General features: G+C 46.5%; 2 protein-coding genes across 4 annotated transcripts; one reads left to right on the forward strand and one right to left on the reverse strand.

Moving 5' to 3' along the window:
• The first annotated feature begins 23,829 nt into the window (after positions 1–23,829).
• PTPRO (protein tyrosine phosphatase receptor type O) lies at positions 23,830–141,813 on the forward strand. Its single transcript, XM_056846600.1, has 28 exons — positions 23,830–24,301; positions 25,338–25,447; positions 51,854–52,127; positions 65,562–65,720; positions 67,174–67,326; positions 69,900–70,352; positions 73,251–73,412; positions 74,642–74,844; positions 76,046–76,166; positions 78,089–78,282; positions 80,816–80,927; positions 87,117–87,268; positions 89,873–89,993; positions 95,759–95,898; positions 104,096–104,228; positions 106,420–106,540; positions 109,199–109,267; positions 114,254–114,337; positions 115,632–115,667; positions 120,540–120,621; positions 121,528–121,618; positions 123,093–123,169; positions 126,604–126,738; positions 128,983–129,105; positions 130,704–130,858; positions 134,692–134,827; positions 140,593–140,713; positions 141,791–141,813. Exons 1-27 carry the CDS (start codon positions 23,830–23,832, stop codon positions 140,695–140,697), a joined length of 4,173 nt encoding a protein of 1,390 aa, XP_056702578.1. The 3' UTR covers positions 140,698–140,713; positions 141,791–141,813.
• Positions 141,814–152,718: 10,905 nt separating this feature from the next.
• EPS8 (epidermal growth factor receptor pathway substrate 8) lies at positions 152,719–233,952 on the reverse strand. Of its 3 annotated transcripts, none has more exons than XM_056846224.1 (20): positions 233,889–233,952; positions 227,519–227,586; positions 215,210–215,277; positions 210,885–211,046; positions 210,491–210,640; positions 200,751–200,833; positions 200,064–200,128; positions 196,107–196,180; positions 194,141–194,267; positions 192,577–192,665; positions 190,782–190,856; positions 186,354–186,502; positions 182,236–182,419; positions 177,483–177,616; positions 173,597–173,708; positions 171,755–171,892; positions 159,569–159,782; positions 157,181–157,361; positions 154,767–154,896; positions 152,719–152,832 (listed from the first exon to the last, which is right to left on the reverse strand). In XM_056846224.1, exons 1-20 carry the CDS (start codon positions 233,948–233,950, stop codon positions 152,719–152,721), a joined length of 2,379 nt encoding a protein of 792 aa, XP_056702202.1. In that variant the 5' UTR covers positions 233,951–233,952. The 3 variants fall into 3 exon arrangements, with proteins under 3 accessions (XP_056702202.1, XP_056702203.1, XP_056702201.1); XM_056846225.1 differs by having other exon boundaries at positions 177,582–177,616; positions 199,992–200,128; XM_056846223.1 differs by having other exon boundaries at positions 199,992–200,128.
• Between the last annotated feature and the right edge of the window lie 54,406 nt (positions 233,953–288,358).

A 288,358-nucleotide genomic window follows, 5' to 3' on the forward strand; every position in this document is an offset into this window, starting at 1 on the left:
AGAAAGGGCACATTCAACCATCCCTACGTATGCTGCTTAGAAGGATCTATCTATCTGTCTGTCTGTCTGTCTGTCTGTCTGTCTGTCTATCTATCGCCAGCATGGTGTAGTGGTTAAGAGCAATGGTTTGGAGTGGTGGACTCTGATCTGGAGAACCAGGTTGGATTCCCCCCCTCCTCCGCATGAGCAGCTGACACTGATCTGGTGAACTGGGTTGATTTCCCCACTCCTACACATGAGGCCAGCTGGGTGACCTTGGGCTAGCCACAGCTCTCTTAAGAGATCTCTCAGCCCCACCTACCTCACAGGGTGTCTGTTGTGGGAGAGGGGAAGGGAAAGTGATTGTAAGCCAGTTTGATTCTGCCTTCAGTGGTAGAGAAAGTCGGCATATAAAAAACAACTTTTCTTTTTCTTCTTTGTCTATCTATCTGTCTATCTATACATCTGTCTGTGACTAGGTGGAGCATCTGCTTGGTAGGCAAAAGGTCCCAGCTTCAATCCCCAGCATCTTCAGTTAAGGATCACACTGAGTAGACAATAGGACTTTAATGGACCAAGGGTCTGATTCAGTATAAGGCAGGTTCATGTGTCAAGACTGGATGGGACAGAGTTCTGACCAGACCTGAGCAGGAAGCTGGAATGGCCAGGTTGTGGGCAGTCAGTAGGGCAGATACGGAAGAAAAAGTCAGAGACAGGCAGTAGGTCATGTTCAGGAAGTCCATGGTGGATAGGGTTGCCAGGTCCCTCTTCTCCACTGGCGGGAGATTTTTGGGGTGGAGTCTGAGGAGGGCGGGGTTTGGGGAGGGGAGGGGCTTCAATGCCATAGAGTTCAATTGCCAAAGCGGCCATTTTTCTCCAGGTGATCTGATCTCTATCGGCTGGAGATTAGTTGAATTAGCAGGAGATCTCCCGCTACTACCTGGCAGTTGGGAACCCTAACGGTGGAGCCAACGGTGTAGTCAAAGCAGGCAGGTTTCACAGGCTAATATACAACCCAGAGGTCCTTTCACATAGAACTAGGACTGAGAAGCCACATCAGAGGCAGAGGGTAAATACTCCCATGCTTGCTCTGATTGGCTCTTTCAGTCATAGGGTTGCCAGGTCCCTCTCCACCACTAGCGGGAGGTGTTTGGGGCAGAGCCTGAAGAGGGTGGGGTTTGGGGAGGGGATGGACTTTAATTCCATAGAGTCTAATTGCCAAAGCGGTCATTTTCTCCAGGTGAACTGATCTCTATCAGCTGGAAATCAGTTGTAATAGCAGGAGATCTCCAGCTAGTACCTGGAGGTTGGCAACCCTATTCAGTCACCTGCCTCTGTTGGGCTGGCCTAGGCTGCAGTTTTCAAGGTGGCCACCTGTGCAGTGGTGCTGGGGCTGCCAGCTCCAGGTTGAGAAAAACCTGGAGATTTTTGGGAGCGGAGCCTGAGGAGAGCGGGGTTTGGGGAGGGGAGGGACTTCAATGTCATAGAGTCCAATTGCCGTAGCGGCCATTTTCTCCAGGTGAACTGATCTCTGTTGGCTGGAGATCAGTTGTACTAGCAGGAGATCTTCAGCTAGTACCTGGAGGTTGGCAACCCTAAGTGGTGCTGGGGCTCACTTCGGCCTCAGGGTTGCCCGTGGCTGCAACCTGAGACTCTATGTAGTTACTGTTCCAGTTAGAACCAACTGACTGTAATCTCTCTAGACAGGGACTCTCACCTGCTGATCCTTTGCCAGTTCCAATTTGATAGGAGAGGGATATATAACACAATGACAGTCTTTAAAAAAAATCTTCAGTATTAAATGTCAGAGGTTTTTGTGTATGGCCTCTGAAAACTAAGCTGAGAGAAAGTAACAGTGAACGGTTTGGCAACGGTTGCCTTGCGGCCAAATATGACCTGTTGAAAAACCATGAGAGCCTTTCAGGGAAGTAGAGAAGGTATACTTTCTGAGGAAGCCATGCCAAGGATGGAAAAATTCCAAAGGCTAGGGAACTAGAGCAACTGTCCTATGGGGAGCGGTTAAGACGCTTGGGGCTGTTTAGCCTGGAAAAAAGGTGGCTAAGGGGAGACATGATAGAGGTCTATAAAATTATAAATGATTTGGAGAGAGTGGACAGGGAGACGTTTTTCCCCCTCTCCCATAATACTAGAACGCAAGGTCATCTGCTGAAGGTGGAGGGTGACAGATTCAAAACAGATAAAAGGAAGTATTTCTTCACACAAAGCATAGTTAAATTGTGGACCTCCCTGCCCCAGGATGTGGTGATGGCTGCCAACTTGGAAGGCTTTAAGAGGGGAGTAGACATATTCATGGAGGAAAGGGGTATTCATGGCTATTAGTTAAAATGGATACTAGTCATGCTGCATACCTATTCTCTCTAGTATCAGAGGAGCATGCCTATTATATTAGGTGCTGTGGAACACAGGCGGGATGGTGCTGCTGCAGTCGTCTTGTTTGTGGCTTCCTAGAGGCACCTAGTTGGCCACTGTGTGAACAGACTGCTGGACTTGATGGGCCTTGGTCTGATCCAGTAGGGCCTTTCTTATGTTCTTATGCTTCCTGAAGGAAGATTGCCTTTGGGAGGGCATGAATAGTAGTTCAAAATATGACCACAAGTGTCTATGGTAGCCCATAGCAGGACGCAAATGAAATCGGCCGCTTCCATTGTAGATGGTACAGCAGTCTCCTTCACGCAGAAATTCAGTGGGGTAAACAATAAGGACCTCAAAACTAGTTGTAAATAACTAACAAAGACTGATAAATCTATACAGCTAGTGTTGTGTAGTGGTTAAGAGCATTGGTTTGGAGCGGTGGACTCTAGTCTGGAGAACAGGGTTCAATTTCCCACTCCTCCACATGAGCAGTGGACACTAATCTGGTGAGCCAGTTTGGTTTCCCCACTCCTACACATAAGTCCAGCTGGGTGACCTTGGGCTAGTCACAGCTCTCTCAGAAATCTCGCAGCCCCACGTACCTCACATGGTGTCTGTTGTGGGGAGGGGAAGGCGATTGTAAGCCTATTTGATTCTCCCTTAAGCAGTAGAGAAAGTCAGCATATACAAAATTCTTGTTGTTCTTAATAGGCAGGCTCCTCTGATCCTGAACAGGTATGCATCATGACTAGTATCTACTTTAACTAGTAGCCATGGATAGCCCTCTCCTCCATGAACATGTCCACTCCCCTCTTAAAGCCTTCCAAGTTGGCAGCCATCACCACATCCTGGGGCAGGGAGTTCCACAATTTAACTATGCGTTGTGTGAAGAAATACTTCCTTTTATCTGTTTTGAATCTCCCCCTCCAGCTTCAGCAGATGACCTTGCATTCTAGTATCATGGGAGAGGGAGAAAAGCTTCTTCTTGTCCACTCTCTCCATACCATGCATAATTTTATAGACTTCTATCATGTCTCCCCTTAACCACCTTCTTTCCAAGCTAAACCACCCTAAGGGTTTTAATCACTCCCCGTCTACTGCTCCAAGAACCATCTGGTGACTGACAAATATTGGAACAGATCATACCTTATATCCCATGAAGCTGTCTTATACTGAATTGTTGACCACAGGTCTGTCAAGGTCCATATTGTCCGCTTGGACCAGCAGCAGCTCTCCAGGGTCTCAGGCTGGGGTCTTTCAAATCACCTGCTATTTTTGTTTTGCACTGGAGAGGCTGAGGATTGACCCCAGGACCTTCTGCATGCCAAGCAGCTGCTGTACCAATGAGCAATGTCTAGGGTTGCCAACCTCCAGGTACTAGCTGGAGATCTCCTGCTATTACAACTGATCTCCAGCCGATAGGGAACAGTTCCCCTGGAGAAAATGACCGCTTTGGCAATTGGACTCTATGGTATTGAAGTCCCTCCCCTCCCCAAATCCTGCCCTCTTCAGACTCTGCCCCAGAAACCTCCCGCCAGTGGCAAAGAGGGACCTGGCAACCCTAGATGTATTATCTATTCATTGTACGAGAAAGACCCAACAAGAGATAGATTGACTCCATAACGGAAGCCACAGCCGTCAATTTGCAGGACCTCCAGCTGATAGAGATCAGTTCCCCTGGAGAAAAATGGCCTCTTTGGTAACTGGACTCTACACCCTCCTCAGCCTCAGCCTCCACCCCAGAAACCTCCCGCCGGTGGCGAAGAGGGACCTGGCAACCCTAGCAATGTCCTCTCCCCTTCCCATCCACACGATGACTGCTATGAAAAGGCCAGGGCTTGTTTCGGGCCTACGGCATTGCTGTCATGCTAGGATTCAGCTTCCTCTAATTAACTGGAAGCCCAATCTTCAGCAATCTCCTCTTGCTTTCGGCTCTAGTGCCTTCCTGAATGAGGACGTGTGTCCTTAATTAGCTGAAGAAAATGTTCATGCGTTCATGCTTTCATCCAGACGACCGTAACCTTTTTCGGCCCATCTGTTGCCCGTCACATTCCATGTGCACAGGTGGAATTTCCGCACATATCAGTGGCGCATCACTTAATGAGTTGGGTTAATGACCCTAAATTCTCGGGAGCCAATGGGAGGCTCTCCCCATCACGGTGGGTAATTAGGCACCTCAGCTGTTCTACGTGGGATGAGCTTAAACTGACAACGACTCTGAGCCGACGAAAAATAATTACACTTCAGCACATAAAAAAGAGCAACACTGTGCGCTTTAATTATGTGCTTCTTGGAGGGCTTTTCGTGGGAGCGGGCGGTTGTTCCTAACTGCATTGTCTTTTGTTGGGGGAGCCAAGAAAAACATCATTAACATGGTTATGCTGAACTGGCGCTTTCCTGCTTTCAGATTAAAACGTCAACCAGTTGATGTCAAGCTCCCTTCAGTAGGCTTGCTACGTGTTTATTTAGATATTCGTACTCTGCTTTTCTGTCTCATCCTAGGGTTTTCAAGGTAAAGGTGGGCCAGAAGCGGTTTACCAGTGCTGCCTTCTGCGCAGTACTAACCAGGGTTAGCTGTAGTGTAAGGATGTGTCACTGGCCACCAAGATTAAGTTAATTCATGCCATCCTACTCCCTATTACTATGTATGGGTGTGAAAGCTGGACATTGAAGAAAGCTGACGAAGAAAGTAGATTCCTTTGAAATGTGGTGTTGGAGGAGAGTGTTATGGATACCGTGGACCGCCAAAACAACAACAACAAATCAGTGGGTTCTAGATCAAATGAAGCCTGAACTGACCCTAGAAGCTAAAATGACTAAACTGAGGCTACCGTATTTTGGTCACATTATGAGAAGACAAGAGTCACTAGAAAAGACAGTCACGCTAGGAAACGTTGAGGGCAGCAGGAAAAGAGGAAGACCCAACAAGAGATGGACGGACTTAATAAAGGAAGCCACAGCCCTCAATTTGTAAGATCTGAGTGAAGCTGTCAAAGATAGGACATCTTGGAGGACTTTGATTCCTAGGGGCACCATGAGTTGGAAGTGACTTGACGGCACTTAACACACACACTCTGCTTTTCTCCAGAAAAAAGGGCCCATAGTGGCTTACACCGTCCTCCTTTTTATCCTCACAACAACTCAGTGAGGCAGGGTAGGCTGAGAGAAGAAGAAGAATAGTTGGTTTTATACTCCACTTTTCTCTACCGTATGGAGTCTCAAAGCGGCTTACAATCGCCTTCGTTTCCCCCTTCCCACAACAGCTACCTTGTGAGGTAGGTGGGGCTGAGAGAGTTCGGAGAGAACTGTCACTGGCCCAAGGTCACCCAGCAGGCTTCATGTGGAAGAGTGGGGAAACCAACCTGGCTCACCAGATTAGAGTCCACCCATCTTAAGAAGAAGAAGAGTTGGTTTTTATATGCCCACTTTCTCTACCTTTTTAAAAGGAGAATCAAACCAGCTTCCAATCCCCTTCACTTCCTCTCCCCACAACAGGCACTTTGTAAGGTAGGTGAGGCTGAGAGAGTTCAGAGAGAACTGTGACTAGCCCAAGGTCACCCAGCAAGCTTCATTTGGAGGAGTGGGGAATCAAACCCGGTTCTCCAGATTAGAGTCTGCTGCTCTTAACCACTACACCACACTGACATTCGAGAGAAGAGAGACAGAGACAGGCCCAAGGTCACCCAACCAGCTTCCGTGGCAGAGGGGGGATTTGTCTTGCTATTAGAGGATGGACTGGCCAGAATCAGCTCTCAGGTTCATACAGGCAGAGACAAATTGTGTGTGAAGATGGTGTTTATTAAAGATTACTTAGTTGTTACAGGGAAGGTGCTGTTTACAAAACACAGCAAAAGCATAGAGAGGACCCACAAGATCCCTTTACCTCTCTGGGGGCTCCTAATAGAGGTGAAGAAGCTCCTGGGGCATAGGGTTGCCAGCTCTGGGTTGGGAAATACCTGGAGATTTTGGGGGGTGGAGTCTGAGATCAGTTGTAATAGGAGGAAATCTCCAGCTAGTACCTGGAGGTTGGCAACCCTAAATACATCCCATAAACAGTGGCATGGATTATCATCATGTGCCCTTTACATACCCACAAGCCTTTCCGTTATGCTAGAACCTCATTCCCTTTGTAAAAACGCCCTCCTGAACAGAGAGAATGGGGTACCGGACATTTTTCCACCTGTAAAACCCGATCTTTCCAAGTCTCTCGATGGCTCAACATTACCATAAGCCTTTGGTAAAGTAGTATCTCTCATGCAAGATCATATAATTAAAAAAATGGCCACTTCTTCCTCATTAACTAAACACAAGTTGACTGCAGAGAAATACATTTACCTCCGACATAGCAAGTCATTTTTACAACGATGTAATTGATTAGATGCCTATTCCCCCCACTTAATTTATGGGTGGCTGTTAGTCCAAGCCCTGGGAGGGCATGAGGAGGCGTAATTAGCTTTTACTGTTGCTCATTATGGACATCCCTCAAGCCAAGGGGAGTGGAATGTCCTATGTGAATTGTAAAAGAAAGATGGCTTTTCAGCATCCTCAGGCTCCACCCCCAAAAGCTCCAGGTATTTCCCAACCCGGAGCTGGTGTAGTGGTTAAGAGTGGAGGTTTGGAGCAGTGGACTCTGATCTGGAGAACGGGGTTTGTTTCTCAGCTCCTCCCCATGAGCGGCGGAGACGAATCTGGTGAACTGGATTTGTTTCCCCGCTCCTACACACGGAGCCAGCTGGGTGACCTTGGGCAAGCTACAGCTCTGTTAGAGCTCTCTCAGCCCCACCTACCTCACAGGGTGCCTGTTGTGGGGAGGGGAAGGGAAGCATTCAAAGAAGAAGAGGAAGAAGAGTTGGTTTTTATATGCCGACTTTCTCTACCACTTAAGGGAGAATCAAACTGGCTTACAATCACCTTCCCTTCCCCTCCCCTCAAAAGACCCTGTGAGGTAGGTGGGGCTGAGAGAGCTCTAAGAGAGCTGTGACTAGCCCAAGGTCACCCAGCTGGTTTCATGTGGAGGAGTGGGGAAACCAACCTGATTCACCAGATTAGCATCATGTGGAGGAGTGGGGAATCGAACCCGATTCTCCAGATTAAAGTCCACTGCTCCAAACCACCGCTTTTAACCACTATACCATGCATGAAGCCGTGAAGGGGAAATATGGTCATCAGTGGCTGTTTCTAGTCAAAGCCACCACCACCCCAAGCCAAGTTTCATTTTTAGACGAGAAGAGGTATGGAGCCCCTCAATTGAAGATTCTCCTAGCCAAAATAAATTCCCGGGGTACAATCACCCTTATCTTTGCCGCAGCTGTCAGACTCTGAGTTACAGGTGCCTTTGCACTGATAACAGCCAATTACATTTTATTGTCTCTGTTAAGATATGACAGTTCAGCTGAATTACAGCCCGGCAATTGGGTGATGAGTATCCTTGTAATGTAAAGCAGGTTGGTTTGACAGATCTGCAGAGAGTGATTCTTCAGCGAGAGCCTCAGCAAGGGCCAGGCTGCTGTAAAAAACGATCACACACAGGAGATCTTCACCTTGCATTCCCCCCGTCTTCTTGTTCATCACAGGGAAACGCTTCATCAAGGAGGCTGTGGCTCAGGGGCAGAGCATCTGCTTGGCATGCAGAAGGTCCCAGGTTCAATCCCCGGCATCTCCAGTTAAAGGGACCAGGCAAGTAGATGATGGGAAAGACCTTTGCCTGAGACCCTGGAGAGCCGCTGCCGGTCTGAGTAGACGATACTGACTTTGATGGACCAAACTGTGCAGGTTCAAAGAGGAGCTGAATGGCAAGGGTCTCCATGTTTACAATACATGCCAGTCAATTTTCTGACCTGATTATGATCCCAGGAGATATTGCCTCTTCTCTGGTAAATGAAATGGTTTTATGACTGAAGCCACAAGCTGCAAGGGCTAGGCCCTGTAGGGAAAGTGGCTAATGCACAGGTACGTGGCTGAGAGCCACTGTGGTGTACTGATTAAGAGCGGTGAATTCTAATCTGGAGAACTGGGTTGGTTTCCCCACTCCTCCACATGAAGCCTGCTGGGTGACCTTGGGCTAGATACAGTTCTCTCAGAACTCTCTCAGCCCCACCTACCTCACAAGGTGCCTGTTGTGGGGCGAGGAAGGGAAGGAGATTGTAAAGCGGTTTGATTCTTCTTAAAAGGTAGAGAAAGTCAGCATATAAAACCAAACTCCTCCTCCTCCTCTTCCTCCTCTTCCTCCTCCTCCTCTTCTTCTTCTTCTTCTTCTTCAGACAAACTTTGCCATGGCTCTGATTGATCATGAGCATGCCTTTGGTGCAATCTGAGCAAAATTTGTTTTCCTGGCAATCATGTCTGTGTTTTCAGCATGTCTAGTTTACCCTGACTGGCAGCAGTTCTCCATCCGAGGTCTTTCCCAACATCTGCAACAATTGATCCTTTCACTGCAGATGTAAGGGATTGAACCTGGGACCTTTTGCGTGCCACTGTTCTGTGTCCCATTTTAGATAGAACAAATGGAAGACAGCAGGCCTCAAATCCTGGCTACAAAAACCACACCCTAAGCACACAGCCACTTGAGAATCCTGCAACCAACCTGTCTGTCTATCTCCGTTACCAATGTTCTGTCACACTCTGGTGTGATCAAGAAATGGAAACCATTATAAAGATGTGCAGATTAACAGGTGAGACTTTATCTGTAATTGAATTCCACAGAGAATCAGAGAGTTGGAAGGGACCACCAGGGTCATCTAGTCCAACCCGCTGCACAATGCAGGAAATTCACAACTACCTCCCCCCCCACACACACACACAGTGACCCCTACTCCATGCTCAGAAGATGGTAACAAAAGCCCTCCAGGATCCCTGGCCAATCTGGCCTGGAGGAGAATTGCTTCCTGACCCCAAGCACTATGACTTTTGAAATCAGAATTGGGACTAAGGATGAAATATCTTGCAAACCAGGAGGCCCTTATTAGCTATGAGTAACGATCCAAATTAACAACTTCTGGATCCTAATGGTGTTTAAAAAAATATCCATCAGATGACTAGGGTACGATGGTAGTCAGGAAACAGTTAAGTTTAGTTCAGCAAATCTGTCTAAACCCCATTTGGCTGTTTTGTTGGTATGGTGTATGTATCTTTGTCTTTATCCTATCCAATTTGCTCATGTTTTCAGGGCAAAAGAAAAATGGAAATAGAATCAGTATCTGAAAACTAGCAGAGCATAAAATGTACATAGCCTTTGAACGCAATTGTTACTCAGATCGGAAGCTTGATTCTAACTCAAGAGAAAATTAGCTTTGATGCTTTCCTGTTCTATTTGCGTGCCTTCTCATAGCGCTCTGCGTGTCACTCAAGATGAAAGACGGCATATATGAATGAAAGATCATCATAATTATTAGCCTGTTTGCCACTGTAATGAGAACAGGGGGGAGGAAAAAGGGGTCTTGTGGAATGACGCTGAAGGCGGTGATTTGAAGAAAGACAACCGGAATACATGTTTAGCTGCCAACAAACATTTTGACAGGATGTGTGGAAACCGGAGAGCCGACTTCTACTTTCCTCTGCCTGAACTGTACAGAACAAGATTGTGTAATTAGATTAGCTTATTGGTCCATCGACTCCGATCTCATTTATCTCAGTCACTGTTTCTTCTTCGAGCGATGATTTGGGGTGGGCTTGAGGGGCAAGGAGAAAGCTGTTCTTCCCTATTCGTCGACGCTGTTTATCTCCATTCCTTCTTCCTTTCGTCACATCTTGGCTTCCTAGATGGAGACTTGGTGCGTGTGTTTTATCAACATACTTCTAGACGGCTTTTTGGCCCAGGGGTTTCCACCTCCAAACCCACTTGATGACATACAGCAAAAATATGTTAATGATACCGTCATTTTAAGCACTTCCTAAAATAACCATTCGATGGCAAGGCCATAAGGCCAACAGTGGAGGGCAGGCAGCCACAACATTGGTGTTCGTTTGGTTCAAAAATCTGCTGAAATAACCCAGTCCTTACTATGCATGCCTTTTCAATAGAAGCATAGCAAACCCGATCAGTCTTTCGATGCACTACTATTTTATGGACAGGCTGGCAAAAATATCATTTAATTAACTGACAGATCTGATTCTGGATAGAACTGGGTCTTTTATGCTCTTTCCACTAACATCTACTTTTAATCACTCCTGGTACTAGCTGGAAATCTCCTGCTATTACAACTGCCAAGCAGTTGCTCTACCAAGGAGCAATGTCTAGGGTTGCCAACTTCCAGGTACTAGCTGGAGATCTCCTGCTATTACAACTGATCTCCAGCCGACAGAGATCAGTTCTCCTGGAGAAAATGGCCACATTGGCAATTGGACTCTGTGGCATTGAAGTCCCTCCCCTCCCCAAACCCTTCCCTCCTCAAGCTCCACCTCAAAAACCTCCCGCTGGTGGCAAAGAGGGACCTGGCAACCCTACACTCCAAGAAGTGAACATTATTCATGTTAGAAAAGAGCAAGAGTCCAGTAGTATCTTAAAGAGTAACAACAATTCTGGCAGGGTATGAGCTTTTGTGACTCATAGCTCATTACTTCTTGGGCAGGACAGAACTGTTATAGACCCAAGGAGGTACTGGTTTTGCTAGACCCTGGAATAAACAAATTCTGGTCTGCATAGGTTCCAGAATGGATTATGGTCTCTGAGACTGATTCCTCAATCCAAGGGAGCTTCAAAAGGAAGCTCAGAATGACCTCCAGACATCCCCAGACCAGGGGAGATCCCTCTGGGCCTTCAGTTCATAGGAGGGGTTGATGACATCCTTGACCACACAAAGCACCAGAGATGTCCAAGCTCATACAGAGAGGACTAAGGGTACATTCTTAGTCAACTGGGAACCACACTTGCTAAATTTGTACAAGGTGTTCCTACAAGGAGGAACCCCAGCAATGGAAGTTCAGTTTGGCATCTGTAGGGTTGCCAACTCCGGGTTGGGAAATACCTGGAGATTTTGGGGGTGAAGTCTGAAGAGAGCAGGGTTTAGAGAGGTGAGGGACTTCAATGCTGTAGAGTCCAATTGCCAAAGCGGCCATTTTCTCCAAGGGAACTGATTTCTGTTACCTGAAGATCAGTTATAATAGCTGATATCTCCAACCACCACCTGGAGGTTGGCAACCCTTCTCATTTATTTATTTATTTATAGCCAGCCAGCCCCAACCGAAGCCAGCTCAGGGGGGGTAACATCATGCAAAAACATTAATACATCAATAATAAAATTAACCACAAAATCTAAATTTAAAACAATAAAATCCCAATTTAAAACTTAAAAACTACAAAACCACAGATGGCACTTAAAACTTAAAAACTCCATCTGTCTGTATATGTTAACATGGTCAGACTGGAGTCAATTGTCTGGATTTTCATTGCATTCCCTTTCCCCTTTGTGTATTATCTTTTAAGCTTTTGAGCTTTAGAGAGAAACCCTACTCAGCTCTACTCAACAGGGCTTTCTGCTAAGTCAGTAGTGAGTAAGGAAAAGTTGAAGGCAGCAGGAAAAGAGGAAGACCCAATGGATTGTTTCAGTAAAGGAATCCACAGTCCTCACACATAACACACACGTGGTTTCTTTGACTGTGCACAAAAGACTGTGCCCTCCTCTGGACACGTTCCAGCTTGTCTACAACGTTCTTAAATTGGGCACCACAATTTAAGAAAGATGTAGACAAGCTGGAACGTGTCCAGAGGAGGGCAACAAAGATGGTGAGGGGTCTGGAGACCCAAGTCCTATGAGGAAAGGCTGAAGGAGCTGGGTATGTTTACCCTGAAGAGGAGAAGACTGAGAGGGGATATGATAACCATCGTCAAGTACTTGAAGGGCTGTCATATAGAGGAGGGTGCTGAATTGTTTTCTGTTGCCCCAGAAGGTCGGACCAGAAGCAACGGGTTGAAATTAAATCAAAAGAGTTTCCGTCTAGACATTAGGAAGAATTTTCTAACAGTTAGAGCGGTTCCTCAGTGGAACAGGCTTCCTCGGGAGGTGATAAGCTCTCCTTCCCTGGAGGTTTTTAAGCAGAGGCTAGATGGCCATCTGTCAGCAATGCTGATTCTATGACCTTAGGCAAATGATGAGAGGGAGGGCATCTTGGCCATCTTTTGGGCATGGAATAGGGATCACTGGGTGTGTGTGGGGGAAGTAGTTGTGAAATTCCTTCATTGTGCAGGAGATTGGACTAAATGACCCTGGTGGTCCCTTCCAACTCTATGATTCTATGAAAAATTTCACAGAATTTGGTACTGGCCACATATTTTAATATTTTGAGAATTTAAAAGCCATTGTGGCTGCAAAAGTATAATTCAAAGTGAGCCAACAATACTGGATAAAGAAGAAGACTTGGTTTTTCTACTCTACTTTTTTCTGCTGTAAGGCGGCCTTTCCTTCTCTCCCCCCCGCCCACAACAGGCACCTTGTGAAATAGGTGGGGCTGAGAGAGTTCTGAGAGAACTGTGACTAGGCCAAGGTCACCCATCAGGCTTCATGTGGAGGAGTGGGGAATCAAACCCGGTTCTCCAGATTAGAGTCCACCGCTCTTAACCACTACACCACACTGGCTCTGCATTTGCATAAGTATTTGCATAATAGAGTCAGATCGTATTCTGGGGGTTTTCCCCCATGCATGGAATTTCAGCTACTATGCTGTAGATTTTTTTAAAGGACCAGATTGATGTGCATAATCTTCTGGGGTTGTGCTATTGGAATATCTGGGGCAAAGAGCATGGAGGGGCATGCTATCTGGGATGGAACTAGATACTGTTGCCAACCTCCAGGTGGGGCCTGTTGATATTCTGGAATTACAATTGATCTTCATACAACAGATATCGGTTCCCCTGGATAAAATATACCCTTTGATCTCCATACAACAGATATCAGTTCCCCTGGAGAAAATATACCGTTATGCCCTGCAGAGGTCCCTCCCCAAATCTCACCCTCTGCCGGCTTCACCCCCAAATCTCCAGGAATTTCCCAGCCTGGAGTTGGCAACTATACTGGTTGGGGGTACTGGCCAACTGATAATTCATTTGCTGGTGTGATAGAAAGCTGTTAATCCTTCCACAGCCCCTGTGATTGAAAGACAATGTTGAAGTGCATTATTATTGATTAAGCTCTTTCAAGTTTAGCCAGCAACATGAATTGTTGACATTTAATTACTGAAACAGCAGGGCCTATCAAACTTCTTATGGTAAGTGGAAATAAATAATGCAGAGAACTTCAAAGAACTTGGCCAACATCCTCTCGGGGTCTCGAGCAAACACACCAGAGATGGGGCACAGACTTAAAAACCTTTCCTGGAAAAGACGCCTTAAATAATTAAACCAGCCCATGAGAGAGAAGCCTTCATTGTTCAAACACATTTTTAGCTCCAGTCCTACAGGACAGCAAATCCCATTGAACTCAGTGGGATTTACATATGAGTAAACATGCTCAGGACTGGGATCTTCTTTGCCCTTCTCAGCTCCAACAAACATCCTCCTCTCTACAGACCAGTAACTTTTGTTGGGGATAAAAGCATAAGGTCATAAGAAAAGCCCTGCTGGATCAGACCAAGGCCCATCAAGTCCAGCAGTCTGTTCACACAGTGGCCAACCAGGTGCTTCTGGGAAGCCGACAAGAAGCAGCTTTTTCTATTGAAAGTGAGTCTGTTTTCAAACTTGCTGCAGTCTTATGTTTGAAAGCTTTTCCATCCTGGGATGAACTTGGGCATCAGCTGAAATCTACTCAGTATTCCCTCCTTACTGTTCCCCTCCCCTCCTAGTCAATAGATCTGCCACACCTCAGAACTTGGTGTTTTGGGGCTGTGGCACCCATATGGTTGCCAACTCTGGGTTGGGAGATACCTGGAAACTTGGGGGTAGAGTAGGGTTGCCAACCTCCAGGTACTAGCTGGAGATCTCCTGCAATTACAACTGATCTCCAGCCAATAGAGATCAGCTCACCTGGAGAAAATGGCCGCTTGGGCAATTGGACTTTATGGCAGAGCTGGCAGCCCTACCTCAAACACGTCTCAACACTTACACCCTCACATTGAGGGTTAGCACATTGAGGGTTAGACTCTAAGAACATAAAAAAGGCCCTGCTGGATCAGACCGAGGCCCATCAAGTCCAGCAGTCTGTTCACACAGTGGCCACCCAGGTGCCTCTAGGAAGCCACAAACAAGACAACTGCAGCAGCGCCATCCTGCCTGTGTTCCCACCACACCCAAAATAATAGGCATGCTCCTCTGATACTAGAGAGAATAGGTATGCAGCATGACTAGTATCCATTCTAACTGATATCCATGAATACCCCTTTCCTCCATGAATATGTCCACTCCCCTCTTAAAGCCCTCCAAAGTGGCAGCCATCACCACTTCCTGGGGCAGGGAGTTCCACAATTTAACTATGTGTTGTGTGAAAAAATACTTCCTTTTATCTGTTTTGAATCTCTCACCCTCCAGCTTTAGCAGATGACCCCGCGTTCTAGTATTATGGGAGAGGGAGAAAAACGTCTCCCTGTCCACTCTCTCCAAACCATGCATAATTTTATAGACCTCTATCATGTCTCCCCTTAGCCGTCTTCTTTCCAAGCTAAACAGCCCTAAGCGTCCTAACCGCTCCCCATAGGATAGTTGCTCTAGTCCCCTAATCATTTTGGTTGCTCTTTTCTGCACCTTCTCAAGCTCTGTAATATCCTTTTTTAGGTGTGGTGACCAGAACTGTACACAGTATTCCAGGTGTGGTCTCACCATAGATTTGTACAAGGGCAGTATGATATCAGCAGTTTTATTCTCTATTCCTTGTCTAATTATAGCCAGCATGGAATTTGCCTTTTTTACAGCAGCCGCAAACTGGGTTGACTCTGTCCAACTTAGAGGTACAGAGGCTGCAGAGAGACTCATATGCTCTCAGGATGTATGCGATGATTTAGCTTCAGGGAGAAACTGTGGTCTAGGTCTGCTCTCAGGTTGCCATCCTCCGGGCACTAGCTGGAGTCTCCTGCTATACTGATCTCCAGCCGACAGAGATCAGTTCCCCTGGAAAAAATGGCCACTTTGGCAGTTGGACTCTATGGCATTGAAGTCCCCCCCTCCCATACTCCTCAGGCTCCACCCCAAAAACCTCCCACTGGTGGCAAAGAGGGCCCTGTGAACCCCAGTCTGCTCAGAAACCTGGTTCAGAGCAGAACAGGGCAATAGTGCATCATCCGTTGCCTTTGGTAAATCCTCTGCTTTGGCCAGGTGTCCTAAAAAGATCACAAGCTTTGCATAGTCAAAAGAGTCTTTGACTAAACATTAGGAAGAACTTTATGACAGCTAGAGAGGTTGCTCAGTTTAACAGGCTTTCTAGGGAGGTGGTGGGTTCACCTTCTTTGGAGGTTTTTAAGCAGAGGCTAGACTGCCACTTTGGGGTCAGGAAGGAATTTTCCTCCAGGCCAGATTGGGATCCTGGAGGTTTTTTGCTTTCCTCTGGGAATGGAGCAGAGGTCACTGGGGAAGTGGTGTGGGGAGGTAGTTGTGAATTCCCTGTGACGTGCAGGGGGTTGGACTAGATGACCCTGGGGATGCCTTCCAGCTCTATGTTTCTATGTCAACATTTGCTTGTTTCATTCCAACTTAAGCCACTGACCTCCTGGACCTAGAAACCATCCAGATCTCGGTTTATATGATTGTTCCAGCAAAGGGAGTTTTCAAGTATAACAGAAGACACATTGGAGGTGGAGTGAACCCAGCTGGCACCCACACTGTTCATCACCTGCTCATTGTCCCAACCTGGCCAAGGCAGAAAGAAAAGAATAAATAGTGGTGACAGAGAACAGTGCTATGTACAAACCTCTCCTTGGCATTTATTTTGGTCATTAACAATTTTTAGGTTGCAAAATCATGTCTCATTGATTATCGCGTCGTCTCAAATACACATGCCTGTCTGTTTGGATTAAGCCGTAGCTGGATCCTCCTCTTTTCACGCAACCCCCACTTATGCCTTTAACGCTGTAAGTAGGTCACTGAAGATCTAAACGCCGCATTTTGTCTTTCTCTCTACTCCATGCGGCTGGTGCTGGAGCATGTATTCATTCGTCTGCGCATCAGAGGCCGGCCAGCTTTGATCACCTTCGAGATAACAATAATGAGTGTATTTTTTTCTGGTATTTTGTTGAGCTTTTTATATTGCCATTTTCAAAATGGGAGGACGTTGACCCAGACTTCAGGAGAGACATAGTGTAGGGCACATACCATCTGAAAAGGATTTAATTGTTACCGGGGAAGGGGAAGTAGGTTAATTCACTTCTGTGGAGTGCAGTTTTCTGTGATCTAAAGAGGATGTGGTCTGACTCTGGGGAGCCATGCTAGGGGATGGTGAAAGAAAAGGGATGGGGCTAGTGGGGAGAGGCTGTGGCTCAGTGGTAGACCATCTGCTTGGCATGCAGAAGGTCCCAGGTTCAATCCCCAGCAGCTCCAGTTAAAGGGAGTAGGCAGGTGATGTGAAAGACCTCTGCCTGAGACCCTGGAGAGCCGCTGCCGGTCTGAGTAGACAATACTGACTTGGATGGACCAAGGGTCTGATTCAGTATAAGGCAGTTTCATGTGTTCTCAGGGTTGCCAGGTGGCTTGGAATGGTGGGCAGTTGCTTCATAATAAATAAATAAAATGTTGACCTTCTCATGGGGTTAGATGCCTCCCACCCCAATTCCCCAGAAACCCATTAATCTCTTCAGGCCTTCTAAGTGCTCTTGACAGCAAGCACCATTTCAGTGCCATCCTAACCAGAATTATACCGTCCTAAGTCCATTGTAGTCAGTGAGCTTAGCAAGGCATTACTCTGTTTAGGGCTGCATTGTAAGAGATCATAGAAACCAGAAGAACACTATAAGCTGGTCCATGACTAGGGTTGCCAACCTCCAGGTACTAGCTGGAGATCTCCTGCTATTACAACTGATCTCCAGCTGATAGAGATCAGTTCCCCTGGAGAAAATGGCCGCTTTGGCAATTGGACTCTATGGCATTGAAATCCCTCCCTTCTCCAAATCCCACCCTGGCAACCCTATCTTGAAAGCATGTAAAAGGATTGCTTCCTAGGATGTTTTTCTTCCACTAGTGTAAATCTTGGGATGCTCAGAGACCCAGTGGTTCAGACTGAATTCTGCTCGCTGGTTGGCAACAGGGCACCAATGTTTCTGCAAGCAGTTCTAACCTTTTGGTCGTGTTATTTGTTGGGTATTGTGCTGTATGGTTTGCATAAAGTGCAATCAGCAGTGTTTTATGCGTGTGCATTCTCACGTAGCTCAGTGGGAATCCTGTTTTCCCCCAGACTTGTTATCACTAGATGCTACTCGACAGCCAGTCTTATAAATACCGAGCGAGCAAATCAAGTCAGTCAGGCACTGATTATAAATATTTTTTAAAAGAAGTCTTACCATGTTATGTTTAAGTCTGTATTAATCAAGGTTATTTAATGTGTTCATGCATGCCTTATTGGAGTCATAGCTACCATCCACCCACACCATGAATTACCTGACCTGACCATCCATGACCTTGGGGGAGAATCAACTTTACTTACTGTGCAAGTAGGGTTGCCAACCTCCAAGAAGTAGCTGGAGATCTCCTGCGATTACAACTGATCTCCAGCCGAGATTAGTTCATCTGGAGAAAATGGCCACATTGGCAATTGGACTCTATGGCATTGATGTCCCTCCCCTCCTCAAACCCTGCCTTCCTCAGGCTCTGTCCCAAAAACCTCCCACCAGCAACGAAGAGGGACCTAGCAACCCTATGTGCAAGTGATCACGACGGGGGGGGGGGGGGGGTATCAATTTCATCTATTGCACAGGTGCAAAAATGCTTGCAAGGCAAAAGAAAACGAAGTCCCACCAACACAAGGAAATGACATTCCCACTGTCGTGGCGACTGTCTTGTCACAAAGCTGTTCAGCAGGGGTTCAACTTGCACAGGATTGAGGCAAGAGCATTTGAATGATGGTGACCGTCATCCTTGTAAGTTTGCCTGTTGAATATGATCGCCATGAAGTTCATGTCATCTGCAGTTAAATTCGGTAAGAGGCTGTGGAGGAGAGGCATTTTCCCATCCCGGTCGGTTTTTATGGGCTTTAGTCAAAGAGAAGGAACATCTTCACATGGAGATAGATCCCGATGGGTAGTCTGTCAATAGCAGGAGAAAAGAGCAAGAGTCCAGTAGCACCCGAAAGACTAACACAATTTCTGGCAGGGTATACCCTTCTAGAAATTGTGTTAGTCTTAAGATATTTGAAGAAGTGAGCTGGGGCTCATGAAAGCTCATACCCGGCTAGAAATTTTGTTAGTCTTTAAGGTGCTACTGGACTCAGGACCGCCATAAGTCAGCTGTGACTTGAGGGCAACAATTTGTTTTTACATTCATAGATGAGAAGGTACATGTTATTACTACAATTGCAACAAGAATCCAATTCATGACTGTGCCAATTCTGTCTTCCATCTAGTTGCTAACTCACAATGGGTAGCCGTGTTAGTCTGTCACTAGCAGTAGAAAAGAGCAAGAGTCCAGTAGCACCTTAAAGACTTGCACAATTTCTGGCAGGGTATGAGATACTTGAAGAAGTGAGCTGTGGCTCATGAAAGCTCATCCCCTGCCAGAAATTTGGTTAGTCTTTAAGGTGCTACTGGACTCTTGCTCTTTTCTACATCTTCACATGGGACATTCTAGCTAGAGTACATGGCTGGGATCAGGGAAATGGTGCAGTCATGCTGGGGGAAAAAAGGGATGGTTGTTACTTGCCCATCATGTCAGGGAATTATTTAATTTCCTCTCCCGCATAAGAGATGGAAGCAGGTATTGGATAGAACCCAATGCAGTTGCAATAACGTAACGGAATGCATAGAACCGAGACCCTGCAATATAAAAATTATGCAAAGCTGACAGCTAATTTTCCTAACGAAAAGAGGGCCTGCGCACAATTAACTTGCTGAAGGAATTACACAGACAATTATCTTATATTTGGGGGTAATGAGGAAATACCAGCTCTCTAAATTGATGTCTTGGAGAGAGTAAACAGCTACTTTCGGTGCAAACCTCATTTATATAATGAATTGTATTTGGAAGCTCAATACATTTGGAAGGATAATGGATACCCTCTAGGGCATCAGCTAATTTAAAATGTGTCTGTAGTTAAAAGCTTCCTTTCGAAAGGGCAATGTTGACACAATGGACATACTGTTGCAGACATGAAACGGCTGTTAATTGCTACAGGTTGACGAGGCAGATCTTTGGAGAGGGTGTCTGTCCTAACACCAGCTAGCTTGAAGAAGAACCAGAGACCATGCCCCATATGCTAGTTTAATATTTGACTATTTAGGGACTATCTAGAGAATACAGATAAATGAGATCTCCACTTTGCAAATCTCATTTCTCCGTATTTTCTAGATCAGGGCTTCTTAAACTTTTTCCACTCACGACCCTTTTTCGCCCGAGAAATTTTTATGCGACCCCAGGTATATAAGTATATTAAATAAGAATACAAATCAAACATTTATTGATCATAAATCATAAAGAAACCTTTTACTGTTGCCAAATCTTTTGCGACCCCCACATTCAGTTATGGGGTAGTAACCCACAGTTTAAGATGCTTTGCTCAAGATAGTCTCTAAATATATATATATTTCCATAATCCCAGTATTTCCACCTTGCAAATCTCATTTCTCTGTATTCTCTAGATAGTCCCTAAATATATATATTTTCCATAATCCCAGTATTTCCACTTTGCAAATCTCATTTCTCTGTATTCTCTAGATAGTCCCTAAATAGTCAAATATTAGCCTAGCATGGGCTGAATATTTGATATCGGAATCTGATATCCAAATATGATCACTGATTTCCATTTTTGTCATTTCCATTCAGTATTTAATACCTGACATGTACTATATGAATGACCAAGTGTTCCCTATTCTGTTTCTTTTTATATTGGTTTTTGTGGGTTCAGTCCTTTCAGTTCTCCCCCGTTTGCTGTTGGTTTTTAGATCTGTTTGTGTTGTATATGTATGCTGCGTTTTTGCTTATTTTTTCACAATTTATACACTGTTTGGTATGTAAAGTGAAAGTCACGCATAATAGGAGTGTAATGCATAACACTGATTTATTGACAATCAGTATTGAAAAAGGCATCTGTTTTATAGGAAAATTCTGTGTAGGGAAAAAGAGAACAGCCAGCAAATAAAGATCCAGGGATTTGGTTTGTGCAAGGGAGAAGCCACACTGAAATGGAGATTTTTTGAGCTGAAATGGCAGAAAGGAGAAATGTGAAATCGCCTTTGATGTAATGGGATTTAGTGGCTGACAGCATTTGAATAATAACATGCAAATATGGGGAGGCTGATCTGGTGGGTATTTCTGGGATCTGGTTGGATGAACTGGAAGGAGTGAACTTTTCCCAGCTCCATCTACTAGGTTTCTTAATTTTTTTTTTTCATTTTTATAATTAGGGTACAGAAAAAAGACAGGGAAAGAAAAGGGGGAATAACAATAAAGACATTGTATCTGTGTCCAAGTAACATTAAAACAACGCATACAAGCATCCATCATCCACTCTTGTCTCAACCGACTCATTCTAACACTAATTGTTAATTCGTTTCTATTGTTGATCTGTTATTGATCTACTAAACCTATGGTTATATCAAAGGATTAAAAATGCTTGTCTTATGTTTCTTAGTCCTAGTCCACTACCAATCATTACATGCATCCTCTATATTATATCACAAACTTCTACATATTCTATATTCCAGTTTAACATTTTATCTGTGTGCCTTCCAAAAAGCCAATGAATTAAAACCGCTTGAATATCTTTCATATAGAGGTGGCCACCTCAGCTTGAAATAATCTATCGATCTCTTTTTTACCAAACACGTCAATTTTGACAACTACTAGGTTTCTTGATGTAGCATCAGCCTAAGCTTAATGGTATGGGAGGGAGAACGGCACCTTTCTATGGGCCTTTCATTGCCAGTTTCAAGTGTATGTACCTAGTATTAAGGATTTTGAAAGATTAGATATTATACTTGTGTACTGCTCAACCCACTGTCCTGAATTTCCTTGCCTAGGCTCTTTGATCTGGTCTCAGATTTGATGCTGGGTGTTGTGTATGTAAATAGTTAGCGCCGGTAAGCAGGGAAAATCTGGGGAGCTTGAGTCCCAATGAAGGCTCCTAAAACCTGCACATGCCATTGGCTACTTGTGGAACTGTTCCCCCCCAATCACGGATCGGGGGGGAGTGGCCGCAGGCGGCCAGGGGGGCATATAAGCAGGGCCGGTTCACTGAGTTCTCCAGTTCTGTACTCGTTCTGAATAAAGCGGTTGTTGTTGGAACTCCGTCTCCGACCTCGTGTGTCCTCCCCACGCAGACTTAACAGTGGCGATGAAGGCTGATAGGCAGTCCGGCTGTCCTGCTGACCCCTTGCTGAAATCACCCTCACCTCTGCTGATTCCTTGGTGCCGGTAGGCAGCCCGGCTAGCCTTGCAAAATCACTTCGACGCACATGGGAGACGCAACACACCTCACCATGGCCACCAAAGGCTCCATGGAAACTTTCGACATGACCCACCCCAGCGAGTGGGAAAGGTACGCCAACCGCGTCGCGTCCTTTCTGAACGCAAATGATGTGACCGACACCGGCAAGAAGTGCTCCCTGTTCTTCAGCGTGTGCGGGCCTCGGACATTCCAGCTGGCCCAGACCCTGCTGGCCCCCGCGAAATTGAGCGAGACACCCTTCGACACAATCAAGGCGGCTCTGGGGAACCACTTCGCCCCTCAGCCCACGCAGCTCGCCCGGCGCCTGGACTTCCACCTGAGAGACCAGGAGCCTGGGGAGTCCGTCGCCGCATACCTCGCAGCTCTGCGCCAGACCCCGAGGTGCTACCAACGTTGTCGGGTGCCGGTCCGGGGCATTACCTTTGTCAACGTTCGGCATAAGCACTTTGCATGCCTCGTTGCGCAAGGCGTCCTGGAGCCCTTTCCCCAACGCGAGGTGGGAAACGCCAATTGTGACGCCGCTGAAGGCCAATGGGGATGTCCGGATCTGTGTGGACTACAAGTGCATGATCAACAGGGCGCTCCAGAGCCATGCCTACCCACTGCCGGTCTTCTCCTGGCCTCCCTCACCAGGGGCCGGGTGTTTGCGAAGCTGGATCTCACCCAGGCATACCAGCAGCTGCCAGTGGACTCTGATTCAGCGGAGGTGCAGACCATTGTTACACACCGGGGCGCTTTCTGGGTGACGCGACTGTTGTTCGGGGTCAGCACGGCCCCGGGCATCTTCCAGAACTAGATGGAAGACCTCCTTAAGGGCTTGCCAGGCGTCGTTCCCTACTTCAACGATGTCCTGGTCGCCGGTGGCTCCGAAGGGGAACTCCTAGAGCGCGTCCGCCAAGTGCTTGGCTGATTCCGGGACACCGGCCTCACTGTGAAGCGCGAGAAGTGTCAGCTGGGCCTGCCTCAAGTGGAGTTCCTGGGCTACTTGATCGATGCCAACAGCATCCACCCAATGCCCGCCAAGGTCGCGGCCATCCACAGCACACACACACACCCCGCCCCAGTGTAAGCAAGAGCTCCAGGCGTTCTTGGGACTCTTGAACTTTTACCATGCCTTCTTACCCAACAAGGCGTCGGTCGCTGAGCCCCTTCACCACCTCCTTGACAAGGCCACCCCATGGTCTTGGGGTGCGCTACAGCAACGGGCTTTCAAGGCCACCAAGGGCCTGCTGTCGTCCTCTAGCCTGCTCGTGCATTTTGATGAGCGGCTACCGGTTGTGCTGACCTGTGATGCCTCGCCCTATGGCATCAGCGCGGTCCTGAACCACCAGCTGCCGTACGGTCGGGAGGCCCCGATCACATTTTACTCCCGGACGCTCTCCCCGGCGGAATGCAACTATGCCCAGATAGACCAGGAGACTCTCGCCGTCGTGGCCAGCACCAAGAAATTCCACGATTACGTTTACGGCCGGCCCTTCACCGTCATCACCGACCACAAGCTGCTCCTGGGTCTGCTCATTCTGGATCGCCAGACGCTGCAGATCCTGTCCCCTCGCATGCTCCGCTGGTCTATTTTCCTGAACGTGTAAGAGTTCCGGCTCCTGCATCGGTCCGAGAAGAGCATCACCAACGCGGATGCCCTCAGCCGCTTGCCATTCAAGGGGCCCAACCCCGACCCCTTCCAGGCCCATAATGTCCTGCTGCTGTAGACCCTGCCTTAGCCACCCCTGCATGCGTCGGACATCGCTGCCCATACTGCGAAGGACTGCACTCTCACCCGGGTCCTCAACTGGGTGGGGAAGGGGTGACCAGCAACCCGGCTGGACAGAGAATTCAAGCCATTCGCCACCCGCCAACACGAGCTGTCCTTGCACAAGGGCTGCCTGCTCTGGGGAAGCTGGGTCGTGGTCCTGGCCAAGCTCCGAACGAGGTCCTGGAGGCTCTGCACGCCTGCCACCCTGGAATCGTGCGCATGAAGGCGTTAGCAAGGAGCTACGTCTGGTGGCCAGGCATCGACGCTGCAGTAGAAGAGTGGGTCAAGCGTTGCCAACCCTGCCAGGAGTCGCGACCAGAAATTCCGTGGGCACCAACCCAACACTGGGAGTCGGCATGCACGCCCTGGTCCCGCATCCACATTGACTTCGTGGGGCCATTTCAGGGTAAGACCTTCCTTATTGTCGTGGACTCCTACTCCAAGTGGCTGGAGGTAGTAGACATCGGCTCCATGACCTCACGAGTGGTCGTCCGGGAGCTGCGCCGGATCTTCGCGACCCACGGCCTGCCGGACACAGTGGTCTCCGACAACGGGGCCCAATTTACGTCCGCCGTGTTTCAGGACTTCATGGCAAAGAACTTAATCTGCCATGTGACCTCAGCGCCATTCCACCCCGCCACCAATGGCCAGGCGGAGCGAATGGTCCAGACGACCAAAGATGCATTACGACGTATAGTCCGCAGAGACTGGAACGCACGGCTGGCACCTCCCCCCCCAACAGCCACCCTGTGAGGTAAGTGGGGCTGAGAGAGCGCTAACAGAGCTGTAACTTGCCCAAGGTCATCCAGCTGGCTTCGTGTGTAGGAGTGGGGAAACAAATCCAGTTTACCAGATTAGCCTCCGCAGTTCAAGTGGAGGAGTGGGGAATCAAACCTGGTTCTCCAGATCAGACTCCACCACTCCAAACCACTGCTCTTAACCACTACACCACGCTGAGTGGTGGACTCTAATCTGGAGAACCAGATTGGTTTCCCCACTCCTCCACATGCAGCCTGCTGGGTGACCTTGGGCTAGTCACAGTTCTTGCAAAACCTTCTTAGCCCCACCTACTTCAACAAGGTGCCTGTTGTGGGGGGGGGGGAGAGAAGGGATTTGTAAGATGCTTTGAGACTCCTTTCAGTAGAGAAAAGTGGGGTGTAAAAACCAACTCTTGTTTTTCTTCACTTCTGGTGCAGACCAGAAGTGAAGTCATCGCATTTATATGACGCTCTAGGATCCACCAAAAACTGTATGTTAAGGGTGAATCCTGGAGCATTGTGAGGAAATCACTTCCGTTTTTGCTCTGGACATTGTGGCACTGGAGTGATGCCGAACTCCCTTCCTCGATATACCCACACTGCCCTGTGGGCAGCAGGGAACAGGGGGTCGAGGGCAGGAGGTCGTCTGCTGTAGTAGACCTGGCTACTCTATGTGCCACAGTCTCTGTTTCCCCTGCCTTTAGGCGCACAATGCTATCTCTGCAGTAAGTGCCTCTTGAGAATGCCACTGTACATTGATTTCAAAGCAAACTATTGCTACCCTGTAGCATTCGTCTAGCACCAATGACAGTAACAAATACTTCAAAATCAAAGATAATGCAATTGATCCGAGAAGATTCTGACAACTTTAATGGATAGCGAGGCTTTTCCCACAGAAAGTAAATGGATTAAGGGATCGATTTTTGTTGTTGTTTTTGCTTCTTTCTTTCTTTCTTTCTTTTTTTAAAGTGGACTCTTCCTTGCAGAAAGAGAAGGAAGAAAAGAAAATGACTCATAAGGGGGAGATGGGGGATGCGAAAAAGAAGTCCCTAAGTGGGAAATTTGGAGGGTCATTGAGAGTGACCTTGCTTATCACTGAAGCCAACACAACTTTTCATAAGAACATAAGAACATAAGAAAGGCCCTTCTGGATCAGACCAAGGCCCATCAAGTCCCGCAGTCTGTTCACACAGTGGCCAACCAGGTGCCTCTAGGAAGCCCCCAAACAAGACAACTGCAGCAGCACCATCCTGCCTGTGTTCCACAGCACCCAATATAATAGGCATGCTCCCCTCGACATGAGATCCTTTTCAGACTTGAAAAGAAAGGCTAAATGAGGAAGAGACTTTGCAAGTGCCGTTGGCACTCCCCAGACCTCTTAATTCAGTTGCTGTCAGCTGTACACACCATTAATTGTACACAGAAGACCTCCCCACCCCACTTTTGCATGTCAATGAGGCAAACTCAGACACAACAGACTTCATTGCTAGGGTTGCCAGGTCTTTCTTCTCCACCGGTAGGTAGGGTTGCCAAGTACCCGGTAGTAGCAGGTAAAATCCCGCCAATCCACCGGGCAGCCCGCCGACCAGCTGAGGGCCGGCAGGCACTGCGTGCGCATCACTTTTGGGTTTACCCAGAAGTGATGCGGACACTCTGGCAACCTCGGCTAAAACTCTATGGAAACCATAGAGTTGCAGCCGAGATCGCTAGAGTGTAGGCATGTTGTGCGGGGTGCGCGCTCATGTTGCGACAGGCGCGCGTGCTCATTGCGCACCTCCGCCGCAGCCCTGCAAAGGTCCCGCAGGTGGAGCTATGGGGCCTGGCAAGCCTACCAGTAGGGTAGACCTTCCCCAAATCTCCAGGCAATTCCCAACCCGGAGCTGACATCCCTAGCCGAAAGTGATGTCAACCCATTGCTGGCGACAGAGGCCTAGGCCTCAGTTTCCTGCTGATAAGTCCCCCACCAGCCTGCTGAACAGTGCTATAGGGAAGGCTCCAAAAGCAGGGGACTCCCTGCCCCTGGCAGGGGTCTGAGGACCCTAGCCCTCACCTGGAGGTAGGCATTCCTATTTTGCTGCTGGGCTGTTTGTTTGTGTGTGAACTTGTCCCTTATTCCTTCTTGTGCAGAAGAGCACAGTTGAAAAGTAACTCTGGTTACTTGTGGTGTATGAAGACAGCTGCTCGTATTAATTGGAGTTAATGCAAGAGAGAAGGGAGAAGCCAGGCCTCTACGCGAGCCTCAATGAATTATAGCTAGCTTGACAACTGCTCAAATCAACTATTAATATCAATAATCCTTTAAACATTTCTCTAAGATAGCTCCACATTGACCAGCAGCAACTTTGCTGGATCACAGGCTGGAGATCTTTTAATTACAGACACCGGGAACCTTCTTCATGCAAAGTTTAGTTCTCTGTCGCTGAGCCACAGCCCCTCTCTGCACATTAGGGTTGTCAGGTCCCGCTTCGCCACCGGCGGGAGGTTTTTGGGGTGGAGCCTGAGGAGGGTGGGGTTTGGGGAGGGGAGGGACTTCAATGCCATAGTGTCCAATTGCCAAAGTAGCCATTTTCTCCAGGGGAACTGATCTATATTGGCTGGAGATCAGTTGTAATAGCAGAAGATCTCCAGCTAGTACCTGGAGGTTGGCAACCCTACTACACATGTGTGATGTATGCACTTGCTAAGGCACAAATGGCAGTTTAAACGGACATCTGAACACATATGTCAAGTGACCCTTGGCCATTATGTTATGGTAGAAGTGATGAGGATGCTCTAGCACATCTGTCCTGTTTGATATACGAGACCAACCACAGTCAAAGCCGAAGTACTGTTGAACGCACTGGTGAAAGCTACCGTAACATAATGGCCAAGGGTCACTTGACATATGTGTTCAGATGTCCGTTTAAACTGTCATTTGTGCATTAGCGAGTGCATACATCACACATGTGTAGTAGGGTTGCCCACTTCCAGGTACTAGCTGGAGCTCTCCTGCTACTACAACTGATCTCCAGCCGATAGAGATCAGTTCACCTGGAGAAAATGGCTGCTTTGGCAATTGGACTCTATGGCATTGCAGTCCCTCCCCTCCCCAAACCCCGCCCTCCTCAGGCTCCACCCCAAAAACCTCCCGCCGGTGGTAAAGAGGGACCTGGCAACCCTAACGGGTCCCCATCCTGTGTCACAATCCCGTGTGAGTTGTGGGTTCACCTCTGTTCTGTGGACATGGTATTCCCTTTGGTATGGGGCCATGACACAGCTGGAGAAGGCCCTTCAGCCTCCTCCCATCTTCCTGGCCTGAATCCACCCTCTTTGGCCTGTTCAGGAAACCCAGATGTAATCCAGGAAATGGGTGGGTTTCCCCAACAGGCCAAATAGCACCGCCCAGAATATCATGCTGGGACAGTGGCATGGGGGGAGGGATGCCAAAGCATCTTTTTCATGCACACTGTGGTCCCCATCTGAATCAGGCATCCACATTAGGGTTGCCAGCCACCCCCTGGCAACTGGTGGGGGAGGGGTGGATGGATGAAGTCTTACCAGCCACAAATCGAGGTCTGGCCTTTATGCTGTTGGTGTGTTGATGTCACTTCTGGGAGTGATGTCACCATGTCGCTGGCAACGTGGGAAATGCTCTGGTGTTTGGGGAAAACTCGATGGTAAAACAGCTTCTCCCATAGAGTTTCTGCCCAAATACCAGAGCATCTCCCACATCACCGTGATGATGTCACTTCTGGAAGTGACATCAATGTGTCAACAGCGCTGAGGCCGAGACCTTGATTTGCAGCTGGTAAGACCCCTGCTGGCCAGCTGAACAGTGGCAGGGGTAGGGGACCCAAAGCAGGGACCCCCATCCCCTGCTGGGACCTAGCAACCCTAATCCATTCCACACACAGAAACTGAAGGAAACCTGCAGCTGATGTATGACTGTAAGACAGGGTGGGGACCTTAGAGGAGGGCAGTCACTTAGAGAAGGGCAGGGAGCCATAATTTATTGTTACGGCCATTGGCCAGCATAAGGGCAGGGAGCTGTTCCTGTTGGCAGCAGAGGATAGGACTAGCAATAATGGGTTTAAATTGCGGGTGGAAAGATACTGGCTGGATATTAGGAACATTTTTTTTACAGTAGGAGTTGTTCTACAGTGGAATCAGCCACCTATGGAGGTGGTGAGCTCCCCTTCACTGGCAATCTTTAAGCAGAGGCTGGACAAACACTTGTCATGGATGCTCTAGGCTGATCCTGCATTGAGCAGGGGGTTGGACTAGATGGCCTGCATGTCCCCTCCCAACTCTATGATTCTATGACCCCAGAGCAAACCTGTGCTGCTCCATGATGTGTGAATTGGCCTCAGAAAGATCAAAAGCAATGCAAGCCATGGCTTGAGGAGTGAATCCTTGCAGCAAGGGAAGACTGATTAAAGCTCTGTGCTGGATCCTTTCCTCTTCAGTTCCCCACACATTAAGAGGTCCCAACAACAGAATCTTAGAGCTGGTCCTGAATGGATACTCCCAACAGGGAAGGCGCGTTTCTCCGTGTGATGGACCAGTTGTGGCTCCCTGGCTACCAAGAGGCCATGCGTAACAGCATCCCCATGGCAACTGCGACTTCAACCCATCCCTCAGAGCAAACTTAATGCATAATCATCATTTTGTCCCTCTGACATTTCTCCTACCTGGTCCTTTCAGAAGCCCAGGATGACCTATTTCACCAAGAAAAATGAGATCATTAATATCTGGAGATAAGACCAGCTTGATGGAGTGGAGTGGAGTTCTGTGTGCATATTTCAGGTGCTGATGGATTCCAGCCTAGAATTCAGAAGGAAGAAATGAGAAAAACCACTCTTATTAGAGAGTAAAGATCCTATCTCTAATCATCCAGGTTGGTTCCCTCCCAACTAGGGATGCATGAGGTCGTTCTGGTTCAGAGAGCCCAACCTGAGCTTGACAGATTGCAGGACGGTGAAAACTATTTGTTAAGAGAATTTACTTATCTGTTCTAAATATGTTTAAGCCCCCTTTTCTCCTGCCCTGCATTTCCAGGTAAAAGGGGAGGAGCTGTGGTTCAGTGGCAGAGCACCTGCTTGGCATGCAGAAGGGCCCAGGTTCAATCCCTGGCATCTCCAGCTAAAGGGACTAGGCAGGTACGTGATGTGAAAGACCTCAGCCTGAGACCCTGGAGAGATGCTGCCTGCCTGGAGAGTAGACAATACTGACTAGTAGACAATACTGACTGAGAGTAGACAATACCAAGGGTCTGATTCAGTATAGGGCAGCTTCATGTGTTCTTCTAAAAGGATCAGGTAGTAGGTGATGTCCTGACCTGGATAGGCCAGGATAGACTGATCTGCCCAGATTTCAGAAGCTGAGCAGAGTTGGCCCTGGCTAGCACTTGGATGGGAGTCTAGCCAGGAAGAGGCAGGCAATGGCAAACCACCTCTGATGGTGTCTTACTGTGAAAATAAGAGGTCCACTTAGGTCATCTGTGACTTGATGGAAAGTCAGCTTGAGATGCTGGAGTGTTGCTGCCTGTGTGCAATGCTGACTTTGATAGGCCAAGGGTCTGACTCAGTATCGGGCATGTTCAGGTTTATGAGACACACTATCTGAACTAGTACTATGTCCTTGCCAGTGGGCCTTTTAAATTCGCTGAGCTGTTTTAAAACTGAATCAAATCTTGATGAATTTGCACATTTGGGGAGGGGCTGTGGCTCAGTTTGTAGAGCATCTGCTTGGAATGCAGAAGGTCCCAGGTTCAATCCCCGGCATCTTCAGTTAAAGGGACTAGGCAAGTAGGTGATGTGAAAGACCTCCTCCTGAGACCCTGGAGAGCCGCTGCCAGTCTGAGTAGACAATACTGACTTTGAAGGACCAAGGGTCTGATTCAGTATAAGGCAGCTTTCATGTGTTCATGTGTTCACATAGCATTTTCTTTCAGTTTCTAGTGAACATATGGATATGGACACAGGAGGCGGCCTTATACTGAATCAGACCCTTGGTCCATCAAAGTCAGAACTGTCTACTCAGACTGACAACTGCTCTTCAGGGTCTCAGGCTGAGGTCTTTCCCATCACCTACTTGCCTAGTCCCTTTAACTGGAGATGCCGGGGTTTGAACCTGGGGCCTTCTGCCTGCCAAGCAGATGCTCTGCCACTGAGCCACAGCCCCTCCCCTAAAAGTGAGAACCGTGTGGCCGCCCAGGTGGTCCCACAAGGCCCAAGGGTGCTCCGGACAACCCAACCAGAAGAAAATATTGCTGGGCTGCTGGGGGCTGGGAGAGGACTCCGGGAGGGGTAGGGCTTCAGTTGCCAACCTCCAGGTGGTGGCTGGCTTTCCTCCCGCTATTACAAATGCAGTGCCTGAGATGCTAGATTCGAGTCCAGGAGCACCTTCGATGCCAATAAGATGTTTGGGACATAAGCTTTCGAGTATCAAAGCTCCCTTTGTCAGATACAGGTTGTATTTGACAAAGGGAGCTGGCTCTCGAATGCTCATAGCCTGAAAATCTTGCTGGTCTCCAAGGTGCTACTGGACTCGAATCTAGAGCTTTGACTCTTGAAAGCTTATACCCCAAAATCTGATTGGCGTCTAACATACTACTGGACTTGAATCTAACTCCTCTCTCTCTCTCTCCCTCCCTCTCCCTCTCTCTCCCTCTCTCTCTCTCTCTCTCTCTCTCTCTCTCTCTCTCCTCTCTCTCTCTCTCTCTCTCTCTCTCTCTCTCTCTCTCTCTCTGTGTGTGTGTGTGTGTGTGTGTGTGTGTGTGTGAAGTGCCGTCAAGTCGCTTCCGACTCATGGTGGCTATGAATCACAGTCCTCCAAAATGTCCTTTCTTTGACAGCCTTGCTCAGATCTTGCAAATTGAGGGCTGCGGCTTCCTTTATTGAGTCCATCCATCTCTTGTTGGGTCTTCCTCTTTTCCTGCTGCCCTCAACTTTTCAATGTCCAGCTTTCCCACCCATACATAGTAATAGTGAATACGATGGCATGAATTAACTTAATCTTGGTGGCCAGTGACACATCCTTACACTTCAAAATCTTTTCTAGCTCTTCTACTGCCCTCCTGAAACCATCAGTCCCTGAATCTGGCAGACAGTAGGAAATCTCTGGGCGGGCCAGGCTTGGCACGAACACTGCGAGCCTGGCATTCTGCCTTGCCTGGTCAATGGCGCGGCACCTGCTGGCACTTGTCAAGATCCGGCTTCCAAGCGCTCGTGGCCGCTGCTTCCCATTTGTCTCCCTGTGCCGACCTAGATCTGTAGCATCCACCAGGCCGTGACAGATTATATTAAAAAAAAATCTTAGGCAGATTGCAAATTACTAGCCCAAGAATGTGCTAACTAAGGTGTTTTGTTTCCTGGCTGGCGCTGCTGTTCTCTGTCACTCCCTCTCTCTGCCCTCTGCACATTCCAATTTGTCAGAAATGCTTCCCCGAAGACAGAGAACTTGACCTCCTTAAGGAAGCACCGAGAGGTCTCTGTCTTCTCCTAGGAGGTGAAGGAGGTGGGTTCTGTCGTGCTGAGGAAATAGCGGATCCCATGAACCGTCCTCTTTAGCCTCGTAAAAAAAAAACTTTCGTACATAACAGAACATTCCTTGGTTTGTGGGGAATATGGGAGAAGTCAGTTCCTTGAACCCATTTCTCACAGGAACGGGGCTCATGAATCCGTGCCTCTGGGTGTCTTTTCCTGTGACGCCGAAGCATTTTAATTGCGACCGATAAGAAGAAATCTCTTCTCTCCTGCTCGTGCCAGGACATTTCACTTTAAATTGGACTAGGCGCATTGATGTTCATGTGCAATACCCGCTGTCGGTTTACCATGGCTCCCTTTAATTAGCTTCAGCTGGGTAGCCAGGTTGGTCTGCCGTAGAAGAGCATTCTCCATCTGAGCAATCTGCCACATGCCATTGATCTTCTGGCAAGAGTGGGTGCATGTTGTTCCCACTGCAGAAGAAGAAGAGTTGGTTTTTATATGCCGACTTTCTCTACCACTTAAGGGAGAATCATACCGGCTTACAATCACCTTCCCCTCCTCTCCCCACAACAGGCACCTTGTGAGGTAGGTGGGGCTGAGAGAGTTCAGAAAGAACTGTGACTAGCCCAAGGTCACCCAGCTGGCTTCATGTGTAGGAGTGGGGAATCAAACCCGGTTCTCCAGATTAGAGTCCACCGCTCCAAACCACTGTTCTTAACCACTACACCACGCTGGCTCTTGTTGAAACCAACAAGCAGAAGTTCTTGTAAGGCAAAGAGCTGAGAGCAGGTGAAAGGCCTGTCTGCCTGTGATTGCACTGTTGGGATAGGAGTGGTGCCTTGTCCTTCATCTCCCTGCTCCCGCCCTTGCTGTGATGAGCAGCAGGAGCAAGCAGGAAGGGGGAATAGCATAGTGCGACACCACAATGTCATTTCTGGCTGAAAAAGGGTAGTGATGTCATCACATCACAGAGCACTTTAGGGACCCCACATTCTTTATGGTAAAACCTGGAGGGATTCCTAGAGCATAGCACAACCCAGTGACATCACATCCAGTTTCTTGGCAGGAAATGATCAATTCGCATCATATGATGCCATTCCCACTGGACTCCATCCTCCCCAGTGGGGCACTGTAAGACTCCAGCCTATAAATGCAGGGGTCGGAGCCCAAGCCTGGCTCCTCTACAAACAGCTGAGCTTTTTGCTTGAATTTCTAATCTGACTGACTTTTGCAGACAAGAGTGTGCTAGCAAAGTGGGCATGTCAAGTCTATAGGTGGCTCACTGTTGTGAAGGTGGGGGGGAGCTGGACCTTTTCAGGCAGAAAGCAACAAAAAAGTGTGGGCTGATTGATCCTTGGTCAGATGGGGAAAAGAAAAGGGGAAATTCTCCATCTCAAAGGCCTTTCCCAGTTTTGACCGTAAGCTTCTCTGGCTTCTGCTTTCTGAACCGTTAAATTGCACTGAAGTGACATTATGCTCATGTTCCAGCAATAACTGCTGCCAGGACTGCTCCTGTTACCTGCTGCATTGATCCGCATCCAGTATTTCCTAAAGTTCTTGTGACCCATCTCTCAGCCTCACCTGCCTCACAAGGTGTCTGTCATGGGTAGAGGAAGGGATGGAGATTGTAAGCCAGTTTGGTTCTTGTAGGTTATCCGGGCTGTGTAACCGTGGTCTTGGAATTTTCTTTCCTGACGTTTCGCCAGCAACTGTGGCAGGCATCTTCAGAGTAGTAACACTGAAGGACAGTGTCTCTCCTTCAGTGTTACTACTCTGAAGATGCCTGCCACAGTTGCTGGCGAAACGTCAGGAAAGAAAATTCCAAGACCACGGTTACACAGCCCGGATAACCTACAAGAACCAATGAACTCTGACCGTGAAAGCCTTCGACAGTAAGCCAGTTTGATTCTCCTTAAAAGGTAGAGAAAATTGGTATATAAAAACCAGCTCTTCTTCTTCTTCTTCTTCTTGTAAGGCATTTTGGATCCCCATTAGGGAGAAAAGTGGGGTATAAATTAAAGAAAGAAAGAAATAACCTGAAGCTTTCCGTTCCTTCCATTGGAGCATCCAACCCCCAACCCAAGCATCACAATATTCCTATTTAACAGGACAGTTTCTGGTAAATCACTACCCTATATTTTTTTTCCGATTTTTACCTTTAGTGGGTGCCTTGTGAATATTTGGATTGCATGAATTACTCAAATTGTCATTCTTCATGGTTCAGACCCCCCCCTTCCCTAGTGCATGTGCTAACACAGTTCAAAGTACAAAGCTACACACCTGTTTTGAGATATGCCAATGACACTACATTATTGGCAAAAAATAGTGAAGATATGAAACGACTACTGCTGAAAGTTAAAAGAGAAAGTGCCAAAGCAGGACTACAGCTGAACATCAAGAAAACAAAAGTAATGACTACAGGAGATTTACACAACTTTAAGGTTGACAATGAGGAAATTGAAATTGTTCAAGACTTTCTATTCCTTGGCTCCACCATCAACCAAAAGGGAGACTGCAGCCAAGAAATCAGAAGGAGATTGAGACTGGGAAAGGCAGCCATGAAGGAGCTAGAAAATATTTTGAAGTGTAAGGATGTGTCACTGGCCACCAAGATCAAGTTAATTCATGCCATCATATTCCCTATTACTATGTATGGGTGGGAAAGCTGGACAGTGAAGAAAGCTGATAGGAAGAAAATAGATTCCTTTGAAATGTGTTGTTGGAGGAGAGTGTTACGGATACCCTGGACTGCTAAAAAAAAAAACCAAATCAGTGGGTTATAGATCAAATCAAGCCTGAACTGACCCTAGAAGCTAGAATGACTAAACCGAGGCTATCGTATTTTGGTCATGTCATGAGACGACAAGAGTCACTGGAAAAGACAGTCATGCTAGGAAAAGCTGAGGGCAGCAGGAAAAAAGGAAGACCCAACAAGAGATGGATTGACTCAATAAACGAAGCCACAGCCTTCAATTTGCAAGATCTGATCAAGGCTGTCAAAGATAGGAAATTTTGGAGGACTTTCATTCATAGGGTCACCCTGATTAGGAAGCGACTTGACGGCACTTAACACACACACACACCTGTTCAACCTAAATTAACTGGCTATGCAGGGTGTTGTGGTTTAATATTCATGTGTATGCATTTGAATGGCTGTGTGCTCCAGAAAAGATGTATCCTAGCACACACATTCCACTCAAAGGCTCACATATCTTGGATGTTTGGCTTTTAAATCAGTGTATAATAGACTTGGGTTTTTTTGGGGGGGGGGGTTGTTGTCGTCAAGTCTCTGCTGATTTATGGTAACCCCGTATAGTTTTCAAGGCAAGAGATGTTCAGAGGTGGTTTGCCATTGACTGCCTCTGATATTCCTTGGTGGTCTCCCGTGCAAATACTGACCAAGGCTGACCCTGCTTAGCTTCTGAGATCTGATGTGATTGGGCTAGCCTGGGGTATCTAAGTCAGGGCAATAGACTATCAAGTAAATTAATACAGCATAAAAATTAGACCCTTCGGCAATACAATGTTCAGGTATGAATGCTCTTTTGGACAAAAATGGGATATTAACCAGTTGTGAGGGTTCCCAACCTCCCTGTGCAAACTCCATAAAATCACTTGCTCAGACGGTCATGCAGAAACAAGGAACTTTATTGGAAGCTTCAGGTTAGTATAGGCCTTACAATGGCAAAGTTGCAAGTGCTAGCAATTTCACAAAGACAGAATTATAACCCCTACAGGGAAGCAGATGTCAAAAGCATGTTATGGGAATCTACGAGATAATTGTGCATGGTACAGGAACATCAAAGACCTCAGGAAGCTCGTTATTACTATCTACACACCAAGGCCATAGCTGGTGGGAGGGAGTCGGAGAGAGCAAGGGAGGAGGATGGTGGGAAGAGACATTCCAACCTGGGGCCTGCTGGACGCAGCGCCTGAACCAAAGAAAGGCAAAAGGCCTGGACTGCTTTTATGAGTCCAGGGGGGGGAGCACACAAAGCAAAAGCTTACAGACCCTTACATTCTGCCCCCCTTAAGGCCCCCCTCCCCCGAGTCCGGGTGGACGAGGCTTGTCAGGATAGGCAGAGTGAAACTCTCGAACCAGGCGGGGAGCCGCTACATGGGGAGCGGCCACCCATTCGTCATGGGCGGGCCCCAGGTGCTTCCAGCGGATCAGATAGAACAATTTTCCTTTTTTCAGCTTAGAGTCCAATACTTTGGAAACTTCAAGATGCGATTCCTCCCCCCACAACCGTAGGAATTTCGGACTTAGGGAGGGGGTGGAAGTGAGGGGCAGCGACGTACGGTTTAAGTAGGCTGATGTGGAACACCGGATGTACCCCTCGAAGAGACTTGGGGAGTTCCAACTCCACCGTGACGTCGTTGATCACTCGGGTGATGGGAAAAGGACCTACATACTTGTCACTCAGCTTTTTGCAAGGCCAAAGTGAACGTAGGTTCTTTGTGGAAAGGTACACCTGCCCTCCCACCTTGAGTTCCCACCCCGGAGACCGATGTTTATTGGCCTGGTCTTTGTACTTGCGCTTGGCCCTTTCCAGGTTTTTCTGCAGCCAGGGCCAAGTGGTCTGCACCACCTGTACCCAATCCTGGACCTCCTGCACCCCTTCAAGTTCAGGAGTGATGGTAGGAGAACCAAAGGGCCCAAAGTCTTTTCCATAAACCACATGAAACGGACTGAAACCTGTGGAGGAATGGGGGGCATTATTATAGGCATATTCAGCAAAAGGCAGTAGGTCGTCCTGGTGGTAATTGACATAACACCTTAGATAGCATTCTACCACAGCATTGACACGTTCGGTCTGACCATCGGTCTGGGGGTGGTAGGCTGAAGAGAGTCCTTGTTCCTCCACCCCCATGACTTTTAGGAAGGCCCTCCAGAATTTGGCAACGAATTGGGCCCCTCTGTCGGAGAGGACCTTCCTCGGGATCGAATGATACTTCACCACGTGATTAAGAAACAGTTTAGCCAACTTTTGGGCCGATGGTAGCCCCGCACAAGGAACAAAGTGAACCTGTTTAGAGAATACGTCTGTTATCACCCACAGTACAGTTTTCCCCCGACTTGGGGGCAAATCAGTGATAAAATCCATGGCGATTACTTCCCAGGGCATGGTCGGGGTCTCCAGAGGCTTTAAGAGTCCAGGAGGCTTTCCCATTCGTTTCTTGGCAGTGGCGCAAATGGGGCAGCTTCGCACGTACAATTCCACATCGGCTCTCATACCTGGCCACCAAAATTGACGCCGCAATAAATGCAAAGTCTTTACAAACCCAAAATGCCCCGCCAGTTTGGCCCCGTGGACCATTCCCAGCACTTCTTTTCGGAGTACTTCGGGGACATAAAGCCTACCCCCCTGCAACCAAAAGGAGCCCTGTCGGTCGAGATTTGTGGGGAGAACCTGCTGATCCGCCTCCCTCAGAGAAGCGTCCCGGAGCCGCTGTTGAAAAGCCTCCGGGACTCCTTTGAGGGGAGGAAAATCCTGGCGGTGGGACTGGGACCGGGTGGTTACTGCAAGTCCCGAGACTTCCCCTCTCTGTTCAGGGGTAAACAAGGAATCTGCCGGTCGGTCAAAGTCATTGCGGTATTGGGGGAGCCTAGAAAGAGCATCCGCTAACGCATTGTCCTTTCCTGCCACATGTTTCAGGACAAAGCGGAATTTGGCAAAAAAACTGTGCCCAACGAATCTGTTTCGCGGTGAGCTTTCTAGCCCCTTTTAAGGCCTCCAGGTTTTTGTGATCGCTGTAAACTTCAAAGGGGATCTCTGCCCCCTCCAGGAAATGCCTCCAAATGGTGAGGGCATGTTTAACAGCTGCGGCTTCCTTCTCCCAAATGGCCCAGTTGATTTCGGATTGGGAGAACTTTTTAGAAAAATAGGCACAAGGTTTCAGCTGACCGTTCTCGTCCCATTGCAAGAGGGCCCCCCCATGGCAACGTCAGAAGCATCGACCTGGACCACAAAAGGTTTTTCACAATCAGGGTGCGCGAGAACGGGTTCGGACGAGAAAAGCCGCTTGAGCGTATCGAAAGCCTGCTGGCAGTCCAAAGTCCATTGCAACCTAGCAGAGGGCAAGGCGGCTCCCGCCGCTTTCCCTTTTGTACGCAGGAGCGAAGTGAGAGGGAGCACCACCTGGGCAAAGTTAGGGATGAAGTTTCGGTAAAAGTTAGCAAAGCCCAAAAACTGCTGCAAATGTCTGCGCGTGGTGGGGGGGTCCCACTCCATTACCGCCCGAACCTTCTCGGGATCCATCTCTAAGCCTTGGTGGGAAATCACATACCCCAGAAAAGTGATGGAGAGTTGATGGAAATCACATTTAAAAACCTTAGCAAACAGTTTGTGCTCGCGCAGCCGCTGCAGCACCTCGCGCACCAGTTGTACGTGCTCCTTCATGGTTTTCGTATAAATGAGGATATCGTCCAAGAAAACCACCACCCCGCGGAACAATAAATCATGAAGTACTTCATTAATCAATTGCATGAATACACTCGGAGCCCCCGAAAGTCCGAACGGCATCACTAAATACTCAAACATTCCAAAACAACTTGAGAAGGCAGTCTTTGGTTCGTCCCCTTCTCGTATGCGGACACGGTGGTAAGCCTCCACCAAATCCAATTTGGTGAAGATTCGGCCCTCCTTCAATTGTACGAGAAGGTCTGGAATGAGAGGGAGGGGGTATGCATTAGACTGAGTGACAGCATTCAGTCTACGGTAATCAATACACAGTCTTAAGTCTCCCGTCTTTTTCTTGACAAAGAAGGCTGGGGCCGAGTATGGTGCCTTTGACGGGCGGATAAAGCCCCGCGCCAAATTGGTGTCCAAATATTCTCGCAACACCGCCTTTTCATTAGGACTCATGGGGTAGACCTTCCCTTTGGATAATTTGCCATCCCCCACTATTTCAATAGCACAGTCCGTCTCCCGGTGGGGGGGCAATTTGTCGCATTCCCGCACGTCAAACACATCGGCAAACTGGGAATACTCGCTGGGGAGCTGGAGCAGGGAAGCTTTGATAGAAGGGGCCCCCATGAGGGCGGCTGCGGGAGTTTTAAGCACTCGGTCTTTATCATGGAATTCACACAGGTTGCGGGGAAAGGTGAGCGTCCGCTCGATCCAGTCTATGGAAGGATTGTGCCCCAGCAACCAGTTCATCCCTAAAACAACGGGCGTGGCAATGGGAGCGATAGTAAAATAAAGCCGTTCCCAATGCTCCCCTACGGCCATGACGACCGCGGCGGTGCGGTGAGTAACAGGCCCCTTTTTAAAGTCACTGCCGTCCATCTGGGAAAAGCGGATGGGTTCAGGTAGCCGCTTTCGCTTAACTCGCAATTGTCAGGCAGCCTCTTCACTTATCAGGGTGCGGGCACAACCCGAGTCAACTAGGGCCGTAAATTCTAACATGGGCCCCCCTTTTGGCAATGAGAGATTGACCTTTACATATACATTGTCTTCCTGAGCGCTTACCATCAGTGGAGCTCCTTGCACAACATTCAGAGCGGTCTGCTGAGGAGCCCCCTTTACAGCAGACCGACGGCGTTTTTTGCCGGCATGTCCCAGTCCTCGTCCTCGCTGGAGGAAGCAGACACGGTGTTTGTAATCCGTGACTCCGATGAGTCAAAGGTTTCATTTGTAATCCGTGGCCCCGATGGGCCAGAAGTGCCCGAGGCTTCGACCTCGGTGCGTGCGTGCATTGCCGAGGGTGTGCCCCGTCGGCTCGGTGCGCCGCTCCGGCGGCGAGGTTGCCCCTCGGGAGGGGGCTTCTCAGGTTCGGTCGTTGCCGGACGAGACGGTCCCGGACGTCCGGGTCGGGAAGGGCATTGAGAGGCAAAGTGTCCTCTTCCCCCGCAAACGAGACAGGCCCCGCTCTCAAAGCGTTTGCGGCGTTCGGTCACGGATGGTCCTCCCCCCGAGGGGGGACGAGAGTCCTTCGGACCGCCGGGCCTGTCTCCACGGGTCTTGGTCTCCCGTCTGGTGCGTTGCCAGGACAGGAGCAGCAGCTGCTTTTGGTTCTCGATGTCAGCGGCGTGACGAACCCACCCTTCAACATCGGGAGGGTTACCTTGCATGAAAGCCCAGTGTTGCAATTCCGGGTTCAAACCTTTGCGGAAATACTGCACCCTGGTAGCTTCACTCCAGTCCAAAATTTTACTCGAGAGCGACTGAAATTCGCTTGCATACTGTGTGACCGACTTAGTCCCTTGACGCAGTTGTAGCAAGGCGGTTTTTGCTCGCTCACCCAAATGCGGGTCCTCGAAACGGTGTCGAAGGGCGATCATGAAGTCATCAAGACTTCGCAAGACCGGGGAGCGGAGATCATACTGCAGTACCATCCAGGCGGCCGCCTCACCCTGTAGAAGAGACGCCACGTATTGGACCCGGGATTCTTCCGAGGTAAAGGTCCGGGCCTGTTCCCGCATAAAAATGTCCACTTGTACCATAAAAAACGTCAGCTGGTCACTCGACCCGTCATACGTGATCTTCAGGTCTCGACGGGCCGGTGGAGCGGGACGGATGGGAGGTGCGGGAGCCACAGGTGGGCCTGGTTGCTGCCCTCCGTCCGCCGGAGCCACGGGTGGCGTCGGAACCTTCAGGTCGTCCATGGCTTGAGCCATGTCCAGAATCACCGTGTTCATGGCATCCATCCGGTCCAGTAATTCCTGGCGCTCCTCCTGCCAGCTCTGCCGCTCCTCATCCATCTGGTGAAGCAGCAGGGCTTCCTTTCGGGCGGGATCGTCCTCAAACCCCAACCCGTGAACCGCAGACCGTCGTGACTGCGCGTCGCTCTGCGGGAGCGACCAACCCCGGGGAGACTCCAGCCAGGTATTCAAGCGGGTAGACTTGGGCTTTGTACCCAGACCCGATCCCGAGTCAGCTCCACTGGGCGTCTTCCCAGTCGACTTCCCTTCCGAAGGGGCCGGATCGGGCTGCTTGGGTACGGCGCTGTCCTTCTTGTCGTTGTCATCCCCGTTGCCTGCCATAGCTGTCCAAGAACGGTACAGGAGCAGGACAACGAGGCAGAGGACTTGCAACTTAATGTGAGGGTTCCCAACCTCCCTGTGCAAACTCCATAAAATCACTTGCTCAGACGGTCATGCAGAAACAAGGAACTTTATTGGAAGCTTCAGGTTAGTATAGGCCTTACAATGGCAAAGTTGCAAGTGCTAGCAATTTCACAAAGACAGAATTATAGCCCCTACAGGGAAGCAGATGTCAAAAGCATGTTATGGGAATCTACGAGATAATTGTGCATGGTACAGGAACATCAAAGACCTCAGGAAGCTCGTTATTACTATCTACACACCAAGGCCATAGCTGGTGGGAGGGAGTCGGAGAGAGCAAGGGAGGAGGATGGTGGGAAGAGACATTCCAACCTGGGGCCTGCTGGACGCAGCGCCTGAACCAAAGAAAGGCAAAAGGCCTGGACTGCTTTTATGAGTCCAGGGTGGGGAGCACACAAAGCAAAAGCTTACAGACCCTTACACCAGTGTGCGGTAGTGGCTAAGAGCAGTGGTTTGGAGTGGTGGAGTCTGATCTGGAGAACTGGGTTTGATTCCCCACTCCTACACATGAAGCCAGCTGGGTGACCTTGGGCTAGTCACAGTTCTCTCTGAACTCTCTCAGCCCCACCTACCTCACAAGGTGCCTGTTGTGGGGAGAGGAGGGGAAGGTGATTGTAAGCCGGTATGATTCTCCCTTAAGTGGCAGAGAAAGTCAGCATATAAAAACCAACTCTTCTTATTCGTTTCCTTTGTGAAATGCTTAAGGATATGCTGTTAAAATGTTGAATACAATTTTCTTTTCATTGTGAGTAACACCGGGTAACAAGTTCCTGTCACCTCTTGACATTTGTTGCCATCTTCCACCAGGGGTGAAGACTTTTTTCTTTCGTTTGAAATTTCTTTCTTTCAATGATCCTTCTTTCCTGCCCAATGTTTTGATTGTTTTTAATGTTTTAATTGTTATTTTTATGTCTTTGTTTGTTGTTCTGTTCTGGTTTTAAATGTTTTAAAGGTGTATTGTTGGTTTTGATGGCTTTAAAATGTGATTTAACTATGTATGTTTTAATTTGTTAACCACCTTGGCGGCCCTTGTGAGGACAAAAAGTTGGGATATAAGTGTTGCAAAAAACTTTTTAAAATACACCTCCGAGGTTGACAATTATGTCAAGGGTCAGATCCTTTGGTCCTGAGTGATCTAACTGCAGCCATTCTTGGGACCAAAGAAAGGATATGTTGAAGAAGAAACAAGAACTCATTTCCTTACTGGAAACAAGAACTATTTATATTTAAGGCTTATAGAGCAATGAGGAATTGCTCTAATCACTAAGGAGAATAGCAGGTAGGGCAGAGAGGGGAATATGGATTATAATCAACCTTTGGGAATCGTCCTACAGGGACCAATTACACAGTGGCAGGGAAGCAAGGAAGGTGATGCAATATTTCGGCACAATTTTAAAGCTGGCCTGCGTATGTTAGGTGCCATCAAGTTGCTTCCGACTCATGGCGACCCTATGGATCAATGTCCTCCAAAACACCCCATCTTTAACAGCCTTGTTGAGGTCTAGCAAACTGAGGGCCGTGGCTTCCTTTATAGAGTCAACCCATCAACCCATCCCACGACTTCTGTCTTCTCACAATGTGACCAAAGTACGACAGCCTCGGTTTAGTCATTTTAGCCTCTAGGGTCAGTTCAGGCTTGATTTGATCTATAACCCACTGATTAGGGTTTTTTTTGCCTGTTGTCAGAGCACTCTCTTTCTTTCTTGTTTGCCAAGCTCATTTTGTGTGTGTGTGTGAGAGAGAGAGAAGTGCTGTCAAGTTGCTTCCGACTCATGGTGACCCTATGAATCAATGTCCTCCAAAACCCTATCTTTGACAGCCTTGCTCAGGTCTTGCAGACTGAGGGCCGTGGCTTCTTTTATAGAGTCAATCCATCTCTTGTTGGGTCTTTCTCTTTTCCTGCTGCCCTCAGTTTTTCCTAGGATGATTGTCTTTTCCAGTGACTCTTGTCTTCTCATAATGTGACCAAAGTACGACAGCCTTGGTTTAGTCATTTTAGCTTCTAGGGTCAGTTCAGGCTTGATTTGATCTATAACCCACTGATTTGTCTTTTTGGCAGTTCACGGAATCCGTAACACTCTCCTCCAACACCACATTTCAAAGGAATCTACTTTCTTCCTATCAGCTTTCTTCATTGTCCAGCTTTCACACCCATACATAGTAATTGGGAATACGATGGCATGAATTAACTTGATCTTGGTGGCCAGTGACACATCTTTACACTTCAAAATCTTTTCTAGCTGGCTTGGGTGGGTGTATTTTGGATATTTGCATTGCCTTCCTGAGCTTGTGAAGATTTTTAATATCACTGTAATGTTGATAATAATGATTAAGTGGTATTGGATGGATGAAGCGTTAGGAGATCTTGTATGGAATTCTTTCAAAGACGTTGCGATTTTTTTGGGGGGGGAAACTTGAGTGTGATTTTTCTTCTGGTGGCTTTTATATGTTGCGTGATGTTGCAGTCAGTTTAAGGTGCCACTACCACATACTGATTTTTTGGTGTGTGTGGGGGGGGAAGCAGTGGCTTTCAAAGTTCATAGGGTTGGATCCAACCAGCATTTCCACTGGCAAAAAAGGGAGGACAGCGTCCCCCTTTCACTACCTTAAAAGGCTTTGGTGGAGGTCAAGGGAGTTACATGAACAAAAACAACATGGAACAGGGGCCATAGGAAAGAGGAGAATTGACTAAGATTGAGCAAATATTTGGCAGGACCTAACCCATAGTGTCAATAGGTAAAAAAGCTGACAGGATCTAACCTACATTGTCAATAGGTAAAAACCCTGGCAGGATCTAACCCACATTGTCAATGTGTAAAAAAACTGGCAGGATTTAACCCATATTGTCTATAGGTACCCGATAAAGGATTGTTGGAAATGTGGATTAATTGGGAAATTTGTATCATGTGCATTTGTGTGTGTGCATGATTAATATATTAAGTAGGATGTCTAAAAGGATGCATTGAATATTGGCCATCTTTTATGGAAGATTGCAAATCTGCGTTCATCGGCTGTGCTTTATAAGCCCTTTAATCCTCTCTGCTGCTGAAAGCAGACACTCAGATCCTCCTTCCTGTCTCTGCAGTCTAATGAACAGAATATATGGCATCAACATCCCACTAGTTTCTCTGTTACTGTGCTGCTTCGTGGGCTACCATTTGTGGGAAGGGGAAACTCTCAGTGTGGTGGTATCAAACCTTTTGCAGTTCTAGGAATTACAGGGGGACAGAAAAGGAGGGAAGGGGCGGTGGCTGAACATATGCATTTGCATGCATAAGATTCTGGGTTAATTCACCATCATATGTAGTTAAAGAACAGCAGGTTTTGCAAAAGAACTTGTAGAGCCACCACCAGTCAGAGTAGATGGACTCATGGTCTGGCTCGGTAAGTCATATAAGGGAGGTAGGAGAGAGGGAAGACAGCATGGTCTCATAAGATCTCAGAAGCTAAGCAGGGTCGGGGCTTGGAAGGGAGACCTCCAAGGAAGACTCTGCAGAGGAAGGCAGTGGCAAACCACCTCTGCTTAATCGCTTGCCATGAAAGGCCCTTGCTGGGGTCGCCAGAAGCCGGCTGTGACTTGACAGCATTTACACTCACATAAGGGAGGCAGGGTTACCGCTATCAGTGGCAACCAGGCGCTAACAAGTTCTGCTCATGAATAAAAATGATAACCACTGGAGCAGAGCCCCTGTCCTTGGTGCTGAAATACACAGGCAAGTCCCTTATGTTTCTCTTTAGTGCTTCTTGGGGAGATGCATGGAGAGGCACAGAGTAATAATATTATGTGGATATTTGAGGAAGGTGGGACTAAATCACAGCAACTGATGTTGTTGTTGTTTTATCACAGAGTCTCCAAAAATGAGGTTGGATCCAGGCTCAATTTTCCAATGGCAGAATGGAACTTTCCTGCCTCCACCTTTCCACTGTAGGCCGCTGGACTCCATGAAATGCTCCTCGTTGGGGATAGGGGACCCTGAGGAATGTCATGTAGCAGGAAGGGGGAATCGGTGGAAATTGCTAATTTAATCTGGATCCAACCCTTTTTTTTTTTCAGATCCCCTATATTGTCAGGTGACAGCTGCTTATTGCTTACAGTGAAAGGGTGATTTGGAAAAGCATGCAAATTGGAGACCCAATTCTCTCTTTCTCTCTCTCCCTCTCTTGGTATATATTCTTTTGTTTGGGTGTCTAATTATTCTTCCAAGACGGGGGAAATAAGGGGGAACAAAAATCTAGACTGGAGAAAGCACTCGAGAATTGGACTATAGGGACCAATCTTGTGCCAATAAGGAGATCAATTCGATGATGTAATATATCTTTGCTATTTTTATTGTCCTGGGTTTTGAATAAGGCATGTGTGGGAAGGAGCGTTTTAATTGAATCGTATAATTCATCTTGTATCCATTGTGTATTTATATGTGCTTATTCACCAGGGAACAGCTAAACTTTAATTGTCTGTACGTCATAAAGGAAGTGTGTATGTGTGCCTGCACAGAGCAGTTAGCTTGTGCATATAAATTAGATGTTTCTAGGACAGATTCCTTGGCTGAGTTGGCTTGACTGCTTTATAGATTTTTTTTAATTGCTTGAATTAATGCTTAGCAGTTGCACAACTTAATTGAAGCATTCAGAGCAATCCACACATATTAGCTCAATAATCCTTGCAACAGCCATGTAAGGTAGGCCAGAATTATAATCTTCGTGTTGGGATTCAAACTGATCCACAGCCATTTGCATGACTAAGGACTGCTGACACAAATTCTGAAGGGTAGGAATTTATTGTGACACAGCATTTACTAATGACTGATTTGTATGCTGTTTGGTTGCCCAGCCTCTGCTTAAAGACTGCCAGAGAGGGGAAGCTCCCCACCTCCCTAGGTAGCTGATTCTACTGTCGAACAACTCTTACTGTAAAAAAAATGTTTCTAATATCCAGCCAGTACCTTTCTGCCCACAAATTTAAACCCATTATTGCGGGTCCTGTCCTCTGCTGCCAACAGGAACAGCTCCCTGCCCTCCTCTAAGTGACAGCTCTTCACAGACTTAAAGAGAGCAATCATGTCCCCCCTCAACCTCCGTTAGTAAGGAATACAGTGAAACAATCTGCCGTACTCCCATGAACGGATTGCCGAACTGTCGAACAGATCTTAGAAAAAATCAGGTCTTTGTTCGCAGCCAGCAAATAGGATGCAAGCTGACCTGGTGGATGTTGGAGCATCCCGATTTTGAAGGGTGTAACTCTGTTTAGGATCGCACTGTAGCTTTCTTAGTGTATTAGCAGTAAATTTAGGCCTAGGCATTCTGAAAAATAAGCTGTGGAATTAGACAGCTGGACTGGATCCACATGAAATAATTCTCGGATTATTGTCGAAGGCTTTCACGGTCAGAGTTCATCGGTTCTTGTAGGTTATCCGGGCTGTGTGACCGTGGTCTTGGTATTTTCTTTTCTGACGTTTCGCCAGCAGCTGTGCTCCTCTGAAGATGCCTGCCACAGCTGCTGGCGAAACGACAGGAAAGAAAATACCAAGACCACGGTCACACAGCCCGGATAACCTACAAGAACCGATGAATTCTCGGATTGTTTCTTTAGATTTTATTGTTGTGCCCATAGCCCTGGGCTTAGGGAAAGTAAGAAAGGCCATCTCCTGTGATCTCATACTCTAAAATTGAAGAAAATTCTTGCAATGCAATTTTTATCTACTATGTCCCTGTGATAAATATTTCTTCTAAATCTGCCCCCATGTGGTGAGATCTGGGACTTACTATTACTTCAAAGTTTGTTGAAAGCTAAACTTCTCCATTTGCAAAGGGAATCTGAGGGAATCCAGTGGCAGGTGGGAACCTCTGAGAATTTGTTATAGGCAAGCACACTACACAGTCATAGGGATGCGATATAATTTTACAAGCTAGCTGGCTCAGTTCAAATAGCTCCCTATTGATCTGGCTTCTCCCTTGTGTAAATACAATCCCCGGGTCTTCCTTTTCATGCTACTTCCTCACATGAATTTTTTTGGGGTAAAATCTTTGCATTTTTCAATGTTATTTATGCAACTACAAATCAGAATGATACATGGTCTAGATGACATACCTTGTGTTGGAATCTTGTCAGGAGGGGCAAGGGATGATAAAGCATTGGTAGCAAAGAGGGACTGAATTCTTTTCCACCCCACAGCCCTTCCCCCCAAAGAAGAACAATTTCTCTCTAGTTATTTGTCTCCAAATAGGGTTGACTTCCAATTTCAGAGGCCCAATGGAAGAAAAATGGTTGGGGGGGGGAATGGGAAGGGGTATAGTGGGGCTGAGAGCCAAGCATTCCCTCTCCTGCTCCTTCTGCACCCTCCTACTTGATAGTTGTTCAGATTAATCTGCCTAAGGAGACCCTTAGATGAATTTATATTCATTCATATTTATAGCCCTCCCTCCATTCCTGATCAAGCGGAGCTCAGGGCAGGCTACACTGTCTAAAACGCATAAAGCCATAAAACATCAGTTTAAAACATCATATTAGGAAACAAGGATGGCAATCAGAACCCCAGTTGCCACTATAGGACTGGATTACAGCAGGTCAGCCCCACAGATGGCAGTAGGGTTGCCAGATTCCACTTCACCACTGGCAGGAGGTTTTTGGGGCGGAGCCTGATGAGGGCGGGGTTTGGGGGAAGGGAGGGACTTCAATGCCAGAGAGTCCAATTGCCAAAGTGGCCATTTTCTCCAGGTGAACTGATCTCTGTCAGTTGAGATCAGTTGTAATACCAGGAGATCTCCAGGTAGTACCTGGAGTTTGGCAACCCGAGATGGCAGAGTGGGGGGATGGGGAGGCCAGTAATAATGGATAACTCGCGGCTGCCCTCAGTTGCAGGCCTGGCAGAACGGGTCCATTTTGCAGGCCCTGCGGAACTCCTTGAGGTCCTGCAGGGCCCTGATGTCACTGGGAAGACTATTCCACTAGGAATCGTCCCTACGTAAAACACCCTCGCCCTTGCAGAGGACAGCCACACATCCTTCGGGCTGGGGACCACCAGTGAATCGTTGTTCATGGATTGTAACGCTCTCTGAAGGGTGTACCAGGAGAGGCAGTCCTGCAGGTACGATGGTCCCAAGAGCAGGCAAAGTGTCTCTGTGTGCGTTCCAGTCTTCTCCGCTTTTGCAGAGGAACAACAAGGGAGAAGGCGGCATTTAGCCAACACTGGAAGTGATAGACTCCCCCCACGCCTGGCGTGCCATAAATTTGCTGTGCGTTGGGATTGACAGCATCAGTATGGCAAATACACATTTCATTACTTCTGGTCAGCTCCCTTTGGGATTTAATTTACTAGTGTCACAGCTTGAAGCCATTTTGTGCCTCTAGGGAAATCTGGCAAGACGTGTGCCTTTAAAGCCAAACCCGAGCATCCCGCTTCCTTCTCCAATTGTCATTACAAGCTCAAGCCCGCCCCAACGTCCTCGAAACAGCCAGGAGAAGAGGGGGCCCTTCTGTTAGCTTGGGCTGCCTGCAGGAAAGCATAGTTGTGAAGATGGACGTTCCAACTCCCGATTAGATTCAACGCAAGAATAATTGTGTTCTGGGTTGAGGTTATAATCTCAGCTGCTTCAAGAGGGAAACCAATAGAAGGCTGTCCTGCAATATCCCACTGGAGCTGGGCTATCAGATAGGGTTGGCATCATGATCGAGGCTATTTCTCACCATTTCTAACATCCCTTGCTTATTCCATTCTTTATGAGCTGGCAAAAATCCTCACGGAAGTCTTCAGTAGACTAGTTGGCCAGAGGGATGAATCTCAGAGCAGTGTCTTTGGAAATCAATCAGGCAGGAAAGTGAAAGGAATTCTTCTTCAGTCTTCTCCCCACACCCTTCTTTTTTTGCCTTCAAGTCACATCTGACTTATGGTGACCCCTGGTGGGGTTTTCAAGGCAAGAGGCATTCAGAGCTGGTATGCCACTGCCTGCCTCCACATCACGACCCTGGTATTTCTTGGAGGTCTCCCATCCAAATACTTACCAGGTTCAACCCTGCTTAGCTTCTGAGATCTGACAAGATCAGGCTAGCCTGATGGTTTCTCCACTCCTCCACATGAAGCCTGCTGCATGACATTGGGCTAGTCACAGTTCTCTCAGAACTCTCTCAGCCCCGCCTAATTCACAAAGTGTCTGTTGTGCAGAGGGGAAAGGAAGGTGATTGTAAGCTGGTTTTTTATTCTTCCTTAAGTGGTAGAGAAAGTCGGCACATAAAAACCAACTCTTCTTCTTTTTAATGCAAGTTTAGAAGGAACAATTAACAGGGAAGAGCTGCCTGGAATCTGGTTAGGGTTGCCAGATTTCCCCTCTCCTCCAGCAGGAGGTTTTTGGGGCAGAGGTAGGGAAAGATTGCATGGGCGCACCAACACGATCATGTCACGTCTGGTTGCAAACTGAGAGTTTGAGTGGTAAAAGGCCCATTGCGATGCTGCACTTCTGGGTGTAAATGCATTGCAAGGAACCATTTACCACTCAAACTCCCAGTTTGAGTGGTAAACGGCCCCTTGTGATGCGGCGCTTCTGGGTGTAAACTAGAAGTGATTTAGCGTGGTGGGCAAGCATGCGTGGATGCATTGCCCGCCGACCCTCAGCTGGTCGGCGGTGGTAGCTGGTTGGTGGTCAGCCAGGTGGATTGCCCAGGGTTTGCTCGCCACCACTTGGCACTTGGCAATCCTAAATCTGGTGAAAACCAGCTCCAGCTTCTGGGGAATTGGCAGGGAAGCATTCCTTTGAATCAATAGTGACCAATGTGGTTATGCTACGGACAAACTTTTGGGAGGCTCACAGCATTTGTGGAGTGACTTGAAACAGTGCTCAACCCAGGCACAAATCCTGTGGGTGACTCATCTCCCTGAAGGCTTTTTTGGAACTCCTCATGAAGAGATGCCCAGCCGAGTGGCGAGAGGCACACTGTTGCTGGTTACGCAAAGAGCAAAGCTGTTCCCTGGCGCAAGAGGCGCAAGCTGCCGCGTTTGAAGTTCCTCTCCTGCGGACCATCAAAGGCAAAGTTATTCAGAAGAGATGAGAAATATCACCTGGCCCTGACTTGTGAGCAGCAAGACGGCCAGAGATCTAAGCATCGCCGGAACCAATTAAACGGGAACCCAGAAGGTGCAACTTGAAAGGTGGCCCTTTTGAGGGTTTAATTACAGAAACTGCATTTTGAAATCCCTGCAGAGGTGACGGGGTCCTTTATAGCAATTAATAAAAAGAAAAGAATTTTCTTTCTTTTATGAACCAGCTGGGAATGTTATGCTTGGTATGATGTATGGGAAGAGGGGAGTTAAATTTTTCCATTTTCTCCTGCGTTGTGTAGTGGATAAGGTCGGCAGACTCTAATCTGGAGAACCAGGTTTGATTCCCCACTCCTACACATAAGCTTGCTGGGTGACCTTGGGCTAGTCACAGTTCTCTCCGAACTCTCTCAGCCTCACCTACCTCACAAGGTGTCTGTTGTGGGGAGAGGAAGGGAAGGTGATTGTAAGCCGCTTTGAGTCTCCTTAAAGGTAGAGAAAATTGAGTATAAAAACCAACTTCTTCTCCTTCCAGTTCCTTGGTGACAATATTGTCTAACTGGAAAAGGAACAAGGGCTCATGGAAAAATGCAACCAGGAAATATGAGTGTTTCCTTGATGCCCAGGTGCTAGTGGGCCCACAAAAGGTGACCCAGGCAGGAATGACTAACTTTAATGCAAAATGGTAGCCCCAGTGGCTGTCTATTGTCAGAGATTTCTGGCAGTGTGGGTGTGATGAATGAAGGACAGTTGCTGCTTCTCTACAAAGTAAGATTAAAGTGTTGGTGGCTTTTCATTTAGAAAAGCAAAAGTGACTAAGGGAAGGCACAAGAAGAGGTTTGTAAAATTACCCACGGTTCAGAGAATGTGCATAGAGTGAGTTTTTTTCTGCCCAATTTATATGCCGCCCTCCATCCCCAGCCAAAGTTGGGCTCAGGGCAGCTCACATCATCAACAATATACCATATAATAAAACCATATACAATAAACTCCAAAACGTCTAAAATTAGATTCCAATTCTATTCAATCAATTAATTAAAACTAGTGGCACTCATCACAAGCATATGGCCATGGTGTCTGAAAGCACAGTCAGGACTCCCAATGTAAATGTCCTCTGCCCTCCACGCTAGAACTTGGGGTCCCTTGATGATAGGCAATGTGTTCAGGACAGACCAATGGAAATAATATTTCATACAACACACAAATAGCTTTAAACTCCTAAATTCCTAATTCATCACAATACAACTACATGGATGCTAGCGTCTGAGTAGTTGTGTGTGTGTGTGTGAGAGAGAGAGAGAGAGAGAGACAGAGACAGAGAGAGACAGAGACAGAGAGAGACAGAGACAGAGAGAGAGAAGTGCCGTCAAGTCGCTTCGGACTAATGGTGACCCTATGAATCAATGTCCTCCAAGATGTCCTATCCTTAACAACCGTGCTCAGGTCTTGAAATTGAGGGCTACGGCTTCCTTTATGGAGTCAACCCATCTCTTGTTGGGTCTTCCTCTTTTCCTGCTGCCTTTGACTGTCTTCTCCAGTGACTCTTGTCTTCTCATAAAGTGACCAAAGTACAACAGCCTCAGTTTAGTCATTTTAGCTTCTAGGGTCAGTTCAGGCTTGATTTTGCTACTGTAATATTTCATATAAAACAGAATTAGCATATGAAATTCCCTGCCACAAGGTTGTTATTAATTGATTTATTAATTGATTATCAATTATTATCTGCCCACTGGCAGGAGGTTTTTGGGGCGGAGCCTGAGGGGGCGGGGTTTGGGGAGGGGAGGGACTTCAATGCCATAGAATCCAATTGTCAAAGCGGCCATTTTCTCCAGGGGAGCTGATCTCCGTCGTCTGGAGATCAGTTGGAACAGGAACCAGGAGTTCCCACCTCACCTTCTTTTCTTTTCCCCCTTGCAGAACGTGGCGCCTTTCCAAGTGGCCGTGCGAGATGATAACTCCATCGTCATTTCCCTCGAGGCATCCGACGTACTGAACTCTGCTTCAATCTACGTCGTCAAGATCACAGGGGAATCCAAAAACTATTTTTACCAGTTTGAGGAATTCAACAGCACTTTACCAGCCCCCGTGGTGTTTAACGCCACCTACCATGGCCTCTATTACATAGTGACTCTCATGGTGGTGAACTCCAACTTGGTTTCCAAGACAGCGAGATCGATCATTGTGCTAACCAGTAAGTATTTTTGACATTGCATGAATTTATTAGTTTTCTCATTTCTGGCTTTTTGGGGGGTGGGGGGATTCCTTTGTACCAGCTTCCCCTCTGCCTGGCTAAATGAGAGGTTTATATTTAATATGCGGTAGAGGAGGACAGTCAATCCCTGTTCCAAATTTGGAAATGATACAGTCCTCAGAGGGCACAGCATTTTTTTCCTGAGTACTTGTATGTATAGGTACATGATTGATTGATTGATTGATTGATTGACTATATTTATAGTCTGCCTTTCTCATTGAGACTGAAGGTGTATTACACAGTTGAGATGAATAGGTTGAGACATCTAATAAGCAATGTACTAGGATCTTACACTTGAACCAACTTTGCTGGCCAAGTACAAAGAAGGGCTGTTCTTCTGTTACCAGAACTTATGTTACAGCCTGCCGCAATGCTCTTGGAATGCCACAAAAAAAAACCAAAAAAAAAAACCATAGAGATCTGTGGAATTCCTAGAACATTGCGGTAGGCTGTGATGTCAGTTCTGGATTTTCTCCCAGAAATGATGTAATAGGATTGGCAATGTCATTCCATTTGTTTCTCCCACTGTCAAATTGATTGGCTGCAAGACAGTGAGTGAATGGTGGGGCACAGCCCACCTTCGGCAGGCAATTGGTCATCATTCACATCAATTTCAAAGAGAAATATGAGTTCAGCTACAGCTCTTTTGTGCTGCAATCAAGATCAGAAACCCAGATTTTTGAGGGGTATGGATTCAAACTTACCAAAGCTGGAGAATATGCATGTTGTCCTGTTCCCACACAATGGTGAGCACATGTGTGACCTGGAGTGTTTGTAGCGCGATCTCCCTTACTGTGGTGTCTGGTCAACAAAACTGTAATGTTTGAAAAGGACTACTAAAAGGAAGAGAAGCAGCCTAGGTAAGAGCTGAGACCCAGCAGAATGAATGCTGGGAGATTTGGGGATGATGTTTGGAGGGGGATGTGATATCACTTCCAAGTGATGCTTTGGGCTGTCTCGCCTAGACTTTACCATAGAGACTGGGGGAGATCCTAGACCAGTGATGGTGAACCTTTTAGAGACCGAGTGCCCAAACTGCAACCCCAAACCCACTTATTTATCGCGAAGTGCCAACACGGCAATTTAACCAGAATACTGAGGTTTCCTACAAGCTTGGCAAGGGGGCCAGGGCGGCGGGGAGTCCAGGGAAGGGGGGGCGTTGAACGGCTCCGCGCTCCCTTCAAAGCCCCCACGCGTACCCACAGAGAGGGCTCGGCGTGCCGGACTTGGCACGCGTGCCATAGGTTCACCAACACGGTCCTAGACTGTCACTGTGTGAAGGTAATCCCCCCCCTTTAATTCACTGGGGATAGGAAATTGGGACTAGAGGAAAGTAATACCTTACCCTGGGCAGGTAAATGGGAGGCCTAGTATGTAAGTATGTGTATATGAAAAAATATATATATCAGCAAGAATGTTTGGCTTGGGAAATGTTTGGCTCGACATACCAGTTTTCTATGAAATTTCTGTTTGTTTATTTGGAAGGGAATTGAACCACCTGAATCCCCCTATGTGCGCTGAAGTAGGATTGCCAGGTCCCTCTTCGCTACCAGTGGGAGGTTTTGGGGGCAGAGCCTGAGGAGGGTGGGGTTTGGGGAGGGGAGGGACTTCGCCATAGAGTCCAATTGCCAAAGCGGCCGTTTTCTCCAGGGGAACTGATCTCTATTGGCTGGAGATCAGTTGTAACAGCAGGAAATCTCCAGCTAGTACCTGGAGGTTGCCAACCCTAGCGCTGAAGTCATGCAACCTAGACACAGGCCGACCACCTCAGTGAGAACCAGGCGGAATAGGAGAGGGGGAAAGAAATTGGTAGTATATCCACTCACATTCAACAGTTCAGTGTTGTTAAATACTGCATCTTTACTACAGGGATTCTTCATTACCTTTGTCGTCATGGTTACCCACGAGGCACTAGCCGTCCATCGCTGTCGTCCCCCCCTCCTCCTGGTGCCACATGGCTCTCTGTCTGTTAAATATCATTGACGTATTGAGACCATACGAGAACATACCAATGAAGTAGCGCATCATTCACTTCTGGCAGGGCCTTGGTGGTGCTTGACACGCGGCTTTGATCCAGGCAGACGACAGGCCCCAAACCTGCCCGCTGGCTCCGGTCCCCCAGCTCTCCTCTGGCATTTCGCAGCCGTTCCTCGGGGACTACCGATGTGTGCCAGAGGATTGCACGTCACTCTCACATTTCTTTTCAGCTGTGTGGGAAGAGCGCAAAGCGTACGAACAATTATTTCGAATCAAATCCTTAGTTCCCTCCTGCTTGAAACTCTCACCAGCTTGTAGCTAGGGTTGCCAGTCTCCAGGTAGTAGCTGGAGATCTCCTGCTATTATAACTGATCTCCAGCTAATAGAGATCAGTTCACCTGGAGAAAATGGCCGCTTCGGTAATTGGACTCTATGACATGGAAGTCCCTTTCCTCCCCAAATCCCGCCCGCCTCAGGCTCCGCCCCCAAAACCTCCCCCTGGTAGCGAAAAAGGATCTGACAACCCTACTTGTAGCTGATGACATTTCCAACAACCCCATGAACTATTATTTTTTTAAAATTTCTGGCATCAAACCTGTTGTGAAAAAACTTTGTGTTATGTCTTGTGAATGACAGTGAAAAAGGGAAATATATTGACTTATGGGTGCCCTCCAAGTTTCCCCAGATATAAGAATTTCTAAAAACATTTCTTCTATTCCATCTTTTGATAACCTGTGATCTGATTGTCATTCCTAACATCTTTTTCTTATTAAGTTGGCCTAAAGTTGCCAATCTCCAGGTACTAGCTGGATATCTCCCTCTATTAAAACTGATCTTCAGCCAGTAGAAATCAGTTCCCCTGGAGAAAATGGCTGTTTTGGCACTTGGACTCAATGGCATTGAAGTCCCTCCCCTCCCCAAACCCCACCCTCCTCAGGCTCCACCCCAAATGCCTCCCACCAGTGGCAAAGAGGGACCTGGCAACCCTAAGCTGGCCTATGATTAATTCCTCAGACCTTGTCTGCCCATTTGAGTTGCTGGCCACCAAAAATCAGAGCTGGAAAAGTTCACAGAGAGAATAACAGCCTCTCGGTCTTTTTACAGTGTGTCCATCGGTTACAGAAATAGCACTGAGAATCAGCCCTTGTAACAGTCCGCAAATTTATCCATCCATAGCTGAGTATTCCCCAATGTTTTATAAAAATTAAAGCCAGGATAATTTATAACTAATCCTCAAGGAGAAACATCTGGGGGGACACATTTCTCCATTTATTCCAAGTAATTAAATGTGGGCTAAGAATTAGTTTTTTAATTACCAACCACCTCTGCAATTTCTTAGAGAGGCAGGAAAGCACTATAAAGAGGGAGTCGAGAGGAATACTATTAAAGTACCGTGGTCTATGTTTGTGTATCCAACCACTGCATTAACCAAAGCAACAGCTCTGATGGTGTATAATTAGGGCTACCAGGCCTCCCGCTATGGTTGGAGGGGTCCTGCTGATTGCTGCTGTTGGCTGCTGCCACTCTTAGTGGCAATGGGAGAGGGAAAAAACACCAGTATCCACTATGCTGGTTGTACCTGAATAGGTAGGGTTGCCAACCTCCAGGTACTTGCTAGATATCTCCCTCTATTACAGTAAGTGGTCCCATCCAACTCTATGATTTGATTCGATTCTAACACAATCAGAACCTGAATGTCTGGATTTGTCCCTGTTCTGCTCTGCTCTGCCCTGTTCTGCTCTGCTCTGCCCCTTCTCCCCTAGTAGGCAAGTGAAATAAGATGCGCTCTGCTCTGCTCTTCGTGTACAGGAGAGTGTAGTATCCGATTCAGCCTAAAAGGCTCAGTTCAGACATTGCTCACGAATTAATCTTAACTGTGTTTCATTTGATTGTCTGAATGAGAGTGACTGACCAACGATGGTTAGCTAGGACCTTTCAAGACAGGACCTGAAGTTGGTTGGTTAAGGGAAGGTGATTGTAAGCCAGTTTGATTCTTCCTTAAGCAGTAGAGAAAGTTGGCATATAAAAAACAACTCTTCTCCTCCTCCTCCACCACCACCACCTTCACCACCACCACAGTCTGAACTCTGATTTTGTGTGATATCTGAATGAAGACATCCTGCCTTAATCCTAGTTTAATTCTGGCTTCTTCTCTGGAAATGCCCTCTTGGCCAAAATAGAAAGGGGAGCAGTATTTGTCAAGGCAAACCAGGATCTGAGTGACTATTTGTGACATGAATCCTGGCTTTTCAAACTGACCATAGTTAAAATACACTATGGTTTTGTGTTATTTCCTTTCAAGAAATAAATGCATCCAACCCTTCAAAAAAAAGATGGCGGCATTGACAATGAGATGTTATTAAAAACAAAATAGGGCTGTTGATTCGGTTCGGTCTGAACCGAAAAACAGCTGAATTTCCCCCGATTCGGCGGTTTTTCGGTTCGGACAAACCGAACTCAAAAAAGGGGGGAAACGGGGAGCCGAATTCGGCAAATTCAGGATGTTCCTGAATAAATTCAGCAAATTCGGCAGATCTGTTCCCCCCCCCTGCGCGCCTTCAGGGAGCTTCCCTGGAGATGCGCCGGCTGCCCTTTAAATAGATTTGTGCCTCCCGGCTGGGAGGCACAAATCTCCCCCCCCCCCACCCCATGTGTCTTCAGGAAGCTTCCCTGGAGGCGTGCGGGGGGCCCTTTAAATAGAACTGCCGGGAGACACAGATCTATTTAAAGGGCCCCCCGCAGACAGCGCAGAGGGGCTTGTTTAAAGGGCCCCCCGCGCGCCTTCAGGGAATCCCCCTGAAGGCGCGCGGGGGCCAAATTTTCCCCCAAACTCTGGATCCCTCCCGAATTTTGGGGATCCGAAGCAGGGGAGTTCGGACTTCGGCACGGCCCGAATAAAAACGGGCCGAATTTTGCCGAAGCCGAACTATGCCGAATTTTTTTTTCAACAGCCCTAAAACAAAATAAAAATGCCAGTAGAATATTTATCTCCCCTATAAATATTCTTGTTGACCCTGACAATGCAAGCTCAGCATTTTAATTCTTTCTTACTTTCAGAAACATGTTTTTATAATTATTTTGGACCAGTTCTGATAAATCAGCCTGTAGATTAATTCTTAAATAAATAACAGGCCCATGGGTTTGAATGCACCCAACCTGAATTGAAATGTTGTGCCTAAGAGGATATTGTTTGCTAATAGTTCAGATTTTTGTTTGTAAATATAATAGCCGGATATGTTGAAAACATCTGGATAATTGATAACAAGCTCTTTATTGATTACTACGGATGCTGGGAGATTAGAACGTTATCTGCATATAGAGTTAACTCAGTTACCATGGTTAGTCCTTAAAATGGAAGGGGGACTTTGGGAGTGGAGGGTGAAAGGGTATGTGAGCTTTAAAAGCATGAAAAGAAGAGTTGGTTTTTATATGCCCACTTTCTCTACCACTTAAGGAAGAATCAAACCAGCTTATAATCACCTTTTCTTCCCCTCCCCACAACCTCCACTCATGCGGAGGAGTGGGGAATCAAACCTTGTTCCCCAGATCAGAGACCACCGCTCCAAACCACTACTCTTAATCACTACGCCACAGGGAAGAGAAGAGTCTGCAAGGGGTACACAATCATGTATTAGTGGTAAGGAGACTGGGAAGCATTATTTGTGCTCTGGATCAGATATATTTTTATTTGAATGTATCTATCTATCTATCTGCCCTGACCTGGATGGCCCAGGCTAGCCTGATCTCATCAGATCTTGGAAGCTAAGCAGGGTCAACTTTGATTAGCTTGATTGGTAGTGGTAGTGTAGTAGTAGTAGAAGGAGGAGGAGGAGAAGGAGGAGAGTTGGTTTTTATTTCTCTTACAATTCCCTTCCCTTCCTCTCCCCACAACAGACACCTTGTGAGGTAGGTGAGGCTGAGAGAGTTCAGAGAGAACTGTGACTGGCCCAAGGTCACCCGGCAGGCTTCGTGTGGAGGAGTGGGGAAACCAACCCGGTTCACCAGATCAGAGTACGCCGCTCATGTGGAGGAGTGAGGAATCAAACCCGGTCCTCCAGATTAGAGTCTACTGCTCTTAAGTACTACACCATTTGGATGGGAGACCACCAAGGAATACCAGTGCTGACGTGCAGAGGCAGGCAATGACAAACCATTTCAAGTCTCTTGCCTTGAAATCCCCATAAGGGGTCAGCATAAGTCAGCTGCGACTTGAAAGCATTTTACACACACATCTGTCTGTCTGTCTGTTTGTCTGTCTGTCTTTCTGTCTGAATAGCCCAGACTAGCCTGAGCTCATCAGATCTCGGAAGCTAAGCAGGGGTAGTCCTGGCTAGTACTTGGATGGGAGACTATCAAGGAAGTCCAGGGTTGCTATGCAGAGACAGGCAATGACAAACCACCTCTGCTCATCTCTTGCCTTGAAACCCCATGAGGGGTTATCATAAGTCAGTTGCGACTTAATGGTACTTTACTGTTGATGTTATCTACAAGTGGAAATCCATGAGTAAATCCCCTCCTGCACTGTACCCCTGTCAGTGACTTTAGGGGTCTGTGCTCAGCCTTTTTACTGGATACCACCCTGAATGTATAGAATAACTGCATACTTCTGGAAAGTTATATATAATCTGACCAAAGTTCTGTTGAAATCCAAAGAATCATAGAATCATAGAGTTGGAAGGTACCACCAGGGTCATCTAGTCCAACCCCCTGCACAAAGAAGAAAATTCCAAACTATCCCCACACACACCTCCAGTTACCCCTACTCCATGCCCAGAAATGGCTCTGAACTATAACTAAGTAACTACTAATAATGGGAAAGCTCAGAAAAGATTGAAGTGACAAGGCAAAGTCATAGATTGAGACTACTGCACAGTGCTGTGTTTCCTGCCGAAACTTCGGGAATTAACAAATCTAGACTGTGTGCGCGCGCACGATTGACTGGCCAATCACACCCCTGGGGGTTCATCTTCTCTCTCTTTCTCTTTCTTACTTATTGCTGAGCAGCCTTTCCACGGCAGCCAGTTTTACTGCTCAGCAGGAGCAATTGGTTTTCAAAGGAGGATTTTCTACACGGCTGCTGCTGAGTTTCATTCCCTCATCATAATTCCACATATAAAATTTACTGCAAATTACAGTATTTGCAATAAACTTAGAAGCACGCTAGCATTGCAGCAAGAAAAGAAAGTAAAACAGCCATTGAGTGGTGGGGGCGGGGGGTGGCAACAGCTGGTGTGGGGCCATGCCAGTGGCAGTGGATGAAGGGATAAGTTTTCTTCCTGAGTAATGATGAAATTTAAGAGAAGGGGGCATGGCTCAGTGGTAGAGCATCTGCCTTGCATGCAGAAGGTCCCAAATTCCATCCCAGTTAAAGGATTGGGCAATAGGTGATGTGAAAGACCTTTGCCTGAGATCCTGGAGAACCACTGCCAGAGTGGACAACACTGGCCATGCCACATCAATGCTCTGACTTAGTAGAGGGCGGCTTCATGTATTAAAGAGAGTGGTGGTTTGGAGCAGTGGAGTCTGATCTGGAGAACCGGGTTTGATTCCCCACTCCTCCACATTAGCCGCAGAGGCTAATCTTGTGAGCTGGATTTGTTTTCCCACTCCTACACATGAAGCCAGCTGGGTGACCTTGGGTTAGTCACACTCTCTCAGCCCCACCTAGCTCAAAGGGTGTCTGTTGTGGGGAGTGGGAGGGGAGGTGATTGTAAGCCGATTTGATTCTTCCCTAAGTGGTAGAGAAAGTCGGCATATAAAAACCAACTCTTCTTCTTCTTCCTCCTCCTCCTCCAAGGCAGGGTCCATGAGCACCCCAAGTTCTTAAGCTGCTGGTTAGAGGTGATAGCACAACACCAACCGTGTGAATGGGCCCAAATCATGATTGAAGATAGTTCCTACATTCATTCAACATATTGAGTGGAATCTGCAGCATGAGCCTCAATCTATTTTAGTGATACATTCAAGATATTATTTTTTCTTCTCTGGAAATCCATTTTAAATCTTGCAACCCACGTGGCACACTTCTGTTGCCCTTTCTCTATCTCAAAGCTTAAATTTTTTTAAAGGCAAGCCTAATAATGTTACCAAAGCTGAATCGGATCAATGGCATCTAATTTTTCTTTTTCTCCCAGCTCTGTATTGATCTGGCTCCTTGTCGCAAGGCTGATTGCATTGAGAGAAGAAGGTGTTCATGAGAGTAGAGAAGGCAGCATGCTGTAAATCCACCATCTTGTTCTCTCTGGGGGGAAACACAAATTTGTGCTTTGGTTGGGAATGTTGGCTAAAGCCATCAGCCAGTGTGATGATGGTGATGATGGTGATGATGATGAAGGGTTGGCTTTTATATGCCGACTTTCTCTACCACTTAAGGGAGACTCAGACCGGCTTACAATCACCTTCCTTTCCCCACAACAGACACCCTGTGAGGTAGGTGGGGCTGAGAGAGTGTGACTAGCCCAAGGTCACCCAGCTGGCTTCACGTGCAGGAATGGGGAATCAAGCCCGGTTCTCCAGATTAAAGGCCACTGCTCCAAATCACCACTCTTAACCACTACACCACACTGCCTCTCAATGAAATGAAGAGAGGCATTGGATCTGGACTGAGGAGACCTCGGTTCAGATCCCTGCTCAACCACAGTGATGCCTAGGGTGGTCTTGGGCAAGTATCTGTCTCTCATCCTTATCTACATCACAGGGCCGTTATGAGTCTAACCATTCTCTACAGGGGCAGTCTTAACCAATGGGCAGCCAGGGAAGCTGCTCCAGGCCCCATGCTGAGTGGAGCCCCCAACCACTACAATCTCACCCCCTTGTGTCACCCCTAACAAAGTGCAGGATCCCGTAGCTGCTGGCCCTCATACCCTTCCCATTTGGGAATTGGGCAGCCAGCTTCCAGAGGTAGTGGTGACTCCCACTGGCCTTGCACAGGGTGGGGGGCCACCCCTTGGTTGTCCCTGGTGGGGGAGATGGCGTGGGGGTGATTCTAAGGCCCATACTAGGCTTTTGCCCAGAACCCTAGAATTACTAAGATCACCCCTGATTCTCCATTTTTTTTGTCAAGTCACAGGTGACTTATGGCAGCCTTGTTGGGTTTTCAAGGTGAAGCGGGTCGTACTGTTCAGATGACAGGCTCTTAGAATGTATAACTCACTAAGAAGTGATTCAGCCAATCATCGAGTAAGCAGGACTCAACAACTTTACTTACTTTTAAAAATCAAGTCTTTTATTTATATACTTCTAGTAAAATATATATAAATGCAGATTATCAAGTCTTTAACACTTCTATAAAAACTCTTGTAAAAATACAATATATGTATGTACAATGTATGCAGTAAAAGCAAGCAAGTCTTACATACTATTCAGTTTCAAAATCCAACTTTTAAAATATAACAGTCAAATTATTCTGATTCAGTTCAAAGTATCTAATTCACAAAGTCTAGAGTAAAGTATTTAAGCCATACATACCATTCAGCCTTTTCTGAGAGCCTTTTGGAAGGTTCTAAATCTCTGGGCTTTTCATTACACAAACCTCTATAGTTTTATAGTTCAGTTTGCATGATATGTTCAAGCTTTATATGGAATTAATTCTGCACATGTTCACAAAATACCATAATTATGTCAGAGACCGTGACAAAGGCAAGAGATGTTCAGAGGTGGTTTGCCATTGCCTGCTTCTGTGTCACACCTCTGGTATTCCTCAGAGGTCTCCCATCCAAATACTGGCCAGGGTTGAGGCTGAGAGTGTGTGACTGGCCCAAGGTCACCCAGCAAGTTTCCATGGCAGAATGGGGATTCGAATCTAGGTTTCCCAGATCCTAGTCCAACACCTTAACCACTAACCCACGCTGGCTCTTGCTCTATCTATTACTATTCTATAAATTGTTCCATGCTTACATTTTGTGCTATCCGTTCTAGCTGAAACTCTCTCAAAACTCCCTTATGGTGCTTTTTCTCTCTGCCTTCAAAATCCTTCTCTAGTGTTCCTTTTGTAAAGATACTGTCACCAAAATTGCACGGGAGCTGCCGGTGCCTGCCCTTTAAGTAACTCCCATATTTCAAGTCAATTGGACCATTGGGTCTAATTCTATTGGTCCCTGAACAAGGGGCCCCTGGCCATCCTCCATTGTTTCCTATGGAGGGAAAAAACTGCAAAATATTTTAAACGCAAGAATATCTCCCCCACAGGAAAGCCCAACCAACCTATGTAAACCCGCAACTAGACCTATGCAAAAACAGAGAACTTGAACATATGTAAATGCAAGAATCTCAACCTATGTAAAGCATGAGAATCCACAAAAATGTGAACCTGACACAAACAAATTCCAGCAAAGCACAAACTTAAAAAAAAAAAAACTTGAAACTGACAGATTTTTACCTAAAGCAGTCTGGCAAGCTGATGCCAAGCCCTGGGAGACACAGAAACATTTGTGGGGAGGGTGAAAAGAAGAAAAAGAAGAAGAAGCAGTCCTGGAATCTGCAAATTCTGGCTTCTCAGATTCCTGGTTAATTCCAAATATTTCTGAGATTTTCGGGACCCATTTTTCAGTACCCTGAAAAAACCCTGAAAATTTTTTCAGTACCCTGAAAAATCCTGGATATATATGGGAGAACTGAATATATCTGAAAAATACTGATAAGGTCATTTTTTGGTATATATTCAGCTGGGTTATATCCAAGCACACATCTTTAAATTAGAGTAGACAATACTAACCTTGACAGTCACGTTATCTATAACTGCATTTGTTCCATGCCTTCCAAGTTATTGTTTCTTTTCTTTCCCTTTAATTTTAAGGCCGTTTTTTTACACAAACACCATACAATTATTTGCATAACAATTGTAATAGATTGAATAAATTTGTATCATATGTCGAGAAATCATTTTGTATTCAGAACTTTGCTGTGATGTTCTGGTCTAGACTCACTGCCTGAATTTAACTAATCTGCAGATTTCTCACAATCACATCCATTCATTATTACATGATTCAGAGTGTGCCTGTCCATGTTTGCCAAATATTATTCTCTAGCAATTTATTTGTTATTGTATTAAATTTATATTCCACCCTCCCCAGCCAAAGCCGGGCTCAGGGTGGTGAAGGTATTCCTATCAAAAGTAAAGGAAGTTGTTGCTAATGGCAGCACCAACCAATACAATTCATTATTGTCTTTATAAAGAGGTATAAGGGGTAATTCCATTGCTATCTTAAAACAATTTTCCATGAGGTTTAAACTTGGCCTGCCTTGGCTGTTTCCTCATCCTTTGTCTCAGTTCAGACTGCTGCCTTTTTTGGCTAGGGTACATTGATAAATAACATTTTGTCAAATGTTTAGAAAGTATTGTCATTATTTTAACAATATGTGCCTACATAGCAGAATGTGTAGTTATCATGCAATACACTGGTGCCATGAGACAAAATACAGCCAAAGCTGCTATTACCAATTATGTGCCTGGTGTTTTTAATCTGATTTCTTCTACTTCATAAGAACATAAGAAAAGCCATGCAGGATCAGACCAAGGCCCATCAAGTCCAGCAGTCTGTTCACACAGTGGTCAACCAGGTGCCTCTAGGAAGCCCCCAAACAAGATGACAGCAGCAGCGTTATCCTGCCTCTGTCCCACAGCACGTAATATAATAGGCACGCTCCTCTGATTCTGCAGAGAATAGATATGCATCAACATGACTAGTATTCATTTTGACTAGCAGACATGGATAGCCCTCTCCTTCATGAACATGTCCACTCCCCTCCTAAAGCCTTCCAACTTGGCAGCCATCACCACATCCTGGGGCGGGGAGTTCCACAATTTAACTATGTGTTGTGTGAAGAAACACTTTATTTTATCTGTTTTGAATCCGTCACCCTCCAGCTTCAGCAGACAACCCAGCATTCTGGTATTGTGACAGAGGGAGAAAAGCTTCTCCCTGTCCACACACCATGCATAATTATATATACCTCTATCATGTCTCCCCTTAACTGCCTTCTTTCCAAGCTAAACAGCCCTAAGCATTTCAACCGCTCCTCATAGGGCAGTGGATAGGACAAACATGACAAGTTCTATGTATTCTTTGTCTCCCGCCTTGTCAGTGTATTTAAAGATAAGCATACATTCTCCAGATTGCAAGACAGATATAGTCTCCTCTGACCTTGGAGGGGTGTTGTTCATTTTTGCTACTGGTATCTTCCCCGAAAAGCAACATGAACATAGTGTCTCTAAATTGTATTCTACATTGGTTAGCTTACTGCTATAAGAAAAACAGAAGACGGCTGGAAAGGGAGACAGTTTATGATGCCTTCCATATAATCAGATCATCAGATAATTAGATCGAAAGATCTCAACCAAAATAAATATGTAATAAAAAGGAAATCACCTTCCGCTCCTTATTTTATGTCATCAAGGACTACATAAGAGGGCAATTCAGTTACTCTATAAAGTCACTGTAATTAATAAATTATAATGTGATGATAGAAAATGAAGCCCAATGAAGTCACAGAGCAATGAAAGAGAAGTACAGCTCTGTGAGCATTTAACCAGTACAGTGGCAAACTGAATTCCTTCTGGGTCAGAAGTCAGTACATCCTGCTCAGTCTTTTCCAAAAATGATGCAGTTGCTGTTGAGACGTTTCTGGCCAAGGGTGCCTCCGTTTGTCAGGAGGCAGACAGGAAAGCCACAGGTGCAGCAAGGTTTCCTGGATGCTTCTTGAGTAGATGCATAAAGTATGCATGACCTGTGTGTGTGTAAAAAGCCGTCAAGTTGCAACCGACTTATGGTGACCCAGTAGGGTTTTCAAGGCAAGAGACTAACAGAGGTGGTTTGCCAGTGTCTTCCTTTGCATACCGACCCTGGAATTTCTTGGTGGTCTCCCATCCAAGTACTAACCAAGTACTAACCCCAACATTAAAAAAAAAGAACTCAGAGCCAACGGGTTGAAATTAAATCAAAAGAGTTTCCGTCTAGACATTAGCAAGAATGTTCTAACAGTTAGAGCGGTCCCTCAGTGGAATAGGCTTCCTTGGGAGGTGGTCAGCTCTCCTTCCCTGGAGATTTTTAAGCAGAGGCTAGATGGCCATCTGTCATCAATGCTGATTCTATGACCTTAGGCAGATGAAGAGAGGGAGGGCATCTTGGCCATCTTCTGGGCCCGGAGTAGGGTCACTGGGTGTGTGTGGGGGGGAGGTAGTTGTGAATTTCCTGCATTGCGCAGGGGGTTGGACTAGATGACCCTGGTGACCCCTTCCAACTCTACGATTCTATGATTCTATGAAGGCCTCATGGGCACTGGAATTGTGCCTGTCTTTGGTTTTCCTGTTTTCACTGTAAAAGCACACCTTGTTAATTTCATGGTTTAAAAGTGCCTTCTCTGTGTGTGTGTGTGTGTGTGTGTGTGTGTGTCTTTAAGAACCACTGCCTGTCACCAGCGTTTCCATTTACGACTATAAGCCATCACCAGAAACTGGAGTATTGTTTGAAATCCAATATCCAGAGAAGTACAATGTTTTCACCCGGGTGAACATAAGCTACTGGGAAGGAAAAGCCTATCGGACAATGCTATACAAAGGTAGGTGGAAATACTCGTTAAGTGAGAAACGGTGAGCGTTACGACAACTGGAACTCCACATTTATGTGAGCTGTGGCTCACAAAAGCTCACACCCCCTGCCAGAAATTTTGTTAATCTTTAAGGTGCTACTGGACTCTTGCTCATTTCTCTGCTGCTACAGACAGACTAACACAGCTACCTGTTGTGATCTAACCACATTTATGTGTGTGTGTGTGTGTGTGTTTTGTGTAAAAACCATTTCAAATCCACTCTTTCACCCTCTCATGGACTTCTCTGTCAGCACACACTAACAGCCCATTGCGTACCATAATCACATACAAAGGTATTCTTCTCACACACCATTCACATATCATTGTAAAATAAGACCATAAGAAGAGGCAACCAGGATCACGCCAAGGGTCCAGCTAGGTCAAAATCCTCTTTCTCACAGTGGATATCCAAATGCCTCTGGGAAGGCCCGTGAGCGGGCCATGAAAGCGATAGTCCTTCCCTCTCTGCTTCCTGCCAGAAAATGCCCTGCCCCTGAGCATGGAGGTTTCATTTACCCAGCATAGATAATGACTGTTGATGGTTAATGATGTTCATATATTCTCCATGAAACTGTCTAATCCCCTTTCAAAGCCATCTAAACAAGCAGCTGTCACTCCAACTTGAGAAGAAGAAGGAGGAGGAGGAGAAGAAGAGTTGGTTTTTATATGTTGACTTTCTCTACCACTTAAGGAAGAATCAAACCAGCTTACAATCACCTTCCCCTCCCCACAACAGACACCCTGTGAGATAGGTGGGGCTAAGAGAGCTTTAAGAGACCCATGGTCACCCAGCTGGCTTCATGTGGAGTGGGGAAACGAACCCAGTTCACCAGATTAGCCTCCGCCACTCATGCGGAGGAGTGGGGGAATCAAACCTGGTTCTCCAGATCAGAGTCCACCACTCCTAACCACCACTCTTAACCACTACACCACGCCGGCTCTCACGCTGGCAATGGATTGCATGAGTTGATTATGATTTGAGTCCAGTAGCACCTGAAAGACCACAAAGATTTCTAGGTTATGAACTTGTCCATCGGCAGTTGTGGACTCCCTTGCACAAAGTATGTATAAAGGATGGGGAGGGTTTTTTTTTTTTATCATCTGCTCTCTGAAATGTTTAATGTCACATAAAGCATGTTGCCAGTTGCAATTACTTTGCCAACGTCCATGTTTGTTTTCCTGAGTTTAGCTTCTAAGTACTTTTGAAAACCAGGAAGGGAAGGGGTGGGGGGGAGAAAAGCCTAGTAGATTTGCCTGTTTCTGAATTTGTTTATTTTTAATCTTCAAGACTGCGCCAAGCGATATTTATCTCCTCAACACTGTGAAGATGGGAAGTTTTTTCTAATTGAATATGTGCAGCTTTGTTATCTGAAGGCGGCTTTTTCGGAATCGCTGGCTGACTTCTTTATTTACCACCCCACAGATTTCTTCAAAGGCAAAACCGTTTTCAATCACTGGCTGCCAGGAATCTGTTACAGCAACATCACGTTTCAGTTGGTCTCTGAAGCGACGTTCAACAAAAGCACACTGGTGGAATACAGCGGGGTGACCCACAAACCCAAGCAACATCGAACAGGTAAGCGCGAGAACGTGGGAGTGTCTGTGAGAAAGATCCATGGTGCATGGTTCCATGCGTGCATACATATAAATACAAAGATACCTGGCATGTGTCTTTCCAGTTATAGAAAGTGGGCTAATTGGGTGATAGTAGGTTCCTTTTTATGGCCCTTGTAATAGATGGGGATAATTATTATTGCTTTAGTCAAGATTTTAGGCATTGTACTGGAATTAGTGATGCATTCAATTAAGGATGATAGCACACCACTTTAAATTAGATTTAATTCGTTTGGAGGGGGCACCGTCAGAACCTTCCCTGATTTCAGTTGAGCTGTAAGCTCTTTATCTTCATTCTTAACTGGAGGCCGTTCTCAGGCATCTTTCAATGATGATACAGCAGTTTTGGTCTCAACGTTTCTTTAAAAATCTGCTGGAAATGTTTCTCCCAGATCAAGGGGCCAAGTACTCCAGCACTGTGTTTCTTATGGTCAAATGCTTCTAGGAAGTCCAGCAAGGCATGAATGCATCAAGCCAATTGCTTGCTGACTGCTTAGAGAGCCAGCGTGGTGTAGTGGTTAAGAGCGGCGGACTCTAATCTGGGAAAACGGGTTCGATTCCCCACTCCTCCACACAAAGCCAGCTGGGTGACCTTGGGCTAGTCACATCTCTCTCTGAACTCTCTCGGCCCCACCTACCTCACAAGGTGTCTGTTGTGGGGAGAGGAAGGGAAGGCGATTGTAAGCCGGTTCGAGTCTCCTTAAAGGCAGAGAAAATCAGGGTATCGAAACCAACTCTTCTTCCTCTTCCCAACATGGCCCTAGTATGCACTGTAGCCATGCACACTTGTAATGCATCTTTAAAAGATGCTGGGAGCCCCAACCGTCTCTGACTCTTTTGTTTGACTCTGCATTTCTGGGCTAAGTGGGGTTTGTGAACCCAGGTGTCTTGGGTGCAAGTCCAAAACCACTATTCATTATACTGCCTTTGCTCAGAGGAATATTTGCGTGGAAGCATCTGCATGTCGGCCTGCCTCTGGCAGCAGTGATGCGTTTACAAGAAGACCGATGACCTCTTTTGCTGCCTGTGACAGACTCTCCCTATAAGAATGGGGGGGGGAGAGAGAGAATATTGTGCCATGCCTCTTCCCCTCCCCCGTCTCTCGATTTCTTTCTGCCCTGAAGCCTGAAGCTGGAGTCCTTTACAAGAAAGGGAAAAAAAAACTATCGACATGATAGCTGTGTTCGGTGAATTGCAAGTGACACTTTTGCAAAGTCTGGGATGTATTTTAATTCAGTCTTGGATCTGTGCCTGGGAATTCCTATTAATCTCAGAGGCCTGTGCCATTGGAGTCCAGCTGAAGCTATAGGAGTGTATTGTTGAAGGGGTGTGTGTTTGTGTAGGCTGACCAGGTCCCTCCTTTGCTCCCACGTAAGGCTATGGGGCTATTGGTGTGATTGTGTGCGCACACACATGCCCTTTACCACTCAAACTAAGAGGAAAAGGCCCCTCGCGAGGCAGCACTGCTGGTTGTAAACCGGAAGTGCCACGCATGCGCCAACGTCGCTCGTGTGCAGTGCACGTTTGCCCGCCGACCTTCAGGTGGTGGGCGGGCAGAGGGGCGAATTGCCGGGGGTTTGCCCGCCACCACCGGGCACCTGGCAACCCTATTTCTGTGGTCCGTAGGTTCTGAAATGAAAAGCAAATTGATCTCAAGCTTCCCCCTCCAGTGGCCAAGGCAGAGATTTCTCTGGAGCAGGAGGATTTGATGTGGGGTGATAGTAGACATGTGGATGTTTCCCCCCTCCGTCAAGTCCCATCTGACTTATGGCAACCCCTAGTGGGGTTTTCAAGGCAAGAGACTAACAGAGATGGTTTGCCATTTCCTCCCTCCCCATCATTTCCCTGGTATTCCTTGGAGGTCTCCCATCCAAATACATACCAGGCTTGGCCTTGCTTAGCTTCTGAGATCTGACGAGATCAGGCTAACCTGGGCCATCCAGTGGTCATGCAGGCTTATAAAGAAAGCAAAAGGACTGTAAATCAGCAGAGCTGTCTCACCCGCAGGAGATCAAACTTGGTCATGCTGCCCTTTGAACTTTTTCTCCAGGTGAACTGATCTCCATTGGCTGGAGATCAGTTGTAATAGCAGAAAATCCCTAGCTAGTACCTGGCTGGAGGTTACAAGCAAGGATTCACCAATGCTGTACAGTGGGTCAGCAAAACTAACAGTAAGAGGCTCCAAAATTGTATAATAAACAAATCAGACACTGTAAGTGCAATTATATAACAAAGTGTTTTACTAGCCACAAAAACAACCAACTCACTAAGTGTATAATGTGAAACACAATAAAGAAACACATTCACAACATTACAATATAACATACAACTAGGAAGACCTTCTTATACACTTATTGAGTTGGTTGTTGTTTTTGTGTATAGTAAATCGCTTTGTTATATAATTGCACTTACAGTGTCTGATTTGAGTACCTGGAGGTTGGCAACCCTACTCCTCCCTGCTTCTATAGTAACAATGATTGTGAGCATATTATTAACCCCAGTTAATGCTTTTTGACTCTCCCCCCTCTTTTCCAGTCCCCTACCCACCTCGAAATATTTCTGTGAGAATCGTCCAGATAAACAAAAATGAAAACTGGGAGGAACACAGTGGAATTTTCCCAGAGGAATCTTTTTTGGGGACGCAGAATACAGCTGAGCTGGAGAAAACAACTCATCTCTTGGACGATCTGCTGGAGCTGCCGACTGCAAACGCTACCTATACGTGGCCTGATTACCACTACAACAGCAGTGACTACGAAACCACGTCTCAGCCAGATTGGTGGATTAATGAATCCGACTTTCCGGAGAGCGAAGATGAGTTTGTGAATGCCGTGCCAAAGGATTATGAGAACAGCAGCCCGACCCTGGAGTTTGGAAGTCCTACTCTGGAGCCTCCGTCATTCCTCCCCGTGCAAATGGTGTTGAGCTGGTTGCCTCCAAAGCCACCCACAGCATTTGATGGCTTCCATATTCACATCAAGAGAGAAGGTAGTGTTGAAAATCGGCCTGTCCACAATTATGGCCTTTGGGCATAAAAGCTGCAAGTGGGACGGTGGCTGGTCTGGTTTGTCTGCTAATTCTGGTAGAAATCTTAATGGATAATTAAGGACACGCTAGACATGATGCTGTGTAGCATCTGTGATTGACTTTTGACTTTTGTTGACTTTTGTGGCAGAAAGGAGCTGTGGGGTCCTCTGAATTTTGTTGGAGCCAATGGAGACAGTTGGTTTCTATCCAGCCTACAGTGCTGGGGGGCATTAATTTCACACACACATGCACACGCACACGCACACATACTATGGTCCCAATAAAAACTTCACTACCACAGATGCTGTTTGCTATGATAGAGATAAAAGGCAGATATCTGCACTATGTTTTCTCCCTGCCAAGTCTAATAGCAGCTCGCCAGGAAGATGGGATATTTAATTTGGGGAAAAAGCACAAAGGGAAGGGGTTTCCTCCTGCCCAGTTCTAAGGCCAGAATGTAATCACCTCCCCTTGACTCCTTTTTACCATTAAAGTAAGTGTTGGCATATTCTGTCATAGATTTCCCAGTGTAAAGTGGCTCTCAGGCAGCTGCAAATATTATTATTGTTGTTGCTGTTATTGTTAATATTATTATTATTATTATTATTTGCTTGTTAGAATGGATTGCTTATTGTTGCTGTGGTATCCAGAACAAAACAGCATGCGTGTAGCCTAACTGCATTTTTAAAAGGTGGGATTCCACGAATCAGTTGTTGGGCAGGGAAGAAAATAGACTGCATCCAATTTCCAAGTCCCCACCAAGTGGGTACAAATTCACAGATTGGAGAGCCAGAATGGGGTAGTGGTTAGAGTCTCTCTCTCTCTCTCTCTCTCTCTCTCTCAGCCCAACCTACCTCATTGGTGGTGGTTGTTAAGATAAAATGGAGGAGCATAGAAAAATGTTGTGAACTGCTTTGGGCTTCAGTTTGGGGGAAAGCATGATATAAATATCAGAATGATGATAAGCACTTGGCCCTATGTGCGCTGGAGAGAGTGATAGAGGGCCTTTCCTCCTCACCCACAGTGTATTTGTTTGCTTCCAGTGCCCCCAGCTCTCCATGTGTTGGCTTAATATCTCAGTTAGGCCAAATCTTAAATGTCTGGGTCCGCTGTGCACACTTGATTCCTGGATTTTATCCAGGAGATCTGTCATGTGATCTGAGTGAACAAGCAAAGGGTTTGGCCTCATGTAGACACTAAGTGACTAGGCGGACTGCTAGTGGCATTGCCCCTATGATGGGCAGGCAGGGAGGGGAAACACAGTTCTTGCTCTCTTCCCAGCCCGCGTGGTGTAGTGGTTAAAAGTGGTGGTTTGGAGTAGCAGGTTTGACTCCCCACTTCACCACATGAGTGGCGGAGGCTAATCTGGTGAACTGAATTTGTTTCCTTGCTCCTCCACATGAAGCCTGCTGGATGACACTGGGCTAGTCACAGCTCTCTTAGAGCTCTCTCAGCCCCACCTACCTCACAGGATGTCTGTTGTGGGGAGGGGAAGGGAAGGTGATTGTAAGCTAGTCTGATTCTCCCTTAAGTGGTAGAGAAAGTTGGCATATAAAAACCAACTCCTCCTCCTCCTCTTCTTCTTCTCCTTCTCCCCCACTGCATCGATGGGCAATTATCCTCCAGTCTGGCTTGTGGTCAACAAATAGCTTCGGCAAAATAAGCCCATCTAAATATCAGGCTGCTTTACTGGTGAAGAGATACCAGTTCCCTCAGCTGTTTCTACTGTCTACAGTAGCCCCCGTTCCAGCTGTCTTTCAGTGTTGCGGCAGTGAGCCCTTTACCATCCCTCTAGCTTCTTGGATCCAAAGCAGCAGAGAAGAACAAGGAACCAGTACTGAGCAGAGACTTCCCATTCCTCTGTAGCTTTAATAGAAAACTAGGCTTTGGCGTAGGGGGACAGAGAAGCCTGTGGCCAGACTGGGGAAGTGCTGAAAGAATGTTGGAATGGGGTTCTCCAAAGGGAGCTGCAGCAGCTTTTGAACTGGTAGCTGTGATTTGCAAAGCGTGTGTAAAGGGTGGAGACTGGCAGAGGGAGAGAAAGAGAGGATTCCAAGAGGTCTTCCTGCAGCTGTCAGAACCACTAGCTATTGTAGTCACTGTAGGGCTTCCTTTCCCCATGGCATCTTGTTTGCGAGTTCTGGTGTAAAGTATGGCACAGAAAAATTTCATTAGCTTACATCTACTGATAGTTTTAGTTTCTAAGTAATAATGTAGCCTGTACATTCAAAATCATAGATGTCCTTTTTTTTTTTTTTTTGGCATAGTAATATCTTTCCGTAATGCCCCGTGACGCAGAGTGGTAAGCTGCAGTACTGCAGTCAAAAGCTCTGCTCACGACCTAAGTTTGATCCCGACGGAAGTCGGTTTCAGGTAGCCGGCTCAAGGTTGACTCAGCCTTCCATCCTTCCGAGGTCGGTCAAATGAGTACCCAGCTTGCTGGGGCTAAAGTGTAGACGACTGGGGAAGGCACTGGCAAACCACCCCGTAAACATAGTCTGCCTAGTACACATCGGGATGTGACGTCACCCCATGGGTCAGTAATGACCCAATGCTTGCACAGGGGGACTACCTTTACCTTTTTAAACATCTTTCCAGATAGTCAAAGCAAAAGGCCTTTCCTTTATGTCGAGTACCACATAAAGCAAATTGTTCCATGGCTTCTTTATTTCTTTACACTTGTGCATTAGTTCCAACTATTCATAATTCTCTGGGTCATAATAAGACAATAAAAACTGCCCCTATTAATTCATCTCTGTAGGCTTGCAATAGTGTCGCTATTAGGGCACTAGGTATAAATCAGGCTGTCTGAACACCGAAACTTCTCCTGTTCCAGTAAATTCTTCTGTCTTGATTTAGAGAACTTCACAGAATTTCTGACAGTCGGGGAGGATATTCATGAATTTGTCGCTGAGCTGAAAGAACCAGGGAAATATACAGTCTCTGTTACAACATTTAGCTCCTCTGGCTTATGTGAAATTCGGGAAAGCCAATCTGCCAAAACACTAAGTTTTTACATTAGTAAGTATAAGTCATTTCCTCATTGCTTCTATGATTTAAAGTTTTTTAACATTACAATGTATGTTTTGGGGTTTTTTTACATTTGATATTTTTTCTGCAAACCTCAGGCTTCCCCCAGACTTGTAAAAAAAACCAACCCAAACCCAATCTGTACATGACCTCTGGTACAGATTTTTTTTCATCCAGCTTCTGGGGCCAGAATTAGATATAATGATGTGTGTGGTCATGTTGTCGTTGATATTGGCTAGGGTTGCCAGGTCCCTCTTCAGCAGGAGAGTTTTGGGGTGGAGCCTGAGGAGGGCGGGGTTTGGGGAGGGGGGACTTCCATGCCATAGAGTCCAATTGCCAAAGCAGCCATTTTCTCCAGGTGAACTGATCTCTATTGGCTGGAGATCACTTGTAATAGCAGGACATTTCCAGATAGCACCTGGAGGTTAACAACCCTAATATCTGTAAATGTATGATAAGCAAATGTTTGAGTTAATATACATAAAATGAAAGGAGAGGGAAGGCAGTATGGTGTAGCCTGATCTTGATCTTGGAAGCTAAGCAGGGTCAGCCCTGGTTAGTATTTGAATGGGAGACCACCAAGGAATGCCAGGGTTGCTATGCAGGGGAAGGCAATGGCAAACCACCTCTTTTAGCGTTTTGCCTTGAAACCCCCATGAGGGGTCACCATAGGTCGATTCTGACTTGATGGCACTTTACACACACACAAATGAAAGGAGGAAAAATTCTCTTAGCAAAACCGATGTAGCTGTTTGTCTTGACTCTGACCATCTAGTTCACTATTGTCTAATCCAACTGACGGCATCTCCCCTGGGTATCCGGGAACACCTGCTACTACCTTGGGTTAGTCACACACTCTCAGCCCCACCTACCTCACAGGGGGTCTGTTGTGGGGAGCGGAAGGGAAGGAGATTGTAAGCCGGTTTATGAAAACCAACTCTTCTTCTTTAGGCAGATCCTGCATTAAGCAGGGGGTTGGACTAGATGGCCAGCATGGCCCCTTCCAACTCCGTGATTCTATGATTCCATGTGTTTAGGCAGAATTGCATAGAGTACACATTACCATTGAGGAGCTCCCATTACCTGTGGTTGTGACTGCGGAAAACGAATAGTTTGCTGTATGTATGTGTGTGTTTTTAAGGCAAGTGTGATAAATGGGCCTCTAGAAGGGTGAGCCATCCTTTGGTGGTGACGGCCCTCTACTTCTGGTGGTGTTTTAGGTCCAACAGGAGAATGGATAGAAGAGCTGACTGAGAAGCCTCAAAACGTCATGGTGACGGTGCTGAGTCCCACCACTGCCTCCTTATCCTGGACCTCTTCACAGGAGACCAGCGGCAGCAACCACACAATTGTCTCTGTCGTGTCCTTGACGTGCCAGAAGCAGAAAGAGAGCCAGAGACTAGAAAAGCATTATTGCACAGAGGTAAGAGACAGAAAATGCCCTCTCCTTTAATGGTGACTGGAGAAAAAAAAACAGACTCAAAGGAGGCCGGGGAAAGCTGCAGTCACTGGGGTAGACAATTAGGACTGTATTTCAAAACACTTCAGCTTGACTGCACAGAAAATGGAGTGCGAACGTTTCAGCAAATGCCGCAGAGCTTTCTAGTGTCTAGGCAGAGGAGTGCCCGTTGCTCCATTGTCTCGGTTGTTCTAATACCCCCATTAAGCCAAAGGCAAGGACCTTTCAGCTGCAGGAGGACGCTAACAATCTGGTTTCTCTTTCCCCGCAGAGAGCAAGGTGGGTACGGCAGAGACGCAGACACTTTTGAGCGTGACTGTAAACTGTGTATTCAGAGGGGGTGGAGAGAGAGCGGTAAGAAATCAGGATGTGTAAGGAAATGAGCACCTCTGTGCCCACCTTGAGTTGGGGCTCCGCTCACTCCAGAGGTTATTCCAGATCCTGGCAGCCAACCGGCTGAAAATGTTTTGACAGCTAGGGCTGCCAGATCCCCGCTTGCCACCGGCAGAAGCTTTATAGATAGGACTGCCAACCTCCAGGAGATCTCCTGCTATTAGAACTGATCTCCAGCTGACAGAGGTCTGTTCACCTGGAGAAAATGGCCGTTTGGCAATTGGACTCTATGGCATTGAAGTCCCTCCCCTCCCAAACCCCACCCTCCTCAGGCTTCGCCCCAAAAACCTCCCACCAATGTCGAAGAGGGACCTGGCAACCCTATTCATGGAGGCAGGGCTGGGGGTGGCGATCCGTGCGGCGCAATGACATCACTTCCAGGTTTACCTTGGAAGCATCGGCATTGCATGGGATGCTCTAGCACTGTCCTCCAAAAACCTCTATGTAAACCATAGAGTTTTGAGGGGAGAATGCTACAGTGTCCCCATCGCGATGCCAGTGATTCCTGGGTAAACCCAGAAGTGATGTCATTGTGCCACGCACGCACATTTCACGGGGTTCACTTCCCCGCTTCAGCTAGCCTGCTTTCACCTGCTGACCAGCTGAGGGTCGGTGGGCAGCCTGGTTAACAGGTGGGCAATTGCCTGCCATAACTGGGCAAATGGGAAGCCTATTGACAGCTCTAATTGTCACAAATGTGATTGGATTGGATTGTGAGCATTCTCGTCCCTTCGCCTTCCTTTGCGACACATCCTCCTTCTCTTTGCTGTAGGTGAACACAAGCAGCAACTTCATTGAAAACCTGGTTCCTGGCGCCCAGTACCAAGTGGTGATTTATTTGCGGAAAGGACCTCTGGTTGGACCCCCTTCGGATCCTGTTACATTTGCCATCGGTAACCCATTTACATATATTCCATTTGCTGCTGCTAATTGACTGCAGGACCACATGTTGGGTTAACATTCTCTGCCTGAGTAGTGTACTCACGGCATACATCTAATATGGCCTCTTTCTAGTCTGGATGAAAGGTGGGGGTCTATTTGCAGCTGTTGATAATAATCAAGGAAATTATTGCTTGGATCAGGATGGGAGACTCTGCTTTTTTTGTGTGGAGGGGGACCCTTGCCATTATAAAATAGCCAATCAGTCACACCTAAGAACACAGTGATATCCTATCTGTTCTCAGCCTCTGTCTAGTTGTTTAATCACCCGCTTAATAATTTTCCTCTAGATCCATGAGGACTAGAAAGTTGTTTTACAAAAAAAGATAGAATCATAGAGTCATAGAATCATAGAGTTGGAAGGGACCACCAGGGTCATCTAGTCCAGCCTCCTGCACAATACGGGAAACTCACAACTACCTCTCCCCCCACACCCCCAGTGACCCCTACTCCATGCCCAGAAGATGCCCAAGATACCATCCCTCTCATGATCTGCCTAAGGTCATAGAATCAGCATTGCTGACAGATGGCCATCTTGCTTCTTCTTAAAAACCTCCAGGGAAGGAGCGCTTACCACCTCCCGAGGAAGCCTGTTCCACTGAGGCACTGCTCCAACTGTTAGAAAATTCTTCCTAATGTCTAGACAGAAACTCTTTTGATTTAATTTCAACCCGTTGGTTCTGGTCCGACCTTCTGGGGCACAGAAAACAACTCAGCACCATCTTCTATAAGACAGCCCTTCAAGTACTTGAATAGGGTTATCATATGATAGCAGATTCTTCTGCCAGTTCTCTATTGGTACAAAGAACCCACAGATGTATGGAATATATACAGCCCTGGATGTGTGCCATACAAATGGCAGAGTACGTGCTCAGATTTTCCAAATAATTCATCTCACAGTTGGCCAGTTGCTTCGGTGCAAGATGTGGAGATGCTGGGCGTATCCCACATTAATGGCTCAGCACAGGAGGATCCCGTGCCAACACCATTGCTGGCACAGAGCGGGGGCTGACATTGCAATGGTGCTTGCCCCCCCCCCATTCAAATTGCTGTGGTCAGTTATGTTTTCATCATCATTTATTTATTACGGTCAAAGACCAGCTTACACAAAAAGAAATATCATAAATAATTTTTAAAAATGTCTAGTATTTGATCAAGTAAAACAAAAATTTAGTTACAACAACTCTTGGTAAAATGGTCTGTTTAACATAAAAGACATTATGACAGCTTCTTCTGCCTTATTACACATGCCCTGGCACAGAATCTCGCAACCTGATAGGTAATATCTTTAACAGAATAATCTAATATCTTTAACAGAATAATCTAATAACAAAGTAGTGTGGCTAACTCTATCACTAGCTGAGAAGCTAGACAAAATTGGATCGATGAACATTTTACGTATGTCTTGATAAAATGGACAGTGTAAAAGAACATGTTTCCACCATTCCAGATTGACATGGACAGAGGCGGAGTTCATAAGGGAGGCGGGCATATCTCCCTTCAAGAAGAGCAGACGTCATGACATCATTTCCAGCTGTGTAACTGGAAATGATCTCACTGAGTTACTGGATGCTCTGTCTTTCACATGGAATTCCGATTTTACCATAGAGTTTTGGGTTAGTGCTAGAGAGTCTGGAGTCATGGCGACATCACTTCCATTTTTATTGCTGTTGGGATGCAGTTATGGTGAGTCTAAGTAACCTTAACCTGGGACCTTCTGCGTTTGCTTTACCTCTAAACTCTTGCCCTGGGTCAGATTTTCCAGGGACACCTGCATTCTGTCTAAATAGGCCTGTTGGGGTTTTTTTTGTTTTTTTTTTAACCACACCTTTTGTGTTTATGAAAATATTAATGGCTTCCCATTTCTGGTTTATAGTGCCCACTGGGATCAAAGATCTAACCCTTTATCCTTTGGGTCCCACCGCTGTGGTCCTGAGCTGGAACAGGCCGTATCTCGGTGTCTTCCGGAAGTACATCGTAGAAATGTTCTATTTCAACCCCTCGACGATGACCTCGGAGTGGATGACGTACTACGAAATAGCAGCCACTGTCTCTTTAACCTCGTCAGTGGTAAAGTGCCGTCCTCGCTGTTTGCTACAAGTCCTTTCACGCACAGAAACATATGAAGAAGCATTAAAAATACAGAACAGAAGTCTTTGCAATGTGTCTGGATATCTAAAATCCAACTTGTTTGGAAGAATAGCAGAAAACAGGCTCCTTTGATGCCTGAGAATTTGGAGGGGAAAATCTGTCTCTAAGAATGCTGTTAATGATCAGCCCTTAACCTTCTGATTCATCTAGGGTTGCCAGCTCTGGGTTGGGAAATACCTAGAGATTTGGGGGTTGGAGCCTGAGGAGGGCCAGGGTTTGGGGAGGGGAGGGAACTCAGTGGAGTATAAAGCCACAAAGTCCACATTCCAAAGGGGCCATTTTCTCCAGGTGAACTGATCTCCATCACCTGGAAATCACTTGTACTCCCAGGAGATCTCCAGCCACCACCTAAAGTGGTGGCTGGATTCACCTGATTCACCTTCTGTCTAGTGGCACCTTAACAGGGTTGCCAACCTCCAGGTGGCACTTGGAGATCTCCCACTATTATAATCTTCAGACTACATAGATCAGTCCCCCTGTAAAAAATGGCTGCTTTGGAGGGTGGACTCTATGGCATTATACCCTGCTGAGGGCCCTCCCCAAACCCCGCCCTCCTCAGGCTTCATCCCCAAAATCTCCAGGTATTTCCCAACCCAGAGTGGGCAACTCTACACCTCAACAGTAGGATTGCCAGTTCCGGGTTGGTAAATACCTGGAGATTTTGGGGGTGGAGCCTGAGGAAGGTGGGGTTTAGGGAGGGGAAGGACTTCAATGGGGTATAATGCCATAGAGTCCACTTTTAAAGCAGCCATTTTCTCCAGGTGAACTGATCTCTCTCGCCTGGAGATCAGTTGTAATCCCTAATCAACAGGGTGACGCTGGTGCTAACTGAGACTGCCTCCTCCCTGCCTTCCTTCTTACTGCCCCAGAGTCAGAACAGCTAATGCTTCCTTCTTCCTCATTTCTTTGGCTTCTTTAAACACTTCACAACAACCTGCACATTTCTCATAGGGCATGTGAGTTCTGGAAGTCCCAGTTGGGCCTGCAATGTTTGCTGTGTGGTTTCTAATGATCCAAGAAAAATGAGGAGGAGTGAAGCATTCATGTCTCCAGGGTAGGGGATGAGGGTGAGGAAGCAGTGAAGTTGAGGAGGAGGACGCTGCCATCCTCCAAAATCTGCTGGCCAAAGCCACCAGCTCACCTTGCCTCATTAAAGAAAAGCCCTCCTTCTGTATAGGAACTATTTGGTTAGGGTGTTGTAGTGGTTAAGAGCGGTGGTTTGGAGCGGTGGACTCTGATCTGGAGAACCAATTTTGATTCGCCACTCCTCCACATGAGCGGCGGAGGCTAATCTGGAGAACTGGATTTGTTTCCCACTCCTACATATGAAGCCAGCTGGGTGACATTGGGCTAGTCACAGCTCTTTTAGAGCTCTCTCAGCCCCACCTACATCAAAGGGTGTCTGTTGTGGCTAGGGGAAGGGAAGGTGATTGTAAGCTGGTTTGATTCTTCCTTAAGTGGTAGAGAAAGTCAGCTTATAAAAACCAACTCTTCTTCTTGGTGTTTTGCATAGTGTCTGGCGTTAATTTACACGACACTAAAGTAAAAGTGGTTGCTGTCTTAGGGAGGAACACTCCATTCTTTAAAATGCAGGGCTTCTGCCAAAAAGGGCAGCCGTGTGTCCCTTTTCCCGCTCCGACCTCATGGCCTGAACATTTCTTTGCCTGCACCAGGTGAGGCCAGGGATTTACAACAGAACGGGGGGGGGGATGCTGGTATTAGTCCAGCTAGACCCCCAGGGAAGGTGTACATAGTACAGACAGAGGAACATATATGGTTGCCAGGTCCCTCTTCACCACCGGCTGGAGATTTTTGGGTGGAGCCTGAGGAGGGCGGGGTTTGGGGAGGGGAGGGACTTCAATGCCATAGAGTTCAATTGCCAAAGCAGCCATTTTTCTCCAGGTGATCTGATCTCTATCGGTAGGAGATCAATTGAATTAGCAGGAGATCTCCTGCTACTACCTGGCAGTTGGCAACCCTAGGAACATAGTACAGACAGAGGTGTATATAGTACAGGCAGAGGTGTACATAGTACAGGCAGAGGAACATAGTACAGGCAGAGGAAAACAGGCTGCTGTTTTCATGGGCAACCCTGCGTCAGTGCATCTTACAGTTTATTAGCCCAATCTTGTCAAATATAGGACATTAAGCATGACTGGCCCTGCCTGGCTAGTACTTGGATGGGATGAGCAGAAACCGGCAATAGCAAAACACCTCGGTTCCTTTCTTGCCTTGAAAATGAAAACCCTACAGGTTTGCCATGAGTCGGCTGCGACTTGACGGTACTTCCCACCACCAGTCTTAATCTACTAAAGGGCAGGAGAGAAAAAGACAGCGACGAAGCCAAGGTTTTTGCTGTGAAGTCTGTCAAGCCCCAGACCCTTAATGTCTCCGTGGATCCCACTTCTCAAGGTGCTCATACTATGTTCCCCTCTTGTTTCCAACGTTCCAGAGAATAGGCAACCTGCTACCTGCCTGGTATTATAACTTTCGTGTTACTATGGTGACGTGGGGAGACCCAGAACTGAGTTGTTGCGATAGTTCCACCATCAGCTTCATAACAGGTAAATAGAGACATGGTAAGTCGAAGACCTTTTTTTTTTTTTTTTTAACTTTATAACTTCATGAGTCCTTCAAAGAAATGTAGCAAACTGGCTGCAGCTAAAAAGCCGTCTGTCTTTGCTCTTTCACAGCTTTGTAAAGTGCTGCAAATTTGCTGTAAAGCAGTTGCTCAAAATCCAGTAAGGTCTATTTGTTAGCCTGCGTTCAGAAATGCAGTCAGGCATATCCCCTTTTCCTGACATCCTTTTCCTGGCCGGTGGCTCTCACACCATAGTTCAATCCACAGTGGGTAGCCGTGTTAGTCTGGCTGCAGTAGTAGAAAAGGGCAAGAGGCCAGTAGCACCTTAAAGACTAACAAAAATATTTTCTGGTAGGGTATGATCTTTCGTGAGCCACAGCTCACTTCTTCAGATACAGCTAGAATGGATTCACATTCTAGCTGTATCTGAAGAAGTGAGCTGTGGCTCACAAAAGCTCATACCCTACCAGAAAATATTTTTGTTAGTCTTTAAGGTGCTACTGGACTCTTGCCCTTTTCTGCTACCATAGTTCAAGGTAGGGTTGCCAGCCTCCAGGTGGTGGGTGGAGATCTCCCACTATTACAACTGATCTCCAGACATAGGGTTGCCAACCGCCAGGTCCTAGCTGGAGATCTCCTGCTATTACAACTGATCTCCAGCTGATAGAGATCAGTTCACCTGGAGAAAATGGCCACTTTGGGAATTGGACTCTATGGCACTGAAGTCCCTCCCCGCCCCAAACCCCACCCTCCTCAGGCTCCGCCGCAAAAACCTCCCGCCGGTGGCAAAGACGGGCCTGGCAACCCTATTGGCAACCTTAAAGATACATTACGAACAGTGCAATCCTAACCAGAGTTATACCTTTGCTTAGGACGGCACTGAAGGATGAGCGGAGGACAGGAAATGCGAGTTATATGTACCTGTTGCTCCTTCCTAGTCCAAACATCCAAAGCTCCTCTTATTCTTTTTGAAGTCTGTACAGGATCAATAAAGAGAAAAAAAAAAACCTCTACGGCACTATTTGCTTACTATTGGCCCTGTCTGATGCCATATAAGGGGACATAAAAAGGGAGCATCTGGTATCCAAGAAACCACCAGATGACATTCGGTATTCTTTAGACAGTAATAATATTTCCTTCGTGTCTCTGTGGCAGTCGTTTTTATGCATTGTTTGTCTCCAGAGCAGCTTGCGCGGTGTGAAGGTAATGCTGTTGTTGTGGCTCTCCTGAGAGCTTATAAAGAACAGATGTTTGAGCGTGAGAGAGAGAGAGAAAGTGAATGAATGAATGAATGAATGATAGAGTTGGAAGGGATCACCAGGGTCATCTAGTCCCACCCCCTGCACAATATGGGAAATTCACAACTACCTCCCCCCCTACACCCCCATTGACCCCTACTCCATTCCCAGAAGATGGCCAAGATGCCCTCCCTCTCATCATCTGCTTAAGGTCATAAAAGAGAGAGAGAGTTTTCATTTCCTGCTAAAAATAAAGGCACTTGGAGATCATTTTCTCACTGGGGTTCTGCTACCGGATCCCCCAGTGTGCATTTTAGACTAAAAAAGCTGCTGTGTGGGGCAGCATGGGGTTTTTAACTCTTCCCTCTGCGCAGAATCTGTGATCAAAACTGCCTCCGCGTTTTTGAGCCCTGGCGAGGGAAACAGACGGGAGCACCATGAGCGTCTCTTTTCATTTCCTTCTTCCCAGGCTTAACCACAGCTGAGAGAGCAATTTCAAGTTGGAGAGCAGGTGCAGGGGGAACAGTTAAACGCCTCCCCCATACCATGGCCCCAATCCATATCAGCCCCACTGTGATTGGTTTTCTGAGGCCAGATGTCACGCCAGAGGATCTGATTATAGATCCCCAAATGTCAGATGTAGTTTGAAGGTTAGGCTGAGGTGAATCTCTCTGGGTATTGCAGGGAAATACCAACAGCGGTGGACAGGATTTCTCTCAGAGATGCCGCTACTGCTCATCTAGCTGAGGAGACCTCAATAAGCTTTTTGAGGAATGCCAAATTCAAAAGCCACCATTTTTCATTTACAAATGACACGTTGTCCTTCAAACTGCCCTTCTGGCAAACAGTTCCAAAAGACTTGTCCCCCCCACCCCATTTTTTGCCTGTTGTCAGAGCACTCTCTTTCTTTCTTGTTTGCCAAGCTCATTTTGTGTGTGTGTGTGAGAGAGAGAGAAGTGCTGTCAAGTTGCTTCCGACTCATGGTGACCCTATGAATCAATGTCCTCCAAAACACCCTATCTTTAACAGCCTTGCTCAGGTCTGGCAAATTTTGGGCCATAGAGTCATTCCATCTCCAGTTGGGTCTTCCTCTTTTCCTGCTGCCTTCAACTTTTCCTAGCGTGATTGTCTTTTCCAGTGACTCTTGTCTTCTCATAATGTGACCAAAGTACGACAGCCTCAGTTTCATCATTTTAGCTTCTAGGGTCAGTTCAGGCTTGATTTGATCTATAACCCACTGATTTGTCTTTTTAGCAGTCCACGGTATCCGTAACACTCTCCTCCAACACCACATTTCAAAGGAATCTACTTTCTTCCTATCAGTTTTCTTCAATGTCCAGCTTTCACACCCATACATAGTAATAGCGAATACAATGGCATGAATTAACCTGATCTTGGTGGCCAGTGACACATCCTTATACTTAAAAATCTTTCCTAACTCCTTCATGGCTGCCCTTCCCAGTCTCAGCCTCCTTCTGCTTTCTTGGCTGCAGTCTCCCTTTTGGTTGATGATGCAGCCAAGGAATAGAAAGTCTTCAACAATTTCAGTTTCCTCATTGTCAACCTTAAAGTTGAGTAATTCTCCCGTAGTCATTTTATGTCACCTTTTTAATGTAATATACGTGAGCTGAGCTTCAGTAAACCAACTTGGTACAATAGTTAAAGGGTAACGTCAGGCATGAGGGCAACACAATAAGAGTTTGTGCTTCCCAGACAGATATATCAGAGCAACCATGACATCTTGTGGTTAAACATAGTCCTAGAGCCTTAATGTTTGGCTGCTCAGAGCTAAACAGAGATGTGTAGCCCCTGAGTGTTGTATGCATCCATGTCTTCATTTGTGGTTAAATTTGTATCTGGAGCTGTGTAAGTGGCTTATGTCATAAACTGATAAAAATCAAACAATATTTAAACGGGGATTACGACTTCATTTTAAGAAAGACAAAAAGGCAGAAGAGTTTAAAAACTAGATCAAACCAACAAATTTCGTAAGCGAGCGTGGCATAGTGGTTAGGAGCGGTGGACTCTAATCTAGCGAACCGGGTTTGATTGCCTAGTCCTCCACATGAAGCCTGCTGGGTGACTTTGGTCTAGTCACAGTTCTCTCTGAACTCTCTCAGACCCACCTACCTCACAAGGTGTCTGTTGTGGGGAGAGAAACAGAAGATGATTGTAAGCCTCTTTGAGACTCCTTAAAGGTAGAGTAAATTGGGGTATAAAAACCAACTCTTTTTCTTCTATTATTTTTTCCACAGTTCTTTGCTCCTGAAGGTGGCAGTGGAATAATTTGGTTTTTTGCACCCAGCTTGGAATTGGGCTCAGTAAACTGAGCTACTTTCCTGAATTATCAGGCAATCTCTCCTGAGCCATGTTGAAATTACTTACACTGCAGGACTGTGGAGATGCTAAGCTGTTTCCCCACAGGGATACTGCACACTATTAATTGAGATTTCTTATCAACCCCTTAAGCCATGAATATATCTGGCAGAGTCCCGTGGATGCCAGTGTTGGGCTAAGAGCTGTAGGAAGGAACAAAAAAGTATTGAACAAGCACTACCCCCTTTTACTAGAAAGTCTGCTTATTTCCACCAGCACTTGAGTATTCACCAAACACTGCTTACGCTTTTACCTCTTGGCTCATCTTGCATCAGCAACAGGGGCTAGGAACTTGATTTTTTAAACAAATGAAAAGACTTCCAAGATACTGAGCTCTGAATTCCAAACGCTGTCCTCTTACACAGTTATTCTGTCACTGCAGATAGAATGCACCCCTGGGCCCCATGGGGGTAGGTAGAAGAAGAAGAAAAGTTGAAGAAGAGTAGTTTTTTATATGCCGACTTTCTCTGCCACTTAACGGAGACTCAAACCAGCTTACAATCACCTTCCCTTCCCCTCCCCACAACAGACACCCTGTGAGGTGGCTGGGGCTGAGAGAATGTGACTAGCCCAAGATCACCCAGCTGGCTTTGTGTGTAGGAGCGGGGAAACAAATCCAGTTCACCAGATTAGCCTCCGCCGCTCATGTGGAGGAGTTGGGGAATCAAAGCCGGTTCTCCAGATCAGACTCCACCACTCCAAACCACCGCTCTTAACCACTACACCACGCTGGCTCTCAGCGTGGTGGGAGAGCGACCTGGGTGTTAGGGCTGACTGGCTGTTGGTGGTGCAACTGGGCGGCGTTCCCAGGGGCCTCCGTGGCAGTGCAGACCTTTGGAATCTCCCTCCCCTGGCCTGGCCAATCTGGCACCGGATTGGCGTGGCTGGGGCGGGACTCTGGGGAGTCTTCCCTCTGGTCCGCCCAGCCAGGTGCCGAGTCAAAGTTGGCCTTGTAGCTCCTCCCACCGCCGTGTTATTTATAGGTTCATTTTATTTCGGGCGGCTCATTTTATAGTGTGTGTTGTCGCGTTAATTCTTTGCCACAACTGCATTGTGGTGGTATCAGGGTTCGGCCAGATCCATTTTCGCGGGGAGCACGGCCTACATGCCCATTTGCATGACCTTTGGGGACCCCCTGAAGGGATTTTGGGGTGAGGGCTTTTAGGGGACATGCCCAGCTCAGGGGCTGTCAGGGCAGCCTCGGTCTCAAGTGGCAGGGGAAACCGCAGAGTGGCTTGCCACCATGTGAAACCCCACATCCTGCCATCCATGGTATCCCTCGGCAGGAAGGGTGGGGTGTGATATGCCCATCAGCTGGATGGCAGGTCTGTTGATGCCAGGATCCATTGCCCTATGCTACACCAGGACTGTGGCTGCCGTAATGAATAAAGTTGAGGCCATTCCAACGCCAAGATGGTGTCAGTGGTACCTTGCCTGTCGTGTGGGTTAGCCTTGCTATCTCCCCTCCCCCTTGGCGTTGGGTCCACAATAGGGTTGCCAGCTCTGGGTTGGGAAATAACTGGAGATTTTTGGGGTGGAGCCTGAGGAGGGCGGGGTTTGGGGAGGGACTTCAATGTCATAGAGTCCAATTGCCAAAGCGGCCATTTTTCTCCACGTGATCTGATCTTTATCAGCTGGAGATCGGCTGTAACAGCAGGAGATCTCCAGCTAGTACCCGGAGGTTGGCAACCGTAGTCCACAACCACAATGCATGCAGCCTTGCCTGTTTCACGGAGTCGTTTATTTATTTATTAAGATATTTGTATCCCACCTTTCCTCCTGGTTCACAGGGAATAAACATTACAAATAGGGTTGCCAGGTCTCCCCTCTCCTCCGGTGGGAGGTTTTTGGGGCAGAGGGGAGGCAAAGATCGTGCGCGCAGTTGCACCAATGTGATCGCATCACTTCTGGTTTACATCAAAAAGTGCCGCATCGCAAGGGTGTAAGCACTTGTTTGTATCAAAATCCAATAGCCATAACCAGAGACAAAAGTCCAAAAGAGTTGGTTTATTGAGACAGGTATGCAGAGCTTAGAGATCAAAAGGCAGGAACGGAGGGGGAAGGGAGTACACTTGGTTATATGGAGTATTACAGACACAAAACCACAGTCACATCATGATTACAGAAGCTGGCTGGAAATGCCAAGCTCCCACGGAGTTCTGACCCTGGGAAGCTAAGCTAAGCAAAGCAATTTGGCAGCTGAGCCAGCAAACAGCCTTGGAGTCAAGGCGAAGCAAGGTGTTTACAGACAACCTGACATTGGGAACTTTTTCCACTCAAACTGGGAGTTTGAGTGGTAAATGGCCCCTTGCAATGCGGCGCTTCCAGGTGTAAACCGGAAGTGGTGTGGCGGGCAGGTGCGCGTGCACGCGTTGCCCACCGACCCTCAGCTGGTCGGCAGGCAGCCAGGTGAATTGGCCACCATCTGGCACTCGGCAACCCTAATTACAAAGCACTCGCTTGGGGGGGGGGAAAGGACAGAGAAAACACCAACGATAATTTAAGAAAAGTAATAATGTGGATTCCATTTGTGACGCTTCTCTTTTTCTTCCTGATAGCTCCGGTGGCTCCGGTAATCACCTCTGTCGAATATTTCAATAGCCTTCTCTACGTCAGCTGGATGTACGGAGATGACGACACAGACCTTTCTCATTCTAGGATGCTCCACTGGATGGTTATAGCAGAAGGGAAGAAAAAGATCAAAAAGAGTGTAAGCGCACACCTTGTCTGTATCTTCCTTTGCTTACCGCTGCAGTCAGACAAGCAAAACTCATGACGGATAAGCTGGAGAGGGACCTGATTTTGGCTTTTGCTGTTTTTTTCCTCCCATAAACATTTCATATCCTCAACCAACTCTTATGCACAGATAGAAAGATATGTATAGATTTACCTGGGCTGGCCCATATAGAAACATAGAGCTGGAAAGGGCCTCAAGGGTAATCTAGTCCAACCCTTTGCACAGTGCAGGAAATTCACGACTACGTCCCCCCATTCCTCCAGTGGCCCCTGCTTTTTGCCCAGAGGAAGGCATAAAAACCTCCAAGATGTACTGGTATCTGTCACTGACACATCATTGTTTTTACTTGGTCCTTATTTGAACTTTTGAAGAGTTTACGTCACCACTCTGAATTGTTTCTTTGGCTCCCACCACTATAGGAAACATGACAAGAATGGGAAGTTGAAGACAGAGAGTCACAGTTGGGTGAGGAAAGGATTGGGCAGACAGAATCGGGACTGAGAGGCCTTTTATGCAGGGATGTTCCTCCGCGGTCACCCTTGCCGATTGCTTCAGGGCTTCTTTTTAATGGTGCGTGCCTTTCCGCCTGTCAGAGGTCGCCTCGCTCTCCCCGTGCGTTTTGCCCGTGTTTTCCAGATGCTGTTTTAGCTAGAATCTGGAAAATGCGAGCTAAACATGCGCAGGGGTGGGGAGCGAGGTGATCTCTGACAGGCGGGAAAGGCATGCAAAACAAAGCCTTGAAGCAGTCAGTCGGAGTGACCATGGGGGAACGTCCCTGTATAACAGGCCATAGTCGAGGAGCGGATAACTGAGGAAAGGGGACAGACAGCCTATTGTCCTTTGAGTTGTGGCGGACCTTATGTACTGCACCGGCTTCTTAGGTTCTCTGAACAGCCATGACCTGTGGAGGAGTTCCTCTTTGATGGGTTGAGTACAGCACAACTTACAGGAAGCCAAATCGATCAGGGACTGAGGGCCGCACCAGTACCAGCTACGACCAGCCCTTGTTCCAGCTACAACCAGCCCTTTCACTTTTCCCAAGCTGGATTTGATGAGTTGATTGGTTGATAGCTGATGGTTCATAAGAACATAAGAAAAGCCATGCTGGATCACACCGAGGTTTATCAAGTCCAGCAGTCTGTTCACACAGTGGCCAACCAGGTGCCTCTACGAAGCCCACAAACAAGACGACTGTAGCAGCACCATCCTGCCTGTGTCCCACAGCACCTAAGATAATAATGCTCCTTTGATCCTGGAGAGAATAGGTCCGCATCATGACTGGTATTCATTTTGACTAGTAGCCATGGATAGCCCCCTCCTCTATGAACATGTCCACTCCCCTCTTAAAGCCTTCCGAGTTGGCAGCTATCACCGCATCCTGGGGCAGGGAGTTCCACAATTTAATTGTGCGTTGTGTGAAGGAATATTTCCTTTTATCTGTTTTGAATCCCTCACCCTCAAGCTTCAGCAGATGACTTCGGCTCAGAGGGTGCCAGGAGAGAGAAAAGGAGAATGCTAAACCCCCCACCTTTTATTTGCCATTAATTCTAGTCCACATACAGTTGCAAACACATGGCTATGCATATAGTTGCACGTGGGTAGCCATGTTGGCCTGTAAGAGAAGAGCAAGATTTGAGTCCAATAGCACCTTACAGATTTACAGAGTATAAGCTTCCAGGAGTCAATGCTCCCTTCCTACTTGTATCCGCCATGGGGAGCTTTGACTATGGCTACATACAGGGATCTTCATGCGCTCCCCTGTAAAACAGATGGTGGGCACTTAGTATGAGGAGGCCAGAAGGTAGATGACAGGCCGTTGCAAACCCTGTGCTCTAACCACTTGTAGACCTCATTAATAATACTCAGAAGGGGTGACTGTCATGGATGCAGTGTGGCAAGAAGAATTCGCGTGTTTATGATGAGCAGATTTTTAACCCAGCTTTTTAAACATCTTCAGAACGCCTGCAACATCTTCAGATCTCCTGAAGAAGCCAGGGCAGAAAAATAACTCATTTCCATTTCCTATCAATTCTCCCACCCAGATTATGAGAGCCATCATTCTTATTGTGGTCTTCCATGTTGCAGAGTCCCCTGTGTGGATCATGTTTAACCCCATTTGGTTCAAAAGGGGAGGGGCTGTGGCTAGGGCTGCCAACTGCCAGGTAGTAGCAGGAGATCTCCTGCTATTACAACTGATCTCCAGCCGATAGAGATCAGATCACCTGGAGAAAAATGGCAGCTTTGGCAATTTAACTCTATGGCATTGAAGTCCCTTCTCTCCCCAAACCCCGCCCTCCTCAGGCCCCGCCCTCAAAATTTCCCTCCGATGGCGAAGAGGGACCTGGCAACCCTAGCTGTGGCTCAGTGGTAGAGCCTCTGTTTGGCATGCAGAAGGTCCCAGGTTCAATCCCCGGCATCTCCAGTTAAAGGGACAAGGCAAGTAGGTGATGTGAAAGACCTCTGCCTGAGACCCTGGAGAGTCGCTGCAGGTCTTAGACAATACTGACTTTGATGCACCAAGGGTCTGATTCAGTGTACGGCAGCTTCATGCATTCATGTGTTCACTGACTGTTGTAGGTGACACGCAATGTTATGACTGCGGTCCTGAATGTGCCTCCGGGAGACATCTACAACCTCTCCGTAACTGCTTGCACTGAGACAGGGAGCAACACCTCAGCACTACAACTTGTGAAAATTGGTAAGTCACACTCTTGAGTCATGAGTCATAGTCAGTGTGAGCACTGCAGTTGCCAGCCTCCAGGTCGGGCCTCCCAGAATCACAACTGACCTCCAGGTAACAGAGATCATGACAGAGAAAATGACTGCTTTGGAGGGTGGACTCAATGGCCGTTTATGCTTGGCTGAACTGCCCTGCATATTTTTTTTGAGTTCTTGACACTGAACCATCATTCCAGAAGTCACTGCGAAGCCAGTGCACATCTGCTTCACATTTCTTAAGAGCCCCTTTAATGTGACCTTTTTTATTTGCTCCGTCCTCACCTCGAAGCATCCACTCAAGGAAGCATGAAGTATCACAGCCGTGGGTTAGCTATGCAAATGACGTTTGCTAATGGCTGTGCAAATGAAGGAGCAAGCGAGTGGGGGGATGGAATTTGTTTTGACTGTCTCCTCTTGCATTGGGACCGTGAATACGCATTTTAAAGGTCAGATTTAAAAAAGGAGCTTTGAGCAAGCATCAAAATCGACCCTGCATAAATGGCCTATGGCATTATACCTCGCTGAGGTCCCTCCCCTTCTCAAACCTTGCCCTCCCCAGGCTTCACCCCTAAATCTCTAGGATTTTCCTAATCCAGATTTGGCAATTTTAATGGCTACTCACACTTTGGAAAGGTTGCTACAGCTAGTTCAATTTAGGAAAATTGAGCAAGGATTTTTTTTTTAAAAAAACGAAACTATCAATATGAGAAAGTGTAAGTGGTATAATTGAGGTCACAACCCTGTTTTCTTCTATTCGTATCCGTTTTAACAAATATAATCTATTAAGAATAGAGAGCATAATTCCATTTTAGTGATAAAGTTTATTGTCTGTGGCCGAAGGCCAACACAATCAATCATACAAAACATTAAAATAACATCAAAAACCATAAAATAACATTAAAATAACTTTAAAACAGTCCGACCCACAAGGAACTAGTATTTCGATATGTTACGTTCCCTGATTAGAAACAGCTTTAGCTCGGATTTTCTTAGCTGCTGAAGCAAAGAGTGACACTTTGTAGGGAACATCAGGATCGGCGTCTGATAGGAGAAAGAGCAGCTTCTCTGAATCTGGAGAAAGATTCTTTAGAATCGCCCTTTAGAATCGCTCCGAGGAATTTAAGTCTGTCCTCCTTGTAAAGAGGACAGAATAAGGTACAGTAAGTTAGGTCCTCTGGAGTGGCTCCACAAATACATAGGCGAGAGGCCCGTGGTGTTCGGGAGTAACATCCAGCTATCCAAGCTGTTGGCATGGTTTGAAACCGGAGAGAGGTAAATGCTATTCTGAGGTTATGAAAGGGGATATTGACCAGGTAGGATGCTCTGACATGATCCCTTTTAAACTGTTTATACCATGGTGAGAAGTTGGACTGGGAGATTAAGAGAGTATAATTCATTGCATTAGTCCAAAGAGAAATCCAAAAACAAAAGCCACGTGATACTTTTCATTGAGGTTAACCAAAATGACCTTGCTGAGGTCCCTGTCCTCCCCCAGGCTCCACCCCCAAATCTCCAGGAATTTCCCAACCTAGAGGTGGCAACCCCATCCCCTATCAGTGGCCAGAGAGAACCTGGCAACCCCACGTCCAATTGAAAATACAATAACCAGCAGTTGATCAAGTCTCACCAGTCGATACACTGAGGTCACTTCCAAAGCTGTGAGCCGAGAAAGCACGCAGTAATCTTTGTGCTCACAGTGGAGGAGAGGAATCCATGTTATAAGCCTGTTAGACCCAGTAGGGGACCGAAGATTATATTTTAAAGAAAAGCTAAAAGGCCACGTTTAATTAGATGGATTTGTTGAAGCTTTTTTTTGGGGGGGGGGGGCGAATCAGCCAATCCATTTTACCAAACTCAAAATAAAATAAAATAAACCATCACAAGAGGATTGTTGGTGTGAAGGAACAAAGAAGAACAAGAGAGGCCGTCCTGCAAACGATATTGGCAGAGAGAAGGCTAGAAATTGGGAAACGTATTGATAGAAAAGTTATTGACCTACAAAAAGCCTTCAACAGTTATCTGGAATAAAAAAGCTTAATGTATTTCCAGAAGACTAGAACAGACTATGAGGGAAATGGCATTAGAGTGCATGATAGTCAGCAATGAGCCAAAACCAGTAAAAAGGTCCATGTCCCCTGTACTGTTTAAAATATTTATAGAGGATGCAATTAATAAAACGGGGGGGGGGGAACCCTGTAGTGGATTCAAGCAAGAGGGAAGGAAATGGCTATTTTGCTGCTGATACTGCAATAGCAGCAGATGTAGAACTGAAGTTACAGCATGTTAACAGAAGACATTTGGTTTTTTTTAGAACTACTGTCTAAAATAAATGTGAATAAAACTAAAGCTATCAGTGACAAATGAGAACCCCACGAGAGGCACTTATATAAATGGGAAGCAAATTAGTATACCGATAGACACTGGGAACAAGGGAATAAAGGATGAGAGGTCTAGAGCTGAAATTACTGATGAGCAGAATAGGCATGGGGAGACAGGTATGTTAGAAGGGGTACTTGCTGGGGGAGTGGTCAGCTCACTGTGTATAAAAGGTTTAATGTTTCAATCGTCAGCTAAGACAAAGGAAGCGGTCCTTGCAGTCTGAAAGTAGACAAGAAATCAGGAACGACATTTATATAGAACAAGGGAACCCACAAGGACTTGCGGGAGTCATCTCATTTCTCCTCCCCCACTATTTCCTCTTTCCCTTTCCCGAAAGCCCCCATATCCTCTCCCCTTTTCCTGCTTCCTTCTCTCCTTCTAGGATCGCCACCCTCCAGTTGGGGTGTGGAGATCTCCTGGAATCACAACAGATCTCCCAACTACAGAGATTTGTTTCCCCTTAGAGTTGCCAGCTACAGGTTGGGAAATTCCTGGAGATTTGGGGACGGAGCCTTGGAAGGGTGAGGTTTGCGGGCGGGGGGGAAACAAGCTCAGCAGAGTATAATGTAAGGTTGCCAATCTCCAAGGTGGTAGTCAAAAAAATTCAGCATCTGGCAGTCAATAAAATCTAATGTATAACAAATGTACAAGGTTGTACTTTCAATCATTCAACTATATTTAAACAAATAAATGGTATTTAACATCAGTAATAATTTCAATAGTAGTGTTACTTTCACACATAAGAAAAGCCGCGTAAGAAATCTTTTTTACAGCTCATAAATAATAAAGGTAAATACAGCTCATATATTGAAGCAAGGTCTTACAATATGATCATCCGGTGTGCGGAACAGGTTCCCGGTGGATATTTTCCTGTTTCAATGCCTTCATCAGCCACTCAAACGTGGATGCGGTGATCACATCTAGCAATTTTGAGCTGAATTATGAATAAGCCATTTGGCTATGATGCTTGTTAAGTACGCCACCGGTTTTTCTAGAATTATACAAGGCAATGAATAATACAACTATAAAATTAATAATGTGACTCTCCTAAATAAAGACCTTGTCCCATTATGTCATACCTTTATGGGATCCTATTTGTATGCTGGTATCCACTGTGAAACCCGGTGGTGGCTGGAGATCTCCTGGGATGACAACTGATCTCCATTCAACAGAGATCACCTGGAGAAAATGGCCGTTTGGGAAGGTGGACTCGATGGCATTATACCACATTGAAGTCCCCCACCCAAACCCTACCCTCCTCAGGCTCCACCCCCAAAATCTGCAGGTATTTACCAACCCTGAGCTGGCAACTAGGGTTGCCAGGTTCCTCTTCGCCACCGGCAGGAGGTTTTTGGGGCGGAGCCTGAGGTGGGTGGGGTTTGGGGAGGGGAGGGACTTCAATGCCATAGAGTCCAATTGCCCAAGCGGCCATTTTCTTCAGGGGAACTGATCTCTATCAGCTGGAGATCAGTTGTAATATCAGGAGATCTCTAGTACCTGGAGGTTTGTGTTCTAGCAAAAACAACATACTATAATCATAATCAAGTTTCTATTCAAAGTTACAAGTTCTGTGGTTACTACCCTCCTGGACGAACCTGAGGGGGGGAAATTCAGTTCCCAGCCTCCAGGGCTGGCCTGGAGAAAAAAATTCTCTGTTGCCACCCTCCAGGAATTGCCTGGAGAAAAGAGTGTTTTCCAATCCCAAGGGCTTTCCTGGACTAAAATTCTGTGCTTGCCAACCTCCAGGGCTTGTGTTCTATCAACAACCTATTATAATCTTTACCAAGTTTTCATATCAAGATTGCACATTTAATGGTGATATTCCTATACTATATATTCTTACTATAATTATAATGCTAGACATAAACCAACTCAATATTATACATACAAATCTCCCACCTATATGTAATTCAAATACCATACAGGAGATCAGTTGTAATAGCAGATCTCCAGCTAGTACCTGGTGGTTAGGAAAACAGTGCAGGGGCAACAGTCATGTACAAAAGGTGCAATTTATATAAGATACTGAAGTGAAAACATGTACAATATTGTACTCAACAAGGTAACCACACAACAAACTAACAATCAATATGTACAATCTATACAGCAAGGAGCCGCAGTAATTTTCAGGAGTCTCAACAGAGTAACAGTAGCAATCCAGTTTCTGTGTACAAAATTTCATAAGAAGCAACAAACTTCCATAGGAGTTTCTGTGTACAAATTTCATAAGAAGCCACAATCTTCCATAGGATATGGCCGTTTCAGATTTACAATAATATGGAATGCTTCTTCAGTCCTTCCTATTAGTTAAAATGTACATTCAATTATACTATTAAAGATTAAAGCTATTCACAATAACAAAAATACAAAGCTATATACTTACAAATATTGCTTCCAAAAAGTGTGCTGTCATACACAAACTTGATACCATCCCACGTAGGGTAAGCATAAATCAGGTTACAAAAAGATGTCAGCAAAGTACATCACATAATGCAGCATACAAGGTTGAAAAGTCAATCAAGCTAAATAATTAAAACCCAGGTGTGTGTCATTGCTCCCATTGCTAACCAGCACGCTGGAGTCTTAAAGGGGCAGAGCACCATTATGCTCAAAGCTATCCTTTAGCCCACTGGAATCTTAAAGGTGCAGAACAATTATCACACTGTTAATGCTTTTATAAAAATCATAAAAAACATTTCATTATTTAGTTTGATTGACTTTTCAACGTACAATATTGTATATGTTTTCACTTCAGTAGCTTATATAAATTGCACCTTTTGTACATGACTGTTGTCCCTGTACCGTTTTCCTAACCTATTTGGTATTAGTATAGAGGTGCCTTTTTCTTCTCCAGTACCTGGAGGTTGGCAACTCTACTGGCAACCCTAGTAGAATGCCATACAGTCCACCCTCCAAAGCATCCATTTTCTCCAGAGGAACTGATCTCTGTAGTCCCCAGGCCCCACCTGGAGGCTGGCATCCCTACACTATGCCATAAAGGAACATCATTGTTATGGTGCATAAAGGTCCTTGTTGTGTGGCTGTCCTTCCAGATCACGCAAGAATTCCCCTGTCAGAAAATTGTGCAAAGATTATACATCTGGTTAAAGCTCCTGAGCTCTGGCCCACTCCCCCATCCCCAGCGTATTGAAAAAGGAAGTGAAGTAAGCATTGAAAGTTGCAAACAGGGAAGGAGAAGAAAAGCATGCTTGTCTTCCTGTCTCAAACTCTTTATTGCTGAGTGTGCTTTGGGAAGAGAGAAGCACGCCTCCACTGCAAATAGTTTAGTAGAGAACTTCAGTCACGTCATTTGCCTCTCTGAAGGCCCACAAGATGCAGCTAAAGGGATTCCTCTCTCGATCGCAGATCCGGCTCCTCCAAGATCACTCTTTGCTGTGAATAAGACCCAGACGTCGGTGACTCTCCTGTGGGTGGAAGAGGGAGTAGCTGATTTCTTTGAAGTCTTCTGCCAGCAGACTGGCTCGAATCAGGATCTCAAAATCCAGGTAGGCAGTTGTTGCGTGCTCAGATTTGAATTGCTCATTCTAAGTTTGGTGATTGAGATTTTAGGTCCCTCACCTCCACAGTGAATATCAGTTTCCAGTATGAGTTGTAGCAAATGACCCATGTAGTCGTTTAGCTATATTGACACTGAGGTGGATAACCAGTTAAAGATGTTTATTTGATGCCAGATGTTTAGTTGAGAGCCAGTGTGGTGTAGTGGTCAGACTCAAATCTGGGAGACACAGGTACAAATTCTCACCGTGCCGTGGAAGATCACTGGGTGGCCTTGGCCCAGTCACCCAGCTTAACCAACCTCACAGGGTTGTTTTTCTAGAGTAAAACAGAAGAAGGTAGAATGAAGTTGTAAGCCACTTTGGCTCCTGATTGAGAAGGAAAGCGAGGTATAAATATCTAATTAATTAAAAATTGATGAGACATTATCAACGTTATCAGTTGATTTAAAGCCAAATGATTGGAGGCACGTCAATTTTTATTTAGTTGTTTATTTGTGCCTGTCCTAGATTGCAGAATTTTACTAGATTAACCAGCTGCTATTTAACCAGTTTTTGAATGGACCATGGATTTCGATCTATTTAAACCATTATGTATCTTGTCAACAAACATATGAACCCTTTTTTAGATGTTGAAGGAGATACAATCTTTTTAAGTGGTGAACAGCAGTGGACTTTAATCTGGAGAACCGGGTTTGATTCCCCACTCCTCCCCATGAGCAGCGGACTCTAATCGGGATGGTTTCCACACTCCTGCACATGAAGCCAGCTGGGTGACCTTGGGCCAATCACAGTTCTTTCCGAACTCTCTCAGCCCCACCTACCTCACAAGGTGTCTATTATAGGGAGGGGAAGGGTAGGTGATTGTAAGCCGGTTTGAGACTCCTTACAGGCAGAGAAAGGCAGAATATAAAAAAACAACTCTTCTTCTTCTTCAATAAATTGCACTGTTAGTTTTGTTGATGCATAGCCCCAGTCCTATTCATATGTACTCAAAAGTGTGCGCTGAAGTTCTTCTGGAATTACAACTGATCTCCAGACTACATAGATGAGTTCCCCTGGAGAAGGTGGCATCTTCAGAGGGAAGACTGTATGGTACACCATAGATTCAAGGTGAAATCCCTCTCCATATTCCCCCCTCCACATGCCTTGTCCCTAAATCTCCAGGAATTTCCCAAACCAGAGTTGGCCACCCTATATAAGGTAGGGATGGCCAGATGCAAGAGACGTCTGTGCATTTAATGACTGGGTGGTAGGAAGTTTGGAGGTGCATCATGCCACCCAGGAAAAGCTGCCCCTGATGAATTTCCCTCACCTAAATGATAAAAGATTGGGTGTTGTACCTTCCTGTGCGTCTGGTCCCTCTATGGTAGCCAAGTCTGGGTTGAGAAATTCCAAGGGATTTGGGGGTGGAGCCTGAGGAGGGCAGGGTTTGGGTTAGGGAGAGACCTCAGCAGGGTATATTGCCATACATATTGCCTGCAAGTCGGGCGAAGCTGAATCTACTGCGCATGTCTTTTTTCAGGTGCTCTTTCTATCAGGAAGTCTGATACAAGCTAATTTCCTCTCTCCTTAATCTAATAAAGGATAGCTCTGAGGAAGGGAGACTGAGGAGTCTCCTGTGGGAAGAATCAGGCCCAGAGGGTGAAGCAAGTAGCTAAATTCTGTGCCGCAATATATAAGATCCGTCAGACAAAGCTGGAGCTTGGTAACTCAACTTAAAAAAAAAAAATTATTGGATTTTTTTAGGGTACAGAATAAAAAAGGATGAGGGAAAGGGAAAAGCTGGGTAAGCAGTTAAGTCTTTGTGTACAAGTTTAGTAAATACATTCATTAAAAAGGTAAAGGTCCCCTGTGCGAAGCACCGGGTCATTCCTGACCCATTGGGTGATGTCACATCCCGACGTTTCCTAGGCAGACTTTGTTTACGGGGTGGTTTGCCAGTGCCTTCCCCAGTCAACTTCCCTTTACCCCCAGCAAGCTGGGTACTCATTTTACTGACCTCAGAAGGATGGAAGGCTGAATCAACCTTGAGCCGGCTACCTGAAACTCACTTCCGTTGGGATCGAACTCAGGTCGTGAGCAGAGCTTGGACTGCAGTATTGCAGCTTACCACTCTGCGCCACGGGGCTCCTAATTACATTACATATCTCAAAATCAGTTGTTGTTTTTTCCCCATTTATTATGGTCATTTGACCAGCATTATAAAAATACATCGATGCATACCGTAAGCCTTGTCTTATGGTGCACCCAGTCATTCCTCTAACATTAAAATATAACATTGAAATGTATAATACTCCATCTGTTGATCAATACATAAACCCTGGGTTTAGGTAACTCAACTTAAAATGGAGAATGTTTTATTAATTTGAAGTCTGTTTAAATTATACAAACTGTCTATGAATCGTATATCATATAGTTTTAGTTGCTGTATATTCTCCAATTTAAATTCTGTAGCTGATATGAATGTTTTAATGGCATTTGCCGTATTAATAAATGAATCTGAATCATACAGCCCACCCTCCAAAACAGCCATTTGCTCCTAAAGGTACGGATCTCTCTTGTCTGGAGATCAGTTGTAACTCCAGAAGGTCTCCATGTGCCACCTGAAGTTGGCAACCCTAGGTTCACCTAAGACAGTGAATTAATAATTAAAAAATCTTGTGGCAACAAGGAAAACTGTTCATGAATTTTAGAATTGGTAATATAGAACAATCAGTTTCAGAGTCAGACACTAGAGCACAAACAACCTCAAAAATGAACAAGTAAGTCTATTATTATTATGGGAGATTTCAGATTTTCCCCCCCCCCACATGAGTTCAAAGATATACAGTTCATTTTTGAGTGAAGACAGACCTATTAAAAGAAGAAGGTTCAGAACTCCTGCTTGTGTTCACAACACTTACCGTCTGCCTTTACAGTTTGCGCGCTCATGTGAATGAGCTTTATCAGTAAACCGAATGCTGTTTCAGGACCGTTGGTCAACCATACGCCTCCCTGCTTGGTCTCTTTCTTGCTCACCCATTTTTGCTCTCCCCTCATTTCCCAACTAGGAAAGGCTAACAAATTTGTGGTTCATCTATAGAGTTGCCAGCCTCCAGATGGTGACTGGAGATCTCCTGAGATTACAACCGATCTCCAGATGACAGAGATCAGTTCCCCTGGAGAAAATGGCCACTGTGGAAGGCGGACTCTGTGGCATTCTACCCCATTGAAGCCCCTCCCCTCCTCAAACCCCACCTTCCTCAGGCTGCACCCCAAAATATCGAGGTATTTCCCAGCTCGGAGCCATTCACCTATTCATTTATGAAAGTCCTGAGGTGGATCAAGGTCCATCTTGGACACAGGCACAGAGCTTAGGGTTGCTAGGTCCCTCTTTGCCACCTGTGGGAGGTTTTTGTGGCGGAGCCTAAGGAGGGCGGGGTTTGGGGAGGGGAGGGACTTCAATGCCATAGAGTCCAATTGCCAAAGCGGCCATTTTCTCCAGGTGAACTGATCTCTATCGGCCGGAGATCAGTTGTAATAGCAGGAGATCTCCAGCTGGTACCTGGGGGTTGGCAACCCTAACAGAGCTACAGGGGGTTGTGTTCTGCAAAGGGGGTGGTAGCAAGCAAGTGACCAAGAATGCCGGAAGAGTAAGATGGAGCCAGAATTCAATATTCTCAAGTTGTGATTGTGGAAGCCGTAGGCCTCCTTCTATATTACGTCTTTCTTGATGAAGAGAAAATTTATTTCTCTGATCTGGGTCTGTGGTTAAAAATCAATATTTGCTTGAAATATACGATGAAACCTGCGTGATAGTTTTTCTGACTCAACAGGATCCCAGGCAGAATAAGCAGGGAAGTTTTGTTTTTGAGGCTGAGGGTGCTGTTATCGGTTAAGAGCAGCAGGTTTATGATGAAATAACTCAGTTCATCAGAGAATTGTTCAAAAAAAAAAAACAACACTCAGTTTTACTTACTTTGTTACATTGATGTAGTTCAGTTGAACCTTCAGAAACGATGTAACTTTTCTTACACTTTGCAGGCAGATATGATGTCTGAACTGATTGAAACAAACATTCCTAATAGAGAGAGAAAGAGAGAGGCTGACAGACTGATAGAGGTCATTTATGCATGGAAGTTTTACCTGAGGTTCGTTGCTTGCTAGACCCACGCTTTCCTGTGGGGAATCTATGCACCAGCAGTCTCCAAGCTCAAATCAAGTCCCTGCCCCTTTAAATGCTGCTTTGTAATTGGCTTACTTTGTAGGGTTTACTGTGAGAGAACCCCTCCCAAACCCAATTGCCAAATAAAAAAGCATTTTAAGAAGAAAAAGCAAAAAAATGGAGCAATCTGAAAGGGGGGGTAGACATGCAAACCTTGTTTTTAAAAAAGCCTTTCTTCTGCTCAGAAAGCGCTCTGAGGAAGCAGGAAGCATTTGAATCCCCACCTCTTCACACGCTGCATTGTAATTGGCTGCATGCTTTCTGTGATAGAAACCAAGCTTGCATGTCCCTCGCTTTGCCTTATGCATGGGGATTTCACCTGGGCTGAGCTCAGGGAAGATGGACGAATTGAGTTAACAAAGGAATGGGAAGTCCCGGGATTTGTGAGGGCTGGCAGCGATGTCATCTCTAATGGATGGAAAACTCATGTATAACTCCAAGGAACAACCAAGACAGACTGGAGGCGGACATGAGTGAAAGTACCCATGCATAAACGACCAGAGAGAGCTTAATCAACCAACCTGATAGAGACAGAATTCGCACTGTCAAGAATTCTCCCAGCATGCAACACCCTCCCTCCAATAGAAACAATGTTCTTATGAAAGGATGTCAAATCCCAACATATGTGATATTCTCAGTTGTGATTGTGGAAGCCATAGGCCTCTTTCTATATTACATCTTTCTTCATAATTGTATCGCTTGTGGTTGCAGCATGGTGTAGTGGTTAGCATATCTGACTAGAAACTGGGAGAGACCCGGCTTCAAAACCACACTCTTCCAAGGAAGCTCGCTGGCTGACCTTGGGCCAATCTCTCACTCTCAGCTTAGTCTACCTCACAGGGTGGTTGTTGTGAGGATAAAATGGAGGCGGGGAGAATAGGGTTTCCAACCTCCAGGTATTAGCTGGAGATCTCCTGCTATTACAACTGCTCTCCAGGCGATAGAAATCAGTTCACCTGGAGAAAATGGCCGCTTTGGCAATTGGACTCTATGGCATTGAAGTCCCTCCCCTCCCCAAACCCCGCCCTCCTCAGGCTCCACCCCAAAAACCTCCTGCCAGTGGCAAAGTGGGACCTGGCAACCCTAGGGGAGAATGATGTTGCAGGGTATAAACAGCAATATGAATTATGCTAACTAGAAGGAGGTCATTCTTTAAACCAATATGTATGCTGGCTCTTGATGCAAACTGGAAGCAAAAGACAGCTCTGAATTTCTGTTTCTTGTAATATGGATGAGAAGCAGAGATGGGGAGCAGGCGTGATAATGTGGGCTTTGGGGCAGAATGCCCTTCCCACTGATAAATCAGGGGGTCTAATTTTAATCTGCAATTACAGCTTTCATTTATTGGCCGAATCAATTAAAGCTTTCAGCCATAATTGGAATTCAGCTTCTGGAACATTTTTTTCTTTCTTTGCCTTCCAGCCACCGCTGAGAAAGCCATAAATGAAAAACTGGAAATGAAATACGTTTCCTGGGTGTCAGAATCATTCAATTGGCAAGGGCAGGTAGACTATCTAGCCTCATTGCCTTCCCTCATGCTGGGTGCTATGTAATTCAAGCATCCATTTTAAAAATCCAAATAATTGTGTGTGTATATATGTGTGTAATAGGGTTGCCAGGTCTGGGCTGTGAAATACCTGGAGATTTTGGGGATGGAGGGTGGGGTTTGGGGAGGGACCTCACCATACAGCCACCTTCCAAAGTAGCCATTTTCTCCAGGGGAACTGAGCTTTGTGGTCTGGAGACCAGTTGTAATTGGAGACCAGTAGGGTTGCCAACCTCTAGGTACTAGCTGGAGATCTCCCGCTATTACAACTGATCTCCAGCCAATAAAGATCAGATCACCTGGAGAAAATGTTCCAGAAGCTGATTTTAACATATTCACTGGTTGGCCCCTTGTGCTCATGCTTTGGAGGGAAAGAGTGACATAATTTCCTCTTTTACACTGAGAGCCAGCGTGGTGTAGTGGTTAAGAGCAGTGGTTTGGAGCAGTGGACTCTGATCTGGAGAACCGGGTTTGATTCCCCACTCCTCCACATGAGCGGCGGAGCTAATCTGGAGAACTGGATTTGTTTCCCCACTCCTACATATGAAGCCAGCTGGGTGACATTGGGCCAGTCACAGCTCTTTTAGAGCTCTCTCAGCCCCACCTACCTCACAGGGTGTCTGTTGTAGGGAGGGGAAGCTGATTGTAAACTGGTTTGAGTCTCCCTTAAGTGGTAGAGAAAGTCAACATATAAAAACCAACTCTTCTTCCTCCTCCTCTGCTCTGTCTTAATTTGGGACAATCTCTCTTGACTTGGGCATGTGCACTTTTGTTTATACTATGACAAGTCACATTGTGTTGTTTTTTGTTGTTTTAACATTTTCCTCAGTACAAACAAACAAACATATAAACATACACATCACATTCTCACATTATAATGGAACTTACTCTATATAGCTTCTATTGCAGTATACCTTCTTTGAATGTTATAATTCCATATTCAGTGATGCATTTCTTACTTACATTTTAACATTCAATTATTATTATCGGTTAACAACTATATGCTCAAGAAATACTTTCCATTTTTCATAAAAATCAGAGGTTGATCTACTATTCACTAGAGACGTTAACTTAGCCGCAGTTGCATATTCTGCTACTTTATTTGTCGATTCAGTTACATCTGGGTAATCTTCTGCTTTCCATTTTCATGATGTATTTTTGGCACATTGTCTGGCAAAATATTAACAATATACTTTTAAAATCTAGGAGAAATTTTATTTTCAATATTCTTTGCATTTAATCATGTATCATTTCCCAATATTTTCTTCCTTTTTTTTTGCAAGAACACCACATGATAGAATGTTGTGTTTATGCTTTGACATTTATTTGCCTTTATTTGACATTATTCATCTTTGCATTGTTGTGCGGCTTCTTCCAGCCCATGCGGGCAGTAGGCGTAGTGCCTTCGCTCTCTGTGCACATGCGCCAGCCCCAGGCCCTGCCAAAAGACTGCAGAAATGATGGCAATATTAAGGCTTGTGACTCAGCTCGATTGGAAATAAAAACAATTACCATGGGCAGTGAAAAATGATAAAATACGAATAGGTTATCTTTGAATTTCATGACCCCATCAGTTCTAATGGGGTCATAAGACCCCTGAGAGCCAGTGTGATGTAGTGGTTGAAAGCGGTGGTTTGGAGCAGAGGACTCTGATCTGGAGAACCGGGTTTGATTACCCACTCCTCCACATGAAGCCAGCTGGATAGGGTTGCCAACTGCCAGGTAGTAGCAGATCTCCTGCTAATTCAACTGATCTCCAGCCGATAGAGATCAGATCACCCGGAGAAAAATGGCCACTTTGGCAACTGAACTCAATGGCATTGAAGTCCCTCCCCTTCCCAAACCCTGCCCTCCTCAGGCTCCGCCCCAAAAATCTCCCACCGGTGGCAAAGAGGGACCTGGCAACCCTACAGCTGGGTGACCTTGGGCCAGTCACAGCTCTGTTAGACCTCTCTCAGCCCCACCTACCTCACAGGGTGTCTGTTGGAGAGGAAGGGAAGGAGATTGTAAGCTGGTTTAAATCAAAAGAGTTTCCGTCTAGACATCAGGAAGAATTTTCTAACAGTTGGAGGGGTTCCACAGTAGAAGAGGCTTCCTCAGGAGGTGGTGGGCTCTCCTTCCCTGGAGGTTTTTAAGCAGAGGCTAGATGGCCATCTGTCAGCAATGCTGATTCTGTGACAGATCATGAGAGGGAGGGCATGGAGGGCATCTTCTGGGCATGGAGTAGGGGTCCCTGGGGCTTGGGGGGGGAGGGAGTTTGGTATTTCCTGCATTGAGCAGGGGGTTGAACTAGATGACCCTGGTGGTCCGTTCCAACTCTATGATTTTATGTTTCTATGAGTCTTCCTTAACTGGTGGAGAAAGTCAGCATATAAAAACTGACTCTTCTTCTTCTAACTGTGAGATGTTCATTGATTTCCCCCTGATATGTTTAGGAACCTGTGACCGTTTCTTCACATGTTGTGACCATCTCCAGCCTTTCGCCGGCCACGTCTTACAACTGCAGCGTTACCAGCTTCAGCCACAACAGCCCCAGCGTCCCCACCTTCATTGCTGTCTCCACCATGGGTAAGCTGAATTTTAGTCCTTTGTTTGCCCCTCTGGGAATTCTGTGTTTACTTATTGGGAACCCTCCCAAGTGCTTGTGCACTGTGGGGCATTTCCAATGACGGAAGAGCGCTTCTGTCCTTGGAGGAAAGGCGGGGCTATTTCTTCTTCCGTGTAGGGTTGCCAGGTCCCTCTTCGCCACCAGCGGGATGTTTTTGGGGTAGAGCCTGAGGAGGGCAGGGTTTGGGGAGGGGAGGGACTTCAATGCCATAGAGTTCAATTATCAAAGCGGCCATTTTCTCCAGGGGAACTTATTTCTATCGCCTGGAGATCAGTTGTAATAGTGGGAGATCTCCAGCTAGCACCTGGAGGTTAGCAACCCTATTCCTGCACCAAACCCCTAAATTTCCCCTTTTGTTGCTTGTGAGGATCTCCTGACTCCAGGAACAAAATCTGTGGGAGTTCACTGGGATGCAACAGGAGGAGAGGGGCCGTGGCTCAGTGGTAGAGCATCTGCTTGGCATGCAGAAGGTCTCAGGTTCAATCCCTGGCATCTCCAGTTAAAGGGACTAGGCAAAATGTGAAAGCCTTCTCTGCCTGAGACCCTGGAGAGCCGCTGCCAGTCTGAGTTGACAATACTGACTTTGATGGACCAAGGCTCTGATTCAGTATAATTCAGCTTCATGTGTTCATGTGAGAAGGTGGAAAATTCCCACTCTAGCCATGATCTGTTTGCAGATTTCATACAGTACAAATAGGGATGCCAGCCTCCAGGTGGGACCTGGGGATCCCCCCAAAATTACAGCTCATCTCTAGACTACAGAGATCAGGTTCCCTGGAGAAATTGGATGCTTTGGAGGATGGACTCTGTGGCACTGTACCCCGCTGAGGTCCCTCTCCTCTTCAGCTCCATTTCCAAAACCTCCCAACCTGAATCTAGCAACCCTACCCCACATGACCTTAGTTTAGGTTGGGACTGCACATGGACTGGAGAGAAGGGATTATTTTCATACTTCCCTACAGTTTCACTTATCAAAACTGACCACCACCCCAGCCCAGAAAAAGTTCTGTTTCTTCCCAAAATAACAGTTTCTGTTTCTTTTCCTTCGTTCTTTCTTATCCTTCAGATCTGAATGTTAGACTAACAAAGACTACAGTCAACAATAGCCATGCAGATTAACTTTGGATTTCACACATTAACAGATCACTTCAGGATACAATGGTTCCATATTAACATACCACACCCTCATTAGCACATTATCTTGATACTTACAGGACAATGGTTAGCACATTACCTTTGTTACTTTTTGCAGGACAATGATTCAGCTCAAACCCAACCCCTTTCTGACTATATATTACTCTTCCTACACACTTGACACTGAGAGACACTGTCCTTCAGTGTTACTCCTCTGAAGATGCCGGCCACAGCTGCTGGCGAAACGTCAGGAAAGAAAATACCAAGACCACGGTTACACAGCCTGGATAACCTACGAGAACCAGTGAACTCTGACCGTGAAAGCCTTCGACAATATTAGCTCCGTTTCTTGGCAATTATTCAGCAGCTTCACCTTAAATGAAATGCTGCCCACTGTTGGACACCCTGCAAAAGTTTTGATCTTTGCATCAGTTCCTCGTTGAAAAGGCAACTTTCCGTGTAGAAAAATAGCAACACAAAAATTTAGCTAAGGCTTAGTCTCACATAAAGGTTCTTGGATCAAATCAGCAAGAATGTACAGCATTGGTGTGGAGCTTCTGGATTTGTGGTGGTGGAAGGTTTAGGGGTCAGGAATGTGGAGACGTAGCCCATATTTTCTGCCAATCACTTTGCAAGTACCAGGCCCCTTTTGCTTTCACTGTTTATGTTTCGGAGTGGTTTTATGCCTTTTCCAGCTGAAGAAGAATGTGGTTGGTTCCACATTCTCATATCCGCATGTGCGTTTCCTTGATCTCTGATTGGGTTTGGTTTGCCAATGTGAGTACTCCGCTTTTTGAAAGTGGGAGTATGTTATCCACATTTTATATGTTTCCTTTGGAAATGTCATTTTACATGGAAGACACATATGCTGCAGGTAATGTGAAGCTACCCTCAGATGATCTATCATTAGCAGAAATTAGTCCACTTGGAGGTAGCCCTTCACATTTTCTGGTCTCTTCGTAGTAGCTCTGGTGTCTTGTGCTTTCATTAAATCGGATCCTTTGTTTGCGCCTGCAGTGACAGAGATGAATCCCAACGTGGTGGTGATCTCTGTTCTAGCCATCCTGAGCATCCTTCTGATTGGGCTGCTGCTTGTAACTCTTGTAGTCCTTCGGAGAAAACATCTACAAATGGCCAGGTAGGTCAGCCTGTCTTCTAATGCCAATGATGATGGAGCAATTGAATGCAAAGATGGAGGCCATGTTCCATGGAGGCCAAGGTATCTGCCAAAGGAATATGGTTATACCCTGGTCAGTTTTAAACTAACAATTGTTGCTATCCTCTTCTTAAATTTTATCTTAGGCAATGGGTGATTGATTTGTTTCTATATATTTAAGTGTAAGGATGTGTGGGTCCAAGATCAAATCAAGCCTGAACTGTCCCTAGAAGCTAAAATGACTAAACTGACGCTATCGTACTTTGGTCACATTGTGAGAATACAAGAGCCACTGGAAAACACAATAAGGCTAGGAAAAGGTGAAGGCGGCAGGAAAAGAGGAAGACCCAACATGAGATGGATAGACTCTATAAAGAAAGCCATGGCCCTCAGTTTGCAAGACCTGATCAAGGCTGTTAACGATTGGGCGTTTTGGAAGACATTGGTTCATAGGGTTGCCATGAGTCGAAAGTGACTTGACAGCACTTAACACACACATAACAAGGATGTGTGCAAAAGAAGATGAAGAAGAACTGTTGGTTTTTATATGCCGACTTTCTCTACCATTTAAGGAAGAATCAAACTGGCTTACAATCACCTTCCCTTCCCCTCCCCACAACAGACACCCTGTGAGGTGGGTGGGACTGAGAGAGCTCTATCAGAGCTGTGACTAGCCCAAGGTCACCCAGCTGGCTTCGTGTGTAGGAGTGGGGAAACCAGCCCGGTTCACCAGATTAGCATCCGCCGCTCATGTGGAGGAGTGGGGAATCAAACCCGGCTCTCCAGATTAGAGTCCACCGCTCTTAACCACTATACCACACTGGCATGTTGGAAGACCCAACATGAGAAGGATTGACTCAATAAAGGAAGCCACAGCCCTCAGTCTGCAAGGCCTGAGCAAGGCTGTTAACTGTCCAACATTTTGGAGGACATTGATTCACAGGGTCGCCATGAGTCAGAAGTGACTTGACGGCACTTAACACACATAACAAGGATGTGTACAAAAGAACAGTGCTTAGGAAACTATGAGCTAGGGTGATGTAGTGGTTAGAAGGCCAGACTGTGATCTGGAAGACCCTTGAATCCCCACCTTGCCATGGAAGCTCACTGTCTCTCTCGCTCTCTCCCTAACCCACCTTACTATTGTAAGGATAAAATGGAGGAGCAGAGAATGATGTGGTAAGATGCTGTGGGTCCCCATTGGGGAAAATAAGGGGATATAAATGCCTAAATAAATTAAAACATAGGGAGCCAGCATGGTGTAGTGGTTAAGAGCAGTGGTTTGGAGTTGTGGAGTCTGATCTGGAGAACCGGGTTTGATTCCCCACTCCTTCACGTGAGCGGCGGAGGCTAATCTGGTGAACTGGATTTGTTTCCCCACTCCTCCACACGAAGCCAGCTGGATGACCTTGAGCTAGTCACAGCTCTCTTAGAGTTTCTCTTAGAGTTCTCTCAGTCCCACCTACCTCACAGGGTGTCTGTTATGGGGAGGGGAAAGGAAGGTGATTGTAAGCCAGTTTGAGTCTCCCTTAAGTGGTAGAGAAAGTCGACATATAAAAACCAACTCTTCGTCTTATACTACTCCCCCGCCGGGTTTGGTAACAATTTTCTTTGTATCACTGTCTCCTTTCCTTGTGGTGGTATCCTATGGAGCAACCCAAACCCTGTTTGTAGGGTTGCCAGCTCTGGGTTGGGAATTGCCTGGAGATTTTTGGGGGTGGATCCCTAGGAGGGTGGGGTTTGGAGAGGGGAGGGACTTTGATGCCATAGAGTCCAATGGTCAAAGTGGCCACTTTCTCCAGGGGAACTGATCTCTGTTGGCTGGAGATCAGTTGTAATAGTGGGGGATCTTCAACCACCACCTGGACGTTGGCAACCCTACCCGTTTGGGAAGCTAAATCAGATGGCTATTTTTTTGTAAATGTTGATCTACACAATGAACCGCTACATAAATGAAAGGTTTTCAGGATTGTGACCCGTTATTCCCTTTCAATTGCAACTATAATTTTCTTGCTCCTTTCAAGGTTAGGAAACTATGTAATTTCATTTCAAAGCATCACTTAAGGGGGATAGAGAGAAGTGCTAATTGGTTCCCCTGCAGACACGGCATTTTATTAACCAGGATGTATTTGATGTACATTACAAATTGTAGGTGAAATGTGCACACTTGGAGTAGTAGATTGGATTATGCATGCTTTGCTCTTCTTATACCTACAGCTGTGAAAATCCAAGTGATGCCTCCACTCTTCTCCATTTTATTACCAAACAATACATATGGCACCTTTTGTGATTTTCCTTGCTGGGGCAAATGCATAAGCTATAGAAGGACAGAGGAACATGGAGCTTAACCTCAATTTGCCTCTGCTCACTGCTCCCACCAAAAGCCGCAAAACACATCGTAAAAGCCTCCTGAATTTAAGTATAGTCTTTGTCTAGGGTTTGTCTCAGCCGATAGCTCCTCTAGCTAGCTAGGGGCCCGGTATGTATGGACTCAGCACATCCCTTGCTGGATCAAGATGTTGATCTCCAGATCAGAAATGGTCCGATATCTCTTTCTCAAGCTCCAGGGGACTGCTGTTAAGTTTATGCCATTGCGGCTTGATATCTGCCAGTAATAACCTTGTGGCCTTCCTAAAACAGGGAATGTGGAGCTGGTACCTTTGTCAATTTTGCTTCATTGGAGAGAGATGGAAAGCTCCCCTACAACTGGTAAGCATTTGACCCCCTAAAACCCTATTACTTCTGTTCTGTCTCTCTGACTGTCTGTCTATCATCTATCTATCATCTGTCTGTCCATCTATCTATGTATCTGTCTGTCTATCTATCTATCATCTATCAATCATCTATCTGTCTATCATCTGTCTGTCTATCATCTATCTGTCTGTCTGGCTATCTATCTATTATCTGTCTGTCTATCATCTATCTGTCTATCTATCTATCTATCTATCTATCTATCTATCTATCTATCTATCTGTCTGTTCTTTCTCCCTTCCTCCCTCCCTTCCTTCCTATGTGTAAATCTTTTTGATTGCACTCTAACCAGTGAATGTCAGGAAGAGGGTATTGGAATTTCAGCTGCTGCAGTTAGACTTAATTTGTTTATATGGCTTAAAATGATTTCAGTGGGAATCCCTACATTAACCAGAGGGAGGGCGAGAATTCAAGGGGCCAAGAAGAGTTCAGTGTCATTCTAAAATTTGTTGCTGTACCCCACAAAGCCTGGTTGTCCATAAAAATAACGTAGTCGCCGAGGCCTGTTGGGTTGCATCTGGAAGGAAGTCAAAGTAGAGGGAGAGAAATTTCCAGTGAATCAACCTAGTTCAGATTTCCTTGCAAAAAAAGTAATCTTCTAATTCAAATTCTTTTACAAAGCCTACCGTTAAAAGGTATTGTTATTGGGGGGCCCCTAAAATTCAGCTGCCACCCCCGTGTGTTCATAGGGTTGCCAACCTCCAGGTGGTGGCTGGAGATGTTCTACTAGTACAGCTGACCTCCAGGTGACAGAGATCAGTTCCCCTGGAGAAAATGGCCGCTTTGGCAATTGGACTCAATGGCATTGAAATCCCTCCCCTCTCCAAACCCCGCCCTCCTCAGGCTCCTCTCCCAGAATCTCCAGGTATTTCCCAACCTGGACCTGGCAACCCTATGTCTCCAAAAGCTGACTTCAGTGGGTCAAAGGAAGCTGCAAACTTTTGGGATGGACTTGACTGTAAATCAGATGGGTAGGAAATGATTCCCCCCCACACACACACACACAGAAGTGGCCAGACCTTTGATTTACACAGCGGGAGGTTTGACTAAAAACTATTGCGCAAGGAACCAAACTGGAAAAGTTAGTCTTTAAGATCATTGCTCTGAAAGGTGCCAATGGGAAGTTGTTTTTGAAAATACTCTTCATGTCAGATTGGATATCCGAACTTTGAACATTTCGCACTTTTTAAAAATAGCCCCGTTTGTGCCAAAGTTTTGCTTAGACCCTAATTCTTTCTTTTCCAGTGAACTGTCTTAGAAATCACTCTTTTCTTCAATGGCCCATCTGTCCTTTCGAAGCACTGACTTGATTAGTTAGTAGCTCAAGGTCACACCTTTTATTGCTGTTTCGAGTGAGAAATTGTAACGCATGATAGATGGCTGTCCCCGCCAGAGGAGACAGATGCTGTGTGATTCCTCTCCCTGGACACATTTTATAAGTATCCTAAAGCAATGAAGAGCTGGAAGTTTGATCTATAAACCCATTAGTAGTTCCGCAGAGATATATTTACACTCTGCAATGAGGGAAGGCTTTATGGATCGCCCATTAATGAGCCAAACAGGCCAGCTGGTTGTTAATTTCTTTCACGCTGCAGGGCAAAAAAGCCAGGGTTATTGAAGGGGTGGGGGTTGTTTAACTTGCAATGTGATGTTTGCAAGCCCCCCCAAAAAAGTTCTTTCTTACTTAAATAATACTACTCCTTTCACCTATAGGTCTTGAGAAGTGCCCCATAAACCAGGCTGAAAAATTGTCTGAGAATCATTTTGTACTCACTGTAACATATGATTTATTTATTTTTAAATAATAGCCAAAGTAACCTCTGAATCCACCCCAGCCAAAAGTCTCCCCAGTTTTTCTCCGGCGTATGCATCTACCATCCTACCAAAAAAGTTCTGGTTTGGGTGCCATAGGCTAGGGTTGCCAGGCCCCTCTTCCCTACTGGTGGGAGCTTTTTGGGGTGGAGCGTGAGGAGGATGGGGTTTGGGGAGGGACTTAATGCCATGGAGTCAAATTGCCAAAGCAGCCATTTTCTCCAGGGGAGCTGCTCTCCATCAGCTGGAGATCAGTTGTAATAGCAGGAGATCTCCAGCTAGTACCTGGAAGTTGGCAACCCTATCAATAATTCCACAGTACTGGGGTAGACAAATTGGCCGGGAACAAACTGAATAAACTGCCCTATAGAAACTCTAAAACGTGGTCTTCGTTTGGAGGGGGTGGGTAAGCCATTCCAGATTCTAGGGGCAACTCCATTCTACGTCGCTTCACTGTTTGTGGCTCGCCCATTAAGAACTGGTTTGAAGAAGCTGCGAGACTTTGAAGCCCTTCTCTGATTTTTATGGGGCTCTGCCTGATGACAGGAAAGGCTAAATTGATTAGATGCGGCACCCGGGCAAGTCTTTTGATCATAAACTCCCCCCAATGAATAAAAGCCATGAGCCAGCCCCGCAAGTCAGGATTCTGCTAATGAACTAAGTGGAAATCAGCCTTCGCTTCCTTTCCAAGTCCCCAGCAGCAGATAGCCAGGCAGGACAATCATTAATCTCGGGGGGGGGGGGGGCTTCTTTGATACAGAAGGCATATTAATGGCACCAAAGGCAGAGGATCAAACAGACCAGCTAATTAAAGATCCAAACTCAAATAAAGTTAACCAAAAAAAAAAAAAAAAACCTTGAAAATGAAGAGCTCAGTGCTAGGAATAGGCTTCAGCTTCTGCCATGCTTGAAGTTTTATTTTCTCTATGGAGAGCAATGCCAGGATTAGGCTTTCCATTCATGCTCCCGCTACCCAGAAAATGCCAGTTGGGGCAAGTAGTTGTAGACCTTTAAAGTTATCGCTGCTCCAATTTCTTATTGCTCAACTAGACCGCTCCTATTCAGAAGTCCTTGCTGGCTACTGTCCAGCGTCACCCACAGGGCCGGATTTAGGTTTGATGAGGCCCTAAGCTATTAAAGGTAATGGGGCCCTTTATATGTCCAGCTGCCTTTGTCAACAACAAATTGTCGCAGTTTTTTGCGTTGAATATAAGCTATATGGTAATTTATGGACCTAATAGGTATCTAAAGCCATTTGCACATAACAAAATATGTATTTTATCAAAGTAATTGCTGAACTGAAATACAATTAAGATAACCAGTGATATTTTAGGGAGCAGGCAAGCAGGCGGGGCCCATTACTTACATCATAGGAGCCTACACAACACAAAATACTGTTGCTGTATGAAGGTTTTATTTTATTTGTTTTTTATCTTATATTTTGGAAATGTACATCCAGGTTTTTTTTTTCCTTTAAATTTTTTGGGGAAGCTATAGCTTGTTTAGCTTATATGTAAATCCGGCACTGGTCACCCATCTCTGAGTTCTTTCTCTCCTAGGTTTGCCAAGTGCCAGGTGGTGGTGGGCAAACCCCCTGGCTGCCCGCCAACCAGCTGAGGGTCAGCGGGCAACTGTGCACGCCGCCTGCCCACGGTGCCACATCACTTCCAGTTTGCACCCAAAAGCGCCACATCGCAAGGGGCCATTTACCACTGAAACTCCCAGTTTACCACTGAAACTCCCAGTTTGAGTGGTAAAGGCCCCTTGTGATGCAGCACTTCCAGGTGTAAACCGGAAGTGACATGATCGCGTCAGCACAGCCGCGCGCACGCACAGTCTCACCTCACCTCCACCCCAAATACTTCCCGCCGGAGGAGAGGAGAGACCTGGTAAGCCTCTTCTCTCCTTTACTAGCAGTATTCAGTGCTGAATATGTTTCACTGTGATTGGTAGGGTTGCCAGGCCTCTCTTTGCCACCAGAGGGAGGTTTTTGGGCAGAGCCTGAGGAGGGTGGGGTTTGGGGAGGGGAGGGGCTTCAATGCCATAGAGTCCAATTGCGAAAGCAGCCATTTTCTCCAGGTGAACTGATCTCCATCGGCTGCAGATCAGTTGTAGTAGCAGGAGATCTCCAGCTATTACAACTGATCTGCAGCTGATAGAGATCACTTCACCTGGAGAAAATGGCTGCTTTGGCAACCTGGAGGTTGGCAATCCTAGTGATAGGCCATGTTCTGGGGGGAAGGAACGTTGACCATGCCTGCTGCCCATACTAAGCCTCTGTGCAAGCTGATTCCCCCCTTTTTTATCTGCCATCTTGCAAAAGATGCTTCGCTTAATCTGTACTGCCAAGAAAACATGACTTAATTGAACATTGTTTGAATAAGTTGTCCCCTTTCCAGGTTGGACCAAGGGCAGGGCGTCCTAATCCTCTGACTCCTGCTGTTCTACTGGGAGAGCGGGAAAGTTAGATGTATGCCCTTTACATGCCTAGATCTTTCTTTCCGGGGTGATCCACAGTGTCTGCTTTCCATAACCCAGCAGAGCCGGTTGCTTAATGCTCTGGATACTTTTATTCCTTTGCTTTGCGTCATGCGTCCATGACCGTGTGGGTTCTGTGCTAAAAACAAAAAAAGAACCCACGTTCTGTTCTAAAAACAGTGCAAGATAGCAAATGGCATAATATGCAAACGAGGCAGGCGCGCGCTCATTAGGCAGACGTAGCCGAGTCTGCCTCTGTGACTCACGAGGAAGGAGCTCTGCAAGCCCTGAGGCCGCTGGAAATTGCTCCTGCTCCTCTGGCTCTTGAAATTTCACCAGGTATTTGCTGCTTTGTATGTTTTCATAGGGCCTAGAAACTTGAGCCACAATCTTGCCCTCAATGGGACCGAAAGCATCCTAGCCTTTTGCGGTGCTTCCTTTTCGCTGTAGTGAAATTTCAGGACGCTGGATTTTCAGTCTGATCTCAGTCTGGGGAGTCGTTTGGCGTAGTCACGTAATCGGAAACGATCCACAGCCCTGCCTTTGTCTGATAACACGACGTATTGCATTTCTTGGCATCTGTTTTGTTTTTACTAATCCTCTTTGCTTATTTTTTTTTAAATCTCTGTGTATGTTATCTATTAATGCTCACAGGCGTAGGAGCGTATTTGCTTTCCTAACTCTGTTACCTTCATGCCTCTGGACTGATTATCTCTTGGCATTTTATATTAACCCTTGGTAAGTCATTTTAAATGTTTTGGTCTTCCTTAACGACAGTTTCTCGCTATGTTTGCTCATTGGGTTCAAAGCTAACGGCTCTCTGTTCTCTCGGGGTATGAGATGGAGGAGGAGACATTGTCTCCAAGGCTGCTTTTCTTTTGAGAAAAAGACATTTTGTGAAATGTCCAGATGCAGCTAGTGTGGTGTGGTGGTAACAGTGGCCTTTTATGCTTGGCTGTTTCCCTTGTGATCACCCTTCCGACGACTTCGGGTCGATGTTTTGATTATGCATGCCGTTTCTGACCGTCAGAGGTCGCCTCACTCTCCCACTGCGTTTCCCATGTTTTGCCTGTGTTTTCAGGGACCTGTTTTATCTCAAATTTGAAAATGTGGCCAAAATGCGGGGAGATGCAGGAGTGACCGCGAGGGAAACAGCTAAGCATAAAAGGCCAGTGTCAGCCTAGGATCTGGGAAACTCAGGTTCATATCCCCATTTTGCCACAAAGCTTGCTGGGTGACCTTGGGCCAGTCGCACGAAGCTGCCTTATAGGCCCTTGGTCCATCAAGGTCAGGATTGTCTACTCAGGCAATCAGCAGCTCTCCTGCATCTCAAGCAGAGCTCTTTCACATCACCCTACTACCTTATCCTTTTAGGTGGAGATGCCGGGGATTGAACCTGAGACCTTCTGCATGCCAATCAGATGTTCCACCACTGAGCCACAGTCCCTTCCCCACTCATTCTTTCTTCGCCTAACCTACCTCACAAGGTTGTTGTGAGGATAAAAGGGAGGAGCACAGTACAGTGTATTCTGGCTTGAACTCCTAGAGGAAGAGTGGGATAAAAATATGCTAAATGAATAATCATTATTCACAAGGCACTAATGTTGCTAGTGCTAAGAGGTTTTTTCCCCTTATATTAACTCATTGTTCCTTGGCTTAAGCCGAGGTACTTCTGGAACACTAGACTGTTATGCAAAAATCTGTTTCGCAGAGGTAGTGACTTCCTCGATTTGGAACGCTTTGAAAAACTGGCAAGTTTTAATCATTTGATTGCATGGATGAAGCTTGCAGCCTGCTAATCGTTGAATGCTCCCCGGTGCATATCAAAAATGTCGATGGTGATACGTATCCCTTGTTAAAGCTACCCTTATTTACTTATTCAGATAGCTGAGATCCTGCTTCTCAATTGACAGATCTAGAAGTTGGCTAAGGAAAAATTCAAAAGAAAACCAGAGACTAGGAAAAGATGGCCGTCTATTTGGCAATGGGACTAATGCTGTTCCCCCCACCACCCTTTTTTTTTCCCTTGCAGGAGTAAAAATGGTTTGAAGAAGAGAAAGCTGACCAAGTATGCCATTTTGTAAATATTCGAATAAACGAATGCATGAAAATAATGCTTATTTCGTGCATGCATCCCCCTGAAATCACAGGAACCCTAATGTCACCCGTAATAACTTATGATGAATGAAATGGCCTTGTGTCAAGTGGTACCAATGATCTTTCTAGCCTAGTAGTGACTGCTTTGAAAATGGAAGCACTTCAGAGATGGTTTTTGGCCCTCTTGCTACCAGAGAGCCTCTCCGTTGAAACTGAACCGGGCTCTTAGTTACGTCTACAAAGCATGTGCACTAACAACAGTCCTAAGCATGTCTACTCAGAACTCTACTAAGGTCTATTCAGTGGGGCTTACTTGCAGGAAAGTGTTCTTAGGATTGCATCGTACAACTGAAATGTGGGTCTTGCGCTACCTATAGCTGTCCCCCTGATAATTAGGGTTTCCAACCTCCAGGTACTAGCTGGAGATCTTCCACTGTTACAGCTGATCTCCAGCCGATAGAGACAGTTCCCCTGGAGAAGATGGCCACTTTGCCAATTGGACTCTATAGCATTGAAGTCCCTCCCCTCCCCAAACCCCGCCCTCCTCAGGCTCTGCTCCAAAACTTCCCGCCAATGGGGAAGAGGGGCCTGGCAACCCTACTGATAATATTGAGCTGCCCGTTTCGTCACATAACTGAATACAGTATTCTGGGAGTTTCTCACAGAGATAATTTATGTTTCTTTTTTGTGGCAGTACAATGGTAAGCAAGTCACATCAGGCTGTCTTAGAAACCTGGTTTTTGATCCTTTAATTAGACAATTCTTTCAGAGAATGCAGCAGCTGCCATTTAAAGGGGAGGGAGGCCCACAAGGACTTGAGGAAGGGAAATCCAGTTTTTTCTCCCTTATTTCTAGGGTTGCCAACCTCCAGGTATTAGCAGGAGATCTCCCACTGTTACAACTGATCTCCAGCCAATACAGATCAGTTCCCCTGGAGAAAATGGCCACCTTGGCCATTGGACTCTATGGCATTGAAGTCCCTCTCCAAACCCCGCCCTCCTCAGCCTCCACTCCAAAACCTCCCACCGGTGGGGAAGAGGGACCTGGCAATCCTACTTATTTCCCCCTTTCCTGTTGGCTTTCATCCTCAGTCCCCGCCCCCTTGCTTGCAGCCTCCTCCCTTTCTCTACTCTCCTCCTCTTCCTTGTCCTGTTTCCTAACAAGGCCCCACCCCCAAAACTCCTCCCCACAATGCCAGCTGAACTAAGTCAAGGGCAAAGATGTTGCCAGTAAGGATGGGGGTTTTTTTGTCTGCTTTTTTTTTTTGCAGGGGGTGTTACCCACATGTTTTCTTTTTTACAATTTTAGTTTCCCCCTCCTTGGCAGTCTTCAAGCAGCAGCTGTACAAATACTTGTCAGGGATGCTCTAGGCTGATCCTGCATTGAGCAGGGGGTTGGGCTAGCCGGCCTGTATGGCCCCTTCCAACTCTATGACTCCATGCAAATGTAGGGGGTCCCCTACATTTACATGGTAATCATGGTTGGCTCCATTGTGCAGATTTTTCAATCCGCACCAGGACCAGCCCTTGGCTATTGGATATGGTGATCCTGGCACAGAGGCCTTGAAGCTCATCCAATTTCCCATGAATTATTGCCACCCCAAACCTCTTTTGACCCCACTGTTGGGTGCAGAGATTTCCCCCCTGGCAAAATCACATGTGATTTGGGGGTGGTGATTATGGTTGCCAGGTCCCTCTTTACCACTGATGGAAGATTTTTGGGGCGGAGCCTGAGGAGGGCGTGGTTTGGGGAGGGGAGGGCCTTCAATGCCATAGAGTCCAATTGCCAACGCAGCCATTTTCTTCAGGGGAACTGATCTCTTGGCCCTCTTGTGCTGTGAAGCTGCTGTTCTTGGACTGGGGGAACCACGGCTGGTCTCTTGGCCAGAGATTCCTAAAAGCCTGAAGCCCGTGCCAATTTCCAACGAAGAATTGCATCAAAGCAAGAGAAGTTGTTTTCTCTTTTGTCTTTCCAGCAGATAGCACACAATAAAAATGTTCCCAAGTGGTAGAAAATTAGCCATTGGGGAAAAATCAATTAGCTCATGTTAGCAGTTCCAACAGCGCTGTGCCTTTGGTTAACAAAGATGAACCGTGACAAGGCTCTGGAACCGATCTGTTATCAGTTCTGTTCCCCTTTCAACGGGGAGTTGCTAATTGTACACTGGGTCATTAATGCTAGCAGGTAAACAGTTGCAATTAACTGAGCCCCTGGGGAGGGCGGTTGCCTCCAGGAAACGGGGAGGGGAAATGGATACACAAGCATCAGCATTTGAGAATTAGAATGCAATAATTAGGCAAGAAAAACCGTTTGCCTCATTTTTCATTATTCAGGATATAAATTGAATACATTCACCCGAAGCCAGCCGAGGGTTGCCAGGTCCCTGTTTGCCTCTGGTGGGAGGTGTTTGGGATGGAGCCTGAGGAGGGCAGGGTTTGGAGAGGAGAGGAGAGGGGCTTCAGTGCCATGGAGTCCAAAAGCGGCCATTTTCTCCAGGGGAACTCCTGAAGATTTGGGGATGGAGCTTGGGGAGGACAGGGACCTCAGTGAGGTACAATGCCATAGAGTCCACCCTCCGAACCAGCCATTTTCTCCAGGGGAACTGATCTCTGTAGTCTGGAGATGAGCTGTAATTCCGGCGGATCCCCAGGTCCCACCTGAAGGCTGGCATCCCTAAGCCAGCCCCAAGGCAGGCTCAGGACTGCATGCCACTGAAAGAAACGACACAGGCTTGCATCCATACTACTTAGGGTTTCCAACCTCCAGGTACTAGCAGGAGATTTCCTGCTATTACAACTGATCTCTAGCCGATAGATATAGGTTCACCTGGAGAAAATGGTCCCTCCCCAAACCCTGCCCTCCTCAGGCTCCACCCCAAAGATCTCCCACCGATGGCAAAGAGGGACCTGGCAACTCTAATACTACTGTGTCTGCAGGCACAACGACTTCCACTTGCTGAGAGCAATTTCCCCATTTCTCCCCTCTGGGAGCAGCACAAAATATCTACTGAAATCCTGTTCCTGGAGGACACTTTCCTCCAGAACAGGACTGGAGGGGGGGCATTTTAGACTGCCGTGGTGGGAGGGAGAGGAAGATTTTGCTCTTGGAGCAGAAGTCTGTGGGGCCAAGGAAATGTTAGTTCATAACTAACTCTAAGGCCTGACTGATCACAATGGATAGTTGTGTTAGTCTGTCACTAACAGTAGAAAAGAGCAAGAGTCCAATAGCACCTTAAAGACTAACAAAATTTCTGGCAGGGTATGAGTTTTCATGAGCCACAGCTCACTTCTTCAGATACAGCTAGAATGTCATTCCATCTATCCTTAAGTAGGGACAAGTGAATTAGACACACAATGGCAATGTAAATGTCAAAAGCAGGTCAATGACATTAGCAGGTGTGATTGAAATAGGTGTGATATGCAGAGGGGTTTCCAGCTCTGGGTTGGGAAATACCTGCAGATTTTGGGGGCGGGGCCTGAGGAAGGCGGGATTTGGAGAGGGGAGGGACTTCAGTCCCATAGAGTCCAATTGCCAAAGTGGTCATTGCCTCCAGGTGAACTGATCCCTATTGGCTGGAGATCAGTTGTAATAGCAGATCTTCAGCTAGTACCTGGAGGTTTAGGCAATTCAAAGTAAAAGCACCGTCCATGCATACAAGGAAGGTACACTCCTTCATAGAATGAATGCACTGAAGGACTTATGAAGCTTGAAAAAGTATTGCATGAAATGGAATTATACCGGATTTCCATCGCACTACATCCGGTTTTTGCTGCCTAAATTACTGCTGCCTAAATTATTGCATTTGCACTTTATGGACTCTTAAAGAACTGAGCAACTGTGCCTAATATTAATTCATTTTGTAACGCCTTTGCGTCTTCACATTGGGTCTTTTTTAGACCATTTGTATATTTTTGTGGTGTTTTGCTCAACTTTGGTTTTGTTAATTAGAACTACTTCTGAATATTAAAATTTTCTAATAGCAATTGCATTGTTGTTACCTCAAGTGTGTAAATTAGCTGGTGCTTTTACTTTGAATTGCCTAAACTTCCATTAGCACTTGTAGCCCTCTTTGACTAGTACCTGGAGGTTGGCAACCCTAATCATATAGTGTCTGGCGATTCCTAGAGCTATCTTACATCACTTCCAGGTTTTCTCCAGAAGTGATATCACAGCACAGAGGATGTTGCAACCCCTCCTTTCCCCACCCACAACCCTCTTGCCAGTTGCCTGACACTGCCAGGCACTAGCTGGAGATCTCCTGCTATTACCACTGATCTCCAGCCGATCAAGATCAATTCAACTGGAGAAAATGGCCACTTGGGCAGTTGGACTCTATGGCATTGATAGGGTTGCCAGGTCCCTCTTCTCAACCGGTGGGATATTTTGGGGGCGGAGCCTGAGGAGGGCGGGGTTTGGGGAGGGGAGGGACTTCAATGCCATAGAGTTCAATTGCCGAAGCAGCCATTTCCCCCCAGGTGATCGGATCTCTATCGGCTGGAGATCAGTTGAATTTGCAGGAGATCTCCTGCTACTACCTGGCAGTCTGCAACCCTAGGCATTGAATCCCCTCCCCTCCCCAAACCCCGTCCTTATCAGGCTCCACCCCAAAAATCTCCAGGTAACTCCCAACTCGGAGCTGACAACCCTCCCGCCTCCCCAGACACTGTCCTCAAATATATTATACTTTCTTTGTAGGGCTTTTCTGATCCAAATCTAGGCCTACCGAGTCCAACCATGACGCACGTAATGAGCTGGTTGATCACAATTCAGCTCCACTGCTTGATTACCAGATGGTGGCTTTTGTGAATGACCCGTTCTCCCTCTCTCTGGTTTGTTTTTAAAGCCCGGTCCAGCTGGATGACTTTGACGGCTACATCAAGGACATGGCTAAAGATTCTGATTACAAGTTCTCCTTGCAGTTTGAGGTAAGTCCCAACTCGGATACTCAGTCCGAACTCTCTGCAACTTGTGCACAAAGAGGTAGCAAAGCAAATGTTCAGACTTCCTGAGGTATACCGCTCCAGGCTGGGAGTGGGAGAATGCTTTTTTTTTTAAAACGCCGCCCTGCATCAAAGAGAAAACATTCCCTGTGTTTTATGTCGATTATTTACCATATTGATATTCCACAACGGAAATCTCACCATACCACGGGTCCCTGCCCTCAGGATCACAGACCACAAACGGACGTACAAAGGAAGGGAGGTGTTATGATAATGAAAGGGCATTGAACCCTTCCCCCTAGGAAAGCATTCCTTGTTAACAAGGGGCTTTTATGCAGGACTGTTTCACTTGCCGTCACCCATCCAACGACTTCAGGTCTTTGGGTTATGCGTGCCGTTTCCCGTCTTTTGCCCGCGTTTTGAATTTTGAGATAGAACAGGTCCCTCGAAACACGAGCAAAATGTGGAGAAAGGCAGGTGGAGAGCGAGGTGACCTCTGACGATCGGAAACCACATTAGGGTGGTCCACCTCCAGGTGGTGGCTGGAGATCTCCTGCTGTTACAACTATGACGTCAGCTGGTCGGCGGGCAGCCCGGTTAATTGCCCACCCCAGCTGGGCAGTTAGCAACCCCACAGCCCAACCAAATGACATTTATATGATCTCCGGCCCTCGTCACAAGTGAATTCGGCAGCATTAGATCCCTGCTGAGCTCCTTCCCCTCTTCAAAATCCACCCTCCTCAGGCTCTGCCCCCAAATCACCAGGAATTTCCCAACCCAGAGCTGGCAACCCTAAGGCTGGGGTGTGACGCCATTGTAGGTCGCACGCCTACGAGCGGAGAACAAAGAGGCTGGCGTAACTGTGGCCTTTTCCTTTTGTATTACCCGCAGGAACTGAAGCTGATCGGCCTGGATATACCTCACTTCGCGGCTGACCTTCCTATGAATCGCAGTAAAAATCGCTACACTAATATCTTGCCTTGTAAGTCCGAGGGGATGCCGGTCCAGTGTCGGCTTCGAGCGCCACACTCCTGTCAGCGGGTAGCGCCAGTTTCCCCCACTCGGCATCAGGCTGTTTGTTGAGCAGTCGAGGACACAGCAGCTGGGGTGCGGAGATCCCTCTCGCCTCCCGTCTAGTGATTTGGTGTGGGAAGCCGGTCACGTGAAGGAGCTCCTCGCATGGCTTCAGGCTCATATGGCCCCCCCACCCCGTGCGGCGCACTTCAGCAATCAGTAGGGTTGCCAATCTCCAGGTGGGGCCTGGAGGTCTCCCGCTATTACAACTGAGCTCCAGACAATAGAGATCAGGTCACCTGGAGGAAATGGCTGCTTTGGAGGGTGGGCTCTATGGCATTGTGCCCTGCTGAGGTGATTCCCTGCTCCTCCACATGAAGCCTGCTGGGTGACCTTGGGCCAGTCACAATTCGCTCCAAACTCTCTCAGCCCCACCTACCTCACAAGGTGCCTGTTGTGGGGAGGGGAAGGGAAGGAGATTGTAAACCGGTTTTATTCTTAAAAGGTAGAGAAAGTTGGCATATAAAAGCCAAACTCTTCTTCTTTTTCTTCAAATGAGATGTTATTTCAGTGGCACCGAACACCACAGTGTTGGTTTTATTCTGTCTCACACACCTCTTTCCCAGTGTATTTTTTAAAAAATTACTCCTCTTGTCTCCTAACCTGGGGCTCCCTTTGTGTGTGGCTCCACCTCCCACGATGGCCATTTTGTGGCTATGCCCCACCACCTTGTGTCAGTATTCCAAAGGTGCCCACAGGCTCCAAAAGGTTGGTAAGCCCTGCCTTAAGGTATGGTGGCCCCAAGCCGTACAGGGCTTTAAAGGTCCATACCAGCACCTTGAATAGGGTTGCCAACCTCCATGTAGTAGCGGGAGATCTCCTGCTATTACAACTGATCTCCAGCCGATAGAGATCAGTCCCCCTGGAGAAAATGGCCGCTTTGGCAATTGGACTCTATGGCATTGAAGTCCCTCCGCTCCCCAAACCCCACCCTCTTCAGGCTCCACTCCAAAAACCTCCCGCCGGTGGCGAAGAGGGACCTGGCAACCCTAGCCTTGAAGAGTGTGCATTCTCTTTTTCTTCTTCTACATTTAAATGCAACCTTTTCCCATAATGAGGAAGTGGCCTTACCTGGGGGGGGGGGGTGTTACAGGAAATGAAATATATTCATTAGTGAGTAATGAACGGGGCAGGGGAGCTACTCCGCAACGCTTCTGCATCGTTTCCTGTGATTTTAATGAGCTCCCGGAGACTGCAAATAAAGGTTTTTGTCGGCGGGAGTAATAAAAGAGTCTCCCCACTGCCCGGGCGGTGAGTTTACCGCAGCATTTGTGAATCTGGCAGGCCCTGCCGCACACTGGCGCTCAGCTTTCCGAGCTTTAATTAAGAACGCGCCATGCCTGCCTCCTTCAATCCGCCTGTGCGTCTTTTTCCTTTCACAGATGACTTCAGCCGAGTTCGATTAGTTTCGATGAATGAAGAAGAGGGCTCCGACTACATTAATGCCAACTACATCCCTGTAAGTGAACTGGGCGTAAATCGGCCATGAGAATAGTGATGACGGTGGTTTGGAGAACAGGAGCCAAACCTCTGGAGAGATTAATGATCATTTGTACATTTCAAAGCCGTTTCCCAGCATTCAGTTTCACCCGACCCTGACCAAGGAACTAAAACCAGGATGGGGCTATACAGATGGGAGTGGGCAGGATTCTCAGTTAATAGGGTGTCCAGGGGTAGGTCTTACCCTACCCCAATGATGTGTTGAGTACCTACGTAAGGGGAGAACTACATATTATGAGGCAAGCAATATTCTAGAGCAGGGGTCCCCACCATGGTGTCCGTGGGCGCCATGGCACTTGCCGACACCTTTTCTGGTGCCCGCCTAGTGTTTTTAGGAAGTGGGCGGGGCCAGGTAGGGCTTTTATCCAACAAGGCTTCTGATTGCCTATTGGAGTTTTGATTGGCTGTACAGATTTTTAAAAATGTTGCTTTGGCAGCAGCTGGGACCACAGCACAAGGATCTGCACTGCGTTACTGAAATTAGGCTGTGGCAATCGTTTTGTGGCTGGCCCCGCCTCCTGTGGCAGCCATTTTGTGGCAGCCATTTTATTTTATTTTTTTTGCTGTGCCCACGATGCTGGTTCAGAATCCCAAATGTGCCTGCAGGCTCAAAAGGTTGGGGACTTCTGGGCTTATTCAACCGATTCCTCCTTCCGCTTTTCCTGCTTTGCACCAACTCATTGTCTGGCGTTGCATCTGGCAAAGCATGGCTTGTTCCCAGTTTGAAATATTGGTTGGCCGAAGGAATGGATAAAAGTCAGCCATTCTGTCCTGTACTTCTTTCCATAATTTTGCCGCATCCCTTGGGCATCCTTCCAAAGAATTTCTGTAAAAATTTCAAAGAGCATTTTTATACGTGAGTTATCTGTATCACAGAATGATAAATCCGTACTTCCATAGCATTTCCATATTGATAATATGGATCCAAATGTACATCCAGGCGTTTCAATACTTCCCTATCAGTGGAAAATAGAGAACAGAATATTTATGCAGCTCAGGGGAAAGCTCTGGGCAAACTGAGAGTAAAACTCGAGCTTGCATTAAGAATCCATGTGCACCTTCTGAGGAAGAAATCTTCGAAACAGGAACAACCAACAGGTAACCTGTAAAGAAAAGAAAAGAACTTTACACATGGACATGTCTGGAAAAAATAACAGTAGATATGAACACTAACCTTGAGAAGTAACGGTGATATGGTTCATGGACTTCACTTTTTACATATGGAGACTGTACCCTCTGACCTCGAGATTTTGTATCATGACTGATCTATTATGTGGTATGTGTACTGCATATCTGTGGGAGATTTTGTGTGTATAACATTGAGTTGGTTCATGTTTAACATTATAGTTGTAGTAAGAGCACATAGCGTAGGAATATCATCATTAAATGTGCAACCTTGATATGAAAACCTGGTAAATATTATAATAGATTGCTTTTGTTATAATACAAGCCCTGGAGGTTGGCAACCACAGAATTTCAGTCTAGAGAAGCCCTTGAGATTGGCAAACACTCTTTCCTCCAGGCCATTCCTGGAGGGTGCCAACAGAGAATTTTTTCTCCAGGCCAGTCCTGGAGGTTGGGAACTGAGGTTTTTTCCTCCTTAGGTTCGTCCAGGAGGGTAGTAACAACAAAACTTGCAACTTAGATTTTGCAATTTGATTTACACTGTAATAGGTTGTTTTTGCTAGAACACTATCATTCTAACAACCTAGGCTCTTCTTTCTGAGGTGAGTTCAGACAGGGTGGCAAACCTTGGTCTGTGGCAAACATGTTTAGTAAATCTTCTTTAGGGGAATGTTTGAAATAAAACATACAACATCTCTTTTGGGGGGGAGAAGAGCAACGTTTCTCCAAACATAACTGTCATCAGCAATTAATCAGAAACCAATTAATTAGCTCTATTAGGAGCAAATTAATTAGCTTCTGCTCCATAATTATGTACAGTATAAACACAATATGAATAATAAGGAATGAATTAATTAGGACGTTCTCTCCCCCCTTCTGTATGTGTGCATATGCCCTTGCCTGGAGAACTCAGGTTAGCCTGATTATGTCAGATCTTGGAAGCTAAGCAGGGTCGGCCCTGGTCAGTATTTGGAAGGGAGAACACCAGGGAATACCAGGATCGTGACATGGAGGCAGAGAATGGCAAACCACCTCCAGCCGTCTCTTGCCACGGAGTGGCCATAAGTCAGCTGTGGCAGGGTAGCAAAAAAAGAAAAAAGAAAGAAACACAACACAAACAGGACACAGGGTCTTATTCCAAGACACTGAAAGAAGTGACGGGATGGCGTTGCTTGCGGCCACACGAGCACGCAATCCTTGCTGTCAGCCGGAAGATGGATTGGCGGGCAATTGCCAAGCCACCTGGCAACCCTATCTAAAGTCTCTGGTCTTGAAAACCCCACCAGCGGTTACCATAAGTCAGATGTGACTTGACGGCAAAAGAAATAATTATGGAGGGGAGGGTCAAGGCAGAGGAAAGGAAGTGATAGGTTGCCCAAAGATTTCTTTGTGTTGCACCAAAACTACCAGTTGGTGTTTCCAGCCTCACCTCAATACTTGTCTTAGGGTACAAATGTGACTGTGGTCATGCATTTGTCACCACAGTTTGGACTGGTACCATGCAAAACAGGAGGGGCGATCTAACCCCTCAACAACTCGCTTGGTTATGCTTGAGAACCAGCATGGTGTAGTGGTTAAAAGTGGTGGTTTGGTGGTTTGGAGCTGTGGACCCTGATCTGGAGAAGAGGATTTGATTCCCCACTCCTCCACATGAGCGGCGGACCCTAATCTGGTGAACTGGATTTGTTTCTCCACTCCTCCACGTGAAGCCAGCTGGGCAACCTTGGGCAAGTCACACTCAGCTCCACCTACCTCACAGGGTGTCTGTTGTGGAGAGGGGGGGAAAGGTGATTGTAAGCTGATTTGATTCTTCCTTCAGTGGTAGAGAAAATTGGCATTTAAAAACCAATTCTTCTTCTTTTTCTTCTTCTTATTGAAACCGGGCTCCTTGTGCGGTTGTTAGCATTTTAAAAGGGGACAAGCAGAACTTTGAAAGAAATAAAGCTGAAGGGTTAAATACCCCCTTCCTTTGCAACCTATCTCCTTTTGACAGACTGCAGAGCCATGATCATTTTTCATGTCTGTCTGTACCCTTATGGTGCAGAGTTTTATTAGGCAATCCATTCTGTTCTTTCTCTAAAACATGTTCCTCTCGCAGCCTGCTTCACAAGCACGGGCCATCGAAGTACTTTGCTTTAAAAGCACCGCTTCTGAATTTCATGGCACACATGATCCACACTCTAGCTTGCCCAATAGATGTAGAATTTCCATGTTTTTGAGGAAGATCTCAAGGTCTTTGTCAAGCAATATATTGTGCTTGTCTCTTAGGGCTACAACTCTCCACAAGAGTACATTGCCACCCAAGGCCCCCTGCCGGAGACGCGGAACGATTTTTGGAAGATGGTCCTCCAGCAAAAGTCACAAATCATCGTGATGCTTACACAGTGCAACGAGAAGCGGAGGGTATGGTATAGCATCCTCTGTGTTTCTCGGGAGGTGGGGTTGACCGTGGATGCTGTAGCCCTGCATCTTCTTTCCTGAACACTCAGAAACAGAATGGGGTGGAGTTTGCCCCTGTGCATCTGATCATCAGCGGCCATTTATGCTTGGTAATTAGCAGCGCATTCCAGGCTGAAGTGCCCTGCGTATCTTTTTGAGTTCTTCAAGCTGAACCATCATTCCAGAAGTCACTGCTAAGCCGGCGCACACCTGCTTCGCATTTCTTAACAGCCCCTTTAACGTGACCTTTGTATTTGCTCCTTCCCCGCCTTGAAGCATCCACTCAAGGAAGCATGAAGGCAATTGCTAATGGCTATGCAAACGAAGGAGCAGGTGAGTGGGTGGGGGGTGGAATTTGTTTGACTTTCTCCTCTTGCACCGGGACCATGAATAGGCATTTTAAAGGTCGGATTTAAAAAAGCGGCTTTGAGCGAGCATCAAAATTGACCCTGCATAAATGGCCACAGTGTAACAGAGGTCTGAATATAGCAGCTCTGTTTGGCTATTGGGGCTAACGGCCTTTGACACTTCTCCTTCATGAATAGATCATGATGGGTAGCCGTGTTAGTCTGTCTGTAGCAGGAGAAAAGAGCAAGAGTCCCGTAGCACCTTAAAGACTAACAAAATATCTGGTGGGGTATGAGCTTTCGTGAGCCACTTCTTCAGATGCAGTTAGTCCAAGATGGACTCACATTCTAGCTGTATCTGAAGAAGTGAGCAGTAACTCACAAAAGCTCGTACCCTGCCAGAAATTTTTGTTACTCTTTAACATGCTACTGGACTCTTGCTCTTTTCTACTCCTTCATGAATATGTGCCATCCCCTTCCAAAACCATTGAAGCCAGTGGCAACCTCCAGATCTTGTGACAGTGAGTTCCATAAGTTAATGGTGTGTACTTCCTTTTGTGTGATCATAACCGGCCTATTATCTCCAGTGTGAGCCATATGTACATTAGGAGAGAGAATTATTATTATTTTCTCTGGTGTCTCTCAGACCATTGGTAATCATAATGGAGGGTTGGCACCTACAGCTTTCCCCATTATACAGGAGATCTGCTGCCTGGGTAGCTGTTTGGATGTATAATGAGTGAGAAGGAGTGCGTGGTATCGGCATTACAAGTACACACAAGCTGGAGACCTGTGAGGAATCACAGAAGGGAGGCAACTGGAAAATCCCACCCTACTCCCCCAAATCCTCCCAAATCCTCGCCCTTTTAGGATTCACTAAGCTCCCAGGAGCTCAAACTAGTTAATTTCCCTTCTTCACCACGCCAGCATGGTGTAGTGGTTAAGAGCGGTAGCTTGGAGCGGTGGAGTCTGATCTGGAGAACCGGGCTCAGTTCCCCGCTCCTCCACTTGAGTGGCGGGGGCTAATCTGGTGAACTGGATTTGTTTCCCTGCTCCTGCACACGAAGCCAGCTGGGTGATTGTGGGCTAGTCACAGCTCTGTTAGGGCTCTCTCAACCCCACCTACCTCACAGGGTGTCTGTTGTGGGGAGGGGAAGGTGATTGTAAGACAGTTTGAGTCTCCCTTAAGTGCTAGAGAAAGTCGGCATATAAAAACCAACTCCTGCTCCTCCTCCTCCTCCTCTTCTTCTCTCCCCCCGCCCCCCCCCCACAAGTGATTCTTGAGTGCTCTCAGCATTCTGCCTTTACTGGAGCCCATTCAGTCCTCAGCAGGCTGGGTTTTGTGGGGTGTGTGTGTCTTTTTCATTGGTTGATTTACTGAGTTTCTGTAGACCTAGTAGAGTTGCCAGCCTCTAGGCAGGGCTGGGGGCTCTCCCAGAATTACACTTGATCTTCAGACTACAGAGATCAGGTCCCCTGGAGAAAATGGCTGCTTTGGAGGGTGGCCTTATACTCTGCTGAGGTCCCTTTCCTCCCCAAACCCCGCCCTTCCCAGGCTCCACCTCCAAACCTCCAGGAATTTCCCAATCCGGAGTTGGCAACCCTAATACCTGGTAAGCCTCCCAAATCTGTTGAGTCTCTTACCTTGTCTGTGGGTGGCCTGTTTTGGCAACTTTCATCATCTACCTAGGGCATCATCCAGTTGACAGATACAGTGGTACCTTTTTGTAATATCCAAGGATATCAAGTTTAGGGGAAACCTACCATGAAAGGCAGCCCAGCAGTCTTTTTGGGGAGGTCTTTTTCAAGCAACTGTAAGAGTCAACAGGAATGTTTGGTGATGTCTGTCTTTTTCTTCCAGGTAAAATGCGACCATTATTGGCCTTTTACGGAAGAGCCAGTTTCTTACGGGGACATCACAGTGGAGATGCTGTCTGAAGAAGAGCAACCAGATTGGGCTTATAGGAATTTCAGAATCAATTACGTAGGTCAATGTAAACTGTCTCAGGTTGCTTACGCATGGGTACTTTCACTCAGGTTCGCCCCCGGTCTTTCTCAGTTGTTCCTTGGAGTTATGCATGTGTTTCCCTTCCATTAGAGATGACCTTGCTGCCAGCACTCACAAACCCCAGGTCTTCCCGTTCCTCTGTTCACCCAATTCTTCCACCTCCCCTGAGCTCAGCCCGGGTGAAATCCCCATGCATGAAGCAGAGTGCAGGGCACGCAAGCTTGGTTTCCCTCACAGCCAGTTACAAAGCAGTGTGTAAAAAGGCGGGGATTCAAATGCTTTCTGCTTCATGGGAGTTCTTTCTGGGCAGAAGAATGGACTTTTAAAATGAAGCTTGGGTCGTCCCCCGCCCTCAATTCCTTTTAGGGTGCTCCGTTTTGTTTTTGTCTTTTGAAATGCATTTTGGCTGGGCACTTGGATTTCCACGGGGGGGGGGGGGGTGGGGACTTCTCTCTCAAAAGAAAGAACTACAGCCAATCACAAAGTCTCTAGCTGACAGAGATCAGTTCACCGGTGGATTTGGAAGGTGGACTCTATAGCATGATACCTCATTGAAGTCCCTCCCCTCTCCAAACCCCACCCTCCTCAGGCTTCACCCCCAAAATCTCCAGGTATTTTCCAATCCAGAGCTGGCAAGCCTAGTCACAAAGCAGTTATACATATGAATCTGCCTTATATTGAATCAGACCCTTGATTCATCAAGGTCCGTATTGCCTACATAGACTGGCCGCGGCTCTCCAGGCTCTCAGGTGGAGGTCTTTCACATCATCTACCAGCTGAGCTTTTTTGCTGGAGATGTTGGGGGTTGAACATAGGACCTTCTGCATTCTAGGCAGATGCTCTACCACTGAGCCACGGCCCCACAGTTTTAGGGAAAGGCATTTTTTAAAGTCCCCAGTAGCCTGACTCTTCTTGGAACTGTGGTGTGTGTGTGTGTGGGAGAAGGGCTCTTGCCTTCCCTTCCATACAGTTTGCAGCTCCAACGTTATGCAAGAAAGTTCCTGCTGGGGCTGTTTCGGCTTGGGAAAACAGCATGGAGGGGAAGGTGGGAGCCCCTCCTCACCCTACACTGCAGTTCTGAGCAGAATCAGACTCCTGGGAACTTAAAAAAATGCCTTTCCCCAAAGCTGCTGTGTGACTACGAGGGAAATGAGTTGAGGCCAGGGAATGTCAACCCAACTTGTCAAAAAATGTAACATGTAGCTTGGCCGTCTTACCCAAGGTTAAACCCTAATCAAGACCCCCCAAAGGCTGCCTTTTGGCCTAAACAACCCACTTAGAACTCCACTTAAAGAATTCAAAGAGAAGGTTTGGTCATTTCCTCTCTTTTTCCATTGTGGAAAGAAAAGGGCAATGGCTCAAACAACGCTGAAAAGGTCAAAAGATCTTATGTTCTTATGTCCCTGCAGCTTGAAGAAAAGTGACTAATTGAGATCTCTATAGGGGAGGAATAGAACCCCACCCCCCATTGTTATTCTTTGCCAACTTGCAGTTGTAGTTACCCCTGCATTGGGGGCCGCTTAATTAGAAATCAAGGGATAATGAGTGCTGGTTTTGTTTCTCCTTCCTCGTAGGCAGACGAAGTGCAAGACGTGATGCACTTTAACTACACGGCTTGGCCAGATCACGGCGTCCCTCCCACGAATGCAGCGGAAAGCATCCTGCAGTTTGTGCAGATGGTCAGGCAGCAGGCAACGAAAAGCAGAGGCCCCATGATCATACACTGCAGGTACAACGGCTCGTTGAGCTTGTTAGATGTTCGAAGGGGTAGAGAAGTCTACCGTCAGGAAAGGAGGCCATTGCACCCTTCGTGCGCAAGACAAATGGGAGCAACTTGATAAAAGGAAGTATTTCTTCGCACAACACATAGTTAAATTGTGGAACTCCCTGCCCTAGGATGAGGTGATGGCTGCCAACTTAGAAGGCTTAAAGAGGGGAGTGGACATGTTCACGGAGGAGAGGGCTATCCATGGCTACTAGTTAAAATGGATACTAGTCATGCATCCCTATTCTCTCCAGGATCACAGGAGCATGCCCATTATATTAGGTGCTGTGGAACACAGGCAGGATAATGCTGCTGCAGTCGTCTTGCTTGTGGGCTTCCTAGAGGCTTGGCCACTGTGTGAACAGACTGCTGGACTTGATGGGCCTTGGTCTGATCCAGCAGGGCTTTTCTTATGTTATTATGTTCAACTGCTTCGTTTTGGGAGTGACAAAGACCAGATCAGTTCACCTTTGAAGTCGCTTTGCCTGACATTCTGCCATTCAGCGGACGTCTCATCTTTCCAATGCTCCACCCACAGCCAGTTCTACAACAGGGTGAGGTGAGGTGGTGGCCTTGGGCACCATTGCCACCTTACCCCTGTTATCTTCATGGTCACTGCTGCTGCGCTTCAACCCCCCCCCCAATACACACACACACGCAGGATATAGATTACAATGGATAGCCATCTTAGTCTGTCAATAGCAGTAGAAAAGAGCAAGAGTCCATTAGCACCTTAAAGACTAACAAAACTTCTGGCAGGGTCTGAGTTTTCGTGAGCCACAGCAAACGTCTTCAGATACAGCTAGAATGTGAGTCCATCTATCCTCAAGTAGAGAAGAGTGAACTAGGCACACAATGGCAATGTAAATGTCAAAAGCAAGTAAATGACACTAGCAGGCGTGGTTGGATTAAGTGTGATAGGCAGAGGGGTAGTAGAAATTAGCTTTGATAATGAGACAGGAATCCCAGATCTCTATTCAGTCCAGGAGAATGCATTGTCTTGAGCTTCATTATTAGTTGTAATTCAGCAGTCTCTCTTTCTAATCTCCCTTTGTGAGAGAACTGCTACTCTTAAATCAGCAACTGAATGTCCTGGAAGGTTAAAATGTTCCCCCACTGGTTTCTGAATGTTGTGGTTTCTGATGTCAGACTTATGTCCATTCAATCTTTATCACAGGGAGCCAGAGAAGCTAATGCTCCTTCCCTTTTTGGTTCCCAGGTATCTCCTTAGTGGAGAGACGCTGGTGAACGTAGATTAAATGGGACTGTATTCATTTTTTTAATATCCAAAGAGCAGCAAAAATGTATCTTGAGGGATATTCCCAAAATTAATCTGGGATTGCCAGCCTTGGTAAGTGAATATCGGCATTCGCGGTAACGTGTAAACTGATTGTGGGGCCCACTTTCAACACAGCATGTGGCCATCTGTTCCTTCCGGCAAAGTCTGTCTGATAACATATTTTTGGCCCTGGACCTTAGCATTAGTGCCAGCTTCCCGGCGTTCACAGGAGCAAAAAGGAAGGATAAACAGGTCCCACCTCTGGGTAGAGGCCAGAAACCCGTTGCAAATGCTAGCTGATCTTTGGGAACCTACCAAAAGGCACTGGCTATTTCGGGGATCATTAAGGATGCTTAAGGAAAGGTCTGTTTCTTTGTTGTCCTCCCCATTTTAAATTATAAACATGCAAATGTTTGTGTAAGCTGCCCATATCCCTAGCCACAGAAGCTGGCTGGGAATAAAAAAATGCATCATTTCTACCACCCCTCCTTGCGATTCGCCTTTAGGGATATCTGTTTATATCACAACAGTGTCTAGGCCCAATCTCGCCCGAGCTAAGCACATTTCTTTGAAGTCCTGTTGGTTTCAGATATTTAAGGACATGCTGAACTCTCCCATTGAAGTCAATGGGATATAGAGAGACTTCACCTTGGCTAGATTGCACAGGTAATACCAGAGGTCCCCAACATTTTTGAGCCTGCAGACACCTTTGGAATTTGGACACAAGGTGGAGGTAGCCACCACAAAATGCCTGCCACAACGGGCAGAACCGGTCACAAAAGGTCAGAGAGAGAGGTCAAGAGTGACTTTAATATTTGTTTGTTTGTTTGTTTGTTTGTTTCCTTATATTTGTAGCCTGCCCTCATTCCCAGTAAGCTGGGCTCAGAGCGGGTTACAACAACGCATAATAAAACATCAGTTAAAATGTACATTGAGGCTTCATTAAAACTCTGTACTCCATATGAATTAATAAATAAGCTGGCATTCAATATTCATAAATAGTGGCCACTAATAGTGGAGGACTTTCATTCTTAGGCTCCACTAATAGTGGAGGACTTTCATTCATGGGGTTGCCATGAGTCGGAAGCGACTTGACGGCACTTAACACACACACACACACACACACACAAAATAAAAAAATACTAAAAATAATAATACAGGTTGAGTATCCCTTTTCTGAAAGTTGGACATCCAAAATCCAAAACTTCTGGTGAGATAGTGACACCTTTGCTTTCTGATAGTTCAATGTACACAAACTTTGTTTCATGCACAAAATTATTTAAAAAATATTGTATAAAATTACCTTCAGCCTGTGTGTATAAGGTTTATATAAAACATAAATGAATTTCGTGCTTAGACTTAGGTCCCATCCCCAAGATATCTCATTATGTGTATGCAAATATTCCAAAATCTGAAATAATTTGAAACCCTTCTGGTCCCAAGCATTTTGGATAAGGGATACTCGACCTGTAGCAATTCTTCAACATTTCAGGCAGAAACTGTGTTTAACGGGATGCTCTTTGAAATGCACGTTTAGTTAAAATGAACATATAGCTTAAAGATATTTGCTTGCCTACGCCTTGAGTCTCCCAATGTGTTGTGGTGGCAGCTGCTGCTGAAGCAATAAAAAACAAAATGTCTGCAGAGCCAATCAGATCTCCAATGGCCAAACAGAAGCCCTGCTGGCAAAAAAACCCTACCTGACCCAACCTATTTGTGGCTCCTGCGAGAAAGGGGAGGTGCAAAAATCGTGGTGCTTTGCTGGAAATCCACGAAACATCGAGTCTAGATCCGAGCCAGAAGGGCTAACCTGGCTCAGGTAGGTTTACCAGCTAATGTACACTCCGTAAGGAGCTGCACCCTGGCTCCCTGATGAACACACCAGTACGATACAAGTGTCTGCAAGTTCATCACACTTACACTTTACAGTTTGGAAATGTGCACTTAAAAAGGCCTGAGGTGAACCCCCTTACAAGTGGTGCAGTCCTAAGCAGGTCTACTTAGAACTAAACCCTGTGTAGCTCATTGGGGCTTACTCCCAGGAAAGTGCCTTTGGGATTGAAGCCCACGCGTCCCCTGTCAAGCTGACACCGCCTCAAGCATTGAGGTGGTGCTTAAAATTCATAAATTCATAAAAGCTCAGCATAAATTAGACTCCGTGAGTCAGACGAATATTTTGCAAAGCGAGTATTATCATTCGCACAGAATGGAAATTGACAGTAATGAAGCATATTCTCTGTTCCTTCCATATCCTGTTCCTAGTTGTATTCTCTGTTCCTTCCATATCCTGTTCTCCCAAGCGACAGGGTTCCCAGGCTCAATCCCCGGCATCTCCAGTTAAAGGGACCAGGCAAGTAGGTGATGTGAAAGACCTCTGCCTGAGACCCTGGAGAGCCGCTGCCAGTCTGAATAGACAGTACTGACTTTGATGGACCAAGGGTCTGATTCAGTATAAGGCAGCTTCATGTGTTCATGTGACTGTGTTGTATGACCATGTGTGTGCATGTGTGTGTTGCAGTGCCGGCGTGGGACGGACGGGGACCTTTATAGCACTGGATCGGCTCCTACAGCACATTCGGGATCACGAGTTTGTAGATATATTAGGACTGGTGGCTGACATGCGGTCTTATCGGATGTCCATGGTCCAAACAGAGGTATGACTTTCAGTTGCATGTTCCGCAGCAAGACTGACACGTGTCAGAGGCAAGAGCCTGCGTCATCAGATGCAGGTCCCGTAGATAACCAGGGCTCTGTAACACGGTCGCAATGCGGCTTGAGCACGTGGCTCATTGCAATCAGTGGTAAAAGGCATGCTTTGCACGCAGAAGGTCCAAGGTTCGGTATCTGGCATCTTAACCTGGTGGTTAAGAGTGGTGGTTTGGAGTGGTGGACTCTGATCTGGAGAACTGGGTTTGATTCCCCACTCCTCCATGTGAGTGGGGAATCAATGGCAAAAACCACCTCCGAACATCTCTTGACTTGAAAACCCATCGAGGTCACCATAAGTCGGCTGCGACTTGACGGCACTTTACACACACATCTATCGCGCGGCCCAGGCTGTGATGTTACCGGCTGGGCTTTCATTGGTACCGACCGGAGGTTGCTGTTAGGTACAAGGGTAAGAGCCAGCTTGGTGTAGTGGTTAAGAGCAGTGGTTTGGACTGGTGGATTCTAATCTGGAGAACCGGGTTTGATTCCCCACTCCTCCACAAGTGCGGCGGAGGCTAATCTGGTGAATCGAATTGGTTTCCCCACTCCTCCCCCACATGAAGCCAGCTGGGTGACCTTGGGCTAGTCACAGTTCTCTTAGAGCTCTCTCAGCCCCACCTGCCTCACAGGGTGTCTGAAGTGGGGAGGGAAAGGGGAGGTGATTGTAAGCCGGTTTGATTCTCCCTTAAGTGGTAGAGAAAGTCGACATATAAAAACCAACTCTTCTTCTTCCTCTTTCTTCCTCTTCTTCTTCTATTTCCTTTTTTCTTATTGGCAGGGAACTCAGCATATCTTGAAAGCATCCCCCTAATCCATCCTGACAGGAACTGCCAACTTCTGTGCTGGTTCCAAGGCCCTGCCGTTTGCCAGCTGGCTGGTACCCCTGCTGCATTGGCACGACTTGCTACATCCTCTCTCTTTCTCTCTCACACACAAGCCCGGAAAACAGCAGAGCTTTGTCACCTGCCAGCAAACTAGATCAGGATGATAGGGCACCCCAAGCGCATGCCAGCAGTTAATGCTCAGGAGCAGGCCAGGATGCCCGGGTTGCCAGGGCCAGAGTTAGGGGGAAGCGAGTGGGCAACGACGGAAACTCACTTTTTTTCATTATCAGAATCGCAACGATTTTGGCAGTGCAGCGAGAGAGATTCAGAGGAAGTCTAAATTATCATCTCCACAGACCTCAAATGTTCTGAAAAAAATAACTAATAACCATAAGCACATTTGTGTGGAACGTGTGGGACGCACTCCCATCTCTGCTTCTGGGTTCGTAAGGATGGTGTCATGCTTCCATCCTGTTTGTTCAAAGTAGGGCTAGTTGGCTCAGATGCTGCAGCATGCAGGTTGAACCACCTGTGCCACTCAGATGGGGCTGTTGGACTCTATAAGCACCTGGAGAGGGGGCCATGGCTCAGTGGTAGAGCATCTGCTTGGCACGCAGACGGTTCCTGGTTCAGTCCCCTGCATCTCCAGTTAAAAAGGGTCTGGTAGTAGGTGATGTGAAAGGACCTCTGCCTGAGACCCTGGAGAGCTGCTGCCGGTCTGAGTAGACAATACTGACTTTGATGGACCCAAGAGTCTGATTCAGTACAAGGCAGCTTCATGTGTTCATGTGTGACCCCTGCCTGAGACCCTGGAAAGCTGCTGCTGGTCTGAACAGACATGACTTGGATGGACCAAGGGTCTGATTCAGTTCATAGTAGCTTCATATGGCTTCAAGGCAGCTTCAGTTCCCTGGTTATGACATCTTGTGGTCTGACTTGAGTGTGTCTTACCTTGGGGGGTGCTGGCTCTTGGCCCCATACAACCCCGGGGGCTCTAGAATTGACTGGACACAGCCCCCGTCGCATCCTCCCCCTTCTCCCACCACCCGTGTTGCAAGGGCAGGCATAGAGGTTGGAAACAGTTCAACAGGCCATGTCAGCATCTGCCATCTACTTGTGAAGTCTGAGAACTTCACACAGCCGTTTACAGTGATATTTTCTATGGAAAAGATATGAAGTGTGGGGGGAAAGTGTGGTGTAATGGTTAGGGAAGACAAGAGTCACTGGAAAAGACAGAGGAGTGGACATGTTCATGGAGGAGAGGGCTGTTTGTTCATGGCTACTAGTAAAAATGGATACTAGTCATGATGCATACCTATTCTCTCCAGGATCAGATGAGCATGCCCATTATATTAGGTGCTGTGGAACACAGGCAGGACAATGCTGCTGCAGTCGTCTTGTTTGTGGGCTTCCTAGGGGCACCTGGTTGGCCACTGTGTGAACAGACTGCTGGACTTGATGGGCCTTGGTCTGATCCAGCATGGCCTTTCTTACGTCCTTATGACGGTAATACTAGAAAAAGTTGAAGACAGCAGGAAAAGAGGAAGACCCAACATGAGATTGATTGATGCAGTTAGGAAAGCCAGGTGGGGCTGAGAGAGTGTGACTAGCCCAAGGTCAGCTCGCTGGCTTTGTGTGTGGGAGTGGAGAAACAAATCCAGTTCACCAGATTAGCCTCCGCCGCTCATGTGGAGGAGCGACGAATCTGTCCAGATCAGACTCCACCGTTCCAAACCACCGCTCTTAACCACTACACCCCACTGGCTCTCCCTTCACACTTTTATGTCTGTTCAGATATTCTAATCCCTGGTGTGCATTCATTCATTCATTAACTTCCACAAACAGCAAAAATAGAGCCTTGCTTAGTATGAGCCACTAGATGTCAGTGTCGCACAAGAAGCAGCGCAACACAAAAGTTTCAGTGGCACATAGGGGAGGATACCGGGCTCCGCGTTAAGTTCTCCAGAACTGGGAAATGATTGGGCCAGGGCGAGCGCACACGGCTCCCAAGCCCCGTCCTCCCGAAATGAAATGGATATCAATGCACGGTGGTAGGAATGAGCGGAACATCTGGATTTCAAAGGAATCTGGGAGACCCAAGCAAAGTTGATCGCGGTTGGCAGTTTGAGGCCAGCCTCTCTATCTAAATTGTTAGTGGTAAATGTTCCTAGCCTAGGACTTTCCCTTTGGAAACCAAGACAAATCAGGACATGGAAGCCAAACAATTGTATGCATCAGTAACATTAGGCCAGTGTGGTATAGTGGTTAAGAGCGGTGGTTTGGAGCGGTGGACTCTAATCTGGGGGACCAGGTTTGATTCCCCGCTCCTCCACATGAGCGGCAGAGGCTAATCTGGTGAACTGGATTTGTTTCCCCACCCCTACACACGAAGCCAGCTGGGTGACCTTGGGCTAGTCACAGCTCTCTTAGAGCTCTCTCAGCCCCACCTCACAGGGTGTCTGTTGTGGGTAGAAGAAGGGAAGGTGATTGTAAGCCGGTTTGATTCTCCCTTAAGTGGTAGAGAAAGTTGGCATATAAAAACCAACTCTTCTTCTTAAGGATTTTCAGGGCAGCCCAGATTTGTTCTCTCATAGCATTTGTGTAACATAGCTCCACACTACAGATAGGGAGAGGAAAGAATGGCCAGCTAGGGAATTCTCAGGGGAGCTGAGATTTGAATTAGGAGCCGCCAAGCCGACCTAATTTATTCAGTGTATTTTTAAATCTCCCGTTATCAGTCAAAATAATCAGCTGCTGATTGCAACCAAACACTAACACAGCCGTCAATGAAAACGTAACTTTAGTGAGGCTGCTGTCCACATGCAATGAAAGGGTGTCTAGATGCCTCCTCTCTGTCCCCTGGCTTGGTTGATGAACATGTGAGCAGTTGGACTATTGGATGACAATGGGAGTAAAGGAACCCTAAGGGAGGATAAAGCGATTGCTGAAAAACTAAATGAATTCTTCTCATCTGTCTTCACTGTTGAAGATACAGGGCAGATTCCTTCTCCTGAACAGAGCTTTTGGAGAGGGGAAAATGAGGAACTGAGGCAAATAGTGGTAACAAGGCAGGAAGTCCTAGAACGTCTAGACAAACTGCAAACTAACAAGTCACAGGGACCACACGGTATTCTTCAAGAACTCAAATGGGAAATTGCTGAACTTCTAACAAAGATATGTAATATGCCCCTTCGATCAGCCTCTGTACCAGAGGACTGGAGAATGGCCAATGTAACACCCATTTATAAAAAAGGTTCCAGGGGGGACCCAGGAAATTACAGGCCAGTTAGCTTAACGTCTGTTCCAGGTAAATTAGTGGAAAGCATTATTAAAGATAGAATTGTCAAGCATACAGAAGGGCAAGGTCTGCTGGGCAAAACCCAACATGGCTTCCGTAAGGGTAGGTCCTGTCTCACTAACCTATTAGAGTTTTTTGAAAGCGTCAATAAGCATGTGGACAGGAATGAGCCTGTGGATACTGTGTATTTGGATTCCCAAAAAGCTTTTGACAAAGTCCCCCACCAAAGACTGCTAAGCAAACTTCATAGTCCCGGGATAAGAGGACAAGTCCTCTTATGGATTGAGAGCTGGCTGAAAAATAGGAAGCAGAGAGTAGGAATCAATGGTCAGTTCTCCCAATGGTGGGATGTGAGCAGTGGGGTGCCTCAGGGATCTGTGTTGGGACCGGTGCTTTTCAACCTGTTCATCAATGACCTGGAGTTGGGGTTAAATAGTGAAGTAGCCAAGTTTGCAGATGACACCAAATTATTTAGGGTGGTTAAAACAAAATCGGACAGTGAAGAGCTCCAGAAGGATCTCTGCATACTGGAAGAATGGGCATTAAAATGGCAAATGAGATTCAATGTGAGTAAGTGTAAAGTGATGCATATTGGGACAAAAAATCCCAACTTCACATAGGCCATTTATTCATGGAAGGTTTTGCATTGGATTTGTCACTCTCTAGATGCACATTTTCCCCATCTGAATTCTCAAAACTCTGCATGGCGGCTTATTGTTGAGTTTTGAGAATATGGATAGGGAAAAAGTGCATCTAAAGAGTGGCAAATCCAAGGCAAAACCTTCCATGAATAAATGGCCATATACACTGCCCCAGGAAGTGGTGATGGCTGCCAGCTTGGAGGGCTTTAAGAGGGGAGTGGACATATTCATGGAGGAGAGGGCTATTCATATCTGTTAGTTAGAATGGATACTAGTCATTCTGCATACCTATTCTCTCTAGAATCAGAGGAGCATGCCTATTATTTTGGGTGCGGTGGAGCACAGGCAGGATGGTGCTGCTGCACTCGTCTTGTTGGTGGCTTCCTAGAGGCACCTGGTTGGCCACTGTGTGAACAGACTGCTGCACTTGATGGGCCTTGGTCTGATCCAGCAGGGCCTTTCCTATGTTCTTATGTTCTTATGGTAGGAGTGGAGTTCTCAGAAGGAGCTGGACAGCAATTATTCTCTTGCCGAGGCTATGGAAGCAATGTCTGGCTGCTGCTGCTGCTTCTCCCTCTGTCCTCAACAAATAGCATTTAGTAGCAGGGTGAAATAGGTTTGGGGCTAGAGCTGGAGCAGGCGTGATGGAAGAAGAAGAGTTGGTTTTGATATGCCCATTTTCTCCACCTTTTTAAGGAGAAGCAAACCATTTTACCAATCTCCTTCCCTTTCTCTCCCCACCACAGACACTCTGTGAGATAGGTGGGGCTGAGAGAGTTCAGAGAGCTGTGAGTAGCCTAAGGTCACTCACCTGGCTTCGTGTGTAGGAGTGGGCAAACCAAACCGGTTCACCAGATTAGAGTCCGCCGTTCTTAACCACTGTACCACGCTGGCCCTTGGAGGGGCTTCTAACTACTATATAACTACCTTTTGTTCTCTTTCCATAGGAACAATACATTTTTATTCACCAGTGTGTGCAATTAATGTGGCTCAAGAAGAAACAGCAGTTCTGCATCAGCGATGTTATATACGAGAATGTCACCAAGTCGTAATTCCCAGTCACAGGCGGTAAGTTTGGGAAAGCTTCCGTAGCGGCCACGCTCAAGATAACTCCGCTGATGCTCACGCAGCTGAAGTCGTAAATATGAATGCTGAGGTTTTCCTTTATTACAACGTGTCAGATCGCATGATCTATAATGTGTTGGCAGAGTTAACATAAAAGCAGTGTGGGTGAGCTCTTGCGCATGTGGATCAGGGCTCTGGATCTGCCAAGGCTGGGAGCTCAAAGTCCCGTCAGGACAATCTGCAGGCCTGGAGAAGAAACTTGGCTGCCCTTCTCCGGTTCTCACTCCCCATCATTCCATTTCCAGCTGTTCATTTTCTAACTGTGGTCCTTGCATGCAGCCGTAGAGGTTGCATGAATGTGTGGGCTGTGGCTCAGTTTGTAGAGCATCTGCTTGGCATGCAGAAGGTCCCAGGTTCAATCCCTGGCAAATCCAGTTAAAGGGAGTAGGCAAATTGGTGATGTGAAAGACCCGTGCCTGAGACTTCCTGGAGAGCCGCTGCTGGTCTGAGTTGACAATACTGCCTTTGATGGACCGAGGGTCTGATTCAGTATAAGGCAGCTTTGTGTGTTCAATCACAGCCGCAAACAACCGTTGACATAAAAGGAAATTTTTGGGAGGGGCCGTGGCTCAGTGGTAGAGCATCTGCTTGGCATGCAAGAGGTCCCAGGTTCAATCCCCAGCATCTCCGGTTAAAGGGACTAGGCAAGTAGGTGATGTGAAAGACCCCTGCCTGAGACATCTTGGAGAGCCGCTGCCAGTCTGAGCAGGCAACACTGACTTTGATGGACCAAGGGTCTGGTTCAGTATAAGGCAGCATCACGTGTTCATGGATCTGTGCTGATTAATTTAATTTTGAGGGCGAAGGCAGCACTCCATGGATTGAGGTCTCTATAGTTTGGTGTTTGGCAACAGGAGGTGGGGCCTCGTATGCAAATTCATGCAAACCATTGAAAGGCCAATTATTATTAATTCACTAAAGACTCTTTTTGTCAGTTGACCTTCCTTATAATAACAACTGGTTGATGGTTAATTGTTAAAACAAAGTACTTCTTTCCTCCCTCCCCCCTCTCCTTTACAGGATAGAAAATGATGAGAGACATCCATCTTCCCTTGCTTCAGATTTTTATTCTCTCTGGGGTTTTTCCCCCCCCCCACCCTCTGTTAACTGATTTCTGGTACGTGGACAAATTAAAAGCTTTTTTTTTTTTTTTTCATTCAGAAGCTCTGGGGAGATGTAGCCTTAAGGAACCTGCAGTGTCTTCTTTGGACAATCCATTTGCTGGACTTAAAAAAAAAAAATCAGTTATACTGGACCAAATTCAACTCAGTGATGTTAAAAGGAAAGTGATTGTGTGCAGAAATACACAGATAGCTGTTTTGTTTTTCCCCCCCCACACACTTCTCTTTCATTTTCGTGATGCGCCGGTTGGGCTTAAAGGTTGCGGAAAGTGCAATATTCAAGGTCGAATTTGAATTAAGACGAGTTTCCTCCGTGTCCTTCTACCTTCTGGTGAGGGCTGCAGAGAGGCAGGGTACAGGCGAGGTAGCAACGGGTACCTCACCCGCATGCAGCATGGCTGGAAAAGGATGTCACGGAAAGAGGATTTTAGGGCTCACTGACTTTGTCGTCTGTACTTCGGAGGGGGAGCGGACAAGGCCCTCCAGCACGGAGCATCGAAGAGACTCTTTCCTCTCCACCCGAGCCTAACTGGCTCAAAGCTAGAAAAGAAAGTAGGGTTGGGCTTGAGCAGAACCATCAAATCCAGCTTTCAAAGGCTGTCAGGTGGCAAATCTTCATTGAGCGTCGAGGAGCTCAGGAAGCCGGAGGAGATATGTCCATTTGACTTTTCAACCAGCCTGTGTGTGTATGTGGCAGGGGTGGAATCGTGCGCAGCTGGATGTTCAGTGGAACTATCAAGACACCATGGGCCAACTGATGACCACTTCGGGGATGAGCCTGCTCCAAGCTCCATCGCTGTAACATTAAGTTATCCAGTCTTTGGTGTCTATGTGTTGTTCCCCCTCAATCCATTTGCTTAGTTTCTTTCCTTTCTGTGTATTTACCCTGTGTTATGATAGGACGCTTGTCGATATTGTGGGGAAGGAGACGACAGGGACACCGTGACTGTGTTGGTGGACTGGGAATTGGAAGAGCCGGGCTGGAGGCTGTCTTTTGCAAGGCAAAGGGAGTGCCAATGACTCGGCAGCATCTCAAGGGCACCCATGCACCAGTCTTCATTGTTGCTTCCAGAAAATGGAGCATTAATGAACTTGACACCTTCTTTTCTTTGGTGCGGTACTAATCACACACACCGTAGGTTGAGACAGATAGTGTCAGAGCTGATGTTAATAGCATTTATTTTTTGCAGGGAAGAGTGTGTGATTCCAGTAATTTTTGCTTCCTGTAATTTTATTTGACTTCCGGGCTGCTGGAAGCTTCTGAAGGAAATGGTGCTACAGGAAGCAAAAGGGAGCACACCAAGGGGGAGAAGGAAAAATGGCAAGTGACAAAAAGAAAGGGGCGCTGACATTTCTACCTTGACCAAAGACATTAGTGCTGAGAGTAACGAAGAGGCCTAGTGGGAGGACAGGACTTCCTTGGATGGTCGGACAACAATGTGTTCATTTATTTATTAGAATCAGTAAGAAGGAGACAAAGAAGCTCCTGGTTGGCCACTATGTGAACCAACTGCTGGACTTGATGGACCTTGGTCTGATCCAACATGGCCTCTCTTAGGTTCTTAGGAATACTATGAGGACAATGAGGAAGCTCAGGATTTGAGGCTGAAAATGTAGCGTCAAGAGGTGGTGTTGCTGGCAGCCGTCATCCAGATGTGGTTGAGACCAGGACAAACCCCCACAAATATTAGGGGGGAGGCCCGGTTCTGAATTCTCCGCTTGGTCATGGAGCTCACTGGGTAGGCTTGGTCAAGTCATCCAGCCTCGTCCCATTTGGCTGGTTTAGCAAACTGGCCAGAGAAGTGAAGCTCACTGCGATAAGCTATTCGGAGGCAGGTTAAGACGAAAACATGAACAGGACGTCTGGAAGATAAGTTGCTCGTTAAAGTTTGCCGGGGAAGCCCCTACGGTAAGTATGCAGAAGAGTGGGGCTCGGGTGGCACCTGGTGGGAAAATGCCCCCCCCCCCCTCTGACCGTACAGCTCTAAAGCCTCCTTGGACTTCGTGCCAACGCAGGAGAGGCTGCCAGCGCCAGCTAGCGATCAAAATGTGTAATGCCGCCATGCGATCGTCACGGCAGTCCGCTGGCATTTGGGAACAGTATATAACCCTTCTCAATAGCCCTGCCCCCTGCTGGTACTCCAGGCAGCTACCGCATCTTTGAGAAAATGCCCTTTCCATGTGGCCCAACCTACCAGGTGTGTTTCGCCCGCCCCTCCGATGATACCTAAACCGGGACTGCAGGTGTCTGGGAATATTCAGCATAAGGAGGTGGGTGCCAGTTGAAAACAGGAAGCCCCGTGCTTAAAAGTAGCCCAACGCATTTTGCCACAATCTATGTGCCAAAGTCTGTATTTACAATACCGGTGGCGCCTTTCCTTCTAGTTTTCAGTACACTGGAAGTTTATTTTTCATGATTTCTTGGGTATTAAAGGGTGCAAAATGAAATAAATATGCTAAACTTTCCAGTCTTACCCCACCACCCTTACCCCACCACTAAACTAAGCAAAATGAAAGCTAGCATGGTGTGGTGGTTAAGAGCGGTGGTTTGGAGTGGTGGAGTCTGATCTGGAGAACCGGGTTTGATTCCCCACTCCTCCACATGAGCGGCGGAGGCTAATCTGGTGAACCAGGTTGGTTTCCCCACTCCTCCACATAAGGCCAGCTGGGTGACCGTGGGCTAGTCACAGCTCTCTCAGCCCCACCTACCTCACAGAGTATCTGTTGTGGGGAGGGGGAGGGAAGGTGATTGTAAGATGTTTTGAGTCTCCCTTAAGTGGTAGAGAAAGTTGGCATATAAAAACCAACTCTTCAACTCTTCTTCTTTGGGATTTTTTAAACATAAAAAGTAGACAGCCAGCATGGTGTAGTGGTTAAGAGTGGCAGACTCTAATCTGGAGAACTGGGCTTAATTCCTCAGTCTTGCACCTGAAGCCTGCTGGGTGACTTCGGGCCAGTCACAGTTCTCTCAAAACTCTCTCAGCCCACATGGAGGCAGGCAATAGCAAACCACCTCCGGATGTCTCTTTCCCTGAAAACCCTACGAAGTCACCACAAGTTACCTGTAACTTGGTGGCACTTTCCACCACCAAACATCAAAAATAGTTCTAAAGCAGGATTCTGCTGACCTCCTACTGACATCATTGGGATTTCAATAGGGTCTGGCTCCTTCCTGTAACCCACTGTTGAGCTCCTGCGCTGCCTCCCCGGTTCTTATCCCACTTACCTGGCTTAGAATTGTCGACCTCCAGGTACAAGCTGGAAATCTCCTGCTATTGCAACTGATCTCCAGCTGATAGAGACCAGTTCACCTGGAGAAAATAGCTGCTCTGGCAATTGGACTCTATGGCATTGAATTCCCTCCCCTTCCCAAACCCCACCCTCCTCAAGCCCTACCCCCAAAACCTCCCGCCAGTAGCAAAGAGGGACCTGGCAACCCTAACTTGGCCGCAGGCACAGCTGAGACACCCCTCCCATGGGGTTTGGGATGCTGCTACAGCTGCAACCCAGGTCACGTCCCTAGAACACTACCTCCCCCCGGGGTCTCTGGCACCTGGGATGGAGACCTTCAGACAGCTCTGCCTGGTGCGGTCACCACCAACGCGATCTGAAAGCGGAAGGGCGGAGAGCATGTGTGCATGCAGAGAGTGGCAAGGGGCCCAGTGCATGCCAGGCATGCTTCAAGGTGAAACGCTTTTTGCACTTTGTGCGCAGTGATGCACACTCCTTCCTCGGACCAAGGCATACCCCTCTTCCGACCCCCACTTCCATGTCAAGCTTCTGCCGGCAAAATAAGACAAGCCACCAAGTAATTTGAGGCCCATCAATCACCCTCTTTAGTTGCTGGGATTCAGGACACGGATTACCCTGTTGTCCCTTCCAAACCGGAATCCCTCTCTGAACTGTAGACAAAGGCTGTTAACGCATGGCTAGAGAGTCGTTGGTTTGTCCCTCTCGTGTCTCACACTTTTCTAATCTGGGAGCAAAAACTGAATGCATGAGAGGGACTTCAGTCATTGAATGGGTGGTAGACGGCCTGGCTGATGGGAAGGCCATCTGGCAACTGCTGGCCAGGCCGTTGCCCCTAGGTGTCCTCCGCCACCTCTCTCAGCCCTCTGCCTTGGCTCCTCCTGCTCTGTCAGCGGCGCCTCTCTTGCCACCTCTCTCATGGTGGGAGTGGTGTCGGAAGTGTCTTAAGGAGTGGGAGTTAGCCCACACACTTAAACGCACCAGATAACTCACAGAGTTGAAACGATTATTATTTTTAACTCGCAACAAGCCAGGGACTGGAAAACCTGGGTAAGTTTCAAAGGGAGGTGGGTTGATCCTGCAGGCAGCCGGCGGCTATGCATTTACAAAACGGAGATTCGCTATATTCGGAGGATATTCGCAGGACATAACGGCCATGCGTTTTTGGCCAAAGACATACTTTTGCCTTTCGTAGGGCAGAGACCAGGGTTTTTCACAGAATGGGAATGATTTGCACCCTCTGCACATGCCCAAAGGCTTGATGATGTCACACATCGGACGGTTGAACATTTAACACTGAAAATTGGGGCTAGACAAAGTTTTGGTGAGCGGAGGTTTAGATTTTATTGGTTTACTCAAGGTATCAGACTGGTACATTCCAACCAAATATCTTGCATCTTGCTAGAGACCAAACGTGTCGATCATCAGCTTTGGCTGCTCAGCAGGCTCATCATCCCAGTTGGCCATGGAGACATGGGTGCAATTGCTTTGCGACCTACCGAGGGGCGGGTGGGGGACCGTTGTGTTGATTTCATTCGGTTGGAACTGTTCTGAGTTTTGCAGCATTGTGTATAAAAGTATATCTGTGTTAGGCTTAGCTTATTTGAGGTTGTAGAGTATAGAATCTGAGCTTGGGGCTAGAGCTGTATGAACATGAACGGCACAAATAACACGGATCTAAGCAAAATTGCCTTCTGGGTGTTTTGTTTCTTTCGTCAAGGTCTGAGCCATGGATGAAAGCCTGCCCCGATGAGAAAGGGAAGGCCAAAACAAGGATCTATCTACAATCGCCCCTTTCTGAAATTCTCTCTCTTGGTCTCACTCAGCTAGGGTTGCCAGCTCGGGGTTGGGAAATACCTGGAGATTTTGGTGGTAGAGCCTGAGGAGGGCGAAGTGACTGCGAAGCCAGAGCATACCTGCTTTGCATTACTTAATAGCCCATTTAATGCGACCTTTGGTGTTTGCCCCGAAGAATCCCCTCAAGGAACCATGCAAAATAACAGCAGCGTGTTAGCTATGCATATGCAAATGGCTATGCAAACAGGAACAAAGGAGCAGGCGAGTGGGGTGTGTGGAATTTCTCCTTTTGCGTCGGGACCGTGAGTAGGCATTTTTAAAGACATTTTAAAAAAGAGCTTTGAGCCAGCATCAAAATTGACCATGCATAAATGGCCAGTGGGACCAAAAGACAGAATGTTGGGAGCCAGCTTGGGGGGGGGGGGGGAACTGTGAAGGACATAGGGTGGAATAAAATTAGGGTGGGGTTAGGGCTGGCGCTAAAGCTAGGCTAAGCGGGAGGCAGGAACATAAGGGGAGGGGGAACGGGAGAAGGAAGAGTCTGTAGCGCTCTTGAGAATCTGCTCTCTCTACTTGCAAAATTTCACAGGCTGTTAGCTGTGTTTTAATAATCAAGTTGTCAGCCTCTCAGCACGGCAAAGGTACGTGCAATTATAAGGACCATCATGTTCTGAAAATAACACACATACGCGCTCACTACATTCAAACCTTTGTTTTTCTTGATCCCATAGTTTTCCTTACACAAAGGAGGCAAAAAGAAATGTGCACCAAATTGCTCATCTAGCCTGAAGTTGCTCAAATGCTTTATGAACTGTATCCATCTTTTAAAAAAGAAACCAGGATCCTGTGTGTGTGTGTGATTTACAAAGTGAAAGGCAACAGCAGGAAAATGCACATCAAGGGGTATGGGAAAATTAAAAGGATGTTTGGAGCCACTGTGGTGTATTGGTTAACAGCGGTGGTTTGGAGCAGTGGACTCTGATCTGGAGTTTGATCTTCCACTCCTCCGCATGAGCAGCGGAGGCTAATCTGAAGAACTGGATTTGTTTCCCCACTCCCACACATGAAGCCAACTGGGTGGCCTTGGGCAAGTTACAGCTCTCTCAGCCCCACCTACCTCACAGGGTGTCTGTTGTGGGGAGGGGAAGGGAAGGTGATTGTAAGCCAGTTTGCCTCTGCCTTAAGTGGTGGAGAAAGTTGGCATATAAAAACCAACTCTTCTTCTTCTGCAGGTACTGGAATGTCTACATTTACACAGCACAGACACCAATAATTCAAAGATTAAACTCCCCTAGGTCAGGCTCTCTCACACAAGCACATAGGCCAGGGAAGTTCGGTTCCCTGTACTGCGCTGTTGCCAAAACATTGCCACACATCAAATGCAAACGGGCTGAAAAGGGTCATAGGCAACTTGCTGGCGCTGGGACCCTGGCACCAAGACATGCCCCCAGTTCTGGCCCTGATAGAGGGTTATAGGTTCTTAAGCCAAACTGCTTTCTGCAATCTTCCTTCCAGAATTTACAATCCATCTGTTCTCACACACAGTGGGAACCCTCTTGTGAAAACCTCACCTCGCTGCCAACAAAGCTCGAGCTAACGATTATGCCAGGCCTTCACGAAGTCGGTATTTCTTTGGCACCCCAATCCCACCACAACAGAATTTGAGGATTCCTTCCCAGAGCCAATTCAAACAAGGACATTGCAAAAGGGATAAGTCAGTGGCAGGCTACCTCTTTTACGCGTACGCATTCCCAGGTGTGAACCCTGGCATCTCCAACTGAAATATCCAGTAGCAGGGAAAGAGCCAGCGTGGCATAGTAGTTAAGAGTGGTGGTTTGGAGCAGTGGAGTCTGATCTGGAGAACCGGGGTTTGATTCCCCACTCCTCCACGCGAGCGGCGGAGGCTAATCTGGTGAACTGGATTTGTTTCCCCACTCCTCCACACGAAGCCAGCTGGGGGGCCTTGGGCTAGTCACAGCTCTCTCAGCCCCACCTACCTCACAGGGTGTCTGTTGTGGGAAGGAGAAGGGAAGGTGATCGTAAGCCGGCTGGAGTCTCCCTTAAGTGGTACAGAAAGTCGGCATATAAAAACCAACTCTTGTTCTTCTGCCCAAGGCCCTGGGCTGTACAGTTTATAGAATAGAATCATAGAATTGGAAGGGACCACCAGGGTCATCAAGTCCAACCCCCTGCACAATGCAGGAATCTCACAACTACCTCCCCCCCACACACACCCAGTGACCCCTACTCCATGCCTAGAAGATGGCCAAGTTGCCCTCCCTCTCATCATCTGTCTAAGGTCACAGAATCAGCATTGCTGACAGATGGCCATCTAACCTCTTCTTAAAAACCTCCAGGGAAGGAGAGCTTACCACCTCCCGAGGTGAAAAGAAGCTGGGCAAATGGGGGGGGGGGGGAAGACTTGGTTAAATTGTGGAACTCCCTGCTCCAGGATGTGGTGATGGCTGCCAGCTTGGAAGGTTTTAAGAGGGGAGTGGACATGTTCATGGAGGAGAGCGCTATCCATGACTACTAGTCAAAATGAATACTAGTTGTGATGCATACCTATTCTCTCCAGGATCAGAGGAGCATGCCTGTTATGTTAGGTGCTGTGGAACACAGACAGGACATCTTGTTGTGACCTTCCTAGAGGCACCTGGTTGGCCACTGTGTGAACAGACTGCAGGACTTGATGGGCCTTGGCCCGATCCAGCATGGCTTTTCTTATGTTCTTATGAGGTGGTAAGTTTATTGCAGGGATTTCAAACTCATTTTTTACAAGGGCCGTTTAGGACATAAATATCACTTGGTGGGGCTGAGCCATGACTCGCCAGGCCAGACTGAGAGTGGGGTGGTGGTGGCTGCCTTGGCTGGCTCGCAGGGCGGGTAAGAGCTCCCAAGGGGGCCACATCCAGCCCGTGGGCCTTATGTTTGACACCCCTGGTTTATTGGCTAGACAGAGCAGCAATCAGCATAAGGCAGCTTTACAATTCATATATGGTACAGCCCTCCCTGGAATGCAGGCGGAGGATCACATCTGAATCATTCTCCATCTCAAAAACTCATAAGGAGTTCTATCAGATCAGACCAAAGGTCCATAAGAACATAAGAAAAGCCATGCTGGATCAGACCATCAAGTCCAGCAGTCTGTTCACACAGTGGCCAACCAGGTGCCTCTAGGAAGCCCACAAATGAGACGACTGCAGCAGCATTGTTCTGCCTGTGTGCCACAGCACCTAATATATTCGGCATGCTCCTCTGATCCTGGACAGAATAGGTATGCATCATGACTAGTATCCATTTTTACTAGTAGCAATGGATCAACCTCTCCTCCATGAACATGTCCCCTCCCCTCTTAAAGCCTTCCAAGTTGGCAGCCATCACCACATCCTGGGGCAAGGAGTTCCACAATTTAACTATCCATGTAGTCCACCCTCCTGTTTCTCTTAGTAACAAATCAGATACTTCTGGAACAGCCACTAATAAAGGCACAGAACCATCCTTCAGGTTGCCACAACACACAGCTACAGGTATTCAGAGGTATGCCATTTCTGAACATTTCCATGTAGCCATTGTGGCTAATAACCATTGGTGAACCTATCCTCCACGAATCCGTTGAGAGTCCCCTTTCAATGCCATCCAAGACAGAGGCTGCCATTCTATCTTACGCCTGCGAATTCCACAAATTAAGATGAAAATATAGCACTTTAAGGAGATGGCTAGGCTAGAACCCTTCTCCAAGTATGCTAGAGTGTCTTCGATGAAGAGTGGGAAGCAAGCGGGTGGGGCTGCAGAAGGGAGCGACTGTGGCTCGGTGGTAGGACATCTGCTTGGCATGCAGAAGGCCCCAGGTTCAATCCCCAGCATCTCCAGATAACAAGGAATCAAGGAGTAGGTGATGTGGAAAGATCTCTGCCTGAGACCCTGGAAAGCCGCTGTTAGTCAGAGTACAGGATACTGACCTGGACAGAGGGGACGTGGCTCAGAGGTAGAGCCTCTGCTTGGCATGCAGAAGGTCCCAGGTTCAATCCCTGGCATCTCCAGCTGAAAGGACCAGGCAGTAGGTGATGTGAAGACCTCAGCCTGAGACCCTGGAGAGCCGCTGCCAGTCAGAGTAGACAATACTGACCTTGATGGACTGAGGGTCTGATTCAGTAAAAGGCAGCTTCATGTGTTCATGAGCATCTGCAGAAATAATTCTGGGGGGACAGCAAGGTCCCTTAATTGCAACTGCATATGACTTGATGGCTTGTAGCCTTTATATTAGTACATTTAGGGCTGGGGGGTGCAAGTGCCCCGTACTAGCCCCCCCCCAAGCACACCCCTGGGGGAAGGCAAAAGCTCCCACCTGATATCTGAAGCAGTGTTGTCATCCTGAGAGGAAAGAAAGGGCCTCTCTCTTTGGCTTGGGCCCGCTTTTCACCATGACAGAGAACGCAACCATTTCACATACATCAAATAGTGTTTATTGCAGCTGAATCATGTGAAAAAGGCACCATGAAAATTAATAAAACTAGATGATTACTTTCTTCTAGATGACATGATGGGTTTTTGATGCCTTTATATACAAGTGACAGAATAGAACTTTTCTCTTTTTTGGGAGGGAAAAATAAGTCACCGTGGTTTCCTTCCCCTACCTAAAAAAAAAACCCATTGATTGGAAGAGATATATATTCATATATCTGGATTGGCCATATTTTAGAAGGATTTAAGTCGGAAAGGAACATTTCGGTCTCTTCGGCCATTTTTTTGTAACATTGATATCGCCTTCCCTATTTATCTCTCGCCAAAAAAAAACCTGGCCTTCGCTTTTCTTTCGACTCGTGCAGCTCAAGCAAAAAGGTTCGCAACACTCCTTTAGAAAAATAATACTATGAGCTACCACACTGGTACCACGGACCGGTCCGACTGCGCCCGCCTTTTCAAACCCAACCCTTGTGCTTCTTCCACTGGTGCCTTGGCCGCTGACCGCTTATGCCCGTCGGGACAGCAATAAAAACTGAACCCCAGAATAAATTATTTAATTATCTACATTTCCATTAAGAAACCATCTCTCGGAGGCGTCGGAGGAGTACAGGTCTGTGCTTGTAAGATTAGTGCCCACTCTGAGATGGAAAAGTTTCAACCTTCAGCTTGCTGGCATTTGGAACTTTTAAAGTGAATCGGGACATCTCGGCGCTGAGGAAGGAAAGAGGCTGGGGGCGGCAGGCCGAGGGGACAAGAGGAATACGAGGAAAGGCCCTGCCAAAGCCAAGCCTTTTGATTCTCAGTGATTTCCAGGGGACGTGGGGGTTGAAGTGCATTGAAAATCAATGAGATTTAAAAAAAAAAAAAGCTTAACTGCATCTGGATCAGGCCTTCAAGCCAGACTCGATGTGTTTTCTCTACTGGCTCCACTTTCCACAGAAAGCAGCTTTAGTTATATTGCTCACCCGCTTAAAACCAACAGGACGGGAGGGGGGAGAGAAGCATGAAATGAGCAGTGCCACCAAAGCAGCCTTACAGGGGCTGGCTAAGGATGCCCCATGGGAGAACTTCCTTTACACAGACTTGGAAGGGAAGGGGGAGCCACGGCGTGTGCCCCCCCCCCCTCAACTGCATGCTTCCTTTATGGCATCAAGTGGTATCTACAAAAATAGGACATCGGACGTCTCCCCTTTTGCACGGCTTCCTAAGACAAAGCAGGATGGAACAGTGCCGAGGACAGCAGGAGCTCTTTTCTGGGGGTTTTTCCTCTTAAACGGCGACGACAAAAAAAAGTTAAGTTAATAGAAAAGACAATTAGTGACTGCTGCTCTCGTCGAAAGACTCGACACCTGAGTCCGTGGCTGTGGCGTTCAGCTTCTCCTGCCGCCTCCTCATAATCTCTTGCAATTCTGAACTTCCGCTGGTAGCCTAGGAAATCAGAGAGACAGAGGGAGATGGGTGGCATTTTCACACTAGCGGACAGTGCTGAGCCGAGACTTCAGTGATTTCCCAAACGAAACTCACAGACTAACAGTGCATTCCTAAAGTGAGTTACTTCAGTAAGCCCACTGAGAGCCCCGTGGCGCAGAGTGGTAAGCTGCAGTACTCTGCTCACGACCTGAGTTCGATCCCGACGGGAGTCGGTTTCAGGTAGCCGGCTCAAGGTTGACTCAGCCTTCCATCCTTCCGAGGTCGGTAAAACGAGTAACCAGCTTGCTGGGGGTAAAGGGAAGATGACTGGGGAAGGCCGTGGCAAACCACCCTGTAAAACATAATCTGCCTAGTAAATGTCGGGATGTGACATCACCCCATAGACCAGGAATGACCTGGTGCTTGCTACTTTACCTTTAAGCCCATTAAAATGAATGGGCTTAGAATGGAATAACTCTCCTTAGGAATGCATTGTAATTCACAGTTGATTTGACTTTTGCGGTCGACCATTGGAACACTGCAAGATCTGCTTTGCTCAAGCTAAGGAGCAGCGCTGCGCTCAACTGTTTTGGGGCAGCCTGGTATTGCTTTGCGCTCAATGAAGCTTTGCTAAGAGAATGACGTCTCCAGTGGAACCGGTAGCATGAATTTCAGCTTAGTCGCGGGGAGGGACAGCCACTCGTTAATGTGCATTTAATTACACAATTAAGCACAATGCATCCCAATTTAATCTGATTAACGAGCATTACCCAATAAGTTGTTTTGCTTTGGATTCCAACGTTGCACAAGAGGACTCTCTCATTATGGGAAAGAGGTCTTTGTCTCTCGCACATTTGTGGTTCCAACTTATGCCAGAATGACAACTTCCTGAGTAAAAGTCATTGCTTGGGATAGGGGGGGGAAGGGCATTATGAGACCAGTGAAAATGTCAGAGATTGCTGTATGCATCCAGGGACCATGGCAGCAGAGAATACGGAGATCGACAGGCCCCCATTACAGAAGAGGCCCAGTCAAATCTAAGTTTTACTAGGAGAAATGTACAAAAACACTTCCAAACTCATCATGTTTGTATCTCAGAAGCGGCCATGACTTGCAAAGTGTTGCAGCTTCTACGCAACATGTTTTCTGCTTTCTGTTGCCTCAGAAGGTCGGACCAGAACCAACGGGTTGAAATTAAATCAAAAGAGTTTCTGTCTAGACATTAGGAAGAATTTTCTAACTGTTAGAGCGGTTCCTTGGTGGAACAGACTTCCTTGGGAGGTGGTGAGCTGTCCTTCCCTGCAGGTTTTGAAGCAGAGATTAGATGGCCATCAGTCAGCAATGCTGATTCTATGACCTTAGGCAGTTCATGAGAGGGAGGGCATCTTGGCCATCTTCTGGGCATGGAGCAGGGGTCACTGGGGGTGTAGGGGGGAAAGTAGTTGTGAATTTCCTGCATTGTGCAGGGCGTTGGACTAGATGACCCAGGTGGTACCTTCCAACTCTATGATTCTATGTCAGGAAGAAGCCATTTCTTTCAGCTCCACAAAGGCACATGAGCCAGATCCAGCCCCCTGAAAACTCTTATCTGGCCTGTGAGCCAGCTACCCCCCCCCCCCACTCTCAATCTGGGCTGGCGAGGCATGCCTTGGCCCCACCAAGTGACATTTATGTAATATCCGGCTCTCGTAACAAATGAGTTTGACACCCCTGCTCTAATCGCTACATTGCACTGGCTCCACGGCTAGGTCCTTATGCTGGAGACAGGTTTTGCTTGTCACCACTCTGTTTGCAGTTGCACTGCACCATGGTCTAGCAGTAAGCAAACTTCTGAGCTTGAATCAAGACTCCCCAGGCACCTCCCTGCCATTCTCCAACAGAGCAGCCAGCCACTTTCTACAGAACAGTCTGTAGAATATGCTTGCCGAAGAAGACGTTAGCTTGGGACATACCTCCAGTGCTGCTTTCTGAACAGTGACTTGGCTGTAGACACGAGCACCTTCCGGACACACCGTTTTGAGTTCCTCTTTGTTGAGGGAGAAGAGCTGAGCGCCAGTCAGAACGCCCAGGCTGTTGACGGTCCTGAAAGAGGAACAGGCAAGCTTTAAAATGCGGCTTAGACAAAATAAAATACGCTGCCCCACTTCCATCACCCCCAAAACTCTGAATACTAGATTTATGTGCATTTATGTACAACGGGGAGTAAATGTGTCTAAATAAGCTATATGCAATAGTTCAGATAGCATTTTATATTGGCTGAACTGTGGCAAAACTGATAAGACATCAAATGTCCAAGTTGTGCAGTTGTTCATTGACTTTTATTTAAAAAAACAGCACTTCTGCGTGCAGGGTCAAACGCTTGTTTCGCAACCAGAAACTACAGTCGCCCAATACGTTTATTAGATATAGCAGGAAAAATATGCAGTAAACACCTTTTGCATAAGCTAGAGGACTGGCTTGCTGATAACCACATTGTTCATCCCCACCAAGCCGGCTTTAGGAAGGGACTAAGTACAATTGACCATTGTCAAATCCTTCATCAGTTAGCGTTTACTGCGATGAACGGCCCCACAAAAGCTCTTTTTTGTAGCATTTGTGTATCCAGCTATCACTTTCGATGCAATTGATAGAAATCGCTTATGGTCAAAACTAGCAGAAACAAACCTCGATAAGCGTTTATTACTGCTTCCGTGCGAGCTCCATAGAAATACGTACGCCCAAGTTAGAGTGGAAATATCTGGCTCCTTAACTAACGCTATAAAAACATAAGAAATGCCCTGCTGGATCAGACCAAGGTCCATCAAGTCCAGCAGTCTGTTCACACAGTGGCCAACCAGGTGCCTCTAGGAAGCCCACAAACAAGACGACTGCAGCAGCATCCTGCCTGTGTTCCACAGCACCTAATATAATAAGCATGCTCATCTGATCCTGGAGAGAATAGGTACACTGTCCTAACTTGTAAGGGAGTAAAACGGGGTGCATTCTTGGCCCCCCTGCTCTTTAATCTGTATATTAATGATACAGTTCAGAGGTTAACTAGATGACAGTTTATTTCTCCATCACTTGGCCAGCAAAAAAATCTCAGTCCTATCATATGCGGATGATATGGTCCTCATTTCCCTTACTCAAGTTGGACTGAAAAGGTTGGTGCAGCAACTAGGTGAATACTGTAAAGAGGAGGCTCTTAACATCAATTACGAAAAGGCCAAAGTAATGGCCTTCAGGAAAAGGCAAAAAAAAAATTGCCTGGAGTATTCACGGTACGCCAATAAATCAGTGTAGTAACTACAGAAGTATTCTCTCCTCCGATAAATTTTTATTTACTTCATCTAAACCCCACTTTTCTCCCCAATTGGGAATCCAAAGTAGCTTACAAAATTCTCCCTTTCCATTTTATCCTTACAACAACCCGGTGAGGTGGGTTAGGCTGAAAGTGTGTGACTGCCCCAAGGTCACCTGACAGGCATCCATGGGCAGAGCAGGGATTCGAACCTGGGTATCCCAGACTCTAATCTGATACTGACCCCTCCTCTGCACTGGCTATTTCTGCCTTACTTAGGAACCATTACAGCAACTGTTCTCATTCTTTTAAAAATATGGGAAGTGGTGATTTTGGGGTGCCAGACTCAGATATCTTGCAAGAAATACCTAATTTGTGTCAAAGTGGGGAGGGGGTGGCGGTGGTAGAAAGTGCTGTCAAGTCACAGCTGACTTATGGTGACCCCGTAGGGTTTTCAAGGCAAGAGAGGTGCTTTGCCATTGCTGGCCTCTGCATGGGCTGAGAGACTTTGAAGAGAACTGTGACTGGCCCAAGGTCACCCAGCAGGCTTCAAGTGGAGGAGTGGGGAATCGAACCCGGTTTTCCAGATTAGAGTCTTCCACTCATAACCACTACACCATGCTGGCTCTCAGGGAGTGGCGAGGACTGTGGGCAAAATTGCAGCTTTTATATTACAAGCTCAATCTCACTGTGATCGACTGTCAAAGTGGAAGTGATGTTTCAGTCTCTTGAATCACCTTTCCAAGTGAACTCTTCCAAAAATTGCAGGGAAGCTTCTGAAAGTTTTTTATTACGTCTTCAAGAGCTGAACTTGGCAAGAACTGAATTTTCGGTTTTTGTAAAATGTCGACAAGCATTCAGGACAAAACTTTATGAACGTGACACAGCAAGGAGAAATAAGAATAAGAACACTAGGGGGAAAATGTACAATGCCAACAAAGAAATGCTTTTAGATCTAGGAAGGATTCCACATTCGGCCTGGGGTGATCTTCTGCTGCCGACCTGACGTGGCCTTTGCAGGCAAATGGATCCCCGCTGGTTGCCAGACCACCAACCTAAATCAAAATACCGCTCCTCCAGACTTACACTGGGTTGAAGCCTTTGGCCTGTAGCCACATTTTCACGTCTTCAGGAGAGGAGTCGTAGTTGATATTGACTACTGGGGCATTGGGGCGTGGCACATGGAACTTCTTTTGGGCAGCGCTCCGGCCAATGGTGAGCCGGTGAATGAGCTCATCCTGAACTTCTTCCATTTGTGATTTCCTTCCTAAAAAAAAAGAGGAGACATATATGGATTGCTAAGAACAAAACTGCTTTAAGGAGTTATTCGAAGAGGTGGTTTCCCTGACACTCCATTCCGCTTGTTTTTCCTCCCATCATTGCTAGCACTGGTTCTACCACCTTGAGAAACAGTTATCAACACTTCTAGATCTTCTGTTTCAGCCAGAATTTTAGGTAAGAACACCACCGGATGGTACAAAGAGCCTCAGAAGAATTCCTGCCAACTTTGCCTCCCTGATATAATCAGATTAACATTTTGAGTTCTTCGGTAGTCCTAGAGCCAGCATGGTGTAGTGATTAGGAGTGGTGGACTCTAATCTGGAGAGCTGGGTTTGATTCCCCACTCCTCCACATAAGCAGCGGACTCTAATCTGGTGACCCGGGTTGGTTTCCCCACTCTTACACATGAAGCCTGCTAGGTGACCTTGTGCTAGTCACAATCTTCTCCAAACTCTCTCAGCCCCACCTACCTCACAAGGTGTCTGTTGTGGGGGGAGGAAGGGAAGGCAATTGTAAGCCAGTTTGAGTCTCCTTAGAGGTGGAGAAAAGTGGGGTAATAAAAACCAACTCTTCTTCTAGAGCCAGTGTTCACCATTCTTAAGCGCCACTGAATTTCAGTGGGGAAATTAAGCATGTGCTCAAAGTGTACTGAAATCAATGGGGCTTTGCTTTGCTTTGGCAGGTTCATGCCCATAGCAACTAGCGTCTCTGCAAACCTCCAGAAATTTACAGTGCAATTCTAAACTTTTCTTCCTTTCATACTACTAGAACACGGGGTCATCTGCTAAAGTCGAAGAGTGAGAGATTCAAAACAGACAAAAGGAAGGATTTCTTCACACAATGGATAGTTAATTTGTGGTACTCCCCACCCCAGGATGTGGTGATGGCCTCCAACTTGGAAGGCTTGAAGAGGGAAGTGTACATGTCCATGGAGGAGAGTAGTAAAAATGGATACTAGTTATGATGCATAGCTATTCTCTCCAGGATCAGAGGAGCATGTCTATTATATTGGGTGCTTTGGAACACAGGTAGGATAATGCTGCTGCAGTCATCTTGTTTGTGGGCTTCCTAGAGGCACCTGGTTGGCCACTGTGTGAACAGACTGCTGGACTTGATGGGCCTTGGTCTGATCCAACATGGCTGTTCTTATGTTCTTAAAGCAGAGTCTAAGTCTACTGAAGTCAAAGGGCTTAGAAAGGTGTAACTCTGCTAAGGACTGCACTATCAGTACTCTACGGCTGCAAAGCCCATCCTTGTATAAGACTTTTTGAACCAGTCACTCGAATACTGGCAATTCAAACCTACGGCATAACTCTTATCACATTTTTAATCCCCCAGATGGTTCTCCCCTGTTCTGTGTTATCTCACAACCACCTGGCAAGGTAAATTAAAACTGAGAGTGACTAGCCAAAGGTCATCTGGTGAGCTTCACACACTGCCCCAAAATTCAACCCAATAGCACAGGGTCGTCAAACTCATTTGTTGCAATGGCTGAATATCACATATATGCCACTTGGTCGGGCTGGGCCATGCCTCGCCAGCCCAGATCGGGACTGGGGTGGGTGGGCGTCTACCTCGGCTGGCTCGCGGCCTGGATAAGAATTCTGAAGGGGCCAGTAATGTTTGACACTCCTTCAATAGCAGTTCTATTGGAGGCATCAGCCTACCTGTCTTTAAAGGACAAGGTTAAGGACAAGTGATAGCCCAGAATCCTTGTTCACTGGAAGTCCAGTCCAGCTGAGATCACGGTGATTGGTAACATTTTTACTGGATACAGTCCATAGGCCATCCCCACCCACCCCAAACACTGATCACAAGGACGAGAAACTTATTTTAAAAATAACAGCTGGGAACCTCTAGAAACCATTTTTGATGACAGACTTCATGGCTACTAGTAAAAATGGATACTAGTCATGATGCATTCTCTCTGGGATCAGAGGAGCACGCCTATTATATTAGGTGCTGTGGAACACAGGCAGGATGGTGCTGCTGCAGTCGTCTTGTTTGTGGGCTTCCTAGAAGAACCTGGTTGGCCACTGTGTGGACAGACTGCTGGACTTGATGGGCCTTAGTCTGATCTGGCATGTCCTTTCTTATGTTCGTATGCCAAATTCTGGTAAGATAATACCGAACGTGGACGGTCTTGGTCCTACTAAACAGTGCTTAAATGACGAAAGAGAAACAGAGACTTACGATCAATGGGTGGTGGTTTTTGCCTTTGGGAATCTCGTCCGCTGTCGCTGGAAGTGCTGCTCTGGCGGCTGATGGCTCCGGGGACCTTTGGCACCGGGACTGGGATAGGCGCTGGCATGCTCGGAGGCAGAGGGACGGAAGCTGGTGTCTGAGGTGGTGACGGAGCAGCAGGAGGGCAGTCCGGCTGCTTTGGAACAAAGTCTGTCCTTTGTTTCTGCAGGTGCAGAAAGGGACATCAAGTTTTTTGCATAGCAGAAGAGTCCCACAAGGTTTTCATAGAATCATAGAGTTGGAAGGGACCACCAGGGTCATCTAGTCCAACCCCCTGCACAATGCAGGAAACTCACAACTACCTCCCCCCACACCCCCAGTGCCCAGAAGCTGGCCAAGATGCCCTCCCTCTCATCATCTGCCTAAGGTCACAGAATCAGCATTGCTGACAGATGGCCATCTAGCCTCTGCTTAAAAACCTCCAGGGAAGGAGAGCTTACCACCTCCTGAGGAAGCCTGTTCCACTGAGGAACTGCTCTGTTAGACCATTCTTCCTAATGTCTAGATGAAAACTCTTTCGATTTAATTTCAACCCGTTGGTTTTGGTCTGACCTTCTGGAGCAACAGAAAACAACTCAGCACCATCCTCTATATGACAGCCCTTCACGTACTTGAAGATGGTTATCATATCACCTCTCAGTCTTCTCCTCTGCAGGCTAAACATACCCAGCTCCTTCAACCTTTCCTCATAGGACCTGGTCTCCACAGGACCCCTCACCATCTTTGCTGACCTCTTCTGGACACGTTCCAGATAGTCTACATCTTTCTTAAATTGTGGTGCCTAAAACTGAACACAATACTCTAGGTGAGGTCTAACCAGAGCAGAGTAAAGCGATATCATCACATCACGTGATCTGGACACTATACTTCTGTTGATGCAGCCCAAGATCGCATTTGCCTTTTTAGCTACCACATCACACTGCTGCCTCATGTTCAGTGTTTGGTCTACTAAGACCTCAAGATCCTTTTCGCACACACTACTGCTGAGACAAGTCTCCCCCATCCTATAATTATGCATTTGATTTGAAGAGACTAAAGCTGCTGCGGGACGACACTTGTTTATTTTTCACACATCAGTGGCGCACAACCCCACAAAGGCATAGTCAATGATACCTACATTTCCACACATGGAACGAGAAACACCTCAGCTGTCAAATAATTATTGTCTCAAGCACTTTTTATAAATGTTATTTTCAATGCATTAACAGTGTTTCCCAGGTCTGGCTATAAATGCAGATCATCTAGGGCAGGGCCCCCCAACGCAGTGCCCAGGGGTGCCACAGCACCCACCAACACCTTGCCTGGCATCCGCCAAGGGTTTTTAGGAAGTGGGCGGGGCCACGTGGGCTCCTGCCCAGTAGGGTTCCTGATTGGCTGTACAAATTAAAATAGCATCTCAGCAAAAACTGCCACTACAGTGCTGGTTTTATTTGCTCTCTGTCCTGACTTCTCTTTCTCAGTCTATTTTTAAACTTTACTCCTATTTTCCCCTGTACTTGAGCTTCCTTTCTGTGTGTGGTTGGCTCCACCTCCCATGGTGACCATTTTTGTGGTTATACCCACTACCCTGTGTCAGAATTCCAAAGGTGCCCACATTCTCAAAAAGGTTGGGGATCCCTGATCTAGGGTGTTCTTCTCCTCAGAAGCGATGTAAGATATATATTAAAAAGATGGTGTTAGATGCTGGCATGGTGCAGTAGTTCCTTAAGTATTGTAAAAAATGAGATCTTTGGAGGGGCTGTGGCTCAGTGGTAGCGCCTTTGCTTGGCGTGCGGAAGGTCCCAGGTTCAATCCCCGGCATCTCCAGTCAAAGGGACTAGGCAAGTAGGTGGTGCGAAAGACCTCTGCCTGAGACCCTAGAGAACCATGAAGAGGGGCTGTAGCTCAGTGGTAGAGTCTCTGCTTGGCATGCAGAAGGTCCCAGGTTCAATCCCCGACATCTCCAGTTAGAGGGACTAGGCAAGTAGGTGATGTGAAAGGCCTCTGCCTGAGACCCTGGAGAGCCGCTGCCTGTCTGAGTAGACAATACTGGCTTTGATGGACCAAGGGTCCGATTCAGTATAAGGCAGCTTCATGTGTTCTGCATCAGGGTTCCTGGATGCATACTGAACACATGGAGCTGCCTCACACCCAATCACACCACTGGCATACTAAAGTCAGCACTGTCTGCTCAGACTGAGGGTGGCTCACTAGGGTCTCAGTCAAAGGTCTTCCGTATCACCTGCTTCCTGAAGCTTATGCTCCTGTAGTTGCTCCCATGCCAAGCCTTAAGTCAAAAGGGCATTGGCCCACATTATGTCCCTGAATCACACCCACTGTTCTATAGACAAGACAGAATTCTACCGGGGCAGAATTTGCTCCCCGGTAACCCAGTGGGGTGCTCCGTGCAAGGTAAGCCTTCATAGCAGGAATACTGAGGAAGCTTTCAGGAAACCCCTCTGCTTGCTTTCACACCAGTGTTTCCATCAATGCAATCCAACCTGTCCATGCTCCCTTCCTGCCCAAAAGGACACCGGCAGACCAACACAGAGACTGAGCTCCTGATGCCAACCAGCTTTTCAAAGCAAGTGCAAGGAAATGTGCACTGCCGTTCAACAATTTAGGTTCAATCCCAGGGAGGGGGGTAACGGATCGACCTATAAAATAGGTATCCATTTCTCCACACGCACAAACACACGAAGCTGCCTTATACTGAACCCTTGGTCCACCAAAGTCAGTATTGTCTACTCAGACCAGCAGCGGCTCTCCAGGGTCTCAGGCAGAGATCTTTCGCATCACCTACTTGCCTGGTCCCTTTAACTGGAGATGCTGGGGATTGAACCTGGGACCTTCTGCATGCCAAGCAGATGCTCTACCACTGAGCCGCGGCCCCTCCCAGCGCCGCACTTATTTTTATTAGCTACCAAATGTTTTTTAAAGAGGTGAAACTTTTTTGAAACGTGCTCCCACCAAGGATATTTGTATTTGTCTCTACGCCATTTGTATGCAAGACACCTTGTTTCCCAATGCTGTGTGTTCAGTCCGACGCATAATTCTTGTCTGGCAAGATCCCTATCAAAGTAATAACTGCTTTGAAAATGGAGAGGCGCACAATCCCATGGGCAGAGCGTGGAATACAAATAACTTGGCATTTCAGAGAAAGGCCTTAGAAGAGTGGTACGGGAAAGGCCTGTGTTGCTACCCAAGATTGTGTTTCAGAAGTGCTCTTGTGAAGCACATGTGAACAAGTAAAACAAACAAACAAACAAACAAACTAATCAGATAGTTCCTGAAGACTCCAACATTGCAGTTTCCCATCCTCAAATGAAAAAAACAAACCCAAAAGCACAATGTTAATGGCTCTTCTTCCCACGTTCATCCTTCATTTTCCAATGTGGGGAGGGGGGAGATACAAAGAGATATTGTAAACCACACACAGCACATACAAGGGCAGTAGAAAACAAGAGTCCAGTAGTGCCTTAAAGACTAGCACAATTTCTGGCAGGGCATAAGCTTCCGTGAGCCACGGCTCACTTCTTCAGAAACAAGGGGGCGTCCATAAAGCACATTGCACATTTAAAGCAGAAGGAGAGGCAGTAAAAAGTTGTGGACACACAGAACACAGGAGGAAGGAGGTCTTTATGGAACGTATTAACATGTCAACTGTGCCTTTGCTTCTCTAGAACAATCACATGGTCACTCTGTGCCTACAGATCTATTCCCTTGCTATCCCTGGATTGTTTTCTCGTGATCCCCCCCCCCCATTGGACTAACCGTCAGTTCTCTTTCCACTGCTGCTCCCGCTCTCCTAATTTTTTTCCCCTACGGCCCTTCACTTAGATCTAATCCAAGGATTCCTCGGACACACTTCTGCTTCTGAAAGGCGCGAATCTGTAGACTCTCTCACTGCAGGCATACAGCAAGAAGCGTCGCCCCGAGAAGGCCATCTGGGCTGCTGTTAATAGCTTGATTCACCTATCTAAGGAGCTCCGTACAGAGGCCCAACATAACAAGGACCGTATTTTGGACTGCGCAAGGCTTGATGGTCAAGAAACCGGGGACTCCCTGCTGGATTCACATGAACTGAAACACAGAGGGCTCCTCGATCTCTTCTTTCCCAGCATAAGAAGGAAAAGAATCAACACAGCCCTTCCTTTGGGAACCTGCACAGACCACTAGTATTCGCCAGAACTGTGCCTTGCCTAGAGATGAGAAAGCCTAGGGGAAAAAACCCGGAAAAATTAGGGGGGAAAACTGTCTTTCCCATCACATTCAAGGAAAGAACAAAACGACAGCCCTGCTAGATCATATCAGTGGCCCGCTGAGTCCAGCATCCTGCCTAGAGTTGCCAACTCTGGATTGGGAAATTCCTGGAGATTTGAGGGTGGAGCTGGGGAAGGGAGGGACCTCAGTGAGATAAAATACTATAAGGGCCACCCCCCCAAAAAAAAAAACCAACCACATTTCATCCATGGGAAGCCATCTCTAGAGTCTCAAGATCAGTCATAATTCTGGGAGGTCTCCAAGAGCTGCGTGGAAGCTGGCAACCCTAACGTTTTACACAGTGGCTTCCATATTTCAGTCATGACTTTTTAAACCCCATCCAAAGTTGAGAGCTGCTGCGGCACAGTGTTTAGAGTATCCGGCTAGCTTGTGGGACAACCGGGTTCAAAGCTGCGCTCTGCCATGGAAGCTCGCTCGGTGACCCTGGGCCCGCCACAATTGCTCCGCCTCACCTACCTCACAAGATGGTTGTGAGGGTAAAGCAGAGGAGGGAAGGCAGATGTAAAAAGACACTCTGAGTCCCAATCAGGGAGAAAAGTGAGATATACATTTTTTTAAAAAAACTGATAACTTGGATATCCTATAAAACTGGAAGATGAGAAAATGTAATAGAGGGATGTGGGAGTTAACAGCTTTTCATAAGGGTGATATACTTTACAGACAGCCCAGAAAAAGCTTTTCAACACACCATTCCATAAAAGCACTTTATGCATGACAGATATTTGAATTTACCTCCGAGAGTTCTCCCAGTAATTGCTATGAAGGGGAAAAAATGAAACAAATGAAATTAAATGAGTCTGATAAAAAAACAACATTGGAATTTCAAACTATCCCGACTGGCAGTTTCCCGTCATTTAAGTAATATTAATTGGCTATTGATAATAGCAATTCCTTGTCGATTTTTATGCCTTTGCTACCATGCAATGCGCTTATATGAAACGAAATGGCCGTGGTTAATATTAAATTACTTCAGGATGAAGTTTGGGATTTTTCTTGGCCAAGTGCCATTAATGTGAATGGAATATACACAAGGGGCACCAATAGGGGAGGGGCCATGGTTCAGTGGTAGAGCATCTGCTTGGCATGCAGAAGGTCCCAGGTTCAATCCCCAGTTAAAGGGGCTAGGCAAGGAGGTGATGTGAAAGACCTCAGCCTGAGACCCTGGAGAGCCGCTGCCGGTCTTAAACTTTGATGGACCAAGGGTCTGAATTCAGTGTAAGGCAGTTTCATGTGTTCATGTGTGTTCAATATCAAACCATGAGTGCTAAAACCTTAAAAAAAAAAAAAAACAGAATGAGGGAATCCTAAGAGTCTTCAAGCTGCCAAAATGTGGCTTTAAAGAACATAAAGCTCCCTCCATCTTCAGGAATCGCATCTGAGCTGGATGCGTCACTCAAAAATGGAACGGGAATAATCTACTTGGGACACGAACTTGCAATACTTATTTCTGAGTGTGGGGGCGCTCTGCCAGTATCCTGGCAATACTATTCTACCAGAGCTGCAAAGACTTAGTGGCAGTTTTGGCAACTGCAGAATGAGCCCCTGCCCCATACCTTCCTCTGTCCTAACACATTTCCCAGGCGGCTGAGAAAAAGAGGTCACTTGGCAGCAGATGCTTGCATTGGGTCTGAGGAAGCTGGCAGGAGATCTGGGTATGAAAAATGTGTGCGAAAGAGAGAAGTCGCACCCCGCAGAGAGAGACATTTGCAGCAAATTGCTAAATAAAGAGACTCGAAAGGCCTCATGAGTTGATTCTAAGGAATGCAAAGAGACCAAATTGGACACCGGCTGTTTGCATGTGAGCACTAATAGCCAAAACCCTTTGGATAAACAAACAGGCCTTTAAAAATAAACCTCCATTTTTTCATGCTGTACTAAAGAAATATGAAGAACTGTTTCTTAGATCCTATTCAATTTGGACCCAGTGGGTTAGGCACAAAGAGGGGAAGAAAGGAACTGTGAAAGTGATCTGGGACCTACAGGAAGTAGCCTCCTAGAAGTTTAGATCAAGCCCGACCTGGAAGCCATTCAAGCGGTCAGAAAGATCACCTGACCTGCTGTGACCTACTGGTGCACAAAGACTTCTTGGGTTGATTCCACTGCAAGTCCCTTCTATTGGCCAGCGCTCGTGTGGTGGTGCACAGGCTGAATTCGTACCTGACATCCCTCTGATCACCAGTTCAAGACCCACTGTGGGCTCAAAGTCCTGACAGAACCCCACTCCTCAGTGGCACGTTTGCCTCTTCCATGCCACTCGCAGCCACAAGGAGTATGTTAGTCATGAAGTAATATTCTAATATTCACAGTGGTTGGCCACTGTGTGAACGGATTGCTGGACTTGATGGGCCTTGGTCTGATCCAGCAGGGCCTTTCTTATGTTCTTATGTAATATTCAGCATGCCAACTCCTGTGGCCTACTAGTGTTTACCTCAAGGACAGAGAATATTGCTTGTGTGATGTATCCCGGAAGAGGATACAGCCAGAATGTTTGGAGAGGTGGGACATGTTATAAAGGAGCTCAGCGTAAGTGTTCCTTTACTTTAGTCTTGATGAGGCTCTGTGATTCAACCATGGGAAGGACTTGGCATAGACCTGGGGACAAAGACCAAGAATCCTGACTGTGAAGCTGGCACTCGGCTCCTGCTTCTTCATCTGGCCTCCTCCTAGAGTGTGAGGGCTGTGGGAGGAGGAAAGGCTGATCTCTTGGTCTTGCTGAGCCCCTGGCAAGATGCGGTTCTCTCTACTCCAGCTCCTAGTCTACCATGGAGAAGACAGATTGAGGTGGAGGAGATGGGCAAGCTGTTCATTTCAGAAATGCCTGTCTCTGTTCTATTTTCATTAATATTTCTTGCTCCTCCAAGGAACTTGCGGTGTTGTATACGGGGCTCTTAGGAACTGGGGCTCTTAGATATATGGGGCTGTTAGGTATACGAGGCTCTTAGAACTAGGGCTCTTAGGTATACGGGGCTCTTAGGTATATGAGGCTCTTACCTATACAAGGCTCTTAGGTATATGGGCCTCTTTGGCATACGAAGCTCTTAGAACTGGAGTGCTGTTTGGGGAAGGGGATTGATTAGGATCAGAGTAAAAGTGCTCCCTTCAATCCTAGTTGATCTGGTCTTCATAGATTCTATATGCAGAAGCCATGAGAGTTCACAGAATACTTCAGTGGAGATGGGACAATGAAGAGTAGGGAGCATACGTGCTGTGACACAAGCATTTTTCAATCCAAGTCTCCCCACCAAGGCATTTCTCAACCCATCTCCCCTTCCCTACAAAGCTCACCAGTGCAGCATGGGTAGCCATACCCCACAGGATCTGAGTTAAACAACGTCCTGCTCACCTGACCCTGAACCTCAGAAGTCAGGGCAACCGAGCCATGGTGCTGCAGGGGTGACTTCAAGACAAACCAACCCAGAGTCATAGAATCATAGAGTTGGAAGGGGACATGCAAGCCATCCAGTCCAACCCCCTGCTCAATGCAGGATCCGCCTAGAGCATCCCTGACAAGTGATTGTCCAGCCTCTGCTTGAAGATGGCCAGTGAGAGGGAGCTCACCACCTCCCTCGGCAGCTGATTCCACTGTTGAACAACTCTTGCTGTAAAAAATTTTTCCTAATATCCAGCCGGTACTTTTCCGCCCCCAATTTAAACCCATTATTGTGATTTCCATCCTCTGCTGCCAACAGGAATGGCTCCCTGCCCTCCTCTAAGTGACAGCCCTCCAAATACTAAAAGAGAGCAACCATGGCCCCCCTCAACCTCCTCTTCTCCAGACTAAACATTCCCGTCCTTCAGCCTTTTCTCATAGGGCTTGGTTTCCAGGCTTCATTTACTCAGGCCTCATTGTTACGCAGGTCTACTCATTTAGCCTCCAACTTCAGCTGTCTTGAATTATTGGGCGTGGGGATTGTTCCTAACTGTCTGTCTCTCTCCCCCACCCCTGCATAAGCCAATGACTTGTGTCAGGAAACATACAGCCCCACTTTCTGAGGGTCAGTCTCTGCGACCAACCAGCTTTTAAGTTTTGCCCATGAAATGCTGTTAGGATGATTCTCTGGTTTTAGCAGATTATTGCAATCAGCTTCAAGGGGTGTGATAGCCAACGGTCCCTAATGAAGTGTCTGGTTGTTTCTTGGTTGGGCTGTGTGTGTGTTCGAGGGGCTAGCACAGTCAGAGACAAAACAGACAGCAGGCATTCGAGTGGATTTCCTTTATATCTCGTATGCAAATACAAAACCACCCGCTGCAAAATAGGACCACGGTGATATTACCATCGAGGGCTCTGCAAAATTCTGGCAGAAGCCTCACGTGCGGTTTCACAAATGTGACTGTAAATGAGGCTGCAATGAGTTAGCAACTATGCGACAACCCCACCCCCCTCCCAAAATGAGAAAACAGCCGTCTTAAACAGATCAGCACTGCACACGTTTCTAAAACATCCCAACTGTATGCATTACTTCACATGGGAATGTGAAAATAAGGAGAAACAGATTTACAGTTTGTCCCAGGGTGCAACTTTGTGATTCCCTTTGGTCAACACCAACCAAGGTTCGCCACCTCCAGTTTCAGGACGTGCTTACACACTTTTCCCGGATGGACTGCCTCTCTGCTTTCAACAGAGGAATACTGCTCTGGCTTAGATCTTTAATTACGCAGCAGTTCCAATTGGATTTCCCAGGCATGGTACAAAATTTGAACCCCTTCACCACTTTCTGCCCCACAGACTCTGAATGTGATCTTTTTAAAGAACACACACAGAGACATAGAATGTGGCAATAAACAATGCTATCACCTGTTTTACCCACCCACCCACCCGTACACAAAAAATTCTGTGGGATGGACAAAGACAGAAGACTTTAAAAAATAAAAGTTATACCTTAGTATTGCGAGTTCAGCTTCCAGAAGTTACAACATTGCATTTCTACTAAAAACTTTGGAAACGATAACTGGGAATATTTTTGTCCACATTGTGGATGTTTAACAAAAGAACTAATGCAGTTGAGACCGAGAATATAAACATGGAAAACTAGCCCTGGAATCACGGTCTCCAGGAATGAGGGCAAAGTCCTAAAAACAGACAAATGGCTACATTTCCCGAGATCAAATCCAAAATAGTCCTCCTGGATTACACAGCAATAATGCAAATTATTTATGCGTCTCCCGCCCAGTCTGAAGGGTTTGGGGCGGTATTTCTCCTGGGGCCAGTCATTTAAGAGCTTTCCAATAACTTCTCCGTCTGTACAGCCACCCTGTGATATGGGCAAATCAAAACCAATCTCATCACTTTTGAATAATGAATGGTAAATAATAAAGACTTTCATTATCCTGCGATGGCTTATTTTCTGGCCCTGCACCAGATGGGCTGGCAGACAACAAATATAAAAAACTGCGACAATTTTCAAGGAAGGCTCAGCCAGGTTTAGATGGATTAAGGTTTATTTTCAGAAATAAAAGTCAAGAGGAAGAGCAAACTCGGAATCCAATCTCATCGGTCCTAAAAGAACCGCTACACAGCACAGCTGCCACCTGCCACCCGTGAAAGTCGTTGCAGAGATATGAAAATCTCACGACAGTGTTACAGCGAGCTTTTTAAATTTCTGAACTGGTATTTGCTCTTATTTGGGTAGCAAAAAAGTGAGGGCACTTCATCACAGCACACCAAGACGCTACAGAACCTATCCCTGAAAAACCTCAAAGAAAGAATTCTGATAGCACTCAAGGGTTACACACATCTCTTGTACGGTCCAAGGATTTCTTTTCAAAGGAAATCCCCAAGCCGAATAGAAACAAAGAAATCTGCATGCATGCGAGCAAGACAAACTAGGTGAGAAGCTAAGGATTGCAAATTTCCAGATGGAAAGGAGGAGGGGGGAAGCAAACACCCTACCTTAAACAATTCAAACTCCCTCTTTGGCATCAACAGCTATCGATGTATGACAAGCATTTATGATTAAAATAAAAGCGCAAGCCAACATTAGAATGTAGATGAGCAGCAGCACTCAGATGGGTAGTGGAAAAACAAACATCGTCATAAACCAAAGCTAGAAATGAACGAAATTTGTTCCAAAAAAATCAGTTCAACTTATTAAATACAGGTGAACACTGGCATTTCAAAACAGTATTTTTTGTGAGCTAAACTGCTGTTCACCCTGACCTGGATGGCTCAGGCTAGCCTGATCTCGTCAGCTCTGGGAAGCGAAGCAGGGTCGGCACCCTGGTTAGTACTTGGATGGGAGACCACCAAGGCAGTCCAGGGTTGCTTCACAGAGGCAGGCAATGGCAAACCACCTCTGTTCGTCTCTTGCCTTGCAAACCCTACAGGGTTGCCATAAGTCAACAATGTCCACTGCCCAACCGCTGCTCACGCAGTATCATTGCATGGTCAAAGACTAATCAGGATCGAGTCCCTGGGCTGGATTTTTCTAGAGCTGTAGCCTCATTGGCTACTTCCTGAAAAATCCAAGCAAACTTTGCATCAGCAGTCCAAAGTTCCTCTATAGTGGGGCTGACGCTTTAGAATTTGAAGGCTGCTGGTTTTGTCTGGTTCCACTCCATATTTATTTATTCGTTTTTAATTTATTTTTTGATTTCTTGCCCGCCCGACCTGGCCGAGGGCAGGTCACAACATTTAAAATGTATACCAACCATAACAATTTAAAACAATCAAACAATAACATTTTAGCTAAAACCAGGCAAGTCTCAAGAGGGTGCTCCAATTTCTACCGACTTGACCGAGTAGACAGGCAGGCCACCCCCTCAAATGGATTCCAGCATATAATACAGAGGGGGGGAATTAGGGAGGCCAGCAGATGTTGTATCCGCAGCTGCCCTCAACTATAGTGTGTGCGTTAAGTGCCGTCAAGTCGCTTCCGACTCATGGCGACCCTATGAATGAAAGTCCTCCAAAATGTCCTGTCTTTGACAGCCTTGATCAGATCTTACAAATTGAAGGCTGTGGCTTCCTTTATTGAGTCAATCCATCTCTTGTTGGGTCTTCCTCTTTTCCTGCTGCCCTCAACTTTTCCTAGCATGACTGTCTTTTCCAGTGACTCTTGTCGTCTCATGACGTGACCAAAATACGATAGCCTCAGTTTGGTCATTTTAGCTTCTAGGGTCAGTTCAGGCTTGATTTGATCTATAACCCACTGATTTGTTTTTTTGGCAGTCCACGGTACCTGTAACACTCTCCTCCAATACCACATTTCAAAGGAATCTATTTTCTTCCTATCAGCTTTCTTCACTGTCCAGCTTTTACACCCATACGTAGTAATAGGGAATACGATGGCATGAATTAATCTAGTCTTGGTGGCTAGTGACACATCCTTACGCTTCAAAATCTTCTCTAGCTCCTTCATGGCTGCCCTTCCCAGTCTCAATCTCCTTCTGATTTCTTGGCTGCAGTCTCCCTTTTGGTTGATGGTGGAGCCAAGGAATAGAAAGTCTTGAACAATTTCAATTTCCTCACTGTCAACCTTAAAGTCAACCTCAACTATAGGCCTGGCAGAATAGTTCTGTCTTCCAGAACTTAAAGAGTTCTGCGGGGCTCTGATGTCACCAGACAGAGCATTCCACCAGGCCAGAGCCAGTGCTGAGAAGGCCCTGGTTTTGGTCGAGGACAGCTGCACACTCTTAGGACCGGGGACCACCAGAAGATTATTGCCTGGCCAGCTCAAACCACTTCCTTGTCTGTTCCTTCCCTCCTGGAGAGCTAGAACTGTTCCCGCAAGACTGATTCCGAATTTTTCCTCACTTTGCAAGAATTAGCAGACGGTTGCACTTTAGTCCCTGGTAACACCATCTGTCGGTAGCTCTGGGACCAAACCCTATTCATTCACTCCTGTCTCCAAATTTCGCAAGAATATCAGATACCTGTATAGTGTGCACGTAGGACGGTTCCGTGCAGCCTGGTTCCTGAGATCTCAGAGGTTCCAAGATGTTGTTTGGCACAAATCCTGCAACTCCACTCGCATTTTGGACTTTCCACCATTGCTTTCGGTCGTCGAGGATCTGAAATAAAAGCACACGGCATTGCAAGAGAACCGTCCCAAGTCAGCTGAGAACTGGTACAGATGTTCAACACTGATACATGTGTTGAACCCACGTTGCTGCCTCACACTGAGTCAGACAACTGGCTTATCGTCAGTATCAGAATCATAGAAGAGTTGGAAGGGACCACCAGGGTCATCTAGTCCAACCCTCTGCACAATGCAGAAAATTCACAACTACTCCCCTCCACCCCTAGTGACCCCTACTCCATGCCCAGAACATGGGGAGGGGGGGGGGGAAGAACCAGGATCCCTGGCCAATTTGGCCTGGAGGGAAATTGCTTCCTGAACCCAAAGTGGCAATACTGACTAGCAGTAGCTCTCCAGCATTTCAGGCCATCGACTCACTATTTGAACCTTTTAACTGGTGGACTGAACTTGGGACCTTGTGCATGCAAAGCAGATGCTCTGCTGCTGAGCCACGGCCCAACCCCCATCCACCAGTGTGTTCCTGCTCACGGATCTGCTCACCCGAATGGCCCACCTTCATGAGCTGTGCAATGCAGGGATGAGAATATTTTAAAAGGCTTTCAAAAGGTTCTATCTTCAGGAAACCTCTCCTTGTTTGTTTGTTTTTAGAAGAAGAAGAAGAGTTGGTTTTTATCCCCCGCTTTTCTCTACCATAAGGAGTCTCAAAGCGGCTTACAATAGCCTTCCATCCCCCACTCCCCCTCAACAGACACCTTGTGAGGCAGGTGGGGCTCAGAGAGTTTAGAGAGAACTGTGACTGGCCAAGGTCACCCAGGAGACGTCATGTGGAGGAGCGGGGAATCAACCCCGGTTCTCCAGATTAGAGTCCACGGCTCTTAGCCACTACACTATGCTGGAGCTTTAAAGGCAGACTCTAATAAAATAGTTTGCAGGAAATGCTTATGCATTGGCGAAAGGACCCCCGCATGTTGTAGAGGATGCTGGAATGCCATCCAATGGTCTGTACCAGTCCACATGAGGGAGTGGCCAGACCTGCTTGGTCTTGTATGATAGGGCCCCTGATACACCAAACCCTCCTCTGCAGCGGGGCATTTCATGGGAAGTCATGGCGGACTATCAGTCTCCCAGGGAACCATGTCAGCCATTGGTGACCTGTTCACTAAAGAGCATGCAACAGGCTTCCCTGGGACGTCACGATTTCTTGGACTACAATTTGAAAATGACGGGCCTGAAAAAAACCTAACCAGCTGACAGAGGCAGTGAAGGACACACTCTCATTTCTGAATGATTCCAAAGAAACACACAACTGAACCGATCACAGTAAACGAGACATTTCCTATGCCATGTTTTAGGAATGTGATCTCTGACGAGTGTGACAACAAGAAGGAGAAGAGTTGGTTTTTATATGCCAACTTCCTCTACCTTTTAAGAAGAATCAAAACCGACTTACAATCTCCTTCCCTTCCTCTCCCCACAACAGACAACTTGTGAGATTGTTGGGGCTGAGAGACTTCAGGGAGAACCGTGATTCACTCAAGGTCACCCAGCTGGCTTCAGGTGTAGGAGTGAGGAAACCAAGCTGGTTTTTCAGATTAAAGTCTGCCGCTCATGTGGAGGAGCGGGGAATCAAACCCGGTTTTCCAGATTAGACTCCACTGCGCCTAACCATGACACCACACCACAATCACAACTGAAAACACCTGGCCGGGGGGAATCAAAACAAGAGTATTATTACCTCTAAGATGTCATCCTTCATGACCGAAAGTTCACTGTGATTTCTTGCCACAAAGTCATACTTGGTTTTGGCATATTTCTTGGTCTGGGCTTTCGCGTGAGCTTCGTAATTTCTACGGGGTAGAACAGGCCAAAGATTATTCAGCTCGGCTGGCGGCAAGACATCGCTGCGTAGAGCGAGGAAGTGCCGCCTGCCAGCAAATATAATTAGCGATGCCGATTGGTCCAGAATTTACAACCGCGCAAGGCAATCGGCCATCCGTCACAACAGCGGAACTTGGCAAGGGGTGGAAGCAGCAACAGCACAATTCACAATTAGAGTAGCGGCGACGCAGGCTGGCACGTGCACCCGCCGCAGCGTGGGAGGGAGGGAAGAATTTATGGGGTGAGCAGGTCTCAACGGTTCTTGCAAAAGGGCGTGCAGATTGGATTTATATCAGCTTTGTTGCATACAGTTGTATTGCCCTGGGCAGAATTGTGCTCTTTTGGCACATCGGAATTCAGGGGAAGAAGAGTTGGTTTTTATATGCTGATTTTCTCTTCCTTTTTACAGGAGAATCAAACCGGCTTACGATCATTACCTTCCCTTCCTCTCCCCCCACAACAAGCACCTTGTGAGGTAGGTGGAGCTGGGAGAGTTCTGAGAGAACTGTGACTATCCCAAGGTCACCCAGCTGGCTTCATGTGGAGGAGCGGGGAAACAAATCCAGTTCACCAGATTAGAATCCGCTGCTTAGGTGGAGGAGTGAGGAATCAAACCCGGTTCTCCAGATTAGAGTCCACCGCTCTTAACCACTACACCACGCTGGAAATACATCACAATTTGCCAACGATTTACAAAAGGCATTCTACGGGACAAAAATCCTTGCCCTTTCGGGAAGGATTTCACCACTTTAGGCTTCATATTTGTTCTGGTTTATCACCTTAATTCTCTATTCTCCGGGGCTTGAGGAGTGGGTGTGTCTGGCACTGTGCAAATACTGCCATAAAACACCCTAATAATGATAACTGAAATTGGCTGTATGTTAAAATTTCACTCTAAATACTTGACCCAGGCCACCAAAGCCAGGCCAGAATTCCTTCCCCCACGTTAGATATCAGACTTTGGTTGAAAGCCAATACCTGGGTCTCTTTCAGAGAGAAGCAAAATCTCAGACCATCCCTAACTGACCATTTTGTAAGTGCTTTGGGGCAGGGAACTGTCACCTTGTATGAATGGATGACAATGCATCAATAGTATTTAGAGGCAGGCTAATGTGTAGGTTTTTTACATTTTAATTGTTATTGCTGATATTAAATGGCATCTTCCCACAAATCCTCAGGGATAAGAAGGGTTTTAAAAAATGTTGTCGTTGTTTTTTCAAAAAGACAGGAATATAAATAAGTGACATGAACAAGCATAAAGGGAAGTTTGCAAATTAACACATGGGGGATCAGAAGCTTTGAAATATTGGCATGTTAAACATCACATCACAGTGAGACAAGCATGTATTTCTCAGGATTAAATCCACCTGAGCACATCGCAGGGGCGCTCAAGTGGCTACCTAGCTTTTGGCTAGCTGTGGAGAACTGTTCCAATTGACTTGAAGAGAAGAGCAGGAGGAACCAAAGAATTCCCACCAACTGACCCTCAATTATCCAAAATGCCTGGTGGTCCGACTTCCTCACAGTAGCCAATATCCCCCACCTCCGGTGTGGACGTATGTCAATGTGAATCAACGTTTCCATTTTTATCCCCTCCACTCTAGCCCGTTGGCAATTGGTATGCTGTACCTTTCTCCGTCTTCTCCGCACCCTCCCAACCATTTGGATAAATGAGGATCACAGTATTAAGGTCTGAAGTTGACATATACTGAAGGGACACACACTGAAAGTAATTAGCACACTTTGGCGGAGTGAGAAGGACTCGCACGGCAGGAGTGCCATGGCTCGAACCAATCAAGGGAGATCTCAGCTTCGCTTCCGCGGGCTTGTTGAAACATTCATCTCGCACATTGCAACGGAAGCTCGGGGAGAGAAGCCACCTAGTATCTAATTATCTGCAAACCCAGCGGTCTTCACAACTGGCGGGGGAGCTGCTTATGCCAGGTGAGAAGCTGCGATGTCATGTCAGGATAGCAAAAAAAATGCGCAAGCCAGGGAAGATTTATTGTGATGATGCTCACTCCATGATTTTACAGGCCTGGGAGTGGTTGCCAATCTGTAGCCCTTAGGCACAGCCTCTGTGTCTCCTTGCAGTGCTAGGCAGGAGTAACTCTTACTACCACGAGTAGTTTAAGAGTAAGACTAGGAGAAGGAAAGGACACTTGGCCATGTGCGTCCAGAATGTTTCAATTCAAGGTAAAGGAAAAGCTACGTTACCCCTGAGCGGGAGGACGGATATCTTCTTAAGTTTCATGCTTCCCAGGTGCAGAGGGACACAATTTAGACTGACACTGTGGTGCACAGACAGAGGGGGCTTAAGCCTAGTCCCTGTAACTGGAGATGCTGGGGATTGAACCTGGGACCTTCTGCATGCCAAGCAGATGCTCTACCACTGAGCCACGGCCCCTCCCCAGCTCAGGCCAGCTCCTTCTGCTGTGTAAATTTAACTTAAGGTGCCTGCCCTGCTGGGACTCAAAAAGTGGAGAGATTTATAACTGTGGCAAAATAGTTATGAAAAAAGGCTTACAAGACTATTACCAAGGAACAATCAATACCGTGAAGCTATCCGGCCATCAAGGAACTGAAGACTGGGCTGTCAATAATAGACTTTGTCCTGGGAGGAAATGGCTTACGGCCCCGATCCTAAGACTTGCCCCAGAAAAGGGGAAGGGCTGTGGCTCAGTGGTAGAGCATCCCTTGGCATGCAGAAGGCCCCAGGTTCAATCCCTGGCATCTCCAGTTCAAGGGACTAGGTAAGCAGGTGATGTGAAAGACCCCTGCCTGAGACCCTGGAGAGCTGCTGCCGGTCTGAGTAGACAATACTAACTTTGATGGACCAATGGTCTGATTCAGTAGAAGGAAGCTTCGTGTGTTCATGTATAAAACAAATGCATAGGATGCGGGCAGAGATACAAGTAGACACACAACCCTGTGACATGCTAGTTCTTATGACAAATACAGAGCCTCACATGGTAATAGTGACACAGAATAGAAAGCCAAGTGTTTATCTCAGGCTCCTTCCCAAGCATTACCAACACCTAGAAAAATCCACAGACTTAGGGGGCCTCATCCTGCATTGCTCTACACTAGTTAAGAGCCACTTCCCTGCTGCAAAATCCCACATTGTGCAGAAAGCATCTCTGTTCTGGACCTGCATAAGGTGGGCCAACTGGATGAATCTTTCCGACCCGCTTGCTGCATGGCTGAGAATGCCCTTGTAGGTCGCCCTGCCAAGAAGGACCCAGAATGCAGACCCAGTGTGAAAACCAGCTCCCGCCCCCCCTCCCTTTGAGGAATGTGAGGACACTTATGATGTACGGAGGAGAGAGAAAAGCAGGGCTGGGGTAGAAGCTAGAACGGAAAAAGATACACACACAGAGGGAAAATGTATTCGGATGCAAATGATAATAAATCCTTCAGATTTAGCCGTAAACAAGGGAGTTAGCTGTCCATTAGTGAAAGAAGACCCCAAGCTCCAATTCAGTACTTTAGAATTCAATTTGCAGTTAGATTTGGAAAGCAAACATTGACAGCAGTGTGTTTAAACAGAACCACTCAGAGGCTTTTTTTTTGGGGGGGGGAACCACAGTGAAAGAGGTTCTAACAGCTCTAACACAGAAGAGTGTCTACTCGAAATATCTACAAAGAGAAGCAGACCCACGCAGAGAGGTACCTCCACCCTAAAAGCAATCGGTTGGGACAGTTCTCCATAGCTGCACACAGGACATCCATCAAAGTGTTACCTATCTACATGTCGGCTAACAGTTTGTTTGAAAGCGGCTACCGCTGCCCCCTGGTCCTGCAGAGGCCCTCTTTTGTAGGCTGTGTTACTGAATGCATACCCATCAGACGGAGGATAATCGGAGATACCGGAATGCTGGAAGAGAGAGAAAACAAAAAGAAGGATTTGCTGTCAAGTCCTGAGGCAGGCAAATGGCTCTATTATCACACAGAATTAACAGCATCTCTGGAAACTGGCACCAATGCTCTCACCGTAATGGGCGATTCACCCATGCTATATGAAGAAGTGACCGAGAAATCCTCAGGTCTTGTGTGGCAAGGAGGCCTTGCGAACGCTCTGACACCCGTACAGATCACAGCTAGCCATGTCGCAAAAAATAAGAACCAGAAATCGGGGCTGCGACTCGTACGCCATCATATCCGTGAAGTGGTCATTCCCCACTGCCGTTCACTCAGGACTATATGTCATTTTGGAAGGAGGCTGGCATGATATAGCCCGATCTTGTTAGATCTCAGAAGCTAAGCTGGGTTGGTACTTGGATGGGGGACCACCAAGGAAGGCTCTGCAGAGGAAGGGGATGGCAGAACCACCTCTGCTTCTCCCTTGCCTTGAGAGCCCCTCGCTGGGGTCACCGTAAGCTGACTGTGATTTGATGGCATGCACATATATGTTATTTCTAGACTGAGGAGATGGAAGACTGCTCATTTACCCTGCAAGTAAGCACCCAGGGATGTGCAGGATTGTAAAAAATGTCAGGCAGAAGACCCTCTTCACACAGTATGTGTAATCCTTTAATGACTCACATCTACACAGTTTCCACTTTGATTATGAAGAAGAAGAGCTGGTGTTCATACCATGCTTTTCTCTCTTGTAAGGAGTCTGAAAAGGCTTACAATTACCTTCCCTCCCCTCCCCCAACAGGCACCTTGTGAGGTAGGTGGGGCTGAGAGAGTTTGGAGAGAACTGTGACTAGCCCAAGGTCACCTAGTAGGCTTTGTGTGGAGGAGAGGGGAATCGAACCCGGTTCTCCAGATTACAGTCTGCCGCTCTTAACCACCACACCATGCTGGCTCTTAAGCACACCATGCTATGCATTTGTCAAATATGGAGTCACTGTTCAGAAGACAACAGAAGCTAGGCAAAGACTTTAAGAACATAAGAAGAGCCATGCTGGATCAGACCAAGGCCCATCAAGTCCAGCAATTTACTCAAACAGTGGCTAACCAGGTGCCTCTAGGAGGCCCACAAACAAGACAACTGCAGCAGCATTATCCTGCCCGTGTTCCACAGCACCTAATATATTTGGCATGCTCCTCTGATCCTAGAGAGAATAGGTATGCATCATGACCAGTATCCATTTTCACCAGTAGCCATGGATAGCCCTCTGCTCCATGAACATGTCCACTCCCCTCTTCAAGCCTTCCAAGTTGGCAGCCATCACCACAACCTGGGGCAGGGAGTTCCACAATTTAACTACGCATTGTGTGAAGTACTTTGCAGTACTGGAAGTGTATTTTTGCAGATGCAGTGCTTCATCAGACTGTGGACACAGGACAAAACGATCTCTGTGCTGCTAGGTCCGAGTCTCAGTTCAGATGCTCCAAAACCTTCCAAGCGGACTGTCTCCAAGACCCTAACTATACAGAGGAAGTAGCATTTGACCTGGTGCAATCACAACAAGAGGTGCTGTTTTGTGGCTTACACAAGCCAGCATATTAAAAAGCAAAACAGACTCATGAGAAAAGATGTCTGTCTGAGCAGTGGGTCTATTATCAGGTGTTACTTCCGCACCTTGGCCACATCCACGGGGACGCTTCACATGAAGGGCTTTAGAGTACCTGAGTCAGGACACCAAGGGTTAGCCTTCCACTTTTGATCTCGGATGCTACAAAATGGACCCAAGATCACAGAAGCCGCTGGAGCCGAGTGTAAAAAAGAAGCTGTCATAACAGCTGGGCTGGCTGAAAGGGCATTTTGGCCTTGAGAGGTTCACGCCCTAGGGAATTACAGCTGGGAGGGTATTGGGAAACTAAAACCAATGAGGCCCATGATGTGAAAGAGGGAGGGTTTCTCTACGGAGATAAACTCCTTCTGGTTATCGTCTGGGGCCACGGGAACTGGCAGTAAGACCGTATGTGATCAGTTTTGCTTTCTGAGCAGTTAGCACGGCTAGATAATTGTTTTAAGTTTCTTTTTTATTGCCTGTGTTAGAATGAGTTTTTGCTTTTTTTAAAAAACTCTCTACACCCAATAAATTCTGTTGATTGCTTTGAGCAGAGGTGTGAGGAGAGTTTGTGCGTGGCTCTTGCCCTCCCAGAAATGAACCTCTTGGCTGGAGTAGTAAAGCCTGAGTCCAGGCCCCTCTGTTTGGTTTGGAGAGGCCGGAACCCCCATACACTGAGAACCACCAGCTCATACATGCCAAAGGGAACATAGAAACCGATGCGGCTCCTCGGTGTGCAAAAAGGCCCAAAATGGCCCTTAATAATTGCAAGAGAAATTCCACCTACTATCTCATGGCACTTTCCTCCGGTAATTATGCCCAATCAGGAAACCTATTCAAGTATGTGCCTGTGGGCAGCAGGAACTCACATAGGATGTCATGCATTTTCAGCCTGGTAATCGTGGTGTTTTTTTTTAGATACCAGGATTTCTGATATACTTTTTAAAGACGTCAGCTCAAAACCTTTGCAGCTGGGCTAGACACAGTAACCATGATAGCAAGTATGCCATTAACGCCGGGGTGGGTTTTTAGTTTTGTTTTTCTGAATTCCGAAAAAGGTACCCTAAAGGAAAGAGAAGATCTTACGCGGAACAAGCTCTGAGCTACACTATGTTGATACTGTCCTGTCGCCGGATCACGCCTCTCTCCTTCTGACGGCTTCCACAATCAAAGTAACAAATTATAACCTGACACCATAATTCCAGAACCGGATACTATTTACATGTTCATCTGAGTGTTCTGAAAACCCTACGGGGGACATCAAGATGAATAGCCCATGTTTCGCCATCCTAAACAATGCCAATCATGCTGTCTAATTTTTTGCACAGATTATTGTAAGCAAGAACCTGCTCCTGCCTTAATAGGAATGTGGAACGGATTTTGCCCCTATATTCCCTGAGCTTCTGTTGTATTACTAGGCAGGCCAACAATCTATTGATCATCATCATCATCATAATAATAATAATAATAGTAATGTGTCTTCAAGTTGCAAATGACATGGTGAAGCCATGGGGTTCCACCTCCTGGGGTTTTCCAGGCAAGAGGTGAGCAGAAGTAGAGTGCCACTGCCTGCCTCTGCATAGCAACCCTGGACTTCCTTGGGGGTCTCCCATCCAACCAGGGCTGACCCTGCTTAGCTTCCAAGCTCTGGCCCGCTTGGATTATTCAGGCTGCTACACAACACACTGGCATCCCATTAAAGGTGCATCTAACTAGGTGACATCTTTGCTTCTTGTTCATGATCATTCCTTCTCCCATATTTCCACCGGCAAAGCTGCAACTTAAGCTATATACGTTCCTGTCCCACAGGGGTAATAGTAACCGAAGTGTGTCTAGAGGAGGGTGATCAGAACGGTCAAAGGTCTGGAATCCATGCCCTATGAGCAGAGACTTAAGGAGCTGGGTTTGTTTAGTCTGGAGAAGAGAAGGTTAAGGGGTGACATGATAGCCATGTTTAAATATTTGAAGGGATGTTATGTTGATGAGGAATCTAGCTTGTTCTCTGTTGCTCCAGAGACTAGGACATGGAGTAATGGATTTAAACTAAGAGAAAAGTGATTCCACCTAACCACTAGGAAGAACTTCCTGATGGTGAGGACTGTTCGATGGTGGAATGCACTGCCTCGGAGGGTGGTGGAGTCCCCGTCTTTGGCTGTCTTTAAGCAGAGGCTGGATGGCCATCTGTCGGGAGTGCTTTGGTTGTGGGATCCTGCATGGCAGGGGGTTGGACTGAATGGCCCTTGTGATCTCTTTCAACCTTGTGAACTTGTGAGAAAGTTATGCTCATTTTATTGTCGAAGGCTTTCACGGTCAGAGTTCATTGGTTCTTGTAGGTTATCCGGGCTGTGTAACCGTGGTCTTGGTATTTTCTTTCCTGATGTTTTGCCAGCAGCTGTGGCAGGCATCTTCAGAGGAGTAACACTGAAGGACACTGTCCTCCTCTGAAGATGCCTGCCACAGCTGCTGGCAAAACGTCAGGAAAGAAAATACCAAGACCACGGTTACACAGCCCGGATAACCTACAAGAACCAATTATGCTCATTTTGCTTCCAGGAATGAACTCTTAGTTCCTTTAATCAATCCCAGCTCAGAAGAGCATCGTCATTCATTTCAATGCTTATTATATGAGGTGCTGGCAGGATAATGCTGCTGCAGTCGTCATTTGAGGGTTTTCTAGAGGCACCTGGTTGGCCCTTGTATGAACAGACTGCTGGACTTGATGGGCCTTGGTCTGATCCGGCATGGCTCTTCTTCTGTTCTTAAGCAGATTTGTGCTTCACTTTTGAGCATACTTATCACCTTTATTCACAGGAGTGAACAGGGCAGCTTGTGCTCACAATAACTCCTGTGCGTGTGGCAGACTACACATAAGTTGTGGAGGAGGTCAATCTGCATTTCTGTTATGCCGGGCTTGATGACAGCCGTAAACCAAACAAGCACTTGGCCGGGCGTAAGCCGATTTTATGTTGGTGAACGCGAGTCCTCCTCGCTTGGGTTTTACAAAGAAAAAAACGTTCCCCCCTTTCCCCACCTCAGCTGATAGCCGTTTCATCTCTTGCTTCCGCTGCTGTTCCGCCACGTTGGCCACAGACTCTGCTAGCTGGTTGAGCTCTTGCTCCTTCGGGGCCCCCATGAAGCTCAGCAAAGGGGGCTCCCAGCCGTTTCTGAACCGTGGCATGTAGGGTGGGATGAACTGTTCTTTGGGCCACTCTGCCCTAGGTAAAGGAGAAAGCCGGAGGCACAGTTAAAGAGGAGTAGGAGGAGTAGAAGAAGAAGAGCTGGTTTTTATATGCCGACTTTCTCTTACCACTTAAGGGAGACTCAAACCGACTCACAATCACCTTCCCTTCCCCTCCCCACAACAGACACCCTGTGAGACAGGTGGGGCTGAGAGAGCTCTAAGAGAGCTGTGATTAGCCCAAGGTCACCCAGCTGGCTTCAAGTGTAGGAGTGGGGAAACCAACCCAGTTCACCAGATTAGCCTCTGCCGCTCATGTAGAGGAGTGGGGAATCAAACCTGGTTCTCCAGATCAGAGTCCGCCGCTCCAAACCACCACTCTTAACTACTACACCACCCTGGCTCTACAGCAATGAAATATAAAACCTCATCTCCAGCAATGCAAGCAAGGACTGAGCAAAGCATTTCATGAGCCCACCAGAGCTGGGAACTATTTTATCTTAGCCCTTCCATGGTTAATACCTCCCTCCCCTTTCCTTTTCCCGTCACAGCAGAGACTCTAGGTTTATAGAACAACTTTCCTCTGGGCAGTTGCAGAAACCCCCAGCTTCATACAGCAGGCTTTTCCAATTATGCAGGTTAACAGGGTGAAACACCAGGTACCCAAGGCTGTTTTAACAGTACTACAGGCCCCCGGCAAAGCAGTGCACTGGGCCCCTACCTACACAACCACTCACAGGAATCAAAATGTAAATGGTCGATAAAATTAAGGATATATTTATTGGTGCTTCCATAATGAACAAGTCCTTTCTTACACTATACTTCAGCATTTATTCTTAATCCAAGCCCAAATTAATATTAATGTTGTTCATTATCCTTAGTAAAACACACGTTAAATGTGCATTTTCCAATAACAAATATTTATAATTTAGTGTGGTATTTATTTATTCGTTGACAGCAAGTCACAATATCCATAGATCAGCATGGGGCCCCTATGCTCTTGGGGCCCCCGGGCAACTTCCCAGAGTGCATTAAAAAGCCCTGCAGCTCCCAAAATGTTGGGCCCTCCAGTTTCTACCCCAGAATCACAAGAGTTTTGTGGAGAGACTGGTGGGTGTTACCACAGAGCTTGCTAGCAGTCTGCAGAAGGGGGCGTAGGGAAAGAGGCCAGCCTGCCGTCTCGCATTTCCAGAGCAAAGGGCTCTTCCGACAAAATCTGGCTGACCGGGACTCTTATCAGGTGTGGCGTTAGCAAACATCATCTTGTATTTTATGGCTCTTTGTGGGGGAGAGGGAATTAAAATCAGGTCCCCCTAATGTGACTTGCCTAGGAGACACTCAGATGGGGCAGGATCAAAGGAAACAAGAAACGGCACCGAAATCGTTGGACTGAAAAGGAACTCCTGCAGCTAGAAAGGAGAAGAAAAACTGGCGTCGTGCGGTGTGTGGCGGCGCCGTCCTAAGCAGAATTACACCTTTCTAGTTCCACTGAAATCAGTGGGCTCAGAGGATGTAACAGTGCTTAGGATGGCCCTGGAAGAGATGGAGGCTATGAATCCGAAAGCCGCAGGTTGGAAACTCGCCTCCGCCTGGAACTCAGTTGGTGGCTGTAAGCCGAAGTATCATGCTGGAGGCTCTGTGACTGGAATCCCTGGTGTGCCATTTGTCCCTGATCACCAGGGCTGTGGGGATCCCATCGAGTTAACTGCCTTCCCGCCGGTGCGGTTCCCCAGCTGAAAACGCCCCCTCCCTCCAGCAGCTCTGAGCCCTCATACAGCAAACTAAAAACTCACCATGTAACGTTGTGTTACTTCCTTGATGGGTTTTTTTAAAAGGTAGACCAGGGGATGCGCTTTTAAACAGAAATAATAGGTGCCTGCGTGTCCACCCTCCCACTCCCCTACCATATGGCCCTGATCCCCACCTCCTGCCCCCACCCCCACAGCTGCTGAATGAGGGTGGCTTACACAAGGGTCAAGCTAAATTATGTATTTTGCTCCAAAAAGGACCAAAATACACAGTTTGGCCCTTAGGCAAACCACACACTCATTCAGATTTAGCTCCCCATGTGTACTACAGGGTAATCATATTATCCTGCTGTGACGGACGGCTAACTGCTGATGCGTTCTACCGGTCTGGGAATCTTGATTGACAAGGGGTTCCAAAAAGATTCTACAGTTGTCAGTTGAGAGTGACAGAGAGTGGCAGTTGAGAGGAACAGGTAGAGGCTGGCAGACAGAGTAGAAGGAGGAGAGCTGTGAAACCAGTAGTCCTTCCCTGAGGGAAATAGCCCCAAGGAAAAGGGGTTGATCCCTATCGAGTTTTAAAGAAGAAAAATTGGAACCTGTGTGTATTGTTCCTGCCTCCACAAATTTCATAAATGCTGTATCAACTAAGCTTATGACTGTTCGTCTAAGGAGTGACCGCCAAGTGATCTCTCTCTCAACAGTTACAAACACCCAACAGCTACATTCTCATAACAAAATATCTATTGTATATAGTTAAATGAAGTTTCCCTCATTCCTGTTGCGTTTTCACCTGCCAAGTTTAAACCTGAAACCTCCCTGACCATCTGACTTGACCCTTTCCCCCAAAGATAAAAATAAAAGTTTTGCATTAAGAATTCATATTAGCCTCTCGAGTGCCATATTCAAATTATTAAGGGGTTCTTGATTCCTCATCTTCCTAAGTTTGGATCAGAATACAATGAGTTGTGTTTCATTTCATCTGGGTGGTGGTAGTGGAATCGCCATACCTGCCTCTCACAGTTGTTCTAAGGAGTGCAGTAAGAGACTGAGCATGAAGCTCTTTGAACACTCAAAAGGGTTCTTAATACAGAATGAACTGAGAATTTGTGTCACTGCATGTCCTGAACCTTATGAAAGGCTAAGCAGTGGAAAACCGGTGAAGAAAATGTTCTGATTTATACACACTCAATGCTTTCATATTTTCTGCACTTGTGATTCCCATGAGATACAGAAGCAGACAATTGCTAACCAGAGAGATATTTTTGGAACCAGTGAAAATATTCCTGCCTGAACTAGCAGCTCTCGCTGCTTGGTGCTGTGACACTGGAAGCAGGATTTTCTCTCCCTCACCCACCCCATGATCTGAGAGACCTACAGGCTGCGCATAAAAAGCACCGCCCTGCTGCTTGAATTATTGAATCTTCCAAAGAGATACGGCTCCCTGGAATGTGCTTTACAGTTTCTTCTTGGACACACCACCCCCAATTTATGGGCTTTGCTAGAAATGAATCAAGGTGACCAATGATAGGGAAGCAGTCTTGGCAACGGCCAGAATCAATAGGATACTGATGCACCTTTGCTTGCTTGGAAGTCATCCTTAAGACCAACCGCAAAGAAAAGGGACAGGCTTTTGATGACTGGCATGTTTGGGGGTCAGATTAACAGGGCAATAAACTCAAGCTAAGTCCCAGCATCCCTGTCATTTTATTCCAATTCCTTCGCACCCCTCCAAAATGCAACTCTTCAGACGACATTATGGGCAGGGCTGTGGCTTAATGGTAAAGCATATTTCATGCATGCAGAAAGGCCCAGTTTCGATCCCTGGCATCTAAAGGACCTAAAGCAGCAGGTGTTGTCAAAGATATGCTTGCAAATCTCTAGATCAGGGCTGTCAAACATAAGGCCCACGGGCTGGATCTGGCCCCTTGAGAGCTCTTATTTGGCCCGAGAGCCAGCAGAGGTAGCCACCCCGGCCCTACTCTCGATCTGGGCTGGCGAAGCATGGCCCGGCCCGACCAAGTGACATTTATGTCATATCTGGCCCTGGTAACACTTCAGTTCGACACCCCTGCAATAAGCAGAACCAAACACAGCATCATTTGAACTAAGAACTCACATGAAGCAAAATAATTTTCCAGCATCAAACCATACCAGCGAAGCTAGATGATAACTGAATGTAGAAAACAGCAAACATAGAAAGGTGTTTTGTTTTGTTTTGTTTACCTGGCTTTGGTCCACGTGTCCCCTAGCGACATCCATAGCTGTCCTTCTTCACTTGTGACTGTATAATGCAAGAATTCTATTGTATCTTTTGTTAACAGAGGGCTGAGGATGGAACTGGCAAGCTCTGGACCTCCTGTGGCTTGCACCACCTACAACACAGAAGATTAAAAAGAGAGTAATTTACATAGAAGAAGAAGAATAAGAAGAAGAGTTGGTTTTTATATGCCGAATTTCTCTACCACTTAAGTGAGACTCAAACCAGCTTACAATCACCTTCCTTTCCTCTCCCCACAGCAGATACCCTGTGAAGTGGGTGGGGCTGAGAGATCTGTGACTAGCCCAAGGTCACCCAGCTGGCGTGTGTAGGAGTGGGGAAACAAATCCAGTTCACCAGATTAGCCTCCGCTTCTCATGTGGAAGAGTGGGGAATCAAACCTGGTTCTCCAGATCAGAGTCCACCGCTCCACACCACCATTCTTAACCACTACACCCTGCTGGTTCCCAGCAGAACCAGTCACATATTCTAGTAAGAAAAGGTGGACAAAATGACTTTCTAGCAAGAGTTCTCCAGGCAACTTCTCATCCACAGTCAATATAGAGGTGAAGCTGCCCAAAAATAATGGCTTTATCCTTGGCCAAAAACGCATGGTCCCTTAACCCATTTAAGCCAGGATCAAATTTACCCGGGCTGGGGGGGGGCGGGAAACTGTATGCATTACCTTGAAAAGCAGGGATGAAACTGTGCCAATCGATCCATGTAAACAGAAAATGCGGGAGACATGAAGTTCCTGTTTAGTTTGGCACACACCCCATGCCCCCGGTGATTGGTCGTTTCAAATTGACCAATGAGGGTCTTCCCTGCCTCGGGAAACAACCAATCACCGGGGGCGGGGATGTTGCAAGCTAAACAGGAACTGTGCACATCTCTTGCACTTTCTGTTTACATGGATGGATTTGCACACAGTTTCGTCCCTGCTTTTCAAGGTAATGCATACAGTTTTCCCCCCTGTCAGGGTCAATTTGATCCTGGCTGAAACGGGGAATAAAGTGGGTTAAGGGACCATGTGTTTTTGTCCCTTGACAATGGTGAGATGAGGACAATTTTATTTCCCCAGAACTCTGGCAATAGGCCATTATTGGTTTGTGGGTTCCTTGTGGGGGGGGGGGAATGTTGTGTTGTCATTTCTTGCTGTGGTTTGATGGGGCTTGCTGATAAATGTTATTTTAATCGCAGAAATGGCTGTTGAACAGTTTTTATTGTCTTGTTAAGCAAGTCTGAGAGTGCTGTTTTGGGAATACAATTCAGAAGCGGGATAGGTATGTTGTCAAAAATACACACAGGCACCGAAGGAAACCAACCCTTTCCCAACTGCTTTCTTCCAAAGGACAAAGCAAGACCAGTCATGCTTGTTATGCATCTGAAAGTGCATGCTTTTTGAATTTGTATCCAGTTCGAATGGATACTCCAATCCAATCCAATCCAATCCAATCCACCTTTATTGGCATATACCCAGAAGCATAAAATTAGCAGTGCACAGAATTCTCTGTCCATTCATTTTCAGTTTAAATACAGATTAAACTTTGGTCCTAGTTTTGACAACTGCCACCACAAACTCCGCCACCTTTAAAGTGACTTCAGGAATAGAATCATTCAATAAAAACCAGCATACAGAGGATTCTTGCCTAGACCTAATTTTATCAATCAAGGGTAGAATTGTTTTCTTACAGGGCCGTCATGCAGATGACAATTTATGATTATATGGTGTAGCGTACCGTGTTGACTCAAGCCTCCGAAGGAAGGGCATTAAGCCAGGCGAGCATAAATGCCCTCCGTTGAAGCAGTGGCGTAGCGTGGGGGGTGCAGGGGGGGCCGGCCGCACCGGGCGCAACATCTGGGGGGGCGCACTCGCAGCTCTCTGCCCCTGCCTGGCTCACTCACTCACTCTCTCTCACTGCAGTGAAGACGTCTTCCAACCATTCATAAGCCGCGGTATCCAAAAAACCCTTTCAAAGCGGTGTTTTTTGTATAACATTTTCAAACTCTCAGCAGGCCTCCAGGGGGCGGGAAAGCCGCGGCCCCGCTCCCCAACTCACGGCAGGGCCGCCTCAGGCATTAATCTCCCTCCCCCTCGCCGCTGAGGCAGGGCCGCACGGCGGAGCCCACAGCGTCGGCCTCACCCGGCCCAGCCCACCTTGGGGGTGGGACTCAGCAGCTCCTCCCTGCCGGGCCAGCGGAAGGGGGGGGGGAGTTTCAGAGGAGGCTGGAGGGCGGCGGCCGTCTTGTTTGTGGCGAGCAGAGGCGGCGGGGAAGGAGGGGTGGGGGGCGAAGGCGAGACAAAGCTGAAGGGCGCGGGGCGGCGCTGGGCCCTGAGAGAGGCGCCGGTCCCGCGAGGGCCGTCCCACCGGCCCGGGAGCGCCGCCTGCAACAGGTTCCTGGGCACGCGAGGCCGCCGCACTCCTCCAGGCCTCGGCCGTTGGTCTCCGCCTCGGTCCCGGGTGGTGGGAGCCGGCGCCACCCGCCTCAATGCGGTTCGGGGCGAAGATGATGCCGGTAAGTGGCCTCTGGGTTGCCATAAGTCGGCTGCGACTTGACGGCACTTTACACACACACACACACATTGTTAGAGAAACCACTTGTGGATTAGAATTTGATGCTTAGTGAGAATTGCCTCCTGGACTTTTCTTTTTCAAACTCATCTTCCACTTATTACTAATTGGTGAATTTGAATTGTATACAGTTAATTTAGTTTTGCAGCATGGGCCAATTTACTATACATCTTTGCCTCCTGTGGCCAGGATGTGCACAGAGGTGTATAGCAAGCATCATATCAGTAAACAGTAAATATATGTTTTGGGCATATGAAAATGAATGGGGGGGGGTACATGAAGTCCCAAAAGGAAGCCAGTGGCTGCTTTCCACCTAAACAACACAGGAGGAGTATGGCCCAAAGACAAGCAGGCATAAGGTTTGTATTGCATCTTCCAAACACCTCTTAAACACAAATTATTAAGTACAGAGGTATTTGCAAGTCCCACAGCTGCTTGGTATACCGAAGGCCCCAGGTTCAGTCATTTTACTTTAATTACATCAGCACAAACAATACATGTGCTTAGGGGGTAAGGGTTTCTTTAACTAATCTAGTGGAAGAGACTCGAGTGCTAAAATCCACGGGTTAGGGGGCGCAAATTACTTGCCTTGCCCCGGGTGCTGACAACCCACGCTACGCCACTGCGTTGAAGGGGTTCTTCAAGTGTATCAAAGTACTGCTGTAATTGCCCATATTTAACTTATAAACCTAACTTAAGAGGGGAGCATGTTGATGGAGTAAATGGACATATTTTTTGTTGTTCTTGGTCTAAAATTTTGAGTTTGATAGTATTGAACGCTGATTTTTCATCTAGCATTGACAGATCCTCTAATGGAGTGGTTCTCAACCTGGGGCCATATGGCCCCCGGGGAGGTAGTATATTCCAAGGGGGCCACAGGTGAATACTGCATACATGGGGGGGCATGGCATGAGACTAGGGGCCACAGAGGGAAGTGAGAAGTGAAGAAAACAGAAACACATGAAATCCTAACACATGACTTTCTTCATTGCACTTCTATGCATCGTTTGCAAATGTGGATTTTTGTATCACTATAATCTTGTGCAACGGTGGTAGAGGCTTTGTTCTCCCTAGTATGCGAACACTGTTGTTTATTAGTGTGTTGTATTCCCTTTTTGTGGGGTATTTTTTTGTAAATTTCAGTTTCCCAATAAGAACTGCATGTGTGCATTTTGTGTAGCTGTTTATGCTTCTTTGTTCCTTGGCTATTTACAAATAAAACATTTAAATCGCTACCTTTCTACCGGTAGGACAGGGGGGCCACAGGAAGGAAACAAGGTCAGAAGGGGGCCACGGTCAGAAAAAGGTTGAGAACCACTGCTCTAAGGCATCAAATGGCTACTCAGTAATCTTTTTTTTTTAAATTAAATTTCCCAAAGAAAACAAAAACCAACAACACATACAACACAGTCAATGCTCCGTGCCTAAAACAGGACCATCATCTATGAGTGGAAATACATCAGTCTGCATTATCTAGCATTAATCTTTAAATCTTACAAGGGATACTCAGTAATCTTAGTCTGCTTTTGAATGAGCGGAGCCTTTGGAATCGGACAGGCGAGATGCTGGGCGAAATAAATTGCTCTTCATGTTTTAATGCTTGATGTTCGCCACCTTGGGGCCCCATTTGGGTGGAAAGGTGGGATATAAATATTTTAAATAAAATAAATAATAGTTGGGGTGCACAGTGCCATTCCTCCTGACTGAATACATGGTGTTACCCCCCTCACTGCTGTCAGTGAACTTCCTGATTGATCAGATTGGGGAGTGCAAAAACTGCCCCTTCCTGATGTGGTATTATAGATCCATAAAATATCTCACCATATTTAACGGAGTAAACAGAAAATGAATCAGTTCTGGAGCGCTGGGATTCTGGATGTGGGATTTTAATTTAGCCTACAAGAGAGAAGAAAAAAAGAGAGAGAGAGAGAGAATGTGAGGAAAAAATGGTACTTAGGGCAGTCAATAGGAGCTCAGGGATGTGGTCCATGGGTTGCTTCTAGTAGGTGGCTAATTAAGAACCCAGGCAGTCAATTGCCTCCTTAGTTTCTGGATCGCACTGATCATATCTGGCCCATGATTCCCAAATTGGATGGTAATGGTCCACACTAACTTCTAAATCATGGTTTGCAAACCTATCATGTACGCCTCCCCACAGGCCTCTCCTCCTCTCCCCTGACCCTGCTCCCTGCAGCCTGAGGAACAAGACATGGTGCATCCTCCTCAGCTGCTTTCCCCCTGCCTCGCGAAGGGCCTGGCCCATCCTCATCCCAACGCCCTCAATAGCGCCACCCCTCTGGAACTCCCATGAGACTTCAGCAGCTCTTGTGGGACACGGTCACCACTCCCACAGCACAGCTGTGACTCATCCCCTCATTCCCCTGCCTCTGAGTCAGGATTGCCTCCCAGCTGACCGTCAAGATGGTAAGCCAGTGAAAGGCCAGTCGCCACCACAAGCTGGCCAACAGGTGTCATGTTGGCGCCCATGTTGTTGACTCACTGAGCTGACTCTGAGGTTAGCTCCTCATATCCCTTGGAATCAAGGAGCCCCGGGGTTCCTCAGCTCCTAACCCTGTGGCGCTGGCCTGCAAGAACAACCGTCAGAAAGGAGGATGAAATTGCCATGTAAGAGGGGAAGGAAGGAGAGGACAGGAGCGGGAAGCATGAGACACATTTTTGAGCCATTGAAATGTGATTTGGAGATTTGTTCCAAGTCAGCAAGCTACGTTGATCTTGAAAAAAAGATTTATAGCTGAGCCAGTGCAGTCCTCTTGAAACCTGTTATGAACACATGGATAGTAGTGAACCTGGCTCTGTAGAGACTGGGAAATCAAACCTTCACCAAGCCATGAACTTATTGGATAGCCTGGGCTAGTCATTTCCCAGGTTTGTTCCCCAGAAGAAGAGTTGGTTTTTATACCCTGCTTTTCTCTACCATAAGGATTCTCAAAGTGGTTTACAATTGCCTCCCCTTCCTCTCCCCACAACAGGCACCTTTTAAGGGACGTAGGGTTGAAAGAGTTCGGACAGAACTGTGACTAGCCCAAGGTCACTCCTTACATGGAGGAGTGGGGAAACAAACCTGGTTCACCAGATTAGATTTCGCCGCTCATGCGGAGGAGCAGGGAATCAAACTCAGTTCATCAGATTAGAATCTGCTGCTCTTAACCAATACACCACGCTGGCTCTCAGATGACAGAAGCACTTGGGAGAAGTGGGCTCTTAATTCTGACAATTGATCTGAAATCTGAAAGCAAGCCATACTGCAGTTGCAGTCCAGAGGAGGGAGATGGTTGGGTTGGATCTCATGCAAAATCTCTGATGATGGAAGGGATTTCCTCCCACCTTGTTCTGCAGCCATGCTTCTCTTGGGGGCAGGGATGCCCAAGAACTGCATAAGGGGGTAGTTGGAGGATTGCCACCAGAGGGGAAGGTATTGGTGAAAATCACCCCCCTCATCTGCTGGATTTCTACCAGATCCAGCTCGGAGTTTAACAAAAGGAAAGAAAAGCCAGTCTTTCAAAGGCCATTCAATGGGACTTTCCACTGCAGGTAGAAATGAGCTATCCAGCACAAGGAATATTGTCTCTGAGAGTTTTGTTTTATAGCCACTTACCAGAAGGTTGAAGCCATGTTTAAATTTTTGCAAACAGTCAACAAATTCATCCGGAGCTGGAGGCTTTGCACGTAGAGTTAAGACACCCTCTGGCAAATGAAACAACATAAATTTGAGGAACGTCTTACCCATGTTCAAAACAATGGCCACATGAATCACAAGGGCTAGGTCTACACAGTGAAGAAAATGAGATGGCAGAATAGATGGTACCACTTCAGAAACCCATGTTTGAAAACTTGGGGGTGGCATGGAGGTTGTATTTGCAGGGATTGGAACACTGGAAAGCATTCAAATATGCGAGCCCCCCCCTCCACAGTCCGCCACTCAGGTGGATGTGTGGGGAATCAAACCCAGTTCTCCAGATTAGAGTCCACTGCTCTTAACCACTACATCAGGGATAGGGAACGTCCGGCCAGGGGGCCGTATGTGGCCCCTGAGGACATTTTCAGTGGCCCTCGGGAGCTCCAGGGCCCAGCCGCGGAGGCGCAGCACAGCGCGGCCCTCCCCGAGGGTGTTCCTGGCCGCGGCGCCCTTTAGACCTCCTCTCGGCGACTGTTGGTCAGCAAGAGGAAGGGGAGGGGGAGGGAATCTTCCCCCAAGGCTGCCCCCTACAGTCGCGGCATTCAGCACACTGTAAGCCCCTGTCAAGCGGTGAGGGGGGGGAAGAGGCTGGTGGCTCCCGGCGGCAGAACATCCGGGCGAGTGCCTGTCGGGCTTGGAGGGCCTTTTGTGGACTTGGGGTGGAGGGGTGGGAGGGCGTGGAGGCTGGGGCCCGGTTGCGTGGGGCTGTGTGAGTGTGTGGGGGGGAAGGCTTTTCTCTCTTCTTCTTTTCCTCTTTTTCTGTCACTCTTTCTCCTTTCTCCCCCTCTCTCCCCCGTCTCTTTCTTTGTCTTTCTTTGAGCATGCATATTATATCCGGTACTTTGGAACACAGGCAGGACAATGCTGCTGCAGTTGTCTTGATTGTGGGCTTCCTAGAGGCACCTGTTTGGCCACTGTGTGAACAGACTGCTGGACTTGATGGGCCTTGGTCTGATCCAGCATGGCCTTTCTTATGTTCTTGTGTCCTAAAGAAGAGAGGGGAAGCTGCTGGTTTTGGTGGCAGCCACACATAACATCTAGTTACGGCCTGAAACGATGCTCTGAGCTCCTTGGAAAACATAAACGTAACACTAAAATGATACTTGACGACATGAACGCATGAAACTGCCCTCTACTGAATCAGACCATTGGCCCATCAAGATCACCACTGTCTACTCAGACTGGCAGCAGCTCTTCAGGATCACAGTTAGGGGGGGTCACATACATCATCTATTACTTGATCCTTCAACTGGAAACACTGAGAATTGAACCTGGGACCTTCTGCACACCAGGCAGATGCTCTCCCTCTGAGCTACAGCCTCTCCTGTACTTGAAAAGGGAAGCCTGCTGAACTGGCGTGAACCAGGGCCCAAGTAGATGACAATGAATGTAGTACTTCAGAAGAATGGAAGAACCACAGCAGCTAAGGATCAAAGTGTCTGTAAGAAAGCCACTCCAGGGAACAAAGGCAACTGCTACTTACCGCCAGGACCTTTCTTTTTATTCTTCTTGGTTTTCTTCCTCTTTGAAAGCTCAGCAAACGCTTCGGCAGCTTTTTGAAGTTTAGTGACAAAGTATTCGATATCGTCCAAGATGTGGTTTAGGATTTGCTACGGCACAAAACACACACACACACACATATATACATATATGCATACACAAGTATAGAAATGTCAGGGTCAGCACCCGAACTGAAGCAGAGTTAGTCATTCAAATAAAATTAAAAAACGTCCAAGAGACGAGTGTAACCATCACACAGTGAAATTACACACGCTAAAATGAGTCAAGGCTGGCATTTCCATAGAGCTCGAGTCTAAATTTTATTCTGTTTTTCAAAGTAATCATCATTAAAAAGCTCTTACTCTATAAAAAAATTGGAGATTAGTAAAAAACTGGAAGCAACCGAGCATGACTTCGGCACGCTCGTTCTCCCGCACAAAAATCAGGTTGAAGATAATGCTGTCCGTGGTGCTACCAAGAGCTAACACCCCTCCCCAGCAAGCTTCACCTTCAAATGCCTTATTACTAAGTTCTCAAGTTATTAATTCTGGGCATTCAGGGTTCTTACATTCTGGGGTACAAGAAGTTGTTTGAACCACTTGAGTTCAGGTATTTTTTTATTGCTCAGCATCACAGGCAAAGAAGGGCCTAAGATACATCAAGATTTTATGGTATGGTTGAAGGAAGATTTCAAGTTTGTACCTACGCGGTGGTTACGGGATGCTTGTTTTTACCATAACTAGCCTTGAACCGAGGCATCCGTACAGACCCCCAGTCTCAACTCTTTTCTACCAACACCATGAGATGGACAGGTAACAGAGCTATATTATAATAGGAGGGTTCAGGAAGGTGCTTTCATAACGTTAACAGGACTGTGGACTATACAGGACTGTGTATGGTATGCATTATCTGTTTGCTGTATGTGTTATGTTTTCACTGCATTGTTTTCTACTTATGTGATAGCATTCCCTGCGTTGTTTAGCGTATAATGTATAATACTTCATGATTTGTTTCAGATTTCTGTAATCCTAGTCCGATACGTGGTTTATCAGCAGTCTCATCCTACCGATTGTGTTGATTTACACTGTGTAATCTGTAGTCAGTCTCAGTGAGAAAGGTGAATATTGTTTCTTTGGTTTCACAGGTTTCTTTGGCAGCAGCTGCCAACACAGCACAAGGATCTTCACTGTGTGACTGAAGGGAAGCTGGGGCAGTCATTTTGTGGCTGGCTCCACCTCCTGTGGCAGCCATTTTGTGGCAGCCAATCTGTGGCTGCATCCACCACAGTGTAGCAGAATTACAAAGGTGCCCTCAGGCTCAAAAATGTTGGGGACGCCTGCCCCCAAAGGTCTGGGACCAAGACAAATGAACACCTGTGCCTGTATAAAACAACCTGTTAATCAAGACCTAGATTAGAGGCCTGGTCCATGTGCCTCCATCTTTGGAAATTAAGTGGGTGGCAGCCATCTGCATGGCCTTCTCTGTGATGGCACCCCACCTGCAGGACGTCTTCCCCCCTAACATTTTGTATGATGCTTCTTCTATCGGGTTTTAGGTGCCATTTTGCTAGTGAATTTTGTTTTGGCTGAGCTTTACGCCCTCTTTATATGCTGAGCTTAAGCTTTTCTTGCTTGCTCTCTGTGCAAGAGTTCTCCCTGCTGCTTTGCTATTTCTTCTTTCAACTGAGTTCTTCAAAGTGGCTTCGCATATCGTTGGAGAAGCAGCAAATCAATATTTTAAACAAACGGCAACGAACAAATCGCTATTGCAATCTAAAATGTAAAGCGGCCCTTGGAGAGTACAACTGCAGGAGTGTTTGGTATCTGTGAATTCGCGGCCACTTTTCAGGTCTGCTGGACAGGCAATCCCTCACCTTAGAGAAACAACCACTCAAAACCAAACCAGGCTCGAGCAACGCATTATTCAAACACAGCTCGGCTTCTACTCACAACATCTCTGTCGATTCTGGCTGTCATCATTTCAGCGGTTTCTTCGTGTTCGTGGAACTGTCTCGGTTTTTCATCTAAGAGGCAGGGGGGAAAGCTAAGTGAACCTCTGCGGGAATGCAGAAGGATTATAAACATTCAACCACCATTGGTTCTTGTAGGTTATCCGGGCTGTGTAACCGTGGTCTTGGAATTTTCTTTCCTGACGTTTCGCCAGCAACTGTGGCAGGCATCTTCAGAGTAGTAACACTGAAGGACAGTGTCTCTCAGTGTCAAGGGTGTAGGAAGAGTAATATATAGTCAGAAAGGGGTTGGGTTTGAGCTGAGTATTGTCCTGCAAAAGTATTGTCCTGTAAGTATCAAGATAATGTGCTAATGAGGGTATGGTATGTTAATATGGAACCATTGTATCCTGAAGTGATCTGTTAATGTGTGTAATCCAAAGCTAATCTGTATGGCTATTGTTGAATGTTGTCTTTGTCTGGAGGTTTTTCAGGGCAGGAAGCCAAGCCTTATTCATTCTTAAACTCTCCTCTTTTCTGTTAAAGTTGTGCTGATGTTTATGAATTTCAATGGCTTCTCTGTGCAATCTGACAAAATAGTTGGTAGAACTGTCCAGTCTTTCAGTGTCTTGGAATAAGACCCTGTGTCCTGTTTGTGTCAGTCCATGTTCAGCCACTGCTGATTTCTCAGGTTGGCCAAGTCTGCAGTATCTTTCATGTTCTTTTATCCTTGTTTGTATGCTGCGTTTTGTGGTCCCGATGTAAACTTCTCCACAGCTGCAAGGTATACGATATACTCCTGCAGAGGTGAGGGGGTCTCTTTTGCCTTTTGCTGATCGTAGCATTTGTTGTATTTTCTTGGTGGGTTTAAACACTGTTTGAAGGTTATGTTTTTTCAAAAGTTTCTCCATCCTATCAGTGACCCCCTCACCTCTGCAGGAGTATATCGTATACCTTGCAGCTGTGGAGAAGTTTACATCGGGACCACAAAACGCAGCATACAAACAAGGATAAAAGAACATGAAAGATACTGCAGACTTGGCCAACCTGAGAAATCAGCAGTGGCTGAACATGGACTGACACAAACAGGACACAGGGTCTTATTCCAAGACACTGAAAGACTGGACAATTCTACCAACTATTTTGTCAGATTGCACAGAGAAGCCATTGAAATTCATAAACATCAGCACAACTTTAACAGAAAAGAGGAGAGTTTAAGAATGAATAAGGCTTGGCTTCCTGCCCTGAAAAACCTCCAGACAAAGACAACATTCAACAATAGTCATACAGATTAGCTTTGGATTACACACATTAACAGATCACTTCAGGATACAATGGTTCCATATTAACATACCATACCCTCATTAGCACATTATCTTGATACTTACAGGACAATACTTTTGCAGGACAATACTCAGCTCAAACCCAACCCCTTTCTGACTATATATTACTCTTCCTACACCCTTGACACTGAGAGACACTGTCCTTCAGTGTTACTACTCTGAAGATGCCTGCCACAGTTGCTGGCGAAACGTCAGGAAAGAAAATTCCAAGACCACGGTTACACAGCCCGGATAACCTACAAGAACCAATGAACTCTGACCGTGAAAGCCTTCGACAATATATTCAACCACCACCTTGTACCACAAGTGGAACCACAATATTGTGGAACCACAATACCACAAGTAGAAGGAATAACCCTTCCACTTTTCCTCTGCCAAACACAATGGGTTGAAAGAATGTATTAAAGTATTATCACCAAGTTCCACTCCATCTGCCATCTTCAAAGAAGATTAAAACTACTATAGAGATATAGAAAAAAACGCTTAGATTGGATAACAATTCTGTAGCCAACCTTCCTCAAGATAATAGAGATCTTGAACGTGTGTGTGCTAAGTGCTATCAAGTCGCTTCTGACTTAGTGTCCTCCAAATCATTCTATTGTTAACAGCCTCGCTCACATCTTGCAAAATGAGGGCCGTGGCTTCCTTGATTGAGTCAATCCATCTCATGTTGGGTCTCCCTAGAATCATAGAATCACACAGTTGGAAGGGACCACCAGGGTCATCTAGCCCAACCCCCTGCACAATGCAGGAAATTCACAACTACCTCCCTCTTTTCCTGCTCCCTTCAACTTTTCCTAGCATTATTGTCTTCCCAGTGAGTCTTGCCTTCTCAATCTTGAACATACGAGAATCTGTTTTGAATAGCAAACATCCTTGAAAACTCCATGAAGGTTGATAAGCCCACCTCCAATGCCCAAAGGTCAAATGCTACACATTGGCAGCTTGAAAGAAAGGGAAAGAACCAATTTTGCTCCCATTTACAAATAATTTGCTGCCCAGTCACCTGAAAGTAATTATAAACATCACTGATAACCACAGAAGTAACTATTTACATGCCTGCAGAGTCCAATTAGGCATATATTGAGATCTGTGTTTGCTGTATTGAAATATTTATTGTACTGTGTACTGCAAATGTGTGAAGCAATACCTCCTGAAATCTCAAAAGATAGGGAAGTATGACTGAATGAGATGATTCCCTATTGGTTGGGGGTGTAGGGCTTCATGTCCCCCTATCCTCTTCTCTTGCCAGCTGAACAAATTACAGAAAACAAATTAAGGGAAACAAAAAAATGCACACTTGCTCAGTTTGGCATATTTACACACAAAGTAGAATTTAGCTTGTTTCTCCATCTCTCACTAAGAGCTTTATCACAGATTAGACAGGCTGCAAGATGCATCCATATCGCAAGATGTCATAGTCCTGCTGTACACCGCATTGGTCAGGCCACACCTGGAGTACCGTGTGCAGTTCTGGAGGCAATGAAATAGACCCCCCAAAAAAGGATGTGGACAGAATGGAGAAGATGCAGAGGAGAGTGACAGGGATGATCAGGGGCCTGGAGACTAAGCCCTACGAGGAAAGGCAGAGGGAGCTGGGAATGTTCAGTCTGCAGAAGAGGAGGATGAGTGGAGACATGATTGCTCTCTTTAAGTATCTGAAAGGCTGTCACTTAGAGGAGGGCAGGGAGCTGTTCCTGTTGGCAGCAGAGGATAGGACTCTCAATAATGGGTTTAAATTGAGGGTGGAAAGGTACCAGCTGGATATTAGGAAAAAACTTTTTTACAGTGAGAGTTGTTCGGCAGTGGAATCAGCTACCTAGGGAAGTGGTGAGTTCCCTCTCACTAGCGGTCTTTAAGAAGAGGCTGAACAAACACTTGTCAGGGATGCTCTAGGCTGCTCCTGCATTGAGCAGGAGGTTGGACTAGATGGCCTATATGGCCCCTTCCCACTCTACGATTCTATGATTCTTTTTTTTAGTCATGTTTCTCCATATGTTAACAGCTGCTAGAATAAATTTTGCAACAGATTGGAAAAGCAATAAATTCCCTGACTTAAAAAGTTGGCTCGACAAGGTTAAAGAAACCTATGCTTTAAATAAATTGATGTATTATAATAACGATAAAAATACAGAAGAACTGAACGCTCGCTGGAATTTAACAATTTCAAGGATGGAAAAAGCACTCCAATGTGTAAGTTGTAGAGAGGTAGTGATGTAATAATCATGTAATAATCATAGATAAATAAGAGTATTACTTGATTAAGCGCCACGGGTATTTTAGTTATATTAGTAGCACTGTTTAAGTTTTTTTTAATGATTTGTATCATTAGTTTTGATTATTTTTGTAATGTTATATCTGTGGTTTTTCCCCTTTTCCTTTTATTGTAAGATTAAATGTTTATATTAGTTTAAAAAAAAACAATTCTATGATTCTATGCGGCTGGTAGGCCCTGCCCAGTCTGTGGCCATGGATTTGACAGGCCTACCACACAGCATTGTCATGAGGTGTGAAAGGTACCACAAAGTTGCAGCAACACTCACAATCTCCTTGTTCCGCCGCCCAAGCAGACCAGGCCGCTACCCGGCTTCGGACGTCCACCTGTGTGACAGTACCTGGGGGAACGGGAGCCGGCGCCTTGGGGGGCGGTGGGATACTGCTGTCGGCCTTGGAAATCATCCTAGGAAGCAGACAAAACAAGCCAAAACTGGACCAAAGAAAAGCCTTTCCCTTCCCTCCAATGATTTATTAGCAAGGAAAAACCAAGAACAACAACGCCTTGTATGCTGAAGCTTCAGACGTCTGTCATCTTCCACTCTGTTGGAAGCACATTCGGAGTACATGGCAAGGTGCCTCGTAAATAAATTACAAACATGGTACCAGAAGAGCAGCCTTACTTGCAAACAAAATAAGATGCATTTTCAAACCCCAAACAGCACTAGAAACCTCATACCACCATGCATCTCTAATTACATACCAAAACACACTATTAAAATGAAATAAAATAATGCATCTGTTTTCCTATAAAAATTTTAACAGCAGAACATTCTCCCGCCACACATGCAAAACCCTATGAACAGCAAAGATACAGTTTCACTAAGATGTGAAAAAAGGAGAGCCTGGAAACACTGACAGATACAAATTTTTTTTGTTTTAAAGGAGCTAGAAGCCAATATGAAAGAGATCAGGGGCCAAGACAGAAATTTATGGGTGCCAGTGGAAGAGGGCACTTTGGCTCAGACACCGTTCTGGGTTCGTAACATTTCTACACATCGTTCGTGAACCCAAGACTCAAGTTTTACCTGAGTGTCTCGAGTCTCCTCTTTGGTTTCGCCCCTTTGCTGTCGCTGATCGCACTTTCAATATCTTCATGGATAAAGTTAGCCTGAGCAGAAGAATGAAATAGACCAAAAAAATAAATAAATCAGAAACACCTTCAGGAACTTATGCATGGGGCTCCTGCTCAGTTAAAGATAACTTCGCTAACTGACTAAGGGGTCGCCAACTGTATCAACATACAAATAAAACCAGCAGTTGTGCAAGGAAAGGTAATCTTGTTGCTTACATAAATAGGGAAAATTAAAACACAAGTATTCATTTATCTCCCACTTCTCTCCCAAATGAGGACCCAAAGTGGCTGTCAATAAAAAATAATAATTCAACAGCGAGTTGTAGGTGTAGGGGGGAAGACTTCTAAGTAAAGAGTAGGTCTCTCTCTCTCTCTCTGAGCCATACCTTCCACCCAGCTCTAGGCTATGTCCCTCCAGGTTAAGAACCAAAGGACAAGATCAGCTCACACCCCTGATCTTAACTACCTGCAAGAAGGAGAAAAACTCAGCCAGGTCTTACATTCAACTGCTGCTAACTAACCAGCAGGCTCTTCTGTGCTTCTTCCCCAGCCACCCTTCCTGCAAGAAGTTCAGGGCTGTGCATCTGTGCATGTCACCCTCATGACTCTGTGATGTAGGATAGGCTGAGAGCGGTCCAAGGCCAGCCAGGGAGATTTGTGTGTGTGTGTGTGGGGGGAGAAACACGGTGCCTTTGCTTACCATCTCCTACTCATTTCTTAAGGTGGAACACCTAAGAAAATTAGCTGCTGGTTGAGGTGCTCAGGAAGACGTTGGCAAATTATGGCCCAAGAGCCACCTTCGGCCCATGAGAACTTTTCACCTGTCCTAAAGATTCTGAGCCCTGACCTGGATAGCCCAGGCAAGCCCATTCTCATTAGATATCAGAAGCTAAGCAGGGTCTTCCTCAGTTAGTACTTGGATGGGAATCACCAAAGAAGTCCAGGGTTGTTACACAGAGGCAGGCGATGGCAAACCCCCTCTGAACATCTCTAGCCTTGAAAACCCCACAAGGGGTCACCATAAGTCGCCTGTGACTTGACAGCACCAATAAAGCTAATTGAACAGTTTGTCGGGATCGCTGGCCTGGCGGCCATCAGCAACAACTACTGGGATAATGTGCCCCGCAAATGGTTGTACAGCTCAAAGGCCATTAAGAGCTATTAAGAGCAGAAGAGTAGGAGCCACACCTGGCCCAGTCCGCTTTTGAGAATTATGAATTGGGGGGCTGGTTCTTCCAGGTTTCTGGTGATGTCATCCAATTCAGAACTCTTCAGAGCCAGTAGAGGCACATATGTGGCATTCGGGCTGGAAAAAGCCTACCCACCTGTGCCCTAAGAATGACTCCATCCACACCTACTACCTACTCCAACATCTCATGATCCAAATTGTGCTCTATGTCACAAAGCTCTTGCTTGTGGGCTTCCTAGAGGCACCTGGTTGGCCACTGTGTGAACAGACTGCTGAACTTGATGGACCTTGGTCTGATCCAGCATGGCCTTTCTTATATTCTTATGCTCTGGTGTAAAGATTTATTAGAGGCCCCGTGGCGCAGAGTGTTAAGCTGCAGTACTGAAGTCAAAAGCTCTGCTCAAGACCTGAGTTCGATCCCGACGGAAGTCGGTTTCAGGTAGCCGGCTCAAGGTTGACACAGCCTTCCATCCTTCCGAGGTCGGTGAAATGAGGACCCAGCTTGCTGGACGTAAAGGGAAGATGACTGGGGAAGGCACTGGCAAACCACCCCGCAAACAAAGTCTGCCTTGGAAACGTCAGGATGTGACGTCACCCCATGGGTCAGGAATGACCCGGTGCTTGCACAGGGGACCTTTACCTTTTTAAAGATTTATTATTACGGTCCTTAGACCAAACGTAAAATGTTTGCAGCTACATTGCCCTACCCAAACTGGCAGTATAAAACAATACATTTTGGTTAAAACACTATACAAAATATTACTCTCTTTAAAAAGGTTAAAAACTGGTCTACAATATAAATTTAAACAATCGATCCCATCTGCAACTTTTCATTTCTATTTAGATTTCCAAAAATTAAATACTATTCTACAAAACTTGCCCACCAACTTTGTTACTTATTATGTCAATACGACAGGCGTGTTGCTCAGTGCTCCAAAGCCGCTTACACAGTAATCACCTCAAAAGGATCGTTAGAAATGGAGTAAAGAATATTTGTGGATGCTGGACAGCAAGAAATCAAATGCTGTTCAGGCAGGGTTACTGGCACCTCGGCAAAAAAAGAAAAAGGGTATTCTGAACATGCCAAATCCTCTGCTTCCAAGCAAATATAAAACAGCTGCTCTGAAAAGCGGCGAAGAAAACCTGCCAATGTTAGTCAATGTTCTTCACACTTCCCTGGAAGCCAAAACTATCAAATTCTCAGCCAAGACTTTCACAGTCAGGCAAAAAAGAAAAGAGAGTCCCCGTTCCAAAGGTTGCTTCTTACTCAAGCCTTTTCAAAAAGCATCGTTCTTTGCTGTTCAATTAAAGAAAGATGCTGAAGCAAGATTCTGACGCTTGTGAATTTCTAGTCTTCCCTCGTCAGCAGTCGATATCAATGTATTCCAGATCTTCCTCCTTCGGAGAATGGTTTCGTATCAGTTTTGCTGCTCAGGAACCACCTGTCCACAGTGTAGGATTTGGGGATATGATCTAAAGCAGGGGTCGTCAATGTTTTTGAGCCTGTGGACGCCTTTGGAATTCCGGCACAGGGTGGTGGGTGCAGCCACAAAACGGCTGCCATGGCTTACCTTCCTCAGCCCACCCCCTTAAAAAAAAATAATCAGACTCATTTCATGTGTTCAAGCTGTGAGTTATCAAGGGATGTCCATACAGACGAGAAGTGATATTTTAAAGTTTCCTTTTACATTCTTCTGTCACTTCCATAAGAGGCATAGGAGCTTTTCCTTTTTGCTTGCCGTCAAGTCACAGCTGACTTATGGCGACCCCCTAGCGTTTTCAAGGCAAGAGACGGTCAGAGGTGGTTTGCCATTGCCTGCCTCCATGTCACGCCTCTGGTATTCCTTGGAGGTCCCCCATCCAAATACTCGCCACAGTTGAGGCTGAGAGAGTGTGACTGGCCCAAGGTCACCTAACAAATTTCCATTGCAGGATGGGGATTTGAACATGGATTTCCCAGATCCTACTCCAGCACCTTAACACCACACCACACTGCTTAGCTGGCTTTCTAAAAAAGCAGGCAAATTCATGGCACACAAGCCTACCAGCTGCTATTGTCAATGATAGCTAAAGGGAACATCCAGAGGTGTGTGTGTGTGAAGTGCCGTCAAGTTGCTTCTGACTCATGGTGACCTTATGAATCAATGTCCTCCAAAATGTCATATCCTTAACAGCCTTGCTCAGATCTTGCAAACTGAAGGCTATGGCTTCCTTTATAGAGTCAATCCATCTCTTGTTGGGTCTTCCTCTTTTCCTGCTGCCTTCAACTTTTCCTAGCAGAGCCAGAGTGGTGTAGTGGTTAAGAGCGGTGGTTTGGAGCAGTGGACTCTGATCTGGAGAACCGGGTTTGATTCCCCACTCCTCCACATGAGCGGTGGAGGCTAATCTGGTGAACTGGTTTTGTTTCCCCACTCCTACACACGAAGCCAGCTGGGTAACCTTGGGCAGGTTACAGCTCTGTTAGAGCTCTCTCAGCCTCACCTACCTCACAGGGTGTCTGTTGTGAGGAGGGGAAGGGAAGGTGATTGCAAGCCAGTTTGAGTCTCCCTTAAGTGGTAGAGAAAGTCGGCATATAAAAACCAACTCTTCTTCTTTTAGCATGATTGTCTTTTCCAGTGACTCTTGTCTTCCCATAATGTGACCAAAGTACGATAGCAGTTTAGTCATTTTCACTTCTAGGGTCAGTTCAGACTTGACTTGATCTATAACCCACTGATTTGTCCTTTTGACAGTCCGCGGTATCCTTAACACTCTTCCACCACCACATTTCAAAGGAATCTACTTTCTAAAAAGCCCCTGAATTGTAGATGTTGCTGATGAGGGCCTGAAGACATCTGCCTGGCCATTGTTGGCAGCTGTTGGAAACAGAATACCGGGGAACCAGAAGAACCCTGGATCTGATCCAAGAAGGCTGTTTTTTAGAGTCACAGTGAAACGAAAAGTACACATTTATATTAACAAAATTGCTCACAAGCAGGGTGAGGAAGTTGACACTCAGATTATGATCTCCTAATATACTGTCGCTCTGACAGATTCTTGGCCTCCTTTTCCCTGTTCTAGAGAAAGAGATTTTGGCAGCCTTATGGGTCAATCAGACTTTTCCTATTACCAGCACTGGAACCGATCCAACTGCTTCTTCTTTGCAACTGACTGGACAGTGTGGTGTATATAAAGAGGATGTAATAGCAAGGCTGTGATAACTGGAAGAGGAAGTGAACTCTCAGTGAATTAATTTGCTAAGACTTAAAAAAAGAGAGTGAGTGGCCAAATCATGATGCCGATATAATGCCAGACAATTTCGTGAATGTTCAAAAATTTAGAGTTATACTGGTAAAAGTTGGCCGGTGCCTAAATGAATTCGTCAACATTTACTGTTGAATAGTAACATGGCCAAAGCTACCAAACTTGCAAAGCTCAAAATATCAACCATAGGGGGTTGCTTTCAGTATGGAGGGAGTGTTATTTATTTAGAAAGAATATTATGCTGCCTCTCCAGGGAACCTGCCTGAGGCGGCTTACAAAATAAACTACTAAACATGCAACGTTCGTTATTAAAATCCAGAATTTTAAAACCCAGCCACAGAATGAAAATTTAGACCGCTGAGAAGCTTAAAATAATAGTTTTCAGAGTAAAAGCTAATTATTAAAATGGTGTTACAAGATCAATCCCCTAATTGGTGACTTGAAGCATTTTGGCCTGGCACCCAAAAAAAAGCAACGTAGGTGCTAGGTAAGACTAAAGGGGAAGGGCATTCTATAAACAAGGTGCCACTACTGAAAAAGCCCTGATACCATCTTAACTTCTTTGCTTCTAATCTGAGTCAGGGGAGAGCTTCTCCCTTCTCTCCAACCCCTCCAAACTCTGCATTTCCCTGTTTCCCTGGTGACTTGAATGCTACTGTAAGCATACACAAACCACTGGGGTGGGGGACGGGGGAAGAGAAGGAGACTGACAGCTTATTCCTGAGCCTTTCAGCGGCCAGGGACAGAGTGGCTGCGGCACTACCACGGCACCTCCAAAGCAGTTCCCCGGCCACCAAAAGGCTTAAAAAAGCCTTCTAAAATTTTTCTCCATTGAAAACAGCGAGGCTGCACCAGGAAAAGCCTGGCACAGCCATGCTGTTGTTGGAATGGGTCCTGAAAGGGGTCAGGAAGCTGCCTCCTGGCAGCTCTGCCCCCTGGAACGCCCCCCAGGATGACAGCGCAGGGATTTGTGCTGTCGGGAGGCCGAGCCGGGGTCCCAGGGCCACGTTGCCGGGACAGCGCAGGGAGGCCAGCGTGAGCGCCCCAACGCCAGCGTCCCTGCTTCTCTCGATGGTGCAAGCGGCCCGGGTTCCGGTGCGGCCACTTATGTACCTCCTGAGCACTTTTGGCCCCAGAGCTCAGTAATGGGTTCCCCGACCTACTTCTCAGCCTCTGTTCCTACAATAGGCCCATCAAGTGCAGGGAAGACAGAGAAACTTCCCTCCTTCTTCACTACTGAAGGGACTGGGGAAGGGCCCAACTATTATTAACAATTGGGAAACTATTATTAACAAGTCTTGGGAAAAAGTCAACTCCCCCCCACCCAAGTTCCTCCAATATCAATCATAACTTTGAATTGAATAAAACACAAAACAGATGCATCTGAAGAAGTGCACTTTGAATCGCGAAAACTTGTGCTGGAATAAATGTAGTTCAGGGAGTTACTTTAAGGTGTTACTGGACTTCTGCTATATTTTGCTTCAAAAGTCTAATCCAGCTGCCCTTCAGGAATGACAAGGGCCAACCTGGCAACCAGTGGGAGACTGAAGGGGGAGGGAACACCATGGTTTCCAGAGATTCCTAGAGAGGACTGACATCCCTTCTGGTTTTTTCCCCAGAAGTGACATTATTTCATAGGCCTGACAGCCATTTTTTAATTTTATTTTTCTCCTGCTACTGTTCAGAGCCCTGACCTGGATGGCCCAGGCTAGCCTGATCTCGTCAGATCCCAGAAGCTAAGCAGGGTCAGCCCTGGTTAGCATTTGGATGGGAGACCACCAAGGAAGTCCAGGGTTGCTGTGCAGAGGAAGGCACTGGCAAACCACCTCTGTTAGTCTCTTGCCACGAAAACCCCCAAAAGGGGTCTCCATAAGTCGGTTGCGACTTGACGGCACTTTACACACACACACTGTTCAGATCGGTGGCCAGAAAGACAGAGACTGGCAACCCTAGGAATTATCTTTGAGCTGAGCCTGGGAAAGTTTACCAGTCATCAGTCCCCCAAATGGGGAAATCCATATTTATGGCTGCACTTTGGGGACCATTCATCAGTAAATGCTGACAAAGCACATTCAGGTTTCTGTCAGCATTTGCTGGTGTACCTGAGTTTTTGGACTTCTGTAAACCTCATCAAGGACTGCCAGCATTAATCAAATTTTCACACACATTTTAAGTCACATTTCTTGCACCCAGCACGAGGGAAATAAACCAAGAACCAATCAGAGTAGCAATCCCAGCTCTCCGAAATCAGCTTTCTCCCTTCGTAATAAGGAGCATCTTACTGAGGGGAAAACAGAATGTCACTTTTTATGATCCTCAAATTGATTCCTCGTGACGGGGTAGCCTAGCACAGTCGCCCACATGGTGATCTTAAAGGCAGTGCCCCAGCTGAGCAATTTCATTTGCCCGAGTAGGCGAGACATCCTCCTGCTCACAGGAAATGAACTGCACATGGGTGCAGCTCCAACTTTTCAAGCAGGAAGGGTCAATTCCCAGATTATTTTCCGCTGGGTGTTTTTTTCCTCGGAGTGAACACATGGAAATGCAAAAGGGAGACGCATCTCTTAGGGACTCAGCGACAAATGACAGATGTGCACCACACAAAATATGACTAGCTACGGCTCCCTGGCCTATACCCGCTCAATATATTTAGATATGTGCCTTCCAGTCATGCCGGGCCTCACTCGGTGAGGTAAAAAAAAAAGTGTGCAAACACACCGCAAACCCAACAGCTGCGTTGCTGCGAAGTGTGAACTAGTTCGAAGGGGAAGCTAGGAAGGGGAAAGCTGTTTGTTGAGATTGCTTCATCGGTTTTATCTGTAAATGTAACATTTTGGGGAGAAGGGCACCTGCTGTGCCTTCTGGACGTTCAACTGCTTTATGATTCAAACAAACCAGGTTGGCTTACAGTCAGTAATTGTATTCCTCTCCATTAATCAAATCACTGCAGGAATGAAAAAATCAGAATCATGGAGCTGGGATGGTCTTTACCAAAACCACCATTCATCAACAGAGTTGCAAATGTTTCAGGCCAGGGATCCTGGGTTGTTGTTTTTTTGGCCATCTTCTGGGTGTGGGGTGGGGGTCTCTGGAGGTGTGGGGGGGAGGTGGTTGTGAATTTCCTGCATTGTCCAGGGGGTTGGACTAGATGATCATGGTGGTCCCTTCCAAGTCTATGATTTGTGTGTAACAAGTGGATCTATATAGATTAATAAAAAGAAGAAGCAAGCCAGTGTGGTATAGTGGTTAGAGCATTAGACTAGGACCGGAGATCACTTCTTGGCCAGTGCGGTATAGTGGTTAGAGCATTAGACTAGGACTGGAGATCACCCCTTGGCAATGAAATTCCCTTGAGTGATCTTGGGCTAGTCACCTTTTCTTAGCCTCAGAGAGGCTCTAAAAGGAGATTAATAAGAGGGGAAACTTAACAATGCAATTCGCAGCTTGCACTTATGGGTAGAACTCTAACAGTGCATTCCTGAGCGGAAGGCCTATGCTGATTTTCTGGCCAAAAAAGGGGGCGTTCCCAGCCCGACAGTGCTTAGGAAGCCGTCTAATGGCAGCTCCTCCCCCAGCCCGGCGCCAGAACGCCCTGGGAATGCCGGCAGAAGGCCCCGTCAGCATCCCAGGGTGGTGCTGCTCCGGCAGCAGCCGGCAACTGACGTCCGGGCCTTCCCGCCGGCGTTCGGGCCACTAAAGCCGGCATGAGTTGCCCGGATGCCGGCGCGGGGGCCCCGGATGCCAGTGCAGCGCCTTCCTGGCCTCCTAAGGGTTTTCGCCTTTAGAGCTCAGGAACGTGCTGTAAGTTGCCCATGAGTTGGGAGCACATATATCACCCTTTCAGGGAGATTTCCAAGTTCCCCTTTATTCATTCCCCTGCAAGTATAAAATAAAATTGTGTGACCTTGATTAATGTGTTTCCTCTTTTGGTACTCCCCGTTAACACTTAAAGCAGCCCCAGATAATTGTGCTTCATAGGCTGCCGATCCATAGAACAGCCCAAAGGCACAAGGTTTAGCTCTTCCGAACCTTGCAGCAATGCATGATGGGATTATACATCCCTTCACTGTTGCTATATTGCAAGTACAGAAGAAACCAACAAAATGCTTTTTCATTGGCAACATCTTTTATTTACGGTTCTGATTTCAAAATTGCAAACTATTCAGCGGCCTGGGTTGAAAACTATCCTATGATTTCTTGATGTCACAAACGATAGTCAATGTATTCCCTTTGATAATTCACAAAACAATGTCATTCCCATATGGTTTTAGTACTTATATCACTACATAACTGTGAAACACAGAGAACAAGTAAGAGGCTTATTAAATTCTAAGAACAAGTCTACAAACTGAGAGAAACAGAGGTATTCTACCTCAAAGCATTATTTCCTTTTGTTGAAGATAGGATCCACTAGGTAGGCACAGATGGGAAAGAAATTGGGATATAATGTCCCTGGTTGGAAAACAATTTTTATTAGAGGTCCAACCATGACAGAAAACTATCCATACAATATCATGTATTTATTGGAACAATGAAAAAGAAGAGTTGGTTTTTTATACCCTGATTTTCCCTACCTTTTTTAAGGAGACTCAAAGTGGCTTACAATCGCTTTCCCTTCCCCTCCCCACAACAGACACCTTGTGAGGTAGGTGGGGCCAAGAGAGTTCAGAGAGAACTGTGACTAGTCCAAGGTCACCCAGCAGGCATCATGTGGAGGAGTGGGGAATCGAACCTGGTGCTCCAGATTAGAGTCCACCACTCACGTAGAGGAGTGGGGAATCAAACCTGGTTCTCCTGATTAGAGTCTGCCGCTCATGTGGAGGAGTGAGGAACCAAACCCAGTTCTCCAGATTAGAGTCCACCCCTTTTAACCACTAACCACCCCGGCTTTCAGGCAGGCAGCAAGAAAAAAAAAAACAGGTAATGGATCCATAGCAAGACACAGAGATCAGATCAGCCAAAAAGGGGTCACTATGAACAGCGAGAAGTCATTAAAGGTAAATGGAGAATAACCAAATACATTGTGCTGTCTGACTCTTTTCAGCCAGCCGGGTCTTGACTGACGGGACTGAAAAAAGGCAGGTGTTCCCCACCAAGTCCCCACTTGCAAAACTTCCAGAGGCAGCTGAGTATAATCCAGCATGTTAGCCTGCACAGAACGTGGATGGATCCAGCAATTCTCACCTTCTCGTATAAAACAAAAACCAAGAAGTCCCCAGCATGTGACGTCCCAAGAGCTGGAGCTACCGTCTGTGCCTTACCTTAATCTCGTCACACTGGAAAAGGTGGAGATCTGCTTTGCTCTGGGCTGGCTCTTTACACACCAAGGCGAGGATGGAATCGTAGCCGCAGGAGTTCACCACAGCTTGGCAGTGCTGAATGGTGCCCAGGGGGAAATTCTCCAGTTCATTCTGTAGGGAGATTTGGGAGAGAGGGGGGGAGAGAGGAAATCCATCAATTACTAGTTAACGTCACTGCACCAAAGCCTCCACGCACTGGTGCTCGAGGAGCTCAGCGGGGATTATACCGAGTAAATCAGTTCCCTAAACACTATACGAAACCCTGGTATTTAACAACAACAACAAAAATCTCTATGATGACTTTTCTCTTCCCCTTTGGAAAAATAAGGAAGCCGCGTATCAAGGGCCTGCATACCTTGGATTCTAAGTCCACCAGACTGACGGCTTTGTCATCCACTTGGAGGATCATATCTTGAGTCCACACCTTGCCTTTGGCATCGAGGAGTTTCAGCTTCCTTATCCCATCGTCTACCGTTATCATGGCCTCTTTCCGATCCAAAACGAAAGTGGTCAGGTGCTGGAAGACGAGGGGTTTGTGGCAGATGAAAAGAGGTTAACAACACATCATTTTAAAAGTGAGAGCAGAGAGCATTTATTAGAGTGCTTTTTAAAACAATAACTTCTTAAAGATGTTAGACCTCACCTAGAGTACTGTGTTCAGTTTTGGGCCCCGCAATTTAAGAAAGATGTAGATAAGCTGGAATGTGTCCAGAGAAGGGCAACAAAGATGGTGAGGGGTCTGGAGGCCAAGTCCTATGAGGAAAGGTTGAAGGAGCTGGGTATGTTTAGCCTGAAGAGGAGAAAACTGAGAGGGGATATGATAATCATCTTCAAATACTTGAAGGGCTGTCATATAGAGGATGGTGCCAAGTTGTTTTCTGTTGCCCCAGAAGGTTGGACCAGAACCAATGGGTTGAAATTAAATCAAAAGAGTTTCCATCTAGACATTAGGAAGAATTTTCTAACAGTTAGAACGGTTCCTTAGTTGAACAGGCTTCCTCGGGAGGTGGTAAGCTCTCCTTCCCTGGTGGTTTTTAAGAGGTTAGATGGCCATCTGTCAGCAATGCTGATTCTGTGACCTTAGACAGATGAGAGGGAAGGCATCTTGGCCATCTTCTGGTCACTGGGGGTGTGGGGGAGAGGTAGTTGTGAATTTCCTGCATTGTGCAGGGGGTTGGACTAGATGACCCTGGTGGTCCCTTCCAACTCTATGATTCTATGTCTCCGAGGTGGCTTGAAAACAAACAAACAAAAACCAATTAAAGCCCAATGCTTTTTAATGCATCTGTTCTCTGTATTTAACTCTTACCTACTTCCCAGCCTGGAATTAGGCTGCTGAAGAGATTAAATACACATGATCCATAAATATTCAATTATTTTGAGATGCCATAAAGAACAGTTAAACCATCTGAGAACACGGTCAATAAATAATGAGATGGAGTCAATGAATTTCTAGGCATGATGAATCCTTCTGACAAATTATGGCCATCTCCTTAATCTAAAGGAGGACATCCGCTAAAGATGCACTTGATTATCTTTCTCTCATGACTTTTTAAAATGACATGTAACTGAGGGTGCCTCAAGTGAGAGGAGGGAATCAGCACAAAGAGAGGGAGAATGTTCAACCTTCCCATTCTATGTTGCCACCATAACCTCCACACTATTTTTACCTGCCAAGAGGATAAAGTATAGGGTCCTCAGTTGCCAGGGAGGCGAGGCAGTTATTAGCAGGAGAATGGCATGAAGGGAAGCACCCTCTTCCTCCCTCTCCCATTAAATCACAGTACTTGTGGCTGCCTTCTGTTACAAGAAACCACTGGGAATATAATCACAATCCTACACATATCATGTGGTTTCAACCCTAGGATAAAATTCCATAGATGGGGGGGGGGGGCACAACCACAAAGGTCCTGAACCTGTCACATACCATTTCTCAGATATTGGGGGACTCCTCAACAGGAACTCCTGAGAAGAAGGAGAGGGGCTGTGGCTCAGTGGTAGAGCATCTGCTTGGCATGCAGAAGGTCCCAGGTTCAATCCCCGGCATCTCCAGTTCAAGGGACTAGGCAAGTAGGTGATGAGAAAGATCTCTACCCAAGACCCTGGAGATTCACTGCCAGTCTGAGTAGACAATAGTGACTTTGATGGACCAGGGGTCTGATTCAGTATAAGGCAGCTTCATGTGTTCAAGGCCTTCCTTAATGGTAATCCAAGGCCAGTTAGTTCTGGTCTTTAAAGGCCAAAAAAAGAACTATGGCATCCTTAATTCTGTGTGGAAACTAGCTTAGTTTCCATACCATTCTGATTAAAAGTAACACCACATAAAGGCCCTGTTGTTGTCTGGGCAGACATCAAAAATCAAAAGAGTTTCCGTCTAGACATTAGGAAGAATTTTCTAACAGTTAGAGCAGTTTCTCAGTGGAACAGGCTTCCTCAGGAGGTGGTAAACTCTCCTTCCATGGAGGTTTTTAAGAAGAGGTTAGAAGGCCATCTGTCAACAATGCTGATTCTGTGATCTTAGGCAGATGATGAGAGGGAGGGCATCTTGGCCATCTTCTGGTCACTAGGGGTGTGGGTGGGGGAGGTAGTTGTGAATTTCCTGCATTGTGCAGGGGGTTGGACTTGATGACCCTGGTGGTCCCTTCCAACTCTATGATTCTATGATTCTATGACATTTAGGCCAAGGTGGGATGCTGAGAGCCCCTCATTAATTACTCAATAGCACCTTTCCTTTGCTTTTCACCAGCTTTAACCTCTCTGCTATTTCTTGATCATGCGTAATATGGAAATTGACGGGTTCTCTCAAACATGGCCGAAGCCCTAATTGGATAGGATGACAGCCTGATTAAAAATGCTTTGGGAAAGCTTAACTCTGAGTACAGGGGGCACTAATTTGAGAGGAAAAGCTTCCAGATATTCAGCTCTGCTTTTGCCATCGTGACTGAGGAGAATGACAACTACAGTGTTAAATGCAGTGTTTTCTCATCCTCTGAAAGGTCTTCCGAATGAAGCTGCAATCAGCAGCAGTCCAACCTATTTCTTGTTCTTTCCCCATCAAGACCAGAAGAGGAAACAGTTACATACAATGGGAACCCCTCAGGGTTTGCATAATGATCCAAAGTGCAATAGCTTTAGCTGCTGCATTAATTATTGGACAAAAGCTGTAAATAAAGGGCTACTGTGGTATTTAAAAAATATATATAAATACCTGTTTCTTAAAAAAAAACATGGGAAGGCTACAGAAAAGATGACATGCTTTCAACTTTGTTTTACTAAAGGTAATCGAGATGTAAAAAATATGGTAGCATAAAACAACTGCATTGGTCTATGTCATAGACCTAGCGGAACCAGAATTCTCCAGTTTTCTCCAAAGATTAAATGAAGAGGACACAAAAATCAAGTCTTCTTTGATTACCTCAAGGGGTAAAGGGGTCAAACATGGAACTAAGTATTACCCTGGGGATAATACTTCAGAGCTCAGTGTGGCCAATTAGGTCCATTTGCTCATTCTAGCCTCACATCCACCATTTCAGCTGAGAGCCAGCGGGGTGTAGTGGTTAGGAGTGGTAGAGTCTAATCTGGAGAACCGGGTTCGATTCCCCACTCCTCCACATGAAGCCAGCTGGGTGACCGTGGGCTAGTCACGGTTCTCTCTGAATTCTCTCAGCCCCACCTACCTCACAAGGTGTCTGTTGAGAGGAAGGGAAGGAGCTTGTAAGCCGGTTTGATTCTCCTTAAAAGTTAGAGAAAATCGGCACATAAAAACCAACTCTTCTTCTTCTGAGCAGAGATTTGAACCCTAGTCTCCCCTGTCCAAGTCTGACACACTCTCTACTATACTACAGTATTCTGTAGAAAGTAGTAAGCACATAGATAAACTAGAGATTATAGAGGTACCTGAACCTTGTTGAACCTGTGGGCACTTTTGGGATTTTGAGAACAAACAGTGGGTAGGCCACAAAATGGATGCCAAGTAGGGTTGCCAGCTCTAGGTTTGGATTTTAGGGGGGACCCTGGGGAAGGTGGCATTTGGGGGAGGGACCTCAGCAGGGCATAATACCACAGAGTTCAGTCTCCAAAGCGGCCATTTTCTCCAGGGGAATTTATCTCTATTGTCTGGAGATCAGTTGTAATGGTGGGATTATCTCCAGGCCCTACTTAGGTGTAGGCAACCCTACAGCCACGGGAGCTGGGGTCAAACACAAAATGTTGGGCTGTTGCAAGCCAAGTGTTTTCCCATGGTGGATACTGCTCCCTGCAGACACAAAGGCAATGCCAATGGGATCCTCTGAAACATCTTCTGCTTCAGAGAGGTGGGAAACAGGACAGGACTGGCTCTTTGCTTCACATGAACACATCAGGCCTTATACTGAATCAGATCCTTGGTCCATCATAGTCAGTATTGTCTACTCAGACCCGCAGCGGCTCTCCAGGGTCTCAGGCAGAGGTCTTTCACATGACCTACTTGCCTGGTCCCTTTAACTGGATATGCCAGGGATTGAACCTGGGACCTTCTGCATGCCTAGCAGATGCTCTACCACTGAGCCACGGCCCCTCCCCAAGAAAGAAAGAAGTGGGCATCAGGAAAAACACTGGCGGGCCCCATGACAGGCATGACTGAACCCGTGCTTAACTCCCATTTGTTAAGCCCGTTGTTTTTTTAAGGAGAAAATTTCTTACCTCCACATGGTACTGTGACGTTTCAGAGATGCTGCTGGCGCTGTCACGTGCATAATTCTTTCTTTGCTCTGATTTAAAAGAGAAGCAAGATTTACCCTCTTTAAATTTTGTAAAATCACAAGCTCCACAGTGTTTGTTGATACTGCCATTTATTCTGTGGTAGCCACCCTTCAAACAGTCCTCTTCCTGCCTCCTTTACACACACAAGCCTAGTTCAGATGTCATGGCCAAACCATGGGTTAGTCCTCAGGAACATGCAGCGGGCTCCCTTATTCTCTCCTTCCTTTTCAATGACCCTTTTTAAAAAATCTGTCATTTACTTTCTGCCAGCCTCCCATCATGCAACTCAAGGCACCTTATCAATGGCTCTCAAGATGTCTCAGCATAAAACAGTTGAATTGTTGTATGTCACAAACCCAGCAGAACCGGAACATTATTCTCCAGTTTTCTCCAAAGATTAAATGAAGAGGACACAAATTCAGATTCAGACACTGTCCAAATTCAGATTCAGACACTGGCCAAATGTGGACCTGCTTAGCTTCAGCAAGGTTTCCAAAACATGAGACTTCAGACCATCCCCTGGAAGAATAGGCTGCCATGACATCCAAATCAGGCAAACTATGGTCACCCTTAACCATCAAGTTTAACTCCAAACTGCAAGTAGAAACCCATTTCTGGTTTGCAGCAACGACAGTTTCCCCAATCCAGATGCCACAAGAAGCTACTGTTAGTGCAAACCAGATTAGAGAGAAACTGAACTGGCAAGAACGCGGGGAGGATGGAACCCTTGGTTCATTTCTGAGGGCTTAGCTATGACGTCCCAACCAGACTAAGACATTAATCTGACACTGACGGGCATGTGGGGTGGAGGGAACCATAGTAACAAGAAATCTGTAGCACTTACGTTCAACTAACACTGTTTTACTTTCCATCAGTATACAGAAGCCTCTTATAATATTGCTCACTCCCGAGTCATTCTCCTCCCCTTCTAAAATGGTGGCAGCTGCCATGAAACCAGCATGAACACATGAAGCTGCCTTATACTAAGTCAGCCCCTTGGTCCATCAGAGTCAATACTGTCTACTCAGACCCGCAGCGGCTCTCCAGGGTCTCAGGCAGAGAGAGACCTTTCACATCACCTACATACCTAGTCCCTTTAGCTAGAGATGCCGGGGATTGAACCTGGGAATTTCTGCATGCCAAGCAGATGCTCCACCACTGAGTCACAGATCAGGAACTGTAGCCTAGCTGCTGCTGTGCCTCACTCCCAGCTAGGGCAGGGAGGAGGAACCAGTAATGCTCCTTTGAGTGATGCTGTTGGAACAATGTGCTTCCAATGGCATGTTGACCCTTCTCTAGCCATGGAAGAAGGTGGATTCACTGCTGCAAGTAGGCCGCTGCTGGGCTCCCTTGATCAGCTAGGAATGGGTCGAAGAGACTCTTAGACTTTCCTCCTTGGCTGTTTAGATGGCGCATGAAGCCTTCTCCAACGGCACAAACGGATGGGTATGGAAAGGATTGCGAGAAAGAGCTTCAGGTGGAAAGAAAGCTATCACTACTGGAGTGGCCGTTCCCTTCATAGCTTCAGGGCCTCAACCGCTGAAACCCTGGGAAGTTGTAGGAAAGTAGGAAAGTGCCTAAAACAAAAACTAATGTGTTATTTTAAGAGCTAAGGCAAGAACTTACTGCCTGCCAGTGTGGTATAGTGGTTAAGGGTGGTGGACTCTAATCTGGAGAACCAGGTTTGAATCCCCACTCCTCCACATAAAGCCTGCTGGGTGACCGTGGGCCAGTCACAGTTCTCTCAGAACTCTCTCAGCCCATGCAGAGGCAGGCAGTGGCAAAGCACCTCTCTTGCCTTGAAAACCCAATGGGGTCACTGTAAGTCAGCTGTGACTTGATGGCACTTTCCACCACACCACCTAGACAGGGCCAGTCTGGGGATCTAAGTGAAACCCCTCCCCTCTTGATGCCGTTTCAAGTCAGAAGACCCTGCTTATCTAAAAAGGAAGGTGCTTACCCATAAGTCTAAGCCTACCCCAACCTGGAACCATTGAAGAAGGTGTGTACGTTCATCAGAAACCCATAGTGACCTGAACTCAAGGCAACGTTCTCTGAACCCCCTTGCGCATATAAAAATTGAGAATAGCAACAAGATCACAATGTGTGGCATCCTTGATTGCAGCTCTTACAAAATGCAGTTGATGAACATGACAGACTGTTCCTATACAAATGGGCTATTTGCAGATATAACCCCGCAAATTATTTTCAGAGAGAGACATCTAAATATAGTTCTCTGCACAAAATCCACGGTCACTACTGGCGCTTAAAGAAAGCTGGCACATGACAAACGGAAGCACCGCCACTGGAAGTAAAGCATCAAGCCAAAAGCTATGCTAAAGGAAGCTGCAAAAGATTTTGTCGCATTGCTTCGCGTTCGGATGATAACGCAAGGTGCCCCGAGTGTGTATGAACACCCTTTGGAATCAAAACCATACGACTATACAAAAAGGATTCCCAAATGAACGAGTAGGATGCAGCCTCTTCAGAGGGGGCTGGTTCTCCATTTGATCCCCTGAGACAATGGGCTTTTCTACTGTCGAGTCTTTCAGATCTCCCCAGACTGCAATTTTACCACACAGCAATATGGAGAAGGTTACAGAAACCATTTTGGCTACATCCAAAAATAAAGAAAAAGGCTCAGAAAAGCACCGTAGAGTTGCCACGGGTATGACCAGTGCAAACAAGAGAACGTGGAATTGTCTGGTAGGTTATCATCCGAATGTTTACACTTGATGTTGGTGCATGGGCATAGGGGAACCAAGGTGGCACATTAGGGTGGGTAGGGCTGGCTGGGATTATCGGCGTACACTATACATTTGGTAGTGCAAGTGAATTGCTGCGCACTATTGCACTGCTGGGTACCTATGTGACATGGATCCACAAGCAATTAAACAGGGGTGTCTTCTGGATGGAAAATGGTCCTATATATCTATAGAGAGCGAGCCAGCATGGCGTAGTGGTTAAGAGCGATGGCTCTAATCTGGAGAACCGGGTTTGTTTCCCCACTCCTCCACATGAAGCCAGCTGGGGAGAGATAGGGAAGATTGTAAACCGCTATGAGACTCCTTAAAGGTAGAGAAAATCTGAAGAAACTCTTCTTCTAAATATACATATACATTTCATGCCAATCTGACCTGGCTTTGAGAGCCAGAGTTGTGTAGTGGTTAAGAGCGGTGGTGTGGAGCGGTGGGCTCTAATCTGGAGAACCGGGTTTGATTCCCCACTCCTCCACGTGAGCGGCGGAGGCTAATCTGGTGAACTGGATTTGTTTCCCCACTCCTACATATGAAGCCAGCTGGGTGATCTTGGGCAAGTCACAGCTCTGTTAGAGCTCTCTCAGCCCCACCTACCTCCCAGGGTGTCTTGTGAGGAGGGGAAGGGCAGGGGATTGTAAGCCGGTTTGAGTCTCCCTTAAGTGGTAGAGTAAGTCGGCATATAAAATCCAACTCTCCTTCTTCTTCTTTGTCCAAACATCTCTGGTGATGGGATGCTGTTAACTAGGAATTCTTAGCTCTCTCACAGAGACCTGCACTCCCCATGATTCCCTGGCAGAAGTAATGACTCCTGGACCACTTCGTTTAGTAACTGTGGTCTTCTTCCAAGGATTTCATATGTTCTCCAGACCGTGCCCCACCCAGGTGCTTCCACTCCTCCACACGAAGCCAGCTGGGTGACCTTGGGCAAGTTACAGCTCTGTTAGAGCTCTCTCAGCCCCACCTACCTCACAGAGTGGAGAAGGGAAGGTGATTGTAAACCGGTATGAGTCTCCCTTAAGTGGTCGGCATATAAAAAAGAAAGTCGGCGTATAAACACCAATTATTCTTCTTCAGGTCAGGCCTTGCTCAGCTTTTGTGGTGTAGAAGTGAGCAATTCCCATTTAGACCTTTACTTGGATGGTTTAGTGTTGAGTTTGCCCCTGAGGTGATTCCTGACAAAATTCAACGAATGCCTTCCAATCTTGATCAAATCTTGATCAACACAGCCTGCAAACGAGAGGTAATCTAACCAATTAAAATAACTCCCAGGACCACGAGTTATGAAATATAAGATCTAATTTACTACTGTTTCCTCAGAAGTGCTGAAAATAAAACCAGAGAGTAATATAAAAAGAGTCTGAGAATGACACCCAAAGCAGAGCAAAGCAGGAAGAAGGCCACACCAACCAACTCCTCACAGATAACTTCAACTGTTCTTTTGAGGAACACTTAATGCTGCAAATGGGGAAAAAATCATATTGAAAGCATTTTGCTTTCCGGTTTTTTACCAATAGGGAAATATATATGTTCCACACATTTTTCAACATCCATGAAGAGAACCTCTTGTTTTGGCTTAACGGAAAACATTATTCTGAACAGGATGGACTGTAAACTTTTCTTCATAGCCCTAGAGGCAGAGCTTCTCAACTGAAGCCAGAGGACAATACGTGGTGTAGTGGTTAAAAGCAGTGGTTTGGAGCGGTGGAGTCTGATCTGGAGAACCAGGTTTGATTCCCTACTCCTCCACATGAGCAGCGGTGGACACTAATCTGGTGAACTGGATTTGTTTCCCCACTCCTACACATGAAGCCAGCTGGGTGACCTTGGGTTAGTCATAGATCTCTCTAAACTCTCTCATCCCCACCTACCTCAGAGGGTGCCTGTTGTAGGGAGGGGGAAGGAAGGTGATTGTAAGCCAGTTTGATTCTTCCTTAAGTAGTAGAGAAAGTCAGCATATAAAAACCAACTCTTCTTCTACTACTATGGAAGAGATATACATAGACACAAACGTCTTCTCCCCATTCTATCTTTCAAACAGCCACAGTCACATAGGGTTGCCAACCTCTAAGTGGGGCCTAGAGATTTCCCAGAATTACGATTGACAGACTGTAGAGATCAGCTCCCCTGGAGAAAATGGATGTTTTGAAGGTCAGACACTAGGATATTATACCCAACCAAGGGCTCTCCCCTCCCAAAGCCCATCCTCCCTGCTCCCAAATCCCCAGGAATTTCCCAACCCAGAGTCAGGAACCATACGCAACACACCAGGGACTACCAGAAATAAGACAGTTTGGGGGTTCACGGACTTCTGGACCACAGGGAAGTCTGTGGAGTTACAAATGATTTTACAACTCCCGGCGGGGTGTACTTTGGGTTTCTTGAGAGTTCTCCATTGCTGCTTTTAACAGCTGGGCCCTTTCCTATTTGAGCCTGGGCATGCCTGCCCATCATTACCAGGGTGACTGACACACACTGGTGCTGTTTCAGCAGACGTGCGCATCTCTTATCATGTTGCATGACCACTGTACCATGACAGTTGCCTTGGGCTTTCATGAGCCATTTATGCAGGGCTGTTGCCCTCATGGTCACCCCGCCGATTGGTCCGGCGCTTCGTTTTGATTATACATGCCTTTCCCGACAGTCAGAGGTCGCCTCGCTCTCCCCGCGTGTTTTTGTGAGTTTTGCCTGTGTTCTCCAGATGCTGTTTTAGCGAGAATCACCATCACCACTGCCCACCTGCTGACTGGAGAGAATGGAGAAGCCTGTCCCAAATTTCAGCTCCACCCGTCCATCCCTTCACCTTTGACACCCAACTGATTGGGGGTCTGGCCAGCAAGAAGGTCGGGGAAGAAGAAGGAGCCGATTGAGGAATGGGAAGAGAAGAGGGAAAGGGGGGAGACGAGACTTCCCTCCGTTGCCAATTTGGCAGGCCAACAACTTGTTTACTAATACACAACATTGAAGCAGAAGAAACAGAAAAAGGAAAAGAAGCAGAAGAAGAAGAGTTTATATGCTGACTTTCTCTACCACTTATGGAAGAATCAAACCGGCTTACAATCACCTTCCCTTCCCCTCCCCACAACAGACACCCTGTGAGGTAGGTGGGGCTGAAAGAGCTCTAAGGGAGCTGTGACTAGCCCAAGGTCACCCAGCTGGCTTCACGTGGAGGAGTGGGGAATCAAACCCCGGTTCTCCAGATCAGAGTCCACCGCTCCACACCACAGCTCTTAACCACTACACCACGCTGGCAATTGCTTTCATTATCGCTTTAATAAAATGGCTAGAAATTGTGAGGAGGTCGGGATTAGGTTTTGTGGTAGGAATCATAAGAAAACAGGGTCATTCAAATATAAAACGCCAAAGGCTAAAAAAAAAAAAATGAGTCCGGCTCCTAAGTTTCTGGGCTGACTTGCAGAGCCAAAGAAATTTGTCTTGGCCTCCCCTAAGAAGCTTTATTTATCTCTGTCATGGAAGTACAGGCCATAAATAGGGTTGCCAGCCAAGGGCTAGCAACTCCCGGAAGCTCTCGGCAAGGCGTGCAGTTGCTGCGATGTCACTTCTGGTTACACAAACCCTTTCGCTCCTGCAGCTGCCCAGGGCAGCAACAGAAGACCGGAGGGGTTGAGCTATTGCCCGCGATAGAAGGAGACCTCGTTCCCCTTAGCCATAAAGGTTCTCCCGCAGAAATGCCTTCCGCATAATTCATTACAAGAGACACTCTCCAAATTCATTATTAACTCATTGTTGAAGGCTTTGGGGGGGGGGAAGGGGAAGGAAGAGGGAAAGCACAAATTATTCATGGAAGTGACTCTTGTGTTTGCAATCTGATTGAAAGATTGGAGGGGCAGCAACGACTGCGAAGTGCGGTAACGCTGCGGAGTTCACAAGGCAGCGACGCCCCGAGGAACAGACAGCAGGGCGTCCCGGAATATGCTTAATGCTAATTTGTTCATTATGCTGAAGGCCCACCGCGAGGATCCTTTGATCGTTTCAGACGGTTGACAACATTTCCGCTTTTGCAGCATTTTTCTTTGTATGTATTTGAACACACACGCACACGCATGCATACGGCAGCCTGCTCTGCTGTCTTTTGGTACCTTTCTTGTTTTTTTGCTTCGACGAGGATCTGAAGAAATAAAATCCATCTGCTCCTGACAAAGTAAGGGGATCAAAAAAAGGCGAAGTCTGGTTCAATCCAATACTGATTAATTATTTCAATTCTGACAGGGCAAAAGTCCTGATGGCCTGGCTTTCTATGGAAAATTTGTTGCTGCATAGCAGTAAAGAAGGCAAAGAGAAGGAACATATTTCTCCATATGGAAAGCATAACTCTGAGGCCTTTTGTGAGGGCTATTTTACTTGTTACAGACAGGTGAACTCTGGTTTGCCACTAAACATAAACTCAACAGGGAGCAACAGTTACCTGCAGCTCCTTGAGAAGTGTACCTGCATTTACACGGGCTTACCAACATGCATTTTCTGCATTCACTTTTCTTTTCTTTTTTTAATTATATTTTTTTATTTTATATAATGGGATACAGAAACAAAAAAGGGTTAAAAAGGAAGAAGACAAACACATGTCTGCGTCCAAGCGTTAACAAAGTAATACGTTCATACACCAGCTTCAATCTCACCCTTAAAATTCTAGAACTATGTCTTAATAGTGCCCTATAATATATTGCCCTTCCCTTATGGAGTTCTATGCATGATGTGATATTTAAAACTACTTAGTAGATAATAAGTAATCAACCACACTCTGACACCACAATATGAATTTGTAGCCTTGAATCTAACCTTTGGCTGAAGTTATCATTTCCTGATACTAAATACCAGCTAATAACCTGTACCTATATCCTACATCTAGCAATAATATTTGGCACAGATAGATATTTATCATATATTGGTTGCCATTTCATCTTAAAATCATCCAGCAAATTCTTTTTCATCAGGTGTGTTAGTTTTGACAGCGAAGAAAAGTCTAATAACTTGTGAATCCATTCAGATGATTACTTTTCTAAGTGCCCACTTAGATGCGTCCATAATGTGTGGAATGGTCCTTAAGACTGCCATTCTAAATTTCAAGTTGAATTTAAATACGAGTTGAATTAGGGTGACAAGAACTTGGAGAACAGGACCCAAGGACGCACCTGAGCAGATAATCTGAACACAGCCACCACTATCGCACAGAACTAATAGCAGGAACTAGGAATCAAGCTGATAGGAAGAAAGTAGATTCCTTTGAAATGTGGTGTTGGAGGAGAGTGCTACAGATACCGTGGACTACCAAAAAAACCAAATCAGTGGGTTATACATCAAATCAAGCCTGAACTGACCCTAGAAGCTAAAATGACTAAACTGAGGCTATCGTACTTGGGTCACATCATGAGAAGACAAGGGCCACTGGAAAAGACAGTCACGCTAGGAAAAGTTGAAGGCAGCAGGAAAAGAGGGAGACCCAACAAGAGAAGGACTGACTCTATAAAGGAAGCCTCGGCCCTCAGTTTGCAAGATCTGAGCAAGGCTGTTAAAGATAGGACGTTTTGGAGGACATTGGAGGTCATAGGGTTGCCGTGAGCTGGAAGCGACCTGAAGGCAATTAACACACACACACACACACACACAGAGGAATTAAGGGACCCGGGTTGGGAAAACAACCAAGGGACTGTGCTCAAGGCTAGGTTTATTCTGAACTGGAAGCTCTTATGTCCACTTGAGAAGGAACTAATGGGTGCATGCAAAGAGACAGAGAAAACAGTGCTATCCTTTTCCCATTCGGCAGTCTCTAGTGCAGGGGTGTCGAACTCAAATTGTTATGAGGGCCTGATATGACATAAATGTCACTTGGGCCGGGCCATGCCTCGCCAGCCCAGATTGAGAGTCGGGGGAGGTGGCTGCCTCGGCTGGCTCGCAGGCCGGATAAGAGCTCTCAAGGGGCTGGGTCCAGCCCGCGGGCCTTATGTTTGACACCCCTGTTCTAGTGACTCATCAGAAGGAAACACTGTAAGGGATACACGGGACTGATCATTCCTTATCTCAGAGGCTGTCTTGGGGCGAAAAAGAATGGTCGCTTTAGCCTCCTTTATTCCCAGTTTCAGCCAGGATTCAGCCAGGATCGAATGCATGCGTTTCGCCGAAGGTGAGTTCGATCCTGGCTGAATCCTAGCTGAAACAGAGAATAAAGGAGGCTAAAGTGACCATGCGTTTTTTCCCTTGGCCCCAACAGCAACACCAACTATGGTGGCAACCCCCGGTCATTCTTGCACCACAGTGCCACCACTGCAAGTGGCCAGAGGGTGGTATTGCAGCTTCCAGTTCTTTAAGGATCTGGTGACACAAGGGACCGATATAATTCTGCCTGACCCAATAAAGCAGTTCTTTGACCTGGCTCAGGCACAGAATGAGCTACTCTGGGGTTTCCTTTCCTTTCTTGGCTCCCTGCTCACTTCCAGGCCACCCACCCACGCTCACAGGTTTCTTCTTACAAACCCAAACTGGGCCAGGGCTCCCTAGTAAAGTGTGGGCGGATGCCTTAAAATTCAGGTATGTTATCCAAGCTTTAAGGGAAATATCAGTGAAACAAATAGCGTTATGTGCAGCAAACAGTATCTGCCACATACTGCGTGCAGCCAACACACATCAGATCTTTGCACCTGTTTTCAGCGGGGTTCCCATTTCTCCTGATTCCCTTTCCTGGGGCAATTAACTTCCTGCCTCTTTCCCTGTGATCGGCATTCACAAAGACAGTCCTAGCAAGGCTTTCCTTCCTGCTGACAACTTATCGCTAGGTCAGCCTGCAGATACCCCCAATTTACCATAGGCAAACAGAACCCCATCGCTCAACATGCTGGGGCTTAAAACCAAACTTCCATTGGACTCTAAAATCACGCCCCAAAGCGTGCTGCAATCAACGGCAACCAATGATTAAATCTCAAGAACTCAATTAATAGTCGACAAGTGTCCCCAGGACAGCTTTCGAAGCAGCAATGATTCAGTTGTTACTTGCCAGCCAATTAAACAATCACTGTAAATCTTGGGAACAAACAGTACATTGATTTACGATCCGCTTTTTATGTTGGCAATTATCTTTTAATGGCCCTTCCTTACTAGATCCTATCAGAGCATCTAAGCTCCTTAATGCATGTAAAGTTGTACTAATGCAAAAAATAAGGATCCTTAATTATTCTTTTTCTGCCTGCATGTGAAGACTGGGAAAGGTATCCTGCTTTCCTGAATTCTGGCATTGGGAGTGGAAATGCCACCTCTGGGCCAAATCCAGTCTTTCTACTTACATTCAAAGGCAAAAGTAGCTATGGTGAGAGGGTCTTGTCACCGAACCCTTTTCAGTGACGAGGACTGGGGTTTTGGCTTACCCATCTTCTGTTCCCTCTCATCTCAAAGGCATAGTCCTCACTGAAGATGCAAACCTGTGGCTGGACTGTAACACTTTATTTTGCATAGAGGAGCCCCGACTGATGTGTGCCGCCCCCTATGACCTGAAGTGGCGCAACCCAGAACCCAACCTGACCACCTTGCTAGAGCAATCGCAAAGCAACCTTCAAGCACAGCTCGTCGCTAACTACTACGCTCTGCACCTTGTACTCTGATGCCGAACACAAAGTCCCCGACATAACAGCTGCATGCCACCTCTTGTTCTCTCTTTTGTGCTTCTGCTGACAGTGCAACACAAAAAGTAACACGTCAAACCATTATCCTGTCTGCGCGCGAAACCGTCTCCATAGAGCCTGCATAGGCTACAATTTGTGTGTGTGTGTTTGTAAAAAGCCACACAGCCAAACTCTTTGACAAGCTAGAATTTCATGGCAGGAAAAATCTTTATCAGAGGCTACTGACTTCTTCCAGGCAGCATCTCACACTCAGTTCTAAAGTGCACAGAATATCTTTTTTTTTTAAACAGTGACACTGCAAAACCTGTGCTAGAGCTCAGCTGTTATCAGGAACTAGACGGAGCAGGCATATTATTCCCAATCTGTAGATGCTCCATTGGGTCCAACTGAAGGTACTGGGTACAATTTAAGGTATTGGCTATCATATACAGAGCCTTTCATGGCTTTGGTCCCGTGTGGTGTAGTGATTAAGAGCGGAGGTTTGGAGCGGTGGGCTCTAATCTAGAGAACTGGGTTTGATTCCCCACTCCTCCACATGAGCGGCGGAGGCTAATCTGGTGAACCAGGTTGGTTTCCCCACTCCTACACATAAGGCCAGCTGGGTGACCTTGGGCTAGTCACATACTCTCAGCCCCACCTACCTCACAGGGTGTCTGTTGTGGGGAGGGGAAGGGAAGATGATTGTAAGCCAGTTTGAGTCTCCCTTAAGTGGTAGAGAAAGTGAGCATATAAAAACCAATGCCTTTCTCCTTCCTTCCTACCTGGGGGAGCAATAGGTGGTACCTGGTTGCTTAATAGTACAGCCAGGTGGGACAGGGGAGGGTTGCTGGGTGGGCGTGCAATGCCCCGGGGCAGCTGGCTGCTTTGGCTCCGTGGGATGGAGAAAAGCCAATGCAGCCCACGGGCTGCATGTTTGACACCCCTGCTCTAGGTGTCTGCAGTTTCTGATCACAGGTTATGACTTGGTCTCCTACTCCGTTAAACAAGATGTGATTATCCACTGTGGACCGTGAGGGATATGGGCCAGGGTCTACGTATCTGGTACCACCTGGATAAACCCTCAGCTGTCTACTGTCGCCATCATACACATCACCCCTACCATTATTTCAGTGTTACCACTTTAAAGACAAACTAACAAATACCAGCAAATAGAGGGAGGTTCTCTCGTTCTCCCCAAATCCAAGAATTTGTGACGCTGACAAGCGGCAGATGCAGGGCAGACAAAAGAAAGCATTTTGACAGAAAATGCATAGTTAACTTGCGGAGCACACTGACACGTGATTATCATTATTATTTTATTATTTATTCAATGTCTAGCCCGCCCTCAATCCCCAACCAAGGCTGGGCTCAGGGCTGGTTACATCAATTCATTACAACAAAATATTAAAATCAATACATCTCTTGATTACTTTAAACAGATAGTCACTATTAAAACAGATAATAATAAGTTAAATACAAAGATGGCGCTTAATCAACAGAACCATTGCTGGAGATTTCAAAGGCAGGTGCAAACCCATGCCATCAAAAACCAAAAGGGTGTGGGAGAGACAGAGGTAGGTAATGCAGTGACTGCCCCAAATTTTAGAAGGCTTAAAACAAAGTATACAATTTCCAAGAAGAGAGGGCCTATTAATGGCTATAAGCCATGATGGCTAAATGGAAATTCCTAGTTCCAAGACAGCATATCTCTGAATACCTGCTGCCAATGGGAAACAGGGAGGGGAGACTTTGGCCTCTCTGGCCCTGTTCATGAGCTTTCCACGCCGCTGCGCGAAACAGGTGAAAATGCTCTCCACAAAGACACATAAAGACTGTCTATCCATGACACCAGAACTTTAGCTATGCATCAGCTAGGTGAGTCTTACCGTACAAAGCTTTTGCGCTCGTTTTCGAACTCTGGTCGCTTGGTGCAAATGTTGGTGACCCATATCCACTGCAAAACAAAGAAGATTTTGATGTGTAGGCTCTGCCAAATAAATCTACCATTGTATCCTATGGGATGAACTCATTACGGAAGATAAAATGCATTCGGAGATTAGGTTGTTACTGAGCACAGAGTTCAGGATGCTGCGAATTGCACAAGATACCAAAATCGAACACCTATGCTGAAACTCTCAATAGTATGAAACAAAACAGCACGATGGCATCAACAACTAAGTATCTCAGAATCAATAACCATATTATTACTCATACACTCAAATTACAGAATTTAATAACATAAATAGAAGACACTCTACACTCTAAATACTCTGAGCTCCCAAGTTCATGAGTGTGTATCACAACAAGCTGAAACAAAGCTGGAGCAGCTGAAACCTGCCCAAATCTGAGGTTGTAGATGTTGTTGTAGCTTGCTCAGAAGAGGAAGAATTCAGGGTTGTAAACTTGCCCAGAAGTGCAGGAACGAGAACTCCGGATGTTTTATTCCTCGTTTCGAACCATTGCTTCCTCAGCCCGCATGGAAGAATGATGCGCAGTTTCAAAGCAGATAGACCACAGGGGGTTCAATTAGACACTCTCAAATGACACGTACAATGACGGTTGAGATAACTCAAAAGACTAGTCTTTAATAGAAGACTAGTCTTTTGAGTTATCTCAACCGTCATTTATATGGGCATAGGTGTTTAGAAAGGCCATGCTGGATCAGACCAAGGTCCATCAAGTCCAGCAGTCTATTCACACAGTGACCAACCAGGTACCTCCAGGAAGCCCACAAACAAGACAACTGCAGCAGCATTGTCCTGCCTGTGTTCCACAGCACCTAATACAATAGGCATGCTCCTCTGAACGTAGAGAGAATAGGTATGCATCATGACTAGTATTCATTTTGACTAGTAGCCATGGATAAAACTAAAACTAAAAGCCCTTGCTAAATCCTATGTAAGGGAGTTATATTGCCTATCATCTTCACTGAGGAGAGTTCATCACAACCCATCGGAAGCAACGAGCATATGTATGGATGGCCAGAATCAAAAGAGCTATTTTAGATGCACAACAAGGAGCTGGGCATGCCCAGTGGTATTTCCCCCCCCCCTCGAACATGAGAACCCTAAGGCCATATTGCAAATTGCTTTTGGAAGGCATCTCCATTTGTAAAAAAGAAAAAAGAAAAAAGGATCTGCTCTATGGCTTAGCAGTTCTCTGTTTGAGAAACCCCCTGGGCACTAACTAGCAATACCAACTAGTTGTATTAGAGTAGGTGTAGATGCGGGTGTTACTTTCAGCACATGTGTGCTTTTGCCTGTCTGATCTCTCAGCATGGCTTTCCCTTCACACATCTATCTGAAGAAGTGAGCGATGACTCACAAAAGCTCATATTGAAATAAATGCTATTAGTCTTCAAGGTACTGCTGGGCTTTTGATTTATTTTGCTTGAGACTTGCCGTACTAACGTTAAGGGCGGGGAGAGAAATCAAACATTAAGAAAGTATGGCATGATTTAAATGGATTTAGGAAGCTTAGAAAATCCGCATTTCTGAAATAATTGATACAATCTATATACTAATAGCCAATACTCAGTTTTACCCAAATGTATGTTCTTCCTTTTATATGCCAATAAAGGCTTGTGTTGTGTCATCTTGTTGTACTAATAGCCAAGTCGGCTAAATCTTTGGATACTTAACTCCGATGATTGGAGCGGTGATCTTTCTACAAACCTGCGAAGGGGCAGGTTTGCAGGAAAATGTAAAACCTTTTTTTAAAATATTGTGTGTATGTGTGTGTGTGTAAAAAACCCCTAAATGATAAAAGGAGTGCCTGTAGCTTTAAGCTACAGATGGCCTAAATGGCCCCTTCCAACTGTATGATTCTAAGCAACTGATTCCCTCAGTGGCTGTTGCTAGGCAACCACAGCATCCCAAGCTTGGAGTTTCTGGGGGGGAAAGGCAGGGGGGAGGGAACAGGACGTTTTCCAGGTCTATTTTAGCCTTTTAGGGAGGACTCACGGGGGCCAGGCCTGGCTAGGGTTGTCAGCTCCAGGTTAAAATGTTCCTGGAGAATTTGGTGTGGAGTCTGGGGGGACAGGGTTTAGGGAGGGGAGAAGCCTCAGCCCTCGTAGAGCTGTCATAGAGTCCACCCTACAGGGGGACAGATCTCTGTCATCTGGAGTCCAGTTGTAATTCTGGGAGATCTCCAGGTCCCACCTGGAGGTTGGCAACACCAGGCCGGGCAGCAAACGTCTGGGTTACTTGATACCACCCGATCTGCATGACTCTACTAGGCCTAGCTGCTTGCTACTGTTCAACAGCAGCTACCTTATGAAAGCTAGTGTGGGTGTAGCAATTAGAGCTTCAAAGTAGGGTCTGGGAGACCCAGGTTTGAATCTCCATCTGGCTGTGGCAGCTCACTGGATACTTTTGGGCCAGTCGCAGACTTTCAGGCAAACTTATCTCACAGGGTTATTGTGTGGGTAAAGAAGAGAGAATAACGTAAGCTGCTTCAATCTCCACTCCGGAGAAAGGTGGGATATAAATGAAATAAATAAAGCTGAAGATGGGAGGTAGATAAATATAGCTGAAGACGGGAGGCAGATAAAAGGTAGGATGGGGAATCGCTGGGGTTGCCAACCTCCAGGTACTAGCTGGAGATCTCCTGCTATTACAACTGATCTCCAGCTGATAGAGATCAGTTACCCTTAAGAAAATGTCCGCTTTGGCAATTGGACTCTATGGCATTGAAGTCCCTCCCCAAACCCCTCCCTCCTCAGGCTCCTCCCAAAAAACCTCCCACTGGTGGCGAAGAGGGACCTGGCAACCCCAGGAATTGCTGAAAAGGAGAGAATGAGGCAGGGAAAGGGGAGACGATATGGCGGTTGCTAGAAGGAGTGGAAGGGGAAATAATGCAGGGAGGGGTATACAGGGAATCATGTGGTGCCCCCCCACAAGCCCTCGAGGGCTCCCTACCATGCAAGTGGCCTGGCCCAGTGGCCACAACCAAACAACTGGCCATGGTTTTCCTAAGTAGAGGCTACTGGGGAGGCAGGGTTGCCAGGTGCCCACTGGTGGCGGGCAAACCCCTGGCAATTTACCCCTCTGCCTGCCGACCACCTGAGGGTCGGCGGGCAAATATGCACGCATGCATACCGCGTGCATCACTTCCAGTTCAGAACTGGAAGTGCCGCCTTGTAAGGGGCCTTATACCTCTTAGTTTGAGTGGTAAAGGGCCGCTTTACCACTCAAACAAAGAGGTAAAGGCCCTTTGCGAGGTGGAACTTCCAGTTTTAAACCCAAAGTGACCCACTGTCGACAACAACCTCCCGCTGGAGGAGGCAGACCTGGCAACCCTATGGAGAAGGGAGGGAATGCTGCAGACAGAGGGGCAGATAAATGTAGGTTGGGAAAAAGAGAAGGAAGCAGGAAAAGGGGAGAGGTTATGGGGGCTCTCAGGAAAGGGAAAGAGGAAATAATGGGGGAGGGGGAAACGAGATGCCTCCCGCAAGTCCTTGCGGGTTCCCACCTGTTTTATATAACACACACACATTACAATTTCAGAATGTCACAGATATGTATGTTTTTATCTTCAAAACTGATATTTTCTGAAAGTATAATTTGGCATTTATACAGTAGCATTTTAATGTATTTGAGACACCCAGGTATTCAATAAAAATATGCTAACTGCATCACCCAACACAACAGGACAATCAGAAGACAGGCTCACTGTGCCGCATATTCATTAGAATATATAATCAATACCAGCCCAAAAAAAGAGCTATATTAAATCTAACAATGCTCTCAAAAACGGAAGAAACCCTAAATTGCCCAGGCTTAAAAGCCAAACAAGCTTTTAACCTGCTTTAAAAAAAAAAAACCACACAAAAACAAATAAATTATGCATTGCCTTCAGCTTGAACAAACAACATTAAAACTTTGTCTAAATGTATGCAGATTACCGCAAGTCATAAACTCTCCTCTACTAAATAAGAACAAAAATATCCCATTAGAAGCTTTCCAAGGACAGAAAGTTGCTCCTGGAAACTGACGGGATAGCGCGTTATCTGCTGTTACGGGTTCAGTTGTTCATAAACTGAAAGTACAGCATTATCTTCTGACCCCTGAAATCAGATATGTCTGAGAGTCCGAAGGGTGACCTTTACCAGGGTCAGGCTATGCGGCTGGTGGCTGAGCCTGAAGTCAGACCCAGAGGGTGTGTTCTTCCTGCCCCAGGATGTGGTGATGGCTGCCAACTTAGACAGCTTTAAGAGGGGAGTGGACAAGCTCATGGAGGAGAGGGCTATTCATGGCCACTAGTCAAAATGGATACTAGTCATGATGCATACCTATTCTCTCCAGGTTCAGAAAAGCATGCATATTATATCCGGTACTTTGGAACACAGGCAGGGCAATGCTGCTGCAGTCGACTTGCTTGTGGGCTTCCCAGAGGCACCTGGTTGACCACTGTGTTAAAAGACTGCTGGACTTAATGGGCCTTGGTCTGATCCAGCAGGGCCTTTCTTATGTTTTTATGTTAATCCTACCTAAAACTCAGGCTGGAAGAACTGGAGCCTGCAGAACAGCAGGAAGAAGGTACAGCTCTTTTGACCAAGCAAGGGCAGAAGGTCTGGCTCTTCATATTTATACCAGGACTGGTCAATCAAGAGGCCTCATACTGCCTTTCAATCACAGGCTCTGAGGCCTGCATAAACAGAATTCCAGGTACCTAAAGCCCTGGTGTCTTTCACCACCACTTGAGTACTCCATCAACCAGTCTGAAGGCCCTGGTTGCAATCCAATACACAGAGCTGAGAAGTCACGTAAACACTCCACTTCCTCATTGGTCGGTCTGTCGCTCTGTTTGGGTCTATAATGCGAGTGGCATTGATTTTTTTCTGGATCGACGGAGCCAAACTGTAATTACAAGTATAATGCAAACCAGCAAATTAATCTGGCAAAGACAAGCGATAGTATCATCAACAAGCAACGCACAACAGCAGCCAATACCCTTCACAAGACACCACCATGAAGGGGACACCTAGAGTTCTCTTAAATGCTCCATCTTGTTTAAAGGAGAAGGGTTCTCAGAATCTGTTTTTCACCTAGTCCTTGCAATCCATATGAGCTTGCAAGTTCCCCACTAGCAACGTAACTTCCAGGTGCATGGGGCCCAATTCAGATTGGATGCACAGTGTGCAAAAATGAGCTTTCAGCTAGGGTTGTCAGCTCTGGGTTGGCAAATACCTGGGGATTTGTGGGGCAGAGGCTGAGGAGGGTGGGGTTTGGGGAGGGGAGGGACTCCAATGGGGTATAATGCCATAGAATCCATGTTTCAAAATGGCCACTTTCTCCAGGTGAACTGATTTCTATCGGCTGGAGATCAGTTGCAGTCCCAGGTGATCTCATAAGAACATAGGAACATAAGAAAGGTCAAGCTGGATCAGACCAAGGTCCATCAAGTCCAGCAGTCTGTTCACGCAGTGGCCAACCAGGTGCCTTGAGGAAGCTCACAAACAAGACAACTGCAGCAGCAGCATCCTGCCTGTGTTCCAAAGCACCTATAAAAAGCATGGTCCTCTGATCCTGGATAGAATAGCTATACATCATGACTAGTATCCATTTTTACTAGCAGCCCTGAATTGCCATATCCTGGTGAACTGGTTGAAAAGCACCAGTCTCAACACACAGCGTTAGTTTTTGTTCCTGCTGATCCACTGAGCACCCTTCATGTATCATGTTGTTAAGCCTTTGGTTAGGTCATTGTTCTTGGAGCAGGGGGAATGTATTCATTTAGATATAACTTATCCATGAGTATGAACTCAGGGGCTGCTTTTTAAGAAGTCAGCACATGAGCACAAAACGCTGCTCTGGAGGGTGGAAACGCACATTTACAAGCAGAGGAATTCATGGCAGTCCAGTGACACAAGCTGTACATACGTACAAAGCCTACACAACTCCGGTCTCCACAACTGGACTCCAGTTTTCCTTCCCACAGAAGTTCAGAAGCGAAGCAACCGACCCTTTTTCATTGCTCATTTTTTAAATTGCGTTATTTTATTGGAAGGTTACAAAATAATACATAAACGGAAACATATATACACGAAAACAATACAGTAGTAAAAATGAGGTAAAATTAAAAATATGAGCGTAAAGCATAAGAATCAAAGGAGGTCTGAAATTAAATGTCATGTTTGAGACCGCAATTGCTTCCAGGCCAAACATTAAAACTGACAAAGAGAACAGACGTAGTTTTTTGTTCGCTTTTTGGCAGATTGAGGGGGTGGGGAGAGGAAGGAAGCACAATACTTACTTTATTTGTGAAGAGTAACTCCCATACGCGCTGCTGTGTGTGTTTGAAATGTGTCCATTCATTCTGATCGTCACTCCCTCTGTAGGAGACAGAAAAACAATTCATCGAATACATATACATTAATTTAAGAAATATTAATATTAATGTGATAAAAGCTTATGGAAGGCCACAGAGCCATACCCACTATGTCTGTAGGCAAACATACTTTGGTCTTTTCCCATTGGAAAATAATAATTTATCTCCCTAGAGTTAATTTCTCTTGAAAGTTCACACTTGATAGATTAGGGGAGGGGCTGTGGCTCAGTGGTAGAGCATCTGCTTGGCATGCAGAAGGTCTCAGGTTCAATCCCCGGCATCTCCAGCTAAAGGGACTAGGCAAGTAGGTGATGTGAAAGACCTCTGCCTGAGACCCTGGAGAGCCGCTGCCGGTCTGAGTCGACAGTACTGACTTTGATGGACCAAAGGTCTGATTCAGTAGAAGGCAGCTTCATGTGTGTTCATGTGTCAATTGCCACCAACAGTGTTATATATCCATCCAGTACAAGAAATCCATTGACCTAAGGACTCCCCCTACATTTCCCACCCAATATAATTTTTTAAGCGACATGATTTTCATGGATGTTTACAATGCCATTCAGGCTATAACCATGTCTTATAACCGGTCAACATGTTTTAGTTTAAACTGTTCTTTCCAATATGCTTCGGTTAGCACCCTGCTAGCAAGTCTTTTGGGTTTTTTTAACCTGATGGGCTGAACACCATTCTGTTAAATTAGCAGTTAGATTCTTTCACAGCCAGCTCAAGTCAAGAGGTTCTGTTTAGGAGCCTAAATTAACACATTTCACGCTCTCTGCATTTCGGTTTGCTAACTCAGCTCCTCACATCTCCTTACTCTGTTAACAATAAAAATCAATGAGTGCCGTAAAAATGCTTCGGATCTTCACTATTCATGAGTAATGAGGGGAAACTGCGTAGCGGGAACAGAGGGAAGGCCTGGGAAGGGTTGCTTCTTAAAAGACAAGATGTCTGACTGAGTGAAAGCTGGAATAGTGTGGTGGTTAAGAGGGTTGCCAGGTCTCTCTTCATCACTGGCGGGAGGTTTTTGGGGTGAAGCCTGAAGATGGCAGGGTTTGGGGAGGGACTTCAATGCCATAGAGTCCAATTGCCAAAGCGGCCACTTTCTCCAGGTGAGCTGATCTCTATCAGCTGGAGATCAGTTGTAATAGCAGGAGATTCCAGCTAGTGTAGAGAGCCAGCGTGGTGTAGTGGATAGGAGTGGTGGTTTGGAGCGGTGGAGTCTGATCTGGAGAACTGGGTTTGATTCCCCACTCCAACATGCAAAGCCAGCTGGGTGACCTTGGGCTAGTCACGCTCTCTCCGCCCCACCTAGCTCACAGGGTGTCTGTTGTGGGGAGGGGAAGGGAAGGAGATTGTAAGCCGGTTTGATTCTCCCTTAAGTGGAAGAGAAAGTTGGCATATAAAACCAACTCTTCTTCCAGTACCTGGAGGTTGGCAACCCTATTAAGAGTGCTGGACTTTGGGCCCATGAAAATTAGTAGGTGACTTTGAGTCAGTCACACAGCCTACTGCCCGAGCTGGTGAAAGGAAAACAAAAAGTAGATAGCCCTATCTATGTAGTACGCCATACCAAGTTCCTCAGAGGCACTTGGCAAATACAACTCTTGCATTGAATTGAACTCTCAATTCCAGCAGATACAGAGGATTTTTTTTTAAGCTGCATGACATTATTGATGAACCACGTGCTTCCACCGCTCACATTGAAAGTCACATGCTGAGATTTAAGAGCCTTTGGATGAGTTTTGTTCTGAATATTGCCAGGAGATACAATTTTTCAATTTCGGACTCGGTAAGCTTTTATTATGGCTGCTGGAGAGATCAGTCAAAATGCGCTTGGCAATTTCATTCATAATTGCATTTGAAAGATTACCGGATAAACCAGAATTTATTTCAGATATTGTACTGAAAGGACCATAGCTATTATCTGATTAAGTGGTTTTACTGAAAGAACATTCCCCTGTGCTGTTCACATACAGTTGCCTATAAGGCTGATTGCAGCAAGTCTCCGCAAGATTTATGGGGCAAACGTTTGCAGAGTTACTCTGATTTAAGCATACTGAAGGCGTTTAGAGTCACTCTGCATAGGGTTGCACTGTTAGACTGCCAGCTCTTGTACATAAATGTTTTTATCCCTGCCCCCCAGAATTTTGGCAGACCCCTTTACAAGACATATCTAATACCAGATCTCAAAATAAAGCATGCACAAATGCCACTGTTAAGGTCCTTGTGAGAATTTGTAAAGTGCCTGGCAGACCCATCGGGGTGCGATAGCCCATTCAAGCGGCCAAAATAAGGCAGCAATTTATTAGCCAGTCAACAAGTCTATGAGAAACTTAATTCACAGCATGGAACGAAACTTCACTCTTGTCTCTGGCTAACCCATGAAAACGCCCTACTGTTCTTTATATGATCCAACCACTTCACATGGTGAATGGCCATCTCTTTAGGTTTCCATAACTCCTTATACCCTCTGCTTGTTTACACATTCGGGACAATTCACACATACACAGAATGGAATGTGCTTGTACTCCCCAAAAAGTATGGGGTGAATAAGACAAATAAGAATCACACAGAGAGCTAAGTTTAAATGCAGTTCCCTGTTGAGCACACAGACAGAAGACAGAATTTGTCATAAGAAGATAAGAACGGTCATGCTGGATCAGACCAGGGTCCATCAAGTCCAGCAGTCTGTTCACACAGTGGCCAACCAGGTGCTTATAGGAAGCCCACACACATGACAACTGCAGCAGCATTGTTCTTCCTGAGTTCCAAAGCACCTAATATAATAGGCCTGCTCCTCTGATCCTGGACAGAATAGGTATGCATCATGACTAGTAGCCATTTTGACTAGTAGCCATGGATAGCCCTCTCCTCCATGAACATGTCCACTCCCCTCTTCAAGCCTTCCAGGTTGGCAGCCATTACCACATCCTGGGGCAGGGAGTTCCACAATTTAAATATGTTACACAATTTAAATATGCCATTCTAATGTGTGAAACAGTTCTGAAAGACTGACGTAAACCAGACTATACAACATGATTAATTAAGAGATATCTGCTAGGGTTGCCAGGTCCCTCTTCGCAACCGGCGGGAGATTTTGGGGGCAGAGCCTGAAGAGGGTGGGGTTTGGGGAGGGGAGGGACTGCAATTCCATACAGTTCAATTGCCAAAGCGGCCATTTTTCTCCAGGTGATCTGATCTCTATCGGCCGGAGATCAGTTGAATTAGCAGGAGATCTCCTGCTACTACCTGGCAGTTGGCAACCCTAGTATCAGCCTATGTGGCCATAATAAACAAGGTTTACTGCTATATCATAAATTACTCATGTTGGATATATAACCGAAGCACAATGTGCATTTCCACCTTTTATCAGATATACTAAATGTAAAGGCGAAGCATAGCTCCTATTATTTACTAATCAACTGGTACTTTGATCCCATTGTTTCCATGACAGCTCTAAAACCATGAGGACTAGAAACATCCTTCAAAACTCAAGATTCATGGGATACCTCAAGGAATCTGCAGGCAACACACAAGTGTTCCTGTGTTACTTGTGCTGTTCCGCCTCATCATCACAAATGAAACCTACATTATATAAAAGCACAGAATTTTTGAATATGAAAGACCAAGTTCAACAAAATTCCTTGTTCCCCATCACAGTAGTACAGAAATGCCTAGTTTTTCTTGAGTACCCTTTATGTTAAACCAATTTGTAGTCAAAAACAAAGCACCGGTAGCTTCAAGCAAGGAGATCTAAAATACTAAGCTATAAATGAGATTTAACTTGTTTTCTCCTACGCGTTGTTGAGTAAACACACGGTTCTGAACTTTCATGCAATTAAAAAAAAAGGTGCACAATGCTGTGTTTAGGATAAAGCTGTCTAAGGACTTTCTGTATAATTTCCTGGTCTGCTGAGGCTGAGAGATGAAGATGCAGGGAGCAGAAGCATGGGGCTGGGTCTCACGAAAGCCAGCATGATGTAGTGGTTAAGAGCGGTGGTTTGGAGTGGTGGACTCTGATCTGGAGAACCGGGTTTGATTCCCAGCTCCTCTACATGAGGGGCGGACACTAATCTGGTGAACTGGATTTGTTTCCCCACTCCTACACACGAAGCCAGCTGGGTGACCTTGGGCAAGTTACAGCTCTCTTAGAGCTCTCTCAGCCCCACCTACCTCACAGGGTGTCTGTTGTGGGGAGGGGAAGGTGATTGTAAGCCAGTCTGATTCTCCCTTAAGTGGTAGAGAAAGTCGGCATATAAAAACCAACTCTTCTTCTACCACCTCTCAGCTTCCTGTTCTCCAATTACAACATGGGAGAAGTAATGATTCCGGACTTCTTTACAATACAGGTTGCCAGGATGATAAATACATGAAGAGCTTTGAATACTGAAAGTGCTACCTAAATTGCTAGGTATTGTTATTCATTAGTTTTACTACCCTTTACTGAAGAATTGCTAGGAACATCAGGCTGAACAAACAAGCTCAAAATGGTACTCAAGGATAGCATCAAAACCTCTCGACAGTAATTACTCTCGCGAACAAGTATCAACAACCAACGACTGCTGAAAATTAAACCATCAATGAAGGTTACCCTTTTGCTCAACTGAAGTGAAGTATACGAAGCAGGTATATGGGACCTCATGACTCAGGCCTGTAAATAATTTCAAATTTCACCTTTCACAAAGCAAAAGGGACCTCTTTAGATTTCAGAACAGTAAAAAGCAGCCCGTATGGTTTTGTTTGCAAGAGATTCATATTTCCAGCAATCAATTCATATATTCTCTGTTGGTATGGCAACCGGCCATCTCTGGAAGACAAGTAAGGCATATCCCATAGAGGCAGATTCAAATTCTTTAAAAACAAAAACAGGCAACAGGTAATCCTGGGTGCACAGTCCTGCCTTCAGGGGCTTTCTGTCTGGCCCCAGCCTCAAAGACTTCCCTCTGCGGTATACATCCCAGTTGCTTTGTTCCATGTAAGGCAAAGGGATCCTCTTCTTTCCTAGCATGCACAGGAAGACAGGCCTTGGCAGAACCTTCCAATCTGCAAATCTCAGTTACTTACTGCTATTTGCATCTGCCTCAGCAATATAGTATTTAACTCATATCAGGAGAACCCTGCTAAATCCTCAGTTGCCATGCATACAGTATTGGAGAAGGAGATGTTCAGAGGCCTTTGCATCTGCTTCATCTTTTGCAGACAGCGGCAATACTGCTGGCCCTTGGTCAAATGGATAAAAATCAGATACGTGCCATAGTTTCCAAAATTCTGGGATGGAAAGCAAGAGAAGGTTTTTCTCACTCTGATACATTAGCCTGAAATTTTTACCATAGAAAAGAAACTAGAATGTCACACACAGATAGACCATAAAAATGCCAACCTGTCCTATTGCAGTGAAGGAAGCCAGATAACTCTGGGTCACGGCAAAGTACCTTGTGAAAGCACAGTTTCTTCATGCAAAATTGCCCAAGGAAAGGTCTCCCTAACCACCTGATCGTTTTCAGTCGTTGTGATGCCCCTTCTCCACTCATAGCAGAGGGCCTACCCCCCCTCTTAAACCTCTCTCTCAGATTATGGGTTACAGGTAGGTCAGGACGTCACACTCACCACCCTTCTCCTCTCTTTGAAAATATACAGAGAGCCATGACCATTTCACACCTCAGGTCCTCTCTCTCACTCACAGAGACATCCACAGACAGAGTAGCCCAGCCCCTTTAATAACAACCCCAGAGTTACTGGGGTTAGGGCTCAAAACACCGTCCCATTCACGCGCTGCTACCATGTATTTATATCCTATAATATTTATCTAGACAGGGATATGTGTGGGCATGTTTCTTTCCCTTACTAGGCTTGCCAGGCTCCATAGCTCCACCAGCGGGAGCTTTCCGGGGCTGTGGCTGCAGCATGTACAGGTTTACCCGGGAGTGACATGGATACTCTAGCAATCTTGGCCAAAGATTGCCAGAGCGTCCACATCACATGCACGCAGTGCACACCAGCCATCAGCTGGCCGGCGGGCAGCCCGGTGGGATTTTACCCACCACCACCGGGCACTTGGCAACCCTATCCCTTACACCCGCAGCCGATAGGGTTAAATTTTTTAAAAGTTAGCTTTTATTTATGGCATTCACGTAATACTGAAGAAAGGTAGAAGTAACAACGTTTTGCTTCCATTGAACTTCTGAAGGGTGGTCTTATTCCTGCAACTGGAATCCTTTGGTTGACTATTTTCAGCCCCCACTAAGCAGCAATTCTCCACAGTTTCACTCAGACATCTTCCTTTCCCCACCCAACTCCCAAGCTGCCAACCTCCAAATGCCCTCTTAACTGCTGTTTTCCAAAAGACTCTCCCCAACATTTTGTCAGCTCTCATTGGTCACTCTTAGGGAGAGGCGGAACCTATTCTGTCCATCACAGTGGTGTGGTGGTTAGAATGTCAGGCTGGGAGCCAGGATTTCTGAGTTCAAATCTCCACTCAGCCATGAACCTCACAAGGTGAACTTGGGCCAGTCCAATGTCACAGTGTTGTAGGGAGAATAAAGGGGGTGGGGAGCCGTGGATGAACTAAGTAGTGTCCTATTGCATCAGACCAGTGGTTCATCTAATCCAGCATCCTGTTTCACACAGTGGTCAACCAGTTACTATGAAGGGCCAACAAACAAGGCCTTCCCCTGATGTTGCGTCCTGAAGCTACTACTCAGAGGCTTACGGCCTTGAGATGCAGATATTCCCTTTAGTCATTGCAGCGCACAGCTGTTAATAGGGCCTAACCTCCATGCATTTGTGTAATCACCTTGAATGGAAGAAGCTGCCTCAGACTGAACCAGGCCCTCGGTCCATCGGAGTCAATATTGTCTACTCAGACCGGCAGAGGCTCTCCAGGGTCTCAGGCAGAGGTCTTTCCCATCACCTACTCGCCTAGTCCCTTTAACTGGAGACGCCGGGGATTGAACCTGAAGACTTTCTGTATGCCAAGCAGATGCTCTTCCACTGAGCCAAGGCCCCTTTCAGCCATATAAAGCCATCAGTGCTAGTGGCCATTACTGCATCAGCTGGCAGTGAAATGCACAGTAGTTGTACAACCTTTTATCTGTACTGAATCCATCATCCTTCAAACTTATTAGGTGCCCCAAGTTCTACTATTATTGGAGAAATAGGGCAGACAGCAGTGGCTGCTGCTATGCTGTGCCAATTCGGGGGCTGGCAGTGGAGGAAAGTTGTTTTTTATATGCCAACTTTCTCTAACAGTCAAGGAAGAAGCAAACCAGCTTACAATCACCTTCCCTTCTCCTCCCCACAACAGACACCTTGTGAGGTAGGTGGGGCTGAGAGAGCTCTAAGAGAACTGTGACTAGCCCAAGGTCACCCAGCTGGCTTCATGTGTAGGAGTGGGGAAACCAACCCGGTTCACCAGATTAGGGTCCGCCACTCAAGTGGAGGAGTGGGGAATCAGACCAAGTAGTGGGGAAGCCTTCCCTTGCTTAGTCTTCAGTTCACATGGAAACTAAAGTGTTGGAGAGGATGGCTCAGTTGCTGAGCATCTGCTTGGCATGCAGAAGGTCACAGGTTCAATCCTTGGCATCTCCAGTTTAAAGCTGTGACTAGCCCAAGGCCACCCGGCTGGCTTCAAGTGGAGGAGTGGGGAAACCAACCCAGTTCCCCAGATAAGCGTCCACGGCTCATGGGGAGGAGTGAGGAATCGAACCCGGTTCTCCAGATCAGAGTCCCCCGCTTCAAACCATCACTCCTAACCACTATACCATGCTGGCTCTCTTTGGAGTGCTTCTGCACAGTATGGTTCTACACTGAAGTATTGCTACCAATGGCCTGACAGGTTGTGTGAGAATCAGCCCCACTTTGTTGAAACATCGCACCTTTAAAATTCTGGTAGCAGTCCAGTTTGAACAACACTAACAAAAAGATAGTATTTATATATGGCTTCGAATACTCTGGCTTGTCCAGCACACCAAGGCTATGCTACCTTTACACATCTAAATGTGCTAGATTTGAGTCCAGTGACACCTTAGAGATCAATAAGATTTTGGGGATATAAGCTTTCGAGAGTCAAAGCTCCTTGTATCTGATGAAGGGAGCTTTGACTCTCGAAAACGAATACCCTAGAAATCTTATTGGTCTCTAACGTGCTACTGGACTCAAACTCAACTCTTCTGCTGCAGACCAGCACAGCTACACGCTGGAGCATCTTAATGTGTACTTGAATTCTCTAGACATGGGTAGCATGACCTATATTTTTTTAATTCAGAGGGTACTGAGTGATCCAGCAGGTTGTGGTCAAAGGCTGTTCTTCTCTGCTTATGGATACACTTTCCAGTATTTTGTGTTCTCCTGAGGTTAAGTCGTCCTTGACGTTCTGTTTGTTGTTTAAATTCAGCATTCTCCAGGAACATTCACACAAAGTTAAAATGGCCAGGCAAAGTCTACATGAACTGGGAAAAGCTGGTTTTTTTCAGCTGCTTTCCAAAACGAGCATAGCATTGTTCACATCACGAGAACAACATGGCATTAAAACAAAACAAAACAAAAAAAAACCATGGAAATAATAATTTGTAATGATTAGGGCTGTTTACAAAGTACAGATTTTTAAGATGAACCAACATCATCTTTTTAGCTAACCAGCTAAATTTAAATACATTTGCATGTTACCAAAACTTCAATGTAAGTCTCTTTTTAAGAAACTGAGGAACTTCAAACTTAACAAAAGCTATCACCTGTTAGAGAGGAACAACCATCCTTCAACGCTGCTTTTCCATTCCGTTACATTAACAGAATCCAATAGCCTTACACATGTTCAGGTATACTCATGTGTAGAGTCACCAAATAAAGCTTGGTAGATTATTTTATCAGTCAAGCTGAGTAATACTCACAACCCAAATAATAATTCTAGACAACAAACCCTACACATAACTTGGAATGGTTCATGAATGAAACACATTTTGATTTATTTATTTCATTCATGCCCTGACTTTACCAGAAAGGTCCCAACGCAGCCCACCTCGTTCTCTCTCATTTCAAATTCTGAGACAGGAATTACTGGGCTTATCACGGATCCATTGCTTGATCCAAGAACATAAGAACATAAGGAAGGCCCTGCTGGATCAGACCAATGTCCATCAAGTCCAGCACTCTGGTCACACAGTGGCCAACCAGGTGCCTCCAGGAAGCCCCCAAACAAGACGACTGCAGCAGCACCATCCTGCCTATGTTCCAAAAAACCTGATATAATAGCCATGCTCCTCTGATCCTGGAGAGAATAGGTATGCATCATGACTAGTATCCATTTTGACTAGTAGCCATGGATAGCTCTCTCCTCCATGAACATGTCCACCCCCCTCTTAAAGCCTTCCAGGTTAGCAGCCATCATCACATCCTGGGGCAGGGAGTTCCACAATTTAACTATGTGTTGTGTGAAGAAAATCTAAATCAACACTCCGTAATATCCCAAGGTAAATTACCTGTTGTCTACATCCATGATTTATAGTGGACTTGCTGGACAGAGGGCAACACAAGTCACATTTTCGTTTACATTCTTCGCCATGGTGTCCTGGCTAAGTGTCCAACTAGGATCTGGAAGACCCTGGTTCAAAGCCCCGTTGTCTTGACCTCTGATGCATTACTTTGGGCCAGTCCCCTTCTCTCAGCCTAACCAACCATACAGTGTTTTTTTGCAAGGGTCAAATGAGGAATGCCCTTCACTCTGAGGTCCTGGCGAAGGGCAGCATGAGTATGTACTAGAATCATAGAGTTGGAAAGGACCTCCAGGGTCATCTAGTCCAACCCGCTACACGATGCAGGAAATTCACAACTATCTCCACCCACTCACACACACACCCAGTGACCCCTGCTTCATGCCCAGAAGCTGGCAAAAAAGCTTCTAGGATTCCTGGCCAAATTGGCCTGGAATAAAATTGTTTTCTGACCCCAAAGTGCCAATGGACATTACCCTGGGCATGTAATAAAGGGCCACGAGAGCCAAGCACTGGCACAACCCTTCTTCTCATGATCTGCCTAAGTTCACAGAATCAGCATTGCTGACAGATGGCCATCTAGCCTCTGCTTCAAAATCTCCAAAGAAGGAGAACCCACCACCTTTTGAGGAAGGCTGTTCCACTGAGGAACCGCTCCAACTGTCAGAAAGTCCTTCCTAATGTTGAGCCAAGAACTCTTTTGATTTAATTCCAACCCGTTGGTCCGACCTTCTGGGGCAACAGAAAACAACTCCGCACTGTCCTCTATATGAAAGCCCCTCAAGTACTTGAAGATGGTTATCATATCACCTCTCCGTCGTCTCCTCTCCAGGCTAAACCTACCCAACTCCTTCAACTTTTCCTCACAGGACTTGGTCTCCAGACCCCTCACCATCTTTGTTGCCTTCAGCTGGACACGTTCCAGCTTGCCAACATCCTTCTTAAACTGTGGTGCCCAAAACTGAACACCATACTCTAGGTGAGGTCTAACCAGATAGACCAGTGATACTCATTCAGTGGCTCGAGAGCCACCTGTGGCTCTTCTGAGCAGCACTCCCAAATGTGGCACCCACCCTACGCTTCAGGCAAGTGGGCAAGGCTCTTGCCTGGTCAGGACTGTGGCTGGCAAGTTGGTTCCCACCTTGAAGGAACAGGAAAGCTGCAAGCCTCCTTGGGGTGCAGGCCCTGTGACAAGGACGGAAGTAAATGTGGCTCTTTTGATTGATAGTTGAACTCCCTGCCCCAGGATGTGGTGATGGCTGCCAACTTGGAAGGCTTTAAGAGGGGAGTGGACATATTCATGGAGGAAAGGGATATTCATGGCTATTAGTTAAAATGGATACTAGTCATGCTGCATACTTATTCTCTCTAGTATCAGAGGAGCATGCCTATTATCTTGGGTGCTGTGGAACACAGGCAGGATGGTGCTGCCGCAGGGGTCTTGTTTGGGGGCTTCCTAGAGGCACCTGGTTGGCCACTGTGTGAACAGACTGCTGGACTTGATGGGCCTTGGTCTGATCCAGTAGGGCCTTTCTTATGTTCTTAGTAATTGTGAATGTGGCTCTCCGTGATCTGCCGAATGAGAGAGTCAGCATTGTGTAGTGGTTAAGAGCGGCTAATTCCAATCTGGAGAACCAGGTTTGATTCCCCACTCCTCCACATGAGCAATGGACTCTAATCTGGAGAACCAGGTTTGATTCCCCCCACTCCTCCACATGAGCGACGGACTCTGATCTGTTGAACCGTGTTGGTTTCCCCACTCCTACACATGAGGCCAGCTGGGTGACCTTAGGCTAGTCACAGTTCTCTCCGAACTCTCTCAGCCCCACCTACCTCGCAAGGTGTCTGTTGCGGGGAGAGGAAGGAAAGGTGATTGCAAGCGGGTTCGATTCTCCTTTTAAAAAGGTAGAGAAAACTGTCATATAAAAAAACAACTCTTCTTCTTCTACTAATGTCCCTGACAACCATATACCTGGGCTTGTTGGCATGCTATTTAATGAAAAAAGTATTAAATATGCCACTTAATTTTAAATTTAAGCAAACTGAAAGCAAACTGCATGCAGTGTTTTCTTGCATTTAGTTGACTGATGTCCTATGTAAGCACCCTCTCAAAAATACACACACACAATGTGGAGCCCCACACCACAAAATCTTTGACTCTAGAAAAGTTCTATTGAGGTTAGAACAGCCTTCCCGCACCTAAATAATATCAGCCGCTGGAATTTAAATCGTTCTTCCTTCTGAACATCAGGTTTCCCATCTGAGCTAAATGGGATCCAGTGGGGGCCGCCTGAACGAAATGGAAGAAACAATCACCTCCCCAGCAGCCACATTAACTTTAAAACTAAACTTATCAACTGTGCATCACGTAAATAATGTTCCCACAGAAAAAGGTTTCCATTCAACATTCCTAGCACTGTAATAGCTCTAAGACAGAACAGCTGTGTCCCTGATAACGCAATTTGGTTGCCGCTGCCAAAGAAAAAAGCAGGCTGGCTCCGTGCCAATACCGGATAGAAAAGAAAAACCATCTAGCAAGCGCTTCTCAATAGGTCTACAACGCTTGCAAAAAATGTGGGAAATCATTTCATCGGCTTCATTTAAAAAAAAAAAATCGTCCTGAACAATGATTCGAGTATGTTAAAAAAAAAAAAATGACAACTTCTTGCAGATGGGATTTTAATTCAGTTTAGCTGGTGGTGAAGCATTTCCAGAGTACAAGCTTGTGTGCCAACTATATGTGGCACTGGGGATCTGCAACTGGGTCTCCCAACATACATTTTAGACCCCGAAAGCCGCAATGGTGGTGGTGGGGAGATTGATCAGAGTGGCAGTGCCAGGAAAGGGGTGGGTGTTTGCAGATGACACCAAATTGTTTAGGGTGGTTAAACAAAACCGGACTGTGAAGAGCTCTGAAAGGATCTCTTCAAACTGGAGGAATGGGCATTAAAATGGCAAATGAGATTCAATGTGAGCAAGTATAAAGCGACGCATATTGGGGCAAAAAAAAATCAAAACTTCATGTATTCACTGATGGGATCTGTGCTGGCAGCGACAGACAGAGAAAGGGATCTTGGGGTGGTAGTGGATCGCTCGATGAAGATGTCAACCCACTGTGCGGCTGCTGTGAAAAACGCAAACTCCATGCTGGCCCTAATTAGAAAAGGACTAGAGAATAAAACTGCTGCTGCCCTTGTACAAATCTATTGTGAGACCTCACTTGGAATACTGTGTACAGTTCTAGTCACCACACTTTAAAAAGGATATTGCAGAGCTTGAGAAAATGCAGAAAAGAGCAACCAAAATGAACAGGGGGCTACAGCAACTGCCCTATGAGGAGCAGTTAAAATGCTTAGGGCTGTTTAGCTTGGAAAGAAGGCGGCTAAGGGGAGACATGATAGAGGTCTATAAAATTATGCATGGTATGGAGAGAGTGGACATGGAGAAGCTTTTCTCCCTCTCTCATAATACTAGAATGCAGAGTCATTTACTGAGGCTGGAGGGTGAGAGATTCAAAACAGACAAAAGGAAGTATTTCTTCACACAACGCATAGTTAAATTGTGGAACTTCCTGCCCCAGGATGTAGTGACGGCCGCCAACTTGGAAGGCTTCAAGAGGGGAGTGGACATGTTCATGGAGGAGCGGGCTATCCATCACTACTAGTCAAAATGGATACTAGTCATGATGCATACCCATTCTCTCAAGTATCAGAGGGGCATGCCTATTATATTAGATGCTGTGGAACACAGGCAGGATGCTGCTGCAATTGTCTTGTTTGTGGGCTTCCTAGAAGCACCTGGTTGGCCACTGTGTGAACAGACTGCTGGACTTGATGGGCTTTTCTTATGTTCTTATGTGTTAACTGTCCTCCCACCCATATGTGCTTTTCCCTGGACTGAATCCTCCTCCAGCTACTTTTACCCTAGTTGGGCAAAGGAAAAAAGGCAGGTACTTGCATTGTGCCTGTCTTTTTTTTTTTTCTATCATGGCTTAAAGTAGCCAGGGGAAGAGAGCTTATAACTTTTTCTTTTTTTCTTTTTTTTGCCATCAAGTCACAGTTGACTTATGGCGACCCCGTAGGGTTTTCAAGGCAAGAGACGTTGAGAGGTTGTTTGCCATTACCTGCCTCCACATCACTACCCTGGTATTCCTTGGAGGTCTCCCATCCAAATACTAGCCAGGGTCAGGGTTGAGAATGTGTGATTGGCCAAAGGTCACCCAGAAAACGTCCATGGCACGAGCGGGGATTTGAACCTGGGTTTCCCAGGAACTAGTCTGACACCTTAACCACTACACCATGCTGGCTCTCAGTTCCTACTATTAGGACTCTACTACGTTGCCCAATGAAGCTGACTTCTGGTAGGGTCAGAAGAGACAGACAAAAGTATCCCTATTTTGGGGTACCTGCCCCTTCTAAATCAGCATTTCAAATATTTTTATATATTTATAGCTTTTTCCCATGAACCTAGGACTCACAACACATACACATGTTGATAACCAACAGTAGGAAGATTATGTATTTCTAGAATCTCTGTTAACCCAAAGAACAAACATCACCTGGGCTTTTAAATCAGTGGTAAAGAAGCAAAGTCAGTGATGAAAACCTAAAGAGCAAAAGCCTCCGCAATATTTAACGGTGGGAATGTGGCAAATGAACATTCTCGGAATGGCTACTGTATATCCCTATTTTTATTTTTATTTTTGTCTGTGAAATGTTCAAAGTTTTGCCCAATGCTTGGCTAACTCACAGAACTCATTACCATAAGCTGTGGAGGATAAGAGCGGTGGTTTGGAGTGGTGGACTCTGATCTGGAAAACAGGGTTCGATTCCCCACTTCTCCACCTGAGCCCCTGACGCCAATCTGGTGAACTGGGTTGGTTTCCTCTTTCCTACACATGAAGCCAGCTGGGTGCCCTTGGGCTAGTCACAGTTCTCTTAGAGCTCTCTCAGCCCCACCTACCTCACAGGGTATCTGTTGTGGGGAGGGGAAGGGAAGGTGATTGTAAGCCAGTTGGATTCTTCCTTATGAGAAAGTCAGCATATAAAAACCAACTCTTCTTCCTCCAGCTTGTAGTGGTTGCAGCCCTCTAGCTGGAGGATAGGTGAGCATCAACACTACAGCCTTCAGAGATATTTCACTTGCTCTCGATGTTGATTAACCAATTGCTACTTCACGGTTAGTGTGGTATGTCCTGCAGAACTGACAAACAGCAGGTCTCCATTTGCATCTATCACGTCATACATCCGCAGAACACCTGAACTGATGTTGCTTCTGGCTGCATAACAGATTTACTTCATAAAAAGCAGCCCAATTTTTAAAGAAGGAGACAGACAGATTGCTCCGGCTAGGACTAAAATGCATGTTTTTGTTTTGAATCTTGTTCAGTTCACGCTGGCTGAGAATCCCTTGAAGTTCACACTCACACTAAACTCTCAATCCTCGTTCGTTCCTCTCTCCCAAGAACAGCCATTACCTTAAAAGCCAATTTCCCCAATTCCCCCGCCCCGCATAAAAACACTTTCAAACACTTTCCCAGCCAAGCGACTGAATGTTGAGCAGCCAGACTCTTCTTCATCCTCCTTTAATGACTTCCATTATCTGTCTGTGTAAGACTCATCCTCAGTTACTTCAACTCAGTGATACCCCCTCCACCTTCAACATTGTGTCGATGCCTTCCACAACATGACTTTCTCCCACACTTAGCTGTGCTGCATACAAGTCACATCAGTTTCTGCAGCGGCCGTTTCTCAGGTGTTTACCAAAGGTGGCCTCGTCAGAAAGAAGGGGCGATCACACTATTTCACACTGTTTCATAATGAAAGAAATCTTAAAGCCTTGTTTGTCTTATTGGTAAAAGTCTCCAAAAAACAGCGAAAAAGAAGGGGGAGAAACCTCTGATAGGAGACAGAGAGAAAAAAACATGTAAAGCATCAGGGGTTACAAGGCGTTTATCTAATCACTTGTAGCTACTCCAAAGTTTTACAAAATAGCAGTAACAACAAAGGTTCAATTAAATTGCAAAACATGTATTACAGTATACAAATAATGAGCAAATGCAAAAAGCAAAAGTGTTGATAACGTAAAGCCCTGGAAGCCGGGTGGGGGTATTTAAACTGCTCAGTTTAACCTCCCCCCTCCCCCCGCGCTTCCCGGTCCCGAGGCTCAGCTGTTGGGCGGGGACCCGCCCAACAGCTGAGCCTCGGGACCAGGAAGCGCAGGGGGAGGTTAAACTGCTCTGCGCTGCCTGGGCAGGCAGCGCAGAGCAGTTTATCCTCCACACACCCCCTCCCCGGGCTTCCTTGGGACTCCAAGGAAACCGGGCGGGGCAGTCTTTAAAGGCGGGAAAAGGCAGGCAGGGGGGTCTTGAAAGTGCTCTGCACTGCCTGGGATGGCAGCACAGAGGAGTTTAAAGACCCCACCGCTGGGCTCCCAGGGAGTCTCTAGAAGCCGGGCGGGGCGGTCTTGAAAGTGCTCTGCGCTGCCTGGGATGGCAGCATGGAGGAGTTTAACCTCCCCCAGCACTTCCCGGTCCCGAGGCTGCGCTGGGCAGCTGGGATGGGCCTCCCGCCCCCCAGCTGGCTGGCGGCGTCCCAGCCAGCTCCCAGGGCGGCCCGGCTCTGTGCCCCGCTGCTGCTGCGCTGGGCGGCTGGGAGGGGCCTCCCTCCCCCCATCTGGCTGACAACTTTAAAGCCGTCTCCCGGGGTGCATGGGCTCCGTGCCGGGCTCCTGCTGCGCTGGGCGGCTGCTGGGAGGGGCCTCCCGCCCCCCAGCTGGCTGGCGGCTTCCTAGCTGGCTCCCGGGGCACACCGGCTCTGCGCTGGGCTGCCGCGGCAGGGGGTCGGCTGTGGCTCCCAGGGCCTCTCGCAGCTTTGCCCTTCTCCCCAGGGGCCGGATTCGCATACATTTCCCCTCACTTTTGAGGAGGAAAAAAGTGCGTCTTATGGAGCGAAAATACGGTAATTACATACAGATTCAGATTCAGACACCTTTATTGGCATAGTAAAATAGCAAAAAAAGGGAGCATAAATACAGGCACCTGCAAGGATTCACCAACAACTACTGACCAAAACTCAGCCATCAAGTTAAAATTACATATAACGTATTTAAAACAGGGTACATGGGAGTTACTGTAGCTCTCATCAGAAATGAAGTAATTATCCTTTATGACCCATGTCTGTAATGAGTAAAATAATAATAATAACAATTTGTAAACACAGGCACATAAAGATAAAATGGAGTCTCCCAAACCCAATTTAAAGACTTACAAAATTGAATCTGTTGTTTTTACTACTATTTTGAAAAACTTGGGAGTAGCTACAAGTGATTAGATAAATGCCTTGTAACCTCTGGTGCTTTGCACATTTTTTTCTCTGTTTTATTAGCAACGCAGGAACAGCTATTGCCAACACAGGCGCCAACAACACTCTTGGAGTCGGGTACCCAAGCTCTGATGGAGGAAGAAATATGGCAGTATGGGAACAGAAGAGGTGCCATACGGGTTTGAAGACACAGGCCTTCAAGATCCTCAACGGGGAGATATATGTATATGTGGGAGGGACAGATAAATGCAGGGAGATGAGGCGCCCGAGAGAGCCAGTGTGGTGTAGTGGTTAAGAGCGGTGGTTTCGAGTGATGGAGTCTGATCTGGAGAACAGGGTTTGATTCGCCACTCCTCCACTTGAGTGACAGAGGCTAATCTGGTGAACTGGATTTGTTTCCCCCCTCCTACGCACGAAGCCAGCTGGGTGACCTTGAGCTAGTCACACTCTCTAGGCCCCATCTACCTCACAGGGTGTCTGTTGTGGGGAAGGGAAGGTGATTGTAAGCCAGTTTGATTCGGCCTAAGTGGTATAGAAAGTCGGCATATAAATACCAACTCATCTTCTTTTTTATCCTCTGCCACAAATTCTACTGTAGCCACATCACTGCATGGTGGTCAGAATTGTCCTCAAATCCTCTCCATCTTTGCACCCACAAGTGCATGTGAGTATGTCAGCTACAGCATCGGCCTTTGACCGGGAGGACCCAGGTTAAAAAAAAAAAACATTCTGCCAAGAAGCTCATTGAGTGACCTTGGGCCCATCAATCACTCTCAGCCTAAGCAACTTCACAAGGTTCTTGGGAGGATAAAATGAGAAGGGGCCAAGTACAGAGCATCTTGAAAAGAGGAGCGGGATAAACAGCAAATGAAATCAATACGTTTCATCCCAAGCCAGCATGGTGTAGTGGATAAGGTCGGCAGACTCTAATCTGGAGAACTGGGTTTGTTTCCCCACTCCTATACGTGAAGCCTGCTGGGTGACCTTGGGCTAGTCACAGTTCTCTCTGAACTCGCTCAGCCCCACCTACCTCACAAGGTGTCTGTTGTGGGGAGGGGAAGGGAAGGTAATTGTAAGCTCCTTTGAGACTCCTTAAAGGTAGAGAAAACTAGGATATAAAAACCAACTCCTCTTCTTCTCTCTCTGATCCCTGCTACTTCAACAACAATACAATCTCCTTTATTGGCATAAAATCAAAACATGAGCTGTCTACATAGTAACACAGAATTGTTGCAGTTGAGCATTTCTGATAGTTAGAACATAAATAGATTAAAAAGATGCTAGAATTAGTAAAAGCCCTCTAATTAACTTGCTGGCGAATATTCACTGCAAGTCTCAAATTGTACTACTTTGTCGAATATAACAGGAGAGTGATTATTCAGTAAAAAACAAACAAACGAGCATTAAGAAAATCAGGGGAATTTGACTTTTTTGTCAAAATAGGGCCTAGAAATTTGCTGTGAATTTCTGCATAAAATCTACAGTGGAATAAGACATGTACAATTGATTCAATACAGTTATTACCACAGGGGCAAAGTCTCTCCTAAAGGGATTTTCCAAAATCTTCCTTCCTCCTGCTACTTTTTAAATCGGAGACACCAGGGACTAATCCTGGCACTCTAAAGTGGGTGTGCTCCAATGAAATATGTCCTTTCCCATCATCCCATAAAGGTACTTGGGGACTGTTGATCTGACCAGTTATTGGGCATAACCAGCTCCCCAAAACACATGTGGCTAGGGTTGCCAACTGCCAGGTAGTAGCAGGAGATCTCCTGCTAATTCAACCGATCTCCAGCCGATAGATATCAGATCACCTGGAGAAAAATGGCCGCTTTGGCAATTGAACTCTATGGCATTGAAGTCCCTCCCCTCCCCAAACCCCACCCTCTTCAGTCTCCACCCCCGAAATCTCCCGCCGGTGGCGAAGAGGGACCTGGCAACCCAACATGTGGCCCAGCATCTAATCCATTTACACCTTTGAGGTGCAAATGAGAGGTTCAAGGTAGCAGAGGGAGGCACAACCACCTGTAGCAAGATCAGCGCTTTCTGAGTAATCTCCCCCCTCCTTTTATAACACGATCACGCTCACAATACAAAGTCTAGCGGGCAGGTATCACAGACCCAGAGAGAAACACAGTACGGGTTTGCCACTCATCCAAGGCACTCAGCGAAAAAGGTGTAGGTGAAACTTCCTGGAATTCATTGCTCATGTCGATTACCACCTAGAGATAACAACCTTGATATTGCCACCTCCCAGTTCTGATTGTGCAAAATAAACCCATTAGTCATCTGTTTCTCCTGGAGGCAGTGATTCTTCTTAAATGTACTTGCCTGCCTTTCTTGTGGCGTTTTAATTGTATTATACAAACTGCCTCGAAAGCCCTCGCAGAACTAGCTGGCAAAGTACACATTTGCTATCACACTGCCCTTGTCCAAATCTATGGCGAGACAACACTTGGAATACTGGGTACAGTTCTGCTCACCACATACGGTTGCCAACCTACAGTTAGTGGAATTCAAAGGAATGCACTAATATAAAGCTCAATAAAGCACAAATACAACAATATGCATTCAATTGTATTCAGAGGAGTAGTCTCACATGAGGATATAGTAACAGAGCAAGAAGATTAGTACAAAAAGAATACAAGGTGAGTATATACAAGGATACTTCAGGTGCACAAAAAATAATAGTCCAGAATGGTAATTCAAGTCAAGCGCAGATAATATTCAGTCGCAATAAAGCACGGAACAATATTCAATCGCAATGGGCTTCCGGTAAAATCCCCATTTCAGAGCTTTCTTCAAGCTTCAAAAGGTTTCTACGTGCCAATAACACCTGCAACCTACAGTTAGTAGCAGGAGATCTCCCGCTATTGCAGCTGATCTCTAGCCGATAGGGATCAGTTCACCTGGAGAAAATGGCCGCTTTGACGATTGGACTCTATGGCATTGAAGTCCCTCCCTTCCCAAACCCCGCCCTCCCCAGGCTCCGCCCCAAAAACTTCCTGCCGGTTGCAAAGAGGGACCTGGCAACCCTATCACCATACCTAAAGAAGGATATTGCAGAGCTGGAGGAGGTGCAGAAAAGAGCAACCAAAATGATCAGGGAACTAGAGCAACTGCCCTATAAGGAGCAGTTAAAACACTTAGGGCTGGAAAGAAGGTGGTTAAGGGGAGACATGATAGAGGTCTATAAAGTTAGGCATGGTCTGGAGAGAGTGGACAGGGAGAAGCTTTTCTCCCTCTCATAATACCAGAACGCGGGGTCATCTGCTGAAGCTGGAGGGTAAGAGATTCAAAACACATAAAAGGAAGTATTTCTTCCCACAACACATATTAAATGGGGGAACTCCCTGCCCTAGGATGTGGTGATGGCTGCCAACCTGGAAGGCTTTAAGAGGGGAGTGGACATGTTCATGGAGGAGAGGGCTTTCCATGGCTACTAGTCAAAATGAATACTAGTCATGATGCACACCTATTCTCTGCAGGATCACAGGAGCATGCCCTTTTTACTAGGTACTGTGGAACACAGGCAGGACAGTGCTGCTGCAGTCGTCTTGTTTGTGGCTTCCTGGAGGCACCTGGCTGGCCACTGGGTGAACAGACTGCTGGACTTGATGGCCCTTGGTCTGATCCAGCATGGCCTTTCTTATGTTAAATACAGAACAAACAGGGAAGGGGATAAATAACCCTTTGATCAAGTGACAGCCCTGGTTGTTAATGGGGGGAGGTACCAAAAAAGTAACGTTAACTTGTTCAAAGCTCCCAGCGGCATACCATTCTCAATCAATCGAGCCATTACTCCACACTCAAAAAGCTCTACAGTATACCCTCTTATGTTTGAGGTGGGCGGAGAAACCAAAGATTCTTTCCTCCCTCGAATATACAGGAAAGGCAGATTTAACCGGGGCAATTTTATTTGCATGGTGATGAATAAAAGGTAATTTTTTTTACTCTGCAGGGCTGCAAACCCAAGTGTCAATCAACAGCTAGACAAAGGGGTTGGCCATAATTTAATATCCAGCTGAGAAAGGCCAGGTAATTGCTTTTATTCTCTTTAATCAAAGGGAACAAACCCTAGCTGGAGTCCAGAATGCTGAAGGCAAATGCAGGAAGGCAAAATATTTACACACAGAGCTCCTTCTTATCCTTTTTCCCCCCCCCCCCACTTTACAAGCCAACATTTCCAAAAGCAGCTCTGAATCCTAGACTGGAACCAGACAACAGTGGGATGTTTTGCAAATCTTTGAAAGCGCTACCAAACAGGCATCATAGTGGGCGACGTGCATGCATACTTGTACAACAGTTGCCTATCGTAAATGGGTACCGCTGATTTGCAAAACTTTTTTAAAATTTCAAATTCTGAAAAGAGGGGTGGGCTGTGGCTCAGTGGTAAAGTATGCACTTCCGAGTAGAGGGTCTCAGGTTCTGTTGGTGGTCCCTGGCCCAAAGAGTGTCCGGCTGTCCTCAACTTGGGCCAGGTGCTTTTTCAGTCCTGGCCCTGGCCTAGTAGAATTCCTTGCCAAAAGAGAGCAGGGCCCTGCCTAGGGTTGCCTAGGCATTGAAATCTGTCCCCTCCCCAAACCCCGCCCTCCTCAGGCTCCACCCCAAAGACTCCCACCGGTGCCGAAAAGGGATCTGCCAACCCTAGCCATAGAGTCCAGTTGCCAACGCAGCCATTTTCTCCAGGTGAACTGATCTCTATCAGCTGGAGATAAGTTGTAATAGCAGGAGATCTCCAGCTAGTACCTGGAGGTTGGTAACCCTAGAGGCAAACCATCAGTAGTCAGCCATCCTTCCTATTGCCACACAAACACCCTTCTGCCTGCCAGCCATAGAAGCTGCAGGAAGCGCCAACGTTGTTTGAGCCGAGGATGGGAGGTTTTTGGAACCCACCCTTGGGAAATGGACTCAAGCAAGAAGCAGTCACAGGAGGACTTCCCTGTACTGAAAACATGTCAAGGGTGTTTCATTCTTAGCTTTCTTCTACCAATAGAAATGTTACAGAGGTCAAAATAGTAGGCCAGCCACTCTTTCCCCTCTAGCAAACTTCCACCATGGCAAGGAGACTAAGGGGACAAAGAGCATTGGGGTCTTGCTCAGAATCATAAAATTGGAAGGGACCACCAGGGCCATCAAGTCCAACCCCCTGCACAATGCAGGAAATTCACAACTACCTCCCCCCTCCACACCCCTAGTGACCAGAAGATGGCCAAGATGCCCTCCCTCTCATCATCGGCCTAAGGTCACAGAATCAGCATTGCTGACAGATGGCCATCTAACCTCTTCTTAAAAACGTCCAGGGAAGGAGAGCTTACCACCTCCCGAGGAAGTCTGTTCCACTGAGGAACCGCTCTAACTGTTAGAAAGTTCTTCCTAATGTCTAGACGGAAACTCTTTTGATTTAATTTCCACCCGTTGGCTCTGGTCCGACCTTCTGGGGCAACAGAAAACATCTCGGCACCCTCCTCTGTATGACAGCCCTTCAAGTACTTGAAGATGGTTATCATATCCCCTCTCAGTCTTCTCCTCTTCAGGCTAAACATACCCAGCTCCTTCAACCTTTCCTTATAGGACTTGGTCTCCAGACCCCTCACCATCTTTGTTGCCCTCCTCTGAATACGTTCCAGCTTCTCATGTCCCCAGTCCTAAGAACCCTTACAACAGGGGCCCGTAACCTTTTTGAGCCGCAGCCACATTTGGTATTCTGACCCAGCATGGTGGGCACAGCAACAAAATGGCTGCCCCAGGAGGCGAAGCCAGCCACAAAATGATCGCCACAGCTTGATTTCAGTAACACCATATAGTAGATCCTTGTGCTGAGGTGGCAGCTGCTGCCAAAGCAACATTTTAAAAAATCAGTCAAGCCAATCAAACCTCCAACTATCAGTCAGAAGCCTTGCTGGGCAAAAGCCCCACCTGGCCCCTCCCACTTCCTAAAAACACTTGGTGGGCGCCCAAAAAGGTGTCGGCGGGCGCCATGGCACCCACAGGCACCTCACTGGGGACCCGTGCCTTACAAGACAGCATCTATCCCACCATGAGGCCCCAAGCTACATTGCCAGCCTACAGACCAGGTAACTAACACATCAGGAATCTGTGCGCAAGCTCCATGGAAGACAATATGATTGCTAAGCATGTTTTTTAACACCAATCCCATCTGCTCTTGCAAGATTCTCGTAAAGCAGAGACTAGCTCATGCAAACATTGTTTAGTCAGTAGAGTTATTTATTCATACCTCAGAGCCAAAGATTTATTTCCAACGTGCGCTTTGACTCAGGGAAAATTTGGTGGTATTTACCTTGGTCATTTTGGGGGCTCAAGGCAGAATTTGATCCAAGCACAGCGACTTAATGGTGTCAGTTCCGGTCTTATTTTCTGCCGAAGTGTACGTGTGGATTGGACTGCCTAGAATTAGGTTGCCTCTTCCTGGCCGATTACGAAGCTTTGTACCCTGGCGGTTTGCGAAATTTTGTTTAGCAGCAATGAAAATTCGTCGTCTTAGAACAGCGCAATTGACAGATGTGTCCCAGCTGTAATTCTTTTTAAAAAAATGTTTTTAAAATGTTTTAAGACTCGGACTGTAATTCTTTGATTGTAAGAATCTATTAGTCCATGCTTTCCGTTTTATCATGTTTTGACCGGCTAAGTGCCGCAAATAAATTATCTATCTAACTACCTACCCTGGCGGTTTTCAGACTTTTGAACTACCAGGGTACCCTTTTCATACTGACCAGTCCACCGATAAACTCCTGCATATCCTGAAGAATTCTGAGATATGTTCTCAAGCTTTGTGGGTTGCGGGCTGTGTGTGCGAGGCCTCACTCTTGACCTGCTTGAAGTGTGTCTTAGAACATGGCCAACACTTTCATACAGCTGCACAGCCATTCTATCAACCATGCTATCTCAGGTTCATACTCCTGTCCATCTTCTAACGTGATTTATACCATCACATGACAGCAATGCCCTGCCACCCTCTATATTGGACAAACAGGCCTGTCCTTGCGACAAAGACTAAACGAACATAAGTGTGACATCTGAAACCACGACATTCAGAAACCAGCGGGGGAACATTTTAACCTTCCAGGACATTCAGTTGCTAACTTAAGAGTAGCAGTTTTCTTACAAAGGGATTTCAAAGGGAGATTAGAAAGAGAGACTGCTGAATTACAACTAATAATGAGGCTCAAAACAATGCATTCTCCTGGATTGAATAGAGATCTGGGATTCCTGTCTCATTACCAATGCCTACTACCCCTCTGCATATCACACCTAATATAATCACATCTGCTAATGTCATTGACGTTGTGTTTGAATGTAAAATCTATAACAAGATACGAGAAGCCGTTCTTTCTGTATTATCGGGCCTCCCCGGGCGATCCAGAGCTTTTAGTCTTTCTAACATGCTCTCAGACAAGGATATGGAGAAAACTTTTAAAGTGGCCAAATTTGGGTGGCAAGCTATGAGGATCAGGCGTGCATGGGTCGAACTTAATTGTTGAGCGATTTTAGATTTATATTTATGCTAATTCCAATCATGTAATATTTTTAAAATTATGTGCTTAATGGCTTTTATGAGTGAGAGATTGTAAGATGTTATAGGGGCTCGCACTTGATACCCTTTTATATGTGTTATGTTATATATGTATATCTGGTATGTTTTTTTTATGCTGGTCTTGGACCGTATTACTCTTTACTTATTTACTTACTTACTCATTGACTTGCTTTTGACATTTACATTGCCATTGTGTGTCTAATTCACTCTTCTCTACCTAAGGATAGATGGACTCACATTCTAGCTGTATCTGAAGAAGTGAGCTGCGGCTCACGAAAGCTCATACCCTGCCAGATATTTTGTTGGTCTTTAAGATGCTACCGGACTCTTGCTCTTTTCTAATACAGCTACACATTTCAAGGAAGACAGATAATCTTTTAAGAACATTGCCCATCATTACTGACCTTCTTATTAAAGAACCCCAGTTCCCACCCCCGTCCCGATCACAATTTTAAAAAAATAACCTGTTGTAGGGATTATATCTTACTTTCATAATGCCTTTCCCTCTAGATAAGGGTATTGGATATACTTCTAATGAGATGATCATCTGCAGTCATCGAGATAAATCTCTAAAGGGGAAAAAAAACTGCAGCACTGAATAATAGAGTAAGCTGGCTGTTATAGCCATCATTCATACAGGTCTCTAAATGCCATTAAACCATATATTTTTCACCACAGTAAGATGTCACTGCTGAGTAATTCCTACATCACGTTAGTCCAGCATTAAGCCTGACAGCTCCTCAGTTTTAGAGCCGGAGTGCCTTGAAGCAACAATCTCACATACTAGAGACAGACAGATCGTGCATTATATTATGTGTGTGTATGTGTGCACCCCATCAATTCACAGCTGACTTATGGTGACCCCGCAGGGTTTTCAAGGCAAGAGACATTCAAAGATGGTTTGCCACTGCCTGCCTCTGCATGGGCTGAGAGAGTTCTGAGAGAACTGTGACTGGCCCAAGGTCACCCAGCAGGCTTCATGTGGAGGAGTGGGGAATCGAACTCGGTTCTCCAGATTAGAGTCCGCTGCTCTAAACCACTACACCACACTGGCTCTCATATGCTTGTGTGTATCCTGACCTGGATAGCCCCAAGCTAGCCTGATCTCATCAGATCTTAGAAGCTAAGCAGAGTCGGCCCTGGTTAGCATTTGGATGGGCAACCCACAAGGAACACCAGGATCGTGATGCGGATTTTATACCACCTCCGAATGTCTCTTGCCATGAAAATGTTAAGGGGTCGCCATAAGTCAGCTGTGAAGTGATGGTATCACTTTACTCTGCTGTAGTTAGACCTCACCTAGGGTATTGCGTTCAGTTTTGGGCACCGCAATTTAAGAAAGATGTAGACAAGTTGGAGTGGTTCTTCAGTGAAACAGACTTCCTCGGGAGGTGGTAAGCTCTCCTTCCCTGGAGGTTTTTAAGAAGAGGCTAGATGGCCATCTGTCAGCAATGCTGATTCTATAACCTTAGGCAGATCATCAGAGGGAGGGTACCTTGGGCATCTTCTAGGCACGAAGTAGGGGTCACTGGGGGTGGGGAGGTAGTTGTGAATTTCCTGCATTGTGCAAGGGGTTGGACTAGATGACCCTGGTGGTCCCTTCCAAATCTATGATTCTATGACTTGACGGCACAAAAAATGTATACACACACATACTCAGGCAGAGACAGACTTGACTATGAGTCCAAAACAGGGGTGTAATGTTAGGGATCAAATGGCCAAATTAGGGACATGCATGTGTACCCCAGTTGACTCTTGTATCCAAGGAGTTCACGGCAGCATACATGACTCTTTTCTCCACCATTTATTGTCACAATAACCTCCTAAGGTAAGTGCTGGCACGGACAGCCCCAGTAACAAAGCATCACAGCCACAGAGACAAAAGACTGAACAAGATAAGAGGAACAGGCAGCTTTAACACTCGTGCGAGGAAAAGGTAATTACAGTTCATTATTCATATTTATGCAAACTTATAAAAACCTATCATAATTTAAAATAAACCAAGTAAACAGTTTGAAAAAAGCAAATTTTAAAAAATTAAGGTCGAGGAGGTAATTCTATTGCAACTTACCTCCTCTCAATAAACACTACTCAGACCTAGACCTTTGACTTCAAAGGTTTAGCCTTAAAACTACAGAGTATTTTGTAACCAGTCCTGGAAGAACTATCTTAAGAACTGTAGAGGAGTCTCTAAGCAGCACTGAAGGGGTTAACCAATCAAACTTCAAAGCAGTTTAGGCAGGCTTGCCCTTTAATTTACTGTCCCTTTTTAAATTGCCAGCCACTGCTCAGTCACCATAGTGCTCTTTTTAAAATTGGAACAGCTACACCCCATTAGTCTACAATGACCACAGGAGGAAGTTGAACAGCTAGCTACAGTTACATATTTAAGGGTACCTTGCAAGACAGCCTAGCAACGAAGCAGGAAATGTAATAATGGGCGACTTCAACTACCCTTACGTTGACCGGTCAACACGTTTCAGTTTTAACAAGAGACAAAGTTGTGGATGCCTCAATTTATTGTGTCTCTGAAGAGCTGATCATGGGAGAGGCAACCCTAGAATCAGTGATGACAAATCTAGGCATTGCTGACCTGGTTCAGAACAGTGATTAGATTAGGAAAGACACTACCCAAAGTAAGAGGGCCCAAGTTAATCAGCAACATTGAGGAAGCCATAAAAAGCTAGATAACAACCTGGCCAAATGAGGTGAATGCGATAGAGCCCATGCTCAGGCAGAGGGAAAAAAATGAAAGTTGGCAATATATTTCTTTGAGTATATCAGAAACAGGAAACTGGCCAGGAAGTCAGCGCACTCTGCCACCTTTCTCCACAAGGACTGCTAGTTTCACAGGGCAGCCATGTTGGTCTGCACTAGAACAGCTAGTATTTGAAGGGTTGTCACTTAGAGAAGGGCAGGGAGCTGTTCCTGTTGGCAGCAGAGGATACGACTCGCAATAATGGGTTGAAATTGCGGCAGGAAAAGTACCGGATGGATATTAGGATTTATTTTTTTTACAGTAAGAAGAGTTGGTTTTTATATGCCGACTTTCTATACTACTTAAGGCAGAATAAAACCGGCTTCCAATCACCTTCCCTTCCCCTCCCCACAACAGACACCCTGTGAGGTAGGTGAGGCTGAGAGAGCATGACTTGCCCAAGGTCACCCAGCTGGCTTCGTGTGTTGGAACGGGGAAACAAATCCAGTTCACCAGATTAGCCTCCGCCGCTCATGTGGAGGAGTGGGGAATCAAATCCGGTTCTCCAGATCAGACTCCACTGCTCCAAACCACTGCTCTTAACCACTACACCACGCTGTAAGAGTTGTTCGGCAGCGGAATCAGCTACCTGGAATGAGCTACACTGTAAGAGTTGTACGAAGGTGGAATCAGCTACCTAGGGAGGTGGTGAGCTCCCCCTCACTGGCAGTCTTTAAGCAGAAGCTGGACAAGCACTTGTCAGGGATGCTCTAGGCCAGCGGTGGCGAACTTATGGCATGTGTGCCAGAGGGAGCACTCAGAGCCCTTTCTGCGGGCAGGCGCGCAGTTGCCCCAGCTCAGAGTTCGCCTGAGTTTGTTACTAGAAAGCCAGAGGGACGCGGGGCTGGGCTGCTCCCCTCTCCACGAGCGCCTGAGGGCAGTTCTCACATCACCCACCCCTCTGCCCAGCAGCCCAATGGGAGCGCTTCCTCCCTCCCCTGTTACATGCGGCAGGGCGGCTCACATGCCGAGCAGCTCACATGCGGCATGAGGGTGGGGCGCGAACGGCAGCCTGTTGAGTCTGTGGCGAAGGTGATTCCCGTGGTGGGGTTGGAGAGGAGCTAGGTTGGAGGGGAGCATAGCTCACAGGATGGCATAGCTGGAGGGGAGCAGAAATTATGACTTCACATGCACACTGATGGAGCCCTAACTGAGGTTCAATGACCAGGAAAGAGATCTTGAATTTGTGATGGACAACTCCATATAAACAATATAAACATATGGCTCACGGGCCACTGAGTGAGTATCATTGCTCTAGTGAATGGCTGCTGGCTGCGATTCGATGCTAAAGAAGTTACCAAATTTCAGTTAGAAAACAACATTTTCTACTATGCTTTCTCCCTGCTTGAGGGGGGAAATGGCAGTTGTTTTTCCTGACCATATTAGATGACATATGGTATAGATATCTGCATTCAAATTGATGTCCTTTTCGGCACCAGAAAGCATGAAAGAATTAACAAATCGGGAGCACTCATAATGAAAAATAGAGAGAGGATCCACACCCTCTCAAGCAGGGGTGTTGAACTCAATCGTTACGAGGGCTGGATACGACATAAATCTCACTTGGTCGTGCCGGGCCATGCCTCGCCAGCCCAGAACAAGAGTGGGGGGGGCTGCCTCTGCCGGCTCGTGGGCCGGATAAGAGCTCTCAAGGGACCGGATCCGGCCTGTCGGCCTTATGTTTGACACCCCTGCTCTAAAGGGCATGCCCCAATTAAGAATACACTACCCAGAGCAACAGGGCAGGATGTTTATGTACTCGACAGGTAGACAGAAGAAGCTGAATCCAGCTCCCTTCATGGAAGGAAGAGAACTGCTTTCTTTGGCAGCCAGGTGTGCGTCACGGCAGCACCTGGATTTCTGTGTTCCTTTAAATCAGTGGTTCCCAACCTTTTTTTGACCAGGGACCACTAGGACTTTTTTGTTCGGTGCAGGGACCCCAAGGTTCAAAATAAAAATTCCGGGAATTTGAAAATAAACTTTAATCATAACTGTTAGTTAAACATTAAACTTAAAATAATATTTGAATATATATATATATATTTATAATAGAGAACTTTTAATTGAAAATATTAATTTATTATGGGTTTATAACTTTGTTTCGCGGACCTTAACTTAGTTCTTGTGGACCCCTGGGGGTCCACGGACCCCCGGTTGGGAACCAGTGCTTTAAATGCAAGAGAAGCCCAAAACTCCCCAGCGTCCCATCTGGCGTGCTAGTGGAGAATTACTTCCCTAAACCGCAAGATGAAAGAAAAAGAAACCCTTAAAAAAATACCCACTGAACACAATCGCGTCCCTTGTGAAACTCGCTTGGTAATTCATAAGTGCGAAGCCTGTTTGTTTTGGACATTAATTTCTGTTTGCCTTGCTTTTAACTACAGGCTACAGTAAGCGTTTCATGCTGGGCAGAGGGGGAGGAATCGAGCATGTTTCTTATATAAACTCCAACTTTATGCAAAGACTCTTTTGCAAAGGGAAACGGTTGACAACTCGAACTTCCTTGGGTTATATTTTTAAAAGCCAGGTTCACACAAAGTCCAGCAACAAGCCCAAGAGGGGGTACAGTTAATTATTTACGAGTCTGGGATACGGCCTGGTAGATTCCAAGGTCATCTATTTATAACCCGTGACGGCAGCGCATTCGTTTCTAGATCCACAACAGCCGGTGCTTGGGACTTTTAAAGCCAGAGGGCAGAAGGTGAAGGAGAAATTAAAATGCACTGCCCAGTACCACAAACATGAGAAAGTATAAGAGGATATCTTTGACAGAATGGGAAAGAGATAACGGAATCAATTTAAATGCTACACAAAAACAGCCTTCTAAACAAATTCTGGCTTGACCCTCTATTTTCTTTCTTTTAAAGTTTTTTTTTTAATTTTCCAAACAGATATTACAAAACATACAAACATATATAGCACATCAAATTCTTACACTGTAATGGTACTTGCTCTATAATTTCTATTCTATTATACTTTATTTGAATATTATAATTGCATATTTGATGGTGTATTTCTTACTTAGATGTTAACATTCTATTATTTTTATCAGCTAATTATACAGTCGAGAAATACTTTCTATTTTTTATAAAAATCAGAGGTTGATCTATTATTCACTAAAGATGCTAACTTAGCCATAGTTGCCTATTCTGCAACCTTATTTGTCCATTCAGTTACATCTTGAGGGGAGGGGGGGAGGAAGAAGAAGAGGAAGAAGAAGATATGGTTTTCTCTACCATTAAGGAAGAATCAAACTGGCTTACAATCACCTTCCCTTCCCCTCCCCATAACAGACACCCTGGGAGGTAGGTGGGGCTGAGAGAGCTGTGACTAGCCCAAGGTCACCCAGCTGGCTTCATGTGGAGGAGTGGGGAAACAAATCCAGTTCACCAGATTAGCGTCCGCCGCTCATGTGGAGGAGCGGGGAATCAAACCCGGTTCTCCAGATCAGGCTCCACCACTCCAAACCACTGCTCTTTTTTTTTTATTGCATTTTTTTTTTCCAAACCACTGCTCTTAACCACTACACCACGCTGGTAGTCTTCTGCTTTCCAGCTTTACCCTCTATTTTCCTGAGGAAACGGTCACTCCTTATAGGTAAGAGCCACAGCTACTTACAGGATCAATTTCTTTGCAAGAGGAAGATAATGCAGGCTTTCTTGTAATGTCTAGTAATTTACACACACAAAATCCTCCAAAAAGCCTTGAACTGGAATGGGGTTGTGGAGCTAACAGGCCCCCAGGAAGGGAAAGCCAGCAAGATGCATCAGTCCCCAGAAACAACTCACTTCCGGCAGCCAGTAATGTGAGTTTTCCGGGAGATTTCGAGTGGGAAACCTCCGAATTCAATTTTAAACAAACAGTTTAAACATTGAAGTAATTTTTGCCGACTTTTAATAATGTTAGCAAAAGGTGGCAAATTTGCCATGTACAGGCAATAGGGTTTGTCTAGGCTTCCTATGCCACGTTTAGCCCATCTAACATGACGGATTTGCAGCACAGCAGCCCTGACAACTATAAATACATTTGGCTATTTTATTCATTCAGAGGAAGGCACTGGCAAACCACCTCTGTTAGTCTCTTGCCAAGAAAACCCCCCCAAAAGGGGTTGCCATAAGTTGGCTGCACTTTACATACACACACACACATTTTATTCATTATTCACTTCATTTATACTTGCACTTTTCTCCCCAATGGGGACCCAAAGCAGCTTACACCATTCTCCCCACCTCCATTTTATCCTCACACAGCCCTGTGAGGTAGGCTGAGTGCGTGTGACTGGCTCAAGGTCACCCAGCCAATGTGGTGTAGTGGTTAAGAGCAGTGGACCAGGTTCGATTCCCCACTCCTCCACATGAATCTGGTGAACTGGGTTCGATTCCCCACTCCTCCACATGAGCGGCGGACTCTAATCTGGTGAACCGGGTTGGTTTCCCCACTCCTACACATGAAGCCAGCTGGGTGACCTTGGGCTAGTCACAGTTCTCTCTGATCTCTCTCAGCCCCACCTACCTCATAAGGTGTCTGTTGTGGGGAGAGGAAGGATTTGAGTCTCCTTAAAGGTAGAGAAAACCAGGATATAAAAACCAACTCTTCTTCTTCCATGGCTGAATGGGGATTTGAACCTGGGTCACCCAGATCCAAGTCAGCCACTCTAACCACTACATCATGCTGGCTCTCATATATAAAATGACTATATTTACATACATATGCATGCTATGATCCAGGATCACTTCCTAGAGGCCTTCCTGCAAAGCAAGCTCTTTACCAGCCTTCTAAACGCAATAGGGAGCCGCCACTGAAAAGACCCTGCTCTCTGTTACCTCCCTTCTGACCCCCGAAGGACCCTTCTTCATTCTATCCTCCCAACATCTCAGTGAGGTAGGTTAGGCTGCGGGTGTGTGAACCTGCATCACTGCCTGCAGTCATACAGGAACTCTCCTTGCCAGCTTGCTAAGCTCTCATGTCAGCTTGCAACCCTGTAGTACGATAAGAACTCCTGTGGCTTGGAGCAGGTGGGTTAGAAAGCTGCAGTACACATTCGGCGTGTACATGGAGGGTAAATAGCTAAACAGAACCCTCTTGTACAGAGGCAGCCTCTTAATAAGGTGCTGAAGACAATCAGAAAAATGTCACTGCCACCAAGCCCTCTTCTGAGCTTCAAGAAGAACTGATTGAGCCCTGGACAGCTCCGTGCACCAAGGCTCCTGCTATCCTGCCACCTGTTCCTACACCAGTGGTTCCCAACCTTTTTTTGACCAGGGACCACTAGGACTTTTTTGTTCAGTGCAGGGACCCCAAGGTTCAAAATAAAAATTCCGGGAATTTGAAAATAAACTTTAATCATAACTGTTAGTTAAACATTGAACTTAGAATAATATTTGAATATATATTTTTATAATAGAGAACTTTTAATTGAAAATATTAATTTATTATGGGTTTATAACTTTGTTTTGCGGACCTTAATTTAGTTCTCACGGACCCCTGGGGGTCCACGGACCCCTGGTTGGGAACCAGTGTCCTACACAGATGGTCCATTCCAGCCCACCCTGGCCTCAGCTGCCTGCTGGAGCCAGCGTGGTGTAGTGGTTAAGAGAGGGGTGGTTTGGAGCGGTGGACTCTGATCTGGAGAACCAGGTTTGATTCCCCGCTCCTCCACATGAGCGCGGAGGCTAATCCGGGGAACTGGGTTTGTTTCCCCACTCCTCCACAGGAAGCCAGCTGAGTGACCTTGGGCTAGTCACAGCTCTGTTAGAGCTCTCTCAGCCCCGCCTACCTCCCAGGGTGTCTGTTGTGGGGAGGGGAAGGGAAGGTGATTGTAAGCTGGTTTGAGTCTCTCTTAAATGGTAGAGAAAGTCAGCATATAAAAACCAATCCTCCTCTTCCTCCTCAGCTTGCCAGGTAGGGTCAGCCCTTTTGCCCTACTATGGGTATCAACTTTCTAGTCCTCTGTAATTTGCATGGAGTATGGTAAGGATGCATTTACACCAACCCAAGAAGGTTAAAAGTACAACCTTTACTCAAAGTACCTTTTTCCACAGAAAAGCAAACAAGGGCCTAATGTTGGGGGGGTGTGGGAGAAAAGGTCAGGTAAATATCATTGTGAAGTGGAAGACACACTGTGATATTTGGTACTCTTTATTACATGGCACCTGTCAATCTTTCAATGTGCTGAGAAATTAAAATACGAAGAAGCAATTTTTTTCAGTCACGTTAAATGGTTTGACTCACCGTGTGCGTTTCCAGCCACTGAGATATGGCCACTCCCTTGTTACTGATTTTTTCCCCCCGTCCGCTAAGCAGCACAGAGGAAAATCCGATGAAATAAAAACTTTGAAACAACGACAACACATTTTATCTTTTCTCGGGTCTTCTAAAGGATGCACAAACTACTCTGCGACACCCAGCAATCTACCAGTACTTGTTGGACACTCACATTTAAACCTAGCTCTCACAGATGTGTGGTGTGGAGAACGTGGAGAGAATGTTTTCACCTCTCCATAATATTAGAATTTGGGGCATCCAATGAAACTGACGTGCAGTACACTCAGAGCCAACAATATTAAGTACTCCTTCTTTCATACAACGCAAAACTAATTTGGGGAACTCACTGCGGCAGGAAGTAATCATAGCCACTAACGTAGGGGCATCCCTATGTCCATCAATTTTGATTTAGCTGTGATGATTAAATGGACCCTCCCTGTTCAGTGGCAGGATACATCTGAGTGCCAGTTGTTGGATAGGGGGCAATAAGGCGAGGTTTGGAGCTGTGTGCTCTTGCTTCCAGAACCTTCTGTCTGGTCAACCCGAAAAACGGGATGCTGTAGTACATGGACCAGTAGTCCAATCCAGAAGGGTTTATAACCTGGGGAGCTTTCACTAGGGTTGCCAATTGCCCGGTGGTGGCGGGTAAACTACCGCCCATCCACCGGGCTGCCCGCTGGCCAGCTGAGGGCCGACGGGCGCTGCGGTGCAGACGCGGTGCACACGTCACTTTTGGGTAAACCCGAAAGTGACGCGGGTGCTCTAGCACCCCTCAGCTAAAACTCTATGGAAACCATAGAGTTTTGGCTGGGATCGCTAGAGCGTCCCCGCCACTTCCGGGTTAAACCAGAAGTGGTGTAGGTGCATTGCACGCTAACACCACGGCCCTAAGAAGCTCCCGCCGGTGGAGCTGCAGGGTCTGGCAAGCCTAGCTTTCACACATGTCAAATAACGCACTTTCAATCCACCTCCAATGCACTTTGCAGCTGGATTTTACTGTGTGGAACGGCAAAATCCACTTGCAAACAATCATTAAAAGTGCATTGAAAGTGGATTGAAAGGGCATTATTTAGCATGTGGTGTCCGGATTAGAGGCAGAAACTTACATGGCTAAATATTCCTATCGATATAGAAAAAATAGACTCCAGGGACAACAGGTCCCCTGACTTGGATGGCCCAGACTAGCCCAAGCTCATCAGATCTTGGATGTTAAGCAAGGTTGGCCCTGGTTAGTATTTGGATGGGAGACCACCAAGGAATATCACGGTCCCTATGCAGAGGCAGGTAATGGCAAACCATCTCTGTTCCTCTCTGGCCTTGAAAACCCCATGAGGGGTTGCCGTGAGTCAGCCGTGACTTGACAGCACTTTTATACCCACAGGTACAAGGGTTCCTACTTCTCTATCCTGATGTGCAGCTGCTGGTTTTTGATGGGAGGTGGAGCATTCCTCCTGCCCATGGCAGACAGAAGTCAAAAGGGCACTTTCACACATGCCGAATAATGCACTTTCATTCCACTTTCAATGCACTTTAACGATCGCTGGCAAGTGGATTTTGCCATTTCACACAGGAAAATCCAGCTGCAAAGTGCATTGAAAGTGGATTGAAAGTGCATTATTTGACATGTGAGAAAGTGCCTAAAGTTTGAAAGAAAAGGGAGGTAAGAAATCAGAAGACACAGGCCACGAATGAAAGATGTTTGGGGTGAGGAGACTCGCTCAGGGACATAATTGGAACCACTGTGTACCGCTGGGAGATGGAAAGCAGACAAGCAGGAGAGACGAGGAGTGCAGGGACCATTGACTAGAGAACCTCAAGGGGCAAGTAAGGTTAACAAGCCCCAAAAGCCCCTTCTGCTGCTGAAGGTCTCTAGTCTTTCTTGTCTCTGGATGCAATACCTGTTCCTTCGATAGCTGGACAAATGCCTCACATTCTGTGTTTGGCACTGACTTCCTTCAGTTGAAAAAGGGCTGTCTTCTATTCTCTGAGAAGGCATTTCCAGCTACCCACACTCTCTTAATATTAAGAACATAAGAACATAAGAAAAGCCCTGCTGGATCAGACCCAGGTCCATCAGGTCCAGCAGTCTGTTCACACAGTGGCCAACCAGGTGCCTCTAGGAAGCCCCCAAACAAGACGACTGCAGCAGCACCATCCTGGCTGTGTTCCACAGCACCTCATATATTCGGCATGCTCCTCTGATCCTGGAGAGGATGCATCATGACCAGTATCCATTTTTACTAGCAGCCATGAATAGCCGTCTCCTCCATGAACAAGTCCGCTCCCCTCTCCAAGCCTTCCAAGTTGGCAGCCATCACCACATCCTGGGGCAGGGAGTTCCACAATTTAACTATGCATTCTGTGAAAAAAATACTTCCTTTCATCAGTTTTGAATCTCTCACCCTTCTTCTGACTGGAGCATAGCAAGGGCAGCACACAAGCAATGAGAGGCTACTGGGATGTTTTGGCTCTTCCCTTCCATCATTTTCAGACTTCTCTGCCTTGCGCTCCCCCCTCTCGCCTACCCCTCCGCCTTGAAACAGCTGCGCTTAGCAAATCTTGGACCACACGGCAAGACAGTTCCAAGTGAACCGTAGTGCTTTGCGGATAAAACATCTTCTCAGTGTTTAGACCCATCTGTGTCTTGGGCTCCACGCACGTGACAAATTGTTTGTGTTGGGGGGAGTGTGGAAGGAGAAGGAGGGGATCCCGAGCAGCATGAACGGTCACGTATTTGTGCGATGAAGAGCAAGAAAACCAGCTCTCCCCCCCACACACATACACACATTGAATAAATTAGTCTTTTCCTTTCCGAAAACCTTTCTGTTCCACATCACCTCACCACCTCTTTTCTCCTCTCCGATCGAACGTCAGCCTATTCACGGTTCCAGACAAATGTTTCTGACCTATAACAATGGACTAGTTGCTCGCGCGAACCCTATTACCCATCTGCTTCAGCTAGTCAAGTTATAATCCCTTGGAGCGGGGGATTATATTTCTTTTATTCTGCCTATGTACAACTCTCGATACAAGGGGAATGCAGATACTACTCTGTCTGAAGCCTCTCTGAGTATTACAGAAATACAAGTGTTTATCCTGCCAGCGCTTCCTGCGTCCATGAGCTTGCAAACCGTTCCACGATTTCGGAGCCACAAAACAACCAGGGCAGTACGAATGGATGGGGAGCAGAAGAAGAGTTGGTTGTTATACCCCGCTTGTCTCTACCTTTAAGGAGTCTCAAAGCGGCTTACAATCACCTTCCCTTCCTCTCCCTACCACAGGCACCTTGTGAGATAGGTGGGGCTGAGAGAGTTCAGAGAGAACTGTGACCAGCCCAAGGCCACCCAGCAAGCTTCGTGTGGAGGAGCGGGGAATCAAACCCAGTTGTCCAGATTAGAGTCAGCCATCCTTAACCACTACACCCCGCTGGCAACCACCCCATTCTTCATAAATTTAATGTCATGACTGCAATTGCCATTTAAGGTAGATGGAGCTCAGGGCATGCTATTGTGACTTCGACGGTGAGTGCAGGGCTTCAGAATTTAGGAGCAATTTAGATGTCAAGCTTCTCAAGAAAAAAAATATGACTCCTTAAAACGTATTTCCTCCACCCCACCAACCTTGCAAACTGCAGAACAAAATGAACACGAATCGTCGGTCTGACTCTTCTACACTTCAAACCAGCTGTCAAGACTGAGCAACGCAAAAGTGTGACATTTCGAAGGTGCAGGTAGAATCGTTATTGGGTGTGGAGAGAAGAGGGGGATAATTCCTAAATCTTCGACGCACGCTCTACCTCAGCCCTCCTCCCCTGAACAAAAATGACTAATAGTAACATTCACAGAGTTTGAAAATTTAATAGTGGCTTCAGCTCACAAGCTGTAGTACTGGGCAGAAAGCTTGTGGGGTTAGAAAACATAAAACTCATTGGGTGAGCACGGCCAGTCACCCTCACTCACTTAAGTGTCGCCAAGCTCCAGGCGAAGGCTGGAGATCCCCCAGAATTACCAATGATCGTCCAGACCACAGAACAGTTCCCTGGAAGAAACATGAGCTTTGGCGGGTCATGTTGTGTCACTCTAGGACAGGGGTGGGGAACGTCAGGCCCGGGGGCCATTTAAGGCCCGCGAAATCATTTGGTCTGGCCCTTTGTGGATCCTGGCAGATTTCTAGCTCAGAAGGATCTAAGACTGGTGATCCGCCCCTCCTGCAGACAGGAATAGGCTCTGTTCAAGGTGGATGTGAGTTTGTTTTGCCGAGAAAAGGAACCCCCCCCCCCCGAGTGTGGCACCGGTTGGATGCCTGCCTGCTTGCCCATGCCCGGGGGGGGGTCATCTGGGGCAGCTGCCTGCTTGGGGCTTGGTCGGCTAATTTTTAATTTGATAATTTTGTATGGCCCACGAATCATGTTATAAATATCCAAATGGCCCTTGGCGGAAAAAGGTTCCCCACCCCTGCTCTAGGACTTGCGTTTTTTAGACTTTATGGTATACCACAGAGTTACAGAACATCTCTGCTGAGCTCCCTCCTCAGGCACTGACCAACCTCCAGAAAATTTTCAAGCTGACAGGCTACTGTCCTGGTTTGTACAGAGTTAGTTATGAGCAGTCCAAGCTCTGCTCACGACATGAGTTCGATCCCGACGGAAGTTGGTTTCAGGTAGCCGGCTCAAGGTGGACTCAGCCTTCCATCCTTCCGAGGTCGGTCAAATGAGTACCCAGCTTCCTGGGAGTAAAGGGAAGATGACTGGGGAAGGCACTGGCAAACCACCCCATAAAACTAAGTCTGCCTAGGAAACGTTGGGATGTGACGTCACCCCATGGGTCAGGAATGACCCAGTGCTTGCACAGGGGACCTTTACCTTTTTTTTACAGAGTTACTTGGCCACTCACCTGTGACAAGCACCGATTACTGGCAAATGATCAGTCGAAAAAGCTGGTTTCGGTTTGTTTGTTTTTAAGCTGAATGAAAATGGGCTCTTTTTTCCCAAGCTATTGGTGCTCCATAAATGACTTCTGTGAGTATGTGACAGCAAATGAACGAGTAACTTGAGAGGGTTATTTCCAAGGCAGCTATAGGTTTATAAAAAAGAAATTAGTGTTATGCAATACCCAACGCTTTAAACAAAATCTACAATGGTGATAGTTCAATTCCACCAGCAGATGTGGGCAAATCATTCCATGATGCATGGAAATCAGACAGGACAGCCTGGTTACCTCCAAGACTCAGAGGGGGAAAATGCCAGCATCCCATACTGGCCCTCCCCTTCTTTCTCTTCTTCCCAGTCCTCTCTTTTTTTTCTCCCCCCCACCCCATTTTCTATTGCCTTTCTTTCAAGTCTTATCTATCTATCTTTCCTTCCACAACTACAGCTTTCCCCCAGACCAGAAGCCATACTGGAGCTGCCTAGGCCAAGACCCATTGCCTTAGTTATTAAGAAACCCCTTACCCTAGAATGCCAACTGATCTCATGAGATCTCAGCCAGCACTCTCTATTTTTTTTTTAAATAAAAAAACTTAAGTTTTGAGATAACACCTGGCCCCAGCATGTAGATATTTTGATCGACGCTCTAAGGCCATTCTTCAAAATTAGATTTAATGACATTCCTTGCCCTTTGAATTTCTTTTTTCAAATTCAATCAAAGGATTCTTATTATAAAGCCTGTTGTCACACTGCAGCGTATTCAGTGGGATGGGAGGAGAGGTGAAAAACCCAGCATTACACTAGCCATGGAAAGGTCTTGTTACCGCCCTGTCCAAGTCATCACTAACTACTTCCACTAATCAGGCAACTGGCCAAGGACAATCAGCTGCACCCAGATACTGATGCTTGCCCTTCTGACTCATTTGTTCCATGCCAGTATGCCCTATGGCCCAGCCGGCCCCCTTCCTAAGGGAACATTCATTATCCAAATACCTTGCCCTCATACTAAATTCATTTACCGCTGTGCCAGGATTAACGTTTGGTTTTTCCATTGAAGTGAAAGCAGCCTGACAAAGTAACAGGAGCCAAAAAAGGCCATGGCACATCCTGAAGGTTAATAATAGAGTGGGTAGAGAAACCCAAGTAAAATAATTGCTAAGTCTTTAATCAGAGAGATAATTGTCCTGAAATCCCCAAACTGCAAATGAACATTTATTTACCACCTGGAGCAAATGCAGTTAAAAAAAGGAAGCCACACAGAAGCACACCCCTAACCTGTCTCTCCTAGCGTCTGGTTAGCTTGCTACTCCTAGTAGGGAGTTAGGCCAAGTCAGGGCAAATTTGTAAAACCAGTATCAATTTTTTGACATGTTCAAAATGCTTTAGAGCTGCTGTTTCTCTTCACAACAGCCCTGCATGTGGGGTTAGAAAGATTTGCCCAAGGAATTTATTCCTGATCTTCAAAACTTAAAGCAGCTTTTAAGCTGTCATTATTTCAAAAAGGATCAAATTTCCCCACTTCCACCTCAGCCTACTTCACAATAATAACCAGTTGGAAGGGGGCAAAAGTACCCTCAGGCATGATCACTTGGGAATGAGGACTTCAAAACCCATTGGAGAGCTCCCCTTTGAAAACTAGATGTCAGGGAAGGAATTTCTAGCTTAGGAATTTCTTGCTGGTAGGATAGTCTGTGTACTCCTCCAATGAACATGGGGGATCATATAGCTCCATACATTCTCCATGAAATTATGTATACACAAGTGGGGACCCGCAAGAAACTTGCGGGAGCCGCCATCCCACTCCCTCTGATTTCACTTCCTCCTCTCCCAGCATGCCGTAGTGGTTAAGAGCGGTGGTCTGGAGCGGTGGACTCTGATCTGGAGAACCATGTTTGATACCCCACTCCTCCACATGAGCGGTGGACTCTAATCTGGTGAACCAGGTGGTCTCCCCACTCCTACACATGAAGCCAGCTGGGGGACTTTGGGCCAGTCACAGTTCTATTAAGAGCTCTCTCAGCCCCACCTACCTCACAGGGCATCTGTTGTGAGGAGGGGGAAGGAAGGTGATTGTAAGCCGGTCTGAGTCTGCCTTAAGTGGTAGAGAAAGTCAGCATATAAAAACCAACTCTTCTTCTTCTTCCCCCACCCATTCTCACTCTCTCAGCCTGTAATGACTACAGTAATGACTACAGTAATGATTACAGTAATGACTACAAGAGAATTACTCAACTTGAAGGTTGACAATGAGGAAATTGAAATTGTTCAAGGCTTTCTATTCCTTGGCTCCATCATCAACCAAAAGGGAGACTGCAACCAAGAAATCAGAAGGAGATTGAGACTGAGAAGGGCAGCCATGAAGGAGCTAGAAAAGATTTTTATGTATAAGGATGTGTCACTGGCCACCAAGATCAAGTTAATTCATGCCATCGTATTCCCTATTACTATGTATGGGTGTGAGAGCTGGACAATGAAGAAAGCTGGTAGGAAGAAAGTAGATTCCTTTGAAATGTGGTGTTGGAGGAGAGTGTTACGGATACCCTGGACTGCTAAAAAACAAACCAGTGGGTTATAGATCAAATCAAGCCTGAACTGACCCTAGAAGCTAAAATGACGAAACTGAGGATGTCGTACTTTGGTCACATTATGAGAAGACAAGAGTCACTGGAAAAGACAATCATGCTAGGAAAAGTTGAAGGCAGCAGGAAAAGAGGAAGACCCAACATGAGATGGAATGACTCTATGGCCCAAAATTTGCCAGACCTGAGCAAGGCTGTTAAAGATAGGATGTTTTGGAGGACATTGATTCATAGGGTCACCATGAGTCGGAAGCAACTTGACAGCACTTAACACAAACACAGTTCAGGTTTCAATTGTTTTCATTATGTGATACTGTTCTTTTTTGTGTGGTTTTAAAATGTGACTGTATTATGTATGTTTTAATTTGTCAGCCCACCTCGGTGGCCCTGGGGAAGGCAGAAAGGCGGGATATAAATGTTGTAAAATTAAATTAAATAAAAATGTTGCTGAAAAGGCCACCCCCCACTTACTCCACTGTTACTTGTGTGACGAGTAGGTTGACCATCAGTCTTGTTTCTAGGTAGTAATATAACAATAGACCAGACAAAACCACCAAAGAATTTGCAGAGGATCTCAACCTTACTTTTAAAAAATCCATAATGTGAACTATTCTAATTTTTGTTGGTGAAACATTTCCAGCAAGAATAAAAGTCAAGGGTGACATTTCTGATGAATATGGACTCTGAACACAGAGTCTCGAACCTTTGCAAAGATACTGAATGATCATCCCCTATTTTATACTCGTCCATGGCTGTATTTCAGATAAATATGCTAGCAGCCTGGTGGGTCTTAATCCCAACAGTGAACAACAAAATCCATTCAAGGCCCAGTGTCTCTTTGAAAAAACATTTCCATAAATATCTAGACTGTGAATCAAAGAGATTTAAGAGTTCCTTTTCACTGATAAAAGCAACAAAACACATACACTGGAAGCTGGAGCAATTAAGTGCCTAAATCCATAGCTAAAACTATTTTTAGTGAGACTGGATTTCTCAGGATACAAACATAAGACTATAAAGCGTGGGAAATGATCTAGCAGCAATATAAGCACTGAGTTGAGAATCGACGGGCCAATTACGGTTTCACCAGCTCACAATAGTCAGATTCTGAAGTTTTAAAAGGGATTTACATAAGCTTTAAACTCAAGAGGAAAAAAAGCAGCCTACCTGTGTTGTTCAAACACACCAAATCTCTTCTCTGTAAATATTAAACTTTGGAATGCTGTTAAAGTGCAGAAAGCTGCCTGTACCTTCCTCGAGCGACAAGAGTCCGTAACCCCGCTGCAAGCTGACGGAGGTAACTCATGCGCTGTGAGCACACAGTGGACCTTTGTCATTCTCCCAAATGAGTCAGCTACCTAAATATCACACCGCTGGGTTAAGTAACCCTATGTCTGTCATGTTACTGAGAACCACAGGGCTATGCTGCTTTTAGGGCAACAGAGGTATCTAGTCTGTATTCCAAGAAAAGCAAGCCACAGTGGCTGGATTAAAGAGCAAAATTTGAAATTCAAATTTCAGAAGACTGCAACAGCAATGGGAAGGGGTTATAAGCTCAGTGGTAGGGCATGCCCTTTCCATGGAAAAAATGCCAGCTTCAATATCCACTGACAGGTATCAGGGCTAGCTAAGTCCCACGCTCAAAACCTTTGAGAACAAGTCAGAGTAGACAGATCTGTTCCCCTGGAGAAAATGGTGTTTTGGAGGTGGGAACTCTATGGCATTATACCTTGCTGAGGTCCCTCCCCATACCAAATCCCACCCTCTCCAGGCTCTAACCCCCCTCCCCCCCAATCTCCAAGAATTTCCCAATCCAGATTTGGCAACCCTAGTACTGGACCAGAGGACCTTGATAGCTTGGGTGGACTTGAAGCCTATCATAAAGGGGTTAACTTGGCTATTTATTTATCTTGATAACCTGCATTATGCATCCTACAACCACAGTCAATTCTACTATGAGATAAGAAACTGTAAGTGAGAGCCAGTGTGGTGTAGTGGTTAAGAGCAGTGGACTCTAATCTGGAGAACCGGCTTTGATTCCCCACTCCACCACATGAGCGGCAGACTCTAATCTGGAGAACTGGGTTTGTTTCTCCACTCCTCCACATGAGCGGCAGACTCTAATCTGGTGAACCAGGTTTGATTCCCCACTCCTCCATATGAAGCCTGTCTGGGGACCTTGGACTAGTCACAGTTCTCTCCGAACTCTCTCAGCCTCACATACCTCACAAGGTGTCTGTTTTTGGGATGAGGAAGGGAAGGAGATTGTAAACCGGTTTGATTATCCTTTTAAAAAGGTAGAGAAACTCGGCATCTAAAATCCAGCTCTTCTTCTTCGTCTTCTAAGTAATGTCAACCATTATCTTCCTATCCTAACCTAGCACTACCCACTTGGCTGTTTATAAAGGGAGACCCAGCCAACAAAAGGCAGCCAAAAGTAAAGATAAAATCCTGAGATTGCAAAATGAACTACTTCCCTTGAGACTGCAGGTTGGGGAATACATTAAAAAAACAACCCGTTTGCCATGTTAAAAACTCCCTCCAAGCAAAAAAAAAACCCCTAGCAAACAAGGAAAGAAGTGTTGATCCTTGCTTAATCTTTGTTGTACTAGCTTTCTGCTTGCGGGACGCTTTTTACACAATGAAACAGGCCTCTAGCTTTCTATCATTTCATTCTACTGAGCGTGCACACGAGGCCAGATTTGTCCCGCCCTTCTGCATTTGCTGATAGTTTAAATGTGTGTGTGTGTGTGAGAGAGAGAATGAGAGAGAGTGCATGTGTGTGTGCGTGAGAGAGAGCGAGAGCGGGAGAGGGAGAGAGAGAGGACATACCCATTTAAATTAAGCGCTGATTGCAGGTGGCTATTTTTGCTGTATTTTGCCATGCAGATAAGGTGACAGTCTTGTTTGTTTAAAGGGAAAGTTCTGAAGTTCACTCAGCAAATGCACAATTGATATCCATAGAGCCAAGTCAGCAGGAGTGCAAAAACGGGTACAATGTAGGTCAAGACATGATTTCCAGTGGATCACTCGTAACTCGGATCGTTAGGGGGGATAAGCTGTCCTTTCCCATTGATGACTTGACAGTGTCTCCAATGATCCAGGCTGGCAGAATGTCCCTCTTTATTCTCATCTTTCAAACAACTTCCAGTGTCTCCCTGTGCCACGGCGGCACACTTCAGACTGCTGTACTGAAGAATTTCGAGCGTGCAACCGTTCTGCCAGCCAGACATCTACTAGAACCCCCCTACAATCTCCCATCCCTTCTGGTTTCTCTCCTAATTATCTTTGTCATCCCCGCTCCCCACAGTATAAATCTGTCATTCGATCGGGGCAGAACCCCTTTTAGTCACATCACTCTCTAATGTACAAATGATGCTTTAACGTCAATATTACCAATAGCTTTACACTGGGGACGGTATGATCTATTCATAATGAAGAAAGCGCTGTTAAAATACCCCTCTGCCCACATGAGATCTTACAGTCACCCTTACAAAGGTACAGCGGCCGCCTGTATGCTTCCCACGTTGTCTGTGGTATCCACGCTGCAAACCACTTGAGAGGCAGCGTGGTGTAGTGGTTAAGAGCGGTGGGCCCTAATCTGGTGAACTGGATTTGTTTCCCCACACCTCCACAAGAAGCCTGCTGGGTGACCTTGGGCTAGTCACACTCTCTCAGCCCCACCTACCTCACAGGGTGTCTGTTGTGGGGAGAGGAAGGGAAGGCGATTGTTAGCCGGTTTGTGTCTCCTTAAAGGTAGAAAACATTGGAGTATAAAAACCGACTCCTCATTATTCTGATTTATTCTGATTATTCCTCATTATTATTCTGATTTTCTCTTCCACTTGGGGACTTCACATTGCATCAACTGATCTAGTAGCAAACAAACTATAGCTGATTGGTTCTTGTGGGTTATCCGGGCTGTGTAACCGTGGTCTTGGCGAAACATCAGGAAAGAAAATACCAAGACCACGGTTACACAGCCCGGATAACCCACAAGAACCAATGAACTCTGACCGTGAAAGCCTTCGACAAAACTATAGCTGTTTATGCATGGGAGTTTTTTTTGCCTTGGATTTGTTGCTTGCTAGATGCACATTTTTCCCATCCGAATTCTCAAAAATCTATATGGGGGCTTATTTTTGAGTTTTGAGTATTTGAATGGGGAAAATGTGCATCTAGAGAGTGGCAAATCCAAGGCAAAACCTCCCATGCATAAATGGCCATATATGAGCAGAGTGGAAAGGCCCCTGAGAACTGCATCGCTCAGGAGCAATCCTAAGTAGGCCTAGTCAGAATCCTACTCAGGTCTAGTCAGTGGGGCATCCTCCCAGGAAATTGTTCTTTGGGTTGTCCTGTCCATTGCCTTAAATCCTTGGTAAAAGGAACCCAAATCCTTGACATCCTAAGAGCCAAATGGAATACCCCACCACCAGAACCACATAAGCTACTATTTTTTAAATTCCCCATCTTCTCCAGAGCACTTGGGCTTCCTCCATGTGTTTGGCTCTGCCTCCTGTGGCAATAGGGTGCCAGGTCTCTCTTCCCCACTGGAGGGAAGTTTTGCGGGGCAGAGCCTGACGAGGGAGGGGTTTGGGAAGGGGAGGGACTTCAATGCCATGGAGTCCAAATGCCAAAGCGGCCATTTTCTCCAGGTGAACTGATCTCTATTGGCTGGAGATCGGTTGTAATAGCAGGAGATCTCCAGCTAGTACCTGGAGGTTGGCAACCCTATGTGGCAGCCATTTTGTGGTTGGCTTCGCCACCTGCGGTAGCTATTTTGGAGTTGAACCCACCACCCTGGGTCAGACTTCCAAAGGTGCCCACAGGCTTAAAAAGGCTGGGGACCCCTGGTCTACAACAAGGAACCCCAAGTCCATTCTTGAACCCACCATGAAGAATCAGCCTCCCCCTACAACCTCTAATGGGCAATACAGATCAGCCAATGCCTTACATGTAATTTCACCCAGAGTTTAATGTATATCCCCCTTCTTTATTGCCACATTTTTACTAGTTACTAATTACTTGCTATTTTGTTACTCGCCCTGGTTTACTGTTATTTACTACAATTGATTGATTTACTGCTACTGTACATTTTCATAACTTACCCCCCAATTACTTTATTGCAGCTGGTTGTAATCTGATTTTTATCTTCTACCATAATTGTGTTTTATTGATTGGTTTCCTTGCGTTTTAGCCATACCTAATTATTGTTGTCTGAATTCCCAAGGCAGTATATGTGTCAATTAGATAAATAAGTTAAATATTCCCTGGGGCAAAGTTAAATGAAACAACATAGAGGTATACTACTAAGGAATGAAGGCAGTGAATGGCAATGACAAAAATCTTTAGAGGAAAAAAATTTCACCAAACAAGAAGTCCACGAGCCAATTCACTGAACCAAGTGTGAGCTAATTTCCCATATCATATGCTTCCACAAACACCTCGCGTGTGTACAGATATATTTCCACATGGAGAGAAACGAATGCAAATTGGACCGAACGCCTGGGGAGCTGGCTGTTATCTCATGGCAATCCCCACTGCACTAAAAACACAGCCATGCACTGGAAATGCCAACACCATAAACAACATCAGTCCACAGCGGCCTCTTTTCTTGCAGTCCACATACCTGATCACATGAAGGAATGTATCGGTATCAGCAAAGCATTGGAAGAAGAGTTAGTTTTTATAGGCCAACTTTCTCTACCACTTAAGGAAGGATCAAACCGGCTTGCAATCACCTTGCCTTCCCCTCCCCACAACAGACACCCTGGGAGGTAGGTGAGGCTGAGAGAGCTTACAGCATCATTATACAGTTAAAACCCAATACAATGATAATTCAAGCTAAAACCAATTAAAATTGACAGTGCCCTTCATTTATACCAGTGTTTCTCAACCTGGGGGTCGGGACCCCTAAGGGGGTCACGAAGTGTTTTCTGGGGGGTCACCACCACTGTCCTGGGACAGCCCCCATCCTGGGTTGTCCAGGACTAACCCAGACGCCCTGTAACCCTGATCCGTCCGCGAGGGCAGGGAAGACCTCAAACAGAGAGGTGAGGAACTGGTCGACCAACAGCCAGAAGGAGCCGGGCTGCAGAGATGTGGCGGCATGCCGCCGCACACCAGCTGTAGCCCCGCTGCCCAGCTGAGAGGCAGGCGGGCCAGCCCTGGGTGCGGTCGCACCTGCGCCGGGCGGTTGATGCGGCAGGATGTGTGGGAGGCCGAGGAAGCTCCCCTGGCTCGGCCAGTTCAGGTCTCGGAGGAGAAGAGGGCGGTCCCCCTTGAGGCCGCTACAGCCACGTTGTTTTTACTTTTAGCCGCGCTGGGGTGGGGCGGGAGCTTCAGCCTGGAATCCAAGTGCGCATGTCTGTAGTGTGGCTTCGCTTTTCTGCCCTGAGTCATCAGTTCCGCTCTGGCAAGGCCAAGGGGGAGAGAGTCGAGGTGTATGCGCAGTTCGGGATTTCCCACTCAAGCGCGCAGTTTCGGTGAGGCACAGAAGGAGTGGTGACTGGCGGAGGGGAGAAAAAGGCACGAAAAGTCCGAGCGGGATAAGCGGCCCTCGGCTCTTTCCTGGCCCTTTGCTCTCGTGAGGTGATTAAATGGAGCTCCGCTTTGAGGGATAACTGCAGTTCTGTGCACAAGCAGTGTCCCAGTCACAAGAGAGGGGGTTTCCTCGCGAGAGCCCTGGCCTGCTTGGAAGAGTTTTTGGGGAGAGAGGGGAGGACAAGGAACGCAGTGCATGCTCAGAGGCACTCTTTCCTCCGTGCCAGGAAAGGTTGCCGCGCCACACAGTCACAGCCGCTGCGCAACAGGTGGTAGTACCGTTTGCTTGCTTGTTTTAAACTTTAAAATTTAAAGTAATTATATATATATGGATACCCTGGACTGCCAAAAAAACAAATGTGTTTTCTTTATCCTATTGAAAATGTCATTTATGCAAATGTATGCAAATGTATGCAAATGTGACGAGGGTCGCAGGTTACTTGGCAATCGTAAAAGGGGGTCGCGACTCGAAAAAGGTTGAGAACCACTGATTTATACCATTCTAGCAATAGAAGAAGAATGGGGGGTGGGAGGAGAAGGGAGGCCAGCAGGATAGAAACCATTGCTGTCCAGAAGGAGAAGGAGTTGGTTTTTATATGCCAACTTTCTCTACCACTTAAGGAAGAACCAAACTGGCTTACAATTACCTTCCCTTCCCCTCCCCACAACAGACACCCTGGGAGGTAGGTGGGGCTGAGAGTGTGTGACTAGCCCAAGGTCACCCAGCTGGCTTCGAGTGGAGGAACGGGAAACAAATCCAGTTCACCAGATCAGCCTCCGCCGCTCATGTGGAGGAGTGGGGAATCAAACCCGGTTCTCCAGATCAGAGTTCACTGCTCCAAACCCAAGTACAAGTCTTACCCACTACACCACACTGGCTTAGCAGTTCATATTTAAAATATTTATACCCTACACTTATTTATCTGTGCATATTTACTTCATTTCTACTTCTCCCCAATGGGGAAAGAGACTTACATTATCCTCTCCACGGACTCTGCTTCCGTGGCGGAGCAGGGATTCAAATCTGGGACCAGATCGTAGTCCAACACTCTAGGAGCATGGGTCTACTCATTTCAAATCAAATTTTCCACAGACATTTCTATCAAGGGCTTGGCATAGATGTTTCAACACCACTTACACATTTTGAATGACGATAGGAAATGGCTTGTGTGCAGCAGAGCAGGAGAGGAGGCCCAGTCGCCTCTCTCCATATCCTAGATGGGACACATCCTTTTTTATATCTTTAGAAGTGTGTTAGGCTTACAAAGAGCGCCATAAAATCATAGTACACTCGTAAGCCAGTACACTGAATGTAAAATTAAGAAATGGCTTTAGATTATAACAGCTTCACTGCATCCCTAACGGTGAGCTGGTTTGACCCTCTGGAAAAGATAACAGTAAGTGGTTGACCGGGCAGCGACAGATGAACATTTATCACAACTTGTCCTGGAGGATAAGTTATTAAAATTGGCCTCCAACTGTGACTAGCCCAAGGTCACCCAGCTGGCTTCATATGGAGGAGTGAGGAAACCAACCCGGTTCACCAGATTAGCATCTGATGCTCATGTGGAGGAGTAGGGAATCAGAGTTCTCCAGATCAGAGTCCACCGCTCCAAACCACCGCTCTTAACCACTGCACCACGCTGGCTCCCGCAATCAAGTCCCATTGTTTCAGCAAGCCTTTCTGTCAAGGACTGGGTGTTCTGATCGTCTGCTTTTTGGAAGCAGGTTCTTGGAATTGGGTGGACTGTGTGTCATGTCATGAGATAGTGCTTGTCCACTTTTAAAGTTTTAAGGAACAGCGTAATCGACCTTGAGTCCCAATCCGGGAGAAAGGTGGGCTAAAAATGCCATAAATAAAATTATACACACATATTCAAGTGTGCCATTCAATAACTAACTGATCACTCAACTCTGAAAGTACAAGTGAATGTGTGAATGGCCACAAGTTGAACATAAAGCAGTTTATAACTTTTGAGGGGAATGGATCATCCAGGTAGTGACGTCATCATGTCAGCAATGCTCTAGGAATTCCCCCAAATCTCTATGGTAAAGACCATAGCTTTTTGTGATTGATCACCCTGCACTGAACTGTCATGTTATCTGAAGACCATAGGGATTGGGGAAATTTCTAGAGCTTCGCAGCAGTGGCAATGGGCAGTGACACTGCCACATCTGTGCCATCATCCCTCCCACTTTCTCCCACCACTCTGTGGCAGCCCATTGGCTGGGAATCCTAGTGGTTAAAGTGGTGTCAAATAACATGACAGTTCAATGGAGGGCGATCAATCACAAAAAGCCACGTGCCCAGTAATAGGGAAACAGCCAAGGAGTAGGTATTCCAAAGCAGGAAACATTAATGCAGCCACATTCAGGTTAAACCAGTCTCCACAACAGAGAACAACAAGTAATTCATGGCAAAGGGACTACCAAGGCAAACAAAGTAACTTGTTTATGCAGATAATTCAGCAAAAAGATTTACCTGTGTCCTTCAACCTGAGCCACCAAGGATTTCTTCCAAAAACGTGGCTCTAGCAGCATTAATGTGGGGTACAATATACGAGACATGGAACTGGATTCAATGACTTCTTCCCACTCTGTATTTCTCCACCAGAGGAAGTCTTAGAAGAAGTGAGTCATTAGACTCAACTCATAATGTCAATACTTTCACCCTAGCCACAGATATAAATATGGAATTTTTGGTGTATTTCCCATCTCAAGTGGCTTTTCTGAACTTTCAGTTACTATTTGATGGAGCAACCATAGAGATATTGATCATAGGCAACCAGTTCCCAAAATATGTTAAACCGAGGATTCTTGCAAATCTCCAAGAATATATTCTGCAAAAGTGAAGAATCCCTATGAAAGGCAGGCACAGTCCAATCACACATTTATTTGAGGTGACTTTCTCATTTCCTCAAGAAGAGACATTAGTTATGAAACAGATCCCCCCCCCAAAAAAAAACATTTCAAAAGGAACCATTTTGGGAAAAAAATACTAGTATTTCAAAATAATAAAACTCTTTGGATATGGCAAAAAAGTCTTCACCCACTGGTGGCAGACGGCAACAGAAGGGGACAGCTGAGTATTCCTGGGAAGAGAGTTCCAAATCTTTGGTGCCAAGACCGAGAAGGCCCTCTCCCGAGTTGCTGCCTGCCTAATCTCAGAAGGAGGGGGCATCCAAAGCAGGGCCTCTGAGGATGACCATGGTGACTGGGTGGTTTCTTTAGGAAGTAGGCGGTCCTTTCTAGTGCAAGGTATACTAATAGATTGTGTGTGTGTAAAGTGCCATCAAGTCGTAACCGAGTTAAGGCGACCCCTTTTGGGGTTTTCATGGCAAGAGACTATCAGAGGTGGTTTGCCAGTGCCTTCCTCTGCACAGCAACCCTGGTCTTCCTTGGCGGTCTCCCATCCAAATACTAACCAGGGCTGACCCTGCTTAGCTTCTGAGATCTGACAAGATCAGGCACACACAAACAGTCCTGTTTAAAAAGTAGACCAATTAAACAGCTAAGAATGAGACATCTGCACAGTTAACATAATAACAACATAAGAGAGGCCATGCCGGATCAGACCAAGTACAGCTGTCTGTTCACACAGTGGCCAACCAGGTGCCTCTAGGAACCACAAACAAGATAACTGCAGAAGCATTGTCCTGCCTGTGTTCCACAGCACCTAATACAATAGGCATGCTCCTCTGATCCTGGAGATAATAGGTATGCATCATGACTAGTATCCATTTTTACTAGTAGTACAGTTGTAGGACAAGGAGGCTACAGTAAAGCATGAAGAACAACCCAGGCTGAAGGCCTCGGAAAATCCCTTGCCTGAGACCGTGGAGATCCACTGTCAGAAGGATAAGGTGTGTATTGGTAAGGATCAACCATTGTCCAACTTACAATATAACAGCAGTAAGTACAGAAGGCAGCATGGTATAGCCCGATCTTGTCAGATTTCAGAAGCTAAGCAGGGTCAGCCCTGGTTAGCATTTGGATGGGAGACCACCAAGGAAAACCAGGGTTGCTGTGCAGAGGAAGGCACTGGCAAACCGCCTCTGTTAAGTCTCTTGCCTTGAAAACCCCATAAGGGGTCACCATAAGTCGGCTGCAACTTAATGGCACTGTGCACACACATGCACACCCACAAATACAGAAGGGGACTACCTCAAAGGCTGCAATTGAAATGGAGTTTCAGGAAATCATAGGCCAGATCCAAAGCACCATGAGGAAAACTGCTTACAGAATTTCCCCCCTCCTACTGCAACCATACTGTACTCTCCAAAACACAACCCCTGGGGGTTGGTGGACCCTCTGGAATACAGGGGTGGGGTGTCCTTTCCTTCTTTGCTCCTATGACCCATAGGTCCTGAGCAGGTATTTCTTAGAGGAAAATATGATGGAGAGATATTTGGCCATGGCCAAGGTGGGGTGTCCCACAGCCAAAGGCGGAGAGAATCATAAGACACCATACCTGAGCAGAACTACACTGACTTTATCTCCAAGTGACCAGTGAGATAGCAAAGCAAACACACACACAAAATCCCCCCTGCAATTAGCACAACTCAGTAACACAAGGGAAAAAGTAATGTTTAAAAGTAATTCAGTTTCAACCTGGACTGACAGGAAAACTATTTCAAAAATTCTCAACAGACAGCTAGATCTCCATATGTATCCTGATGAATACTAAACATAGCTCTTTGTGCCATCATAGATAACATAAAGGTAATCCTGACATGCTAAAGAATGCTTCGATAGGAAACAGATCTACATGCGAAGTATGCGCCAGTGAAATGTACATGACTGACCTGTAAGTATCGTGTCTGGGAGCAGAGCTCCTAAGCACACTTCAAAACTTAAACAAATTACCTCTCCCTCGACTGGGTGTTTACTATCCGTCCTCTTCATGACCCATGTCCCTCTCCGACAAAACCGCAAGCCGCCAACGGGATGTATCAATGGCTGCCCGGGAAATTGCATGACACGCAACGGAAAAAAAAAATCTAAAAACCTGGCACACGCTGCCTACCGCTAGCTGGCGTCAAGAGGAAGCCATCAACAGTTCGGGGCAGAGCCAATAATTAACGCAAGATCCCTATTTCCCTGTCCTATTCATCGTTCTTTATTATTTATTTGAGCAGGACAGAGCGATAAATAATTTCCAGCGCAACGGGCACTGCAAAACCTGTGTCGATCGGGTCAGCCTTTCTGCACAGAAGAATGAGGACGTACACACATACAGAGGGCAACTAATTCATCCCCTTGGCAACGGTGCCAAACAAAAGGGAGGGGAAAAAAGGAGTTCAAGGAGCAGTCTGGAGATGAAAAGAGCAGGAGAGGGAAAATACTTTCTTCCTGTTTCTCTGGGGGGGCCTGTTTGGGTTTTTAATGCAATTGGATCCCGGTCCTCGCAAACAGTCTCCATGTGCCAAGTGCATTTTTTTTTTTGTAATGAATTAAGGGATTTGCTCCAAGGGAAAGGAAAAGCCAGTATAAAACCACACAGTTGTTCAAGTGTGACAGCCAAACTTCTCACTGACTACTATTTTGCATTAACACGGCATGGTGTGGTGGTTAAGAGTGGCGGACTCCAATCTGGAGAATCGGGTTCGATTCCCCCCTCCTACACATGAAGCCTGCTGGGTAACTATGGGCTTAGAGTTGCCAACCTCCAGGTACTGGTAAGTAACAAAAACAAAATTATTCCAAAGCTGCAAATGCAGTGCTAAATACAAAAAAGCCGCACAGAGGCTCAATCTACAATTATACTGTAATGCAAAAAACAAAACTATATGCATACACACATAATACATAACACCACAAATCCTATAACATACGATCCTAAATATAAGACAACGCCCATAAACCAGAGGCAGTGTATCAATTAAAGCACCACAAGGACAGAAATCGTCAATGAAAAGTTCAATTAAAAAAGTTCATAGATCCAATGTCTAGCAGCCGAAAAGATACTAATTTAACACCCTGGAACACAAAACACCATCCAGAATGGGATCCGGTAGTGAAGAGGGACCTGGCAACCCTACATGGGCTAGTCACAGTTCTCTCCGAACTCGCTCATCCTCGCCTACCTCACAAGGTGTCTGTTGTGGGGAGAGGAAGGGAAGGGGATTGTATGTAAGCCGCTTTGAGACTCCTTAAAGGTAAGATAAAAACCAGGATATAAAAACCAACCCTTCTTCCATTCTCGTGACAAGCTGGTGATGGAGGCCACTATACATAGTCTCACAAGAGTCTGCACAAAGCTCACTAGTCCATTAAGAGCTTGGTTAACTTCACACCGGAAGGCCATTCATAGCACATCAGGGTGGATCCCTCAGATCTGCCCCTCCAGAGGCGCATAAAGGCTCCAGAGGCCAGGACCACTGCTTGAAGACCAGATCCCACTGACATCAAGAGCCAAAATATCATCTAACAATGTGGTGTTAGAATTAAGTGTTAAACCAGACTGGACCTTCAGCATGGATAAACAGCAACCATGTTAGGCTCCGATTCAGGTCAGGACCACATGACAGGTAACTCTTTCTCCAGTGCTGTTTCCCCAACACCAAAGGGTCTTCTGGAGCAAAATTAAAGGCCGCTTGGATAAACAGCAGTTCTGAAGGGAGGGAGCATTTGAAGCTGAGAGCAAGGCATAGGAGGGAAAGTGTTAGAAGCCCCTTCCTTCAGGGTCACAGTCTTGCACCATTTATGTATGAGAGGTTTGACTTAGATTTGCCGCTCTCTAGATGCCCATTTCCCTCATCCGAATTCTCAAAACTCTGCATGGGGGCTTATTTTTGAGTTCTGAGAATTCAGATGGGGGGGGGGGGAATGTGTATCTAGAGAAAGGCAAATCCAAGGCAAAACCTCCCATGCATACATGGCCTTGATCAAAATTGGGGCTGCCCATGACTGGAAGAGGGCGTCAGAGATCCCGTCTCGGATCTTCTGGCAGCATGCCTGGT

This window comes from Euleptes europaea, chromosome 3 (assembly GCF_029931775.1).
Source record: "Euleptes europaea isolate rEulEur1 chromosome 3, rEulEur1.hap1, whole genome shotgun sequence".
NCBI classification, from domain to species: Eukaryota; Metazoa; Chordata; class Lepidosauria; order Squamata; family Sphaerodactylidae; genus Euleptes; species Euleptes europaea.

Bases quoted from the DNA above. Each gene is read 5' to 3' on its own strand.
- PTPRO (XM_056846600.1), top strand. From the start codon at position 23,830: ATGAAGGCGTTAGCAAGGAGCTACGTCTGGTGGCCAGGCATCGACGCT. The intron at 65,721-67,173 runs GTAGGTGGAAAT...ACCACCCCACAG, and splicing joins TCGGACAATGCTATACAAAG to ATTTCTTCAAAGGCAAAACC. The intron at 104,229-106,419 runs GTAAGCTGAATT...TTGCGCCTGCAG, and splicing joins CATTGCTGTCTCCACCATGG to TGACAGAGATGAATCCCAAC.
- EPS8 (XM_056846223.1), bottom strand. From the start codon at position 233,950: ATGAATGGACACATTTCAAACACACACAGCAGCGCGTATGGGAGTTAC. The intron at 190,857-192,576 runs GTAAGTGGCTAT...TCTCTCTTGTAG, and splicing joins AACATGGCTTCAACCTTCTG to GCTAAATTAAAATCCCACAT. The intron at 157,362-159,568 runs GTAAGTCTCTGT...CTTTTTTTTTAG, and splicing joins AAAACCACCACCCATTGATC to GAAGGAAATCACAAATGGAA.